This window comes from Poecilia reticulata, chromosome 14, assembly GCF_904066995.2.
Source record: "Poecilia reticulata chromosome 14, P_reticulata-male-v2, whole genome shotgun sequence".
NCBI classification, from domain to species: domain Eukaryota; kingdom Metazoa; phylum Chordata; class Actinopteri; order Cyprinodontiformes; family Poeciliidae; genus Poecilia; species Poecilia reticulata.
In genome coordinates, this window is record NC_088843.1 from 9304177 (window position 1) to 9581142 (window position 276966).

At 39.5% G+C, this 276966-nt stretch overlaps 26 protein-coding genes and 1 long non-coding RNA gene across 42 annotated transcripts in view; 13 read left to right on the forward strand and 14 right to left on the reverse strand.

Moving 5' to 3' along the window:
• The first annotated feature begins 1254 nt into the window (after window positions 1-1254).
• gng8 (guanine nucleotide binding protein (G protein), gamma 8) lies at window positions 1255-3979 on the forward strand. Of its 2 annotated transcripts, none has more exons than XM_008427048.3 (4): window positions 1255-1373; window positions 1707-1969; window positions 2565-2669; window positions 3703-3979. In XM_008427048.3, exons 3-4 carry the CDS (start codon window positions 2586-2588, stop codon window positions 3829-3831), a joined length of 213 nt encoding a protein of 70 aa, XP_008425270.1. In that variant the 5' UTR covers window positions 1255-1373; window positions 1707-1969; window positions 2565-2585; the 3' UTR covers window positions 3832-3979. The 2 variants fall into 2 exon arrangements, with proteins under 2 accessions (XP_008425270.1, XP_008425269.1); XM_008427047.3 differs by having other exon boundaries at window positions 1257-1373; window positions 2557-2669.
• A 166-nt stretch (window positions 3980-4145) lies between these two features.
• tmem45b (transmembrane protein 45B) lies at window positions 4146-9279 on the forward strand. Its single transcript, XM_008427045.3, has 6 exons — window positions 4146-4522; window positions 5237-5434; window positions 6045-6257; window positions 6342-6526; window positions 7278-7420; window positions 9019-9279. Exons 2-6 carry the CDS (start codon window positions 5245-5247, stop codon window positions 9128-9130), a joined length of 843 nt encoding a protein of 280 aa, XP_008425267.1. The 5' UTR covers window positions 4146-4522; window positions 5237-5244; the 3' UTR covers window positions 9131-9279.
• nfrkb (nuclear factor related to kappaB binding protein) lies at window positions 9273-20330 on the reverse strand. The gene is made up of 26 exons (XM_008427046.3): window positions 20200-20330; window positions 19677-19818; window positions 19383-19584; window positions 18991-19118; window positions 18724-18895; window positions 18115-18219; window positions 17951-18024; window positions 17790-17871; window positions 17513-17705; window positions 17259-17370; window positions 17048-17174; window positions 16326-16403; window positions 16162-16238; window positions 16010-16056; window positions 15863-15923; window positions 15604-15778; window positions 15383-15489; window positions 15110-15233; window positions 14825-14904; window positions 14242-14438; window positions 13873-14146; window positions 12839-13018; window positions 11970-12701; window positions 10933-11036; window positions 10678-10813; window positions 9273-9780 (listed from the first exon to the last, which is right to left on the reverse strand). Exons 1-26 carry the CDS (start codon window positions 20202-20204, stop codon window positions 9643-9645), a joined length of 3852 nt encoding a protein of 1283 aa, XP_008425268.1. The 5' UTR covers window positions 20205-20330; the 3' UTR covers window positions 9273-9642.
• Window positions 20331-21392: 1062 nt separating this feature from the next.
• On the forward strand, window positions 21393-75425 carry LOC103475680 (ryanodine receptor 1-like). 6 transcript variants are annotated; one of them, XM_081615348.1, is made up of 111 exons: window positions 21394-21671; window positions 24737-24856; window positions 24946-25044; window positions 25181-25201; window positions 25394-25468; window positions 26303-26381; window positions 26458-26570; window positions 26652-26751; window positions 26828-26924; window positions 27042-27116; window positions 27196-27352; window positions 27452-27616; window positions 28305-28426; window positions 28528-28714; window positions 28831-28966; window positions 29055-29150; window positions 29621-29739; window positions 29825-29958; window positions 30044-30285; window positions 30833-31025; window positions 31134-31350; window positions 31572-31676; window positions 31788-31891; window positions 32168-32251; window positions 32387-32546; window positions 32658-32805; window positions 33002-33207; window positions 33289-33463; window positions 33535-33743; window positions 33834-34192; window positions 34654-34783; window positions 34892-35052; window positions 35129-35291; window positions 35366-35452; window positions 37144-37370; window positions 37466-37904; window positions 37980-38537; window positions 38618-38818; window positions 39253-39364; window positions 39472-39615; window positions 39758-40031; window positions 40122-40236; window positions 40382-40514; window positions 40589-40683; window positions 40758-40893; window positions 41001-41187; window positions 41282-41393; window positions 41477-41597; window positions 42398-42567; window positions 42645-42865; window positions 42961-43051; window positions 43142-43282; window positions 43476-43639; window positions 43733-43811; window positions 43971-44060; window positions 44151-44291; window positions 44369-44446; window positions 44525-44600; window positions 44705-44828; window positions 45660-45775; window positions 45915-45982; window positions 46065-46186; window positions 46318-46367; window positions 46519-46579; window positions 46660-46786; window positions 46876-46987; window positions 47083-47164; window positions 47309-47439; window positions 47518-47838; window positions 47929-48169; window positions 48245-48332; window positions 48430-48522; window positions 49684-49698; window positions 53239-53409; window positions 53494-53553; window positions 53670-53804; window positions 53925-54037; window positions 54116-54212; window positions 54288-54397; window positions 54500-54551; window positions 54649-54741; window positions 58209-58308; window positions 58392-58471; window positions 58554-58630; window positions 58739-58812; window positions 59343-59360; window positions 61983-62063; window positions 62166-62254; window positions 62422-62550; window positions 62631-62735; window positions 63226-63307; window positions 63395-64716; window positions 64796-64878; window positions 65052-65208; window positions 65296-65382; window positions 65529-65801; window positions 66096-66226; window positions 66332-66374; window positions 66449-66582; window positions 66680-66740; window positions 66821-66967; window positions 67054-67188; window positions 67275-67431; window positions 67936-68000; window positions 68089-68189; window positions 68266-68317; window positions 68414-69963; window positions 71429-71687; window positions 73027-73060; window positions 74108-74282; window positions 74374-75425. In XM_081615348.1, exons 1-107 carry the CDS (start codon window positions 21624-21626, stop codon window positions 68507-68509), a joined length of 15252 nt encoding a protein of 5083 aa, XP_081471474.1. In that variant the 5' UTR covers window positions 21394-21623; the 3' UTR covers window positions 68510-69963; window positions 71429-71687; window positions 73027-73060; window positions 74108-74282; window positions 74374-75425. The 6 variants fall into 6 exon arrangements, with proteins under 6 accessions (XP_081471475.1, XP_081471479.1, XP_081471480.1 ...); XM_081615349.1 differs by lacking the exon at window positions 59343-59360 and having other exon boundaries at window positions 21393-21671; XM_081615351.1 differs by lacking the exon at window positions 59343-59360 and having other exon boundaries at window positions 54649-54723.
• A 3335-nt stretch (window positions 75426-78760) lies between these two features.
• sms (spermine synthase) lies at window positions 78761-86997 on the forward strand. The gene is made up of 11 exons (XM_008427042.3): window positions 78761-78928; window positions 80384-80504; window positions 81397-81484; window positions 81634-81698; window positions 81820-81995; window positions 82225-82379; window positions 82481-82570; window positions 82954-83068; window positions 83173-83252; window positions 85361-85476; window positions 85591-86997. Exons 1-11 carry the CDS (start codon window positions 78883-78885, stop codon window positions 85619-85621), a joined length of 1083 nt encoding a protein of 360 aa, XP_008425264.1. The 5' UTR covers window positions 78761-78882; the 3' UTR covers window positions 85622-86997.
• A 666-nt stretch (window positions 86998-87663) lies between these two features.
• LOC103475437 (uncharacterized) lies at window positions 87664-106350 on the reverse strand. Of its 4 annotated transcripts, XM_081615521.1 has the most exons (33): window positions 105962-106350; window positions 103171-103244; window positions 102614-102688; window positions 102265-102336; window positions 101935-102009; window positions 101698-101771; window positions 98479-101596; window positions 98190-98421; window positions 97931-97955; window positions 97811-97848; window positions 97598-97728; window positions 97444-97522; window positions 96793-96851; window positions 96675-96713; window positions 96519-96586; window positions 96398-96441; window positions 96186-96228; window positions 95900-95934; window positions 94138-94262; window positions 93931-94051; window positions 92888-93780; window positions 92232-92433; window positions 91665-91821; window positions 91252-91416; window positions 91009-91131; window positions 90781-90826; window positions 90599-90702; window positions 90368-90492; window positions 89705-90076; window positions 89047-89330; window positions 88855-88956; window positions 88593-88724; window positions 87664-88049 (listed from the first exon to the last, which is right to left on the reverse strand). In XM_081615521.1, exons 1-33 carry the CDS (start codon window positions 106048-106050, stop codon window positions 87943-87945), a joined length of 7428 nt encoding a protein of 2475 aa, XP_081471647.1. In that variant the 5' UTR covers window positions 106051-106350; the 3' UTR covers window positions 87664-87942. The 4 variants fall into 4 exon arrangements, with proteins under 4 accessions (XP_081471647.1, XP_081471645.1, XP_081471646.1 ...); XM_081615519.1 differs by having other exon boundaries at window positions 98190-101596; window positions 102265-102333; XM_081615520.1 differs by having other exon boundaries at window positions 98190-101596; window positions 101698-101768.
• Window positions 106351-108335: 1985 nt separating this feature from the next.
• Window positions 108336-118482, reverse strand: gabrr3a (gamma-aminobutyric acid type A receptor subunit rho3a). 2 transcript variants are annotated; one of them, XM_008427038.2, is made up of 9 exons: window positions 117928-118482; window positions 117337-117449; window positions 113869-113936; window positions 113547-113770; window positions 112764-112846; window positions 111583-111720; window positions 110337-110489; window positions 109482-109675; window positions 108336-109384 (listed from the first exon to the last, which is right to left on the reverse strand). In XM_008427038.2, the coding sequence occupies exons 1-9, from the start codon at window positions 118068-118070 to the stop codon at window positions 109082-109084; spliced, it is 1419 nt and encodes a 472-aa protein (XP_008425260.1). In that variant the 5' UTR covers window positions 118071-118482; the 3' UTR covers window positions 108336-109081. The 2 variants fall into 2 exon arrangements, with proteins under 2 accessions (XP_008425260.1, XP_081471899.1); XM_081615773.1 differs by lacking the exon at window positions 111583-111720 and having other exon boundaries at window positions 117928-118481.
• A 6539-nt stretch (window positions 118483-125021) lies between these two features.
• On the forward strand, window positions 125022-126485 carry LOC103475435 (uncharacterized). The gene is made up of 2 exons (XM_008427036.2): window positions 125022-125520; window positions 125697-126485. The coding sequence occupies exons 1-2, from the start codon at window positions 125103-125105 to the stop codon at window positions 126302-126304; spliced, it is 1026 nt and encodes a 341-aa protein (XP_008425258.1). The 5' UTR covers window positions 125022-125102; the 3' UTR covers window positions 126305-126485.
• Window positions 126486-131712: 5227 nt separating this feature from the next.
• On the forward strand, window positions 131713-150476 carry phldb2a (pleckstrin homology-like domain, family B, member 2a). Of its 2 annotated transcripts, none has more exons than XM_017308443.2 (17): window positions 131713-131901; window positions 135975-136087; window positions 136871-137838; window positions 137921-138244; window positions 140100-140234; window positions 141051-141188; window positions 141853-141999; window positions 143719-143829; window positions 143910-143999; window positions 144084-144221; window positions 144579-144678; window positions 145599-145797; window positions 146438-146528; window positions 146609-146755; window positions 146828-147047; window positions 147130-147215; window positions 147966-150476. In XM_017308443.2, the coding sequence occupies exons 1-17, from the start codon at window positions 131780-131782 to the stop codon at window positions 148104-148106; spliced, it is 3270 nt and encodes a 1089-aa protein (XP_017163932.1). In that variant the 5' UTR covers window positions 131713-131779; the 3' UTR covers window positions 148107-150476. The 2 variants fall into 2 exon arrangements, with proteins under 2 accessions (XP_017163932.1, XP_008425254.1); XM_008427032.3 differs by having other exon boundaries at window positions 131714-131901; window positions 145602-145797.
• A 2713-nt stretch (window positions 150477-153189) lies between these two features.
• LOC103475432 (uncharacterized) lies at window positions 153190-157177 on the reverse strand. The gene has a single exon (XM_008427030.3). It carries the CDS (start codon window positions 156958-156960, stop codon window positions 154054-154056), a length of 2907 nt encoding a protein of 968 aa, XP_008425252.2. The 5' UTR covers window positions 156961-157177; the 3' UTR covers window positions 153190-154053.
• Window positions 157178-158674: 1497 nt separating this feature from the next.
• Window positions 158675-163869, reverse strand: LOC103475431 (organic solute transporter subunit alpha-like). The gene is made up of 8 exons (XM_008427029.3): window positions 163650-163869; window positions 163287-163438; window positions 163065-163138; window positions 161342-161500; window positions 161045-161156; window positions 160797-160943; window positions 159935-160040; window positions 158675-159830 (listed from the first exon to the last, which is right to left on the reverse strand). Exons 1-8 carry the CDS (start codon window positions 163726-163728, stop codon window positions 159670-159672), a joined length of 990 nt encoding a protein of 329 aa, XP_008425251.1. The 5' UTR covers window positions 163729-163869; the 3' UTR covers window positions 158675-159669.
• Window positions 163870-165969: 2100 nt separating this feature from the next.
• Window positions 165970-174018, reverse strand: LOC103475430 (palmitoyltransferase ZDHHC20-A-like). The gene is made up of 13 exons (XM_008427028.3): window positions 173873-174018; window positions 172664-172696; window positions 172435-172529; window positions 171822-171942; window positions 170576-170645; window positions 169846-169878; window positions 169573-169693; window positions 169211-169343; window positions 168951-169077; window positions 168185-168271; window positions 168018-168097; window positions 167189-167235; window positions 165970-167106 (listed from the first exon to the last, which is right to left on the reverse strand). The coding sequence occupies exons 1-12, from the start codon at window positions 173988-173990 to the stop codon at window positions 167192-167194; spliced, it is 1062 nt and encodes a 353-aa protein (XP_008425250.1). The 5' UTR covers window positions 173991-174018; the 3' UTR covers window positions 165970-167106; window positions 167189-167191.
• A 2298-nt stretch (window positions 174019-176316) lies between these two features.
• Window positions 176317-182466, reverse strand: LOC103475428 (choline-phosphate cytidylyltransferase B-like). The gene is made up of 8 exons (XM_008427027.3): window positions 179969-182466; window positions 178804-178903; window positions 178402-178518; window positions 177679-177830; window positions 177474-177552; window positions 177245-177387; window positions 176966-177154; window positions 176317-176648 (listed from the first exon to the last, which is right to left on the reverse strand). The coding sequence occupies exons 1-8, from the start codon at window positions 180068-180070 to the stop codon at window positions 176448-176450; spliced, it is 1083 nt and encodes a 360-aa protein (XP_008425249.2). The 5' UTR covers window positions 180071-182466; the 3' UTR covers window positions 176317-176447.
• A 109-nt stretch (window positions 182467-182575) lies between these two features.
• Window positions 182576-189999, forward strand: lipia (lipase, member Ia). The gene is made up of 11 exons (XM_008427024.2): window positions 182576-182693; window positions 183151-183230; window positions 186306-186685; window positions 186786-186894; window positions 187259-187360; window positions 187469-187558; window positions 187645-187812; window positions 187930-188019; window positions 189261-189369; window positions 189468-189641; window positions 189759-189999. Exons 2-11 carry the CDS (start codon window positions 183173-183175, stop codon window positions 189829-189831), a joined length of 1353 nt encoding a protein of 450 aa, XP_008425246.1. The 5' UTR covers window positions 182576-182693; window positions 183151-183172; the 3' UTR covers window positions 189832-189999.
• LOC103475427 (SH3 domain-containing kinase-binding protein 1) lies at window positions 189995-194707 on the reverse strand. Of its 2 annotated transcripts, XM_081615776.1 has the most exons (7): window positions 193432-194707; window positions 193038-193325; window positions 192847-192942; window positions 191326-191435; window positions 191026-191234; window positions 190755-190818; window positions 189995-190658 (listed from the first exon to the last, which is right to left on the reverse strand). In XM_081615776.1, the coding sequence occupies exons 2-7, from the start codon at window positions 193069-193071 to the stop codon at window positions 190620-190622; spliced, it is 552 nt and encodes a 183-aa protein (XP_081471902.1). In that variant the 5' UTR covers window positions 193072-193325; window positions 193432-194707; the 3' UTR covers window positions 189995-190619. The 2 variants fall into 2 exon arrangements, with proteins under 2 accessions (XP_081471902.1, XP_008425248.1); XM_008427026.3 differs by lacking the exon at window positions 192847-192942 and having other exon boundaries at window positions 191326-191436; window positions 193181-193325.
• A 97-nt stretch (window positions 194708-194804) lies between these two features.
• LOC103475425 (uncharacterized) lies at window positions 194805-204500 on the reverse strand. The gene is made up of 10 exons (XM_008427023.3): window positions 204373-204500; window positions 201990-202058; window positions 201180-201839; window positions 200199-200837; window positions 197521-197633; window positions 197292-197394; window positions 196329-196392; window positions 195734-195805; window positions 195474-195621; window positions 194805-195333 (listed from the first exon to the last, which is right to left on the reverse strand). Exons 2-9 carry the CDS (start codon window positions 202028-202030, stop codon window positions 195484-195486), a joined length of 1830 nt encoding a protein of 609 aa, XP_008425245.1. The 5' UTR covers window positions 202031-202058; window positions 204373-204500; the 3' UTR covers window positions 194805-195333; window positions 195474-195483.
• A 1156-nt stretch (window positions 204501-205656) lies between these two features.
• On the reverse strand, window positions 205657-221681 carry map7d2a (MAP7 domain containing 2a). Of its 3 annotated transcripts, XM_008427016.3 has the most exons (18): window positions 221410-221676; window positions 221279-221331; window positions 219192-219284; window positions 218655-218741; window positions 218500-218577; window positions 217520-217683; window positions 217226-217322; window positions 215185-215274; window positions 212941-213047; window positions 212731-212846; window positions 212324-212652; window positions 212081-212228; window positions 211793-211961; window positions 210943-211047; window positions 210766-210816; window positions 210550-210589; window positions 208052-208718; window positions 205657-207332 (listed from the first exon to the last, which is right to left on the reverse strand). In XM_008427016.3, exons 2-18 carry the CDS (start codon window positions 221313-221315, stop codon window positions 207077-207079), a joined length of 2634 nt encoding a protein of 877 aa, XP_008425238.1. In that variant the 5' UTR covers window positions 221316-221331; window positions 221410-221676; the 3' UTR covers window positions 205657-207076. The 3 variants fall into 3 exon arrangements, with proteins under 3 accessions (XP_008425238.1, XP_008425240.1, XP_008425241.1); XM_008427018.3 differs by having other exon boundaries at window positions 212081-212225; window positions 221279-221681; XM_008427019.3 differs by lacking the exon at window positions 215185-215274 and having other exon boundaries at window positions 221279-221677.
• Window positions 221682-222110: 429 nt separating this feature from the next.
• Window positions 222111-228546, forward strand: pdha1a (pyruvate dehydrogenase E1 subunit alpha 1a). The gene is made up of 11 exons (XM_008427022.3): window positions 222111-222265; window positions 223346-223414; window positions 223578-223751; window positions 223967-224093; window positions 224627-224718; window positions 224838-224930; window positions 225492-225647; window positions 226670-226741; window positions 226828-226895; window positions 227324-227432; window positions 227618-228546. Exons 1-11 carry the CDS (start codon window positions 222218-222220, stop codon window positions 227780-227782), a joined length of 1173 nt encoding a protein of 390 aa, XP_008425244.1. The 5' UTR covers window positions 222111-222217; the 3' UTR covers window positions 227783-228546.
• Window positions 228547-229940: 1394 nt separating this feature from the next.
• prdx4 (peroxiredoxin 4) lies at window positions 229941-233310 on the forward strand. The gene is made up of 7 exons (XM_008427014.3): window positions 229941-230243; window positions 231652-231769; window positions 231859-231975; window positions 232120-232242; window positions 232700-232830; window positions 232959-232993; window positions 233183-233310. The coding sequence occupies exons 1-7, from the start codon at window positions 230033-230035 to the stop codon at window positions 233231-233233; spliced, it is 786 nt and encodes a 261-aa protein (XP_008425236.1). The 5' UTR covers window positions 229941-230032; the 3' UTR covers window positions 233234-233310.
• Window positions 233311-234456: 1146 nt separating this feature from the next.
• On the forward strand, window positions 234457-236380 carry LOC103475420 (diamine acetyltransferase 1-like). The gene is made up of 6 exons (XM_008427013.3): window positions 234457-234811; window positions 234891-234942; window positions 235065-235145; window positions 235228-235329; window positions 235445-235485; window positions 235611-236380. Exons 1-6 carry the CDS (start codon window positions 234746-234748, stop codon window positions 235776-235778), a joined length of 510 nt encoding a protein of 169 aa, XP_008425235.1. The 5' UTR covers window positions 234457-234745; the 3' UTR covers window positions 235779-236380.
• A 2738-nt stretch (window positions 236381-239118) lies between these two features.
• Window positions 239119-247457, forward strand: LOC103475678 (zinc finger Y-chromosomal protein 1). Its single transcript, XM_081615775.1, has 7 exons — window positions 239119-239490; window positions 242632-242728; window positions 242901-243215; window positions 243664-243813; window positions 243913-244041; window positions 244212-244355; window positions 244879-247457. The coding sequence occupies exons 2-7, from the start codon at window positions 242662-242664 to the stop codon at window positions 246177-246179; spliced, it is 2106 nt and encodes a 701-aa protein (XP_081471901.1). The 5' UTR covers window positions 239119-239490; window positions 242632-242661; the 3' UTR covers window positions 246180-247457.
• Window positions 247451-249648, reverse strand: LOC103475417 (lipocalin-like). The gene is made up of 6 exons (XM_008427009.3): window positions 249484-249648; window positions 248259-248398; window positions 248116-248195; window positions 247932-248045; window positions 247752-247853; window positions 247451-247659 (listed from the first exon to the last, which is right to left on the reverse strand). The coding sequence occupies exons 1-6, from the start codon at window positions 249574-249576 to the stop codon at window positions 247640-247642; spliced, it is 549 nt and encodes a 182-aa protein (XP_008425231.2). The 5' UTR covers window positions 249577-249648; the 3' UTR covers window positions 247451-247639.
• An 8464-nt stretch (window positions 249649-258112) lies between these two features.
• LOC145554884 (zinc finger Y-chromosomal protein 1-like) lies at window positions 258113-259956 on the forward strand. Its single transcript, XM_081615748.1, has 4 exons — window positions 258113-258245; window positions 258358-258486; window positions 258640-258783; window positions 259375-259956. Exons 1-4 carry the CDS (start codon window positions 258242-258244, stop codon window positions 259842-259844), a joined length of 747 nt encoding a protein of 248 aa, XP_081471874.1. The 5' UTR covers window positions 258113-258241; the 3' UTR covers window positions 259845-259956.
• Window positions 259957-260046: 90 nt separating this feature from the next.
• Window positions 260047-262278, reverse strand: LOC145554885 (lipocalin-like). The gene is made up of 6 exons (XM_081615749.1): window positions 262112-262278; window positions 260857-260996; window positions 260704-260783; window positions 260520-260633; window positions 260340-260441; window positions 260047-260247 (listed from the first exon to the last, which is right to left on the reverse strand). Exons 1-6 carry the CDS (start codon window positions 262202-262204, stop codon window positions 260228-260230), a joined length of 549 nt encoding a protein of 182 aa, XP_081471875.1. The 5' UTR covers window positions 262205-262278; the 3' UTR covers window positions 260047-260227.
• Window positions 262279-262745: 467 nt separating this feature from the next.
• LOC145554886 (uncharacterized) lies at window positions 262746-265604 on the forward strand. Its single transcript, XR_014090924.1, has 3 exons — window positions 262746-262925; window positions 263568-263647; window positions 265474-265604. It is a non-coding gene; the product is annotated as an uncharacterized LOC145554886 (long non-coding RNA).
• LOC103475418 (palmitoyltransferase ZDHHC23-A-like) lies at window positions 264699-270508 on the reverse strand. Of its 2 annotated transcripts, none has more exons than XM_008427011.3 (5): window positions 268916-270508; window positions 267867-268017; window positions 266441-267055; window positions 265486-265653; window positions 264699-265283 (listed from the first exon to the last, which is right to left on the reverse strand). In XM_008427011.3, the coding sequence occupies exons 2-5, from the start codon at window positions 267983-267985 to the stop codon at window positions 265010-265012; spliced, it is 1176 nt and encodes a 391-aa protein (XP_008425233.1). In that variant the 5' UTR covers window positions 267986-268017; window positions 268916-270508; the 3' UTR covers window positions 264699-265009. The 2 variants fall into 2 exon arrangements, with proteins under 2 accessions (XP_008425233.1, XP_008425232.1); XM_008427010.3 differs by having other exon boundaries at window positions 267867-268020.
• Window positions 270509-272536: 2028 nt separating this feature from the next.
• LOC103475419 (V-type proton ATPase catalytic subunit A-like) overlaps window positions 272537-276966 on the reverse strand; it is a 6171-nt gene continuing 1741 nt past the window's right edge. The window contains exons 5-15 of the mRNA XM_008427012.3: window positions 276877-276966; window positions 276635-276786; window positions 276363-276525; window positions 275840-275948; window positions 275243-275365; window positions 274972-275086; window positions 274699-274762; window positions 274407-274610; window positions 274051-274145; window positions 273295-273466; window positions 272537-273214 (exon numbers count right to left, since the gene is read on the reverse strand). The exon at window positions 276877-276966 is cut by the window's right edge and continues 48 nt beyond it. Of these exons, the coding sequence (XP_008425234.1) occupies window positions 273122-273214; window positions 273295-273466; window positions 274051-274145; window positions 274407-274610; window positions 274699-274762; window positions 274972-275086; window positions 275243-275365; window positions 275840-275948; window positions 276363-276525; window positions 276635-276786; window positions 276877-276966 (1380 nt within the window). The 3' untranslated portion in view covers window positions 272537-273121. The remainder of the gene's footprint in view (window positions 273215-273294; window positions 273467-274050; window positions 274146-274406; window positions 274611-274698; window positions 274763-274971; window positions 275087-275242; window positions 275366-275839; window positions 275949-276362; window positions 276526-276634; window positions 276787-276876) is intronic.

Sequence of the window (276966 nt, forward strand, 5' to 3'; positions counted from 1 at the left end):
TTGTAGTTTAAGTAGAGGAATAACAGCTGACTGTTGAGAGAGGAAAGAAATTAAAGTGCAGATCCGTTAGGCAGAAACAAGCGCAGTGCGCTGGGCAATAAATGCGCTTAAATGCTCCACAGTTACGCTCCAATTAATCACACATGAGATGACAAACGCCAAATATACAATATATAGTTACACTGCTTATGTTAATGGTGTTTTAACAACAAAACCAGTAAAAACTTAACCTAGTTAATATGTCAGATTCCCTCCTCACCTCGTCTTGATGAGAACAGAGAGCAGTTCGCTGGTTTCTGTCCAGAATGTGATCAGCTGACCACTTGGTGCGCAGACAGTTTCAACTTTACGCACAGAGAACATCGTGGAGCTCATTATTAATCAGACTAAGAACAATATCAGTCAGAGAATCACCTCTGATCTGGACGCTTAATCGGACCAGAGGCTCTGGAGCGTCCAGCAGCTGATCCGCTTCTGCTGGTTTTTCTCCCGCTGAGGGATCAGGAAACGATCAGAGTTCTGCCGTCTTCTAATCACATAATTTCGTGAAATGTTACCTGATTTCAAAAACGTTCTAGCAGAGAAATAATAAATGTTTCGTTTGATGACTACAAATTGGAAATAAAATTATTTTTTTCTTTGACGGACAACGAAAAAAAACTGTAGCGCCACCTCTGATCCAAACTACGAACATTGTCGGCCCCTCTTCGTTTTTTTCTCTTTTTTGCGGAGGATCAATAAATAACTTATTGGTGTTTTACAACCGAAGTGCTTTAGCCTTTGAATTGCACCACAGCGCAGCAACTGAAACACCCAGGAGAAGAATATCAGCTTGTTGTTATGAGTATAAAGGAGGCTGGTATCGCGCCTGATAAAAATCTATTTATGTCATCACATGGACTTATATAAAGTTTTATACATTTTCTTTTGATATAAATATTATTGTTTTTCTTCTTTAGATATTAGGTTGACTTAGAATGATTCCAAATAATGTACAGGAATAACCTGGTGCTGTTACATGTCAATCATCTGGGGGGGCCACTAGGGGGGCCAATCAGATGACAGGGGGGGCACTGGCCCCCCCTCTGGCTCCGCCACTGCTTGCTGAGGAGGTTGTTGCTACCACTAGGGAGAGAACTAAAACATGCAGGATGCCGGCCCTCGAGGACCGACTTTGGACACCCCTGCATGGTGCTTCTCAGTTTTAGATGTGCCTCTATTACAAAACAGCTGATTCAAATGATTGCATGACCATCGAGAACTACAGAGGGCTGTTAATCACTCACAGATTCAATCCAGGTGTGTGGCAGAAGGGAAACACCTAAAACATGCAGGGCAAGAGGGTGTGAGGACCGGACATGAGAAACACTGCTGTAAGAGAACAATCTCCTTTTCTGAAAATAAAGGCCATGTCATAAAGATCTACTTTCCCTTATCATTACTCCTGGTGTAAAAGTCTATTGTACAGAAATAATGGAAGGCCTTAATTTTTATTTCCAAATGATTTATAAATACTTCCTTTGGGAATGTAGTTTAACAGGAAAATTAATGTCAAGGAAATAATTCTGAGATTTTCCATCTCCCTCTCTTCTTTTAAACATCAATTTTTGTCAGGCTTTCAGGTGTAATAACGTCATGAGTTAAAAAATATTCCTCAGGTTTTTTTTTTTTACTGTTGCTCTGTCTCTGCTTGGCTGTCATCTCAGGTGAGAGACTAATGGAGACTTAGAAGATGAAGGTCGCACCACAGGTTGCCTTCAGCGGCTGCATGGAGCCAATCCTGGAGGCAGAGCCACTGGTGCTAATTGTTTGAAGGAGGGAACCTACTGAAGCCTTCCTCCTCCTCCTCCTCCTCATCTCTTGCTATTAATCTCACTTCATTGTTACTGTTATTGTGTGTGGTGAACCCTGTGGAAGATAAGAGTGATTTGATTGCAGGAACCCAGCTGCTGCTCAATTTGTCTTGGTGGTAAGTAATTTATTTTTTCTAATAGTGAGGGGAAAAAAAAACATTAATTGAACGATGTAACTATTATTTTTTTCAAAGGACATCAACTTAAAAACAAGTCAATTGATGTTGTTTCTGTAGACTTTCATGCATGCTGACACATTAAATAAATACATAGTTTTCTTATTTGTGGTGAGCAATGTTTAACTTCTTTAATTCTGTTGTTAGATGCACTCTAATATTACATACAGTTCATTCAAAAGGAGCTCCAGCATTGTATTAAAACAAAAGTGGAAGCATTGCACTAAGCTAAATCGGCTCTATATAATATAAATATATATATATATATTTTTAAAGTAACATGGTAATGTAAAATGTATTTACTCCCGGTGACCGGATGACGCCCCCATGAGGGCTCTGCCTCCGCTCCCCTGCCCTCCTCCTTTGAGACCCTCCCTGCACCACTGGCAGCTGAGACCCAGGGAGCAGAATTAACAAGCAAATTGAAACAGACTCTAAGCTGTGCGTTTCACATGAGTTGCTGACTAGATGTGATTCAGAGTTGTCTTCTCTTTTCTGTCCACAATGCACTTTGTAATTTGCTGCAGGGCGGCAGATTTCAGAGGCAAAGCGGAAGATGTCTAACAACATGGCCAAGATTGCAGACGCAAGAAAGACGGTGGAGCAGCTGAAGCTGGAGGTCAACATAGAGAGGATGATGGTGAGTGAGCATCTAACGGGACTACAAACAGAAGTCAATACCTTAATTACGTCAGCATTAGTCATCGTTGAAGTTTACCCTGTGTCTCTATGTATTCAGTGACAGATTTTTGAAATGTCTCACTACCTAAGGTGGTGGCACGAGCAACTGGGAAGCAAAAAATTGAGTTTTAAAGTTTCCTCATTTGGATGGCTGTTCAGTAGATGGGAAAACATGCTCACACACCTTGGCTGACCAATGATGCTGAAGTTGGTACCCATATCACAGCTTCTTATCTGGCACTAAAATGCTGTTGCAGCGTTTTTGAATGAACCCGAACTGCTTTTATTCCTTTGTGGTTAAAATCCTCAATACTTGGATTGACCAGACCTGATATTTCCTGGAGGAATAGGTTAACACTAGTAAAAAATTTTCTTTTTCTTTTTTTTTTTTATATAAAAAAAAAAGCATTTTCATTTTGATAACCTTAAACTTGGTTAAGTGTAAAACTCATAGAATGTAAACGATCAACTTGAAATGAATCATTCCATTTTGTACAAAGTATTTTTCTGACACCCAACTAATACTTTGTAGTTCTTGAATGTTCTGATAAGTTACATAAAGATAAGATGTTTGTCAGGTTAAGTCAGAAAATGCAGTTTTTTTTTTTTTTTTTTTTTTACAAATTAAGGTAGTATTATGCTTTTAAAGTTTAAACATTCTTTTTCTCTAAATCTGCAAATGCAAAGCAATCAATATTGTACACTAAAACAATTTTAAAATTCAATTTTTAGCTCAGTTCAGTTTATTTACAAAGTGCTACTTTATAGTAAATGTCATCAAAAGACACTATAAAAGAAAACTATTCAATTTATATAAGTAATATTTACATCTTTGGAATAATCCTGTGAAAAATACTGACAGATTCAAATTAAGACATGTTTTTAAATGTAATTCTTGTTACACAATGCTTGATGAAATGAGTGTCAAATCAATGCAATCAAATATGTCCAAAAGTGATGTCCTGTCTTTAACGACCTATTTTTTCCCACAGATATCCAAAGCAGCAGCAGAGCTGATGTCCTACTGTGAATCTCACGCTAAAGAAGACCCTCTGGTGACTCCTGTCGCTTCATCGGAGAACCCCTTCAGAGAGAAGAAGCTATTCTGTGTCATACTCTAATTCCTTTGTGAAAAGTCAGCAGAATACTTTTTTTTTTTTTTGCATTACTGTCTTTCTAATTAAATCAATATTAAGTGAGTTTCCAGGTGCGAATGAATGATCGTCATTTCGGCATGATACAGTGGCAATAAAATTTTATTGAAACGGAGTGCAAAGTTCATTTGAACAGTCCAACACTGTTGAGTTGTGCACACGGTTTACACATTAACCAAATCATATATCTGTGTTTTCACTGCATGCATGTCATTTCCTCCAAATCTCTCAAAACTGCCTGGGCTTTTTTAATTCAGTGCCAACAGTTTTTTCAAAAACCAAAAAGGAAATGCAAAGAAGATTTTTTAAATTTTCTTTTTATTTAATTACTAGAATTATCTAAATATATTTTTAAAAAGCTTATTTTTTTGTAACACCCCAAGCCTGAGTGGGTTTTCAGGTGGCACGCGCTGCTTTTGTTGTTAAATGAATGCCTGGGTAAACAGAAGCTTCCTGCCTAGATGTGTCTCAGAGGGATGTGCTTCTGCTCACTGAAGCTGTTGCAAATGAGGGGTGTGGTTATGTGCTGTGGCAGTACAGGTTAGGGGAGAAACGCAACAGGTGTGCACGGTTTACACAGAGCAGGGAGCTCAGTGTGAATCTGACCGGCTGGGGGAACTCAAAGCTTTCTTTGGGATTAAACAGCTGAGAGAAAAAGGTATGTTTAATTTGGTCATTAAATTGTAAAAGATGTTTATCTCAACATTTAGCTTATGTAAAATCAGCTGCTCACCTGATTCTTGGGAACAGGAAATGGAGTTTGCTCTGCTTTGTGCTTGTCATGCTCGGGTTTCTTGATGCTGGCATTAGAGTAGATGTAGGTAACGCAGAAGTCACGCAGTGTCAAACGAGGTGGATCAGGAAAAACTTGTCTACCTGACACACCCATAGTGTATGACCAGTATCAAACATGTGCATATGTATATTTAAAAAGAAAATCTGTGAAGACTTCCTTCTTTCCATCGTTTTATAGAAACTGGAGTATGTTAGTCTGGAATCTTGTTTTAATTATTTTTTTCCAGCTCTGCCTACAAAGCAAAAAAAAAAAAAGTGAGATTTGAATGCCAGTTTTGCAAGACAAATAAGAGACTATCCTGTCTGTAAATAAACTCTTCCTGTTTGGGTCGGATGCAGGATATTCCTGTGTTTGTAAATTACACACCTGTTCTATGACATTAAACATCTGAGGAATGTGGGTTTCCCATTGCCAGATGCTGTTGTTTAAGCAGGTTAGAGAGTTTCATAACTTAACATCTCCAAGCTGAATGGTTTTTATGGCAGAAGAGATAAACTGACCTAAATAATAAAAAAAAACCTGTTGTGTGTTTGCGTGTGACATGACTAAGCAAAACTACATTTCTTTTGTTTTCAGGCCAAACAATGGCCAACTTTGGAGGACACGCTATACCAGGCACTTTTTTCCTGTTGTATGGCTTCTGGCTAACAGTGAAGCATGTCCTGCAACATTACTGGAGGACGAGCCAACCCAGAGGAAGACAGGCCATGCCTCCTTTCTTAAGGAGGATGGAATACGTTGAAGGAGGATTCAAAATCTTTGCATCATTTGTCGGTCAGTTTCCCTTCAAACCCACGCTAATTGCTTACAGTCGTCTTGAATCTTTGCTATGCAAACACGTTTGATGTATTTTATTTGGATTTTATGTGATGGAACAACATGAAGCTGCACGGAGACAAAATCTACAAATCTTGGTATTTGTTTTCAACCAATGTGTGGCAATTACAGCTGCAGTTGTTTTTGAATTGATCTTTTTTGCCCCCTTCATTTTTGCAAAATAGATCAGTGAGATGGGTGGAGAACATTCTAGTACATAAATATGTACATAGTGTTCACTTTTACACTGCCATCAGTCTTGCCACTCTTCCCCAAAGTCCACATTTGTTAAATGCAACTAGAACTGTTACATCAGAACATTATTTGACCTGCAGCTCCTCCTTACTTGGCAAAGGCTCCTTGACTGCTTTTATTTTTTGATTCAAAAGAGGACTAAGTTTACTGTTTGGACAAAGGTTGAAAACCAAGAATCGCTTTCCTTCAGCTGGGATACAATGTTGGTTGGTTTGTAACATCATATCCCACGTGGTGAAGCTTGCGGTTTGCTACATCACAAAATGCTACATCGCCCCTTCATCTGATTTGCATGTTGTTTTGACTGTGACAGGTACGATGGTGGAGCAGTTTGTTGTGGACGGTCCACACGCCCGCCTCTATGATCGGGAGAACTCCTCATGGGTCAAGCTGATGAACTGGCAGCACAGCACCATGTATTTGTTCTTTGGGATCTCAGGAATAGTGCTGATTGCCAGCGTAAGAACCAAACGGGTGCCGGTTGGTGCCGACCGCCTTGCTCTCTCTTTGGCTCTTTTTGTTGAAGGTAAATAACTTTTTAATTTTTTTTATTTTGCTTTTCATTGCTCGTCTCCGATGTGTGTCATACGATTTCATTTGGATCACCCAGGATTTCTCTTCTTGTACCATGTGCACGGCCGGGAGCCCCTGGATGCTCACGTCCACACCCTGCTGCTGTATGCCGTCTTCGCCGGATCGGCCAGCACCATGCTGGAGGTCTTCATAAGAAACAACATTCTTCTGGAGCTTTTCAGGGCAGACATGTTCATCCTGCAGGGCTCTTGGTTCTACCAGGTGATCCGAGAAAGGAGATTTTATCTTTTTCTGACTATTTGTGTTATTTGGCGTCTACCTTATCTTGCTGACTTATGGGGAATTTGAAAAAGTATTCACACCCCTAGAACTTTTCAAACCTTTTTAAAGCATATTTGACTCTGACTTGGCTTTGGTGGTTTTTGCAAAGGCAAATGGGCAAGAATGGCAGTGTGTAAATGTTCAAAGAAGCTGGAGACCAAGACAAAAGATTATTCTGACATACTAACTCACAGGTGCTGAAGACTTTTCACTTTAATTTGTAAAGGGGGGAAAAAAAAGTCCTTTACAAACAAAAGGTTTGTAAAGCTACATATTTTAAAGCTACATACTGTGCATACAAAGCATGTAGCTTCAAAATGACAAACACAAGGAAGTTCAATGGTTACAGACGCGATTGTAAGACACTGTAGATCAGTGATGAGCTATAAAGAGCTACGTGAGGCCTCTCAGTACCAGGATATCACTTTACAGTAGAACTAGAAGGTGTTCATTCAGAAAGTGAAAACAAATGATCTGCTTCAAAATGTTTTTCACCCCAAACAATCAGTTTTTGTGGCGGGTTGGTGCTTAAACTTTTCTCAACGTAGGCTGGACTGAAATGCGAGAAAATCAGTGGAATACAGACAATTTTAATCCATGCATGCTTGTTAAATTCAGATGTAATTTTGCCTCTAACCCAACCAAATATGACTTGTAAATGTTGTCTTATTGGCTCCCTTTGTCGTTCCAGGTTGGAGTTGTTCTTTACCCCTTAAATGGAGACAAGTGGGACCTGAAGCAACATGACAACATGATGTTCGTCACGATGTGCTTCTGCTGGCATTTGGCGTTATCTCTAATTTTGGTCTCTTTCACCGCCTCCATAGTTTGGTTGTAAGTATCTCATCGATCAACCTTTGCAGGATTTAAAATGTTGAATAGTTAAGCAATAGTGGCCGCAGATCAGAACAGAATCAAGTATTTGGAATACACTTAATTTTTTTCGATTATTTCCTCACAAACTGAATCAAGAGATTTTTTTTTTAAACGGATGAATAACATCCAGGTGTCTCTTTTTATCAAAAATATTTGCAGATTTCTGCTTTAAATTCTATATTAGTGGAGTTGCTTGATCATAGGAAGACACTATATCAGCGGTTAAGTGGGGCTCTAAGTTAATATCAAGATTAAACGCTGCTGGAATGCAGCAAGAAAATGACTTCGATTACATCAGCGCAGAAAATACTTGAACAATGGCAGGAATGGGCAGAATGTTTACAAAGTTGTTTGTGGAAACAAGACCAGTGGATCGTTTTTTTTCCCCCACACACACAGTAGTGGTATTCAGTGCTGTGAAATGCTATTTTTCCACTTGCAGATTTCTTCTGTTTTTGCTTTTGCTCACACTCAAAAGCTTCACATTAAACATATTTTATTACGAGACGCATCAAGTGTTTATGACAACAATGTCATTACATCACTGTTGCAGGAAGTTTGGCACATTCTTATTTGCTGTTGTCCTTTTGGTCGTTGAGCTGTAACCCAGATTCACTTGAGCTCAAAGCCTCAAAGTGGCAGCCAAAGATTCTCCCTGAGTGTTTTCAGCTGGAGAGAAGACTCTATAATTAACTCTGTTGATTATAAATCACTTTTCTTATAAAGCCAGGTTGGTTTTGGAAACTTCTATCCTTTTAAATTTACCAAACAAATTCTACTTCACAAAGGCATGTGTCTAATTTTAATTATGAATCATCTTCAGATAGATTTAGATCAAATTAAGTTTCTGTCTGTTGAATGATATTATGGTTTACAGCGGATGAAAACTCCCAACACGTCCATAATATAAAAGACTGCTGACTTGACAGACATCCAGTAGACAGTCACTTTAATTTGAATGAGAAGTTCCACAAAGAGGATAAATAAAAGAGTTATTTGCTAAATAGTAAGGCCTGAATGCTACATTCAAGTGTATTAGTACAAAGTTGAGTGGAAGGACAAAGTTTGGTACAAAAAGGCACATCACTACCTACAGTCAATCTGCACTGACAAAACCCAAGAAATAAAAGCACATGTGTGCACTTTTAGAGTTTCTAAAGTAAAATTAATGCTTGCTATAATTTGGTAATCAGGTCTTGGGAATAAATCTGATTTTGTTTAAATTAATCTCCAGAAAGTGTTAAATGTGTAATTTCCTCTAAGTTTGAGCGACTTATTTAGAATCTTAAAGCCAGTTATTTATAAAATGTGATTTTTTTTTTTTTTAATTAGGGGATTGTGTTTCTTTAACACTAAAAATCAATTTGCTTCGAGCTGCCTTTGATCAATAACTGGTGTATCATTAACTACAGTCACTTCCAACCTGCCACTGCTTCCTCTTGCTTTTACTTTGCCACTGCTATGGCAAAGTAAAATCATGTAAAGCGCTTTGAATTGCCTCGTTGCTGAAAATTTTATGAAAATAAACAGCCTTGCCTTTATCTTTGTTCCAACAGAACCACAACAAGATTCTCAGCAAAAGGACGGGATGTAGAGATCGGAATGCGAAACACTTCCTCTAAAACCAGCTCTCAGAAAGCTTTACTTGAAGAGTCGGATGAAGAGTAAAACGATGGTTACTGCTCTCTCCATTTTCTGTTTTAAATCAAAATTTCATTTCATTATGTGTTAATAATGCTTCATATGTTTAAACAAGCCAGATGTTTGGCCAAATAAACTTTATCTTTTTGAAATAAAAGTAAGACAAATCTAGATAATAGTGTGGTTTATTTGTTCTTTAGGAAAAAAAGATTTCAAAAAAAGAAACGGGGAAACCATGAAACATTATGATCCGTTTTTAAATACACCACCTTGTAAGGGAACACAAATCACAACATTCAAATAAATCCAGCCACATCTGATTTATGACATTTTCAAATGACAAACTCATCCAACAGCAAATGCCTGGAAATCAAAGGGTCTGTCGTTTTAACCACTCTGCTTCCAAATAATTTACACTAACAATGTGGAGATCGTAAAGGAGAAAACATTTCAGAAAATACCTTAAATATGTCGACACTCAAACAGAAAACATGTCAACCTCATCCAAAGCCTCACAGTAACGCATGTCGCTGGTCAGGTCATTGCTGAGGAGCGGGTGGAGGATCCGGTGTACATTTAGGTGACGGTGCTGTCGTGACAACCACTGTTGAAACGGGTTTGGGGGAACCGGCTGCCACGTGCTGGAGCTGCTGAGTCGGAACCGTTTGGATCCGAACCTGAGGAGATTTAACTTGGTGAATGCAAGTGAAATGCATTCAGAATCAAAGCATACGGCATAAATGCGTTTTGCAAGCTTTGGATGTGCGTGTCAACATACGGCTACCTTGACTAGTTGTCATAGCGATTTGATATGTTCAGTTGGCACATAATCAATAAAAAATGTTTTTCTAAAACTTGCATGTTAGTGGGGAACACATCTCTTGTGTTTAGGTGCTACCTGATATAGAAGAGTTCGGCTCTAGTCATTTGTTAGAATTATCCTAGCTGTACATAAATTATAATAAAAAGAGAATCACAGTGGATAGAGCGTCTTTATACTTCAATGTTTCAGATAAACCAACATTTTATGAGCAGTAGCTGTGTGAAGTACTGGAGTATTTCATGCTAGGTGACAATAAGCAGAGGTTTGAACATGATGAGCCACTCAAGACAAAGTCACCAAGTTATTTTTAATGATCCTGAATGCCTCTCTGCTACACTTCCCATAAAATAAAAGCCTAAGGAGAAATTTAAACTAGAAAAGTTACTTGTCTTTTCTCGTCTTTTCCAGTCATTGCACATTAATGACTGTGCATTAAGGTACAAACATTTCTACAACTAAGCATATTATTTTTACTTACTTACTTGCACAATGTTAATGGATAAAATTGAATCCAAGCTAATAAAATAATACTTTTACATTCATAAATGCCAAATTTAGATAACAAAATAACAAGAATTGAAAACCAAAAAAGAAAAATAAGCTCCTTAATGTAATCAATTTTTCAAAAACATCTGTTGATGGATTTATAATGAAAATGTTTTTTAAAATGTATTAGCGATCACAACATTCTCCATAATGTGCAAAACAGTTTTCTGGAACAATGTCAGTGTGTTTCATGGCCCATACTGACCTGTGTTGCCTGGCCTTGCTGCTGAAGCTGCTGGAATTGTTGTGCGGTGACGAAACTGACCGGCTTGTTCCCCGCTATTAGCTTTGTGCCTGCAGGCACCGTGGTCAGAATGATGTTCCTGCCCAGGCTGCTAATACTGCTCAGGAAAAAAACAAAACAAACAATTAAGTTATGTTAAGAATAAAATATAAAGAGACATTTAAAAAAAATTTTTTTAATTTAAACTCAATAAGAATCACCACTAAACAGACTCACTTTGTATTGAGGTTCCCTTTGACTATCGGAGTCGTCACCACACTCTTGCTCTTCAGGGGTTGGTTGAGGACAGAGTGCACAGTGATCCGTGCAGGTAGCTTTCCCTACCGATCGCAATCACAGCAAAGAAAATATTAAACCCCCCCCGGGTCATCTGGGTGGATCATTTAAAATAAGTGCTACTGAAGGAATCAATAACTCCCTGAGCAAGATTAGCATTTGCAGTAAGAGTCCCTCTACATTATAATTAAATGTAATCAGAGATCATCTCCGTTTCTAACAGCTCAGGTTTCAGTGTAAGTAATGTTCAAAACATTGGCGATGAGATTTCTATAGTTGAGTTGAAGCAAAATATCTTAAAAAAAAAAAAAAAAAAAATTGGTACCTCTGTGTGAGAATTACTCCATTTTTCTAGAATGTGATTATACAACTCCTCCTTTTACAGCTGTGGCCAAAGGTTTTTCAATGAAAACCTTTTTAAACTGAAGTTTAACTTGGCTCCCCTCACAAAAAGATGAAGCACCGAATCGGTTAAGTTGGTGGGGAAAAAAAATGCTCAAAACATTTGGCCCTAATTACAAAAGTATTCAAACACTTTTACACATTTCAAAAGACAAATTTAAGTCATTCATTTTTTTTGCTTGATTGAGAAACACAATTTGTGAAGAGGAATGAAAAAGCGATACAAGATTTTAAATTTCTTTGCCAACCAAGAATCTGAAAAGTGCGGTGCTTTGGGTATTGTTTTACAACATGACATTTTATTTTGGGGCATCAAAGTGAAGAAAGCGCAATGGAACGTAACATTTTAATTTGTAAAAAACACAAGCTAACAAAAAAAAACAACTGAAAATTGTGCATCCTTTTGCATTCCTTTCATAATGATGCTGTACTTTTGTTGGCTTTTCACATAAAATTCCTATAAAACACACTGAAGTCTGTGACATGTTTAAGGATTTTGAACACTTTAGAACCTTACACTAACATTCTTTTGGTGAAAGACCTTCGGTTTTACCTTCAGACGGACATTTTCTTACCGTTTGTGTTGTAACAACCGAAGCAGGGACTTGTCTCACAGTCGCCGTAGCCGTTCCCAATGACAACGGTGAACCGGAGGCTGCGGGAGCCACGGTGATGCCTTTGGCTCCGGCTACGACGCTGGCTGCCATGGTCACTATGTTGCCACATGTAGACGCTGCTAGTGGTTTGCTGCCACTGGCGGTCGTCATGGTGATGGTCTGACCCTGCTTCTGGGGAATGACCCCAAGGCCAGGCATTATGCGGATGGTTGCGCTGCCCTTGTCTGGGGACGCCACGGTGGAGAAGGTCCTGGACTTTTGGTCGGCCATGCTGACGGCCAAAGTTGGCATCAGCCTTATGGCTGTGTCTCCTCCAGTCTTCAGCAAGGTGGAGGCGACGGAGCCTGACTTAGCCATCTGCGCTTCTGCGGTGCTGGGTGGGGTAGCGGAGGCAGGCGATGGTGAAGGGTGAGATGGCGCTACGTGCAGCGTGGCCGATATGCTCTTGCTGCCGGCGGCGGCTCCGCCCAGGAAGTCAGAGGTGAGCTTTACAGTCGCGACTGGAGATTTGGCAAGAGTGGCCATCATGTCCGGGGTTATGCGCAGCACCGTTTGGCCTTTGGCGTCGGTGGTGATGGAGGATGGGGGGAGGCGGAGGACGTCTTTACCCTGGATACGCAAGTTTGTTGCAGTTATTGGAATTCCTCCTCCACCTGGAGTCTTCATTCCCAGCTGCCCAGTGATGGAAACCTGAAGCAGCAGCAGATGAAACTTTAACTCAGAAATCACTGACTTTTTTTCTTTTTTTTAAGCATATGGATTTTGGTTTCATAACCAGCATTTTCAATCAAAACGTCAGCCTTGTATGCCAGGATAAAATTCTTCACCTGTTTGATGTTCGGGGATGTGACACCTTGCAGCACAGCCGGAGGAGTGGGGTTGTTAGCGGCGCTACCTGGAGATCCGGCCTGAGGTTTGGTCACACTAAGAGCCGACACAGAGAGGCTGGTTGGAACCTGGACAGGACTGCTACCAGACGGACTTCTTAGAGGCACAGAAACAACAGCCTATTGCACAAAAGAAAAACATATATATATTTGTACTGTTTAAAAGAAAAGTACAGCTTCATGAGTGTTTATATTCCTGGAATGTCACTGTCTTGTGTCACGGTACAGTTAAAAACCTCAATGTGTTTTATTGGTATTGATCAGATGGATGGAAGAGGACATCAACTCATCACTGGTCTTCATGTTCATGTTCTCTAACAAACATCTTCGCAGGTTGCTGGACTGACTGGGATTAACTCTTTTTTTCTAATTCTGTCTCCATTACTTTTGAAATAAACCCAAAGCGATTTCTAATAAAGTCGTACATATATGCCAAGCGAAGAATCACAGCAAACTCAGCAATGCTTTGCTTGTGAAAGTAAATCTGTCGGGCCTCACCTTGGCACAAGGACAACAATTCTGAGTGCCACGCTGCCGGACGGGACACAAAAAAAGCAAAACACACTTGGTGGCAGATGCAGGGAGTTTACTGCTGATGCTAAGAGTTTAGCAATCACAGTTTGTAGTTGCTTGTAATTCAGATCAGATCAGTTCCTAAAATGGCTCAACCCAAGACTGACTGCATTTATAAAGCTTAAATGGCGCTTTATAAATGCATGCAGGTGAAGATCCGCCTGTGTGTACGTATAATTATAGAGCTATAAATAATATTGCCTGTTGAGGAACAGTGTCTGCAGAAATCTGGTGTTCATTTTAACAGAAACTACAGTTCTCTTTCACTCAGATCTGCATGATATATTTTCAAGTAATTCACCCAAATAAATTGCTTATAAAGGGATTTAACCCGTTTTGTTTCCTTTTTAAAACGTAAAAAAAGCAGGAGCCAAACAGTTTTCCCTCTGTGTTTAACGTACCTGTGAAATGCCCTTGGCTGCCACAGACACAGGCATCCGGATCTGGTGCGAAGTCTGATGCACCAGAGTGGCCTGCTGAGCGGCCGCCGATGGACCCAGACCGCCGGGCTGAGTGGAAACGACCCGGACCTGAGGGAGGGAGCCCGCCGCCAGGTGGCTCACTATCCGAGCTGCCTGCTGGGAAGTTACCGGCTGGGAGGCCGGCGGACAAGCCTGACTCGTGGGTAGGATCGTTCCCAGCTGAGGCAGCGACGGAGGAGAGACGAGGAGAACTCTGCCAGAGAGAGAAGAAGAAGAAGAAGATGCACATTCAAACCGGACAGATGAAATCAAAGTACTGAGCAAAAGAAAAGCTTCGGTCCGACTGACCCCGGGCTGGTTTTGAGCGTGTCTGGAACTCCGGTCTTTGTTGGTGTGGTAGCAGAGAGAGGCAGAGGTGATTTGGGGGTTCCGGGAGTGTTTTGGGTGGGAGTCGTTGGGACTGGAGACATGGAATTACAGCCCAGGTCCAGTCCGGCCTCCAGAGATCCGGGTGTTTTGCTGCTTCCGTCTTTACTTCCAGACTTCTACAGTATGAATGCAAATATGACCTCCTTTTGTAACTAAAAGCAAAAACACTAAATCATTTAGTCAAACCAAAGCACCAAGTGATAAAACACCACTCGGACTTTTTCCACATTGCAAACTTCAATTGCTTCAATAGGTTTTATGTGTTAGGCCAACACCAAGCTGCAGAGATCCAAACCTCAGGTGGGAGAATTGTTAGTCATTCACTACACAAATACAGCTTTTCAAATAACATCTCGATAAAACCACTGAAAACCTAGAAATTGCCATCATGAAAAGGTGCTTATTTTCCCAACGGTGGGTCAAGTCAAAAAAGTAGTTACTTAAGAGGGAAAAACCAAATGCAGACCATTTTTACTTAATACATTTTGGACAGTGAACTCACCGGTTTCGATGCTGGTTTGGGTTTTTGCTGCTGAGCTTTTCTTGCTTTTGCAGCTGCAGCTTGAGCCTGATGGATCCTCTCTGAATGAAGCAGAGAACATTACAGCCTCACACTGATTTGAGCTCAGGAAACAGAAAGGACTAAAACTTGTACACCAATCTGGTAAATAGCATTATAAAAAGCAAAATACACATATATACATCTCCAGTAAACAATAACTTTCAATTTTCAAAATTGTACTAGTTTTATGTGTTATGTGTTTTTCTAGAGCAGATTCCTGCTTACCGAACTCTTCCTGACTACGGTGGCGGTGAAGGTAAATCCACAGCTTGCGGCCGATGTCGTATTTCACACAGGGATCCTTCTCATAGTGAAGTCTGTCCAGAGCCCCGCTGACAACTGTGTTCACCTAAAGGGAAGAGAAGCTGTCTATTAACAAACATCTAATGCAAAGTCAGCATCCATTTCTGCAAAGTGAACAAATAAGGTATGTAAACCCGCAAACCCTAACATTACTCAAACAAAAGGCAGGATAATAGAGGAAAACAATCGCAGTACTTGTGCACTTGTGACATCTGGAGCAAGGAACTGCGAATCTTTTAAAAGTTCACAGATTTCCGCCCTTGTTCCCTCTCCATTGGGTAGCCGGGCAGCTGCATCCCGAACTGGGGGAAAAAAAAAAAAAAAAGAAAGATAAATAGACACAGGATTGGTTTTCAATAATGTTCTTTAAAAGAAAACAGCATACTGTTGCTACGTGATAACAAAAGATTTCTAACCCAGAGAGAGGATGGTGACGTATGGTGGTCGGTCAGAGCGAAGCAGTGTGTGTTCTCTGGCTTTATTTAAGGACATTTCCTTATCAAACACGCCTTTAACTGGCCCCACCACGGACTCAAAGCCGTGCATCCTGAAGGTAAAGGCTTTGTGAGGCTGGTTATATCGCTGCTGCTCCTAATGCACGAAACATAAAATTTAGAGAGCTTACGTCGAGATTACGTGTGAAATAGTGTAAATACTGCAGCAGCACGCACAAACCTGAACTTGAAACACTTGTTTCTCGTCTCCAGTGCTCGGCCGCACCACATAATCGGTTGAACTGCAATAGTAAAGGCAATAAACAGTTGTTTTGATGCTGCAAAAAAAAAACCCACACCAAATACGGTAACATGTTTAAAAGCTCACAGTTTGGGAGTGGAGGACGTAAGCTCCAACAGGTCTTCATTTTCTGTCTATATAGAAAAATAACAATAAAAAACTAAAGAAACAGTGTTATACAAAGTGAAAACCTGAAAATCATAACAGTACTTTAAACTAAAACTGAATATTTGTACAACTTTGACAACAAAGTCTTTGGAGTCCAGCCAGAGTTGACAGAGCGCACTGAGGTCCTTTTCTGTGTCCTGAGTGGGACCTGAAAGAAACCATTGGTTTGAATCCAAACATTCTGGACACAGAACACAACCATCAAGAAGATGAGACATTGACCGAGCCGTCTTACCGATCCATCTCCACTGCTGAAATTCATCAACAAACTCCACAAACGGAGAAAAGCCACTCGGGAGCGCCATCATGCCATCTGATCAACAAAAAAGTGAGAAATTTAACTTCTTACATCCCAGCCAGAAGTTTAAATACCGGCACATTAATCAAGGATAAAGTCGTTTTGCAATAGGAGAGTTGTTGGTTCAATTCCAGCAACAAAAAAATTCAACCCTTTGGACATTTATGAATAACGCTATATCTTCAGCTTCTAATGATTAACTTCAACAGTTCTTTTTCCACTTTTGAAGAACAGAGCGACTGTGCAAAATACGTCTTCAATTATTTTTAACGAGAACTGGGTGACAAGTTTTAACTCATTGTGGGTAAAGATTACATAGAAAGGTCTAAATATGTAAACAAACATTCCTGCAGTATTTGTCCGTCTGTTGTCTTGATTGTCCTTTACCAAGTTGCAGAAAAGAAACTTCACCTTTAAAATCAACACGTACTGAAACTCGCAGCGTCCAATAGGGACAAATCAAATGTCTCCTGGAGAAAAGTGTTATTGTCAGATGCTAATTAGACCAGGTTTTAAAAGACCTGTTGATTTAAAGAAAATCCACTAAAAAGCGAAAGTTTTAAACTTTTGTCTTTAAAACCGCTCTTCATGATGGGAGGCTTAAAATACAAATGAGTGCAAAACTTATCATTTCAGCTCCAGTGTTGATTGTAGTTTACCTTTAGTCTCTCCTGCAAGAAACTGCAGAGCTTGAAGAACTAGATCTGACCAGCATGAGGCAGATGAAAACCAGGTGTTGAGCGAACTGGCTGGAGAAGACTGCCAAGTCTGAACCTTTTCCTCCAACTGAGAGATCAAAACATATTAGCAATGCAGTGACACAATTGATTGTATTTCCTGTTAAAGTGGCACTTTAACATGAGGACATACCGTCAAGGTACTGGCAGGACCCTCTGCTCTGAAGATGTTTTCCAAAAGGCTGAAGAAACTGGCCGTTATTTCCTCAACTGCAACAGGGCTGTTTTGAGCTTCCTCCACAATTCTGCAGTAATAATAATAATAATAATAATAATAATAATAATAATAATAATAATAATAATAATAAACAATCCAAGACTCAGATTCAAAGATTCAAAGCAACAGTTAAAAGCTTCAGGATGATGGTCTTGAGGAAGTAGACTCACTCCTCCTTGATGTTGGCGAGAGGTGTGGAAGGCGCCTCTGGCAAAGAGTTGATGATATTCACTGGCGGGGCTGAGCAGGAGTCTGAAGGAGTCAGAATTTCACAAGGATCCTCAGATTCCACTTTTATTGCCTTCAGTCTCTTCTTTCTCTCGTCTCTCATCTTCTTCTTGGGAAGCAACAGATCAAAAAGTGCTGAATGATAAAAAATAAAAATGAGGTCAGGTCTGAGTGAAAATCCTAAATGAAGAGCAGTTTACTTCAAGCAGATTTACTTACGCAAAGCTCCCTTCCGACCAATGTTTGCTCTTGAGAGAACGTCCCCGAGGTGGATATCAGAGGTCATCAAGTCTGGATGATCCTTACGACACCAAAATAGTCACAACATACACAAGGAAAGTTTAAAGCCTGCAAATTTTTCTGCTCAAATCATAACTTACTGGCTGGCGTTTCCTTTTCTCACGATGGTGTTGCAGCATGACCTTTAAATCCATTTCCCCCAATTCTACTTTTTCTGTAAAAAGAAAAACAATATCTTGAACACTGGGCGACGCATTTTCGGCTTAAAGCAATGCCGTCACCTTTAAGGCCAAAATTCACTGACCTGTAATCTTCATGTCTGGTGTAGAGAGGCTAGGAAGAACTCTGAGTGAGACGGTAGGAGTGGGAGAGGAAGGAGACTGAGGGGCTGGATTCCACACTGACATGTCTAATGGTGGTAGAAAACAGAAATGTGATGGTCAACGAAATATTTTATTAATATATACATTTTCTGCTGTTTGGGTGTTTTCAGTTTCATTCAACTTATGAAATAGGAAATCAAAATTCAGTTTAATTGTATTGAGCCCTGAGGTGACAACCTTCCTACAAAGTTTTGAAAATATTTCCAGATTCAAATTTCTGGAGTTGCCTCTTTTTAGCATTTTTTTAAAAGCATAAATCAAAAAGTTCTCAATACATTTATGGCAAAAATTTCTATGGATGGGTGGATACAGACAGACGGACAGACGCGCGGACGGATATACAGATGCGTTAATGAACAGTCGAAGAAATTGATAAAATAAACATTTTTAGAGAGTTGTGTTAGGAAAAAATAAAGAAACAAATTTTTTTCTATGCCGCTTGTGTTCTCTCACTTATTCCTATACAAATTTCAACGTATATATACAGGGAAATACTGTCTGCAGCGATAGATCTCAAACAAAAGACAGACCTTCATCATCAGAGGAAGCATTGCTGTCCTCGCACTCCGCTTTGACCTCCTTCAGGATGCGGCTCAGTCGTCTTCTCACTCTCGACTCGCGTGTTTCAGCCTGAGTCCTGTTTGGCAGCCGTCGTTTGGGTGGAGAGTCCAGACCGTTCTGAACTGCGAAGTCGAGCATCTCCTTTTTCAAAGACAACAAAAAGACTTGTAAGCCAAAGGAATAAGATGTGGGCGAAACGCAAATCAATTGTTACTATGCAAAATAAATATCTGAACCTTTCTGGAAACAAGAATCTGCTTCAAGAGTCTGTGGTAATACTGCTGAAGGGAATGCAGCTGGCGCTTCCTTTGGGATTTGGCACACAACTGTCTGTACTTGACCACCTCTGGATTGAAGTAACCATCTAGATGAAGAAGATCAGAATTGTAATCAGGAAATGCGGTAAAAGTTCATTCAGTTACATTTCAACAGAGATGTGGTAGGTAGATTTCGTTCAGTTTACATTTTTAATTAAGTCATGGTAACCTTTTGTTATATACACTCAAGATTTCCCAAATTAAATGGAAAGCAAAGCATCATTTATAACCAAAAAATATCCCAAATTTGTCTGAAAAATGTGAGTATTTATGACCACAGACAATTATTTGTCTTCAAAATATTAAAGCACCTCTGAACAGTCTCTGTGCAAGATGGAGTGGATTTCCAAAGTTAAAGTTGGTGTTGCTGAACAACTCCCTGATGGTGCGATCCTGCTCCTCTGTGTTGTTGACAGGAAACTGTGGCAGAAACTGTTGAAGATGTTGTCTCTGGGAGTCTGTCAGCACTTCATCCCAGGTGTTTTCACTCAGCACAGAGAAAAAAATGTCAGGCTATGGAAAAAGGAAGCAAAAATCAGCATGCTTGCAAAAGCACAAATATCATCTGCAAATGTTCTCCAGGTTCTAGATATCCAAAATCTTACATCCTCCAGCAGATCCTCTGGGAGGTCCACCTTACAGTTACCAAGCAAACATTCCTCTGTGATTTGTCCTCCGTCTTCCTCTTTAGGCTCCAGAGGGTCTGTCAGCATATGTTCAAGCGGATCCATCCCTCTCTGCACCAAGCTTCAAACAGAAAAATACTGATCTTCCTCCTTCTTTGCCTTCTGTAACTAATCGTTCACTGTTTCTGCCTACGTTCGTTCATGGTTTTACAACGAGGTGGAGAATAATTTATCCATTTAGCCATTCTTCTCCAATGTCAGAGCAGGTTGCGGGAATCATAGCAATACTTTCCGAAATAAAGTTAAGATAAAATCATGTTCTCCAGCTAATCTGACTGATAATAGTGACCTAGCAGCACAGATATAAGCTAACCTTAACTTAAAAAAAACACACAATGCTTACGTTTTAACTTTACCAGTTAGCACAGGCATGATTTCGTTTAGTGTACATTTTTAATTAAGTGCAATAGATAAGCGAAAACAGAAAGTAAATCTGTCTTACCTCATAACGTTTGTTTTTGAAATAATGGGGAACTATTTCCCTGTTGCACTCCTTTTTTTTTGTTCTACTAGAAATGGATGCTGAACGTGCCCGCTGCTGCCCCCAGGAGGAAATTGACTATAAAGACATGCGTTCATTTCCACACGAAATGAAAGATAAAACTGTAGTTTTTCGTTGTAAAATGTTTAGTGGTATGCTAATCGGTTCATTAGGATTTTAATATTGTTCTTATTATTTTCGACCCCGTCAAATATAAACTTTACTAAAACCATTTAACAAAATAATGTTCCTAGATAGCTGGGCAATAAGAAGTATTTGGCATTTCTTTAAATTATTGCACAAGCCTATATGATATTTCACAATTTTACTTTTTGTTCAGCACCCTCTTCAGCACCTCTGCTAGGCTACAGCTCCTGGAATACACAGTCTGGCTCGAAGATGGCGGATAAAGTTTTTTGGTAAGTTGCTTCTTCTCCAGCAACACTCTGCAGCGACAGTGCGAGAGGTGTATTTCTACAGATGGCTACAGGGAAAAGGGAGATGACATTGAGTTTTTCACAGATTAATCTATCTGTCTCATGTTATATCGTCACGACATATTTTATAAAAGTTTCATACTGCAGCTTTAAATCAACTATATCCAGAAAAAAATTGAGTTCTAAAATATTTATAGTACAATGTACTTGTTGAATACAGCACAACGTGGTCACCATAAACTACAACTATTTTTTTAATTACAAAGTAGTGACGTTCTTCAATATCGAATAGCGTACACATACACTGGGGCAGAAATGCTATCTTGGGCTACACGCCATAAATGGAAAAATTATATATTTTTTGTCCTCCAAAGGGAAAGAAGATTGTGGTGCTCTAACACCACCTGTCTATCGGTGCACACCCTTGATTCTGTATTCCTTGTGCCTCATGAAGAAACCCATTATCACAGCATGATGCTGCCATCACCATGTAACAGGATATATTCCACAAAATTTGCTTCTTTGCCATCAGAAATTAGTAAAAGGTCAAAATCATGCAAACAACAATTCAACTTAAAACCAAATTAAAATATTTTTGAAAAAAGAAAATAAATTAGTAATTGCATTGTATGAAATTAAAAAAAATAGTATCACAACAGTTCAAAAATATTGGTATCTGTCATCTTGCGAAGGTAAGCCATGTGAGTTTGTCAGCTTGCTCCACCTCTTCGTGATGCTGTTTCTGAACAGCTGTGAATAATGAACAGTCAATCCCTGAGCCTCATAACTCAGCCTGGGTAAGCCAGTGGCAGCAGGGGGTCACATTTATTTTTTGTCCCTCAGAAACCTGCTCTATGTTTGGAACACAACAGCACTCCGGAGTCACAGGGCCGTGAATGCAGCCGATTCCCGTTTCTCTCAAGGTTTGTCTCCTAACACCTTGGGAGGATGGCAGAAGGCGCTGATGGAGAGGAAGAGATCCAGTTCCTGCGTACAGTAAGTGCTGTTTGCTTCCATTCACAGCATGGAGTACGAGTTTTTCTTTTTAGACATTGCAAAATGAAAAATCTTGGCCGTTTCTGTGACTTGTTCTTTACTTAGATTGAACGGAGACAGACAAAGACAGGTGGCTGCTATTGTTTGCATTGTTCTGTATTTATATCCCAGCATGCTCGTGACACATGAACTACAGACCTCATAAAACAATGGAAGGTGTTAAACAGGAATGTCTGACAGCAGGTTTAACTTCAGGTTGACCTTTTTAATGCAATTTAAAAAGTCAGTCCTGTAAAACAAATAATGTCGATGGCTGTATAGGAGTCCACTTTCATGCTCTGTTAGCAAGAGGAAGATGAATAAAGAAGCTCCATGACATTTTTTTTTAAGTTTTAGGCATATGCAATGTTTGTAAGAATAATATTTGTAATTTTGAACAAACATGGAGCTAAGGATATAAGCAGAAGTTTATACTTATAGATGAATGAACTTGAATAATTTGACTCCGTTGATCTATACTTTATGGTTATATTGCAATGTAGGTTCTTCTTGTGATCTGAATAGTCAGAGTAGTTGAAGTTGTTTGAATAAATTTATGTGATCTGTTTAAAAAAAAAGAAAAATAGAAATGATTGCACTAAAGGTTTTCAGACAATATTTTAGTGATCCTAATTATATTATGCCATGAAATATTTTATTGTTCTTCATTAATACCAGTCTGTTACGGATTCAAAAATGCTTTATATTTTACCAGAGCCTGAAAAAAGAAAACAAAAGTACATTGTTCATCAAATCTCTTCTAAATTACTAAGATTTAGTCATTTTTTTCATCTTACCATTTTTCTCCTGTGTACTTTCAGTGTATTATATCTAAGTGTTAGAGACATTTAGTTTATTTTTGCTGCAGCGTCTGTTGCCGGTGTGTCATATTTCCCTTTTTGATCTCCCTGCCACCGCCTGTTGAAGGACACTGTGGGTTGGCAAGCGGACTGCGGTAATGTTACACTCTTTATTTGGAGGGTCAGTGTTTGTACTCCAACATTGTGTCGCTCACGCTTTTCTTTTTTTTTTCTTTTTTTTTATGACCTGAACCGGACTCTGAATATCTGCTCACTACATTTCAGGGCAAAGTGCTCACATGCTGGTTAAAATGTATCAGGTGTTAAAGAAGTCATTTGCAGAAACAAGTCACGTGTGAATGCAGTGACATGACGGAGATTAGATGTGTCTTCAGACATTGTCCCTCGGTGCGAAACACAGCACTATATGAAATATGTGAGTAATGTGTCATTAAGTTACTGTCACTCCGGCGCTGTTTAGGCTTGAACTCAGCTGGCTTCTATATTTACTGTGTGAGGATTAGCAGGTTCAAAGCTTCACCCAATTCAGCACCTGCTTGCTTCAGTCCATGCGGGGGACAGTGCTGCTTGATTTATTGCTGTTTCTGCTGAGATCGTAGCATCAAACAGCGTAAAAGCAGCAAGGAAAAAGATAGGCTGAGCTCATGTTTTACACCGCATGTTGCCAACGCTAAAGGAAGCGAAGCTGGCACAGAGTCTGTGATTGTTGCCATGGCAAGGAGGCCATTCTTTACAGAAATAATGGGACCTCTACTCCTTTTTTGTTTACAAAAAGATTATATATATAAATTAAGAATTACATAACTTTTCACAGAAAGGTTTTTAACTTCATAATAAGTTTGTTTATATATATATATATATATATATATATATATATATATATATATATATATATATATATATATATATATATATATACACTCCGGTTTCCTCCCACAGTCCAAAAACATGACTGTCAGATTAATTGTATATATATATATATATATATATATATATATATATATATATATATATATATATAGATATATAGATATATAGATATATAGATACATAGATACATAGATAGATAGACAGACAGACAGACAGACAGACAGACAGACAGACAGACAGACAGACAGACAGACAGATAGACAGATAGATAGATAGATAGATAGATAGATAGATAGATAGATAGATAGATAGATAGATAGATAGATAGATAGATAGATAGATATTAGAAGCTGCTCCAGATAAAATCCCATCATTAATTTGAATATGCTGAGTATTTTTTTTTTTTTATTTTTAAACAACAGCTAAAATGCTTAAAAGTCGCTACCAGTTGGCAGTGGTGGATCTCTTCGCTTTGGGCAGCAATGGATCAAGGAGCTGCCCTATTTTTTTTTTTTTTATTTAGATCCTTGCCAGAGCTTTTTAGCAGCATCACAGTGGATAAAAAAGGATTACTTGTTGAATTTTGTTACAGGAAGTTACCAAATACCTGTTCAATGGTCACATTTAAGCATGTCTCTCTGTTCCCGAAAGATCAAGACACATCTGTAATGTTGCTCTAAATAGGAAGAGCAATGAATGGGATATGGGGTGCAAGTAATATCAGAATGCATTTCAGGAATAATGTGCGGGCAAAGAGTGTCGGTCCCTTGAGCGACAATCCTCAACTCAATCTCACCAAGGACAAAATGTTTCTGCACAAGGCCTTAGAATTTCCTGCACCCTTCCAAAACAACACGTTAAAGTGCCTTAAACATGAAAACTATCATTAGAAACCATATCAACACTCTAAATTGCCCCTAGGTGTGAGTGTGTGTGTGCATGGTTGTTTGTCCTGTTTGTCTCTGTGTTGCCCTGCGACAGACTGGCGACCTGTCCAGGGTGACCCCGCCTCTCGCCCGGAACGTTAGCTGGAAATATGGATGGATGGATGGATGGATGGATGGATGGATGGATGGATGGATGGATGGATGGATGGATGGATGGATGGATGGATGGATGGATGGATGGATGGATGGATGGATGGATGGATGGATGGATGGATGGATGGATGGATGGATGGATGGATGGATGGATGGATGGATGGATGGATGGATGGATGGATGGATGGATGGATGGATGGATGGATGGATGGATTTCCAAGAGATGAAGATTCTCTTTGAAATTTTCAGCTCATATGTTTCAAGCAAAACTGCATTTTACTTTTCCTCTTTTTAGGATGATCAAGTGGTGCTGCAGTGCACTGCGTCCATTCTCAAGGAACAGATCAAACTGTGTCTGTCATGTGAAGGGTTTGGGAATCGGCTGTGTTTCCTGGAGACCACATCAAATGCTCAGGTACACAGCAGACACAAGATTCACTGCTTTCTGATTCTCTATTCCCTCTGACCGTCACCGTTCACTGGTTATGTTTTTTTTTTTTTCAGAATGTCCCACCAGACCTTGCAATTTGCTGTTTCATTTTGGAGCAATCTTTGTCCGTGCGAGCATTGCAAGAGATGCTGTCTAACTCCTCTGTGGATGAGGTACTGCACAATCAACCGTAGTTTTAAAATGCAATTCCCTTTAATTGGCGTGCATATGCTTAAACAACCCTTACTCACTTAAGTTAAATGTATCGTTTCTGTTTTACCCATCAAATCCTAAACCTGATGGCTGGAGGCGGTTGATTTGGACAAGTGGGTAAGTGCCGCCCTTAGGGACAGATCTCGTAGCAGTTTCATTGGCATATTTTATTTTGTCACTCTGGAGTTTCATGGATTTACTTTTACACTCAATCACTGCGTGGCAACACAATTATAAAGACGCAGCTGTTTTTATGTCTCTACATAAACGTGCTATGAACTCATCAGCCTTCAACCCCATTTTCTTTAGTCATCACAAGGTGGAGGCAGTCGAACTCTTCTGTATGGACACGCCATTCTCCTGAAACACACTCACTCCAACATGGTGAGCACAGTAATATTCATTCTGCTTGCCTACACTTAACACCAGGTAGGCATCATAATACTATGGCATTTCAGCTTATTGAGTTTGTTTATGTTGTGCCAATTAGCAACACATATCATGTCAAGACAAAGTGTAATTCATATCCAAATGACATCTGATTCGGATGAAATAAGTCAAATTAATTTTAATGCATTACTATCAAAGTCATACTCAAACCGTATTACCTGTGATCCAGTTAAATCAAGACTATAGAACAACAAATTACTTCCATTTTGGAGAGATTTGTGTTTAAATCCAACTGATTGCATTTAATTGTTTGATTTGTAACAGCCTGAACAAGCATGTGGTGAAAGTGGAAAGGAACCACTCCCCTTTAACAGAAAGAAACCTTCATCAGAACCAGGCTCTGTGTGGCCGTCTGCCATGATGAAGTGATTTGGAAGACAGACACATAAAAAAAAACAAAAAACAAAAAAAACAAGAGCACTGGTCCAAGAGTATTTTTTGAAGCAGTGGTCACAGAGTTAATGGTCAGAGAAAGTCAGGAAATCCTCTGACAGCCCAAGCCTACAGCGTATTCAAGTTCTCATTGGATTCTCTCCTCACCATTGATGTTTCCCTGCTCAACACTCCTAATTTGAGATATTTGGTTTGTTAGGGCAAAAACACATCTTTCCTGAGTACCTCTGAATAGCAGCATCGGATAGAGGTAGTTCAGGACGTATTAAATCCCTCTAACTACAGCTTTGGTTGTATTCTTGTATTATTTCATAAAGACTTTGGAGTCCGCGTCATTCCACAATCTTAATTTGTTGTCTCGTATTTACACCATAGTACTTGAGCTGTCTGACTACATCTCGGTCGCTGACTGACAAGCTGGCCTTCGACGTGGGCTTGCAGGAAGACTCCACAGGTGACTTTACTACTAAGCATGAACAACACGCATATGAATTGTAGGAGAAAAGAGATATTAAATGTATGTGTTGTAGGAGAGGCCTGCTGGTGGACCATACATCCAGCCTCCAAGCAAAGATCAGAGGGTGAAAAGGTCAGGGTGGGAGATGACCTCATTCTTGTCAGTGTTTCTTCAGAGAGATACCTGGTAATTATAATTCCATTACTATTAAATAATGCTTTGTTTGATAATGAATGTTATTAATTTTAAAAACCTTGCTATGTCCAGCACCTTTCCTATGCAAGTGGTGACCTAATGGTAGATGCATCCTTCATGCAAACACTCTGGACCATGACTCCTGTGATGTCTGGCTGTGAGCTCGCCGAAGGTCTGCAGTTCCCCCAAAATTGGCTCTGCTGAAGGAGACTGACATTCTGTTATAAAAAGAAACTGTCGTCTTCCAGGTTTTCTGGTCGGAGGATATGTGCTCAGACTCTTTCACGGTCATATGGACGAGTGTCTGGCCATCCCATGTGCAGATCAGGGGGATGACCAACGCAGGTGGATGTTGCCTTGATCTTTTTTTTTTTTCCCTACCTTGTTGGGAATTTAATCAGCTTGTCAGTTCACTATCTGGAAATGTCCAAATTGATCAGAATATTATTCTCCATATCCCAGAGTTGCCCATTATGAAGGTGGTGCCGTTTGCAGTCATGCTCGATCCTTATGGAGACTGGAGCCACTGCGAATCGCGTGGGTGTCTTTCCCGTTCTTTCTTTCTAACATTAATTGGAAAGACTTATTTTGCGGACTTACTTTTGCATTTGTACAGGTGGAGCGGAGGCCACATCAAATGGGGACAGTCTTTCCGGGTACGCCACATAACAACAGGGCGATATTTGTTCCTCGACGAGGAGAAGGGACTTCTGTTGGTAGACCCAGAGAAAGCCAACTCCAAGATGTCTGCTTTCTGCTTCAGAATTTCTAAGGTTTTTGTTCGACCGGCTGTCGGGTTTATTTTAACTTGCCTAGATTAGAATCTAAGATATACACATAAGGAAACAAAACTTTTTTCTTTTCATTTAAAGGAAAAAATTGAAGTAGCGCAGAAGCGGGATGTGGAAGGCATGGGAATACCGGAGATTAAGTACGGCGAGTCTATGTGCTTTGTACAGCACGTTTCGTCTGGCCTTTGGCTCACATATGCTGCTGTCGATGCCAAATCTGCTCGTCTAGGACCTCTGAAAAGAAAGGTAAAACATGTCAAGTTTGGGGCTAAATGTAAGAGTTTCTAAAAGCGGTTTTGAAACAGCGTTCAAGATTTAGATATGTTTGTTATGTTTCTCCATATTAGAGTCAAATGTGACTTCGATATTCTAAATCGTGTTCCCACTGGGACTGACTTTTGCTCACTTTTCCTATGTTTATTAACATTTTAAATATTCCTGAGAACCTTCATACTATTCTATGTTCTTCCACATTTTGTCATGTTTTAACCACAAAATCTGTGTTTGTAGGGATTGTAGGTAAAATACAAAGTAGCAAATAAGGATGAAGTATAAAACAAAATGTTAAAAGATTTCAGCTGAATCAGAAAAGCTTAGTGGAGTTGACGAGAAGATGAATGGAACTAAATGTAGGACAAACCTGGAAGAGACTGGGGAGTGAGTTCACTGTCCAGCAGGACAATGACCCGAAAACCCGAAACATGCAACCAGTCGTAAATCCAATTCAGAATCAGTGGCAAGAATTTAAAATAGATTTTCACAGATGCTCTCCATCCAGTTTGACTGAGCTTGAGCTTCTTTTCCAAACCAGGAATGTCAGTCTTTAGATTTGAAAAGCTTGTAGAAAAATCACCTAAATGACTTAAATGTGATGCGATATGTTTACGTTTTGGGTTTTTGCCTGGTCTTAAGTGTCCGTGACTTTGTCTCTCAGGCCATACTGCATAAAGAAGGTCACATGGACGACGCGCTCACAGTTGCTCGATCTCAGACCGAAGAGTCTCAAGCTGCCAGGATGATTTACAGCACAACAGGCCTCTTCAACCAGTTCATCAAGTAACGTCATTACTTCCCCATCAACCTTTATGAATGTGTTTCTTTTTTATCCGGTGATGAGCATTTTCTTTTTACCCTTTATGTTTGTGTCACTCCTCCAGAGGTTTGGATGCGTTGAGTGGAAAAAACAAATCTGCTAATCCGCCGTCTATGCCGATGGACGCGGTGGTGCTCTCACTGCAGGATCTCATCTTCTACTTCCGACCGCCTGAGGAGGAACTGGAGCACGAGGACAAGCAGTTCAAGCTTCGCTCCCTGAAGAACAGACAGAACCTTTTCCAGGAGGAGGTTGGCCAGCCTAATGAGGATTTAATCAGTGGAAATTAGCTGAAGATAGATTTAATGTCACTTTCATTAAGTCGACTTTTTCAAAAACACCTGTAAAATGTTTTGTCTTATCATAGGGGATGATTACCCTGGTTCTGGACTGCATTGATCGGCTCAATGTGTACAACACTGCAGCCCACTTCTCCGAGTACGCTGGAGAGGAAGCTGCAGAGTCGTGGAAGGAGATCGTGAACTTACTGTATGAGCTTTTAGGTAGGGCCTGCACATTACATTCGATAAACGTATTTTGGGCTGATTTTGTTTCGTTCATTTTATTTCTTTCTTCTCCGCTTTCCTGAAGCTTCTTTGATCAGAGGGAACCGTGCTAACTGTGCTCTTTTCTGTGACAACCTGGACTGGCTGGTCAGTAAGCTGGATCGTTTGGAGGCATCTTCAGGTATCAGCGGCAGAATGGTTTGGTTTGAGCTCATTCTTTAAATAAAACATATAGAGAAATGAAAGCCGATGGTTTTATTTAGAAATTCCATCCATCCATCCATCCATCCATCCATCCATCCATCCATCCATCCATCCATCCATCCATCCATCCATCCATCCATCCATCCATCCATCCATCCATCCATCCATCCATCCATCCATCCATCCATCCATCCATCCATCCATCCATTTTCTTTACACCCTTGTCCCTAATGGGGTCAGGAGGTGCTGGTGCCTATCTCCAGCTAACGTTCCGGGCGAGAGGCGGGGTCACCCTGGACAGGTCGCCAGTCTGTCGCATTATTTAGAAATTGTTAATCTTTTTTTTTATTATTATTTATTTCTTGGATGACTCAGGAACGTCTCTGAATACCTTGAAGTCTTTTCTAAAACCTAAACAACTTCTGTATGCTCTCATTTGCATGGCAGGAATTCTGGAGGTGTTGTACTGTGTTCTGATTGAGAGTCCAGAAGTGTTGAATATTATTCAGGAGAATCACATTAAATCAATTATCTCTCTCCTGGACAAGCATGGGCGCAACCACAAGGTTTGTATATTCAAAATAGTTTGTTTAGACTGTTTCTAAGAGCAGTCCATCTGTTGTCAGACCTCTAACAACCTGTTCCGTCTAGGTTTTGGATGTGCTGTGCTCCCTGTGTGTTTGCAATGGCGTGGCTGTGAGATCTAACCAGAATCTCATCACAGAGAACCTACTTCCAGGTCGTGACCTCCTTCTTCAAACCAACATTATTAACTATGTAACCAGGTGAGTAATTTTATGCGAGCGAATATTCTCACCCCCAGGTCTGCAGAGTTCATCTGAATTGATTTCCCTTTTTCTAATACTTTAGCATGAGACCCAACATTTTCCTTGGAACTTGTGAAGGATCCACTCAGTATAAGAAGTGGTACTTTGAGGTGATGGTGGATCACGTGGAGCCGTTCATTACCCCCCAGGCGTATCACCTGCGAGTGGGTTGGGCTCTGACGGAGGGCTACAGTCCTTACCCCGGTGGAGGGGAAGGATGGGGGGGTAACGGGGTCGGCGATGACCTCTACTCCTACGGCTTTGATGGGCTTCACCTGTGGTCAGGTAAAGCAAACAATCGCTTGACCATAAATAATAAAATTGGGGTTTGTGTTCGTTTTAATGGTAACATCTTGAGTCTAAATTCTGACATTTAAAGCAAAGCTGAAAACGTTATAATCAAGTTTCAAGCAAGGGGAGAGGCAAACTTTGTCAGTTTCCACCAAGACTACAAAAACTGTGTGAGCACAACAGCTGGACTGTGTCACATACAGATTTAACACTCAGCCGGTTTGCCTTCAGCGGAAAAGTCTTGACTTTTTGCATTAATTATCTAAAGCAGCTGTCAGGCGTCATTTTTAGACATCTTACTAATATCTAAGATGGCTAATGTGTCTTCTTCCCTAAGTTACCACTTCAACACTGAAAATTGTTGCTATCTGAGTAACATGTTAGCATTTTGATATGGAACATTCACTGACAGGAAAGAAAATGCTGTAAGTAAATGCTATACGTTTTTAAATAGGCTAATCACCAACTGAGTGGGTTTAGCATAACATCTCAGTTTCCGTGAATTCATTTCTTTTGTTTTACATTGTGCATTTACTTGTAGGGCGCGTACCACGGCATGTTGCTTCTCCTAGCCAACACACTCTGGCAGCAGAGGACGTGGTCAGCTGCTGTTTAGATCTAAGTGTGCCGAGCATCTCCTTCCGTATCAATGGACACCCTGTGCAGGGAATGTTTGAGAACTTCAACCTCGACGGCCTCTTCTTTCCAGTTGTCAGCTTTTCTGCAGGCGTTAAGTACGGCACTTTGAAGCTTTTTTTTACTCTCTGAGTTTCTCTATCTGTCCTGCCCCATGGCTCAGTATGTTAAACAGCTAATGTTTGTTTCTTTGTTCCAAATACAAGGCTACGGTTTCTTCTTGGGGGCCGTCATGGGGATTTCAAGTTTCTTCCCCCTCCAGGCTATGCGCCCTGTTCTGAGGCAGTGCTGCCAAGGGACCGATTGCGGATTGAGCCCATTAAGGAATATAAACATGATTTTAATGATGTTCGCAACCTGCTCGGTCCAACCCAGTCCCTGTCTCACACGGCGTTCACTCCCTGTCCTGTGGACACAATTCAGGTAAATCCTGCAAAGTGTATAGTGTCGAGAACAAATTCTAGTTTTAGTCAAATATCCAGCTCATCTTTAGGAATTTTGGCAAAATTTCTAAAGATTTTTTGGAATCTTTTTGAGCATTTGTTTGCTTAAAAATGCAGTTTTTTAAGCAAAACTGTATTTTGCTTAAAAATCACATTACATTGGTTTTAGTCTCAGTTAATTAACTTATTTTCTTCTTTCAGATTGTGCTTCCTCCTCATTTGGAGCGCATTCGAGAGAAACTCGCAGAAAACAGTCATGAGTTATGGGCCGTTAATCGCATTGAACAAGGGTGGACATTTGGACTGGTGAGTGTTTTCGAGATTTAAAATTTTTTTATTTTAATTTTGTTGAGAAAACATTTCTGGGAACAAAAACTATTTCTACAAGCAAATGTTTGTGCTTTAATTTTTCTAAAGTTTCGTGACGACAACAAGAAGATGCACCCCTGCCTGGTAGATTTCCAGAGTTTACCTGAGCCGGAGAAGAACTACAATTTAGCAATGTCAGGAGAGACACTGAAGTACGTAAAAGTTTAAATCAACAGTCCTTGACACTTTTAAAGATAGCTCCTACTTAGTGTGGAGTAGCATAATCTATGATTTTAACTATACTGAAACATGAACAAGAGTAGAAGAGGAAATAGTTGTGGAAATGTAGCTTTATTACCAGACTTTGAAGTATATTGTTGCCTCTAAAACAGGGGTGCCCAAAGTGCAACCAGGAGTATATTTATGGAAGTTTGACATGAAAACTGTGTAGGACCTGTGTCTAATGTGTATTGTGTTTACTTTAACAGGACTCTGCTAGCTCTGGGCTGTCATGTGGGGATGGGAGATGAGAAAGCAGAGGAAAATCTGAAAAGGACCAAGCTCCCTAAAACGTGAGCTGCAACACGTTATACATATGGCGTTTGAGTGTGCTACCATGTAATATTGTTTCATTTTAATGATAAATTGCACAGTTGTCTGTTTGAAAAATTCACTTACCCTTCACATCACAATGTATTGCTTGTTAGCTACATGCAAAGTAATGGATACAAGCCAGCTCCCTTGGATCTCAATCACGTCAAACTGACTCCAAATCAAAACACTCTAGTGGAGAGACTGGCAGAAAATGGACACAACGTGTGGGCAAGAGACCGGGTTCGACAGGGCTGGACATACAGTATTGTGCAGGTATCAACTTCTTTATGTGCAAAAATGCTGTGACAATGCGTAATAAAAACGTTTCAGTGTTTACTGTTTAATTGAGTTGGTTTTAACTTCAGTTGGACTTTTTTCAAATAGGACATATTGAACAAGCGTAATCCCCGTCTGGTTCCCTACAACCTGCTGGATGAAAAGACAAAAAAGACCAACAGAGACACAGTTTGTGCAGCAGTTCGCACTCTTATCGGCTATGGATACAACATAGAACCACCCGATCAGGAGAGTAGTAAGTTTGCATTGCCGTTTCATCTACATGAATAGAAATCTTTCCATTTTGCCTTGTCTCCATGCTTTCTTATTTACCAGAAATTTGTGTTTTTAACAAACATTCTTTTGGGTACCTCTAAAGGCAGCCTACATCCCACAAGTATTCCTTAGATCCTGGTTGCAGCATGTTCTTTACTGCCACGTTTTTACTCTAGGCGGGCATGGACCGGGCAGCTCCCGTGGCGATAAAATAAGAGTGTTCAGAGCCGAGAAATCTTACGCCGTCACACAGGGGAAGTGGTACTTTGAGTTTGAGGCTGTGACTGTTGGAGAGATGAGAGTGGGCTGGGCCAGGCCTTGTGTTCGTGCGGATACTGAACTCGGTGCTGATGAGTTGGCCTATGTCTTCAATGGCTTCAAGGTGGGATGCAGACTCGCTTTGGTTGTGAAAGTGGGATAGACTCTTTGTGATGCTAAATTCTCTTGGTCGACATTGTTTTAGGCCCAACGTTGGCATATCGGAAACGAGCCATTTGGCCGCCAGTGGCAGTATGGTGATGTGGTGGGCTGTATGATCGACCTCACAGAAATGAACATCATGTTCACGCTCAATGGAGAAATGCTGATCAGTGACTCAGGCTCAGAAATGGCTTTTAAGGACATTGAGATAGGGGAAGGTAAGTACAGATACAAAACGGATCAGAACAAATCGAATAAATGGACACTGATGATCACGGTACATTTATAGGTTTCATACCCGTGTGCAGCCTGGGGCTGTCGCAGGTTGGTAGAATCAACCTGGGTCAGAATGTCAGTAGTCTTCGTTACTTTACCATCTGTGGCCTGCAAGAGGGATTCGAACCATTTGCTATCAACATGAAGCGAGACATTACCATGTGGTTCAGTAAAAGCCTTCCCCAGTTTATCACTGCTCCTACAGATCATCCACATATTGAGGTACAATGCTTTTCTCAAATTATTTCTAAATATCAGTTTTCCACATCAAAATGTAACTTCTTTTCTTCTTCTTCTTCTTCTTTTCTCTAGCTATCACGTGTTGACGGGACGGTTGACACTCCCCCTTGTCTCAAAGTGACTCACAAGACATATGGGTCTCAGAATGCCAACACGGACTTGCTGTTCTTCAGAGTCAGCATACCGATTGAATTTCACGAGACCTTTAAAGTCCCTGCGGGGACAACGCTCCTAACTCGGGCGCTGACCATTCCCGAAGACCAGGTTTTAGAGGTCGACCCAAACTCTGACTTTGAAATACTCAAGAAGTCAGCCACTCGCAAAGAACAGGAAGATGATAAGAAGGAGCCCTCCGTGCCTAAAGAGACTCTGGCCATCAAAAATGGAGAGAACGAGAAAGATGCCTCTACTGAGAAAAGCAAGAAGAAAGGGTATGTGGTTATTTAGTATTCTGAGACAGAGAGGACAATTTGATTGGTATGCAGCTGGGATGTTAATAAAATCATAGCCAAAGGTTTTGAGACAGAGAGAAAGAGAGTGATGGTGCAAGAGCAGAGGAGAAGGAAAAACACAAACTGGGGAACAAGCATAAGATATCTGGCAATAAACAGTAATTAAGAAAAAACTATTCTCACAAGAACAAGAAAGCATAAAAAACAAGAAAGTAAAAAATACAAACACTGGAGAAACTTGAAAATCTAACAACCCTGAATTATCATATGAAATGAATAATTGAATTTCATATGATAATTTTTCATAGCAATCTAGACATAATGTAAAATGCAACATGCTATAAGAACCAAAACAGTTAAAGATTTCTGTCAGTCTCAACATTTGAACCAGCTTGTACTATACACGTAGCAACTGGTTTAACTGGTTTTGTCATTTACAGATTCCTTTTTAAGGCAAAGAAGGCTGCATTAATAACTCCACCCCCTGTCGTTCCCACTCTGCCTCGCTTAGTGGAAGATGTCGTACCAGATGACCGGGATGACATGGACATAATCCTGAACACCACAACTGTATGACTATTACTCAATTTAGACTCTAAAATCTGAAATTGAAGGTTTATTTTGTAACAATCATGAATAATATGCATAAACCAATAAGCTTCTCATGTCCTTTTTCAGTATTATTACTCAGTGCGAATATTCGCAGGACAGGAACCAGGGGGCGTGTGGGTAGGCTGGGTCACACCAGACTATCACCAGTACGATCTTCACTTTGACCTCAGCAAAGTGAGAAACGTAACAGTAACTGTTGGGGACGACAGAGGAAACATTCACGACAGGTGGGTTTGTTTCCCTAAAAATGTAAAAAGCGTGATCCAAAACCCTGAGTCTTCTTGGTTTGTCTGCCTCCTGCAGCATAAAGCGCAGTAATTGTTACATGGTGTGGGGAGGAGAGTTTGGCAACTCCCAGCAAACCCGCGTCAGTCAGGAGGACTTTGTGATTGGCTGCCTCGTTGATTTGGACACAGGACTCATGACTTTCACCGCCAACGGAAAAGAGATAAATACCTTCTACCAGGTTTGTGGGCTTCTGCCTCGGTCGGGTGAAGTTCTTGTGAAGTCCCGGTCAGTTGCAGCATCATCTGCTTTCAGGTGGAGCCGAACACGAAGCTTTTCCCGGCCGTCTTCGTTCAGCCTTCCAACCAGAATGTGATTCAGTTTGAACTCGGCAAGCTCAAGGTAAACGTCCATGACCTCCTCTGTTACTCACCCTTTATCCACACTGCGGCTGCACAGATTAAGAGGTTAACACCAGTCAACGTCTTACCTGAAGAAGAAACCTCTCTTTTCGTCTTCAGTTTGTGTAAATCTATGTTACTATGTGAAACATTTATTAATAAGGTTTAAGAATTACTTAAAGAAGGGGTATTATGTGTTTTCCACACACAGAGTTCCATTTCAGTTCCATGGCCTCCAAATCTGAGGCCATGGTCTTGAGCCGGAAAAGGGTAAAGTGCCTTCTCCGGGTCAGGGGGGGTCGTCCTGCCTCAAGTGGAGGAGTTTAAGTATCTGGGGATCTTGTTCACGAATGAGGGAAGAAGGGAGCGGGAGATCGACAGGCGGATTGGGGCAGCGTCTGCTGTGAAGCGGGCGCTGTACCGGTCCGTCGTGGTGAAGAGAGAGCTCAGCCAAAAAGTGGAGCTCTCGATTTACCAGTCGATCTACGTTCCCACCCTCATCTATGGTCATGAGCTTTGGGTCATGACCGAAAGAACGAGATCACGGATACAAGCGGCCAAAATGGGTTTCCTCTGCAGGGTGGCTGGGCTCTCCCTTAGAGATAGGGTGAGAAGCTCGGTCATCCGGGAGGGACTCAAAGTAGAGCCGCTGCTTCTCCACGTCGAGAGGAGCCAGTTGAGGTGGCTCAGGCATCTGGTAAGGATGCCTCCTGGGCGCCTCCCTGGTGAGGTGTTCCGGGCACGTCCCACCGGGAGGAGGCCTTGGGGAAGACCCAGGACATGCTGGAGGGACTATGTCTCTCGGCTGGCCTGGGAACGCCTTGGGGTTCCCCCGGAGGAGCTGGAAGAAGTGGCTGGGGAGAGGGAAGTCTGGGCCTCCCTTCTGAAGCTGCTGCCCCCGTGACTCGACCCCGGATAAGCGGCAGAAAATGGATGGATGGATGGATGGATGGATGGATGGATGGATGGATGGATGGATGGATGGATGGATGGATGGATGGATGGATGGATGGATGGATGGATGGATGGATGGATGGATGGATGGATGGATGGATGGATGGATGGATGGATGGATGGATGGATGGATGGATGGATGGATGGATGGATGGATGGATGGATGGATGGAGAGTTCCATTTTATAGCACAATACATTTTACCTTCAGTTGTTATGCTGTATATGTCAAACATAACTTGATGAATGAGTCCAAGCAGCCCTCTGGGTACATTTTTGGATGAAGACGTTGTAAGATGATTTAAACTCCCCCCAAAAATTTTATTTTGCATACCCCTGTGCTAAAAAGATAAGGCAGTGTAGTGATCAGTCTAATTGGTGTCTCGCAGTTAGGATTAAAGGCAGCAGTCCCCTCTACAATAGAGCAATTTGGATGAAATAAGGGATAAGTTTATATTATTCACTCGGCAACAAATGGCACTTTGAACTGCCTTGTTACTGAAATGATCCAGCTTTGATTTTTCTCCCTGCAGCAAAGACTTTCACACCTGAGAGAGCTGCAGTTCAGTGCACTCAGGTTTAGCTTATGTTTTGAGGGTTCTTATGTTTAACCTGCATGGCTGGCAAATTTGGATTTCTACTTGATTAAGATGCAAAGAGAATTATCAACCAAAGGTCAGACTTATGTCCAAATAAGTTTTCCTTACCAATGTCGTGATCGATCCTTCTCGTTCTGCTAGAACATCATGCCATTGTCGGCGGCCATGTTTCGGAGTGAACGCAAAAATCCAGTTCCGCAGTGTCCTCCCAGATTAGACGTCCAGATGCTAACCCCAGTGATCTGGAGTCGAATGCCCAACAACTTCCTGGCTCCAGAGACGGGCCGTGTCAGCGAAAGACTCGGCTGGATGGTGGAGTGTATGGAACCGCTCTCTATGATGGCCCTTCACATCCCAGAGGAGAGTCGGTCAGAAATATTTCCCTCTGCATGCCAAAGATAAAAATATATATATATATATTTCAGTTTTTTTCTAGTTAAACCTGACTCTGTGTTTTATTTAGGTGCATAGACATACTGGAACTGTCTGAACGAATGGACTTGCTAAAGTTCCACTACCACACTCTGAAGCTCTACGGCTCTGTGTGCGCGCTGGGTAACAACCGGGTGGCACACGCACTGTGCAGCCACGTGGACGAATCTCAGCTTTTCTACGCCATAGAGAGCACCTACCTGCCGGGACCAATGAGGAGCGGCTTTTACGACCTCCTCATCAGCATGCATCTCGAGTCCGCTAAACGCAATCGCCTCGGAACGAATAAGGAATTCATAGTTCCAATGACGGACCACACGCGCAGCATCACTCTTTACACCGTGAAGTCTCACGCTTTGCCCGGGGTCGGCCTCACCACCTGCCTCCGTCCAAAACTGCATTTCTCATCCGTTGGGTTTGTGGGGACAGATCCAGATATTTACACTCTGAGTCCGACCATCCCCTTACAGGTGAGGTTTACTCGTTTCAGTACCTTATGGAAACTCTCTAGAGAAAGAAATACATTAATTTGCTTGTATTTCCAGGTGTTAAAGACCAAGGCTCTGAACATGCTGATCGAAGCTGTCCAGGATGGAAGTCAAGCCATGAGAGACCCTGTGGGAGGCAGCGTTGAGTTTCACTTTGTTCCAATCCTGAAACTCATCAGCACCCTCCTCATAATGGGTGTGTTTGATGATGAAGACGTCACGCACATCCTGAAAATGATTGAGCCCACAGTCTTTCATACTTCAAAATCAGAGGAGCCTTTGGAGGAGCCGTCAAAGGCGAACAAACAAGAGGAGCCATCAAAAGTCGCAGTGGTCAAAGCGGATGAGCAGGAAGTTGAGGCAGAAGAGGAAGAGGAGTTTGAAGATTATGGTTACGATGATGAGGAAGAAATAGAGGAAGAGGAAGAACTAGAGGAAACAGATTTAAATGTGCCCCAAAGGGAAGCAGGGGAAATAGATTTCATAAATAGTGAGAAAGGAGCTGAGGAAACGGAGAAAGAGACAAAACCAGTGGAAACCTGTGGGGAGTCTAAGGAGGAACACCTCGAACAAGGACTTTTTCAGATGAAACTACCAGAGTCTGTAAAACTGCAGGTACAAATGGGTATTGCTACTTTTTTCACCAGAAATATCTCTAAACAATGTTAGTAACTCATTTTGCTTTTGTTTCCCAGATGTGCACCCTGTTGCAGTACTTCTGTGACTGCGAGCTACGACACAGAGTGGAGGCCATTGCTGCTTTCTCGGACAAGTTCGTCACCCAGATACAGTCCAACCAGAGGAAGCGCTACAATGAGCTCATGATGGCCTTCACCATGTCGGCCGCAGAGACCGCACGAAAGACCCGTGAATTTCGCTCTCCGCCGCAGGAGCAAGTAAGAAAACCGAATACGAACCTACAACTGCAACTTCCATCCCAAACAAATAGAAAATCAAGCAAATATGGATTAGATTTTATTTCATTAAATACCTATTTTAAATCAGATTTTTTTGAAACCAGGTACCTACATACATTGTATAAAATGTTTTCCCACTGTCTGACATCCAATCAGCCTGTTCAATACTTTCACATAGAAAGTAATAGAAAAAACGTCTTGCTATTCTGCCATTAATCTTAAAAAGTAGTATCGGTTTTCCTAACATAAAACAGTGAAAGTCTGGACTCATCTAACGGAAAATGGTTGTCCTATTATATAGATTTTGAAGTAAAAATAGGATTGTGATTAGACGACATTAAATAACTTTTTGTTACATATTTTGCTGATTTCTTTCCAAAGAGTTTCCATTTGCTTGTGCGCTGTTTGTGTAGGTCAACATGCTCATGAACTTTAAAAACTGCCCTGATGACGAAGAGTGTCCAGTTCCCGATGAAGTCCGTGAATCCTTGCTGGTTTTCCATAACGCTCTTCTGACACACTGTGGTCAGTTTTAATCTGCCCCATTCGAGCATGAATCCTTTAAATCTTTCCTCTTCATGTGGCTAACAAATAAAATGTTCAATGCTTAATTTCCAAACTAAAATTTGCAGGTGTTCATATCAATGAGGCAGAACACGAGGAGGAGGTGGACAATTCTCTTCGCGGGCGCCTGCTTCGTTTGCTGGAAAGGGTGAAAAAGTTTCGGCAGAAAAAAGTGGAGGTGGAGCTTGAGCCGCAGGAAGATAAAAAACCAAGTGAGTTGTGTCACTCCGCTCTGCCACACGTGACGTTACAACACGGATATACCTTTTTGTTCTGGCAGCTGTGGCTTGAAGGAGAATCTCACATTTAATCTTGTTGTCCTTGTTGTTTATTCGCCTTTCCCGATTCTACCAGGCACATTGCAGGAGCTCATTTCCCACACCATGATCCACTGGGCGCAAGAGTCATTCATTCAAAACCCGGAGTTAGTGCGCATGATGTTCAGCCTCCTTCACAGGCAGTATGACGGACTCGGTGAACTGATGCGAGCACTTCCCAAAGCTTACACCATCAACGAGGTGTCGATACAGGACACCATGGATCTCCTGGAGTGCTTGGGTCAGATCCGCTCCCTGCTTATCGTGCAGATGGGTCCAGAGGAGGAGAGGCTCATAATTCAAAGCATTGGGTATGTGGATAAAGGTTTTGATTGTGGTTTTTGCCATTGGTTAAAACTGAAGGTGACAAGACATTTGTCCAATCATTTTCTGCTCCTTAGAAACATCATGAGTAACAGAGTTTTCTATCAGCACCCCAACTTGATGCGTGCTCTGGGGATGCATGAGACTGTCATGGAGGTTATGGTTAACGTGCTAGGTGGTGGAGACTCAAAGGTATTCATTTTCATCGTCTTTGTTTGGGTTAAATACCGACGGGACTCGAGGCTAAAAGAGTAAAACATTTTGTGGGATATGTGAAAGTAAAAACTACAACCTTAAATATCCTAAAGCTCAACTGGATCACGCTGTCTTTCAACAGGAAATCCGCTTCCCTCGAGTGGTGACAAACTGTTGCCGTTTCCTCTGCTACTTCTGCCGCATCAGTCGCCAGAATCAGCGTTCCATGTTTGATCATCTCAGCTACCTTCTGCAGAACAGCGGCATTGGCCTTGGTGACTGTTTCGCTGTTCACTTCTACAATTCTTGCTGCTGAAGCCGAGCTGAACATGGTGTGCTATTTGTTCAGGAATGCGCGGCTCTACCCCGTTGGATGTGGCCGCGGCGTCTTGCATCGACAACAACGAGCTGGCACTGGCTCTCCAGGAGCAGGATTTAGAAATGGTAAAATGTTGCTGTGACACCCTAAATGGTAGTAGATTCACTTTGCTTATCTGTCAATGCTAACATTTTTGTAGGTGGTGAAATACTTGGCTGGGTGTGGGCTTCAGAGCTGCCCCATGCTGCTGGCTAAAGGCTACCCCGACATCGGCTGGAATCCCTGCGGTGGAGAGAAATACCTTGACTTTCTTCGTTTTGCTGTTTTTGTCAATGGTAATTTAACAAATATTTGAATTCTGAAATTGAACTTAAAGGCACACTTGCCTTCTCCTTTTGTTGTTTGACGATAACAAGACTTAAGATGACTTTCATTCATCTAGGAGAGAGCGTGGAAGAGAATGCCAACGTTGTTGTGCGTCTTCTCATTCGAAGACCCGAGTGCTTCGGTCCGGCTTTGAGAGGCGAGGGTGGTAACGGTCTGCTGGCTGCTGTGGAGGAAGCCATCAAAATATCAGAGGACCCTGCGAGAGACGGTCCCAGCATTAAAAAAGACAGACGTTTTCCCATGTAAGAGGTCTCAGTGTTGGTTCAGAAAGAACTTTGTCCTTCTCGCTTTGAGTTAAAGAACAAATTACAAAATGAATTCCTTTATTCCTGGAAGGTTTGGAGGAGAAGAGCAGCAGGAGGAGAATCGAGTGCACCTGGGAAATGCCATCATGTCCTTCTATTCTGCTCTCATTGACCTACTGGGACGATGTGCTCCAGAGATGCATGTAAGATGAGCAGAATCACAGCATTCATGCTAGATTTATATAACACATCGGATATAGCAGTAAACAAAATGTGTTCCTCACAGTTGATTCAAGCTGGAAAGGGTGAAGCCCTTCGGATCAGGGCAATTCTGAGGTCCCTGGTTCCTATTGAGGATCTCGTAGGAGTCATCAGTCTTCCTGTTCAGATTCCTGCTTTGGGGAAAGGTAAAATGTTAAAGCACGGCATTAAAAGAAACACGCTGCTAATTCATTTAACAGAGCGATTCTAATACTTTTGCAGTGACTTTTGTCACTTACTATATTTTCTAAAAACATCTAAATATCGTGCATAGTCATACATAACACACCACAAAAGTGCAGTCAGACTTTGGTGTGAACGGTTTCTGACCCCAAAGCGACCTGCATTCTTATTAGAGGAACACAGACGTCAAACAGCAGCGCATTGTTAGAGGAAGTAATCATGGATGGAGCCATTTATGCAGCACTTTTAAAGTTTATTCAGCAAGGGCAGATAACAATATTGTCACACAATCACAGCGAGACAGAGGATGAAAATAAAAAGAAAGCACAAATAATAGCAATGGTCTTTTGTAGAGCACTGACTGGGAAGTCTTTGTGGGTGTGTAGTCAGACCCGGAGTGATGAGATTTTGATGTGGTTCTCTTCAGTGACAGACTTCTTCCATAAGTTCATACTTATAATTTCAGCCATTGTTTACATCCTGATTTACAATGTCTGGCTTTATCTGGTGCAGAATTATGATGCATGAATCAGGTGAATGACATAAAAGTCGGACAATGACCATTCAGACTGAAGGAAAAATAGCAAAAGTCATGAAAACCCATTTACTTCTTTTAATGCCATTAAAAGAAGTAAATGCAGTGATAGTCGTTTTCTATCACTGCTAGATCATTGAGTTGTTTTATTTCACTGTTTTAATAACTTGTTTTTTGTCAGTGCATCATACAGCCCTTCAGCATGTACATGCTTTATGCTTTTCTCAGACAATAGCATTATAGAGCCAAAGATGTCCGCCAGTTTTGTGCCAGACCACAAGGCCCCCATGGTGTTGTTCCTGGACAGAGTTTATGGTATTGACAACCAGGATTTCCTGCTGCATGTGCTGGAGGTGGGCTTCTTACCTGACATGAGGGCTGCCGCCTCTCTGGACACAGTGAGTCAGAAACGTCTTCTGGAATTGATATCCAGTAAGTGTAGATCCAGGTAACAGCTGGGATTTATTTCCAACAGGCCGCTTTCAGCACAACAGAGATGGCTCTCGCTCTGAACCGCTATCTGTGTACTGCTGTGTTGCCTCTCATCACCAAGTGTGCGCCGCTGTTTGCCGGCAGTGACCACCGAGCCATAATGATAGACTCCATGTTGCACACGATCTACAGGCTGTCTCGAGGGCGAGCCTTCACGAAGGCTCAGAGAGACATCATAGAGGAGTGCCTCATGGCTTTGTGCAAGTAAGCGAACACCTCAAACAAATATATCAGTTCTCTCCTTCATCTAATATTGTTAGGTTTGTTCCTGAAGGAGGCTTTGTTTGTGTTGCTTTCAGAAATCTGCGCCCGGCCATGCTTCAGCACCTGCTGAGACGCCTGGTGTTTGATGTGCCCATCCTAAATGAGTATGCCAAACGACCACTGAAGGTGTGAAGACGTTTGATTATTTTCTTGATCAAAAAAAAAATTTAGTTTTAAGTTGTTGTTTTTTTCACTTTTATTGTCTTGAATCTGCAGCTACTGACCAGCCACTATGAGCGCTGTTGGAAATATTACTGCCTCCCAAATGGCTGGGCTAATTTTGGAGTTGCCTCAGAGGAAGAGCTGCATTTGACTCGCAAACTTTTCTGGGGTATTTTTGAATCATTGGCCCACAAGGTGAGTTCCCAGAAACACAATGGAACTGCCAAAATGTGAACTTCTTCATGTTTTCTCATGTTACACAACACAAACTGGGATTAGGGGCTCTGATATGAGAAAACATTTAAAAGTTGTTGATGCACAAATACTCAAATGCATTAGCTGGCAAGTGTCTCTTAATACTGTAACATATTGTCATTAATGATTCCAGAAATTTGATGCTGAAATTTTCAAGATCTCAATGCCCTGCCTCTGTGCCATTGCTGGAGCCATTCCTCCAGATTATGTGGATGCCAGCTACTCCTCCAAAACAGAGAAAAAGGCGTCGGTAGATGCAGAGGGAAACTTTGATCCTAAACCAGTTGAGACCACAAAGTAAATATTTTCTGAATCTGTTTGATGGACACATTTTTCAGTTGTTTTAATATTTTAGCTAAATTTTCTCTGATTTCTTGCCTCCACCAATAGCACGATTATCCCTGAAAGACTGGATCCCTTTATCAACAGATATGCTGAATACACCCATGATAAATGGGCCTTTGAAAAGGCAAGACAAGTTCCTATCAGCTTGCTTACTTTCCATTATATCCATTATACCCATTCAGAACAAACACAATAAATTTCTTTAATTGTATCTGATATGACAACCATAGAAATCAACTCTCCTTCTAGCAATAAATTATGCAGTTTGTGTTCTGTGTTGCAGATTCAAAATAACTGGTCATATGGAGAGGTGTTGGATGAGAATGCAAAGACCCATCCCATGCTCAGACCATACAAAACCTTCTCAGAGAAGGTAAGCTGTCCATTGCAGGTCGTTTCAAATCGCTGATTCTCCTCTTCATGTGAGGCTGATTTTTATTTTTTTTAAATTTTTTTTGCAAAGGACAAAGAAATCTACCGCTGGCCGATCAAAGAGTCGATAAAAGCCATGCTGGCATGGGAATGGAACATAGAAAAAGCTAGAGAGGAAGAGGAGTCGGAGAAGAAAAAGGCAGCTTCTAGAAAAATTTCCCAGACTGCTCAGGTTTGAAGATCTTTTATGTCTCGACGCTTTATGTTGCATTGCTACTTATATGTTATAAGATTATTTTTCTGTTACAGGCAACTTACGACCCGAGCCATGGCTACAGTCCACAGCCTATTGACGTCTCACACATGGCTCTTTCAAGAGATCTGCAGGTATGGCAGTAAAAGTTCAACAACATCTGCCTTCATCTCAATTTATAGTCTATATTAATAGCTTACATTTGAACACAGTCAATGGCAGAGCAACTGGCCGAAAATTATCACAACACCTGGGGACGAAAAAAAAAGTTAGAGCTCCAAGCAAAAGGTAAAAAAATAAAAATAAAAAAAATATCTGCTGTTGTGTTATATTTTAATATTGAATATGGAGCTTTTTCTGATTTCTCTTTGGTTGTGGGATTGTTTGTGTAGGAGGCGGGACACATCCTCTGCTGGTGCCTTATGACACTCTGACAGCGAAGGAAAAGGCCAGAGACCGAGAGAAGGCTTACGAGTTGCTCAAGTTCCTGCAACTTAATGGATATGCTGTCACAAGGTGAAAACATCAGTTTTTGTTTTTATGTTCTATGATTTAATTGTGCAGTCTTAATAGATCTAGTGTTTTCTCCTGGCCATTCCAAAGACCAAAGCTGACTTTTTTTTTTTTTTTATCAAGCTATGTTAATAGGAAATGTAAGCAAATTAAATACTTGTTTAAGTGTACAAATATCAGAAACAACATAAATACTGTTTTACTCTCTTGGTAAAAATAGATGAATGGGTAGAAAGTTTTTTGGTAACACTTTATTTGAAGGGGTGTGCATAAGACTGGCATGACACTGTCATAAACATGACATAACATCTGTCATGAACATAAAGAAGTCTTTATGAATGTTTATGACAGTTGTCATGAAGTGTCATTTGGTAAATAATGACACTTTTAATGCAAAGTTGCTCTAAAAGTTGCATTGAAAGTCCATTAAAAGTGCCAACTTTGCATGATTTTGTAAATTATGGTAATTTCATGCAAAGTTAGCAGTTTTTTTTTCCACAACAGCACAACTCACAAACTTTGTGTAATTTTCCACAAATTGCAGCATACAGAGGAAGATCTTTGAATTTTCCTCTCTTACGCAAATGAAAGGTAGAACAGGTCAAAATGTTTCAGTGTGATATTATCTTCTTTAAGTAAAATCCAATGGGTTGGCTGGGGAAAGTGAAGGAAATAGTAAGGCTGTAGCCAAAACTTCAGAACTTTTATTTTTACCATTAAAGAACTTGTAGATATCATAATCCTTTTATATGATATCTATGCATTGATCTAAGGCAAGAGTGTTCACATAAAACAAAGAAAAAGTGTAAATATGTCGCCTCTTTCTGTGTTCAGGGGCATGAAAGACATGGAGTCGGAGATATCGTCCATTGAAAAGAGATTTGCTTACGGCTTCCTGCAGAAGCTGCTGAAATGGATGGAAATAGCCCAGGAGTTCATTGCTCATCTCGGTACTGTGGGGCAAAAATGCAAATGAAATGTCTTGATGTCACAAATTAAAAATCTGTGAGGCACTAAGAATAAACCAAATCTAGATTTGCTAAGCCAGTGCTAATGTGTTATTGCCATATTTTGGAATATGTTTTGCAGAGGCTGTGGTGAGCAGTGGACGAGTAGAAAAGTCTCCTCATGAGCAAGAAATCAAATTCTTTGCTAAGGTAAAGTCTATGAGAAAATCATTTTAAAGACTAAATCTCTTTGTGGTACTAATCTAAAAAAAAAACACACACACTTTTGTAGATACTGATGCCTTTAATCAACCAGTACTTCAAAAATCACTGCCTCTACTTCTTATCAACGCCTGCAAAAGTCCTGGGCAGTGGCGGCCATTCTTCTAATAAGGAGAAGGAGATGATTGCGAGGTAAGTTCTCCCATTGTTTTAGTGAGCAAATACTTGCTTTGAATTCTCCTTTCTAAACGACTCTCATTTCTTTATGCATGTCCTTTTTCTTGGATTTCTCTCTCCGTTTACTTTTTTTCTGTTTGTCATAGTATCTTCTGTAAAATGGCTGCTTTGGTGAGGCACAGAGTTTCTCTCTTTGGTAAGATTTCTCTTTAGACTATCTCCGAGTCTTTTGGTTCCCTCTGCCTGTGGAGTCCTCCTTTTACTCTAACCTGGATAACTTCAACTAAATGCTTGCACAGTTAGTGTGTATTAAAGCTTTATAACACAACCTCTGTTTGCTTCTGTAGGAACGGATGCTTCTGCGATAGTTAACTGTCTTCACATATTGGCCCGGTCGTTGGATGCAAGGTTGGCTGCTACTTAAAACAACTTTCAAGATGAATGTTGAAATTTCAGTTGTGACATGTTTTTACTGCGTTTTGTTTTAGGACTGTGATGAAATCAGGTCCTGAGATTGTGAAAGCAGGCTTGCGGTCATTCTTCGAGAGTGCGGCTGATGATGTGGAGAAGATGGTGGAGAACCTCAAACTGGGCAAAGTATCGAAAGGCAATCAGGTACATAACGTTTGAAACAGATTGTGCAAAGAAATTAAACACTGGAATTAAATCCAAATTCAAAATGCCATCTGCCTCGTCCATGACAGCAAGTGAAAGGCGTTTCCCAGAATATCAACTACACAACCATCGCCCTGCTGCCTGTGCTTACCTCCCTGTTTGATCACGTCGCTCAGCATCTCTTCGGAGACGATGTCATGCGTGAGTTGCTTCCTCAAATTTCTGTTTATTTTTTTGCCTTTAGTGTATTATTTGACCTGAATCTGCCGTCTCTGTCTCTGGTTACTTGCACACAGTGGATGATCTGCAGATTTCCTGTTATAGAATCATGTGTAGCATCTACTCAGTTGGGACGGTCAAGAACCCACATGTCGAGAGGTAACTCAAACTTTGCTCACGCAGGTGCTGTAGTAATAAGGAATACAGCACTCTTTAGCATTTCCTGCATTGTGAATCGACTAGGAATTATGGAAATTTGAGAGTAGAGATGTGTTGGCAACAAGTTATCTTTTTTGTAAACAGGCAAAGACCAGCTCTTGGGGAATGTCTGGCTCATCTTGCTGCTGCAATGCCAGTGGCCTACTTAGAGCCTCATCTAAATGAATTTAACGCTTTCTCTGTGTACACCACAAAGACACCAAGAGAGAGAGCTAGTGAGTTTAAAACCGTTGTATAATCCTGCTCAGTAAAGCCTTGATCCTGAGTTTTCTTCCATCCCCTCTTGTGCAAAGTCCTGGGTCTTCCCAATGCGGTTCAAGAGTTATGTCCTGACATCCCACCGCTGGACCTTCTGCTAAAGGAGATTGGAGACTTGGCAGAGTCGGGGGCCCGCTACACTGAGATGCCTCACGTCATTGAAATCACTCTGCCCATGCTGTGCAACTACCTGCCACGGTGGTGGGAGAGGGGACTTGAAAACTTTCCTGAGATGGAGGGTCAACTCTGCACCGAGGTCACTTCAGAACATCTGAATCAACTTCTGGGCAGCATCATGAAAATCGTAGTCAACAATCTGGGTATTGATGAAGCCTCCTGGATGAAGAGATTGGCCGGTGAGCAATGGGTAACTTACTGCAGAGCCGTGTATTCCTGAGTTAGTCTTCTTGCTCATATGAAATGGCACAATTTGTTTTCTCTGCTAGTGTTTTCGCAGCCCATTGTGAGCAGGGCAAAGCCAGAAATGCTGAAATCCCACTTCATTCCAACGATGGAAAAGTTGAAGAAGCGCACGTCAAAGGTGGTGGCTGAAGAGGACCATTTGCGGATGGAGGGGAAATCAGAGGGGGATGAGGAAGATGGGACGATACGCGATGAGTTTGCTGTGCTCTGCAGAGACTTGTATGCCCTCTATCCTCTACTTATTCGCTACGTGGACAACAACAGGTAAAAGAAAATCACCGCCATCATTTACAGCCTCTTAACAAGGGTACTTACTTATTCCACCTTGTTTTGCTACAGAGCGAGGTGGCTGACCTGCCCTGATCCAGACGCAGAAGAACTTTTCCGAATGGTTGGAGAAGTCTTTATTTTCTGGTCCAAATCCCATGTGAGTTCATTCAGCTTGCCTTTGAAAACAAATATTGGTTGGAAAGTTAACTTCTTTTATCTGACGTTTCTTGCTCTCTTTGCTTTCTACTTTGTAGAACTTCAAGCGAGAAGAGCAGAACTTTGTTGTGATGAACGAGATCAATAACATGTCATTCCTCACTGCTGACAGCAAAAGCAAAATGAGCAAGGTGAGCGATTGCAGTCTTACTGTACTGCTAAATCTCATTTTAGGCATTTCTGTCACTGTTATTGACGTGGAACGTATACTTTTGTGTTTTTGTGTAGATGTCTTTTGTTCCTTTAGATTTCTTTTGTTATACATCTATAACAATTTTCTGACATTTACTTTTGGTCAAGCTGTAGTAAAAGTATGGATGTTGAATTTTTGTGTGGTTTTCTTGTGATGATGTGAAGATCAGTCTGTTATTAGGAGAAAGTATAACTCATCATATCTTGATCCAAAAACAATGAAGCTGTTTTTTGCCTGATCATGAGACATTTGCTTCATGGAAAATTTTCTGTTTAATTTCATTTAACTAGACATCAGTGATTTTCCACTTCAGCTGTGAACTTGACCACTGGGCTACACATAAAGCAACATATTGTTTTGATCTTGTTATCAATACAAAAAGTAGTTTATGACATTTAGAAACAAGTTTGGATTTGTAGCCTCCTGCACTACCTCCTTCTTCTGCATTTTATAGTTTCTTGATGCTCCTAAACATGCAGTGAAATTTTCTGATAACGAAGAAATTATTTTGTTGTATCCAAATTAAACAGATTTTTTTGCTCTATGGTTTGTAGTTAAATATCTGAATATCCTTTTCTACATGTGGTGCCACTTGAAGCTCCGTAGAAGTGCAAATACTATTTAAATTGTATATTTAATGGCAATACTGATCAACTAAACTAAACGGAAGACAATGACTTTAGATTTATGCACTTAGTCATTTGGTGAGATTAAAAATGAAGAATTTTCCCAAAAGTAAATATTTCTTCATCATGAGTTGATGATTTTCTTATCACAAGAAAACCACATTGAAACCATTCAGAGAGACGGCTGTCCTTGGCGTGTGTAACAGCTTCTTTAAAAAAAAAAAAAAACACACATTTTTATTTGGCACCTACTTAAAAATAAATATAGTGTATATATCTGATCTGGTTTCGCTTCTGGTACATTTTTCATTAATCCTGTCTGCAGGGCTCGGTGGAATGTGATGTAGTTTGCTGTAATTTCTTAAGGCTTGTATTTTAGTTCCCATTTTTCTTAAGAGTAGCAGTTGTGTTAACAATATTCTCTCTCTGGCTGTCCTCTGTGCTCTTCCTTTGGGTTGCGGCTGGGTTTCCAGGGCGGTGACACAGAGGTTAGACTTTTTTTCTGCACGACCGCTGTGCTGACCGCATGGCACCTCACTTTTGGGGAAAATTTTCATCAACCCCTCCAGCACACTGGCACATCTAATCTGCATTCACGTGTAATCCATACACAAATAAATGTGCATACTGGGGATTTTATTTAGACAGAGCTGATCCAAGATTGTGTGGGGCCATAAGCAGAATTTGATTTGGGGGAGGGGGGCAATTTGATTTCAAAGCCCTACATGGCCAGAGATCATAGCAATAAAAGATATTAAAACTAAACAGATACATTTTTTTCAGTTTACTAAATTTTCTACTTTAAGCCATTTGAAGACAAACTATATCCCACTAACCACGGCTGTTATGGTTTAATTAAAAAAATTAAATACTGTTTACCACTAATATGATTTCTTTATAAAAAAGTGTATGGATTGAATGCTTATGCTTTTGTGGTAACGTCTTCAAGCTCCATACGCCATTAAAAAAAAAGAAAAAAAAGAAAGAGATTAAAGTTATTTTGCTAAGTACTAAGTGTTCCCTGTATTGGTTAATTTGTAACTACAATATGTTCATACAATGTGACTTTAGCACAGACACAAGCAACTGGGATTATAAAACTAGCAACAGCAAACTTTTAGAGTTTTTTTTTATATGTTTAAATCAAGAAGAATTTAAAATCTTTGAATTTTATTTTGAAAAGTTAAGTAAAGGGAAATGTAATATTTGAGATCTATTTTCTGGGTTTGAGTTTAAGGGTTTTTTGCCCTGGGGGTTTTACTAAGCAGCTTAGTTCACATATGCCTTGGGCCAGCTCTGCATTGGGTCATACTTACGGAAACACGCATAAACATGTGTATGGTTCATACAAAGAGACATGTCCAACTCTGCTTTAGCTTGTGAACATATTTGCCCATGGAGAGAATTGGTGATAAATGATCACAAGTTAAACATGCTGACATTCTCGGTGGATTCCAGGACAGACGGGCAGGCCTGTGGGCCGCTCCCAGTCCTGCCAGTGTGTGTGGAGGGGAGTCTGGAGGCGCTTGATGAAAGTAAACATCTGTAGAGATGGGCTCATGGCACCGGTCTTTACATGGATCCTGTTGAGGCCGTGAAAGAACAGTGCCATCATCCTCTCACTGAGTTTGCCCTTTTATTTCATCATAGTTGAGTTGGAGACTTCTTGTTTGCCTTTTTTTTGTATTTGTTTATTTTTTTTTATTTTCATTGATGGGTGGTTGAGCTGTATGTTTTTGTAATGTAGCTTTTCGCCTCTAGGGGACGATGTTAGTCTTCTCTGTGCTCTTTCTTTTCTCCTCCCTTAAAATGCCACAGCACATTTTGGCTCAGTTTCCTTTAGACTTATTAGTTTGCAGACTAATACGTGGTTTGATGCTTAATGTCACTGAAGTAGGTTTTTCTCACACTTGTTGGGTTCCCCCTTAAAATTAAAATGGCCATGAACCTAACTAAAATATTAATTCACACTTATTTTATAAATTTAATAAATTGTTTGCACCCTCTAAACCACTCCTATGTAACATAAATATATGTTTTACTTAATAGCATTTGCTATTAGTAGTGGATATTACCTTAGTTAACAGAGACTGATTAATTGTTTTATGTGTCATGGAGCAAAATCTCTAAAGAGTGTGTGTAGTGAAGGAAATTCATTGAAATTTATTTTTGCTTTCGATTTGAGCATTTATGTGAAATTAAGCCTATCATTTGTCTTGTCTTAAGTGAAAAACTTATATATGCACACATTAGCCAGTGTAGCAATTTACTCTCTACGCTGTAACTGCTTTAGATACATTTATTGTCACTCATGGTAAAGATGTGTAAAAAGCATTAAAATTAATCTCTTATTCAGGTAGAATAGTCTTACACTGAAAAACATAATAATTTGAGTACATTTATACCTTGCCCTAATAAAGTATTGTTTTAAATCAACAGTGGTACAATTATTGACATAGACTCATAAATGTAACTAAAGCACTTTTACATTTAACTTGTTTTTTAGGTTAACATATTTTCTGGGAACCTTTAATTAGCGATCCGCAACTTTCTGTTTCTCCTGAAATGTGACTTGTTGCTGGCAAAAAAGGCTCACACAAAACAAAAGTAGCATTGGTGCCAATACTTGTTGCATCTTCAATTTTATTAAAAACCATTTTTTCTTAACATTCTTCACTGGGTAAAAGCTCAGCCATATCTAGCCGGATTGAATTCACATATTGTGTTGTTTTGCAGCCTTCAAATGGGAGCAGTCTCTGCCTTTTGTTGCAGTCGTATTTCTGCTTCGAAGGCAGACAACGTCAGTCTTTTTAAAGAACATGCATATTGAAGGATAAGTGTTCTTACCATGAAGTACTTTCACATGCAACACAGTAAACTCTCGTATCAATTTGTCCACCTTGGAGGAATCCAGAAAGAGCAGCCAACAGAAGAACTGAACTTTCACAGAAACAAAGTCGGGAGTTTGAGGCATGTAAAGTGATAAAAGCCCCAAACAGATGTTTAACTGCATGCAGCAAATAGATTTAACCTTAAAAATTGTTTTATGCTCTTAATGCCATCTGATATTTTAACTCTTAACAAACAAAACAAGTAACAGTGTTCACAGAATGCTTACTGGTTCCTCACCTGAGTGGAATATAATTATTGCATGCAGTAATTGTAATTTCATTTGTTTTAATAAGACCCCTTTTTTTCAGCCTTCCTTATCCCCATGGCAGTGATGTCACATCCTTCCCTTTAATTTTCTCTAGGCCCTCAGTTTATCAGTCTGAGCTAAAAGATTGTAATTTGAAATTCATGCTCAAATGTAATATTTCAGCTAAGCATGATAGTTATATCTTTGCAAGAATCATTTATAATGTTAGCTAGGCATTTCTACTATTAATTGCACAACTTCCATGTTCTGCATTGCCTTGTAAAAGTAATCATTTCAAGTTTTGCTGAAATGATCAAGGGATCGCTACAGACCTAAATGTATTTTATTGAAATGTTTGGTGAAAGAGTAGTATATGAGAATAAAGTTAAAAGGACACAGCTTTGACTTTTTTAGCCATAAAAATGTGAGAACTCTGGTCTGAATTTCTATTCGCTCACATTTGAGTGGTCCTCTGCAAAAGTGCAATGCCTCATCTTCAGAAGTCACCTGCCTGTGTGGAATTTGTTCTTTATATAAATCTGACTCTGCTGCGTAGGCTGCAAGAGAGACCCAGTGATCAAACGCTCCCATTAAAAGATACTGATGGATGTAGATACGATCAAAAGAGTGGACACTTTGTATTATTAACTTAGTTATGCTCAAAAACATGTTTTTCAGTCTCGTGAATGCACTATAAGTCAAAACTTATGCACTCAATTAGATTTTGTAATACACACTAATCTAAATAATCAGTTATTGTTATTTTCTGTATTCTAGAACATTGTACATATTACTAATGACAGGAGAGCGCATATCCCAGGTGTCGCGCCTGTAAGATTTTTGCGGAATATTGTGAATGCTTTTGGTTTGTTGTTGTTCCTGTCCTTAGGGTGGAGGCTCAGACACCGAGCGCACCAAGAAGAAGAAACGTGGAGATCGCTACTCTGTTCAGACGTCACTCATTGTTGCTGCCTTGAAGAAGATGCTGCCCATCGGCCTCAACATGTGCTCCCCTGCCGATCAGGAGCTCATCAACTTGGCCAAAATCCGCTACTCTTTGGTAAGGTTTCTTCATTTGATATAGTAAATATTTGGGTTTGAAGATAATTATTGATTGCTAATGAATGTTTGTTTCACTTACCAGAGAGACACAGATGAAGAAGTCAGAGAGTTCCTGCAGAACAACCTCCATCTTCAGGGCAAGGTGTAATATCTGACCCGTTAACACAGCAGGGTCAAGTTTCACACATGAGTTAAGGTTCTAGGTAATCGGAAAGATCACATCTCAGAAATGTTTGTGGCCCGTTTTTGTGTGAAAAGGTGGACAACCCCTCCATGCGCTGGCAGATGGCCCTTTACAAAGAGATGGCAGGAAAGGCTGAAGATGCTGATGCTCCAGTGAAAGTTGTCAAGAGAGTACAGGAGGTGTCTGCTGTCCTCTACCATCTTGAAGTGGTAAGCACAAGAGAACCGGTTATATGGCAAATGTAAAATATGCACCTCAACCACAGATAAGACGACAAGAAGGAACATTAGTAAGAAAAGTAAACACCAAAATGTTTCTGTCTCTGCAAGACGGAGCATCCTTTTAAATCCAAGAAGATGGTATGGCACAAATTGCTGTCCAAGCAGAGACGCAGGGCTGTGGTGGCCTGCTTCAGAATGACGCCACTTTACAACATTGCAAGGTGAGAAAGCTTCACACACCGTGGATATTTACTGAATGCCAACATTCAGTTATTTATGACTGCTAACATTCTTTCCAGGCACAGAGCTTCAAACATGTTCCTTGAGGGATACAAGCGCAACTGGATTCAGACGGAGGGTTGCTCATTTGAGGACAGGATGATAGACGATTTATCTGTGAGTAACATTTCCTTCATCTGGATCCAGATTTTCTCAGATGTTCTCTCACGTTTGTTTTCCTGTGACGTCTAGAAAGCGATGGAGCAGGAAGAAGCAGAGGAAGAAGAAGAGACGGAAACCAAGCCAGATCCACTTCACCAGCTTATTCTTCACTTCAGTCGAACAGCGCTGACAGAAAAGAGGTCAGGCAGGTCCAACCGGACTCTACGGATACTCGTATGAGAGCATTACACCACAACTGTTGCAAAATGCTCTCATGAGATTGTCGCCTCTTTCAATTTCAGCAAACTCGATACAGATCATCTGTATATGGCATATGCAGACATTATGGCAAAGGTGCGTCACTCACACGAGATCCCAGCTGTGGGATGTGATATTTGGCATCCTGTTTATCGAACGGCTGAAATGACTTTTCACTCCGTCTTTATGTTAGAGTTGCCATATTGGTGAAGAAGAAGAAATGGGAGAGGAAATGATGGAACAATCTGAAGATGAGATGTCCTTTGAGGTGCGACAGTCAGAACTGGTAATGGGCGACCAGGGGCTAGGGACCAGGAACACGGCGGAGCGGTAGCTTTCGATGCATCGAGTGAACTCATCATTGGAGCATTTACGTCACAACCACATCTCCTCCTCTCTGTCCCGTCTTATCTTTACGTGCTTTTTGTCGGCTCTGCTTCATTCATTACTAGTTTCCTAACTCAGCAATCACAAAGCTTCAATCCAGATGTCCTTTTTTTTTTTTTTTTTACCAGAATCTTGGTTTCAAAAATAAAACATTAGATTTGATTTTACTGTAAATCAGCATCTTAGGTAGTTTGATGTGGCGTATACCATTTCAAAGAGTAAAATCTGTTTTTTCATGGCCTAAACCTGGATTGGGTCTTAGAACAGTGTAGAGATAAAGTATTTTCTCCCTTTCAGATTTCTTCTGTTGTAGCTAATGTTCTTTTGAATATTTCAGATCATCAAAAACGGTTTATGTATTTTTATCATCCCTTGAAAAAATGTTGTAGGCCGGCCAATTCTGGAAAGGATCATCATTGTTCCTAGCTTCTTCTGTTTGTGGTCACAGTGGTTTGCTGGAAACGGCTTTGTGACACTTTCAAAATGGACAGACACTAATAACTTTGTTTATGGCTTCTTCGTTTTTTGAGATCCTTTTGCCTCTAGCCTCAATAAAAATAAGGATCCCAGAAAATAAACGTTTAATAACAGTTCTGATTCAGGCTGGAATGAGGACTAAACGCTCAAAGGTGCAGGGTTCAGAAAAACAAGTGTTGCCTAAGCGACAACAGAGATGGCATTCAAAGGAGATGACTGTGAACACAAGAATGAGGAATCAAGTCTGGTGTTTTGAGACTTGGGAAAGAAAAAAAAGGCATGGCTGATACAGCTACATAAAGCTCAGAAAGGTCAACAAATTCTTTCTATAGAACATAAAGACAAGGTTTATTTACATTCCACATATCCATTTTCCCAGGAATGAGTGCAGTTACTGACAGAGAAACATTGTTTACTACTTCATGTTGAAGCAAGAAGAGAGTAATGGAGGAGGGGATTACTTTTCACATGTAAAGTGGATTTGGCTTGAATTTCTTTTATCCCTTAAATGAATGAAATCAATATTTTAGGAGAATTATTACTCAAGTGTTTAATATTTAATTTGTTGATGATCTGAAACATTTAAATGCAACCAAAAAGGCAACAAAAAAAATCTGTAAGGGCATAGATACTTTTTTCAGCACTGCAACTCAAGTTAATATAAATGTTTCCATCACAATGATCTTCTGCATAATTATTGCATGCATTTTTTTTTCTTAAAACTGCAATAAACTTTGCATATAACTAACCTTTATTGTCCTACCTTATTTTAAAGGTAAAATATTAAAACAAAAGTAAGAGTAAAAATGTAATGGTTTGTTTTTTGGTGGAGATAATATGCAGTATTAATGTGCAACTCCAGCCGTTTCTGAGCAGACCATCACTCCTTTCCATCTGACTCTGTGCACTCATTTGTTCACCCTGTGCTGACCTTGCAAGCTCCAATATCAGTCAAGTCAGCTTTCTCGGTTTGCTCTTGTCATTTTTGTGCTTCGTCAAGATGTATCATTTTACACAACTAAAACGTTTATGAATCCAAAAACGGCTTTAAATTGTTTCTAAATGCTTACCGCAAACTGGGGAGTCAGACATGCCTCAAGTCACGGCTTTTTAAGACTGTTTGATCTTTAAAAATATCTCAAGATGCCGTTATTCAAGGTCAAGGACAATGTCATTCCTCCCAGTTTATATCACTGTCTGCTGTCTTTCTCTCTTTCTCTCTTTTCGCTTTGTCCACTGCTCCATGTAATGTCCCTCACCTTTATAACACCCGTCTTACTGACTGGATGCTGCTGACCAATGACCCCTTCCCCCCACTCACATAGCAAACTGACTACAGTGAAAGCCAGGCTAGCATACGCATCACAACTGGCAGTCTGTTCATGCAGTCACGCTTTCAAAAGTTCGCACACAGAACATCCTAGAACAATTCGATGCCACTAGACTGGCGGTGACACGAGCACGAGCGTAACTCTCAGGCCGCACGACACATAGTGGGTAGAGCACAGCTAAATGTATGTGGGTGGGAGGGTGGTGGTGGGAGGTGAGGGAGGTTACGGTCGGGCTACAGGTTTTCTAAAATTATTTGTTAATTGGTTGAGCAGATGAATGTTCTCTAAATTCAGGACTTTCATTTGACAGCCATTGTCTTTTTGCACATGTCATTTTATGTCAAAGTAAAAATAATACTTTTTTATATTGTCATTAATATATTTCTTAATTGAAGCATCACCATGAAATGCCAATAAAGAGGGAAGTCAGTGGGTGGCTGTTAGCCGTTGTCCAAATCATCTTATTTGCAGAGTTCCTGCAACTGAGACACTTTGGAAACGATACCGGGGCGATATGCCAAATCAGTGGGGCCATTTCCTGTAGTCCAACGCTTGCTCAAGCCAGCAAACGTGAAGAATTAGTGTAACAGATCCTTTACTAATGAACTGAGCTATGAGAATGTGTGTAAGAGACAGACACTTTGAAAAAGTAGTGATAATTCCTAATGATGCATGTAAGGAAACATTAGTACTGCAGATGAAAAATAACTAATTATAGCATTGTGGCATTTTGTAGCATTTAAAGGCAGTCAACACAGTTTTTAAATTTTAAGAGTTGTGAAGAAAACTTCATAATCAGTGGAAGTTTAAACCATGGCAGTAGCAGGAAAAATGCAATCTTAACGGTCTTAATCCTTAAACCTAAGCTTACGTGAATGAAACATTATGAGTTTCTAAACTACTCCACTGCTCTGAGTGCTCCATCATACGTTCTGATTCTTTTGAGATCACTCTGGCTGCCATCTGCTGCAGTTAAGAGTTTAGCCCCTTGTGATTAAGGAAGAGAAATAGAAAATAAATATGCAACATTAGTTTTCAATGCGTCTAAAGGGACTTGGTGTAAAACCCCACAGTTTACTGTCCTAGAAACACTACAAAATTGGAGTCTGGCTTCTTTAAAATGGCAAAAACGAACTTTTCTTTTGCCCCTGCTCTAAGTAGGTATAACAACTGTGAGTAAAAATACCAAAACATGTTGATTTACTGAAAAACTAAACTATCTCTTAAGTGCCTTAATTAATATACCTTATTGATTATTATATTATAATAATGTTAGAACATTTTATAAATGTTTTTTTTTTCATGATGCGTCAAATGATGAATAAATTTAGATTAAATGTAGAGAAAAGATCAACTTCATTTTGTGCAGATTAATATACCTTCTTTCTCATAGATTTTAACCAGGAATTATTAAACTGTGTCAGCATAACTGCGGTGATAAGTGGCGCTGTTTAAATGAATACGTTACCAATTGGTAAAGAGCCTCACCTTCCTATTTTAATAATCTGTGTGCAATATATTGCTACCAAAAACTCATCCTGATTTCTGCCTGCCAAAGGAAAAAGAAATGGAGAAGCAAAGGCTTCTTTACCAACAGTCCAGACTTCATAACCGTGGCGCCGCAGAAATGGTCCTGCAGATGATAAGCGCCTGCAAAGGTAATCCTCCTCCATGTTTTTACTCTAAAGCATTTTTTTTCCTTCACCGTCTCCCTGTGCTCGAATCGTCCTTTGTTTTCTAGGTGAAACTGGCCCAATGGTGTCTACCACCCTCAAGCTGGGTATTTCCATCCTTAATGGCGGAAACAGCGAGGTCCAGCGGGTATGTGTTGTTGAAACACACCGTTTATTTGGTGATTTAGTGACGCCGCTTTAAAACTGATTTTCTTCCACTGTGTTGTCAGAAAATGTTGGAGTACCTGAAAGACAAAAAGGATGTGGGCTTCTTTTTGAGTATCCAAGCTCTAATGCAGACTTGCTGGTTGGTTTTCAGTCCTTAAGCTGTTTTCTGTGGAAAATAGTAAAGCAGTTGTTTGTTTCTGACCAGTTAGGACCGCTGAATGAAATCAAAGGTTTATGTTTTGAACAGCGTACTGGATTTAAATGCCTTTGAGAGGCAAAACAAGGCAGAGGGGCTTGGCATGGTTTCAGAGGAAGGAACAAGTAAGTCTCTGATTTCTTCCCTCTACTTTCACACATAAGATGTTTAAGACGCAGACAGCGAAAGTGATGTCACGCAGTTTGATTGATATTTTTTGCTAAGTAATTAAATGTACGTAGTCTTTGCTGCTGGTCCTCAACAAGATATTGGATAAATATAAATCTCAATACTCACGTAAATCCAAAATAAATTATTTACTATTTAATTCATTTTGTTTTATATGCTTACCATCTTCAACATTAAAACACAAATTTGATCTGGTAGAATGACAAGTTTGCTAACATAAGTACTATTAACACAGTGAAAATGTAACAGAATTTAGCCAGAAATCATTTCATTTGTGCGTCTATTAGTGGTCTAATTCTGGAGAATAATTAGAAGTTTCAACCAAAATGATTTTGCCATGGAATGTTGTTAATATCCTCCCCAAACCTCATCTCTTAGTCCTCTGCTGTTGTCAACACACTGTTCCTCTCTCCCTTCCCCATGATCACTGCCTCCCTCCCCATGTCCCTCCTTTCATGGTCCTCAGACTTGAACCTAGATCGGGGTAAATCATCATTCTCTCCATCGGCCTCTCTGCTCTCTCATTCCCCTGTCTCACTTGCTCAATTCTTTGTTTTTTGTTTTTTTAATGATGACTCTGTTGAGAGGGGATTGTCCATTGTTCATGTCCGCACCTCGTGTGCCCTTCCACCGTTATCGAGGGTCAAAAGGAGCACAAGCCAACAACCACGTAGTTTATCTACTAAATATGAATTGAAACCAGACATCTAGCAAAAATGTTTTTCTAAGTTTGACTTCACAATGAAATTTTTCTGTTAGGTTAGTCAGAATGACCAAATAACCTCTCTTCTCTAAATGCCAGTTTAATGAGGAATTTGAAAGTTCACCCTTTTCCCCCCAAAAATTTAATGTTACCCAACTTTTAGTTTCATTTGACCACAAGGCAGTCTGTAAGCAACAAGTTGATTTGTAGTTCTAGTAAGGTTGCCATCCCTGATCTGACTTGCAAACTGTAATCTTGATTTCTATCTTGCTTAGCGCCCATTTGACTTGCAAGGCCTGTGACTTAATTTGTCGTGGTTAAGGACTCTCACCAGATTTATTATCTTCACAAGGTCATTTGCTTTTGTTCTCAGATGTTTTTGTGTGTGAGGTGTGGCCTTAAGTACTTTCCCAAATGTAGTTAAAACATCATCATCTATGTTCTCCCAAATTATTTAAAGGCATTATAATTTTAGTGTAGTTAAACTTCTGAAACTGAGGCTAATAAACAATTCTTAATCAATGCTCCCTTATTATTCTGGTGTTTAGAAAGTAGAAGTGATGTCTTGATGATGTCAGATTCAGCCTAACATTTGATTGGTTGTTAGGCTCTGTTAGCCCTCACTATTAAACTTGCTGAAGGCTAAGCTAACTTCACTTTTCAACAAATATTTTATAATTTAATGCATACTGAAATAAATTTGTGTTCTTATATCATAATTTTGATTACTGTTTAATAGAATTCTTTATATAAACATCAGTATGTATTATGATATGTATTAGTTATGTATACATTCATTTTGTTATTATTTATTTATTTAAAAAACACTTATAATTTTATTCCAATTTTCACATATAAATATTGATTTGATTAGTTATTTTGGTTTTACATTATGGCACTTTTGGCACTCGATACTCCATGTGTTTTCCATTTTTAAAGGCAATGAATGGAATCCAATATTTTATGTTCATTTCCATGTTCCGACCCAAACAACTAATTTTCCATTCAACTCTGATTGCACGCCTTTTGAATATAAACCTAGATGGAAACAGGTAGTTGACTCAAAAGTTATTTTCACATTGGACTTTTTGTTTGGTCCCTTAGAGCCTCAGATGGATCTAATACTGGATTCCCTTCAACATTTCAATGCAATGCACCAATCAGGCCTTCACTGACAAAACTTTGAGGTCTGAATAAAATTTGAGTTTTGCGCGGTAACTCAGTTGGGATAAAGTGGGTCATTTCTGTTTTGATTCATTCGATGCAGATGCAAAACCAACCAATCAATGAGCCAATCAATGTAAATTGGTCTCATTTCTTTGTCTGAATAATTGATTGGTGCATCACTAATGTTGATGGACAATGTCCTCTCTTACATTTAATTGACATGTCCTGAATTGTTCAGTGTTTGTGTGTGTTTACTGCAGGCAGGGGTGCACTGCTTTGGGAAAGGACAGTAGTATAAATCATCATTAAAATAGGGCAGCTGATTAGTCAAGTGCCAATTTGTCAGGCATAAGGTGTTCGATCCAAACGTTTTGTCCTAAGTTTAATGTTTGCAAACACCAACTGAGTTTTAGTTTTCTGTAAAATATATGGATGTTTTGCATCTCTTTTCCCCTAAGCAACTTAGAAATGCGTCCATAAATGTTCCCACGTAACAAAATTATGATGAAACAGAAATGGGTTAAACACAGAAAACTAAAAATGAGATTGTTTCTGCTTTAGTGAGAAATATGAATATTGGTATTATGCAAATGTGTTATATTTGAAGTCCCGTTTTGGAGCAGGGTATATATTGTGAAAATATATACCATGCTTGCTTTGGAGGCGAAGGTTTTCAGATCTAGCACCTCATGCCAAAAGCTTTATTACCTACAGAGGACTTTAGAAAATAGATAATTTATCATTTTTGTGCACTTTACAATTTTTGCATTGTTTATTCTTCTGCAATGAAATAGAAATATATCTAGATAATCAGTTCACCCCTGAACGCCGTAAAATCTTGCCATTAATTCCATCGTTCCATTTGTCAAGCAGTGGATTCTTAGTTCAATTTATACTTGTTGTTAATGTGGCTGTTTTCCACTGCAGCTTGTTTTCACCTGATGTGTTTGTACGTGTTGTTGGCACCTCTTGTATGTTGTTTGACATACAGTATGACTGCATGCCTGTGTCCTCAACATTATCCATGTATTTATAACTCATTGTAAGCGGTGGCAGTTGCAGTATGTGACACTAAAACTCATTTACCTATGATGGTAAGTTGAAAAATGAATTTAATCAATTCTTAAGAGATATGTTTAAGTTGTAATCCTTTTTTTTTTTCTTTTTGTTTAATAATCTAGGTGAGTTCCCGTACTTTGATTCATACATTTATCTGTGTTAATCTTTCCTCTGAAGATGAGAAAGTCATGGCGGATGACGAGTTCACTTGTGACCTGTTCCGTTTCCTGCAGCTCCTCTGTGAAGGACACAATAACGGTGGGTACACGTCATGTTTCAGATTCGAGCTGGACTGAAATCAAATCAACAGTAAATTCCATCAAAACAGGCTTTGCAAGCTGAATAATCCTGTTTCCGCAGATTTTCAAAACTACTTGCGGACACAGACGGGAAGCACAACCAGCATCAACGTCATCATCTGCACTGTGGATTACCTCCTTCGACTCCAGGTACACTTTGACTTTAATCTGCCCTGCACTGCGCATGGTGAAAATTATTAGAGACTTAAAATAAGAAAGTGTGCAGTACATACGAGCAAATCATTCCAGAGTTGATGTTTGTATAAATAATTTTCAAATATGCCAATGCTTTTAACTGTTTTTTCTTTTCATTCAAGGAATCTATCAGTGATTTCTACTGGTATTATTCTGGGAAGGATATCATCGATGATCCAGGCAAAAAGAATTTCTCCAAAGCTATGACAGTGGCAAAACAGATTTTTAACAGTTTAACAGAGTATATTCAGGTACATTTACAACAAATTACCAATTCATGTTGTTTCTTTGTAAGTTAGTTTGTAACAAGCAGCCTTTTTGTTTTCTGCAGGGCCCATGTACAGGCAACCAGCAGTCCTTAGCTCACAGCAGACTGTGGGATGCTATTGTTGGATTCCTTCATGTGTTTGCCCACATGATGATGAAGCTGGCACAGGTGCACAAAGTGATGTAACTCAAATATATAAAACGAAGTTGCATTTATCATAACTTCTCATATAATTTCTCAAATGGGTGTTTGTAAAGCTTTGACTTGCCGGTGCAGATTTCAATGTAAACAACATTAAATGAAAGAGAAGTCAGAATATTGTACAAAAAGCATCATAATAAAGCAGAGTTAAACAAATGTTTTCAAACAAAAATAATCCAAAATAATAGTTCACATTGCTGTTTTATGTTCATTTTCATTACATCGTGTCACCAAGAAGTTTGGATAAGTTCAGTATTCTTAAATTAGGCAGTTGAAATTAAAGCACAGCGAATGTTTTCTATAAAAGTTATCCATTGACGTCTCATAACAAGACATCTGTCTTCCTCGCTAAGTCTTCCTTGTATGTTTGAGTTGTCCATTGAGTACAATGCCTTGTAGTTTATTACCTTCTGCATTCCAGTCATGATATCATCACTGTATTTCTTTATGACCACAGGACTCCAGCCAGATTGCTCTGCTGAAGGAGCTTCTTGACCTCCAAAAAGACATGGTTGTTATGTTGCTCTCACTATTAGAGGGTAAAAAAAAAACTTAAATACTGTCAAATAAATTTGTGGTGCCTTTAAATCACCTGTTTGATTTATTTTTTTTTATTCTTGTTTCAGGGAACATAGTTAATGGTACAATTGCGCGACAAATGGTCGACATGTTGGTGGAGTCCTCCAGCAACGTTGAGATGATTCTCAAGTTCTTTGACATGTTTCTCAAACTGAAAGACATTGTTGCCTCCGATGCTTTCCGTGACTATGTCACTGACCCTCGAGGGCTGATCTCTAAGAAGGACTTCCAGAAGGCCATGGACAGTCAGAAACAGTACTCCCTCTCTGAGATCCAGTTTCTTTTGTCCTGCTCAGAAGCAGATGAGAACGACATGATCAACTACGAGGAGTTTGCCAATCGCTTTCAAGAGCCGGCCAAGGACATAGGGTTCAACATCGCAGTGCTGCTCACCAACCTTTCTGAGCATGTGCCGCACGACTGCCGGCTGCAGAACTTCCTGGAGCAAGCAGAGAGTGTGCTCAACTATTTCCGCCCATTCCTTGGCCGTATTGAGATAATGGGCGCCAGCAGAAAGATTGAGCGCATCTACTTTGAAATCAGCGAAGTCAACCGCAGACAGTGGGAAATGCCACAAGTGCGAGAGTCCAAACGGCAGTTTATATTTGATGTCGTCAACGAGGGCGGTGAATCGGAGAAAATGGAGATGTTCGTCAACTTCTGTGAGGACACCATCTTTGAGATGAATATCGCGTCACAGATTTCAGAGCAGGAAGAAGAGGAGAAGGGAGAAGAAGATGATGAAGGAGATGAAGGAGGGGGAGAGGGGTCAGCAGGCGGGGCGGCGGGTGGAGGTGGGGATGAAGATGGCAACGGCGACGAAGGGCGACCCGAATCAACCTCAGCATTTACAGACTTCCTCCACAGCATGTCGAGCTTCCTCAGCATCTTCACCTTCCGTAACCTCCGCAGGCAGTATCGCAGAATCAGAAAGATGACCTTTAAGGAGATCGTGGTGGCTTTGTCCAAGTTCTTCTGGGCTATCTTGATGAGCATCCTGACCTTCATTTACAATGTGTGCAAAGGCTTCTTCGTGATCATCTGGCAAGCACTGTTTGGAGGTGGATTGGTGGAGGGAGCTAAAAACATAACAGTCACTGAGATTTTAGCAAGTATGCCAGATCCCACGCAAGACGACGTGCACGGAGACGGGCCAGGGGAGCTGGGGACAGGGGAGGAGCAAGAAACTGGGGGGATAACAGACACTGGTGAATCCGGGAGTGGTGAAGAGGAAGAGGAGGACACGCAGGAAAATGAAGGAGGAAGGATTCCGGGTATGGATGCTCCAGGTGGACTTGGAGATATGGGTGTGGAGGAACCAGTTGAGCCTCCGACTCCTGAAGGGTCTCCCATTACGAAGAGAAAAATGGTAAGGGCACCTCCAAAAAAATCAGCAATCTGGAAAAAAAAATCCTTGTATTGTGGATGATCTTTCCGTTTCACTACAGCCAGGAGAAGAACCTGATGCAAGCCAGAAGCCACCTGAGCCTGCTCCTGTGGAAGAAACCCCTCCAGAACCGGAAAAGTCTGAGTAAGTTTACGTTTTCTTTTAAGTACCTAATGTGTGGGAAAGTGACTAAAATCTAAGTATTGAAAGTAACACAGATATCAATCAAAGTGAAGCACATTAAGATGGATCAACAGTGCCAAGTTGATGTTGGGGACTAAAATTATACAATGAAAACTTGTGTGTTTCATTTCCAGTGTTGAAACTGGTGAAAAATCGGAGAAAGAAACCAAGAGCAAAGAAGAAAAGCCACAAGAACCAAGGAAATCTGCAGCCAAGAAAGAGAAGAAGCAGAAGAAGCGAGAGGGTTTTCAAATCTGGACTGAGCTGGAAACTCAGAGAAATAAATTCATGGTGAGGGCATTGTATCTTTTGTGGTAAAAACTAATGCCATTTTAAATTTTTTGTAGAGCACCACAAATTCTTATCTCTCTTTACCAGAACTACCTCTCCAGGAACTTCTACAATCTGCGATTTTTGGCCTTGTTCCTTGCATTTGCCCTGAACTTCATTCTTCTTTTCTACCGGGTAAAGCATTTTGTATTGAAACATTGTTTTCAAATGCTGTACAGATTGTAGCTGAATTAAGTTTTTAGACCTACTAAAGACTCTGGCGTTCTGATCTTTGGCAGCAATAGATTTTATGGCTCGTCTTGGTATTTTGTCTTGTGAAGGTCTCCGATACTCCACCTGAAGGGGACGAGATGGAGGGATCCGGACTGTCAGAGGGAAGCGGGTTGTTTGAGGGTTCTGGCTTGTTTGAGGGCAGTGGGGATGAAGCTGAAGGATCTGGAGCAGATGGAGGAGGAGAAGACGAGGAAGAAGATGTTCTACTTTATTTCTATTTAGAGGAGAGCACTGGATACATGCAGCCCACACTATCATTCCTAGCCATTCTCCATACAGTCATTTCATTTATCTGTATCATCGGGTACAACTGTCTGAAGGTATCACAAAACATGCCTGCACTTAGTTTTTACAGTGTCTTGCAAAAGTACTCATGCCCCTTCGGTATTTCCACATTTTGTCATGTTAAGCCACAACCGTGGGATGCCTGATTCTTCAAGTATAATGCAGCCTAAAGCGTCCAAATTCAGAAAAGATAAATGTACACCTCACATAACCTGACAAGATATGGAAAAAGAGGAATGAATACTTGTGCGTCACTGTTGAAAACAAAATGATTAGTTTGAATTCCTGGCAATGAAACAATTTTTAACTTAAGTTTGGTTTTAATGAAGATCCCGCTGGTGATTTTTAAACGAGAAAAGGAACTTGCAAGAAAGTTGGAGTTTGATGGCCTCTACATCACTGAGCAGCCTGAGGATGACGACATCAAGGGCCAGTGGGACCGTCTAGTCCTGAACACACCGTAGGGAGACCGGAGGAAAACAATGCCTGTTTCATTACAGATGCTGTTAAATAATATCAGGTTTCTGTTAATGCAGTTGATGCTTCATGTTGCTTGTCTTTTCAGCTCTTTCCCAAACAACTACTGGGATAAATTTGTCAAACGAAAAGTGAGTTAGATGCTTGGTTATGGTGCAATAGAGATTTTATGCTCTGTGATACGTAACATACTGTCTGTGTCCAGGTCCTGGATAAGTATGGAGACATTTATGGGAGAGAAAGAATCGCTGAGCTCCTGGGCGTTGACTTAGCCTCCTTGGATGTCAGTCAGCAACATGAGAAGAAACAAGAGGAGCCAGACAACTCTGTGTTTGCATGGTGACGTAGAGTTTTGCCAGAAAAGGACAAGAAAATTGGTTATATATTTACGTTTCGACTGAAAAAAGTAATTATTAAACATTATTTTATCTTTTAGGGTGACTTTCATTGATATCAAGTACCAGATCTGGAAATTTGGAGTTGTGTTCACAGACGGCGTAAGAAAATGAGTAATTGTATATTTCACTCTGAGCTTTATCCATCCCCTTGATACTTTATTTCCCGTATTTTCCCGTAGACCTTCCTTTATCTTTGCTGGTACCTGGTGATGTCCCTGCTTGGTCATTACAACAACTTCTTCTTTGCCTGCCATTTGCTGGACATTGCAATGGGCGTCAAAACTCTACGCACTATCCTGTCCTCGGTTACACACAACGGCAAACAGGCAAGAGCAAAAATAAAAACGTCAGAATGCATCTTTAGCTTTAGCCAGAATGTATTAACTCATTTTTTTTGTGCTGTGTGTTGCAGCTCATGATGACAGTGGGCTTACTGGCTGTGGTGGTGTATCTTTACACTGTGGTGGCTTTCAATTTCTTCCGCAAGTTTTACAACAAGAGCGAGGACGAAGACGAGCCCGACATGAAATGCGATGACATGATGACTGTAAAGCCCTGATTATTGGAAATGACGGCTGTTTTAAATCACATATAACGTCCCAGTTTATGTTTATGAGGTTTTCTCCTGCGCAGTGTTACCTGTTCCACATGTACGTGGGCGTGCGTGCTGGTGGAGGAATTGGAGACGAGATAGAAGATCCCGCAGGAGACGAATACGAGCTTTATCGAGTGGTCTTTGATATAACCTTCTTCTTCTTCGTCATTGTCATTCTGCTGGCCATTATTCAGGGTAAAACACATCCTGGATGATGGTTTTTAAATGAACAGTATGTGAAGATCTTTTGGCATGGAGATGCACTATGAAATTGGCTGGTACTAGAATCAGACAATTTTAGCCAAGCAGGTGTGGCAACACTCTTTGGCATGAGTGTCATTACTGAGGGAAGAAGGTTTAAGTTGGCAATTTACGTAGGTATTTAACAGAAGAAAAAAAAATAAAACAAGACAGGTCCAGGTTCATGCAGGCTTGGAGAACGAGACTTTGAGCAGATCTGTGTAATTTTCAGCTTTCAAATGTGTTTTGCAGCTTTTAGTCACGGCTTCTTGTCTCCTCCGAATGCTTATGAACAGCAGCCTCTCATGACAGGAAGGGTAGAAAAACTCTTGTTAAATCTTATTATATCGTAAGTCTTGAAGAGAAATTCGAAAAATCGGCAAAAATAAAACCTCTGAACGGATGTTTTACATGCAACAGATTTTCAACTACTATCATAATATGTTTAAAACCCTGCAGGTCTGATTATTGATGCCTTTGGAGAACTCCGAGACCAACAGGAGCAGGTCAAGGAGGACATGGAGGTGCAGAATAATATCGTTATTGCTGACCGATACCTTCAAGTACATTTGGGAAGAGTGTTTATATTCTTCATTGCTGATTTTTGTGCAGACAAAATGCTTCATATGTGGCATCGGAAGTGACTACTTTGATACAACCCCACATGGCTTTGAGACCCACACCTTTGACGAACACAACTTGGCCAACTACATGTAAGCGTCTCTTCTGCATTGCAGTGTTTGCACAGGTGTAGATGAGACCAGATCAACATTGGAGTTTTGTTTTCAGGTTCTTCTTGATGTATCTCATTAACAAAGATGACACAGAACACACCGGGCAGGTCGGTCTGAGGTGTTGGTTTTTTTTTTGTTTTGTGTTTGTTTTCTTTTTAAATTTAGAATTTCTGAATTCTTGCTCTTGCATCTTCTGCTTGCAGGAGTCGTACGTGTGGAAGATGTACCAGGAACGATGCTGGGACTTCTTTCCTGCTGGAGACTGTTTCAGAAAGCAATATGAAGATCAGCTTTCCTAACTGACAAATAAACAAAAGAGTGTTTTTGGGAGGAGGGGAAGGTCATGCCTAAATCACTATTCTAATCAACCAGCAGGCCTAGCTGCACGCTCAACTATGCAACACAATTTTTCTAATGTTCTTGACCCAAACTTCCCTCCCTGTCATCTGTTCATCCCTACGTATCATCTCTCCTGACCCATCCTCCTTATTCCTGTTTTAGGACCACTCATGTCCATCCAGTGTGGTTTATTTCTAGAAGGGATTTTAATAGTTGCCAGTATGTAAGATTAAGTAAGCACACAATGCACATGTAATAACGTTAATAACTTTAGACATAGCCATAATTTTTACATTCATTAGCAGTTTTTCCAAGTATCCATTTTTACCGTGTGATTTCTTAATTTATTTATTTCCAGTTTGGTCATTTTGAAATGCTGGAGTTTTATTCTTTATATAACCTTACGTGTGGATTTGTAGATAAATCTGTAAGCTTTCGCGTTGTATTTTGGATTATACTCTGTTACATCATGCCTACCTGCCTGTAAGCCATCGCTAACACTGTGTACATCATGGATCACTAGTGATGTGGCTGCAGCCTCCTTTTTTATTCAGCAAATGATAATGAATGGAAACTAAATGACACTTCATTATTAGGTATTTTTTTAAATGGGAAATTATTTGTACAGTCACCACACACCTATATACAGAAGATTATAAAACAACCAGATTTTCTGATGTGAACACATGTAATCAGAATAAATCTTTTTTTTTAGAAGTGTTCCTACTATTAAAGTGTCAAATGTATTATAAATATGGTGTCAAAATTTGGTCATAATCAGATCCTCAGTGACACGCAATTTCAAGCGGGTGTTTGAAATTGACAAATTTTTTGAGGTTTTCTTCAAAAGCATTTTGAAGAACACTTCAGATAACATTGAATAAGTGTGCGCACCTTAAAACTAATGCTTTAGTGAAGTGGACCCCAGTAGCTGGACTGAATATGGAAATATCTCTGTTTACTGGAATCAAAGTAAGTTGACAACTGCTTTTTTTTGTTTGTTTGTTTTTATTTTGTTTTCATGTTTGCTGTGGAAAAGCAGCAAGGTGACGGAGGTGATTTTCTGTCACAATATTGTCTATTTATATTCAACCCTGATTTTGTGTATGTCAAACTGATCTGATAATAAAGAAAAACATGAGAAAATCTCCCTCTCCACTGACTCTCTGCACACCGTGCAACAGTTTGCGTGCGACAGATCATCACAACCCATTTTTACACCAATCTGCTGAGCTACGGCTCTGCGGCGTCCCAGCTGACCGAGGGGGATTAAGGGTGGGCATTAAAAACTCACATTGAATCTCATGTGCTCCAAACGTCCACAGATATTTGTCTCTGACAGCGCTGGACTGCGCGGCACACTCTGGAATCATGAATGTCTCGGGGATACACCACGGGGTGCTCAGGATGTACGGTGAGTAGAATCGGTGCAGCAAAGATCTCTGTACTTTAGGGGGAAAATACAATCAGAATTCAGCTGTAGGAAAGTTTTGCAATCTTTACCATATTTTGTGTTACTTCACATGTGTGATGTTAAACGTTTATAAATCATTTTGTAAGACATTTTGAATTGTTCAGCATTCGTCCCAGACATGATACATTTTAGTATGTTCCAAAGCCAGCTTCTTACCGAGGGCACTAAAATGTAAAGTTAAGTTGTCTTTTTAACTCTTCATGCAAAGTACAGCAGCTCTGTCTGTCCTTACAATTTACTTACATGTAAATAGAATTTGTGAAATAAGAAAATGCATGTGGGTTGATCGCATTCAGCGTCCACAGCTTCCTGATCCTCTCTCCATCTGACTTTCTCTAATCTAATCTGGTGGGATGATGGAATGACACAGTGTTCGTTCTTTAATCCACATGTACATTGCACACGCTGCCACTGTGATCGCTGAGGCCACACCTAATACTTAAGGTTCACACGCAGCCTGGAAGTGTATGCAGTTTGATTTGTGTTGTCCATACTGGATAAGTGTGACCAGTATGGTCCTGAACCCAGTCTTAGGCACAAGGGGGAGTTAACTCAAATACCCAATTAGAAAATGATTTATACTAATTCACCTCAGTGGTCGACTCAATAAGACAGTTTCCTTTTTGAGATAAAAGAACAGGGTCTTTAAAAGTCAGCAGGTGAGAGGCCACATTTGACTCCGGGAGCCACTGATTGAGCCCCGCTTGTTGTGCTGCTCAATCAGTGGCTTGTTACAATCTGTGTGCAGCAAGCAGATTTCAGTTCAGTGTCTTTGTTATTTCACAACTGTCAACCTTGTTTGTTCACAACCGTCTTGTTTTTTTTTCAATAACTTTCTTCCTTGTTTTTTTCACAACTGCCTATCTTGTTTTTTTTTTCATAACTTGCTCCCTTGTTTTTTTTTTTTCACAGCTGTCATCCTCATTTTTTCACAACTTCATTCGTTCCTTCATTTCTTCATTCTTTCCTCCTGTCTTCTTTTTGTCTTCCTCTCCTGTCCAGACTTCTTACTGGTCCTTTCTCCCTCATGTCCTTTCTTCTGGCTTTTTAAATGAATTTCTTATCATCTTTTCTTCTGTTCATTTATCTTGTCTCTCCTTCAGCCCCTCTTTCTATTCTTCCCTTCTCATTTTTCTGTGTGCTTCGTTCTTTTCTTTCATCTGCAGAGACATTTACATCAGAGGAGATGTCACATCAGTATTCAAATTTATAACATTTGTATCTTAAAATTGGCAAAAAAAATAACAGGATTTGGAGAAAATAACTGAAATTTATGATGTGGAAAAGACAGGAAGTCTTTACCTGAATAACAAGTAGGAACATGGAAAGCTGTTCTTCAGGCATCTTTGTTCCAGCAGTTACTCAAAATGCCCCGTGTATTTTCACCTTTTCTTTTGTCCTGAAGGTGGATTCATTTTCAAACAGTGGAAGAAACGTTTTTTGCGTCTGACTGCTGAAGGCAGTCTCTTCGTATGCCATGATGCTCTATCTCCACCTCACCAGATTGTACTGCTGCAAAGTCACTGTGAGACAATTGTTGAAGGCAAGGAGATCCTGGACCTGCCAAAGTTACCTTCTGGTGCGTCCAGGGACAGCTGCTTCGCTCTGATCCTCACTCAGAATAAGTACCTGCTGCTGCTGACCGACACCCCCACAGACTGCAGGTCAGACGGACCGTGTGAATTTTACATTATCGTATTGGAGTTGACATTATGAAATTATGCTGTTTTTCGTTAGGCAACATTGCTACATTTGATTAAATATCCATATTTTTAATTAATGGCATACAGCACACATATTACTGTATAGACGACTACCTATTGTAGGTAAATATCATATTCTCATATTGGCACCCCTGATAAAGATCTGAAAGCCTTCAAATAATGTAAAATTTCTATTATCACAAATAAAAAAATAAAAAAAAGATTTTCAAGGTTCTGGGTTCGATTCCCGGCCCGGGGTCTTACTGCATGCGTTTGCATGTTCTCCCTGTGCACGTGTGGGTTTTCTCCGGGTACTCCGGCTTCCTCTCACGGTCCAAAAACATGACTGTCAGGTTAATTGGCCTCTCCAAATTCTCCCTAGGTGTGAGTGTGTGTGTGCATGGTTGTGTGTCTCTGTGTTGCTCTGCGACAGACTGGCGACCTGTCCAGGGTGAACCCGCCTCTCGCCCAGAATGTTAGCTGGAGATAGGCACCAGCAACCCTCCCGACCCCACTAAGGGACAAGGGTGTACAGAAAATGGATGGATGGAAGTCCTCAAGCAGATCGCTTTGGCCTCCATATTACCTTTGGATCCCAAAACCAGAGTGCTAATCCCGCATTAGCTGCCTTAGACTCCTTGACTGTTTATAAAATAGCTGCAGAGGGAGAAACGACACACAACATGCTTGAAAGATGCAAGATTTCTCATTTACATACAGTAGTTGCAGCAATAAGAGGCACAAAGTTCCTCCTTCTCCCAAATGGGGGGGTTGGTTTACAACCTATTGTCAAATCACAAGCAGTCGTGTTTCATAAGATCCCACACAGCTTCGCATGGGAGAGTCAATTTCAATGGCAGCGATTGGGAATACCACCTGTGGATTGGGAGACAATGAGTGTCTGCAGCATTATTTTGTATGAAGTCAAAACAACACTAATACAAAGGAGGGAATTTCAATTATCTGCTCTTCAAAAGTGAAACAAGAAAATATGGTGAGAATAAAGCAGGAGCAGCTTTTTTCTATCTATTTTATCTACGTGAAGAAATTGCGACTACAACATAGCCTAAATTTGCCCTTGTTAACAGTCAGAGCAATAGTTAGAATGCTAAAATGACAAAAAATGGTGACAAACACTTGTAGCAAGAAGTCAAATGTATTTATTCAACCTCGTCATTAGCATAGGTTTCCAGTAATTGAAGAGGCATTGCATCTTATTTCAGTGTCTCTAAATGTATGTTTTGATTTTTGTGCTGCTTTTTTTGAAGCTAACAAAACATTTTTTTTTATCACCTTTCAGTCAGTGGCTAAACGTGCTGAAGAAAGTCAAAATGGTGAGTTAATGATTTACAGTTCAGGTACTGGAGCTGTATAGTCATAAAAAAACCTTCCTTTAGATGCTTCCCAGTATTGGCGTGGTTCCATCTTACATTGCCTTTTCTATCAAAATGCAGCCTGCTTACAGAAAGTAACAGCTGTAACTCTTGTGCAAAGGATATAGATGTGTGTACTTATTAAACAGTCATTGCATAAAAATGTGATGACAATTTGCAAGAAAAATATGCAAAAATGAGGAACAAAATACTTCCAAAGCAAAGTCCAGTAATGTTCTGTAACAGGCCTGAGGAGTTGAGTTTTTACTGACTGTTAAAGACTAATTAGGTAATTAGATTTCAAAGAAATGTTATTGGTAGGGATGACAAATTATTGTATTTAGTATCACTTAAAAAACATAATAACTATGACTAATCATTGAGATGACAGACTTTAATGTTGTAATTTGCATATAGAAAATTACTTCAAGGTTGATTTTCTTAGTATTCTTCAACTAACTGGTCCATTTTTTATAAATAGGATTCAATGCAAGGTATATACCATACCATACCATACCATACCATACCAACTTTATTTATAAAGCACTTTAAAAACAACCACAGCTGATACAAAGTGCTGTACATTAAAACACAACATGACAATAATAAAAAAATAAAAACTCTTACAGTTTAAAAACAAAGCATACAATTTAAAACTAGATCCCACTGGTGTTAAAAGTCAAGTAAAATAAATGGGTTTTAAGACGAACTTTAAAAGTGGACAGTGAAGGGGCCTCTCTGACCTGCAAAGGCAAGTCGTTCCATAACTTAGGGCCCATGACAGAGAAAGCCCTGTCCCCTCTGAGCTTCCTCCTGGATCTCGGTACCTCCAGTATTAAATGTAACATTCAGAAGTGGTTAACTTACAGTGTTTGTCGTAAAACTTGGTATCAACTTTAAAATCTCCAATCAGTTTTTCTCGCTGACCAATATTTCTGTAGATTAATGTAAGGAATTTCATTTCTGCTGTCATCTTATTACTGTTCTCTGTTTTACTCTTACGTACAGAGTCTGTCATCAACCCTCAGCCCTTGTAAGCGCCATCAGGTCGTTCCCCCACGCATTACTCTTCAAGACCTGGTCCCCGAGCAAATTCTGGACAAAGATCCACCAACGCCACCTGTAAGTGACACGGAGGCACCCTCCCCAGGACCGACAAGCAACACTTCTCCAAGAGAGAATTGTGAGTTTAGACATTACATCCATGCATTTGTTACAATAAAGATAAGTAAATATATATAAAACGATCTTGAAAAAAACGCTTAATCCAACAGGCAGAAATTTCCCTCAGACAAAGAATTACAGACGGGGTGTGCAGGCGGTGGGATGCCTGCGTCACGGCACTCTCAATAATGCCCAAGCGATGAAGGCTGTTTATATGCTGATGGGAGGGGCTGCTGCCTCCTCTGCCTTGGGTTACCTCGGAGCATGCTCGTCCACTAATCTGGACGTCAAAGCCGACCTGGCTGCCAGCACGGACTTCACCGGCACAGGACCTGTGGGGGCGTACGACCTCAGTGGCTCCTCTCTCAATTCCCCCCATTTCAACAGCTTTGACTTTGAGGTGGGGGACTCTGATTTTGATGCTTTTGATTGTGGTGGGTTTACTTTTTAAGAAGCCAAACCCCTAGATGAAAATATATGGGAATATCACAAAGGATTCCCTTTTTTTTTTTGTTGTTGTTGTTTTTTTTTTTTAAATCAAAGTGAAAAATCCAAATGGAGTCTTAGAGTTCAGCCCAATTTTTACTGAAAGCCGGTTTGGTGTTCTAGTGTTGCACATTTGCCGGGTTTAACAGGCAGAGGAGACAAATGTTACAAAGTGGTGAAAGGATGAACTGATCTGAGTGATTAATCTGAAGTGTATCACAATGAAGAACTCCCTCTCACTGACATGTTGTATTATTCTTTAAAACACAGATACCAGGCCAGAAAGCTATGTCGTTGTGCTTTTTTTTTATGTGTGTGTCTTTGATTTCAGGCTGTTTATGTTGTGAATATTATTATTCTGTTTTGTCTACAACAGTAAAAGTCAGTAATCTGTCTCTGTTACACTGGTGATGCGGTGAATTACATGAAGTTTAAGGAGCGTTATTGTGTAACCCTCACTGGATCAAAATTGGTTTTCAGGAGAGTTTTGATTTAGTGACTTTAGACACCAGAGAAACCACAGAGCTCATTTAAAACCTTTTGTTTCCTCACAGCTTAATTGCTTCACTACACTCAACCACTTGTTGTCATCCTGTGGGTCTATTGTTTGTTCTATGAAAAAAAACTTGATGTGACATAATTTATTTTCAAAGAATAAAGCTGGTTTTGCAACTTTGCTGCACTTGTGTTTTCTCATTCTTTATTTAGCAAATGATTTATGTGCAAAGTCGTAAAACTTCTGCTGCATCATGTGGCACTTCTGCAGAGAGATATTTGAAGCATGCACTGATGATTTAAATTAAGGGACAAAAACAGTGATATGAAATCAAGTTGCCTGAATCTCAGTTGCGTTGTTTGCATGAAGGGAGGGCCGTGCAAGGATTTGGTTTTTTCTGTGTTTTCATTTAAGTTTCTGTGTCTATTGAGTCTCCCTGTTGTCCTGTCTACCCCTTGATAGTTCCCAGCTGTGTCTCGTTTCCCTGACTGTGTATTTAATCCCACCTGTGTTCCTTGGTCCTGGGCTAGTTGTCTTGTCAAGCTGTCTGGTCTTACGTTCTGTTCTGCTCTCAGATGTTTGTTGATGCCAGTATTTGAGCTCTTATCCTTTTTGCTCATTCTGTTCTGCCTGGACTTTGGATTTTTGTATTGTTCACCATTAAATCATCATTCTCACTCAACAACCTGGGTTCATTGCATCTTCCTCACCACCTCATACTGCAAATCATGTCCTCCTGCTGCCCAACGGCAAGTTAAAATGCAGTAACTTCTCTCAGATAACTCAAATTCAAGCAATAATACATAATCCAATGAACACCCAAGATGAAAGTAATGATGGTTAAGTCTGCAGAATGAAATTATTTTTATAGGTATTTGTCCAGAGAGGAGACTTGACGTTAGGAGAAATGTTGGCAGTAAATGACAGCAACACATTCTCCACCCCAAGGATTCACAAAAGCTCTGGGGAAGCCCAATCTGCATGTGGTTTGCTACACTGGTGGTGACAAAAAAAATGCTTGTTTAGATGTGAATGAATTGTTTCCTTCCTTGCTTACTAATGCACATGTGTAGCAATACTCTGTGTTCTCTGGACAAATATGTTTGCAAAATATCAGCAAGTCATGCAGTGGTCATCTAAATCATAGTGGGAATTGAAGGAAGAGTCTCGCTTCTACACACACGAACAGTCTATGTTTTACTATTGAGGTCTTTCACTGAACTATAGCGACGTAAGCTGTCAAAACACCATCTGTCACACCACTCAGACTCTTAACAAGAACGTGCTGTTTGGGCTTATATGAAAGCTAATGCTAACCATGTGGTGGATGGGAGAAGTTAAAATACAAAATTACAATCAGATTGAAGCTGTAGTAAAACACGGTCTTGAGTTGTCTCAGTGGTTCAGCTAATTATTGTAAATGGATCCATGGGGAAAGTCAATTGAAAGTTGATTAGACGTTAATGCTGAAATTTAGCAATCTTACAAATCTCTGGAAGCAGCAGCAGTTTTAAATAATTGCTACATTTTAAACAATAGCAATCTTAAAAAAAAGAAACTGAAAATGTGGCAGAGATCATTGTTGGTCCAAATGATACACCATCATTGTATGTATGGGAGGTCTTTTGTTCAGGCCGAACTCTATAGGCAGAAACATGCATTTAAAATTGTTAAATATATCTCTAAAAATGATGATTCTGGACAATTGCTATAGTTTTCTCAATATGTATAATAATTCTGGTACCAAAGTATGAGAAATTGTTCCCTTACTAGTTAGTTAGTAAATAAGCTCAGGTTTACTCCAGTATCAACGCTGTATTACAGTTTTCATGAAAACTATTACCAGTTAATGTTTAACAACTCCACCAAACTGTGGTAGAGCAATGAAGGAAAAGTACAAATATATAAGCAAAAATAATTCACTCTTATTTACAAAGCAGAGATTTATGATTTCCACTCAACAGCGTTTTCTAGACTTTTGCAAGAATCAGAACAACAAGCAGATATTTGTTACAAGTGCTCTGAGTCTGTTCAGTCTGTTCTAACAAGGCAACAAACGTTACCATCTAATACACCCGGGTTAACACTTGGAGGTGTCACATTTCAGATATTCCCCAGGGATCTGGGAACCGGCATCTCCAGCTCAGACAACCAGCATTGTAACTATTTGATTAGAATGTTGACAAAGACCAAACCTTGAACTCCATCCTTATTTCTATGCGATACCTCTGGCATCTCTGAACCCTTCCTAAATTCCAGCAAGGGTAAGAAATACAATAGGCTCACACACATAAATCTAGCTTGCATGCACTTTTGACCCTTCTTCACAGTCCAGTCTGTAAATTCGCTAAGCTTCAATATGTCTGTGATGACACACTTGTCCACTGGGAACAAATGCACATGTTATTTGTTCATGCCTCCTTCGCAAACTTTGCAGCAAGCTCACCAATAGCTAATCCATACACAAACACGGATTCATACACACAACAAAATCCTCTGTTGGGGCCTTTAAAGGCGACGGATGCCATGTAGTGCTCTTTGAAACGTCAGGTGGCATAAACCTGTCTGTGCTCTACTGCCCACACAGGAGTGTTGGACCTGTCACCTGGAAGATGAATCATCATAACCTACGATTAATAATCTGTGTGGGTGATGACACATCAGTGGCACATCACTTCATATATTTAATAGCCTTCACTTTGAACCAAGATGCCCTATGAGTGTTTACTACAACTCTGCTTCTGATAAAATTTCATTTTCTAACAGGTATAATTACTTGACACATTCTGTAAATTCAAAGTAAACATGGAAATACATTTTTATATGCTCAAGGAATTTTTTTTTTTATTACAATAAAATATTTTCAGAAGGAAGTTGCAATCATATCAGAATTTTTACGTTTCTTGTAAAATGCCTTGAGATGACATGCTCTAATTCAGGGCTGGCCAACTCCAGGCCTCGAGGGCCGGTCTCCTGCAACTTTTAGTTGTGTCTCTACTTCAACACACCTGAGTCCAATAATGAGGTCGTTAGCAGGACTCTGGAGAACTTGACTGCACTTAGGAGGTGATTCAGCTATTGGATTCATCATGCGTGTTGGACCAGGGTGACATCTAAGAGTTGCAGGACACTGGCCCTGGAGGACCAGGATTGCCCACCCCTGCTCTAATTTAACGCACAAAATGTTAAAATGCAAAAAAAAATGTATTTTATAAAACATCTGTTACAAAGTAATTATGCCTTATAGATACCTATTGTCAGGATTAATGTTTGCAATTTCTTCTGACATCTTGTGAATGTTTTCCAACAGGCCAAAAAAAAAAAAAAAAACACATTGCACTTACTATTTTCTAAATGTACTATCTAAAACAAATACCAAAAAGTATTTTTGCAAATATCGACATTACATAGAACGCTTTTTATGCACCAGTTAATGAAAAACGTGTTTATTTTAAGCGCTGTTGATGGTACAAGTCCTAAAAACGTGTATACTCAGTTGCTGGTCTCAGTCTGGCCCCGCCTCTTTGGTTGAGTGTGGTGCGAAGCGGCAGCAGTGGTAGCTGGGCCCTCCCTCTCTCCCTGCAGATAAGTATTCGCAGCCCGCTATCCCAGGCATGGATGTCGGTTGCAGCGAGACATGGCAGTGCGACATTATACTCTCGACATTAATCTCTCTACGCCAGGTAAGATGCTTGGAGAAAGACTCCAGAAATCGCGTGTTTATTCAGTTTACGGCCCCTGTACCCTGGCTTTGTGTTAGCTAGTCGGTTGTACAGCTATTATTGACTCGCTAGTTTGTAATTGCCCTTCAAACCTGCAGGTTGGGAGTGATTTAGACGGAATTTGCCTCAAGCATGTTCGGTAAATTTTGGTTTGCAGGGAGAAGTTATTGGGGATAAATATTTTTTACGTTTATATGCTGCTGCTTGTTGTTCACTTGAATGTTATGTGGGATTTTCTCGCAAATTTCCAAGGCACTAGTCAGCGGCTCGATGCTTGTCTTGCTAACAATGTGAATAAAGCATGTTCAATTCTGTGCTGTCGCAGAGGAAGTGGTCCCTCTTCCGCCATTTTTGTAGTTTTGCTTGTGAAGACTGTACTGACCCCAAAACCTCAGTTTAAAAAAAAAACATTGACGGGTACCAATGTCACAACAATTGACTACATTAAAAAGTAAAAATAATTATTATTGATGGACAATTTTAAATTGAAGATATTAGTAATATATTTTTCCCCAGGTTTTTTAAATTATGTACATTTAGGAGACTGCACAGTGGCGCAGTTGGTAGAGCTGTTGCCTTGCAGCAAGAAGGCTCTGGGTTCCATTCCCAGCCCCGGTCTTTCCGCATGGAGTTTGCATGTTCTCCCTGTGCATGCAAGGGTTTTCTCCGGGTACTCCGGTTTCCTCCCACAGTCTAAAAACATGACCCTAGGTGTGAGTGAGTGTGTGCATGGTTTTTTGTCCTGTGTTGACCTGTCCAGGGTGACCCCGCCTCTCGCCCGGAACATTAGAGATGGGCACCAGCAGCCCTCCTGACCCCACTGAGGAGGGACTAGGGTGTAAAGAAAATGGATGGACATTTAGAAGACCCTTTTACATAATTTTTGATAAATTGATATTTTATAGATGAAATACAAATTATGTACACTTAAAGCAGTACTTCTCAATTCCAATCCTCAGTGCCTCTCTGCTCTGCATATTTTAGATGTGCCTCTATACCAGAACAGCTGATTCAAATAATTGCATGACCATCAAGTACTGCAGAAGCCTGTTAATCACCCCAATATTCAATCCAGGTGTGTAGCAGAAGGGAAACGGCTAAAACGTGCAGGGCAGGGGGGCTGGAATTGAAACACTGACTTAAAGTGACATTAGCCCTACAGCTGGCTTATGCCCAGCAACTGAAAACATGTACCATGAAATAAATTATTTAAGTGAGTTGGTTATAAAAAAGGAAGGCACAAATTTAAAACTGCAAAAAAAAAAGTATTCTCTTCTCTTCGTAACTGTTTACCTGTAATTGAAAAGTCTATGGCAAAAAGGTAATTACCGATTCAGATGTGACTTAATTGTACTAATGTGCCAGACTGCTGTATTTTTTTATTTTTATTTTTTCCATCTTTCTGTTCATCTCCAGTCGACTCGGCCTCTGTAGTGCCTGGTCTGCTGTCCATATTTCATGAGCAGGAGCTGTCGGAGACCATCCATGACACAAATGGGCATGGATATCTAGCTACATTTGTTGGCAAGAATGGGCGGTAAGCAAAGCAACTATATATGATGCTGAAGTATCCAGAGCTTATTGTCATTTCTAATCAGTCAAATTTTAAACCAAGAAGTTGGCAGCAATTTATTTTAACATCTCCTGTCGGAGTTTAATTAGGTCAGTGAGTCTAGTGAAGGTGAATTAAGTTATATTCCTCTTACTTTTCAACATGCTTTTCTTTGGTGCCATCAAGTGGCCAAAAGTAGGAAGCCTAGCTTGAATACACAACTTACTCTGCTGCTTCATTGTGACTGCCTGAGGTATTGAGTCATTGGGTTGCTTTGAATATCAATTTAAGATAAAATAAATGCTATTATCGATGAATGAGCTTTCCATTGATGTGCAGTAATTGGCTGTTTGACAGTCGTTTCTGTCTCAGTTCTAAATCTTGCAATAAAAATAGTTCAACTTAAAGTGGTTCTGACTTGGCTCTCACTGAAAGAATCCGTCTAAACTGATTCTTTCTCAGAACCATCTAGGAACGCCCAGGTTAAATATTCAACTGTTTTAGTTACTGGGTGTTCAACTTTTGAATCAGAATTTAAAAGTACAATTTAAAGTATCCTCTGTGAATGAAATCCTTTACTCTGAACAGGATTTAGTGATGTTTGAGTCCTCTTTCAGAAGGTATGTTCATAAATTGAAAGGTAAACTGAGAGGACTCTTGGTTTTACATTTATTTTAAATATTTTCTTAAACTGATCGCATTAGTGATGAGCAAGGTTGGTCCAGTGTGAATGTTTGAATTTAAACCTTCAGGCTACTGTCCCCTGTCTCTGTTGGAATAGTGATGAGGTTAGACGTTGTAGTTTTATGTTATAAGTGGAGTATCATTTCACCAATTAAAGGTTTTATAACTTTGCATTATTAAATCCTGTTTACAGGCTCGTTGTTCTGCGTGTGCACTCCCACGGGCTGCTCACCATCGATCTGCAGTGTCACGAAGATGATGACATTGCACAGCTAGACAATGTAAGTGATCAAAAGCAAAAACGTGGAGTTTTCAATATTAAATTACTGTATTTCAAGCTTGTCGTGGCACACAGTTTAAAATGCAAGACTTGATGTGAAGAACAGCTGTGCACAGACATTCATTTTTATTTTTTTCATTTCCTCCACAGCTTTTAAATGCACTGGAAAAGAAGTTAAAAGTTCTGTTAAATGGAAATATTACAAGGATTAAAAGGTGAGGGTCCTGGTTCTCATGAGACGTTTCCGTTTGGGATGTTTGAAGACTTTATTTCATCAAGGATCTGTCCTGCAGTAACTTTTTTTTTTTTTTTTTTTTTCCCCCATTTTTCCTCCAGGCTTCCAGCTTTAGTACGAGGAGCAAAAGTTGACCGATACTGGCCCACAGCTGATGGCAGGCTGGTGGAGTACGACGTTGATGAAGTGGTTTACGAAGAAGATTCTGCATACCAAAACATAAAGATATTGCACTCACGGCAGTATGGAAATATCCTAGTCCTTGATGGAGATGTCAGTAAGTATTTGTATAATAAACTAGTACACACAAGAAAAAAATATTAACAGAAGGGGACAAATGGATGCCTTGTGTTATATTTCTGTTCATTAATAAAAATATTTTTTATCGTGGACAAATGTGGCCATTATTGGTAATTTCAGCTTCACTCAAGATAGCTTTACACAAAACTGCATCTTATTTGTTAATTGTACGCAACTGATGTGTAAATGTTACGTTGTCGCTGCAGACCTGGCAGAAAGTGATTTGGCGTACACACAAGCCATCACAGGTAATGGGAGAGAGAATTATGCAGGGAAGGAGGTGCTGATATTAGGAGGAGGAGATGGAGGCATCCTCGCTGAGTTGGTCAAACAAAAGCCAAAGATGGTCACCATGGTGGAGATATCCTTTTGAGATTGTGTTCAGTCCTTTTTCTGACTTAAACACCCAAAATGAAAGTAAGTCGACATCTTAACCTGACTCCTCCTTGACGAGGCATGCACATTGACCAGAAGGTGATCGATGGGTGCAAGATGTACATGAGGAGGACTTGTGGCAATACCCTGGACACCCTGAGGGGCGATTGTTACCAAGTGAGTGCTGAGAAATTAATGATCTATTGGGGAAAATTTATTGCCATATCACAACTGTGATGCAAAATAGTTTGGTCCAAGTAATGCATTTGCTGCTTTAGTTTATTCTTTTTAGTATTGTTTAGTAACTTTGAATAGAATTTTTTTTTAACAATGTATTTATTGCTGTTTGTATAAAACCAGATGTGCATTACCTGGTTTACATATGCTGAAGAGGCTTTCAATGTTTTTTGGGTTTTTTTTGTACATGTTTTTACATTTAAAAACAGGAAATTCTGACTGAAGTACTTTACAATAAAAGTTCTGTAGAGCAAATTGCAAATGTTAGATAGCTAAAAGTAAATGTCAAAGATTTTACTGTCAACATGTGTTGTGAATTGCAGATTCTGATTGAGGACTGTGTCCCCTTACTGAAGAAGTATGTCCAGGAAGGAAGAACATTTGATTATGTAATTAATGACCTCACTGCAATCCCAATATCTACTTCACCAGAAGAAGGTTCCTGCATATCCATTAATCCCTTGCACAAGCTGTGGCTACATATGCATAATATAGAGGAGTCTGTGTTTAGTCTCTTCTCTGAAACTGTGTGCTCTTTGCAGACTCTATGTGGGAATTTCTACGTCTCATCTTGGATCTGTCAGTGCGCGTCCTGCACCCCAAGGGGAAATACTTTACACAGGTCAGTTGGGTTTTTTGCAGTATCTGCAGTTTAGAGCACGTGTCAAACTCGAGGCCCGCGGGCCACATGTGGCCCCCATGACATTTTATGTGGCCCCCCCAGCGTTTTATAGGCCTATAATTTACTTAAAATAGGTTCTGAGCACGAATTGACTACAAACTACATCTCCCATAATGCATTCTGATTGTTACCAACCAACATTGCGGATTCTCGCCACTAGAGAGCAGCAGAGTCACCTCAAGCTGCTTATTGATTTTACCAGCGAATAAAACTGACATCGACAAGCTAACATCAAAATGTCCAAGAAAAGAAACATCGATTTACAAGCAAGACTGAATGAAGATGTGTGTGAGTTGGTGTCAGGGCGGTATTGACATCTGCTATTTAGCCGCATTTTATGCGGTTTCGTTAATATTCACTGTGAATCCAGATCCCATCACAAATTAAGCAGATAAATGCCTCTACATTTTTCTCCGTAATGACAAAAACCACTGACTGTGGCCTCAATAACTTTTAATAAATTAAATTAAGCTACTTCACTTAAATTAGCAGCACTTCACCCGCTGGGGTCAGAACCACTTCCTCCTGGTTCCAATCTGCAGAAGAATCTGCGCTAATTAATCAGTCAGTTGGATCTGTCTGGTCCAAACAGATTAACTGAACTCTGAGTGTTTTACCCTGCGCGCGGTTCGGTGTGCGCTTTTGCCAGGATTTTTTTTTGTTTTGCTTCTCTGAAACGGACAGATGTTACGTCTGCAGCAGCGCTCCTCCAGAACGTCGCTCTCCTGGGTGACATGCACCAAGAAGGCTCCATTTGTTAAATCCGCTGGATGAGTTACTTCCAGCGGTTTTTAATTCTTCGCAGCAGTGGAGCCGCGTCCGCAGTGGTTGAGCTGCGCACTGTGCATGTTACAGTCTAATTAACTTCTGCGTCGTCATTTATTTCCTCAAGATAAACTGCCGACTCCTCAAATGGATTAACACAACGTTGCATTCTCTTTAGTTTTCTCTGGTCTGTAACGGAGACTTGAATTTAACACGCCATTTCAACCAAAGGTTTTGAATGCGCTTCCTAACCAGACGCTCCAAAGCGTTATTTAACAATATGAGGTGTTAAATTTATTTATTTTTAACATTGTATTTTCATACATTTATGCTAGGGCTGCCCAAGTCTAGTTTTCCAGAGCTTCCATCTGCAACTTTAGATGTGTTCCTGCTAATGAGGGAAGTCGGCCTTTTGTGTGGGGCGTGTTTTAGCAGGGATGCATCTAAAAGTTGCAGTCTGTAGGACTGCATCTGGGAACTCCTGATTTGTACAGTCAATGTGGCGCGTTGAGGGTGGCCAATATGCTGAAGTGGCCCTCTGTGAAAATGAGTTTGACACCCCTGGTTTAGAGTGAAGCAGTCAAGCTTATCAGAGTGAAAGCTTTGTCAAAAGCTAATGCACTATCTTAAGAGAAACTGGCAAATTTGCTGCAAATTACAAAATGTATGTCTAAAGACTTTTGTTTGTTACGATTGTAACAATTGATATTATGTTCCATGATGCACAGTAAACGTGTCTAACAAAAACCAACCAGCCAACTTTCAAGCATAATGGTGATGATTCAGGGTTGTTTAAAATCATATTAACACAATGCAATCCAATCAGAGCCTTCAGAATTTAACCCAAAATGATCATTTACTAATTTGTTCCAATCTATGTTGACTTCATGCTGTGTTCTCCCCCCAAGCATAGTCGAGCAATTTTGCAAATGAAGTACAACTTCAAAAAGTAATACTTCAAAGTAAGGATGCATAAAGTTTTACTGATATATTTCACAACCTTTTCAACAGCTTGAAAAAGACCACACAGTTATTCACCACTGTTTCTCCTCTTCAGTTAAACTCCCACAATCCTCCCCTTTATCACTAATACTGTCATATGACATAACCAAACGCCTCCATTCAAATGGCAACAAGATGCAAATATCAGTTGCTAATATTGGCCCAATTTTATTTATCGGATCGATTCCGATAAATTGAAAAATTACTAAATGAAATGCGGTTAACTTTGTTTTTTTTATGCTTTCATAACTTTTTTCCTCTTCCATTTTTTACTTCATCAGGGTAACAGCGTGAATCTGAAAGAGGCGCTGAGTCTATATGAAGAACAGCTGGGAAAGCTCTCATGTCCTGTAGATTTCCAAAAAGAAGTGGTGTGTGTACCCTCCTACCTGGAGCAGTATCCTTTTTAACCCCCAATCATGGGTTTAAATCATGACATGCAGATCAACATGTCATAAAAACACTAGTATCATAAAGACTCTTTGTTTGCAGCCCTTAATAATCCCTTCAGATGGGTTTTCTACACTGCGTGGAAGAAGTGAAGACTTTCGGTTTTCTGAGATTCCGAGCAGCTGGAATGTGAACGTTTGGATTCCCTTCTGCTCTTCACGTAGGCTTGAATGTGTGGTCTGACTGAACATGATATGAACACAGAAGGCTTGGAAAACGATTATTAAATAGTTACTGACTTGTTTGTTACACCAACCATTAATGTAGATCTTAAAGTGTATGTGTTAATAACTGCCAACGTGCCGAGGGACTGCTTCTCGGGTGACACATTGATTAGATCCAACTTTCAGGGTCTTCTTGGATATAAACGGAAGATCCAGTTTACTCTTAATTGATTGAAAACATCATTGCTGTGTGTGTTTATTTTCTTGTTGATACAATGAGTTTCGTCAGAGTCTGAAGGAATTAGGCTGTTTGAGGTCGAGACCTCATCTTGATGCTCTGTTCTTAAGCTTGATCATCCCGGTGAAGTAAAACACGGCGGGAATAGGCAGACCTCAGTGTGTCCATTGCGAATGCAGCAAACGTCTGTTTTGTGATTGTGAAACACTCCACCCTATTTTAAGCCAGTTAATGTGAAAAGGAACATGCAAAGGTTGCTGTAAATTCAGTTTGATCTTATTTGAAGGTGCATATGAATAATATTTTTATCAATGCCATTGAATCCTTCTCCTGCTCCTTAGGTTTTGTTTCATCACTGTTTGCTGCAACTATTTTTGTGTTATTAGATTTAACCTTGACTTGCATGTCTTCTGAAGAAACTTTTACAATTTATAAACACTGATCTGGTACACTGTCAATGTGGTAACTTTGCCCACCATATGCGTGTACTCTTATTTTAAACTTTGAGTTGTGAACCTGATGTAAGTTTTTCTTTTTTCTCTCTCTCCTTTTGTTTCTGCCACTGAAATACGATGCAGCTCTTTCAGTCTGTATCAAGGCAGTGTGGTTCATCCCCAATGAGTGCTAATAGTGTTGTAGTCCAGGTGTGTTTTTAAAAGGGAAATTATTCCTCATTGTTGCCATCTTTGTGCATGTGCTGGTTTTCATGTTCTGTTTTTAGCACCTTTGATTTCTCCTGATTAAGTATATTGGGTGCATGCTGAGGACTGTGAATGTAGCTTACATAGATATACAGTACACAGCACATTAGATGGCCCCTCTGGGACATTTATTTATTCAAACAATCTCACCAAATGCTGTTCTGAAACTGTTTGACCATCTACAATTAGAGTTTTGAGGGAATTTTTTTTTTTTCTCCTAAAGTGTCATATTTATAGCAAATGCCAAATGTTTGGAGCTGTAGAGTAAATGTTTCAGCACACATTGCATTGTAACAACTGGATGCTTCACTGCTTGCACTTATGTAAAGAAATGCTGAAATAAACATAAAACATGGATATAATAAGCCTCTTAAAGCCAAGTCGTGCTTCTGTCTTGGCTGCAGCTCTTTTGCAGACAGGGAATTTCCCAATGTCGTTCTACTTTGCTTAGCTTCAGTTTCTTCTGTTACTTTCAGTGAAATTGTAATTTTAAGATGCACAGAGAAATCGTTTGTGTTTGCAGCGGCTGTTAGGGTTAGCCTGAGGATGGCACCACGCTCCAGATGGTTCCGTCACACAAAAGGTCAGAAGCATAATGTGGTTTCTCAGCAGACAGACTTAAGTTGGATCAAACAAAACTTTAAACAGAAAGCTTGTCTGAAACTAAACTTTATAGACTGTTCTGACATTTACTATGTTTTCCTATTTGATTAACAAGAGGTTAAAGGGAGATTTGAGTGATTTTTGTGTTGGTGATTTCACCAGCAGCAGAATAAAAAGCTTGTGAAGTCAGTTGACCAACATGACTCGGATTGACCTTTTTTGGGGGGCAAATATTTAACTTTTGGCATTCACATTTCAACTGTTTATTAATATGAGAACTTTTTGGACATGTGTGGGATTTTAAAATTTGCCGTTATTGGATTATCTAAACTAAAGGAATATCTCAACCCACTCTGTGTCGGTTCTTAGATTTGAAAAGGGAAATCCATAAATCACAAACTTCAATGATATAAAAGAAATGTAGTCCATTTACTGCTATATGAACTTTAATTTGCTTTTTGAAAGCAACAGCTGTAAGATCATTAAATCTAAGATGCACATTAAAATATCAAAGTAAATAAATATGTTAAATAGATTATGTAAAAATAAGCACAAATAGCTTTAGTGTTTTAAAAAAATATTCAACTTTAGACTTGGAATTTCTTAGAAATCAGTCAACTAATACATGTGACGGAGATTAGCGATACATAAATATTTCCTGGTAAATTACATTTTATACAGGCAGTTAAAAGGCTGCTCTTTGTAGGTCAGGACCCCCGTCGACTCCGGAGCTGTTGTCTGTTGATCTCGTTGAGAACCACATCTGTCCTCGGTTCTTCGTCAGCTGTAATTATTCTGTCTACAAGTGGATTTCCTGCAATGTACATGTTGGTAAATAATTGTCTATTAAACCTATCCACAATTATTAGCAGCTACGGAAAAGATAGAAGCCAATACTTCATATCTTATCCAGCAGTTTATTTTTTCAAATTTGAAGTACAAGCAGAATCCTATTCATGCATATTCAACACATAATCATGTTGAACTGCCACCTGAATCTTGGAGCTATGCTTAAATTGAGCCTTATTTTTGCTAGTAGCTACACCATACTGGACCTACTGGTCATGTCTGGTACCTTTCTCCAGCGGTCATTAGATGAAATCAAGACATGCGCAGTGACTATATAGCACAATGATTCAAAACGATAACGAAATTATTGCCAATAGCATTAGTAAACATGATTTCACGTACAACTGTTTTCCAGACAGAATGGCCTCAGATTAATAACTATTTAATTCTGCGTGCGATTATTCAGTAATATTTATTTCCAGGTATTTTACATGCATGTGGCGTGTTGGGTCAGTCAAAACGTATTGCAGAAGGCATAACGTTGTTAAAAGTATTAATTCTTGCTTACCAATGCCGCTCATCTGCCCTGATGGCGTACTGGGCAGAAAAGTGGATCTGGACGGCCGACTGCTTTGTGAGGACGTAAAGGAGGTCAGAGGAGACTTCTTTGCGGTTTTCTGTGTTGCAGTGCGACTCCATTCTAAAAGAATGAGGAAATAAAAGAAAATGCCATATATAAGAAAATAAAAAAAGGTTTTTTTTATCTTAAATGCATTGAAAACTATCTTGCGAGTCTTAAGCTACAGGTGCACATTTTCATCCAGACTCACCTAAGTTTTCTGGGAGTCTCATACGGCCGCAGCACAGGTAGATCCTCCACTGCCTTCTGACGGTTTCTTTCGCCGCACAGTGGAACACAAATATGAAGAATCCTACAAAGCGCAAGAAAAATCTTAGTGGATCAGCAACGTTTTTAACTTACTCTTTTGGATACAGGACAGGTGTAGGGTTCAACAACTCACCTTGCAGGGAATTAAAGATGGCGAAGAGGTACATAAATGCCAGATTAACAGGACCCCAGGCAAAAAAGGCGAATCCCCACGTGAGACCCAGGAGGAGGGTGATCCCGATCACGCTGCGTGCGTCCTGCGCCGTGCTGCGGTGCTTGTTGTTATGAGGATTCTGTTTTTTTATCCGGTGCAACTGGACTAAGACCACACCAAACATGACGATGTTGAAGATGAAAATCACACCGAAGTAGGCCACAACTGCCACGTAGAAAGCGATGTCGTTTCTTATCCAGCAGCTGCAAGACAACAAGGAGGAAGAGTGAATAAGCTACTCATTAGTAGTGATTTCATATGGAAGTTTAATTAGGGTTATAAAGGGTCTAAATCTTAATAAATTGGAGAAGTATTGCAAAGAGGAGAGGACATAATTCTTCCTTAATCATGTAGCTTTGGGCCTTATTTGTGTATCATGAACTGAGATTTAAAATCCAATGATGATAATGTAATTTTTTGACTCCTGATATCAAATTTGACTCATTTTAAAACTTGTCAAAGACCAGATAATTTTTATTCATTATGGCCTGACACATAAAAGCTGCACTTGAAAGCGGCATGCTTTATTGTCCAGTGATTGTAGCTGTGAGTAAAACCCACTTTCAGCTGAACTTACAAGTCGTCACTCGTGCCATCTGAAAACTTTCCATAGGACATGAGGCCGTAGTTGTTTTTGTCGATCGCGATCACAATGATGACCACTAGCATTGGGAGTCCCCAGCCCACCAGCGAGAACTTCAGCATGTAGTGGGATATGTTGTCGTTGAAGACTTTCACGAGCGCGTAGTACATGTGGACGCCCTCGAGCCCCATCCAGGTGAAGGAAACCAGTAGGAAGTAGTGAAGGAACCAGGCCGTGGAAATGCAGAGGCCCACGGCTTTGGGATAAAGAGCCAGCCAGGCGTCCACCAGGAAGACCAGGTTGAGCAGCAGAAGTGCCAGGCAAAGCTGGATCAGAATTTTGGATGGGATGTCTTTACGCAGCTTTCTGTTGGGGTGAAAGGATTTAGACGCCAATCGCTGATACATCAGTTGTTAAAAGTTGCTTTACATGCTAAAATTCTTTTACCTTTCCACATTTTCTTCAAATCAAACCGCTATCATCAGTGTCATTTACTGAGATTTGACGTAAGACTAATTAATACTAATGGATTTGCTCTCCCAAATAAAAATCTGAAAACTTACGCGTCGGCATTTAGCATCTTTCAACCCTAAACTAAAAACCTTGTAACATACATTTACAAGGCCTTGCCCTGGGTTAAACAATGTATCAACTCACCCAAATGCCAAGTAAGTGAGGAGAGTTACGAACAGGAAGATGGCAGAAAGTCCACAACCTATATATGTGATGAAGGTGAGGATGGTGGCCTGAGTACGACTGGTAACGGTCTCTCTGGAGATGTCCTTAAAGTGAAATAAATCAAATAGAAGACATCAGAATGACATTCATGTCTGCTATTGTTATTAGACACACAGAGGTGTGAAATCTGCAACAGGTAATTGTGCTTACCAGTAAAATAGCAAAGCTGGTTAAATGGTTGCAGCCACAAACTGTCTCATTGTCGTTGGTTTCTTTGACAAAGCAGCCGTCTGAGTTCCAGCCACCTGCACCTTCTGCAGGAACGGCAACAGTTTCAAAAATGCAGCCTAATCTCAGTCTTTAAGCATGTGTGTTTGTATTTTTTAACTTACTGTTATATGTAAAGTCCCAGAAAACACACACTGCCACAAAATTAGCCTGTAGTTTGGGAAAAGAAGCAAGGTTTCAGTTTCCAAATAAGTATTGTTTAGCTTAAGTCTGGAAAAAAAAAAAAGTATTCAGCAGCTTTTCATTCAAATATCCACCTGATCTCCTCTCAAAGTTTGTTGCTAATGAGCCTGTGAAAAATATCGAGCATTTCCTGTTAGAACTGGACTTACTGGAACAGGTTCCGTGTTTCTCAGGCGAATTACAACACTTTCCTCTAATCCTTTGATTGACAGATTGGCCACGCTTGCTCCCAAGATCCCACTGTTAAGTTTGCGTTGTCCTAATGAGTCATCCTGTGTTTTCATGCAGAGACGCATCAAATCGTTAGTTTGTGGGAAAAAAATCTACTGCACATATTTGCTATTTATTTTGTATTTTATTTGACATCAATGACACTGGTTGACTGTATAGACCTTAAAAAGTGAGCTCTTCTGGTAGAAATTGAACTGGAGCCTGGAGACCAGCTTTTGTTCCTCAGCGGTTAGATTTTGAGTGAGTGAAGGAGGAAGAGTAATGGAGCCCTGAGGGATGGAGGAGTCCTTTAATGCGCTCCTTTTCAACCTTGGATTCCCCCGAACCTGCAGCACATAGGGGAACATACGGGGTGGAGAATAGATCTTTCTCAAGAATATATTTTTCACAATACAACAGAGCTATAATTTCACCAACAGAACCTAAAACGTGTAAATGTATGAAAAGTCTCACAGAAGAGAATATAATTCAGTGCTTGGCAAAAGTGTGCTAAAACTGAGTTATTATCTATGTTTTTTTTCTCCTCAAGCTTTTAAGGAAAAATATGCCTTTACTTGAGGGGCCACAGTCTCACCTGTACGTTAGTTGGATCGAGGATGGAAAAAATTGTCTCCTGAAAGTTGGCGCCATCTGCTGGTTTCACAGAGACAGCCAAAGAAGGGTACAGCAGATTCTCAGCGGTGTTTCCAATCACCAACTTTAACCCCACTGTGTCAACAATCCCAATAATCCTGATGGAACAAAGGAACTGGTTAGTGCCATGCAGAATGATTGATCTATTTAACTATTAACAACATTTTACAAATAAAAAAGGTATGATCATATGTTAAGCATACAATTAAAACTAGTTATTTATGTGCACTACCAGTAAATCAACCTAAATATTCCTGTCTTAGGTCAGCAAAGATTATTATCTTGTGTGTGGTGAATATCCACTTCTGACTTTGAAGAAATTAATAAAAAAATATTTATTGTATATTATTATGACATTTAGCAAATAATATAGCAAAACAAAGTGGAGTTCATTTGCATGTGAACCTTTTGTGTGTCCTTGTTTTTCCTCAATATGGTCAAAACTTAGAGTTAGAGATTTTTTTCTAATTGTCAAAGTGTTGGGAAAAGTTGAATAAGTGAGAGTAACCTGTCAGAGGAGCTCGACAGCTTGTCAGGTGAAGCGTCCAACAGATTGCTGACGATGTTGACGGAGAGACCTCCCAGCTCCTTGCTGACAGTCGGGCCTGACAGAAGCTTCTCCAGCTGTGACACCAGCTGATCTATCTGCGCTGCGGTCAGTTTTGACACGTCTTGAGCCAGTGCAAGAAGGTCCTTGGCTTGGCTTTCGGCTGCAGTGAACAAAATAGAAGAGAGGTTACGTTCTGAAAAATGATCACTGTTATCTTCCCAGAAACCAAAGGAGCAAACACAGAAAGAACATAGCTCTGTTGAAGTGCACAGTAGAGCTATGTTAATTAGTTAATAGCTGAAAGACTATTTTTGTCTGAGCAATCTAGATGTTGCAAAAACCAAATAATTCTAATCATTATATACATTACACCGTCACCTATAGTGCAACGCGGTGGTGGCACTCTTATGTAGTGGGATTTAAAAAAAATTATTATTAGCAAGGTCTTTTGACATTTATCAGAAATTGAAAAGGACCAAAAGCACAAAACAATGACAACTCTGAAGATGTTAAGGTTTACATATTTAAACTGGTTGAGTCAAAGCCCAAATGCAAGTTAAAATAAAAGTTAATGCTACAACATGAGCTGGAAAAAAAATTATGTGGCAACAAACCTGTTCCATTTCCTGTTGAACTCACTGAGGTGGTCACAGAAACAAATCCACTTGTTGTGCTTCTAGTTATGTTTGATGACGGCTTCCCTCCAGCAGCAGTTGTGGGCACTGATGGGGCCCGTGTTGTGTTCTGTTGTGTTTTTGGGGTTGTTGTTGGAGTCAATGTGTTGTTGTTTGGTTGTATTGTTGGTTTCACTGTTGTCACATTCGTAATGACTGTCACATTTGGACCAATTGTAGAGTTTATAGGATTAGTTGCATTTTGGCTTAGTGTCACGTTTGGGCTAGCTGTTGTATTTAGGCTAGTAACATTTGGGCTAGCTGTTGTATTTAGGCTAGTAACATTTGGGCTAGCTGTTGTATTTAAGCTAGTAACATTTGGGCTAGCTATTGTATTTAAGCTAGTAACATTTGGGCTAGCTGTTGTATTTAGGCTAGTAACATTTGGGCTAGCTGTTGTATTTAGGCTAGTAACATTTAGGCTAGCTGTTGTATTTAAGCTAGTAACATTTGGGCTAGCTGTTGTATTTAGGCTAGTAACATTTGGGCTAGCTGTTGTATTTAGGCTAGTAACATTTGGGCTAGCTGTTGTATTTAGGCTAGTAACATTTGGGCTAGCTGTTGTATTTAAGCTAGTAATGTTTGGGCTAGCTGTTGTATTTAGGCTAGTAACATTTGGGCTAGCTGTTGTATTTAAGCTAGTAACGTTTGGGCTAGCTGTTGTATTTAAGCTAGTAACATTTGGGCTAGCTGTTGTATTTAAGCTAGTAACATTTGGGCTAGCTGTTGTATTTAGGCTAGTCACGTTGGGACTAATTGTCACATTTGGGCTTGTTGTGGGAGATACAACACATTGGTCTTTCAAATGTACAACAACATTTTCTCCAGTTTGGCTGCAATGAAAAAGAAGTAAATCACTGTATTATTTGAAAGCATAGTTTCCATGGGATATGTTTCAGAAACAACCATGCAAAGATAACAGTAATACTGAGTTGGTAATTTTGTAAAACTTTACTTGTAGCCTAAAGTGAGATCATACGAACCATGTGAGGAGGTTAGATCCCTCTATTTTGACACAAAAGTCATCTGGGCTTATCTCACTATCAGTATAATTGAACTGGAAGTCTAGTGAGTTGGCATTAATTTCTGCGCTTCCACAAATTGCTGCAACACAAAACAACAGCTACATTAAATACACACGTTATTTTTTAACCTGAATCAAATTGTAGTGAATAGATTGAGATACTTACCTCCTCGTCTCACTTGCCCATCATACTGGATCTTTTCTTCAAGTACAAACACATTTAAAACAGCTTCTGCCACTGAACAAATGGATACTTCCTGTGCAAAACCTAATATCACTCTGCAACTCAACCTTCAATCAAAAGAAAAGAATAAAATTGTTTTTAAAAGGTTTCCAACATATGAGCATACGGGTGACTCTAAGAAAATTTGTATATCACTGAAAAGCTAAGTTACTTCAGTAATTCAATTCATTTGTACAAATGTTGACTTTCTGTTAAACATTTCCCAATTCTTTGCTGGAACCTTCTTTTACACATATTACTGCAATAAATTAGAATATGTGTTCAGATGAGGCTCATTTGTGAGATAAGTGTCAGCCGGAAAAACAAAACAAACTTTAGGCAGGTATTAAACATAACTTATATGATACCCACACTGTTTTTATTGGTCTGATGTAATATTCTAATCCTAAATATCATCTTTTTCTAAAAAAAATAAATAAATAAAGGCTTGAAAACATCAGTAATTAATCTATAAAATCTGTTTTATCTCAACTGTTTTGCTGAATGACCTAAATTTAGAGTTTAAGTTAGGTGATTTTCAGGTCTATCAACACATTTATACAAGTGTCATCAAATAATAATAATAATAATAATACATTTTATTTCAAAGGCGCCTTTCTGGCACTCAAGGACACCGTACAATAGTAAAAAACTGTGACAGAAACAATTAAAATGTAACAAGTAAAAGTAGATAAAAATAAATAAAACAAAACAATGTATCTATATAAAAACTATGTAAAATCAGGCAAACCAATTGTGTCATGTGGAAAAGGCAGATCTAAAAAGGTGTGTTTTGAGTTCGGTTTTAAAATTTGATAATGACTTTATGTTTCTAAGGTATGGTGGTAATGAGTTCCAGAGTTGGGGAGCAGAGCGACTGAAAGCTCTGCTCCCCATGGTGGTGAGACGGGCAGAGGGGACAGTGAAATGGATTGAGGAGGATGATCTGAGGGAGCGAGAGGGAATGGCAATATGAATAAGATTTGAAAGATATGGTGGGGAGAGATTGTAAAGGGCCTTGAAAGTGTACAGAAGAATTTTGTAATCTATGCGGAACTTGGTGGGCAGCCAGTGGAGTCTTTGCAGGACAGGAGTGATGTGGTGCATGGATGGGGTTTTGGTAATGATACGGGCAGCTGAATTCTGGACCAGTTGGAGCTTATGAAGAGATTTCTGGGTGAGACCAAACAGAAGGGAGTTGCAATAGTCCAGGCGTGATGTCACAAGACAGTGAACAAGGATGGCAGTGGAATGGGGAGTAAGGGAGGGGCGGAGGCGGTTGATGTTGCGTAGGTGAAAATAAGCCGAGCGGGTAATGTTATTAATATGAGACTGGAAAGACAGAGTGCTGTCAAGGATGACACCCAGACTCTTTACCTGAGGGGAGGGAGAAACGGGACAGTTATCAATTACAAGACTGAAGCTTTTGATTTTGGCCAGAGTAGATTTGGTACCAATGAGAAGAACCTCTGTTTTATCACTGTTAAGCTGAAGCAGATTTGAGGAGAACCAGGATTTTATTTCAGTCAAGCAGTCAGTAAGCGAAGACGGTGGGAGGTTGGAGGCGGGCTTACTGGAAACATAGAGCTGGGTGTCATCCGCATAACAGTGGAAATCAATGCCATACAAATGAACTACTTTGCAGTGTGGGCAGGTGACTAGTCCTGCTATAAAATGAAGGTACGTCAATAAAGCCTGGACTTACTTTGTTCCACTCATTTCACAGTCCACACTGGCATTCTGAAATTGTACAACGGCGATATTGATAAACATGCACAAAAATGTAAATTACACATGTGATCTATTCATTTTGCATTGTTGGATATTATTCTGTGTTACTTGTTTATTGTTATATTTTCGTTTCTTAAAATTATACCTGATAAATTTAGCACAACCTACCACTTTAATGATGCTTATAAAATTGTTTAGTCAGGAGAAATTCAGAACTTGACTTTTTTTGGTAGTATTATTGAGCTTTGGCTTCTACTTACCCTGTATTCAGATGCAATGGTGGCCAATGATTGACATGTAACACTGCAACAAAACATTAAAAACAAAACTTCAAGTGTCAGTTAGCGTGACTATGTTTTTCTGTTTTTGATTTTTTATTGTTCTAAATAAGTAAATAGATCATTTTGTCTTTGCGAACTGAAAACAACATTTACAGAAAAAGTATTGTTACAAATCAAGGAGCAAAACATACTTTGTACTGATGGAGCAGTTTGGTCGTTGTGCCAGAGCTGAAATCTGCAAATGTAAGTAAATATTATCGTCTGATACATGAAGAGCATGTAGCAAGAGTGATTAATAAACAGGGAGGTTACCAGAGATGAAAGAGATGAAGAGTTTATTGTTGGATCTTGTAGTGAAATGGAAAAAGTGTAGTACGCGTCTGAAAACAAAAACACGAATTACAACGTAAATTTTGTATTGATTTTGATAACGATGAGAGGCATTAATTTGACCGATGAAATACTAACCAGATCTGTTGCAGTAGGAAGAGCAGCTACAACTGTTCCCTAAAAAAGAAAGAAGAAAAAATACATAAAAATCTAAATACTATGTGCATTTTAAATATATTTTAAATAAATACCTCACCTGTCGCACAGTCTGTTAAGTTTATTGGTGGAATGACATACTCAGGCCCAGACTCCACACTGATAAATGACAAACATCACATTTTGTTAAATTTGTTCATTTAACTTTATATGCTTATACCAGCTCTTTGCATATTTTAAAAGTAAAAATATTCTGCCACTGCATGACACAGAAAGAACATGTTGGCTTATTAATGAAATTTCTTTATGTCTTTTATCCAATGAGTCAAAGATTTGCACATTGAAAATAATTATTTTAGATTGAGGACATCTGTAAAGATGATTCATTTGTTCATCTCAAATGCAGGAAAACATCAGGAGGTTAATTTAGATTCAACACTAAAATCTGTGAAGGAGTCAGAGGACCTGAGGGTCTTTCTCTCCGCATCAGTATAGGAAAGTATGAGCCTGTTACTGGTATCAATATCAAGCACATACATTTATGCTTGACATTCCAGAAAAATCTAAATGTTCTTTTGTTAAAGACATTTTCTGAATGATCAAACCCAGTGAAGTCTTTGAAGTATATGTGTCCCTTTTGATGAATTTCCACTTAATTGTGCATGATTGTCGTGATCAGTCGAATTGTTCTACATCAGGACTGCAACACATTGCTGTCGTAAACATGCTGAGCAGATACCAAACCCCTTACCATGACGGGTCCAGCGGACCAGAATAGATGCAGCTGTTTGGCTCCCCTAAGTTACTGTTGCACTGGTTTTGAAGCCGATCTGTTCAGAAAGATCAAGACTTTGTTACAAATGAGAAGCTTCTGAGGTTGGTAAAAAGTCCAAGGTATTACTCACTCTGTTCATCTATCCTGTTTCCCACCACATGGATGTCAGAGGAACGTTTGCTGGCTGCACAGAGCGTTTGGAGGATACAGCATGATGGTATTTTGTGACTCAGCCCAAGCATGATGGTGCACTTGGTATGACTGAAACATATCCACAGTTTTATCGAAAACAAGAATGGAGATATGCATGTGTCAAATATGAGAGCTATGTTATTTCACTTACTTTATTGCAGTTTTTATAGAGCAGGACACTTCCATTCCCTGTTAAAACACAAACCGGACTATGTTATTCAGTACTTCTCCTCACCATAAGACCTATTGCTGCATGTGATTATTAACTTACTTGAAAAACCAAAGCCGTGTCATTGCTAAAAAAGAAAAAAATTATAATAATATCAACATTGTCACAAAAGAGATGTAAGAAGAAAAAGTCCTGTAAAGGTGCTGCCTAATTCAGCTGACATTATTTTGGATAACCTGTCATGTTGAATTATAGCCATTTATTTTTTTGCAATTCAGTACAAATCAAACATATACTGTTATATGGATGCTAGAATATTAATAGATTATTTTACCCACTCACTTAAGGTCATTTTTCATACCTGCTTTGCGTCAAACTGTTGCTGTTCTGGAGGACGGCACGCTTCCTCCTTGACAGTCCTGAAGGCGAGGCTTGAGGATTCAGTCCTAGATTAGTTGATTGCGTTAACGCTGGCAATAAAGTTGACAGGCTGGTGATCAAATGTGACAAGATGGGATTGGGTGTAGTTGTGGCTGGACTGTTGCTTTGTGACGCTGTAGTTGTCACTGTAGTTGGACCGTTGCTTCTTAGAGCTGTAGTTGTTGGAGTTGTTGGAGTTGTCAGAGTTGTCGGACCGTTCCTTCTTAGACCTGTAGTTGTTGGAGTTGTCGGACCGTTGCTTCTTAGCGCTGTAGTTGTCGGACCGTTGCTTCTTAGCGCTGTAGTTGTCGGACCGTTGCTTCTTAGCGCTGTAGTTGTCGGACCGTTGCTTCTTAGGGCTGTAGTTATTGGAGTTGTCGGACCGTTGCTTCTTAGCGCTGTAGTTGTTGGAGTTGTCGGACCGTTGCTTCTTACCTCTGTAGTTGTTGGAGTTGTCAGATTTGTCGGACCGTTGCTTCTTAGAGCTGTAGTTGTTGGAGTTGTCGGACCGTTGCTTCTTACCTCTGTAGTTGTTGGAGTTGTCAGATTTGTCGGACCGTTGCTTCTTAGAGTTGTAGTTGTTGGAGTTGTCGGACCGTTGCTTCTTAGCGCTGTAGTTGTTGGAGTTGTCAGATTTGTCGGACCGTTGCTTCTAAGCGCTGTAGTTGTTGGAGTTGTCAGATTTGTCGGACCGTTGCTTCTAAGCGCTGTAGTTGTCGGAGTTGTCAGATTTGTCGGACCGTTGCTTCTAAGCGCTGTAGTTGTTGGAGTTGTCAGATTTGTCGGACCGTTGCTTCTTAGAGCTGTAGTTGTTGGAGTTGTCGGACCGTTGCTTCTTACCTCTGTAGTTGTTGGAGTTGTCAGATTTGTCGGACCGTTGCTTCTTAGAGCTGTAGTTGTTGGAGTTGTCGGACCGTTGCTTCTTACCTCTGTAGTTGTTGGAGTTGTCAGATTTGTCGGACCGTTGCTTCTTAGCGCTGTAGTTGTTGGAGTTGTCAGATTTGTCGGACCGTTGCTTCTAAGCGCTGTAGTTGTTGGAGTTGTCAGATTTGTCGGACCGTTGCTTCTAAGCGCTGTAGTTGTCGGAGTTGTCAGATTTGTCGGACCGTTGCTTCTAAGCGCTGTAGTTGTTGGAGTTGTCAGATTTGTCGGACCGTTGCTTCTAAGCGCTGTAGTTGTTGGACTTGTCGGATTTGTCGGACCGTTGCTTCTTAGCGCTGTAGTTGTCGGGGTTGTCGGACCGTTGCTTCTTAGAGCTGTAGTTGTTGGAGATGTCAGATTTGTCGGACCGTTGCTTCTTAGAGCTGTAGTTGTCGGGGTTGTCGGACCGTTGCTTCTTAGTGCTATAGTTGTTGCAGTAGCAGCTGCAGTGCTGCTTTGTGTTGCAGTAGTTTCTACAGCAGTAGTTGTCATGTTGCTATTTGTTGCAGTAGTTCCTGCCGCAGTAGTTGTCATGTTGCTATTTGTTGCAGTAGTTCCTCCCGCTGTAATTGTCATGTTGCTATTTGTTGCAGTAGTTCTTGCAGCAGTAGTTGTCATGTTGCTATTTGTTGCAGTAGTTCCTGCAGCAGTAGTTGTCATGTTGCTATTTGTTGCAGTAGTTCCTGACGCTGTAGTTGTCATGTTGCTATTTGTTGCAGTAGTTCCTGACGCTGTAGTTGTCATGTTGCTATTTGTTGCAGTAGTTCTTGCAGCAGTAGTTGTCATGTTGCTATTTGTTGCAGCAGTTCCTGCAGCTGTAGTTGTCATGTTGCTATTTGTTGCAGTAGTTCCTGCCACAGTAGTTGTCATGTTGCTGTTTGTTGCAGTAGTTCCTGCCGCGGTAGTTGTCATGTTGCTATTTGTTGCAGTAGTTCCTGCCGCGGTAGTTGTCATGTTGCTATTTGTTGCAGTAGTTCCTGCAGCAGTAGTTGTCATGTTGCTATTTGTTGCAGTAGTTCCTGCCGCGGTAGTTGTCATGTTGCTATTTGTTGCAGTAGTTCCTGCCGCGGTAGTTGTCATGTTGCTATTTGTTGCAGTAGTTCCTGCCGCGGTAGTTGTCATGTTGCTATTTGTTGCAGTAGTTCCTGCAGCAGTAGTTGTCATGTTGCTATTTGTTGCAGTAGTTCCTGCCGCTGTAATTGTCATGTTGCTATTTGTTGCAGTAGTTCCTGCAGCTGTAGTTGTCATGTTGCTATTTGTTGCAGCAGTTCCTGCAGCTGTAGTTGTCATGTTGCTATTTGTTGCAGTAGTTCCTGCAGCAGTAGTTGTCATGTTGCTATTTGTTGCAGTAGTTCCTGCAGCTGTAGTTGTCATGTTGCTATTTGTTGCAGTAGTTCCTGCCGCAGTAGTTGTCATGTTGCTATTTGTTGCAGTAGTTCCTGCCGCAGTAGTTGTCATGTTGCTATTTGTTGCAGTAGTTCCTGCCGCAGTAGTTGTCATGTTGCTATTTGTTGCAGTAGTTCCTGCCGCAGTAGTTGTCATGTTGCTATTTGTTGCAGTAGTTCCTGCCGCAGTAGTTGTCATGTTGCTATTTGTTGCAGTAGTTCCTGCCGCAGTAGTTGTCATGTTGCTATTTGTTGCAGTAGTTCCTGCCGCAGTAGTTGTCATGTTGCTATTTGTTGCAGTAGTTCCTGCCGCAGTAGTTGTCATGTTGCTATTTGTTGCAGTAGTTCCTGCAGCTGTAGTTGTCATGTTGCTATTTGTTGCAGTAGTTCCTGCCGCAGTAGTTGTCATGTTGCTATTTGTTGCAGTAGTTCCTGCCGCAGTAGTTGTCATGTTGCTATTTGTTGCAGTAGTTCCTGCCGCAGTAGTTGTCATGTTGCTATTTGTTGCAGCAGTTCCTGCAGCTGTAGTTGTCATGTTGCTATTTGTTGCAGTAGTTGATGCAGCTGTTGATGTTATGTTGCCATCAAAGGCTGTGCTTCCTTCTGCTGTAACTGTTTTGTTGCTGATTGATGCCTTTGATGTTGTCGCTGTTGTTTTGTTGTCATTCAATGTCGTCGTTGCTGCAACTGTGGTTGTTGTGTTGTCGTGTAACTCAGTTGTCGAAGCTGGTGTTGTGACGTTTTCAGTTACTGGTGTTGCTGTTGCAGCTGCAGTTGTGATATTACTATTTATCATTGCTTCTATTGTTGTTGTGTCGTTGCCATTTATCGTTGTTGCATCCGTAGTTGTTGTGTTGAACTGTAACACTGTTGCACTATAGTTTTGCGGTAAAGTGTAAAATGCTGTTGTGGATTTATAAGTCTGTGTCGTTGCCACTTGTTCTGTCACATTTGCAGTTTGCTGGTATGTGGATGCAGTCGTTGTTGCTCCTTCGTATGGAAACAAGCAGTGCCCCAGCTCTTTTCGGAAAACCTGGTCAAGCTGAAAGAAAATAACCATGATCACATTTACTTACAGGATTCAGATGTCAAAATTCTGGTAATATAATCGGATGTTGGCCTCCAGCTATTTTCCTTACGTACCCAGGCAATGATGTCGGATTCATTCTTACTCGGTCCAGTGACATCCACGTTGACATCAAGGAAATAAAACACTACTATAAAAAAAGTCAAACAACATTTAGAAGAATAATGTCAAAGTCCATTTCGTAATGGCTGATTAGTACATTCCAAAAGAGATGTTCCTTCACAAAGCCCTTTTTGGGTAAAATAGTTTTCTACGTTTGTACTGTTGGTGAGACATATCTGTCGTTTGTTTACCTGGGGTCTGTGCGGTGGTTGCAGAAGTAGGAGTGATGGATGAAGCAGCAGAAGATTGACTACGAGAAACTTCAACTGATTGGAAAAAATGGAAAATCTGTTAAAATGCATATTCAAATACAAGACGATGACCTCAAACATTATTGCTGTTGCAAAGATCAGCTGCTGAGTTATCGTTTAAGTAATCTGAGGAATTTGATTCACAAAATTATTCACTGTGTTTGTATTACAATGACATAATTTGACCACTTGCCCACCTTTGGGTTTGTTTCTCTGTTATACAGCTACATGTATTACAGCTGCGTCATATTTTCGCTGAGTTTGATTTACCTGCTGTAGTTGTAGGAGTGTGAAAAGTAGAGGAAGCAGCTTGGGAGCTTGGAACAACAGATGTTTCACCTGCTGAAGAATAAAAAACTTTTAATTTCATTTTTCTTTTCAGTTTGTGATCTTTGTCTTAATATGACAGTTAAATTTGTTGTTTAATATGCTACATCTTTATTTTCTCCATCATTCTGTCTGTAGCTATGAATCAATAGAGGTATAAAGAAATATTGTGGGAATTTAAAGTTTGCATTGTAAAAGTGACCAATTATCCTTGTTTTGTCTTCAGCACTGTTGTTTTCAGGTCTGCCTTATTTCTGATTTTAGGCTGCACAAGCCGTAGCATATTATTTACCTGAGGTTTGTGCAGCTGTTGTTGATGTGGCGATGCTGGAGGGAGCAGTGGAGGTCAGTTGACCAAAAGCTTGACCTGATTAGAGAAATAAAACAGTAAGGAGTTGTATCTTTTGATTTAGTCTGGCTGGGTTTTTCAATGACACATTCAGGCACCAGTCATTCACACCCTGTCTGTTTGCCCTAAAAGGAGCCGTGTTAAAGAGTTACATCACACCAATCACTAAGAAATATCACAGAATGGCCTCAGTCTTAGTCACAGTCACAGGAAGAAGCTTTCTGATCAAGAAAAGTTGCGCAACGACTGCTTCAAAAATTGCAAGGTAACAAGCTGCAGTCCAGAGGTGCTGAGATATTCTTTGAGTCAGCCTGGAATCAATGTTGATAAACAGGTTACAGTATGAAAGGAAAGGAATTTAACATGCTGGTATGATGAACTACGAGGAATGCAGACGTGGTCGATTAATAGTGGAGGTGGATTCAATGCTCCGCCACTTTTGTTTGCCAATAGTCTTTGTTCAAGTCTTTAGTCATACTGCGGGTGATGTCAGAGCTCACCTGATAGGAGGACAATAAGTAGATGTATCTTCAGCCACATTGCATATGTAACACAAGAACCAGGTTTCTTCAGTCTGTGAAATAATTAACAGTTAGTACGTACGTAGTGGAAAGTTTTGATCAAAGCTAGACATCTCTTTGTGACAAGAAACACCAAACAACTTGGATAAAATCCCTGACAAGCTTATCTTTAAATTTCATCAGTCTGTCTGATCTTTGTCACAGAAGCAATGAGACACAAACTCAAAAGCCTTATGTAACAGAACAAACACTGTTATTCAACCAAATCAGTCAGAAGTGGAAACATAAATATTGGTATCAAAAGATTGATATCACTACATTCACCTCTTGGTACTTGTTTGATGTTTGCTGCATGTTGCACTGAGATTTTTTCTGAGTTTTTTTGTTGTGAAGAAACACTTCCTGTTTCTGTTTGCAGGGCCTGCAAGTTTGTGTTATGATCAAATTAAAGTCAGACGTTCGTATATTTGTCCCTTTGCAGAACAATTTTAATGTCACCCTTAAAGGGACATGCAAATGAGTTTATTGATCAACCACACCTGAATTTGTCCACACAGTCTGCGTTTTGTTTCTCAACTTTTACAACGATATTCACAGTACAGGGAAGAAACTATTAGTAACTAATCTGGCTCTCTGCATGGGGTGATTAAGAGTTTGGAAACGTTTATGCCTGAGCTTTAATTTCCTTATAAATGTCTTTAGATGTCGCCTTAATGTTTCCACATCATTTTCTTTCTTCATGATGGTATTAATTTTGTCCATGTTGATCTAGGACTCGTTTTACTAACACTCAATTATTAGCTTAGGCCAACATCTAACACTTTTATCTGTGGGACAAAGAAGTCGTACCCTTCCACAACTGTATGAAAGTTAGAAATCTCAATGGTGTTTATATCTGAGGGATCAGGTTAATGTGGCACCTTTGGGAATCTGGAAATTGTACTCAAGGATAAATCAGATTTGTGGAGGTCCTAAAGTTCTCTTCCTCAAATGTTGCCAGATTTATTTTATTATGCCATACAAGGAATCTGTATTTTAGAGGTGTCGCTCTAAAATACATCCGCAGAGTGATTCTGTTTGAATAACATCTTGTGATGTTGTAAACCCGTTAAATTCATAAAGCCATTACACTGTCACCTGGGCTTTCCTATATACGTCTAAATTAAAGCAAGTGAATTTGAAATTCTATCAAAGAGACATTTATTTAGTTATTTTGTTATTGTGAAATAGAAATTCTTCTTACTAACCTAAAACAGGAATGGTTTAGTCTCATTTAGTATCAGATAGTGTGGGGGAAATGGTTTCCAATGTTTGAACCAAAAATCTACTAATTTGCTAAAAGCTTTTATAGTCCAAGAAAAAATGTCTCTGTGTTTAAAGTGATGACAATAACAGAACGAGTGGAACAGCATAATTAATCTATGATGTTTATCTTGAAAGAGGACTCAATGACTTTGTTGTTCAATTCTTGAATATTTCCTTATACTGTTTCTAGCAGTAGCAGTGGGTCACTGCAGAAAAACTGCAGTTTCTACGGTTACTAACTTTGCCTTTTAAATTAAATCATATTAGAAGTAAGTTAAAATGAATAATTTGTATTTTATCAAATGAAAAGATTAGTACAGTATTTAAAGATCATTTGCTAAATGTTTCATGGTGGCATCTTAAAAAAATGCAGAAACTACAACTTTGTTAAAAATACATTTGGTTTTGGAACAAAACTTTTTACATTTTAATATGAACTAAGAAGCATAAACCAATTAAGAATTTTTACGTTTAAATTACTCTTAATTTTCCTGATTTTGAAACACATCATATCTTTTTAAAAATCTTTTAATGCTGGTTTGATTAAAACCATTTTATACATACGATTTTAAAAAATGTTACTGATAAAACTTCCTTTAAGATGTTAGCTTTTGAGTGTCGGCCGATGTCGTGGATTAGCATCGGGGACAAAAATAAAAAAATTGAAAACACCCTGACACTGACATCAGTAATGGAAAGCAAACAGAGTTTGTTGTATTATATTGTGCAGAAGTTTCCATTAATATGGTGCTCGGTTGCTCAGATTAGACTCCATCACAGAAGGCTATGAGGCTGTATTGTTACTCTTCAGTGAACCAAGTAAAGATTACTTGAAATCTGATGCCTCATTTGCTGTGTAAGTTTTATTGCAAGCAATTCGATCTGGCTGAGAACTGGAAGGAGAAATCATTTGTGAAGCTTTGTGAACGAAACTAATAAATGGAGCATGAAGGCATTATATTTTAGTTAAAATTCTAATTATTGCTTTTCAGAATATACAATTATCTTAGCTATGTTAAACCCAGTAAAGTCATCTGTTGACATTTGTCTCAGATAGGAGAACTTTGATTAGCTCAGAGCCGAGTTTGAATCCTCAAAGAGCGTTGGCTTTTTGCCTGGATAACGAACATTATTCAATATTCGAGATAAAATATTAATGTCTAGACTTTGAACAAATGTTCCAGTCTTTTGTGGATTGCTTAGATAATCAGAATGACAGCTGAGATTTTATGAAGATCTTTAAACATGGTACCAGGTCTAGTTTTTGGTTTGGGTTCAGCACAGTTGGCTAGTAACCTCATTTGAAAGATATTTTAACGTACTTGTTTTGAATGACATGTATCAGTACATAAAACACAAAAAGATGTATTTAAAAACTACTTATATGTTTTTAAGTGCATGATTTAGACTTAAGATGAGCTGGTTCTAATCAAAAAGCGCACAACACCACCACCAGAACTTTTACCTGACAGAAGAGCCCAATGTGTGCTGGCAAAACAATCTGCCCAAATGAACTGATGGAGCTCCCATAATGTCTTCATTTCCATGGAGCATAACTTCCCACAGCAGAATCCAAGGAAAGCTAAACCACAAAGCTAACCACGAACATTTTCCTGGCTGAAACAGACCCGACTCCAGCTGCTGGCGGCGTGTTTCTCTACTGTGATTTTCTCATGCAGAGTCCAGGCACTCCTTCCAAACGTCAGTCCCAGCAAGTGGACGTCAGCTGTATTCGCTTTAGCTCAAGCGTGTGTCACTCAACAATGAAGAAAGTATTAAAAGGAACTTCTTGTTTGTGCACCAGATCTTAGATCTCTCTAAACCAGAAATATGTATTGTACACCAACAGGTTTCCTGAAGGGTTTCTGGAAGGCAAGAGACCTGCGTTTCTATTTTTGTTTGGCATTTAAGGTGTGCCTCAGGGTGTGTCCTCACCTTCTCAGTGTTCTCTTTGATAGACGTAAAACAAAAGGCGTCTCCAAGGCAACCCTGCGGACCTCAAAGTGCCCTGGCTTTGAAACATTTAGTGCTGGATGAAAATGTCAGGCACCGCTGTGTCTGTCATGGTATGAATGAGGTGATCGTCACTGTAGCAGAATTATCACTTACGGTACATTGATTCATATTTGTGGCTTGTAGAGCTGCATTTAAACCAACACATCCTTGAGCAAAGCAGCACACTGAAGCGTAGGCGGTTGGTGTGAGGTGTGTCACAGAAGTAGCTGGACTTGGACATTTCCAACTGGTTCCAAAGTTAACTATAAAAGGATCATATCGAGCTAGGCGGTTTTATTGTGGTCAAATATCACATATTCACTGTTTTACAGAAACAATGCTTTTTCTTCTTTGACAAATACAATAAATCAAAGATCATGGAAATTGTAGTACAGGGCGTCCTTCCCAGCGCAGCAGGGAGTTTGTGTTTGTGTGTGTTTAACAGACATGTTCGGTAAAAAGAAAACATGAATAGGTATTTTATTGTAATGTAAGCTATACATGCTGAGTTGAACAAATATATATTTTTTTAGAATATTACTATTGTCCAGGTCAGGTCCAGGTTTTTAAATTTACATTCAGCTTGAGCTGCTACTGGCTAACCTTGACCTGTGGCATAGAGATGTGAATCATGACTGGAAAAATTAATTCCTGATGCAAACGGCTGAAGTAATGCTCCCCTCAGAGACCAGCTGCAGAGGTCTGTAAAATGAGGGGAGCTCAGAGGAGAGTCCCAGTTTACCAGATCTTCTACTCCCAGTACCTGATGTCTGATAAACTACAGAGTATGGATGGATAAATGATTTGTGGAAATAGTTCTGGAGTTTTGTTGGGGGTTTTTTTCCCACCATTTTGCTTTGAATACAACAAAAACCTCTTATTTATCTATTTCATTAGCTACTTAACATGCTATCTTTGTGGCTTAACTGGTTAGTAACCCAAAGCACAATTCACTTCCTCAAGATAGCTCTAAAGATTTCCATGTTTTTGTGATATATTGCGAAATGTCAGATAAGCCTTGCTCTTGCAGTGCAGCAGAGCCGTCTTGTTTTCCCTGCATCACCGCTTCCGTCCACCAGAGGTCCCAAAGGAGCTCACCTGCTCATGCTCTCATTCACCTGTTTTTGGGATTCAGCCTTCGCCAGATTGTGTTTTGGCATTCAACCAAGTGTTGCAGACTGGTTTTGTAATGCCTGTTTCTCAGGACTCTGGTTTTATTTTCCATTTAATCCATGCTTTTATTTGCAGGACAACCTGTCAACATGCAGTAATACCTTTAAGCTCCGGTTTTGAATCCATCTGAAAAGCCCCATCTGTCTGTCTGTTATTGTGAGTGTTTTGGATCTTTTCACAGTTTTTTGCACAACCCACCTTTATGGGTATAACTGCGACTAAAATCCATAAAAATGTGCTTTGGATAAATACGTTTATTGGTCAGGTAATACTGGTGGAGGTGTAGATATGCCTTTCTTTACTTGCTGCCTGTAGCAAAAAGGTTTTTGTCTTTTAGACAGCAGGTTCTTTCGGGTACTCCAGCGTCCTCCCACATTTCAAAAACATGAATGTTAGGTTATTTGGTTGCTCTAAAACTGTCCTTAGGCATGAATGTGTGGTTGTACGAGTCTGTTCTGACCTGTGATGGACATGGAGTACAATGAGGTTGAGAAAAAATTCACCAGAAGTGTTTCCAGGAAAGCCATCGACAAAGATGACATTGCGCTTAGCACACAGCTGAGTTCCAAGTAATGTTGAAACACTGCTGTTGTCTTTTTGGGCATAACTATTTTATAAAAAGAAGAGTAAACTGATATAATGACCGGCCAGAAAGTAGCCTGACACATACAGTATTTAAAACTGTAGATTTATTTGTAAAGATGAAGATAAATTGCTTAGTACAGGTTCCCATTTTACTGAAGTGGCTTGTCTAATTTGAAATGTCGTCTTGGTTTAATGAAGTCAATCAAATATTTACGGTACTATGATGAGATATCCTTTTTGTAGAGCAAAACTGTCCCGCCTTGGCACACGCAGGCAACCATCTTCTTTATACAAGACAAGTCAGAACACATGGAAATAGAAAAGAAAATTGCCTCATGCCAAATTATTCTCGGAAATAAAACATAACAACAACAACAAAAAAGAAAGAACTAGAAATGGTTGAGACTTTTTCCAAATCACGCTTTTTGAAGACACATCTGAACATTCGGAAAATTGTGGCTACAGATGCAGACAAATTCCCTGGCACCCTAGGTAAGGATTTGAAAGGAATCTTAAAATAGCGCAGCGGATTCCTCCACTGAACAATCGATTAATTTTCAATTGAATTTAAAGCTACATTTTTTTCAAAGTGTCAGTCTGACTTATTTTCTGCAATAAAAGATTTACTTTATGGTTTTTTACACACCTTTGTGAAGGATACCAATATACAAGGTCGGCACTGAATTTGCTGCAACAGCTGATCTCGGCTTTTTGAATTTGAGACGTCGTAAAAGATATAAATGCTCAGCGTCAAACATTGTGCAAACAAAAAGTCATCATGGCAGGATAGACCAGCATTTATGGTACTTGATAAGCCTTTTTAACAAACGTCCTAAGCATACAAACTCCAGTAAATGATGTTGAAGAGCAGATAAGCCATGGGGAAGATGACTCTAGAGTACGAGTCGATCATGTAGCTGTTGCTCCTGATGAAGCTCAGGTTGTATTTCAGTGTGTTCCTGCGACGGAGCCTGGTTCCCTCTGTGGGTGCAGAAACGGTGGAGTTTCGAGACTGGGTGTTTCTGTCTGTGTTTGGGGTGATGGAGACCTCTGGGAAAGAAACCAGGTCAATGTCGTTGTCGTGGAAACACCCATCAAAGGCCATGGCTTGGGTGGTATCGAAGTTACTGGGGATCTGCAGTGAAAGGAAACCAGAGCGAACGACACGAGGATCAAGATAATTACTTAAGTTTTGAGAAGACGCGATGGGAGAACTGAAAATTGAATGGGACCTTAGCATTCTTCAGCTTCTTCATCTCCTCCACTGTGGTGAAATAGTTGACAGCGGCGTACTCGATGACGGACAAAAAGACGAACAGGAAGCTTGCCCACAAGTAGATGTCTACGGCTTTGACGTAAGACACTTGTGGCATAGAGGCAGAGACACCAGTGATGATGGTGGACATGGTCAAAACAGTGGTGATGCCTGCACACACACACACACACGTGCACGTGCAGACAGAAATAACATGAGTGTACAAAAAAGAAAATATGTATGGATTATGTACAATTTCATATGTGCATGTGCAACTGAATCCCAATAGGTTGCATTATGAAGCTATCGATGCTTTTAAGTAAAAATTGTAATTAATACTGAATCATTTCTTAGGTAATTTCAGCCATATTAGTACAGCTCTGTGGATATTTTGCTATTTTGGAAACTCAATAAATTGTGGTGCATTAAAATCTAAGTAAACCGACAGTTTCTGGCACCAACAAGGATGTTAAAGTTACTTAAATCTCCTTCCAGAACCCTTCTCATTCCCAGTTTGAATTTCATCAAGTTGTCTTTTTAACATCTTCAACATCTAAATTGCCAAATGCATTGAGTTGCTGCCCTGTGATTGTCTGTTTGTCCTAACGACCAATCTGATCGGAGTGGTTAACAATAAAGCAGAGATAAAATATGCAAGAAAACACTAAAACCCATCAGATGGGGCTAGTTAATATACAAATCATCATTCTGTTTCCCTCCTCTTTTTTACATTAAATCACAAGAAAAGTGGTTTTCCTTGTGAATAGTTACTTCAACTGATCTTTGCAAAAGGTATTTTTCCATAGATTGTGGTTCTACGTTTTCTCATTACCCAATGAGACACGAGCAGGTACGGCTCTCCTATCTATCCAGAAAGACACCCACGACAGCATCACCATCAGCATGGTCGGAAAGTATGTCTGAAGCATGAAGAAGAAAATGTGCCTCCTTAGGATGAAGTTTATGTAGAGTCGATTGTACCAACCTAAAACAGTGCAAAAATGCAGAGCAAAGCAACCATCAGGGGAAAAAATGAAAAAATGTGCCACAATTCTGAAAAACCAAAATACATGTTGAATCTTTAAGCAACATTTTAAATGTCTGTGAGTTAAACACCCTTAGTTGGAGTGTTATCCATCTGCAGTTATGCTGCTGGAGGTCGTACTGACCACTTTGCTACATTCTCCCCCTACTCCAATTATGCACAATCTGCAGTTGGTGTTGCCACTAACTTCTCTACATAGATGCTACAACAGATCCAATGTTTTTGTATTTGGCTGTGACACCTTGCTTGGGATGTGGTGCATCAGCAGTTCCTGAACATTTTTTTTAATAATTGCTCTCTACGGATGACAGATCTATGGATCTTTCTGTGTGTAAGGACTGCTGCAAAGTCAACGACTCAGCTGGATATATAGTCTGCTTTTGCTACATGCTAATTCAGGAGAAAGGATTACTGCAAAAGAAATTGACACAATCAGCTGGGCTTCCTTAGAAAACTCCACAAAACAGAACCTGAATTCAGGAATTCGGTACTTTGAGATGAGATTCCATATGACTCACCTGAACTGATGAAAATCAACATTGTTTAGATATTTACATTAATAATTTTCAACAAAGATCCATTAAATAAGTCTTTTATGATCTCAAAATTACAACAACTCAGTACCTATTAGCATAGAACAATATTGATTGAAAAATAATCATTGGAGTGCTGTTTAGTATCAGTTTTCCCACTGAGAGCTATGGAAATCAATATTTTTTCTTTTACCCGAGGGCTACGATGAGGCTTGCTGTATCCATTCATTATTCTACTTCAGCTGTACAGTTTTAACTCAATGTAATATTTGTTTTTGTGGATCTTCCAAGAAGGTTGAAACCCAAACATGTCCTTAAAGGAATCGCTACTGAGAGCTTGAAACAAAACGCCCCATTGGAAGTTGATTTTATGAAGAAAAAAAAAAGAAAAAAGATGCTTTTTTATACACACATATAAAGATAAATAAATAAAACCATTACAGGAGCTCTCTGATTGTCTCTAAAGTGGACACAGCTCAGAGAGCCCCAGCCTCACATACCAGTGCTGCTGTAGAAGGCAAGCCCAAAGGAAGGCTGGAAGTCTTCAATAAAAAACTGAGAGAGCACTATCTCATCAGTCCTTAATGAATCGTTCCCGTTCTTCCAGTAGAGCATTAGGTCGTTCTCATTGTAAGCATCTTAAAGAGAGGAGAGAAGGAAGAGTGGGAGGAGAGCTTCACGTTTGGCCTCTCTTAGAAACAAACATGGGTGTTTTTCTCAGAGGAAAAGAGAGATTGTTTTAAGCTGCATGTCTGCCTTTCCTCTGAGATCAAGCTCCATGATGTGAATGCATGGCAATAACACAGAGAGAATGCACTGGAAACACAGAAAACCCACAGAACATTTGAATAGGACTGTCAAAAAAATGTCTAAAAGACAATCATCTACAGTGTTTTTCAAAAGCATTCATTCCCCTCCAAGTTGTTCACATTTCATCAAGTTACACCCACAATCTCAATGGGAATTTGAAGTAATACTGAGTGCATCTTAGTGAAGTAGAAGGAAAATGAAACACTGCAGCTTATCCAGATGAACAGACATATTTTAGCAGGTTTCACACTTGTGTCATACGGCTTCCATTTTCAGAGAAAGGACTAAAGAGCTAATCAAAGTTTTGAAGATTGCTATATGACCTAGTCTATCTTTTAACTTCTCAGTGGTCTTCTATGGTCTTCATGGGTTTTTTTTTGTTCACTAATATTTACTAATAGTCCTCAGATTTCTTCAGAGAACAACTGATTTGAGAGGTGACAGCGTAAAGGAAGCAGATGCACTTTACACTGACGTTTAATGCCATGTGCTTTTTCTTCCTCTTCTCAATTATGCGTTGCTTTTTGTTGGTCCATCAAATAACGTCAGTGAACTACAGTGAAGGTTGTGGTTGTAATGCGACGAAATGCGATAAGTGTGCGAGTGCAAGTCACAGCAGCACAGAAGTAACAAAACAAACCAACATAGTCTTATTTACGGCAAAAGTTAGAGTTTACTTTCAGATTCCGTTCCACTGTTAAAGGCGGCACATTCTCCGGTCCACATCTTTCAATGCAAAACTACGTAAATGCTTTAGTAAAGGCTGTCAAATATTTTGATCACTAAAATAACTAATAACAGTGGAATCATGTTTGACTGTGAACGGCATCAGATGTCCAAGACGTTCCCTCGACTTCTGGTTGATACTCACAGCTCTCCAGCTCCAGAGAGCAGTTCTGTGTGTCCAGAGGAAAACTACTGAAGTCCATCGAGCACAGAGCGGTCACAGTGATCCTAAAACACAACTTAAAGTTACATAAACATCATTCAAATCACTGATCAACTTTGTTCACCCAAAAGCAAAAAAGAAAACATTGCATGTGGTTTTATCTGAAGCAACTTTCAATGCCATATTTCTGACGTCTGCAGATGAAACTGATATTATCAATTCTGTGAGAGCTAATTTTCTACCTTCTCATGTTGCTCTTACTTTCGGCGCACTGCTTCCAGCTTGTCTTTTATTTTGTCTCCAAAAAATTTTTTATAAAATTTGTCTCAAAATATTGGACAACCAGCCAAAGGCAATCAATTGACCCCCAAGTCCTTGGGGGAAATATTAAGTAGATTGGTGAGAAGAGAAGACCATGAGTAAAATAAATTGTATTATAAGTAAAGAATAATAACAAAGGCAACTTGTGTAACTGGGTAGTTTTTAATGAGAGTAAATAGTGAATGCTTTGGTCTTTTTGGATCAATCAGGTGCCACAGTCTGGCACTAAGAGTCAAATAGCCCATCTGTGAATCAGAATCTTTATCTATGCCAGTATGTATGCAAAAAGGGGGATCTGTTACTGCATATGTTGCAGTTTGTTGCCCAGTCAGGGTGAATATGCAGCAAGAAGCAACAGCAGGATGAATATATAATTTATGATATAAAGTTTCCATCTAAATAGTGAGAAAAGAGTTGCTATCCAACGACTACAAGCCTTTTTACCTCACACTGTAGAGAATATTTCCATCCGGAAAAACCCTCAGCATGATGTTCTCCATAGTTGTATCATGGATAAACGAACGTTTTGAGTGGACAAAGAACACGTCCGGAACCCAAATTTTCTTGACGAGACGTGCGTCGAAGGTTCGACTTTTGTTGCTGCTGGAGGGGAAAGCCAGCCGATCGTCCTGCCAGTAGTGCCTCAAGTAGAGGGTCATGGTGAAGTCCTGAAGAAGAGCGAAGAATAGTGAATGAGAAATAAATAAATAAACAGGAGTCGGGCTGAACAGTTTGTGTAAACTAGAGGAATGTCAGAGGTGCGTACCATGTTTACTTCAGATATGCTGTCGATGCTCTCCACCTGGACGTCTATTCCAACTGGAAGAGCAGAACCTGAAAAAATAAGAAAAAGATTTAAGACAAAATATTCTCCAAATTATCTGCCTTTTCATCCCACAAAGTTATGCATGTCAATGATATACATAAATATTTTATATCAGATTCAGTGACTCAAGTTTCTATTTGGGTAATTTGACTAAAATGAAACCCTAAACCAAAAATATAAGAGCGATCCTCATAAATACTAAAACTGCATATGTGTAATTTGAGAGGTTATTTTACCTTCTGTGGTAACATTACCTCAACAAGTAAAGTTTATTTGTATTGCACACATTAGCAGTGAGGCAGTACAAAGTGTTTTATAAAATGAATCCTCAACACAATAAACAATAATGACAACATAAAACAACAAAAAAGTAACAAATTTTTGTCATCACGTACAGGAATGAAGACTAGTATTAACCAACATACCAGTCATTATTAACCAAAAGTAACTCTGATTTTTAGGTTTGATTTTAAAAAATTCAGTGTTTCAGCATTTTTGCAATTTTCTGGAGGTTTTTTTCCCAGATTAGGAGAGGCTAAGAACTGAATGCTGTTTTTAATTTGGCTCTGATTCGGGGGATTCAGAGTACATTTGAACAAGAAGCCCTGGATGGTCTCCAGGGTTGATGAAACAACAGGTATTTCATGTATTTTGTTGCTAAGGCATTCGGTGATTTATAAACTTACAGAAGTATTCAAGGACTTCAGAGTTAGGGTGATTGGGATGAAAACAAAACTTTTAAATGGTTGTGTTTTGTCAGATTTGTCTCAATATTATTCATAAATAGGATCGCCTGCATTCATCAACCAACAGATTTGTCATCAACATGTTTTAGCTGCTGTAAAGGCCCAGAATCTGAAGGATGATGCATGAGTGTAGAATGTGTGACCTATTTTCCAGTACAAAATTTGTTTCCTGAAACTTGCTTAATCTGAGGAATGCACTACAAGATCCTCTCAAAAAATATTTGAAGAGTTATAGAGTTAACAACTTGCATGGATTAAAATTGTTTTTCCTTTTGTTTAGTTTATGTTCTATTTCAGTTGGAGTTCTCCCATAATCCTGCATGCACCAAGAAAAAATAATAATAATCAGTGCTTATAACAATCCCATCAGTAAGACTTTCACTTCACATGACCTGAGTAAACCCTGGACAATAGCAGGAGCAAATGCTAAAAGTACAAAGAGGCAGTAAAACAAACAGGGCTGGATGAGCTACAGCTGGTTTACCTCCATATGTCAGAAATACAACAGAGGGATGGAAAAACTGCATAAAAGACATAAAATACTGCAAAAAAACCCCTTTGCATTAGAGCTGTAGTTTCTTATTATGATGCTTGTTAAGTTATCATCCAGCAGCAGAACATGTGCAACATACTGTATGATGTGCAATTTGCACATGCACCTCTAAAAGTGCCATTACTTAATGAGGGTAAATACTCAGAGTACAACTGCAATCTAATAGTGGAATGGATTATATTTAGACAGAGGGGGGTCCACACACTAAGGTATTTTTTTATCAGCTTCAGCGACCTACGGCTGAAAAAATAAAGTACAAACTAAATAGAAATATAAAAGTATTATGAGAGAAATTTGACAAAGTGTTACATGGGAGACTATCAACGTGATAGTCTGGTCCCTATTGTGTTTCTGCTGTCTCAAATGCTTGATGGACTGTTACAGGTCTTTGATATTGTTCCTTTAGTTTGTGCATAAAATCCTGAAGGTGCAAATACTCAAGAGTAACAATAATTAAAAAAAAACAACTTTTTGATAAAAATGATTCAAAATCATTTTCAAAATAAACAAAAGGGGTTTCACACGTTTGTTTTATTTTTTTAAAAGACATGCAATGTTGCTGTTTTCCATTTCGTTGGTCTATTTTCATCAGTAAGATTGAAATATGATTATCCCTTGTTTATCATCTTGTCAAGTTTAGTGAGCTCATCCAGATCTGCTTTAGAGTAAAAGTTGCTCCATGTTTGTGGTCCTAACTTCTACACAAGCATAAAAAATAAAATAAAATAAAAAATCTTTGCTGATAAAATACAAAAACTTTGAGTTGCACCCTACCTTTATTGTTTAAAGAAGCTTTTTTTTTTTTATCACAAAAAGTGACTATCTGGATCAATCGCATATCAGAGGCCACACAAAATCATTCCAAGGGCAGAAAATGCCCCCCATGTTTACACTTCAGGCAAAATGAATCTACGTAGCAATAATAATATTACTCAAGTTAAATAAAATGGTACAATGCAGTACTACTACTCTTATAAGTACCTTTAAAAAAAAAAAAGTTACTCAAGTGAATGTAACAAGTGGCTCAACAGCTGTATAGCTAGTCATCTTTTAGCTAACATTAGCTGCATCCAACAGCATTACTGAACTCAGTCGGTTAGTTTAGGGGGAGAAACTTTGCAAAGTTCTTTGCGTTTTGCTGGTTTGCTGCCATGATTCTAACACACCTGAGCACATCTGCACAGCAGCAGCAGGTCTCCTTCACTGCCGCACAGGTGAAAACCCAGCTAGCGTCTTATCGCTCATGTTGCGTTTAAAGGCGGCTCGGAGGACTCTTGTTATTTTAGGAGGATTCATTGATAAAATTTAGAATGACATCACACTTACTGGAAATGTTTAGTTTTGTTCAAGTAACTTACTGGCTTTTAAAGTGGGAATCTAGAAAACACGTCATTATGTCTTTTTTTTCATTTTTGTGTAAATTGATTTAAAAAGCTGAATAAAATGTACGGTAATCACATTTGAAACACATAATGTTTTTAATCCTGGAGGCTATGCTGCAATTGTTACATTGAGTAAATCAGAGCATTTTAATGTAATAGTAAAATACAGTAAATAAAATGCAGTGTTATAGTCCATATAGAAATTGTCCATTTAAACTTGGAGTAGGCTAATCCACACAATGAGGGAATAGTATTATCACAGAAATTTATATTTACCTTGTTTACAACATGGACACATTCATTGCTATATTACAGTATTTTTACTGTGCCAAAATATATTGTGAATGAAAAAAGTGAACTACTGTATCCTTAAAAGTGTAGAAAGGCGCAGAATTAGGAACACAGTTCAGATTATTTTCTCTGCACCGCTGTAGTCTGGTGCCTGGGACCAGACAATCCCAGGCACCAGACAATCTAGGTCAACAAGGTTTTCTGTGTTAGTCGCTGCTTGTTATGGTAGACAAGCACAATAACCCACATAGTCGACGACATTATCTGGAAAACAAATATTTATTAAAACAGAACAAGAACAATGCATTTAAATGTTGAGTGAACCAGTTAAAATGTGTAGCTCAAAAGCAGCTTTTTGTTTGCTTTTAACAGTGGAACTACTTAAGAGTAATATATAAATAAAGAGAACTATATTAATTAAGCCAAGCTTTCTTACCTCCAAAGCCTGGACGCATGGCAAAATCATGATCTTCAATCCTTAGTAGCTGCTCAGATTTAATTAGCAGGGACTTTGTGCTGTCCAGCTTTTTCATCTTAAGATCCACCCGTCTAGAAAAAAAAAAAGATCAAATGACAGATCAGTCAGTCAATCTCTAACAAAAACACACTCTAAGCAGAAGCAACATCTGGCTGGGAGAGCGAGTGGCGGCTAATTGCTCTTTAGCCCTGATTAAAACCGAGAGCCTTGGCCCAAATAAAATCAGTTACATTCAGGGTACTGGCACTTGTAATTGGGTCAAACATAATGTGGGAACGCTCTTTTATCTGCCTCCTGAGGTGATTAGTGTCTTCCTAGAAACAATCCAAAGCTGGCTTTGATAACATGCACAACAATGTCTTTGTGCAGAAATACATTTTAAAATACCTCCAGAGTCACATATTTCACTGCCAGTTCTGACCTCGATTAAACCTGCATGTTACTGATGGTGTCACTGGGATCCATTATGCAAGCAAGATCTGAGATAACTACCATTCGGAAGAGACTGGATAATTTAAGTTGTACCTGGAAAAATAAGAAGAATCTTACCCTCCATGCTTTGCTTTAGTGTTCTCCCCAACATAGACCTCTTTGTGCCGTTTCTTGTTTGCAAAAGTGCTGCTGTTGAGCTGAGTGACGGGCCACAGCCAGGCCAAAACCATCAGTCTCAAGGCCAGGAGGGCCAGTCTCATGATTGAGCAGGGGCTTCAGATGCGAGAGGAACCCAAACGTCCCTCCCAGTATTTCAGTGTCTCAACCAGACACGGCCGTCCTTGTCTCCTAGTGACACGTCCATGTCCCGGGTGCACTCATTCTGTCCTGCCGGGCAAACACCAGGTCATATCTACCTTATCTTTTACTCTCATGTCCCATAACATGGTGAACATCGGTGGAGATATCCAGCAGCTCAGCGCCAGTGCACGAGCATCCTCCTGGCTGAGTTTGCCTGTCACAGTGCCATCCCTCTGCTTATGTGTCCTGACGCAACACGTTGCTCCGACTCCCCCCGCTGCCCACACCCACCCCTCTGATTTAAAACCAAATATCAATTTGTTCCTATAATGACAAAGGAATACCATTAATTCCTCCCTAATCTTCTTTTCTGTGGGTGGTGAAATCTTTCAGTAACCTACAAACTGGAGGCAGTGCAGGGCGGGGGAAGCGCATAACACAAACACCAGTTTCATCATCGTCCAGGCCAGATGAAAATAAAAACCCTGTAGCCTAGTTTTTTAACGTTGCAGGATTTTCCGACACTAAGTTGCGCTTGGCTGCGGTGAGAGGACGCAAATGATCCCATCAAGAGGAGTCAGATGTGAGCATATGTCTGCAGTGGCTTCAGTAAACACTGAACTTATGGCCTCTGGTTGTTTAGCATGTAAGCCTGATCATATGATCCCACAACTGTTCTTGATTCATCTCGGATCAGAGAATTGAAGGATGTACAACTGGAGACCTCTTTTAATATAGCTTTGTTACTTTTTGAGTTTGGAGGGACAAAGATTAGAAATCAAGATTCAGCAAAATGGAAGCAAACACACACAAAAAAACATCAGCTTCATTTCTGCTGACAGACACACGATGAGAAAGATAAAACCACAGAGCATTTGGATTAATGTAAATTAAAAATCTGCTGTCCGATTTGCCCCACTTACAATTCCCGACCACAGTTGGAGATTTTTGTTTAGCTTGTGCAGCACTCATTGAAAACAGCAGCAATGCACACAGAGAATTAGCAGGTCTACCTGCTGGTTGATGTTGTGCTTTAAAATTTCAGTTCATTTTACAAAAGTTTACATTCTGAGGTGCTTTTTCTTGAATAAACACATAAAGAAAAATGTGATTAAACAACACAAATCCCAAAAAATCAACAAGGTTCACCACATATTTGAGACATTTGCACAAGCGAAACATTACGCATGTGGTGGCAGCAAGTTTGTGGTTGTGTAAATGCATGAAAAGATGAATATGACAGTGAGACAATTTGCAATCCATGAGAGTAAAAGCTTCATGATAAAGATTTAATGTGGAAAAATTGCAAGAAAATATATGTGAAATAAATTTTGAAAAAGCGAATGAAACAGAGCTGCCGTTGCACGGACATAACTCAGCATTGTTGGCGTGGCACTAGTAGCATGCTCCCTTTAATCTGGGATTAAAGTTGAATGAGGGCAGAGATGAGCAACGCCATCTTCAAGAACCAAGCACGTGGATCTTGGTACACTCAAACATGTGATCCTGCAGCTGCAGGACAGCTATTCACATTTGACCTGACATCTCATGTCTGTCCCCAAGAGGACGTCAAAAGAGTATTAAAAAGGGGACCACCAGATCTAATATTTTACAAATATGTTTTTGTTTCTTTTTATCTATCCATCCATCATCTAGTTGTGCTCCCATTTAGGGTCGGGAATATCTGGAGGCCATCTCAACTGTCACATGACACGAAACAGATGTGCAGGGCAAATGATTGGTGCAGCATTTTTTTTAAAGGATGTAATTGATTAAACTAGATTTAAAAAATTCATGGAAAGTATTAGGACACAATGCGGGCAGTGTCAAATTAGTATATTTTTCAAAAAAGGATTATCATGTTTTCCTTTTTCGCTTTGGTTACCAAAAAATCACAATTTTCTAATTTTATTCACACCAAAACTGATGTCTTCTAGTTTGTTCCTTACTCACTAATTATACACTGTATTTGCTTTAGCTTAGCTGCTATGGTGTGAACTCATTTTGAGGACACAAAAGAAAGAAGGTGTTTTTAGCAGACTACTTCAGAAGAGGTGTGAAGTGTTGTGCCCTGCACCAAGAACCTGGTTAAACTTTTACCTGCTGGGTTAATTAGTCCATGTTTCATTAGTGTTAGGAAGGATGTAAAGTGGAATCACACAGAAACGGCTCACTGCACACCGGCGTGTTTTCACACACACGGCTGTGAAAGACTGTTGCAGGTTTAACACCACCGTGGAAAGTCACTGACATGGCAGAAACGCAAGGACTTATCCGTATGCTGCTACTTTTCTCAGGGAAGTTTTTGTTGACAAATTCAAAAGGTATGTATTTTTTATGACATCCTTTAATTATGAACAAAGCTACGTAAGCAGTGTTTTAAAACTGGTTAAATAAATCAAATAAACCACCAGGCTAAAAAAAAAAGAAAAGATGCACACAATTACATTCGTGTTTTCCAGTTATTGCATTATTGCTATAATTTTCAAAACAAAAATAAAACACAGAAATACTATTTTGTTCTTAGTGAAAAATCAAATTCCTCCATTGTTCAAACTTATAAAATATTGAGTAAAACAGCAAAAAACAAACCCATGTCTTTAAAAACTTGTGATTGAAATTCTAATCAAAGGAACTTGTAGTACCCATTTTTTTGCATTGTTGTGTCATAAATACAGGACGAATGCTCAGCTTTAGCTATCAAAATTATACACTTTCTAGTTTAGTTTTATTCAGCAAATTGTGTACACATTGAATCTTACTTTAATCTCTTTAATAACTGTATGTTTTCAGTCTTGTTACCAGACTTGAATGTCACTTGCACCGTCCACGACGACTGCGTCCTGCCATGCAGCTTCAGACCCACAGGCACAGTGGTGATCCACTGGTACAAGCAGCAAATCCCTGTTCACAGCTACTACTACCACAAAGATCAGTTTGGACTCCAAAACAAGCACTTTAGCGGCAGAACATCGCTCTTCAACTTCCACATCCCTCAAGGCAATGCCTCGCTGCTTCTAAGAAGGGTTAAAGTTCAGGACAAGGGCAGGTACAAGTGCTACACGAGCACACGCAAAGGCAACCAGGAGATGTTTGTCAACTTGGAGCTAAAAGGTTTGTACGGCTTGTCGTGAAATTATTTTTGTCTGTTCCAGTGTCTTTTTCTGTTGTAAATAGTTTAAAGTTGATATGATAAACTTTATAAAGGGTCACAATGATTAATTACCTCAAGGCAACTGTGCAGAATATTTTGCACTTTTTTCCCACAATTATTTCAGCAGTTTTGTTGTGTTAGAGAGTTTGTCAATAACTATCCAAGCTCTGGATTACCAAAAGAAAGGCATTATATGTAATTAAAGTTCTATATAAAATATGTGCTAAAACACTGGAGAGCTGATTTTCACTTCAAATTGATGTGGAGGGAAGGTTTAGTGGAAAGCCAATAGTGTGTGTAAAGTTCATGTTGGTTGTCTGCCCCATTAGCCCACTGCAAAAGTAGAGAACAAGGGCATTGAACTACAGCAGAAAAGCACCATTAAGAGGCGATTAGACTAAAAACAGTTGTTCTGTTGAAAGCCAGCGCTGCTGCCATGAAACATATCACTAAGCTCTAAGAATAGATTAAATCTTTGTCCGCCCTTCTCTGTCTTTCTGCTCGCATTAAAACAGCATCCTGGTTATTTCTGGCTGCCCCTTCCACAAACTGCACCATACAACCTGAAAGCTTAGACTGTTTTCTTCTACTTCTCACCTAGCTCCCATCCAGTCGGTAACCATGGAGATGAGCGGTGAGACGGTCGCTTGCACCTCTCACAACATTTACCCCATGCCGCAGGTAATGTGGGCCACAGAGCCCCCCTCAGCTCAGGAGGCTCTGGAAAATTCCACCATCAGGACGACAGATCACAAGGGCCTGTTCACTGTGGAGAGCACGCTGAGAATTGTGGGTAACCTATCCGACCGCACGTATTTTTGCTCTTTCATGTCAGCCGACAGAAACCAGGTGTGGACAGCTTCTCGCAAGAACCAAGGTGCATCCTGTAAACTTTACCACAGATTAGTCATAAAGAAACATTTTTATATAAATAACAGGCCAATAACACCACGTTTCCTTTTGAATTCAGAAAATATAACTCATGAAGAGGGACAGCCCCTGTCCATCTCATGCATGGCTCCACACAGTCTTGAGAATTTCTCCATTGCGTGGACCATCTCCTCTCTTGCGGAGCAGACTCTGATCTTAAAATACGACAACAGAACAGGACACATGGTCAACTTGTGGGAGGGTCAAGCTGTCCTTGACCAGGACCAGCTTCTGCAAGGAGATGGGTCACTCCTGCTCAGCAGGCCAGACAGTATGGAACACTCTGGAACGTACACCTGCACCTTCTCGGGTTTGCAGAGCAGGCACGTCGTGCAGACCAAGGTCAACATCACTGTTGCATTAATCAGTGAGTTTGAGATTTTTCTTTTTTCTCTGCGTTCAGATTGTTAATATCATTCATGTACCACAGTCAATAAGCAGAGGCATCTGAGTAAAAGAAGCTTGTATTTCAGGTGTGGACAAAAAGAGCCAGCAGAGGTCGTGGTGGAGCACTGCAGCATCCGCAGCTTTCGTCTTGTTCACAGTTATTGTAGCTCTACCTCGGTGTGCTAGACAAAGAGGTACGTAAGCTCACAATTAATAACACCTCAGTGGATTCAACTCTAAAGTGTCTCCCAAACCTGAGACTGATATCATTAGTACCAATACCTGAGCTTTATATCATGCTATAATGTCATTCTCCCATCAAAGATATACCTGGAGTGTTGCTTTAATTCCTTCATGCATGTTTGAGTTTTCCTTGAATCTCCCATGACAACCATTTGGGGCTGTCTTAAATATTTGCTCATACAACGTGCCTTCTGTTTACACAAAGCTCCTTCTTGAAGCTTCAGTCTAATAGAACACCCCTATCCCATGTCTCCCCAACACAGCTGCTCCCCTAGACTAGTGGCAGCAGCAATTAGCAAACACCTAGTGGAACGGCATGTCTGCTGAGCTCATCATAGGTACTGTGATGCTCCTATGGTTGTAAACAACAAAATGTAGGAGCATTGGAGTGCAGAAGGGGGAGTGTAGAAAAGAGCAAGAGCTTCTTAAAGACACAGAGGTCAATTTCAAAGCATTAAATTGTGTTTTGTTTGATATGTAACATTTTTTATAACAATGAAGGTAGCGTGTACTTGATTGTACTATAAGATGGCACTTTGTGCCTGCAAAAATACATAATACCACCCCTTTAATAAATTTGGCGCTGATTCAAAAGTTGGATCTGGATCATTAGAAAATACATAGTACTGACTACTGTGTTTGGAGAAGAAATAAGTAATTGTGAAATTGTCACATTGTTGGAAACACAGTGGAACTGTGAGGTTAGTGTTTGTGTCAAATAATATGTTTAATGAATGTAATTTGCAAGATGAATGAAGTATTATTGGATGTCTGCTCTTGACCCTAGTATTTAATTATCTGTTAATTAATTGTATGAATTGGACTGAGTGACTATGTTTGTTTAAAATAGACTAATCTGTCAGGTCAGTCTTGAAAAGAGACCTTGTGTCTCTGTGAGATTTTACTGCATAGATAAAAGTGAAATTTAAAAAACAAATGGCTGTATGGATAAACTGCACTGAAAAGGTACAATAAGCCTGTCTTCAAATGTTGCTTTAGGAGTGAAGCCAAGTGTGTCTGTTGAGTCAATCAACTTGGAAAATAGCATATATTTGACCACAAGGTGTCACTGTCTGTATCAAAATCTGTCAAAAAACAGATGTTTTACTTTGAGGGGAAAAACTGCAAAGTAACTTTTTGGGGTTTATTACAATAATGTGCGCTTCCTGATCGGAGCAAGTCCAAGTTCAAACTTGAATATTATATTAAATATTAAATGGTAAAAACAAGACCTCATGTACTTTTTTATTTTTATCTTTTTGTTTTTTTTTAATACAGCACTGGAGGCCAGAAAAGTCTCGCACATGTTAAATGGAGCTGGGCTTGTTGAAGATGGACTTCGGCTTTGCAAAGATCTAAACTCCTCAACTTCATGCAAGGTAGAACAACCTGTTGCTGGAGGCAATAGGCAGGCGGCACATTTTGAAGCACATGAGGAACAACTAAGTGATGTCCACAGAGCAGAGAGCTGCGACGGGACTTCAGGGACAGATTCTGACCATGAAAAAGAGGAAAACCCACAAGAATCCCCTGATGAAGAACACGAGGTCCCACAGTCTGAATGCTTTGAAATGAATGGTATAAAAAAGCTTTATTTGACAGAAACAAGACCCACACTTCAGATTTGAAGCATACTAGCATCTGGTTGTAAAGAAACAAGAAGGCTTATTTCAAAGAAATTCCTCCAGTTGAGACAGATGGGACTATTTATTGTTGTACCTTTCAGTTTATAGTAAATGTCTGACAGTGTGACATTATGTGATTAAAATTTGTACTCTTTCCTGTACTCTATAAAATAAAGATAACCATCTGTTGCTTTTTGAGTATGGTGCTATAAGTATTGTTAAAAAACGTTTTCTTGTGATAGAGTTTTTTTTTTTAATAAACTCTGAAAAATGTGGCATGCTTTTGAATTTTAACCTCTTTACTGTTGATACTATAAAATTCAATCCGATACAAGAGGTCACCTAATTAGAGTCTTTGGTGCATCGTGCCTGTTTGATCCTCTTTAATCAAACCTTGAATCGTTTGCCTAGAAAGTCCAATTTCGTTGGTGCAGGTATGAATGCGTAATTGAACTCTAATGCAAACTAAAAAAGCAAACCATGGTCTGCTTAAAAACCTCTCGGTTCAATTGAAGTGAAATCTAGCTAGCACCGTTGAAATACATTGGTGAATGCCAAGCGGACCGGAAATTGCTCCAAAACCAGGAAGCACGGCACAGGGCATTCTGGGTAAATACATCCAAAACAATAGCTTTCCACCATTACCGGGAAAAATGGCTCGTGGTCAGACATGGAATGAAGAGGAGGTGAAAGCCCTCCTAAAAATATGGGCAGACGAAAATGTATTGAAGTTACTGCTGACCACTCACAAAAACAAACAGGTTTTTAAGCTAATTAGTGGGGACATGGAGGCTTTGGGATTCCCCCGCACAGCTTCACAGTGCCGCACCAAGGTAAAGAAACTTCGCCAACAATACGTGAAAATACGCAACATGCTTAGGAACAATGGCAGTACTGGCGACGCGAAGGAGCAGTTTCCTTGGTATGATGAACTAGATGCCATGCTTGGCAATCTGCCGACAAGCAGCCAATATGTTTTGGAGTCCTGCAAGGAAGAGCCTCTGTCGCCATCCAGCCTGGAGCTGAGCGACTCCGAATCCACAGAGCAGGATCAAGACTCAGACAAAAGGGGTAAGTGTGTAACTAAACTAAGTGATACTCTTTGAAAAAAAACGACTATACTAACTTTAAAACTCTATTAGAAACGAGCAGTTGCATATTGCCAGTTTTTCGGTTGTTTGTCCTATGAACACAGAATCACGAATAAATATAACTCTGGTGATTTGTTTGTAACATTTTTAATCAAGCAGATAAAAGAGCCGCCGACATTAAAGCTGAAGAGACGCCCATCACAATCTCCCTGCTGGATGAAGAGAGGAGCCGACCAAAAGTGACTGTACCCGGGGCTCAGAAAAGAAAGAAAAATACAAAGGCTGATAAGTTTGAGAAGATGTTTGAGAGCTACCTGGATGAGAAGAGAAAAATGGATGAGGCTGAAAGCGAAAGAATGAAGCGGGAACAAGCCTCTTTTGAAGAGTTCTTAAAAATGCAGCAGCAAGCTGAAGAAAGACGTTTCCAGTTAATGCAAGAGCAGCAGAAGGCCAGCAGCAAGATGTTCTTTCAGATGATGACTAGTTTCCTTCATGCTGCAACGCCCCAATCCATGACACCATCTACCCTGCAGCAGTCAATGGCCCCTCCTCCAGTCACACCTCCTTTGTGGCCCTCTGCACATACCCTCACTGACGACTCACCTTTGTGCAATGGCCACCAGCAAGACACAGCAGGTAATCCCCACACTGTACTTGCACCAGCCCAAACCTCACAGGAGCCAAACATGGCAACCACATCTCAGCATTCAGCATCTTCTGATTGTGGTGATGCCAACAGAGATGTTTTGGAGTTTAGTTCATAATATTGAAAAAGGGCCAAATTACTCCTTTGTGATGGTATCTGTTAACTGTTTTATTATGTCAAAATGACTTGTGTAAAAGTTATTCAAAGATACATATTTTGTTGTTTAGAAGAATGTAAACAAAAAGGTTGAACATTCAAAGTTGGACTATTGTGTTCCAATAAATACAAAGGATGAACAAGTTGTCTTTATTTTCTTACAGAACTGCAACATGTAAGCACCTGTCTGATACAAAGTTACCAAACTATGTTTTGAAATCTAAAATAGTACAAAATTGTGTTAAAACAAGAGCAAATAACACTCATTTACAAAACCATTACTGTGCCAGGTATGCACACAGAGCATCTCTAATTTGCTCCACATTGTTAGCTGGAGGGCCAATCTCTGAATTCACAAAGTCATCCACATCATCTGCAGGTTCTTCATCTACCCACTCCTCGTTGGCAGTTTCACAATAATTATGTAGAACGCAACAGGCTGATATTATGTGGCTAACAAAGGAAATATGGGCATCACACCTCTTGAGAAGGCACCTCCAGCGGCCCCTCAGTCGTCCAAACGCCCTTTCAACAGTCATTCTAGCCTGACTGAGGGTATAGTTGAAGTTTACCTGTGGTTGTGTTAAACCGTTCCCCTCTGGAAATGGTTTCACCAGCCAAGGCAGTAGTGGGTATGCAGCATCTCCGAGAATGTGTAGGGGTACGTCCACATTGTTCAGTCTTTCTGTCCAACCCGGGAACAGTGTCCCATTTTCACCTCTACTATACAAGGAAGAGTTGATTAAAACCTTTGCATAACTAACTTTTCCTGGACAGCCCACATTAATATCCCAGAATTTCATTGTGTTGTCTACCACACCTTGCAGAATAACAGAGTAGACGTTTTTCCTGTTGTAATAGTCAACAGAATTCTCATCTGGTGCCATAATGCCTATATGAGTCCCATCAATTGCACCCGCAACCTGGGGTAACGCCCATCGATCCCTGAAGCCCTGGACAATTACCATAAGCTCTGCCTCAGAAGGGGTTTTTATATACAGAGGCTTCATTACCACGTTAATAGCAGTAACAACCTGTTGTGTGACACTACAGGCTGTCGAAATGCCAATGCCAAACAGATGGGAGATGGCGCGATACTCCAGATTCGTTGCAAGCCTCCACAGACATATTGCAACCCGCATCTCAACAGGAAGTGGACTACGAAAGTTTGTGTGCTGTCGGGTCAAACGTGGTCGGAGGATGTCACAAAGATGCAGAAAGGAGGTTTTTGTCATCCTGAAGTTCGTTTGCCAATCCACTTCATCCCAGGACCTGCTAACGTCTTCCCACCAAGTTGATGGACGCGGTTGAACCCATATGGCCCTACAGGGACGAAAATACAAAAGAAATAGGTAGTAAATCCATGTAGTATTAATATAACAAAAGAAAATCATTTCACATTAGTTTGAAGATTTTACTTGGCAAATAACTGAATATTGGATTATTCTAACAATACAACATGTTAATAATAATAATAGTTACACATTCAATTCATTCATCCATTATTTGAACACATTTATCCTTGCAGGATTGCCAAGGGATCTGGTAACCATCTTCAGTGGTCAGTAAGCGAGCAGGGTACAAATTAAGTCAATAAATTCAATTCAGTTACAACAAATTACATCTGGAGGGACTTCACAAAAAAGCATTTTTCAATTCAATCACTATACATTCCAATTAATCCTACTTAACAGAAAATTAAGCTCAGTTAATTGCTAAAATTAGTTTCCAAAGTTTCCACGGAAACCTCAAGTAGACGTGATAACACAACATTCAAATTTGCTGTTGAATGTTTTGTGTATTGTTTCCACATGACGTCACCCCTCCTCCATCAAGATGGTCTGTCGCCATCTTGATAGTACGGAAGCATTTTTCTACTTCATTGATTGCAGGGAGGAGAACCGCAATGCTTGGATATTTTTGGATTCAAGGATGTAAAAACAAAGACGATAAGAGAGTAAAGAGAAGTTTTGATTACGTCCTGTGAAAGTGAGAAAACTTTGCTACTAAGCATTGACAATGTGGTTGGCTACTGTGCAGAAGAAATACATACCTGAGGCCATCTAATAGCCTACAGCACGTATTTGCTCTGATCACGCTATAAGGGAAAAGGATATTTTCAAATGTTTTTAAAAATAACCAAAACTAGGGGTGCACCGATTTCGCCAGGCAATTTATCGGCACCAATTTTCTTAATTTTGGGAAATCAGCCGATCTTATCCAACAATCTTATCTCACTAAAAAACTAAAATCAACCTCTGTCCTCTTCTGCTCTTCTGTGAAGGAGGTTTTACTAATATACCTTCTGCACGTTTACAGTTAACAATTATCACCTCACTTTTAACAACTTGCTTGCTTTATTTAGTGATATTTCAGACAAAAAGAAAGTGGATATCGGCCAGGATCGGAATGGGCCTTTTAAAAATCGGCGAACAGCCAGTAAACTGCAATCGGTGCATTCCTAACCAAAACTAACTCTGTTTGTCAAAAGTATATTGAACCATCTTTGTTTAACATAGAGGATAATATCAATGCAACCACACGTATCAATTCTCATCACAGTCGATCATATCATTCTCCTCTTCATTGTGTGGTTGTCGGCAAACAAAAATGACTGACTAGTTTATAAGATGTATTATTGCTAGACACTGATCTGGTTCTCCCTAACAACAACAACAACAAAAAAAAAGCCTTAAAAACAAAGTTACGCCTTGGTAATGCTCCTCCTTTGTAACGTTATTTACATGTTGCAAACCAAAATGGGCCGTTTCCGGGGTTGCGTACTTCCGGCCCGGTGTTGCGGAAACTATCTTTTATTTGATGTTGGATAACAGATTCAACAAGTTATTTTAAATATGTGCAACGTTATTGAGCAACAATTTTAATAAAATTACTCATATCCCGTACCTTTGTTGACGTCTGTATAAGGTGGACATGATCATCACTACCATGAGGTTGGATGCACGTCGCCTCTTGCGGAGCCGTTTCATCCGCCTTACGTGAAAAGCAACCTTCTGCATGGTCTTCTGCCTCATCTTCCCTTCATTCTGAGCCCATTGTAGAAAAATGTTTGTTTGGCACATTTGCCAACGGCTATACAGAAATCCTAAAACCGCTAGAACCTGATGCCACTCCATTTTTGATTACAAAGAAAGTTACGCGCAGCGTCTTCTTCGGGGGTTTTCGTGTGGTTTCCTTCAGTAGTTCTTGATGCAGCGCCTCCAGAGGCGAAGGGGTAAAGAGGTTGACACAGTGCTGTGTGAATGTGAACCGCACCAGCTGAAAATGTGACAGATATTGCAATTTTAGGGTGTATTTACATTCCCCAGTAGAACCGTCTATATACTGGAAGAGGCTGCATTGAACAGGACATGAACCTTAACATCTATCTAAACCAATAGAGTGATTAAGATCAGAGAATAATATGTTAGAATGATCCATTTGGACTTAAACTAATTGAAAATCTAGGTCAAGATTAAAAATTTAGGTTTGCAGAAGCACTCCATCCAATTGAAATACCAAGTTAAAGTGACAAACTGAAAAGATTTAAAGTAAGTGAATATTGCTGCAAAGCAGTGATTACACATGTCAGGGTTATAGTTTGCGTCGATGGTGTCTGCTACAATGTGTCTGCTCTGTATTTTATTTGCAGCAGTTATACAACAGTAATTACTCATTTAAAAATTGGGCACAGATCGTCACAATAAACAGAACTAATTAAATGGTCTTCACAAGCAAACGATGGCAGCCCTGTAATTACAATGTCTTTGGTTTATCAAAGACTCAAACAGCTTGTTTTGCGGTTCCAAGCGGACCTTAGCCAATTTCCTTCTTAAACTGAGATTGGCCATCTAAATTTAATCTGTAAGCATCTCTGACACGGGTCACGTTATGCTAATTAAGCCGTGAGCAAATGTAAGAACTGCTTTGTGAAAGCATGCATCCTTCAGCGGCAGTTTTCCAACTGCATGAGGATGGAAAAGAGAGCTGTAGTTGAAAGAAATAGTAAAAAAGAAATCACTAAGACTTAAGTACATTTTAAAGAAGACTAACAAAACTTTCCCATAAGTTCTATTGTTCTTTTGTGTGTGTATGCACGCGTGTGTGTGTGTGGATGAGTGGCACACATTAAACTTGTTGCGCTATGACTCAGATTTCCCTACTATTACGAGGGGCGATCATACAACCCTGTCTGCAATCTAACACAAATCTCCCCACACACTCCTCTCTTCTCTTCCTTACTTCCCCCCTTCTGCTCTGAGTTCTTTTACATATGGTTTTAGTCTGCATATTAAAAAAGCACATGAAACAGTCTGATCAACATCTGTCTGGCAACTTTCAAATCATGGCATTTTTCAATGTTTTTGGACAGGAAGTTGTGTAACAGTCCAACGCTATGTGACAATTAAACCTTTGTTTTAGCAATAAATTTAGTGTCCCGGTACATTTTTTGCTCTCGTGAAGCTGTAAAGACAGCACGGCTGGTCAGGGTTGAGAGTGTGTGTGTTTTAACGACAAAGACCCCGGCTCTGTATCTGGAAGTAATCATCTCATCAAGGCTGCGCTCCACAACCCCCTCCCTATGATGTAATTGGAGGTTGTTGTTTTTTTTTTTTTTTGCATGATGGTTCAGGGAGGTTTTAGGGGATTTTTCTAAAAGTTACTTTTCATTCATTCTGCTTGCTTGTTGTTACCAAAAGAAGATAAGAGGAGGTTAAATGAGCAGGTTTGCTTTATGTTGTATATTCCTCTGGTGTTTTTTGGGTGTTTATACCCTCCGTCTGTAGTCTGGGGGAGCGAGGTTGGCCCTGATTCAAACACAGCAACGGGGGCCTCTACCCGCCTCCACATATACTGCTGAAACAACAGTCTAACATCAAGTATTGCAGACACCTTTTCCTCCTTTAAACACAATGTGGGAGGGCTCCACTGTGTGGTGAAGGTCTGGCAAAGTCTAACTTGTCTGCGGACTAAAAACGCTCAGAAACTGTTGACAGGAGATTTGGTTTAGATAGGGAAATTTGAAAACGACGGATGGACTCTGTCACAAGACGTGTGCACATTTGCAGTAATTCACTCAGCGTCTCTGTGCTGGAATATGATCTAACAGTCACATGATATTGATCAGTGCGAGGTCAGAGGTCAGAGCTGGATGTTTAGAGGAACAACATCTCTTGGTAGGAGAGATTAAACGTTGGTACCTCCTAAAAGTCTCTACATATTTTGATAGTGCTACTTCTTAGTCCGTTTCTTCCTGCTTATTTTTGTTGTGGTTTGTGAGTGATTCCCTGCACAACCAGAGAGGGGCAGCAGCTGTGCCTCCTCCAGGAAAGTAAACACACCCGCTGTCCCCCTTCTCGCTCCTCTCTTGGAGAGGAAAATCTCAGCAGAGAGTTGAAGGTGGGAGGGGAAAGGGTCTCCTGTCTGATCCTTTGTCATGGGAAGACTTTCCTCTGCTGCTTTGGAGCAGAGAGGCAGGCAGAAGGAGGACCTGAGCGTCAAAACTTATAAGCGGCCAGCAGAGGATTTTAAACTATGTAACCTGGGCAGAAAACAGAGGTCAGTGATTTATTTTTTATTTTTTTACCCTTTTCATTATATATGAATTCATTATTTTCTGATAAATCTTTTTGATTGGGACAGTGATGCTCCTGGAAAGTGACGGAGTTGTATCAGATTTCATGTCAGGCTCCTCTGCTCTGCACTGTTTATATTAGTGTGAGGTTCACAGCTGCCACCAAATGTGTTTGGAATGTAAAACACTGCAGAAAAAATGAGCTGAATTTGATTATGGCATAAATTAGCCGCAGGGTTAGGTTTCAGACATTTTTGCAAGAAATGTGCAAAAGGTCACAAAAAACGAATTTTGCTCCAATTTGATGATTAAAAAACCTTTACTCCTTCATGACCACTGGACTTTACACAAGAAGAAGATAACTATATAAAAACATGCGACTAAGCAGTGTTGTGGAGATTTTTGAGATTATAATGCATCCAGTTAAATTATAAACATTTCACAAATGAATATTTATATGTTTATTTAATTGCAAATGAATTTGAAACATCAAATAAAAAACTATATTGCATTTTCTACATACTTATTTGGTCAAATGCTTAAATATGACAATGACACAAATCTGTCTGTCCACTCAACTCTTCTGTGCCAATAGTACTAAATGCATTCGTTTTTATGTATCAGGTATTTGTTTTGAAAGTTTTAGTTTCACCAACACAACTATTTGCTACTTTGTGTCATTTTTATGTCTGGAAACTGTATATTAAATGTGTACATATCAGAATTTTGTGGATAGTTTCAGATTTTTATTTTTTATTTTTCGCAAAGCATTGACTTGGTATTACTGATTGTTGGCATTTCTGTTTGAGAAACATCACGCAGGTAACAGGAAGAACAGCATGTATAAAATGTTTTCTGTCCTTCCTGTGTTAAGCTGTTATTAATTATCTATGTAAGGAACGGAGACAACATCACGCCATGTGTGCAAGAAAGCAGTCACAGGATCTTACTATTATTTTAAAGACAAAAATTTATTGTCCTTAGGTGAGAAATTAGTGTTGTTAGCACGCCTTGCATCACAAATACAACAGTGTCCATGTAGACTGTCAAACCTTATTTTAACTCTGAGATTTACAAAAGTTTGCCACATTTCTAAATTCAGCATGCTCCACAACGTTGTTGTAATAGGTCAAAGCTTCCTGTAGTTTGGTAAAAGTCTCACTGTCTCTTACTTTTTAGTAGCCAGAGTGAGCTAAGGACAAAACTGAGAAGGACATAAAGAACACAATTTAATTTTGAATATCTTCATAATTTTTTTTACCTCCTCTAACTTTGGTTCTCTGATATTGAAAATGGCTAACTTTGAGTCTTCGTTCTTTAATAAGAACGTCCACAAAAGAGTGTTTGTTTAAAGTTGTGTCATTCACAATTGACCAGTTCTTTATTTTAAATTATAGAAACTAAGTTGCAGTTGCGTATTTATTTGCTGTGTGTCTTAGAGATGCACACAAGTTCCTGTTTTGGTACTCAGAGTGAGGTGGAGAACAGGCACAAAGGGATGAGGACAGTGTGTGTTTATTTGATATATGAACATGCTTCATTACAAGAAAGTGACAAGGGACTCAGATAAAATGACGAGTCTGAACCAAAGAAAACACATCTGCATCTGCATGACAAAGTAAAAGTGATATCTGCTCGAAAAATATCACATTCAAGTGATACCAGTTTTCTTTAACTTTTTAAAAGAAACAGATTCACAAGATCCGACTCTCTGCAGAGTGCCTTAAACCCAACACTTTGCAGTTTCTGCAATCTGGTAGTGACTCTGTACGGCCTGTTCACTAACTGGAAAAAGTGCTTATGCATTTTCAACTTCCAATGTTTTTCCATCTGTTTTTCTTTTCTTAGCATGGGAATGTAATTGTAAAACAATTATTGAGAAATGCAAATCGACTGCGGTTTGGGCTTTGCTCAATGTAAAAATACTTTTCTTCCCACACATTAGATGAAAGCTCTCTTATCAAAGGGGCATTTCTCAAACTCTGTACATGTGCACCACCCTACTGACCTGAAATGTGAGTGACGGACCAAACACCCTCTGCCTGTGATTTGAAGTGGGTGGATGGGGGGAGTTCACCCCCTCTCTCTTTTTCTTGGAGGTCTGGAGAATGAACTCATGCTGACTGGATGCTTGACGGTGTAAGAGGATACCCTGTTTCCTGTTGGCGCTCTCTCCAGACAGCAAGAAACTCCTCTCTGCTCAGATCAGCCATCTCTGTCTCTCTCTGTGCGCTGTGTGTGAGTGAATGCTGTCTGTGGATTCAGGAGCAAGTCATGTCTGACTTATTCAAAATAATGGTCTTGGGTCTCTGGAACTAATTACATTGTCGTTTACTAAAAAACTCAAAGCTGAAATGATGTGGTGATGGATTTCTCACTCATATATGACCAAAAGTTGTCGTTTGTATTTTTTTAAGGATACCTGAAATAACATTTTCTGCCAGTTTTACTGCAAAAACCATAATGTTACTAGTGTCACAAATTAAAATCTAGGAGTGAAGTAAAACAACCAAGAGGACAATAAATTGCGTAATTGTCAGCAGACCAGTTAAAACGGCTTTTTAAGATTTTATTGGGAAAACAGGCTAGACCAAAAAATAAACCCTGTTTTAATACTCAGGCCTTTGGAAAGTTTTTTTCTCCCCTTTTTCCTCTAAAATATGCACATCTGGAATATCAGATGGACTTCAGGCACTGCTTTTCTAGTGTTTTCAAAAGCAAATCGATGGGGGGTGGGGGTTGTTTCGTATATTCCCTCCATTGATAAAACAAAGTTGTTGATCAGTATTGCAGAAATAGTGCTGAAACAAGTCAATAAGTAATTAGAAAATGATTAATCTCAATTTTTGAGTGGGTTAAGGTATTTTATAGCAATCTAAGGTTTTTAAGAACTTCATAAGGTTTTTCACTTCACCAACATAATGGTAAAGTGGTGTTTAGTAAATACCTCTCCTGTGGACTGAAATATATGTATAAGTTGATGCAACATCAGCATGCATGTAGCATCATTAGCGACAGACGTGCATGTCAAGAGTGCAGATTAGTGTTGGTATGCCTCGACTGCCAGCAAGCATTTGCGGTAAATAATAATGAGTATTTTTCACCGCGATGGAATTTCACACCACTTTTCTTTATAAAATGGAGGGCTTTTGAGCATGAATGCCCTGTTTACTCTTAGATATTGACTCGGCCGATCCAAAATCTTTGACTGATGTCCAGACATTCTCCTTCGGGATTTTCAGAAAGCAAAATTCTTGGGTTCAGGTCATCAGGTCATGTCTACCTGTCCGTATGACATTCATTTTCTGAAATGCCGCCTTAACTTCCAAAACCATTAACATTTGTCTCACCAATCTATATATTTCTTTCCCCAACTGTGTTGGAGGTCATCAAGAGATGAGCTTTTGTGTTCTTTTTGGTAAACAGGTACTTTTGTCTTGGCTGCAATTTCTGCCCAACTATATCTGATACTGAAACTGTTCAATCATCTGAGACATACATAACAACCAAAATTAAAGAAATCTGTAAAGGTAGATGGCTTTTACAGCACTATAGATGTATATATGTACACGCTCACAAATATTTTTAAGTTATAGAGAAACAAACTACGTTTAATGACCATCACCAATCGTCTGCCATAATCCTGGCTGAGTATTTGGCTTTACTCTGTGTCAGAATTGGTAGAGCTCCTTTCAAATGTTTGGTTTTTATGTTTTCACGAGCCATAAAATGCCTATTAGGTTGAGTTCAGATCTCTTTCCACAAACATTAACATCTTTTAGCCATTCCATCCAGTGTTTCTGTTGAGTGTATATTTATTCCACTCTGGAAAAAGAAGAAATGCATAATTAAAATGACCAAATTGCTGTGATTTTTAAGGTGACGATGAGTGCATGTAAACGTCTGAAACAAAGGTGTCAAACTGATTAACACTTTGCCAACAAAATCTTGTTTTATATCCTTACCTAACAGCTTTGACCCAGTGGGACAATAATATCCATTCCTCTCTGTTGTTCTTCCATCCTGTATTTAGACTTTTCTGTCTTTTCATTCACAGGTCTCATCTGAATCCTCCATACTTCGATCTGATTCATCCGAAGGGGCAGGTCATTGTGATGAACAGTATGCTTCCTCAAAGGAGCGCCGTCGCCACATTGGGCTACGCTTCTGGTAAGACAAATGAAAGAAATGTTATTTGTAATCAGTCATTTGATACAGTGAATCTCTATTTGAAAATAAAATTTAATAGTTAACATCCAGCAAGGTGACACCAATTACAAAGATATGGCTTGTAAGTTGGAATTTCTTAACAGGTTGTTAGTACTGTCTCAAAAAAAGTTCAATTGTTACTCAGGAATGAGACCTTTAGATGAGTTTAAGCTGTTGTCATGCTCTATATATTTGATAGATATAATACACAGTTTGTTTTTTAAGAGCTCACTGCATTATATGAGGCAGCAGATCTCTTCTGTCATTAGCAATAAAACCTAAAACTAATTTCTGAAACCCATGTTTGAGGAGAGGCTAAGAATTTCAGTAAGATCAAATGAACTAGGAATAACTTATAATGTATGTTCAGCCATGCTGACTCAGACACTATCATCACTTTGCTTGGCTTGGTATTTGACTCTCCTCTGGATATTATTTGCAGTCGAGACTATGATGTATTCTGCCCTGTCTTGGTTCACGAGCATTCTTCCATTTTTAGAAGAGACCAGACCAATGACTGAGCCAGTGTTTGTATTGGCCTCAGAACTGCAGCGTACATTCTTCCGTGGTTTCCCCCTCTTCTTACCAAGCACACAAGATAGCAGATCATGTAGCTCAGCTTCTGCTTTGTAGGTTAAAGACATTTAGTCTAATATGGCTGATTATATAAAGTAGAGAGACTGTTTATGTTGAGTCCAAAAAGGGGCAGGATTTCATGCTTTGTCGAACCTCTGTTTTCTTCAGACTGTTTGAAGATTGAGCACAGCGGTGGCAGCTCTGTAGGGGGGACATTGCTGAGGGGCTCTCGATCTAAAGCTGAGCTTCAGGAACTGATGGAGACTCTGCAGCGTAGAAAGAGTGCTCTGGAGGCCAGCTTGAGGGCAGCTGAATGCAGTCGCAAGTACCTTAGCGTACCTTCATCTGTTGCTGGCCAGCCCAGCAGGCCACTGTCCATCCTCAGCAACACAGAACGACCTCCATCCGCCTCCAGGAACTTTTCCTACATCAACAGCAACAGCGTGCCTCCATCGCCACGACAGGGTGAGCGCCAGATTAGCACCAATGGTTTGTTTCGTCATTCCTACTCTCGCCACCAGTCACAAGACAGTCTACTGCTTTCTAATGCATCTGACGGAAATTCTCTGCTGTCCTCGTATGGGGAGCCAGTGCCTCGTTCTCCCAGGGTCAAGAGCGGGGCGGCCAGTATGCCATCCAGTCCTCGGATGAGCCGTAGACTCAGCTCTCAAAGCAAAGCCGTCGGAGAGTCAAGGCAGAGGAAATACTCCACTGGTTCCCTCAACAACCTGGGGATGCATAGCCGTTCTTTGCCACGACTTCACAACGCGGCAGACCCCCCCGTTTTGTCATTGCCCTCTCGTCACTCAGTGGGTTCCCACAGGGTGGTGGTCTCAGCGGGACAGCGGCGCAGTCTTTCCTCCCTTGAGCAGCCGCCAGATGTGACAGTGCCTGCAAGCATGCCCAGCACATCCAGGAGGTCCAGCCTTGCTTCACTGAGCTCCCTAGGTATAGAGATTGACGGAACGGGATTGGACCTAGGCTTAGGAGAAAGGAGGTTGTCATTTGGGAAAAGCGGGCTAAGTCCAGGACAGAGGGTGGGCAGCATCAGTTCTCTGAATGGCAAAGAAGAGCTGAGAGACTATCACCAGCATCAGAGAGATGAGCGACTCAGGGAGCAGAAAGTGCAGAAATTGGTGAGTTGTTCTTTTCTTACTTTTTCTTTGATTGACTGTAACGATCGATTGACTACAAATACACCAAATCTCCTGTGTGCAGGAATGCCAGCGTCTAGAAACCATCTTAAGCCTGTGCACTGAATTGGGACAGGTGGTGAGAGAGCCGACGGGCTCAGCTGTTTCTGATCTGCAAAAGATCAATAAGGAGCTGGAGAAGCTGCAGGTGTCGGACGATGAGTCTGTGTTTTCTGACTCCCCTAGCAGCACTGCTCCAGACACCTGTTTTGGGGCCAAAGCCAGAGATCTTCAGCTTCCCGAGGAGCAGCAGGCCATCCAGCGTCAGCAGGGAAACTACAGGTCTCACTCACCTGCTATAAGTCTGAACAGCAGCGCTCCTTCTCCTTCTACGCACCACAGAGCCAAAGTAAGCAGCATCACAGAATAAAAATGGAGTGTGTGGAAACAGTCAACAGTTTGTGGCATTAAATAAACCCCCATTTATGTATGTAGATTCAGCCTTTCTACAGCATAATTAAAAAAGCACATTGATGACACAGTCAAAATGTTGTCATTTGTTCTGAAGTCACTTCACTGGTACTCAGAGGAAGATCTGTTACTGTAACCTGCTATTTCCTGTTCCAGAATGAATAGAGAAACCGTCACTACAGCAAAAACCCTGTTGTAAAAAAAAAAAAAAGTAATGAGGTTCTCCCTCTTCTGTGGAATGTGGATAATCTGAGTGCTGACATTCTGTTTATCTGCGTCTGTCTACCTTTTTTGCCATATCTCAGTTTTTCTCAGTACCAAAGGTGCCAAGCAAGGTTTCCAAGAAACTATGAACTATGAGAAAAAAGCGCACTGTTATGACATTATTTTAAATACACACACATTTTGTTGATCGAAACTGGAAAGCTGGAAATGTGTGTAGCCCTCAGAGCTCTGCTTTGTGGTATTTTCCGCATAATTTCTATGCATAATTTCATTCACTAAAGTCTTTTTAAGTACTCTAAGACTGTGCACTTAGCAATTTGCACAGTTCCTGTTTATGTAAGTTGGACAGACGTATAAACATGGAAATCAGAATTGCCCAAGACTCCTCAGGCCTTGAAGTGACTACAATCTGACCTCATTTTTATTCCACCACCTTTTTTGGAGACGTTAAACTGGAAAGCCTCACCGCTCTTTATCAAAAATAAATAAACGTGTTTAAACCACAAATAAAAATAAGCTACCCATATACCAAATTATGAGAGGGATTTTTTTTTTGCTACCATAGAGGCCACCTTTTTCCATTCTACATTTTTTCTTTCAGTTTTTCCACTCTGGAGCCGTAACCTAGCAGTGTCTGGTTTTAATGAAGAAGTTCAAGTTTTGTTTCAGCGGTGAACCATTCAAACTCCTGAAGGAGTGCGGGTGGGGGGGGGTACAGGAAATGACTTGATCCCGCAGTGAATTATAGTGTGCATGTGTTTGTGTGTATGTTCAGCTGTGCACGGATGTGCACGAGGAGAATGCAAGACTGCATGCACAGCAAAGACATGCACTTTTCCAGATGTTTATAACATCACAGTGATAGAGACGAGAAATTGAAATGTACATAACGCAGGTAATCCTTTTTCATCTTAAAGGTGCATAGTTTTGTTTAGATATGGCTCTCGTAAAATTCTGAATCTGAGTTCAGTCTAGATTTTTATGTTTTGTTTGAGTTGTGACAGTGTTTTATAGTCTCCAAATAACCAATCTCCATTGCTAGCATTCCTCAGAGTAGTGTGTGCCGGACAAAATGCTGCTTACAGCACATCTGACGAAACTATGAATCAGGAAGACTTGCTAAACATACAAGTGTCCAACGAGAAAATAACCCACCTGGCTCCTATAAACAAGAACAATTAAATTCTGAGACAGCTTGCTTAAATTCAAATGAGTGTGACTGAATATTTAAGAGATGTTGCTTGATGGTGCAAGATGTGGGAGTGCCTTGGCATGCCTTGCATTGCCCGGCTCCAATAGCGATTTCCATTGCACAAAGTGGAAAAGAATCCTGCCCTTGTTGCCAGTGATCCATTTTTGGATGAGTTAGACAGCAGCTGCTGTTGTGTAACTGAATAAAACCCAAAGCCAACCTCTGACAAATGGTTGCAAAAGCATAAACACAGAAAACTCTCTTTTATCTTGTTTAAAACTTTTTTTATTGTGATGGTGATGACATTTTGAACAGCTTCAGTTGTGTGTTTACATTTGAAGCCGGTGATTTATTTCCATTCTCGGTGTCGTTACAGGCCTTGGAGAGCATGCAGCTGAAACAGGAAGTATCTCATTTAGAGGAAGAGAGAATCCAGGTTCTGAACAACATCGAAGAGCTGGAGCAGAAGATCAAAGACCTGGACAACCAGATGGAGGAGTCTTTGCGTGAGGTACAGCCCAGCACAGAGAGCACAGACGCAGAACTGACATCTCCATGACTCTTTTTTTAACATTTCAAAGAAAGATTGGCGATAAAGACGAGCTGATTTCTTTGGCTTTTCCTATTTTACCCTACATCTACCTACTCGGACTCAAACTGAACTAGATGTGTTTAGCCTTAAGAATCAGTTGCAATTACAAAGCATTAAGAGCTTTTTATCAATTTTCCTTTTTTTAGCTTTTTTTTTTAATTTAGGGAATGTAACTCTTCTGACAACTTACATGTTTTGAAGAACAGAGGGTTATGTACAATGCAAGAAATCGCCAGGTGTTGTCGTCCATCTGGTTTAATGTTTGCCGTTTTGTGCATTCAGAGAAGATATTCTGCATAACTGGTTCTGATGATGAGTTATTTGAGCTACTGTTGCCTTTCCATCGTTTCAGTCCATTCACCTGTGGTCTTTGACATCAACAAGGCATTTTCATCCAAAATGAAGAAATGGTTGTGGGAGGAAATCCCAGCCGATAAGCAGTGTCTGAAATCCTCAGACCAGCCAATCTGACACCAACTATGAGTCTGGGGATCATATTTTCCTATGCATATGCTTCATTTGGTAAACATTTATAGCAATGCTATATAAATCTATATTACAAAAAATGTACAAGTAATCAAAAATACCTACTCAAAACTGAGTATCGGAAAGCATATTTTCCAAAATGCTGTTAGCTTGTTTTTTTTACTAACAACCCATATGATTAACAACCGAAGGTGACTAAAAAATAAATTCATATCCAGGATTCCTACCTCTGTCTGACTCTTCCTGCAGATGGAGGTGGAGTGCGCCCTGCTGGACGGCGAACAGGAGTCTGAGATGACCCAGCTGCAGAGGGAAAAGGAGCTGTTGGACGAACTCAAAGAAAAAATGCAAAGTATCGAGAGGACAAGCAAGCCTGCAAAATCTCAGGTGCAGATGCACAAAAAGTGTTTTAAATAAATTAACCATTGTACATTTTTTGGTGGACAGATAAGTATATTTATGGTTGTTTTCTTATAAATTCATTGCACAGTAGTAATAGTTTAGAAATAGAAAGCAAGCATGAGCACATTTTGTTGTGAACACAAAGCCACTGCAACAGACCATCGGGAATCGATCCAGTTGATCTACAGCATCCTGTTACATTTCCTTTGAAACTAAACTAACTGAGCTTTCCAAAGTAAATGATGAAAGCCCTAAACCAAAGGAGGGATTAGCACAATTATCACAGCAGCTGAGAAACCTTCTACGAGCTCTCACCAACTGTCCAAATAAGGACGTATAAGCTTTTCCAATTGAGGCCATAAAAAATAGTTCAGTTTATACAACCCAAGAGACAATGGTTGGCTGAAATGCCTCTTACGCACCTGAACTAACACAAAACCCAAACACTACAGTTCTCATTTTTCACATTGGTCTCCTGCCCTTCCATTCCTTTCCCAATGCGTCTGTTTTAGAGTTATCACTCTCCTTCCTGACCCTGTTCTGACTAATCCCGGATCATGTTGTTTCTAATCATTTCATTCTCATCAATTTAGTATGACTGAACTGTGCGATATATTCCACATCTGCATACCTCTCTGATGTCGCCCAGGAAAGCGAGGAGCAGACAAAAACCTCAGAGGATTCGGAATTTCAAAAGCTGGAGAGAGAAATCAAGCAGGAAGAGGAAAACGAGAGTCAAAGCCAAGAGCTGCTGCGGGACATCGCCGAGTATCAGCGTCTTAGCATCACGCGCAAGGTAGAAGTAAACTTGTTGAGTTTTTCACGTAGTACAGGACAGGGGTCTCAAACTCAATTTACCCAGAGGGGGGCCTCTGGAGGCAGAGTCTGGGTGAGGCTGGGCCGCATAAAGGATTCCAATAAAAACATCTTAAAAATATCCTCAAATGTCATCAACATTTAATTATTTCTCCAATACATGAACTGCAGGCTTTGGCTTTGACAAAGACATGATGAGGGTGTGAAAAAATGTAGTTTATTCAACTTGGAGTCGCTCTTGTTCTACGTTTTATAGAAGCCTTTAGCCAGCTAGCAACGTATGGAGAACGTCCCGACGCGTGACGTCGTCTACTTGTCACAACAGCGCGGCGGATGAGGAGCAGCCCGGTAGGGGTCGCCTTTCTCTGCTTTTGATCGGGGCATTTGTCAATGGTAGAAAGTACCGGAATGGCGACTGAAAAAAAAACGCAACTGGTACCGGACTGTTCCATCATCCGCCACACTGTTGTTACAAGCGTAGTGAGCATGAAGTAAGTGTAGCTTAGTCTAGCACCGAATGTCAGCCATGACGAGGAACAGCGGGCGGGACTTTCTCCAGAGGCCCGCTCACCCAGTGGGCCGCACTAATATTATACTTTCATATTACGGCGGGGGCCACGAGACATCGTCCTGCTAGCCGACCTCTGACGTAGCGTGTTGACGTAGCATGTTGATGACACTGTTGCGGGTTTCGCTTCTCTACAGGTTCTTGAGCTGTTGATGTGAAGTCAAGAATGAAAGCTAGCTTTTGTTCAAAATGTCTAACGTCAAAGTCACAAGCAATGAAAACAGCACAATGCAAATATTGTTTTTTTAGCTTATAATTGCCTTTCTATGTTTGTTATTAATCGTTCTGCAAGTTTTGCATAAAAGCTGCAAAGTTGTGAGCTCAGTTGCTGTACAATGTTTGGCATAGTGTAGTTACAACAAGCCTGCAAAACCAGGGACATAAGAAATTAGCTAAGTATTACTAAGTTAAATGTGAAAGAGTGACAGCAACAGGATGTTTGATTAGAATTTTAAGTGAAGTGATTTGTAAAAGTTATGTCCTGGCTTGAACCTTTTTGCATTTTGTGTGACCAAACTAAACATTTTGTACATGCGTAAGTATATTTTATTGGAGTTGAAATAGGTAAACGGCTCAGGATCAGGTTTATTCAAGTCCCAAAGGCCAAATAATATTACAGCAAATGCATATAAAAAATATATTTTAAAAAAATCAAAGTTAAGGTTCGAAATAAAAATTAGAAAAGTGTGGTAGTAATTTGTATTGAGCCCTCCTGAGTCAGTACTTTGTAGAACAACATGTGGTGAAATGGATGTTGGCTCATGCCTCTCCCACCTTTGCACATCTAGAAATTTTTTTGTCCATTATTCTTTGCAGAATAACAATCAAACTGGATGGACTGGACTTTTCACTTCACAATTATGCAGTCGTTTGTAGTGGTCTGTTACATAAAATCCTGATAAATTATTGAGGTTTGTGTTCATAATGTGCTAAAGTGCAGTAAAGGTAAGAGGGTGTAAATATTTTTGTAAGACTATGCATTTACAAGGCACCATCTGCTCTGACTCTGCTGCTAATTCTTCAACTATATCTCTCAGCCCCACCGCTAATATTTTTATTTTTCTTCCTGCACTTTGATAAAGTCAGCAGCTATTTTATACTGATGCCTCCCTGTTGATTTTCCCCCCACAGGAAAGAATCATGACTCTGAAGAAACAGTCCTCTCAGATCACTTTACAGGCTCAGCAAGAGAAAGAAAACTTCCAGAGAGAGAAAAACAACTTGCTTGTCATGCTTCAAAAGGTAAAGAAAAAAACAATCTCTGCATGCGGACAACATAAATGTTTCATTTTAATGAAATAAAGACTATGTGACATCTGCAGGAGAGAGACAAGCTGCTGTCTTTGGAAGGAAAGTACGTGGAGTTGTCTGAGGGCCAAACTTTGACCAACAACCCTGTTGCCATCAAAGAGGTAGGAGCCGGTTACAGTAACGCTGCAGCACTTTCAGAATAATTTCCTGTTTTGCGATTGCTCTGATTTGTGTGATCGCTGCAGCACTTGAACTCCCTGAAGGAGAGGAGAAGAAGTAGCAAAGAAAGCTCTTCCCATCCTATCGAAAGCATTCCTCATAAGAGAGGCCAGCAGCTCCTCGGATCCTACGGCAGATCTCTGGGACGCACGCTTCCTCCCAAGGTCTGATTTGCTATCTAAACTAATCCAAAAAAAATCCATAAAGGCGTAAAAAGTTAAATAGATTGGGTAGTGATGTTAAAAGGTGATATTCCTTAAAGTTAAAGTTGACTGCAGTATACTTGAGCGAAGAGTAAAATGCAAAATGACATTGATAATTCAGATTCCAGGCTTTAGAGGAGGGGGTTTTATAGCCTTATCGTATTTATCCAGACAACTCCCTTGAGACGGATCCACCCAAAGCAGGAATTCTCACTTTCACTGTTGCTTGCGACATCCATTGAGATCAGGAGAACTTCCAGGAGTTGGGCTCCAATGTGTGGACCTAAACGTGTTGTGTGCTTTCGTATTGTTCCTCAGGCACATCTGCCTTTATCCCAAAGCTCCAGCTGTGGGAGTGTCATTCCACAAGGCTTCATCTTCTCCCCCCGGGAAGTGAACGCCCGTCGGCTGCCCAAGGGTGAGTCAGAGTGACACAAATTCATCTTGTTCCAAATAAATCCTAGCAATAGTTGTAGTCGGTTATATTGCCCCAAACGTATACGTGTGACTGGATTCATAGTTTTGGGATCACAGAATGCTTATTCCCCTTCAAATAGTCTGCATTTTAGTATGTTACAACTACAAATCTTGCAGTTTTTTTATTTGACTTTTTTTACACAATGAAATGTTGTGCATCATTTTTGTGTGAATAGAAAATGATGAAGGAATTACAAAGGATCCTGATTAGGTCAGCAACATCTCGAGCTTTGATTATTGAGCACTGTTCAAATTATAATTCAAAAATAGAAAAGAAAGTGTGGCACACATGCCTACCCACCAAGACAAGGATGACGTACATGGCACCCTGCCAGCATGCCCGGGTGGGCCCCATATGGGGGAAAGGAGGGCAGACATATGGGTCCCATATGGGTTTGTCTGCGGGCTCCACGGTGGCCCCGCGTGGGTTTGCCCATGTAGGGCCACAGCCTACGTGGGCCCTGCATGGACCCTACATGGGCAAACCCATGTGGGGCCACCGTGGAACCCGCGGACAAACCCATATGGGACCCATCTGGTCTGCCCTCCTTTTCCCCTTATGGGGCCCACCCGGGCATGCTGGCAGGGGCAGTGGCAGCGTCATGCTCTGGGACTGCTGTTTTTCCACTGGAATAAGCAGGTACATCAGAATTGATGGGAAGGTGGCTGGAGCAAAATGCAGGCTAGTCCTGGATGAAACGTTGTCAGTGACTGCAGATGCACAGGTTTTCAGATTTGTAAAAAAAATGTATAAATAAATAACTGACAACATAAAAACAGGCATAGATATTTTTTGAAGTTCTTGTTTTAGCTGTAGTTACCATCTGCTGCCAGGGCTTCATCGCCATGTTGTTGTTTCAGCAGGAAACAGCCATGCTCACATGAACGACGACAGACAGAGGCAGAGTGACTTTTGCAGCAGGATGGTCTCTGAGCCCAACGTGTTCCTGGACTCCTTCTCGTACCCGGATAACAGCCAGGCATCGGACACCGTCAGTGTGGACAGTTCGGACAGCCTGGAGACCAGCTTCTCTGCGTGTTCACCGGACAACATCTCCAGGTTAGAGCGGAGCCGCTGCGATGGAAGATGGGAGCTCTTTTTACGTCAATTTTAACTAAAGAACCAATAGGAGAGTCATTGTAATTGATCAAAAAGATGTTTTTGAAGAGAGTGAGAAGTTCTCCAAGTGAGGCTTTGCGACGATTTTATTGCAGTGTTTGAAAGAAGAAGGAGAAATTATCTTGCTGGATGAAAGCTAAAGGCTAATTAGAGAGGATTTGAGCTTTATGAAGGAGCATAAAAGAAATAATAAAGCAGAGAGAGAATAAGAAACTCGAGAAAGATGGCTCTGAAATTCAGTAGCTTTGTTTTCTGAATCGCCCATTGTGCAAAATCCTGTGTTCCTGAATTCAGTCGCTTTAGTGATAAGGTGATATGGTGAAATTATTCATTTCGATTGGATATGAGAGAGGTGTCTCTCAATGGATAATAAGACAACATAAAAGGAATGTTAGGGAAACATTGTTTTATTTAGATTTACAAGAAGATAAAACTAATAAATTGAGTAGGCAATAATGAAATAAACATTTATGGTAGCCAATACCCAGTGATCAGTGGAAATCAATGGAAAAATATTTTTTTTTTTTTATTTGGATAAATTCTTTTTCTCTTGTGTTGAACTGCACCCTTCTTCTCCTAGTGCCAGCACTTCCAACATGGCAAAGATTGAGGAAATGGAGCGTTTACTCCGAGAGGCCCAGGCTGAGAAGCTGAGACTCCTTGAGCACAGGGTAAACGGCCCGACCCGAATTGAAACGCGGTGTCCGCGTTCGAAAAAGCGTGCGATTTATTTTCCAGCCGGGTTGTGCAGGAGCGGGAGATGGAGATGCGTAGGCAGGCTCTGGAGGAGGAGCGGAGGAGGAGAGAGGAGCTGGAGAAACGTCTGCAGGAGGAAACGAGCAGGAGACAGAAACTTGTGGAAAGAGAAGTGAAGCTCAGGGAAAAACAGAGATCGCAGGTGATTCACATTCTCGAAGTTGATACGTCGCAAAAGGGGTCCAATTCATATTTTAAGAAACTTTCTCTGTAGTCTCGGCTGCTGACTCGCTACCTCCCCGTGAGAAAAGACGACTTTGACCTTCATGGCCACATCGAAGCAGCCGGACACAACCCAGACGCCTGCTTCCACCTGGCCATCACCGACAAAACCTGCCGAGGATTCCTGGTCAAAATGGGCGGGAAGATCAAGACGTGGAAGAAACGCTGGTTTGTCTTCGACCAGAATCGGAGGACGCTCACATATTACGCAGGTAGGGACCCTCTGTGTCTATAAGGTGAAACTCTGAAAACCCAAAGCTTTCATCATGCATCTGTTCATGTGCTCTGCTGCAGACAAACATGAGAACAAGATGAAGGGAGTCATTTACTTCCAGGCCATTGAGGAGGTGTACTACGATCACTTAAAGAATGCACACAAGGTATGTGAGCAAATGTGCATGAGGGCCAAAATCCAGCAGATAAATAAATCTGTTAAAGAACATTTTTTACATGTGTAAAATATTAAACTAATTAAAAAAAATAGATAAAACTGGATCTATATCAATTTAAATGTGTCAAAAGTTGATGAAGTGCATATTTAAAATTTGAATTGAACACATGTAATGATCATAATTATTATTTTTATTGCTTTGTGCCACAGTTGCTCATGAAATTATTTAAATCGTCATTGTGGCTCAATAAGGAGAACTTTGCATCTGATTGGTCAAACTCAGACCAATCACCTTGACTGTTACTGTCAAGGTAGCAGTGGTTTTGCTTCTGACCCACCATATTTAGGTCAAATTTTTATAATTCTCTTTTAAAAAGTGTTTAAATTATTAAAATTGAAAATAAAACCATCATGTTGAAAAACTATTGGGTCTCCCTCATACAACTTTGTCTCAGTGTTTTAATTAATGATTTATATATGAAGGTATTTGACTAACTAATTAATTAATTGACCATGGATGAGAAATATATGTATTTAATGTTTTTATTTTCTCTTTATTTAAATGACCAGTAACTGATTTATTTGTTGGAAAGCGAAGCTTTTGGCCCTCGGTACTTCCCGTCAGATCCCATTTCCTTGAACTGTCTCACATCTGTTTGTCCTCTTCTTTTCTCACTCCTATCCCTCTCTCCTCCTCCCTCCACATATTCCCAAAACCCCACCCACCATCGCCCACCAGAGCCCCAATCCTTCTCTGACTTTCAGTGTGAAGACCCACGATCGCGTCTACTACATGGTGGCTCCGTCTCCTGAGGCCATGCGTATCTGGATGGACGTTATCGTGACGGGCGCTGAGGGACACATGCACTTCATGGTGTAGCTCACCCGCTTTCACTTTTATTTTCTTTACCGTTGAGTTTAGCAAGTTTCAGTCCTCTGCACATGTCAGAATAATGGCAAACACGTGTGGATCAAAGAGGGATTTTACCTAAACAGTTTCTGTGTCAATGATCACAGAAATTTACAAATGAGCAGAAAGGAAATCTGCTCGCATGTGCAGGCTTTATTATGCAGCTGTGTATAGAAGACAGAAAGTGTTTGGTCTCAGAAGTAAGCCATGTGGGCTGTTTTAATCCAGTTGTTTATGTTTTGTGAGAAGCTGAAGTATCTCTTAATCTCACAGCAGGTAATTTTCTTTTTTTTCTCTCTCAATCAGGGAAGCTTCTAAATGACGGAACCTAACATATGCTCTGATGGGTTGGTCCCACAAATTAGTTTCCTATTAAAAACGGTCTTTTATCAACATTGGATGATTTTAATAAATACAGGTTTTTGCATTCAATGTTTTTGTGTAAAAGTTGTAAACCGTCCCTATTTTCACATCACTTTCAAAGATAATCCTCAACATATTTTAGTTTTCCACCCTTTCTGAAAATTCCTTTAAAGCTTTACTTTGTACATTATGTAGAAAATACATTTCCAGCAAATAAATAGTGTCCAAAAGTCATGTTTTCAACAAACGGTAAACGTGCAACAACACAGTACGTCACCTGTTGTATGAAAAGGTTTCAGCTGGTAGCTTGTTAAAGTAGAATACTTTCCATTTATTTTTTGTTAAAGTGTTTTGGCTTTCTTATCTTTTAGAGATTCAGGTAAAAGTAAAATAATAAAAAAAGAGTTGAACAGGGCTGCTAAATATCTGATTTAAATTAAAGCCGTTTTTTTCTGAGAAGTTTTCTGCCTTAAACACAAGGCACCTAAAATAAATTCACCCAATTTTATTTAGGTGAAAAGAATTTAGGATTTTTCACCTAAATTTTACGGCTTTGAAAGTCTTTCTTTTTGTGGTTTAGTAAGGGAACAAACTAAAAACTATTTTGAAAATCTTGGGTAGAAAATAAACAGGCAAGAAAATAATCCTCCATGCCAGTTTTGAATGTTACACAAAAGGCTTCTATTGAATACTCACAGGAGGGTGAACATAAATACACACCACACTTTTCAGATTGTTTCTCATGAGACAACTTAAAAAGCATGTGGCATTTTTCTTCCACTGCACAGTTGGAAGAAATTATCTTTGTGTTTGTGAATTCTGACAAAATGACTAGAAATTTGTGTTTGTAATGTGACGAAATATGAAAAAGTCCAAGGTATGAATCCTTTTTAAAGGTATTGTATATAAAGAAAGGAGGAATCACCAAAGATCTTTGCACAACACAGCACTTTTCTACTTCTGATGGTACTTTTCAGTATTTCTACATCACAGCCAGACTTATCCTGGGCATCTTATCTGCCCATCCACTCTCTCTGAGAGGTCACATACCGCACCTTCTGTTCAGCTCGAGATTATGAATCAGAGTTTTTTTTTACTTATTTCAACCGCTGCTTTCAGACGACCAACATAAGCTGACCTTGTCTGCTTACCTTATGACAGGATTGAATGTCCACTGTTGTTTTTTATTCTTTTGCACCTCTGTCATTACCAAAGAAGCCTTTTTTTTATTCGCAGAAATTGTAATAATAATAAAAAAGAGATAATAAGGAATTATTTACAAATGCTGACTAGACATGAAGCCATGAAGCGGCCACAGTCACAGTAGCGCTTTGTTTTATGCTGTTCAGCTAGCTCCCTCTGTCTGCAGCGGAGGCTCACATGACGAGGCCATGTTGTGCAGCAGTGATGCTGGATGTTCCTGCGTCACCCATGTGTTATTAACACTAATGCATTTCACTGCGTCTCACCAGCAGAGGTCCTCAGCGCAGAGTGATTGCAGAGAATGACGTAATGCTCTGCCTTGAAAGCCCAGAGTCATTTATATTAAAGAACATATGCTTTATCATCAGTATTTCTTTATGCTATATAAGCAGTTATGATCACATGTACACCGTGTTTAAGAATAGCTTTTGTGTAGTTTTTTTTTTTTTTTTGCCATTTTTGTGTATTCATAAACGGATTGCCATAGTGAGAAATGCTTGACCAGCTGATGGTTAACAGACTGCAGGGTTCGCTGTTTATCCTGTGCTGATTAATTGTTAATTAATTCCTGCAGAGGGCAGATCCCTTCATTATCTGTCACTTTAACATCTCATTCTTATCCAAGCCTTGAAACACAACAAACTATAGCATTCATATATTTTTTTTTTTTTTTTTTTTGTATTGTGTATATAAACACATTGCAATTGTAGCTAATGCAATAATTCAGGTTTTTATACTCAACTTGTGTCACGAATAAATACTTCTGACCACAAAGATTCAATGTCTTTATTACGCTTTTGGCTATAGCACATTTTAGCAAATAGCCAGAGTATTCTTTTTTATTATTTTTGACTAAACTGAGTTTAGTGACCTATTTTTGTAAATATTTATATGTGAAAAACGGCAATCAATAGTTCTGTTGTGCACTGTTAAATGTATCAAGTTCTTTAGAGACTTTATCTCACCATCATTGACTCATTTTACTATAATACGCAGCTAAAACTATCTTTAAAATAAATTCAAATGAAATATAACATTTACAAAAAATACAAAATAAATTACTTAAGAAATTACCTAAGCAATATACATTACTATTTGCATAGTAACAATAATATATTATCAATAAAATAAAAACAAATTGAGATATTATGTTTGTTCTGCAGCAATAAACCAATATCTTTTAAATTAATGTATTCTGTAAAATACTAAAAAAAAAAAAAGTTAAATGACATTTAAAAAGTTAATCAGTATAACTTTTCTTTTCATCCCATCACTGTAAGTAAACAATGTGCATGTGCTCATTAGGGTACTCATGTTTTGAACTCCTCCCTCCATAATTTGCGGCCTTTCAATTGGTTGACCTAGTGGGGTTGGCATGGAAACACAGTCTGAAGTATGCTAAATTAAGTCCTAAAGAAGCACGTAGACCCTCCAGAGGCAGAAACAGACACAAACACATCCAGACCATAAAAAACCTGTGTGCCCCCAGAGCATTTTTCAGTGCTTTAATTTGTGTAACATATTTAGGGCAAAGGGGTTGGCCTTTAAAGATAGCACGAATGTGGTTAGGCAAACTCACTCCTGAAAATACAGTGAGTGAAGCATAACAGTTTTCAGGATCTGTGGTTATGCTGCATGGAAGGATGTCACATTATAACTTACAGGCATGAAGGCCACATTACGGCAAAATCATGTGAACGAATCCTGACAAAAGGCAGCATTCACTGAATGTCTGTTTTCCTGCAGGAGTCACACCAACAGTCATTTTAGATAAAACAAAGTCATTATATAATTCGTCACAATGTTCCATACAGTAAGTCCTTATTACCAGTCCGAATTCCTGTGCAAAACACATGAATCATCGCACATCTGCAATCGGTTTGTTTTTAAAAACCCTGTAATCCTGAAACACAGGTGTTAGCTAGAAGCTGCAGAGCGTGTTGCGGCAGAGCCTGCAGGTAGAGCCATTCTTTGTCTCGGGGAGATGCAGGCTGTACCGGCGCCTGATGTGGAGAACTCCTTGTGTTCTTCTCAGACCGATGGCTGGCCTTCTATTCTCAGCTCGCAGCCTTTGGCTTTATGAAGCAAACAGAGGTCTTCTTTTAAATGTAGGAAACATTTAACCTTCGTTTTTTTTTTTTTGCTTTTTATTTTTTTAACATCAAAAGTTTTCAAATATCGCCCCATGACTAGATTCAGGTCCGGCATTTAAAAGGATGGTTCAGGGGATAAGATTATGTCAAAAGGTTCATATTTTACCTGAAAGAGATAACTAGTTTCATTTTGTGCAAATCCAGATTAATTGGGTTGACAGTGGAAATAGGAGGAAACAAGACCAAAGCACATTTCTATGGTGTAAATCCAACTCTGATCTCTTAGAGTTCAGTGGTTTCTGCTGACATAATTTTATTATCATTTAAGCTTAATTTTTCAAGTAGATAGTCATTTATAAGGAAGTCAGTGAATAGTTTCACAGGAAATGATGGAAGGAGACGTTGCGCCACCTATGATTTTCCTCTGTGAATCATGTAGAGAGAATGAAAGAGCTAAAGGATTTACAAGAAGCTGTTTACAAATAAATAAAAAATATCCAGTTAAACTTTTACAATGTTTCAATATTCTTATACTAGTTAGTTTTGTTAGACAGTTACCTCAACCATAATGATAATAATAAAAAAATAAAAAAAACATGTTGGAAGCTTACTTCCCACCACTCTCCTCTCCAGCACTATCTACCTTGTAAATAACCATCAGCTTTTATGTAAACTATCTCACGCAAGCACAAGGACGGTTTAGAAATGTACAAAGTAGAATTTGCATGAGCTGTCATATCTTTTTAGAGATCACTGCTTACTGCCTGTGTATGAAATGTAGTACATCTATCTCTACTTCTGACAGTCCGTATTACATTAAACGCACTGTATTTGTGAACATGCAGTCCCTCTTGTTTTGTGTTTTGCTACAATAGCGTGTTCTTTCTGAGTTTGGCTTCACTCCCAGATCAGGCCCTAGTGACAAACTAAATGCACCATCATACAAAATGACACTAAGAGAGTTATCTACAGAACCTCCTTTATAAATCCTGATCTTTTCCTTTAGTGGGGGCAGCTTTGGGGACGGTCAGATCACTTACTCTTGCCTTTTTGGAAATTTCTGAATAATTACACGCTCCTTCCTAGCTGTAATGAAATTAAAATCTTATCTAAGGCAGAAGAGTTATTCAGCAAATCCATTTTCTTCCAAGAATAGCATTGACACACATTCCCAAGCCCTTTTTGCTGATAATAAGGTATGCATGTTAAGTGCTTTTCCCTTGCAGCTGATTGGCTGATCCAAGCTGACATTCACAGGCTCGCTATTCAGGTCAGTGAGCTTGGAGTTGGCGCGATGCTCCTGAGGGGGTAATCCGGGTGAGTAACACAGAGGCAGGAAAATGGGCTAATTCCTGTTCCGCTCTAAGGCTGCGCAAAGGACAGGATACAACAGATCACTGATATTGTTTTATTGATTAAATAAGAAACAGAACAACACAGACGCTTCTCTACACAGAGATATTGTTCTCATCTGAGAATAACTGAGTTTAAAGTAGACATGTGCCCGTGTTATGAGCTGGAGATCTCATCTCACCACTCCCTCTGTCTCAAACGTCCACGTTGCCATTTAAAATGGCCTCATAATGTCCGTTTCTCTGGAAAGAGCGATTTCCGCTCATGGCCACAACAGCAGTTCACAGTAAGACCTTATAATGTTACATATGAGCAGGCAGGCTGTACAGTCCAATGTCTTGTGCAAAAATAATGGCACATTTTTTTTGCTACATCAATCTGTAAAGAGATGTGGAATGTGAGTTTCGTTGTTGCAATCATTTTATACTGATCTGACATAAAGTAAAAAAAAAAAAAAAAAAAAAGTAAAAGGGGCTTGTAGCTGGAAGGAGAGTCAAAAAGAATAAAAAGCACAGAAGGTTCCTACAAAAAGTGGGAGTAACAAAAGTTAAAAGCAGTGTAGAAAAGACTGAAGAAAATCTGAGTCTGTAGGAAAAGCACCCTTGAGAAAGGCACTCGCCCTGTTTGTGTGTCTGTGACCCCCACATGTCCTTTCCTCTAGCTGTTCCTCAGCCTGGTGTTCAGGTGTGACCATTGAGCGCGTGTCCGACCAGCTCAGCACCAAAGATCCAGATTGTTGCTCCAGCTCCCCGCAGAGATGTTCACTTGTGCTTGAATGCTGTCTGACCCATTTCTTTGATAGTTCTTGGTGTGTTAAAGTAAAGAAAGAGTTACAGTATTGAAAGGTGGATTAAAAATGATGATTTACATTATTAATCGTTTCCGTCCAGTGTGTGTTTTTATTTTTACTTTCTTATCTGCGTGCTGCCTCCGGTAGTGGCAGGTTTATTACCAGCCCTGCGGACGGGCACCTTGGACACAGGGATCTTTGTACGAGGGGGCTCTTTCGTCTGAGAGACCTGTGATGCAGTGTGAGACCCGCTGCCGTGCTTCAGAGGGATTTTTGAGTCACGCGCTGAACTTGTAGGAACTTTTGCTTGCTGAGGCTGCTGATGCTCCTCCTGGAGCTGTTTTGAGATTAGCCCATCTGCCTCCGGTGAGCTGATTTTATCTTTTCCCCCTGCATTATGTGAGTTGAAATAGTGTTTCTCTTCTAGCACAGGTGAAGTGAGGTCCTTGCTTGGTTCGTCATGCTGGTTTTCCCGAACAGGCTGCCTGCTGACTTTTCCTCCACCAACCACAGGTATTTTACTTAAGCCCATTGCTTTTGACTGTGGCGTCTTCTTCTCTTTGGGGGGAAGCTCGTGGTGATGTTCTTTTGTTTTTGACGGCACACCTTGGTTCCTCTGTCCCCCTGCTCCGTCCAGACTATCAGTCGATGCCTGCACAGAACCCCTAACCTTAGCAGAGGCCGGTGTATCTATCTGGCACGACACAGGGGAAGGAGGACAAGAAGCAAGTTTGAGCTCAAGAGTTTTAGTCTGGGAAACAGGGGCGGGTGTGGCTTTCGGTGGAGAAACAGGGAAAGATTGAGGGTGAGGGGCGTCTACAGATGATGCCACAGGGGATTGAGATCCAGAAAATTTGGACGTGGCAGGTGCAGGAGGAGTTTTAGATACAAAAACTGGGATTTCATCAGAGGAAGCAGCAACTTTAGAGAAAGACTCCTGCATGTTCACATGAGCAGACAGACCTTTAGGTACAGAAACTGGGATGTCAGCAGGAACTTTAACTAAAGAGTCCTGCGGTTTAGCTAGACCAGATGGATCCTTAGATACAGAAACTGGGACTTTAGGAGGGGCAGAGCAAACTTTGGGCTGAGAAGTTTCTACGTGAGTTGGAGCAGAAAGTTCTTTTGACCCATGAATTGATGTAACAGCAGGAGAAACTTTCATCTGATCCACGGCAGATGGAGTCAGTGATGATAATGAAGCAACATGAGTGGGGGCAGCTGCTGGTGCAGGCTGAGCTGGGAGCATCTTATCTAAAGAAACTGATATTATGGAGGCTTTGGTCGTGGGAGGAATTTTGCCTAATGAAGCTGAAGACGGAGCTGGGACAGACGCAGAGCAGGGCTGGGTTTTGATTGTAGCAGTGAAGGTTGAATAAGGGCCAGGATCAGAAACAGTTTTATTAAGGTCCAGATGGTTAGGGGTCAGGGTGGACTTGGATGTCGAGCCAGAAGTTGTGGTTAATGTAGAGGCGGATGTGATCTGTGAGGAAAGGATCGGCGCAGAGGTTGAGGATGTAGTTGCAATCGTACAGGTTGCCGATGATGTGAGGGGGTCGATGGATGTTCCCACAGCTGAACTTTGAGAGGGTTTGAAAAAAGTGGACTTGTCCTCGTTAAAACTACTACTGGAGGGAGGTTGGGTGACGGAGACGGGAGGACTGTGAGGTACTGGGACAGGTTTAGGTGATACAGACACACGATCAGGTTTACTTACAGATGCAGAATTCTGAGGAGCCCACACAATCTCTGGAGCCAGTTTGTCAGCTGTACTGGTCAAACTTGGACTGAATGAAGGAGCTTTGCCTACAGGGGCTGATGCATATGGAGGGGGTGCGGTTGTGGTAGAGATGGAGCTCATTGTGGACTGAATCGTCTTGGAAGTGGAAGATGTCACGGAGGTTGAGGGAACAGTTGAGGACTTTGCTGAAGTGGGAGCAGGGGATTGTTTACCTTGCGTGCTGGCAGGAGCACAGTCAGAACTCAATTCGACCGAGTGAGAACTCAAAGATGAAGACGAGACGGCTACGGACGAGGCTTTTACAGTAGCCGCACTGCTGACTGTTGAGGAGGTTGTAGGAGAGGAGGAGAGGGTAGATTTGAAGAAAGGAGATGTAGACGATGGAGGGATGTCAGCACTGATGGCACTGCTAACTTTACCCCACTCTGCTTCCACATCAGCCATGATGTCTCCACCCCCTGAGATTGAGTCAAAGGTCAGGAGAGAGGAGATATCTGCCAGCAGTGAGCTCAGGCTGTTATCACCTGGTACCAGTGGGGGCTCAGGGGTAAGCAACGGGGACACGGGCTCGTATGTCGTACTCACGTTCTTGGCAGATGTCACCTGGATAGCTGAGGTCTTTGTCGGGGTCGTGGCTGAGCTCTGGACAGGTCCTGTGCTCTCGGTTTCAGGGCTGTCCAGAGCACGAGGCTGGCATTTGGGTGTGAGTGTCATGTCCTCTTTTATGATTTCCACGCTGTTAGTGCGAGAAGACTGGAGAAGTGGGCTCGGAGGGGCTTCCTCTTTGTCCTCCTTATCCTTCGATCGGAGCTTGACATTGCTGAAGAGGCCCTTCAGACCACGACGTTGCCGAGCCACAGGCTGCGACACTGTGTGCACTCTTCGGTCCCCCACTCCCCTTCTCGCACCCCTCAGCAGTGAGAGGAAACCAAGAGACTTGGCCGAGCTGGCTGAAGAGATGGAGGTGCGAGCAGGAGCAGTAGCCAGAACGCCATCTTCACCGAGGGCTTCCTCCTCTGGCTGCTCCCCATCTTCTTGTTTCACATCTTTTCCATTTTCCTTATCTTGCTCCTGCTCTGAATCTTGAGCGGGAGCCTCGTATAATCCCTCTGAGGTTTCACTCCTGATAACAGGTGACTTGTTGTTTCCGTCTCCTTTGTTTCTGATGGAAAAAATGCTACCTGGTTTACGTTTTCCAAACAGTTTGAATCCTTTTCTGATTTTTCCAGATGGCTGCGATTCATTAGGCGGGGGGTCCGTGTTTTCTGTCTGTACATCCATCTTCTCTTTAAATCTCCCCCCACCTAATTCTGTATCCTCTTGTCGCTCGGTGCAGTTGTTATTCCAGAGCTTGTAGACGGAGCATTTATATCCAGCGCTTTATCTCCGTTTGTAGTCGTGCACTATCTGCTGCTCTCACTGCGTTTCTTTATCAGCCTCCTGTATCCCTCCCTCCCTCTGTGGTTCCCATCCAACCCTTTCTCCTCTACTTCTCCCTCCAAAGCACCTCCCCTTTGCTTTGCTCTTTTTTTTTTTTTGTCTGGCTGCTCTCCCTGGCTGCCATGGCAACTGAGGAGCTCAGCAGCTTTCGTCACCAATGCGGAGCCAGGGGCTGTCATCAGCTCGGTCTGAACACAGCCTTCTCTTTTTCTCTGTCTGATGACTGTGTTTACATAAACAGCAAAGACAAATGCTCCATTAATAGATTCAGAATCGGACTTCCGAACAACCTGGCTATATTAAAAAAAAAAAAAAAAACTCTCAGGCAAATTATTGCAAATTACCTAAGTGTCAATGAAAAAAAACTGTAAATAGTCTAAGTCTTACACATATTCGCTTTTTTCACCTGCATCATATATAATCATACTCTGAAAAAAAGAAAAATTAAATCAAATGTACATTTGTTAAATGCAAAAATATTTAATCTACAGAAAAGCTGTGTTTACAATTATTTAAAATGGGGACATAGTTTGCATTTAACCTACTGTAAGTTTCTTGTAAGTCCATTGACTTGCCTACATAAAGGCATAACTCTGAACTAAACCCAGATTTATATATTAAAACAAAGGGGCAAACAGAATAAAATTTTTAAAAAAAGATTTTGATTTTAAAATGGATATTTACTGGAGGAAAAGAAATAAACTAAATTTTAACACAAGGTTTTGAGGTCATACTCATGCGACCTCTGGTGGTTGTATTGGGAACATCATGTGGCACAGATTTGCAAGTAAAGGGTCCCAAAATAAAGCTGCTGTCTCATCCACATGTTCTGCCTTTATGAGCCTGTGTAAGTGGGTCAGCTGTCCCTGAACAAATCTGTCTGCCGTTTCTTTGCATGATACTGTATATGCTTGAGAACAGAAAGTACGTATGTATATTGAACTCAAATGTTAAATTCAAAAAGTGAAACTCGAATTTCATACAATCATCACAGTGATATGTTTCTAGCATTTGTCCTCAGATGTTTATGACTTGCTGAAAATAAAACCAATAAAAAATAGTCTTGTTATAATACTCAAAAGTCATGGCCTTCAATAGGGAAGATAATTGAATTTATACTTGTCCAGTAAACAGTCCCTGACTCTGTGTTTATGGAACGAAAGCCACAAAAGGTCAATGATAAAGAAGCTGGCAGGTTTCAGAGTACATCAAAGTTAAGTTAGGAGAAAGGAAAAAGCACGACAGAAATAGTTGTAGAAGCAATAATGATTATTGTAGCCTTGAGAGGAGGCCGTGCAAGAATGTGTCCACACAGTCATAAGCTGTGGATTGTGTTAAAACTTGAAGAGACACCACCTAAGATGTATCCAAGAAATGGCCTAAAACTGTTGCCTTAAAACCAGAGGCAAAATAAGGAAAAATGTTGAAATATATCACTCTGATTTGATTCTATAAGAGTTTCACATTTAACTAAATCAGCCTTTTGATGCACCTGCAAATTGGGAGATGTGGTGCGCCGCCTTCAAATGATGCAATGCAGCGAGGGAAGCAGATGTGAGAAACTTTAAACTTTAATGAACAAATAAAATAAAAAAAACAAAAGTTTTTTAGTACATTTTCCACTTTGATACAAAATTAGTCGCCATTTTAGATCGCACCTCATAGTCACATTTTCTTACTGACGCAGACACTCAGGCACATAACTAAATATAAATACATTTTAGATAAGTCATCTTTATTCAAATGTAAACCCAAATGTTGTCCGTTTATGAACTTCAAAAAAAGACGTCAATATCGCTTAATATTTGAGAGAAATTTACATAAGAAGGAAAAAGGCAAAAGAATCCAGTAGATCAATATTTTGATTGGCCAAAAATACTGTTCCCCTGAACCTTAATGGGTGTTTTTGACATGAGTGAGATGGCTTTTTGCCCTGGGCAGCATGTCCTGGGGGAGGCAACATTCACCATGAAGTCATAAAGTGAGCTGCCCACGAAACAAGTTATCTTTTGAGTACGAACTTTGCGAAGATATAAGGCTGAGGTTGGTCAGTAACTAAATGCCACAGTGTGTTTTTTCAATAATATGACCCAAAGGTAATCATGTCTAGCTGAAAATCTGAAAAATACTCAAATCCAACTGAGGCGTCTAAAAAATTATATTCGTAAAGTTCAAAACTAAATACACAAACAACATTTTTAGTTGGTCTGATAAATTAGTGACTGAAAAGTTACAGTTTTTTTTCTCATAGTAGTGGTATTGGGGTAGTGGGTTTGTGTTTGGTTGTAGGGGGGACTCAAATATACTCAGAAGTAATTCCCCATTATAATTATGAAGAAAGAAAATTCCATCACCTAAATACAAAGATAACAAACTACAAACAATTCACTTTGAAAAGTGCCCTGTAAGTTGTTTTTAAAATTACTCGATAAATAATAAGCACCCTTTCCTTAAACATGTTCAGGTAAAACATGAAAATATCAAATTTTCTAACTTATACGCCTCCTATATTCATGTCAGACACGGGTGCTGACATTCCGTCTTCCTCTTTCAAACGTCGTGCTCCTCCAGAGCAGCCTTCAGGGCCGCCTTGTCGTTCTGCTCATTGTCGTGCTCCTCAGGGGGAAGTGGGTCATACATTCTGCGGTACAAAGACCGGGTGAAGAGGCTGATGATGAACATCTCCATAATCAATATCTGCTGACTCAACACTGCAGGGACCACACAGAAAAGTCACACAAAGAGAAAAAGACGTGACACAAGTTGCAATGTTTCAGCTGAAGTCGCTGAAAAACATTTAGATTTTGTCTCTTACTGGCTCCGCGAGCGTAAGAGGAGAGGGGAGGGGCGCAGGCGATGCGTCCATTCAGGGCCAGGATGTTGATGATGGATGTCTGGAGCTGACTCAGGATAAGTGTGAGCTGAAAGGAGCATAAATAATTCACCTGATGTCCATGCCCGTGGAGTCACAACGTTTATAGTGTTGTAGCTCTTGAAATTTATACGGTGTCAGACAAAACTATTTGTACCCCTGTCTTCCACTTGTGGCCAAATTACAATGTAGTAATCGATGAGGAAGAATGCCAGAAATTGATATTATGGTCTACATATGCTACTAACATTGCATCCCCAAGATGTAACATGAAGGTGGCAGCATAATGCTGTGGAGATGGTTTCCTTACAGCTAGTCTGAGTTGGTTGGAAGACGGGTGGAGCTAAAGTCAAAGTAATCCTGTGAGAAACGTTATGGATTAGAAAAGGGTTGGGCGTGGGGTGCAGGGTCACCTCCCAGCATGAGGGTGACCCTTCAATAGACTTGGAGCTCCAATGGAATGGTTTAGATCAATATATGTATTAGAATAATCAAGTCAAACCCAGAAATGTTCCAGTGAAGAATCTGGGGATAGCCTTAAAATTGTGTGCTGTCAGACATTCTCCATCAAATCCAATGAGTTTGAGCTTTACAATGAAAGTTAGCACCTGAAGTGCTTTAAGCACTATATATTTTTGCAAATCCCAAAAAGGTCGTTGTTTATAGAACATACACTCAATATTAACGTAACTTTTTTTGGATTATCTTACAGAAACATGTCGGCATTGGAAACACATTTCATTCTCTACCATAAACAACATAACTAAACGTCTTAAAAGCATAAAGCACACAAGAAGTGACTCACTTGGTACAGAGCATACTTGGGAATAATTTTCAGACTGCGCATTAGGATTTTGGTGTTCATGAAGACGATACCAATAGGCCAAATGGAGATGACGAGGAGAACACCAACGAATGGGTTGATCCAAATCATTGCTGAATTGATTTTTAGCTATAAAAAAAAAACAAAAATGAAAGAACATCCTTCAGTATTCACTTGCTTCTTTTCTCTTTCTTTTTTTGTGTGTGAAGAGAATCAATTCAAACTCTTACATTAGTTACGTGAAAGGTGCCATTCATCCAGAGAATGACAGAAAGGACAGAGAAAACGGTTTTTAGGATTGCATACTGCATAGATCCCAGCTTCATCAGGAATAACATCCCCCTAAACAAATGCAATGCAAAGAAAAACCAAGATTATTGTTTACAGTAAACACATATTGCCCAATACAGAAAGAACAGTTTCTCTGAAAGAAACAAATAACTAGAAAAAATACTTAAATTAACAAAGGCTGGACATAAAGTAAGCAACAACAAGAAGGAGTAAAGGGGGGAAAAAAGTACGAGTACCGTGACACTGATACTCGAGGTAAGCAGGCGCAGCAGCAACAGCAGGGTCCTGTGTTGATCCTGAAGGTTTTCCCAGAAAATCGTTGTAGAAAATCTCTCATGCCTCCAAGCTCCTCAATCAGCAGAACCAGAACCTTGTACACCACAACTGCAAAATAGCTACACAAAGAGTCCATTTAGCAACTAATACATAACTAAAGTCAGAATTGACTTGCTGTCTGCATCCAAGCAGCACACGAGGTCAAAGTGAAAACAGGTATGAATGAAACCTCCCTCATATTAAGCTTTTTCAAAGAAAATAAACATTCAACTAACTAATTCATCAAATACGTCTTTTTCTGAACAGAGGCAAAAGGTACAAAAATGATGACTATTTTTGCCTGTTTTAGTGCATGTTAATTCGCCTGCACCTTCTGAGACGTACTTCATCTTTGTTGTTACATATATTTTTTAGTGTTTAATGCAAGCAAATCAAGGATGGAAATACAGCCGTATGGTTACAGCCAAAGTTAAACGTTGCATTTAGAAAAATGATTGCATCTCTTCTGGTCATGCAAAAATTAACATACTCATAAACCATCAAACCACAATAAATCTCTTGAAAAATAATCGTCATCAACAACATAGCAGTTTCTGTCAACAAATCCTCTGCCATGTTTAAATTTAAAGACTTGTGCAAGAAAAAGTGGTTGAAGTCTCGAGAGACAAAATCTGCTAAACACAAATATTGTTCAGTTTATGAAAAAAAAACATTATTTTGCTTTGTTAATTATACCCAATGGCTTTGATTCAAACTGAATCATCTGTTTTTTTTATAGAAGAGGCAAGAGAAACTTTCTGTTCTCCATGCAGGTTGAGCTTTGACCTTTGAGTGTAAAGCAGTTAAAATTACACTCTGAACTCCAGGTGAGGTTTTGTGACTTTTATATTTATTGCTCTGTGGCCATTCACCCCAGACAGTCTTCTGGCAACAATTGTATATGTTGCTGAAACTGCTCTCCTTCAACTGTTGTGTAAATGGTAAATGGACTGAACTTATATAGCACTTTTCCAGTCATTTTTGACTCAAAGTGCTTTACACTAGAGTCACATTCACCCATTCACATACACAGATTTGAAGGCAATTTGGGGTTAAGTGCCTTGCCCAAGGGCACATTGACATGAGGCAGGAGGAAGCTGGAATCGAACCTACAAGATCGCAAGACGACTACTCTACAGTCGCTTGTAGTAAAACTTAGGTAGAAGGGATAGTGACAAATCTAGATCTTAAATCCTTTCTAAATTATGGATAGGGTTAGTCAGAGTCATGTCGTAAAAATTTAATAAAAATAAGGAGAGTTGCGCTCTAACTTCTATCCAGTGGATCTGGGATCCATGTGGGAATGCAACAGAGTGAAAAGAGAGCTCCAAACTGGCTTGTCCACAAGCTACGGATTGGCTGATTTTGAAATCTTTGTGCTAATTTGGTGATTATGACTCTGGCTAAAAAGTGAGATTCTTATGAGTCATCTGTGTTGAGAAATGTAAACATTAAGGTTTTTTTTTAAACCTATTTGAGGCCCATCTGAGACTACCTGCCTTTCTTGATATGAGTTGTATTTAACCGACCCAAGTGGGCCCCATTACAAGAGTCCAATTTTGAACAAAGGCCCACTTGGCCTGAACGGTCTCATATGGGGCCTTTGTGACCATGCTGGGTCGAAGGAATGGAAAGAAAACACACCAGTTTGATGTCATGTCTGTGATCATAACGGCTCGGGGAACCCACATCCCATAGCAGGCCATGGTGGCGATGACCTGAGACAAAAAAAATATAGAAACACACACAGATATGTCACACACGATCCGCATTACTTTAACGTGTTGTTTTTGTGTTCTGTTTTTCATGCTTCAGGTCAAAAAGTATCCGGTATTCAGTTATTGTATGTGTGTCCTTAATGCTTACTGGTGAAGCACCACTTATCCAGATAATGATTGTCTTCTTGGGATAAGGCACCTTTTTGTAAATGTACACACACTGCTCCAGGTACAGCAGCAGCGTAAGTAAGGACATGAAGGAGAGCATGGAATAGAGGGAAAGCCCAAACGTGTCTAGCTCTGGTGTGGAAAAACAGAGAAACAAGAGAAGCAGAAGGAGATTGGATTATTTATCAGTAGACAGTACTGTAAATGGGTAAGATAAGTCGGTACTTTCAGAGTCAGAGACTAATAAAGGCCAACGTTCAGTGAAGAGTTCATACCATTAGCTCAAACTGATTGATAAGAAAACATAATCAGCAAGCAGGATGTTGTCATGTGGATCACTTACGCATTATCATGTCCAGAGCCAGAGGAGCCTCCAACTGTAGACACGCCGGATCAACAGTGACGTTCAAGTCTTCGTCCATGGTGGCCAGATGCTCTTCCTTAAAAACGTCTGTTAAATGACTGCAGCTTGGAATAGAACCAGTGGTAAAAAAACAAAAACAAACAACAACAAAAAAAACCGTAAGAGGCGATCCACTGTTCCTTTCACATTGCAAGTTTCAGAAACAACCTTGCCTTTTACACGTCTGGCATGTGCGATGAAATGAAGGAGGACGACCAACAGCTCACAGGTTAGCGTAAAAACACCAGTTACCGTTGCCTGTTCATTCCCAGTCTTGAGTCATAGTAATTAGGGAAACATCAAGGACAGGGGTTTAGTGAATAGGGAGAGACGGAGCATTAAGAAGGAGGACTGGACTTTGAGTGGGTGTGTTAATTCCTCAGCTGAAAACATAAAAGGAGTATAAAGACATAAAAGCACTTTTCTCCAGCATTTTACAACTCACGTTTATTACACCACAATAATTTGGAGTCACATTTTGTCCACAGTTTTCAATACAGATTAAGTTTAAATTAAGCAGCATTCTTAAGTGTTCCAGTAAATATGAGCGACGGGATTGCAAAAGTGTTTAGAGAAACAAACAAACAATAAAAATAACATTTTACACTTTTCCCATTACACTTGTAAGCACAGCAATAATGGTACCTGATTATTGTAAAATCTTGGATAATGTGTAAACTGTTACTCTACTTCCTATTTGCAGCTGTTGTATAAAGAACAGTATTGAGTGACACTGGGGTCATTCACCTGATCTGGTTGTTAAGTTTGTCCTGTTAATAACCTTTTTTCTGGAGAAAAGGTCAGTTTAACACACCTTGCCTGTGAGAATTGTGAATGCTTATATGTTTTAAATAAGTTATTAAACTTTTACTTAAAGCTAAGGTCCAGATTAAAGAGCAATCATGTTTTGCGTGAACCTGTGAGAAATTGCAACGCACCACTTTGGACAAATCACAATCAAGGGAAAACCTGCTGATGCCAAAACTATTACAATAGTCCAATGGTGATGTGACAAAGGCATAAATAATTATCTCAAAGTCCTGGAAAAAGACACAAGGAGCTGACATTAAACCTTAGACTCTTGTTTTAATGGTGTGACTAAGATAGTTTCAACATATCTACAAAACCATTAGCAGCCTGGTTTAGCTGGTGTTTAAATTAAAGTTTGTGTGTTAAGAGTAGGGCAGTGATCCTGCAACAATATTTACCAAAGGCAGCTTCTAATGGCAATGACATCCAAGGAAGTTGGGTAGTTGTGTGATGGGTTTCAGAAAACAAAGATGCAAAATTGTGTAAAAAGTGTACTTTACTATAGTTTTAGGTACTAGATATACCCAACACAGGCTTAGTCCTTCATACAAATTGTATGTTAATTGTAAGTAAATGTTAAAACAACTTTGAGACCAGTGAACATCAACTAAAGTAGATCCAATTTAGTATATTTAAAAACAAATCTTGTCATAAATTGCAGATAATTCACCTTTTGTCTCACTAGTACAATTTATAGACTGTTGCTTAAAAATGTTTGTCCAGTCAGCCATTATAGCACTTTTCAACCTCAACACAAAGCAATAAGAAAAAAACATAGTTTGTAATACAACAAAATATGTATATAGAATAATAAAATACCTGAAAAAAATGTCAACCCCCAAAAAATTTAGCACAAGAAAAATACCAGTAAAAATTAAATGGGTATATACAAGTCCATAAATAAATTGGCATGATGATAAAAATATATTAGTTTTGATGAAAGCTAAATCCTGACACTGTTATCTTCAAATCTCCACATAATCAAACATCCCATAATTGAACATCAACCATCAGATGAAGTGAGTTCAGTTGCAAGTTTGAGGAAGTAAACTTTCTAAAAAGATTTAAAAAATAGATTTGAGTCTCAAATCACTCAAAAATCAATACCATAACTGAAAAACAAAATTAAGTAAAATGTTACCTAGGTTGCCAGGTTGGTGAATTTCAATATGGATAAAAAAAAAATCATCTGTCGCCATAGTTCTCGTGCAAAGTCATAATGAAAAACAATTGAATACACCAGTTAAAAAAAGAAATATAGTTTATCCGTTAGGCAATTCTTGTTCATCTTGGATCACAGAGGTCATGAAACGCACACAAAAAAAACCTACTCAGTCACCTGAGGAAGGGCAGTCACTTCGTCTGACTGGGATGTCAATAACCTCAGCTGCGTCGCTGTGATAAAGATCTGAAGACGTCAGACTCTCACTATGAAGAACGACACCTTAAATGTGCTTTAATAAGATTTATTGTTACAAGTCCAAATATTGTCGCATCAACAGTTTGTGCAATAAAAAAAGCAGTTATTTACAAATTTAAATACATTAGCAGCTGAAGCAAACAAATTGTGCTTTAAATATTCAGTCAGTGAAGTTAGACATAAACATCAGACGGCAATCTACAAATCAATTATTCAAAGTCCATACGGAGCTGTGCATCATTACCACCAACAGGAATGTACTCATGAAAAAAAGGACCGGCAGGACAGAGTGGAATATAATTGTTTACACGCTCGAGGTATAAAAATCTTTCCTCATCTGCCCATACTGGTTTTGATTCAAGGACACCTTGAACCAAACGCTCCTAACCTTTCACCAAATTTAACTGTGCCTTAGTATTTCCCCTTGCTTTTTGCTTTCAAGTAAATAAACGTTGCATTATAAAAACATGAAGACAAACAGTGGAATGAGAAATTGTAATCACATCAGTCACTTTGCAGCACGACGAGGTCATGCTGCTGAAGTCATTCAAATGTTCCCGGTTTTGGCTTTTGCATTTTCAACCAACATCATGAGTGCTTCTTCACCATTTAGAAAGAAGAAAACGTATGAAATGTGTAAACAAGACAGGGTTTTAAACATTCCCAAACATATTGTAAACTAAAGTTTGAGACAATCCGACAGTTTACTACAGACCCTGATAATCGAACCGTGTTTGGAGTGAAACATTTATGACGCGTGACAGACACAGATGACGTTAAGAGTCTCTTGTCATTCAAAACTTGTAAATAAAATCATACTTTAGTGGCTCTACAAAAAGATCCTGATTGAAGCCTTAGCGTTGAAACGTTTAGTTAATACTGAGAGAAGATGAATCTCTTGATGAAATGTGTGCTGGTTACCATGTGAAAACGTACACTAGCTCTCAGAGATTTGTTTTAGATGAAACCATTAATAAAAAATAAAGTCTTTTAGCAGATACAAAGACATCTCTGACAAGCTTCAGACTGTTGCAGTCTACAAAGTTGCTGTAGAGAGTTCGTTGTCATGACAACAGTATTGTTTTTGGTGCCACGGATGGTCCTGGAGGTATTGATGATCCTCGTTTAAGGCAATGTCCCTGATATAATTACAGGGGAGTGTGTGACCTGCAGGGGCGTGTGGCAGAATATAGGTTAACAAAGCAGGAGAACAAAACACCTTGAAATGCTAAAAAGCATCAACCTGTACCTATTAAGGCTCACTGTCCATTGTCACGGCAACCATCTGACCTCCATCTGAAACAAAAGTGTTAAAAAGCAGATATGTTCAGCTTTTTCGACCCATTTTTGTTCTGCCCGTGGACTCGTTGTTTTTACAATTATAAATTCTCTCATGATGATTAATCATTTCACCATTAAAAATTTACATTTAGCATTTAATCTAAATTACAAAACAAAAACAGTGGCTTTATTTAATGGCTTTTAATTGTCCAAAAACTAAATGGATGTTGGTTACAAACTCCAAAAAAAGTAATAATAGCAGTCCATTAATAATGTTTGTAGTCACCATAGCTGCTCAGGTTATTTAATTTATTTAAATTGAGTTGTGTGGTCGTTCTACAATAATGTGAACAGCTAAGTTGATCAAAACAAACTAGAAAAACCTGAAACTAAAGTAAAAATAGGAAGATAGAAAAGTATGAAGCGTCACTTTTTACTCATCAGACAAAAATGACATCGAAACAGCAGTTTTCCTCCCTGTTCTCAGATGTGGCCATTCGTAAATCAGACATGGTTTGTCCAGCAGGGATGCAGAAAAACTAGGCCTTACATTTGTTACTTTAAAACTAGAGTCCTGTTAAAACCACATTAAAATTCAAACTTCTCCTCATGTATAAACATCAAGCTCCATCCTACATCAGAGATCCGATTGTTCAACATGCAACAGAATTACAAATTATTTGTTTTGCAAATATGAAAGCAGGTGCAAAAAAAGTGGCAAAGTGGAAGATAAACCTGTAGTTGAATAAAAAACAAAAAAACAAATGTAACCAAAAAACCAAAAAAGAGACACATACCAGTTTCCTCTTTGCTTTTGCCCTCTGTGTGAGGCTCATCATCAGCAACCACAGAAAGGTTGGTCTCTCCAGAAACAGGACTATGATTAAATTCACAGCAGAGATTAGAACAATTGTCAAAAGGAAAAAGATCAAAATCTGAATATCTGGGAAAAAAAAGTACAAACATTTTTCCGTTCTGTTGGAGGACACCGTTCGCTTGTTCAGGACCTATGTGCACCAGTCTGGTGACAAAGGAATGGCCGTCTCCCTGACTGAGGAACATAAAAAAATAGAAAACGTATTTTCAGTCAGGCAGAAAGTTTATTTCTGATCAGAAATAAGAAAGGTACCTCTAAGAAAACATTAAAACAATGTAAACGAAGCAGACATTCTGAAAAAAATGGTTTAAATCAAGAAAAGCTTCATGTTGGCTGTTGCCAACAAATGTAGACCTACAACTGAATTTTCTACTTTTAATACCAAACTGTGACACATGTGCTTATAGTGGACAGGAAATAAGATTACCCTTATTTTAATTCTCCAAGAAAACAACAATGAACCAAATGTATTTTTTTTTTTTTTACTTTTGTGACTGTAAGACTCTGGAAGTCATGCTAAAAGTTAAACAGTTTAATTAAAGGCAACATTTTTTTTTTTTTCTGGCAGATTTTGATTGAAAGTCATTTTTATTTAACAATAACTTTGTTACCAACACAGACATCTCCCAAGTTTCCACTGATATTTTTGATCACGCGTATCATCTTCATTTGCCTCCACAAATTGTCTGAGCGACTCGAAAACATTACTTTTACTTGCAATAAGAAGAAACATGTTGCTCAATTTAAAATGTTACTGTAAACCTTAAGCAGCCGTGGAAGAACTTAATTTAAGCCCAAATGTGATAGCACCAATCATTTTTTCCCTCATTGTGCAACACTGTAATAGACTGACCTGGAGAAAACTGGAAAAATCCAGTACTTTGCCTCTTCTCCAAACACGTCAGCCATATTTCTTTTAATGCCAAGGGAGAAGCCATTTTTGTCTGGACCATTTGCAAAAACAGGAGCTCTGAAAGCCTCTGGGAAAAAAACAACAACATATATATATATATATATATATATATATATATTTTTTTTTTAATTCAGTCAGCGATGAATATTTAAGGAAGGATCAAGAAGATGAATGAAAGCAAAGCACTGGTTTATATTTACCTACAGTGGTTCTGTTCTTCCCTACAAGCCACATGTGATAGCTATAAAGTGACACTATGCTAATGAAGAAGAGGGCCGCCACAAAAAACAGGAACAAGATGTGGAACTTGGCGTGTGTGTCGGGGAGCTGTTTCTGAAACAGGCGAGGACAAACAGAAAACGGTGAGAGAAACTTCACCTGTGCAACTTTTGAATGTTTCAAATTTTTCTAGTAATGTTTTTGAATTCCTAATATTATATCTTTAATAGGAACATTACCACACGATCCATCCGCAAAAGAACAGCCCATCAGTTTGATAAACAACTTGTTGAGCAGAAGTGAATTGCTAAACGGGTATTTTAGAGGAAGCTTCTCCACTCACCGTCCAGAATTTGATGAAATACTGCAGAACGGTTGCACAAATAACAGCGCAGTAGAGCGTTGCATAGGCCAAGAACAGAATGAAGAACTTGTAATTTGAGAACCCAACACAGTTATTCACCCTGAAAAAAACAAAATCAGCGACAAGTTGGAGAAAACCAGCAGCTTAGAATGGATTTTTTATATATATATGTTTATTTTTCCACATTTAATAACATGTTTGAAAATTAAAATGTTAAAAAAATTGTATGCATCTGTTGAATCAAAGCCTCACCAGGGGCAGTGATGGTCCATTTTCAGCACACACCTTGAGAAATGGAAATATAGAAAAACAGAACAATGAGCATTGAAAAACAAACAAATAAAAAAAAACAATCCAACTTAAATATTTCTTCTACTCATTAATTACAATAAGGATATATAAAAAAAAATAATAAAAGAGGAGCAAAATAAAATATCACAGAAGGTTTCAAGTACACAATCAGCTGTTAAAACATATTTATCGTCTCAACCTAACAAAATAAAAAACTTTTTCCAACAGGTCCATTTACATCAGTGTTTGCCGTGAGAATGACAATATTTTGTTGTTTACAGATACAAAAAAGAAACAACAAACAATCAATTAGCAACGTGTGTCGATTCACAAATTTGAATTTGTAAATTGATTTCTTTTTAAAATTTGAGTTTCTTCCAGATGAGTTCATTACAATTAAGTTCAAAGAGTCATTTTCCTAATTATGTTGGAGAATCTCAACTCCAACATAAATATTGATACACAGTGCTGTTAAAGGTGATTAGAAATAACCTGGGCTCCTACACGGACTTGTCAGGTCTGGAAAGATGTTGAGTTTTGAAATGTAAAAATCGGTAGGAGCCCTGAATGACAACATATTCACATCTGTTCTTCTCAAAATTAAAAAGAAAACATTCAAAATGAGCTGTCTTGAAACACTCTTCTTCGGATGAATTACAAACAAACCTGTACATTTAAAGGAAGGACTCACTTTTCACACGATGAGCAGTGGTGGCAGCGATCGGGTTTGATAACTTGACAGAAGTTACAGTACCTGATGGCTATTTGGAGACAAACACAAGCAGGATAATATCGGCATGATTAAATAGTGGATGTTACTAAAGCTGATATTATGTAATTGACATTATTGTATCATTTAAGTCTAACAATTGCTAAGCGCTTTTTTCCTTAAGTTTCTTTTCTTTTTCAGTGCTGTAAAACTCAGCAGGAGGAATGACATGTGACTAAACTACTCAGGCGCAAGTCCACAGAGAAAACAAGGTGCACTGGAGTCCAATTAACCCTCCGACGTTTCCGTAAACAAAGGAAAGTCGTGCGATATTCATAAAAAGAGGAACATCTTACAGTCTGCATGAGCTGCACTCGTACCCTGAACAGGAAGACAAAATGTGGCAATGGGTGCTTGCCATTTCATCTGTTTTATTATGTATTGTGTGCACAATTCTTAGGCAAGTGATTATTTTGACCATCATTATTTGACTCCAGGCTGGATAAACTTGACGACTTAAGGGATTTAAGCATAGCGGCTGATGTGTATCTGTGTAATAAGAGAGGATGGCCTAAAGAGGTCTATACCGTACAAATACTTGTGGATAGTTACTAGGCAGCTGTTTTCCCCCCTTTAGAGAGAAAAAAAAGAGATTTAACTGACTAAAAAAAAAATACATAAAAAATAACCAAAAGTCTCTCAGAGGGATGCAGCATTCTTCAGATTGTTCTCAGGTCATGTCTCAATATCCTCGCAATCAAACGTTTCTATACAGATCGAGAAGCTGCCTGACTCCATGAATGGAAGGGGGGCTGTATCAGTGACTGAATTTATTTTACTTCAAGGGTCAGAAATATTTATTGGAAAGTTTTGAGTTATTTACAATCACTCAACCAGGTGAAAAAATAAATTAAGATAGGAAAATGTGTGTCTTTCACTTAGTTGCATAGTAATTTTGCAAAGATAATGGTAGCCCAGTAATATTGCATATTCTCTTCTAAAGAACGCCAAAACCCCACTTTTACTTTCTGAAACATTCATGTTTGTGGTTTGTTGAGATTTTGAATTCGTCGAAATATTCAAAAAATAATCCGAAAAAATAAGTCTGACCTAACAATTATGCGCATAGTTTATGTCGGGGGAACTGCCTTCTTCCTCTATTAACAGCACTGATAGTCAGTAAACACCGAAACACAATCAATCAGCTGTGAAGAAAGGAGAGCCTCACCTCCCCCAGCTGTGCATGTGTACACGGGTAAATTCCTGGCCACTTTCTTCAGGATCTCTTGCTGCACTTCGTCTCGCTGCTCCATCTCGTACAGTTCCTTCTCCGCTCGGGGCAGCGCAAACTAACATCCAAACGAAGCAGGAGTCGGAGAGTGAGCGACACGATGCGATTTGCAAAATTATTAAAACCATGTGAACCTTTTCAAATCTAGTTATATAGGAATCTCAAAAGTGAGATGTGTGTTTGTATTCAGAAACTCCGGGTCAATATTGTTTAGATAACCTTTTTTTTTTTTTATGCAATTGAGCTTCAAGTGTGCATAGAGTGCATGAAGAGTTTATTTCTGTATTTTCCATAAACTCTGACCAGTTTCCCCGTCCCTTTCCAAACATCTCCGCTGGTTTTATACCGACACTAGATCACACGCAGATCTAGTGTCAGCAGATCTGCGTGTGATCTGGTGGACTGTCGTTTGTTGTTTTGGTGACTTCTGAAGGCAATTGGCCTCAAAGTAGTTTATTTAGATGTACCAGAGTGAAGCTGCCGATTACAAAAACACACCACACTTTCAGGTTTTCATTTGCAAATATATAGAGAATGAACGTTTGCTTACTGCTGTTGAAGGGCTGGCTGGTTTGGACCAGATCGTTTTCCAGTAGGACCATATGAACATGGCAAGGAAAACATGAAAGATGACCAAACAGCTGACTGTTGAGGGAAATAAAATGATTTATTCTTGGTTATCTTTGACATAATGCCACCAATAAAACATGTGGCATTAATAAACAAATAAACTGACTGAACATGTCTGTGTGTGTGTGTGTGTGTGTGGGTGCACTTACTTCGTTCCGCATTATTTGCTTTGGGGATTGTATCTATACAAGACAGGACAAAATATAATGTCAGAGAGTGTGAATGGATGCTATTGGAAATGCATGAATTCATCTCGCACACAGACACAGCCTCCTCTCTCGCGCCATGCGGCTGCAGCCTGGCACGGGCAGCAGTGGCCCACCCATCACAGGCCGCTTTGTCTAAAGACCACGGATGCCCCGATCTGACCACAGCTGGTAGATCTATGCTGATAAATGCATAACTTATAGATTGTTTCTTTTTTTTTTTTCTTTTTGTACGGTATAGGAGTTCCTAAAAAAAATAAACAAATAAAAATGTGCTGAAATAAGGCTGGGGAAATTAATAACAGGAAATAGAAAAGCAAATTTCAGTATTAGGCCCAATGCAAAACTTGTTTTATTTATGGGATAGAAGATAATTTTCTCAATTTTAGAAGGGACATTGAAATGATTTTAACAGCAACAAATAATAAAAAAATATATATCATATGGGGAAAACATTATGAATTGCATATTAAAATCACTTAAAGAATCACTTTTAAAAAAAAAATCTCTAAATGTTAAAAAGCACAAAAGCAAATAACATGTAATTTTTATTATCTGCCATGGTGTAAATATTGCCTGGTTTTGTGTTTTAGAATTTTAGTCAGGGGAAAAAAAGCTATAAAACACAAAAACAATCAAATAAAATATAAAATCTTTAAAATGTTTAACTGAACTAATATCTATCCAACTACATTATAGACTTAATGAAAATAAACTTAATGAAATGAGACAAAAAAAATCTTATATATAAAAGTTAGTCCTTTTTAAAATGTTTTAAAGTGAAAAAAGGACCAATGACTAAAAGTGATCGACTTAATATGTAATGTTGCACGGTAATTTGAAACTATTTTTGAAGTTCCTCATCAATAAGTCAAAATGTCCCCATTATACCGAAGTTAGTTACATTTCCGCTAGAGTTACACGCATATTTTCGAGCTGATCATTAGTTTCACCGAGTAAAACCGGCGTTTAATTATCTCGCTGACCTTTTATTGCTGTTCCTTCTAACCCTGTCTGACAGACGTATACGCAGTCTGATTGTAAATCTCAATTCAACCCGTTCATCAAAGTTGAAAACCCTGAAACAGTCAAACATTCGCACATATCCGACCCAAAGGCGGCTAAACACTCAACAACATGTAGCTTACTTACACACACAGAGTTCCACGACATAGGCATAATAGGACCAGGCGACAACCAGGTTAATAAACAGAACAGGTACCCAATTTAGAGCCCGTTTACAGCACCTCAGCGCATGAGAAGGGGCCATCTTTAATCCGTGTACCTGACGGTGACGTCATAGTTGAGCTTTTATATGCTCTGGTCAGAGATGCAACAAGAGCAAGATGACTCACTTCGGAACAAATCGATGGTTTACTCAAAGAGAGTATAAGCTCAAGATGGTTCACTCCTTCACAGATTCCGCGATATGACAGCTGGAAAACATTTTTTTTTCCTTATGCTTTTAAATCTCAAAATCAGTGAAGGAACGATGCAAGAAATCATATTACGAGGATTTTCTGTATTCTTTGTGTTTTTTGTAAGCATCTTAGAGTATTACTACTCCCCCCCCCCCCCCCCCCCAAAAAAAAAACAGTAAATGTTGAACCATTAAAGTGAAATAATTTAATTACTAAAAGGTTCTGTATATTGTTTTTTAAATTAAATATCACTTGTTCCTATTTAATATCAAGCAACCAAAGACGTTCAGTATCGAAGCTTCATGTGTATTGGGACTAAGGACCGTAATGCAGTCCTGAGTTCAACTCCCAGCCTGGGTACCTTTGCTGCATGTTTTCTCTGCCTATTTACTTGCATATAAAGACTAATAGACCCGGGAAAACAACATATGTTTAGTATTTTCCATAGCACACACACATTCAACTGTATTTTTATTTCTACAAATGCTTTACAAGACTTGGTGCTCAACCAGCTAGTTTTAGATGTCTCCCCACTCCAACACAACTGATTCAGAATATTGCATTGCCTGTTATAGTTTGCCATTGCTCAAGGAGCTTGTTAATAACTCATTCATTTATGTCACATGTGCAGCTTCAAGAAAATACCTAAGAAAAATAATAGTGGGCCTTCAGGACTTCTGATAAACATTATCTTTTAATGCTGATTTCATTTCGTAATCTGAGAAGTTTTTATATCAGTTAATATTCGCATCTGTTGGTAATACAGCCTTTAAAATATGTACTTTCTTTGGAACGTAATGCCAGGTTTAATATTTAACCACACCTAAACACCTAAAACTTAGTCATTGCTGTAGTATCTGGGACTTCCAAAGGAGGTTTATTCCAATTTTAACCTATTTTTTGTTATGTGAGACAAAAAATGTGGCTAATGTAAAAAGGTAAAAGCTGCATTCTATCTTATGGCCAGCAGGTGGTTGCAGTAAACGTTCAAAGGAGCAGTTTCATGTCTTTTCCAGGCACATAGTGCCAGCTTATAGCACAATCAAGTAACTATGTCAACTTCAGTTGTTAAAGAATTTTATATATATCAAATGTGACGCCTTGAATTTGGGTCTTTGTCACTTTAAAAACTTCTGCTCCTTCTGAAATTTCTAGTTCAGAAAGTCATCACAACAGCGCCCTCTATTAACCCTTTAGCAACGTTTTTGCCAGCTTTTCACAAAAAAGTAGCTGCTTTAATGAGTTCAGAAGGTTCTATCAGGTGTTTCCTAATTGCTGCTGGCAAGTCTGAAGGAGCAGGATGGAGGAGTTTTGGGAGGGGTGCTCTGCGAGGCGGACGATTGGACGCATGCATGAAAGAATCAAGGCAGCACTCCAGGTATGATTGTAATGAGGGAATAACAACATGATGTAAGGCTAAAAAAAGTTGATTTACATAATACTGCCACTTTGAACTGAACCCATTGAGTTGCAAGCAAACAATTTAATAATAATAATGAAAAGAAGATGAAGAATACATGTATTTTTAACACTGCAAATTGTCAAAATGTCAATTCTATTTAAAAAACTTGCAAGAGCTTTCCAAGGAAGAGGATATCATATATTTTCCAGACACATGGTGCCATTTTAAAGCATCATCAAGTAACTGTTGCCATAAATTGTTATGAAAATATATCAATATAGTAAACACAAATTTGACTTGCTGCATTGAAATTGGCCTATCTGTTTAAGAAGCTCACTCTTTCTGATGCTCTGCCTTCAGCACGGCATCACAACAATGTTCCTTTAAGCTATTTTCAACAGTTCTTAGAAGCCTTGGACTGAGAAATAGCTCATATGATAAGGCCAGCAGCTAGAGGCCTGGTGGAGCTGTGTGGGGAAGGCATGAAGGAGGGGGGTGCTCTTGTGAGTCGAAGCTCAGTTCCAAGGAAGAGTTTTGTGGAAATGGCTTTGTATGAGCAAGCGTTTAAGCACCCCCGAATGGCTGCCACAGTAGAGATTTCTCAAATATGCATGGAAGAATTAAATTCAGGTATGTTTATGATGACGGAGTAACATTATAACATGATATAAAACTCAAAAAAGTAAATTTTACATAATATCCCTCCTTTAAGTCACTAGTAAACATCAAAGATTAATGACATAAGGCAAATAAATCCAGGTAGGCAAAAAATGGCCTTTTGGTTTGGTTTTTTTATTATGTACAATATGATATCTCACTTGCAATTTAGCACACTTATAATAAATTAAGGGACTCGATCTGTACACATTCCACATTTGAGACACAGTGTGTCCCAGAATAATAACTAATATCCAGAGGCCGCTTTGATAGAAGAGCGGTTCCTCTTTTTGGGGGAAGATGGAGAGGAAGGAGGTGAGGCAGAGGACGGGAGTGAGTCAGGTGAAACTGAACGTCTTCTGGTCGGACTGCTGCTGGGCGACCCGCGGGGCGAGGAGTAGGGTGACAGGGCCTGGAGCATGCGGCCGCTGCGCTCCTGGATGGCATGCTAAAAGAGGAAAAAACAGAATTCATTTTTTCCTCTTTAAGATGTTAATCTGCATTTCAGAGGACATTAGTGTTTATCTTTAGACCCCAGCGGAACTTGATTGTGTTGAGCTATTATCTCTTGTAATTAATTTTTTTTTTTTATCAACCTAACACGGCTGCTTGATTTTGAGAGCCCGTACTTTTCTTAGAGTCTGAATTTCAAATGAAACCAAGTTTACCTCAGAAGTCAGGAATGTGCCTAAATCTTTTGCAACACCAGATATTTTCTCCCCAGACATTTTGTGTGACTTTTGATCTAAAACACAGAAAACGTACCCATGTACTATCAGGTCCAAAAAGCTCCAGGAAGTTGCCAATGAATTCCCGTGACTTCTCCTCCCATTTGTGGATCAGGTCCTGGCTCTTCTCCTCCACCCTGTTCACAAAGTGCTTTGACTTTTCCTCCACCGTTCGCACAGTCTCTTTCATCTTATCCACCTGATTCTGAAGACGATACTTATTCTCCTGCCAAGAAAGAAAAACTTGTGTTCATTTTTTTTTTATGGTATTGCCATAAAATCTAATGTGAAAGATTTTTATTTTTATGTTTTTTACCTTAATAAACCCCACGTTGAGTTCACGGGCTGTGTATCCTCTCTGCAGGTTGCGGCGGACGTAGATGTCATAGTCCCGGACAATTCGGGTGATCACATCAGAGGTGGAGATACCGTCTGTCCTCTGAGTGGCCACAAACATTCCTGATATGAAAAAGTAAATTCTGTATTTCAGTTCAGTGACAAAAGTAACTGCACAACTTGCAACGATTGCATTGATTTCTTTCTACCTGCTTCCTTGATGTCCTTGTAAACGTCCTCTGACCCAGCAGATGTGTAAGGAATGTCATCATGGGCCACAAAGTCAATCTATCAGTGGAAGAAGGGAGTGTTTGGACTATTTAAGCACATATATCTTTATGATATGACTTGGTGTATTTCTGTGCGACTGTCTGATACTATAATAGCATTCCCTGCCACAGCACAAACTTTGACCTTGTGTTTCTTGAGGAACTCTGGGGTAAGTGTCCAAGGAGCATCTCGCACCACCTCGTCAACGTAACGACAGTGCCTGAGTGCTTCGTAGCGCTCGTCCTCTGTCATTACAGTGTAGCCTTTCAGCTTGTGGGTGAGTTCGTCACTGCACACTAGTCACAAAAAGAAATACATTTAGTGCCTTACATTAAAACTGCAAAGATATAAACTGGTGTTAAAATAAATTAATAATTGGAAATTTAACTAAGCTTCATTTCTTTAGATTGGGATTTATGTTGAAAACAAATAACATAAAATACTTTGATGTATTTTCCTGGGATTTTGAAGTGAAAGGTCAACATAAGAAGGAGCCTAATTATGAAATAGACATGTTTCATGTTTAAAAAACTCCATGAAGTGTTTAACAATATCCAAATTTCTGAACATATCATGGAAAACTGCTGTTCAGAATAGTTTCCATCCAAACAAACAAAAAGTTAATGTTGCAAGAATCACTGAGTGACAATTTTATATGTGCAAATCTGGTAGAGTGTTAATTGAGTGGATGAAACCTACAATTAGGTGTCCAATATTTCTTCCATTTCACAATTATGCACTCCTTCGTGTAAGTCTATCACATAAAATCCCAATAAAATACCCTAATGTCTTAGATTGTAAATGTGCGAATATAAAAACCTTTAAGAGGTACATTTTATATCCTCCAAATAAAATCCTAGTCTTCACCTCCAACTATCAGGTAAGTGTTTGGGAAAACATTTTTGGCTTGCATCAGGGCCCGAGCGTGTCCCGAATGGAAGAGATCAAAGATGCCATCAGCATACACTCTCACCGGCCGTTGAGCTGCAAAAAAGCAACATGGAGACATGAACCTTCACATTGTGAGCAGAAACTGAGATCAAACTTTCAGACTTTCTCTTTTTTTTTCTGTTACACTCATATATCATGATAAATTGTTGCAGCACAGTTAGATGATACTGATACTGACATCCATATCTAGATTTGTAAATCAATAAAATTACGGCATTAAATAGTTTGTTGCTTTCCCTTACGTCTTGTTTCCACTATCAAGTGCCGCTTGAATTTTGGTTTGAAGACATCAGTTTTCAACAAACATACAAATCTAACCTGGGGTTCCTCTCCGTGCTTGAGCAATAGTCAGCTTTTCATGTGGGATCTCTGTCTCATAACCAGTTTGTCTTGCAAACGGTGCTGGTTCCCGCAGAGCCTGAGGACACAGAGATGATATGAAATATGATATAAATGCTCATTGCTTTAGATAGTAGTTGCTCTATATCTTGCTGCTCGTCATACCAAACATGCATTTTCTAAGTCTCAAGCATGCCCATCTGGAATAGGAAGGAGGAGTAAAAGGAGCAGTTATTATGAAAAAGACAGAGTTAAGGGGCAAAAAAGGGACAGAAAATGTTCTGCAAACTGGCAGGTTAGGACTTGCCTCTACAGCTGACGTAAAAAAACCGAAAATTTAAATCCAGATAAACTTTTATAGTATCTCCAAGACAGTCCTCAATCTCTCTCCCGAAGCAACAAATTTCTACTCCCTGTTTCTGTCCGGCCTGAACTTTGTGTTGTGAGCAGGTACACACATACACACCTTTATCAGCTGTGATGTAAGACACACTTTGAACCTCTGCTCTGGTTCAAATGTACTGGGTGTAGAGTCAGTATACCCATGTTTCCACACGTGCTAGATAAATCCTCAAATTTTATATTATAGAACACAAAAATACATGCATGCAAGGACTTTTCTGACAACAATAAAACGTGACAAATTAAAATGGTAACTTCACCAGTTTATTTCAATTATTTGTTTCACATTCCTTTAAAGTTATTGTGGCTACGGTATTTTATTCAAAGTAAAATTTCAAGTCAAATAGCAACACATATGTCTGCATGCATATATATATATATATATATATATATATATATATATATATATATATATATATATATATACATACATATATATATATGTCCATCCATTTTCTTTACACCCTTGTCCCTTATTGGGGTCGGGAGGTGCTGGTGCCTATCTCCAGCTAACGTTCCGGGCGAGAGGCGGGGTCACCCTGGACTGGCCGCCAGTCTGGCATATATATATATATATATATATATATATATATATATATATATATATATATATATATATATATATATATATATATATTTTTTTTTTTTTTTTTTATTATTATTATTATTATTTTTCCACATGAACATTGGTCATTTTTAGTTGTCAGGCATAAAAAAAGTTTGATTTCATGACTAAATCTACCTTGCGTGGGCCTCCTCCTCCTCCTCCTCCTCCTCTGCGGTTCTGTGGAGTCTCCCTGTGCTGGTTGTTGTTGCTGCTTCGGCCTCGTCTCCTTCTAGCCATTGCTGATCTTCTGCTGTGAATTCACCTGCTGCTCCTCTCTGCCGGTCTGACTAGTCAACATGGGAGATTTCTGAGCCTGTGTGTCTTTTTAAGTTTACATCCCATCTGTCTGCCTGACCCCGATGACGAGAGAACCGAGTGAGCAAAGTTCATGCCACTCTGCTGAAGGTGTTCGGAAATGTAGAGTGCGCTTGCGATCAATACAGACACGTCTTCCTCTGACAGAAAGTTTTTTCTTTCCCTGTTAGTGTCACTTTGTACTAGCTGTTTAAGACATTTTAGTATCTGGGTAATGCATTCCTTGCAAAAGTTAAAGTCTTAGAATCTTTTCCACATTTGAGGGCCAGCAAAAAAATGCATAAGTGTGCAGTAGAATTAATATTTTAATCAATAGTAGCATGTTTTACTTAGTGAATTGAGTTACTGTTGTAAATGAACCTTTGTAATTTATTGAATATGACAGTATTTGCCTTCCAAAGTCCCCTTTTTATTTTAGTCTCAGTTTAAAGCAAATGTTCTTCATAAGGGACACACCAGAAAGGTTGGAAATTAAGGTGCAGAGAAGTTTAAAGTAATAAAACAATGTTCAGTCTCACCAACCAGTACCAATAATTCATGCATAATATGATGAGATGCTCTGGTCAGATAAGGCTGAAACTGAACTTTTTGTCCACATGCAAAGTACTATGTGTGATGGTAGGTTAACCTTTCAAATGATGTTGAATACATATTCTAGCTGGTCAGAGCACAGATGGGTGAAATTAAATACAAGAGCAATTATTCAACAAACCTGTCAGGCGTTTTTAGATTTTTTTTTCTCTCTATTCGCCTTGTCCAGGTTGGTTTAGTTACAAGGTTGGGTCCTCTACAGACCTGGAGCTTGAGGATGTTGCAGAGTCTATGAGCCTCCGGTTTCTTATGAAGCTACTTTCCCTTTTCAGGGATCAAAGTTCTGAGTCCTTCAATAAACACTGTTTACACTGTTGCTTTTCTATAACCTCATTCATGTTCTCTTTCAGCTCTTGGAATTTCTCAAGCTTTTAATGTTCCTTGAGAATACTTCCTGCCCTTTTTCCTACTTTGTTTACAAATGCAAGATCCAGTTTGCAGACTTCTGGTTCTGGAAGTCCCAACAGGTTTTATCTCTGTCATTCGCCACCAATTATGGCAACATCTTACACTTTGAGTGGAAGACCTCCAGCCTATACTCAACATAGATATTCCTGTGCTTAGTAATCGCTTTGCCTACCTGCCAGGTTCTTACACTCAGCATTTATCCCCAGGACTCTTACAACCACTGGTAGCACTACTCAACACTTTGTCAATCTTTCAGTGTTGCACACAACATAGAGCCACATGCTAAAGTCCCTCCTACTTATTTTTCTTGCACTCTGAATTTCTCCTTCCTAAGACATTCATGCAGCAGTTCATCAACCTGATGCACTCACTCGTTTTTGGACTTCCTCCTTCTGCAGGTTTATGATTCTGGAATTTGGGTGAAACCTTTTGTCCGTATCGTAGAACTTTCTAGTCTTGATATTAGTGGGTTCTATCTTTTCTTTTGAACAGCTGGTTGTGTCAGTAGTAGGGGTGCTCTGCGAAATCGGCCCCAGTTTCATTGAACATCTGCATTTATCCATGGTCTCCATGAATGCTCTCAGTGTATTGTTGATATAATAAAGTCCCAAGCATCCATGTTTGGTGTAGAGTCATATCAATTCAGCTGGGGCACGTCTTTATTTGTATAGTCTTGTGATCTATAGTGACAAGTCATTCAACTGGTAGCTGGTGTTTGGCATGTCTGGTGTTGCTACCACTTCCCTACTGGGACCTGCTCATAAATCCGTCTTGTAACTCATCCATTTCAAAGAAATGAGTGGGATGTGTGCTTAGAAACAACCATAGGCTAGGGGATTTCCAAAGGGAGATTTTCAAGAAAAACAGGAATCCTTAAAGAATTTGTAAAGCAGGGAAACTACAAATACTAACACCACAACACATGTTGGAAATAATGTACGTGTTAGGTTTTGAACGTGGGTGGGTAAAGAAGTGGTACATTACCAAGTGTGCCATTCATAAGTGAATCATTTTTGCTGTCTCACATTAAATCATTGCTTCTGAAGGACAAGGAAAGGATTGGCACACCTTAAACGCGTCATTCAGTTTTTCAAGCAAGTAATTGCCTGTGCTGTAGCAAATTGTGAGACAATTCTTACATTAATTAAATACAGTATAATATTGGTATAGTGAAGTTCTGCCTTTTGGAAAGCCCCTATAATTTTCAGTTTCATTTTTGGCTTTGTATAAAATGTGTTTTTTAAATGCATTTTATGCTGTTTACCGTTTTTTTTCTTTGAGCGGCTTCATATCATTTTAGATAAAAATCCTACAAAACTACTCACAGAACCAGTTTAAACCAAGATTGACTTCATAGGTATTTTTTTCACCTTTAAGCATAATAGCCCTCAGAAAGGGGTGTGGTTATCTCACAAAGACAAGTTGCCAGGCGGGAATATTGCTCTACTGTTCCACCTCTCACTTCCTGGAGTAAATATATGGAGATCAAAACAGAGCAGCGCTCTGAACCTTTGACACAGCTCTCCAGAGAACACCACAGCTGAAGGTAAGGCTTAAGAACAACACTTCCCATCAGGACTGAATCTAGTGAGAGCAGGGAATAGTCACTAAATATGTGGTGTCAGTTGTTGGTGAGAAAACCAGAGCTTTAAAAGCCAGGCAAATCAGGCAGGAGAAACTGAAGCTGTCAGTTTCAGCTGTCATTGGCTGTGATGATCACTGTGGGTGGAGACCGTTAATTAAACTGATTTCTTTATCCTTAGGTTGCCTAAGCTGCACTCCCACTGTAAATAAGTAATAGATTTTATGTTCCTGTCCTTGCTTTAGTTACATGAAGGAGTAGTTAGATAAGAGAGGCAGCTCTTGCCTTCCCTCTGTATCTGTCTGAGAGGATAAAACAATCACTTAAACAACAGCTGTGGTTTTATGATACATTAAATACCCGGTTATGCTGAAATAGTTTATATCAGATTATCTTAATATCAATGTCTCTATCTTTCTAGATTTCACCTGCTGCAGCTCAACATGTTTCTGTGGTCTTGTCTGACACCTTTCCTGCTGATAACAGTTCACCTATGCAAAGGTAGTATGCAACATGACACAAAAATGATTATCATAGGACTGTGGATGATATTTAAACACAAAACCACACACATGCTGATTTTTGACCTTAAGTGTATCACAAGTTACTACAGACCAGCCACAGTTGTGGCACTGAGATTTCTTGAGAAAAACGTGCCTTCTTATTGCAATGGCCTTGATTTGTGGTTATACAGCTCTCTTTCCGGGGAATTGCATAAAAAAAGAGTCGTACTACTGTTGCGCAAGATAGCTGACGATGTGACTAAAAGTTCCCAACTGTTCTGTCTCAGCAAATAAAAAGAGGCAAGTTCATTTGCAAAGGCCAACTAGAAAACCACAAACATCAACATTTTAATCACTTCTAGTGGAATCTGTAAGATCTCTCCCACGGCTTTACTTTTATGCACTTTGCTCTGTCAGTGTGTTGAGTCTGATGCTGTCATTGTGTTGCAGTCCAGGGCTATTTGTCCTGAGGCAGAAGTATTTATGCCTGCAGCAAAATTTAAAATTAATATATTCACACTTCTTGGGTTGTTGTCACCTGTTCACATTGCAACTACACATGTTTGTGTATTCTATTGTGACGTTGCTTGATAACCAAATACAGAGTAGTAAATACATGTGAAAAAGAAGCAGAGATGTATGACAGAATTTTTACTATAAAAAATCAGAAAATTGTGACATGCATTTGTATCCTTCATTATATGATTGTCTTGTTCTGCTGCTGAAAGAAGTACCTCTAGTCCAGTCGCAAATCTGTAGCATCCAACATTTCTAACCAGCTTCCTGGACTCTGCTAAAAATAAATCTTTGACCCTGCCACCACAATGTGGAGCATCATACATCAGCTACAAAGTAGCTAAATTCTAAGCGTCACCAGCTAGTGGGTGATTCTCCTAATTCGGTGCCTTTTGTGTCCCACAGGTTTATCTCAAAGATTTTCATATAATGCAAACTAATTTATTTTGAGAAAATCAAGAAATGTAAATATCGATGTGTCTTGGTAATATAACATGCAAATATATTTTAAAAATCATGTTTTTAAAAATTGTATGGGTTGTTGAAGTGTAAAGGTCAGCCAAATGAGCATGTCCCTACTGGCCAATGTTCATTTTTCAATGAATATAAAACAAATAAAAATAGCCAGTAACTGCAAGTTTTTGGACCATTATGAACATTTTTAGGTATATTTTAACCTAAATAAAAGAAACATGAGAAAAACTACATGAATTATATATAAAATAGCACTTTTTAATCCTGTCCCTCAAGTTTTATTCAACCCCGTAACAGCATACTAATTCCTCCTTTTTATAAAAAATGGTTCAGTCCAGTTTCCTCAGCACCCTGGAAGTGACATCACTAAAGTTTCTTCCTGCTCATACTGTAAAGAGATTTAAGTGTTAGGAAAGTTTCTGACCTATATTTGGTTATTTTTTTTACCCAAATATCACCATCATCAAGCTCAACCTTTCATCCCTGTTACGCACGTAAATGATATTTATTGTTGTTTGGGAAAAAGTAAAGAATGGTCTTTGAAACACATTATTTATTTGTTTTCATTATATCATATGTTGCTCCATACACTAGCTGATGGCAACTTTTAGTGAAAATCTTCAACCCCGTAACATTACATAAACAGCAGTTTTATTGCGGGAAGCGCTTTTACATCAAGTTGCCATACTCTACTTATCAGTCTAATTATTATGATTCAGAAACAAATAAAATATACTTACAAATAGATATTTTAATCAAGGGACAGGTGATCTCAAAGGAACTGGAAAAATTAATTTAATTTTGTTACGCAGTTATACTGATAGAGGAATGAAAATGTCCCGTTACGGGGTTGAATTTAAAGCAACCTGAGCAGCAAAGAAATTCGTATTAATATTTGGGATTTCATGCATAAGGTGGGGAGACATATTTTCTTGGAGGTTCAAAGAGTCCTTCAATAGATGCAGTGTTCAAAAACACAATTTTTTGTGGTATATTTTTAAGTAACCATAGACCCCAAAAGGCACCGAATTCGGAGAATCACCCTACTAAGTAGCTAAATACCAAGCGTCATACATCAGCTACAAAGTAGCTAAATATCAAGCGTCATGCATCAGCTACAAAGTAGCTAAATACCAAGCGTCATGCATCAGCTACAAAGTAGCTAAATACCAAGCGTCATGCATCAGCTACAAAGTAGCTAAATACCAAGCGTCATGCATCAGCTACAAAGTAGCTAAATACCAAGCGTCATGCATCAGCTACAAAGTAGCTAAATACCAAGCGTCATGCATCAGCTACAAAGTAGCTAAATACCAAGCGTCATGCATCAGCTACAAAGTAGCTAAATACCAAGCGTCATGCATCAGCTACAAAGTAGCTAAATACCAAGCGTCATGCATCAGCTACAAAGTAGCTAAATACCAAGCGTCATGCATCAGCTACAAAGTAGCTAAATACCAAGCGTCATGCATCAGCTACAAAGTAGCTAAATACCAAGCGTCATGCATCAGCTACAAAGTAGCTAAATACCAAGCGTCATACATCAGCTACAAAGTAGCTAAATACCAAGCGTCATGCATCAGCTACAAAGTAGCTAAATACCAAGCGTCATGCATCAGCTACAAAGTAGCTAAATACCAAGCGTCATGCATCAGCTACAAAGTAGCTAAATACCAAGCGTCATGCATCAGCTACAAAGTAGCTAAATACCAAGCGTCATGCATCAGCTACAAAGTAGCTAAATACCAAGCGTCATGCATCAGCTACAAAGTAGCTAAATACCAAGCGTCATGCATCAGCTACAAAGTAGCTAAATACCAAGCGTCATGCATCAGCTACAAAGTAGCTAAATACCAAGCGTCATACATCAGCTACAAAGTAGCTAAATACCAAGCGTCATGCATCAGCTACAAAGTAGCTAAATACCAAGCGTCATGCATCAGCTACAAAGTAGCTAAATACCAAGCGTCATGCATCAGCTACAAAGTAGCTAAATACTAAGCGTCATACAATCAAACATATCACAATGTCCTGAAATAAAATCTTATCTTCTTTCATTTTTTTCTTTGCTTGTTTTTACTAGGATCCCCAGACCAAAGATGTGGGAAATTCACAGATCTAGACATTACTCATGCCATCATTGGCACAAGTCTCAAAATCAAGCTGCTGCTTTACACCAGGCACGATGTCAACTGTGGTGTCGTCCTGTCCCACACCAAGCTGGAAGAGCATCCCGAGTTTAACATGTCCAACCCCACCACCTTCATCATCCACGGCTATCGGCCCTCGGGATCTCCCCCAGTGTGGTTGAGCAACTTCACAAAGTGGCTGTTGGACAGGCAAGACATGAATGTTGTGGTAGTGGACTGGAACCGTGGAGCTACTAATGTTAATTATTTTAAGGTGGTTGAGAAAACATACAAAGTGGCAGACAACCTCACAGCTTTCATTAAAATAATGCAGGTACAAAGTGTCTCTGATCCTCTATAACCAAATCTGCTGTGCCTGGAGAGATCAACATCCTTGACAGCTTTGTTGAACTTTTTAAAAAACTCTGTTTCAGGACCACGGTGCTTCTCTAAGTTCAATTCACTTGATTGGAGTCAGTCTTGGAGCCCACATTTCCGGTTTTGTGGGAGCAAAACTGAACAGTGCAATCGGAAGAATAACAGGCAAGTTTTACATGTCAGGACATGATTTTATGTCAGTTTGATTGAGGGTGAGATAAACACGAACCAAGATGAAGTGGAAACAAAACCTGCAAACAATCTGAAATGTTGCACCAACTGAGATTTAACAACTAAATGAATGAGATAGGTAAATTCCCTTCTGTAGGTAATCTTTAATGCATGTTTTTCAGAATCTCAAGCCTTTAGACTGAAGTACGGATAGATAGATTCATAGTATGCATGTGTTTCTGAAGAAGAACCTGTACGACAATGGTACAGCCTGTTTTGGTGCAATATGCTGTACATATTCTGTACATATACCTCTAAACTATTTTCTGTCTGGTTTGTACTGATGTGACCTTTGCAGCTCTTGATCCTGCCGGACCTTCGTTCACTGACAAACCTCCAGAACATCGACTGGACCCGACAGACGCTCAGTTTGTCGACGCGCTGCACACAGACATCGACTGTCAGCCGGTTTAATTGTTGCTTTAAAATCTTAAGTGATGTTTTTTTTTTCTTCAAATGTATCTTTATAGAGATGTTTATGTGTGTTATATGTCCTACTGGTTTTCAGTTCTGGGCTACAGGGCACCATTGGGCCACATTGATTTCTATCCTAACGGAGGAACAGACCAGCCTGGCTGTCCGAAGACTTTGCTATCACGTAAGGTTTGAGGGACTGGCCAACATGTGCTGCTGTACAGTGACCTGTGATTATGACAATATTTCCCTTCATTAACCCTTAAACAGCCGGTGGCTACTTCAAATGTGACCACCAGAGGGCTGTGTTCCTTTTCATGGACACTATAAATGATTCATGCCCCAGTCAAGCATTCCCCTGTTCCTCCTATGAAGATTTCCTGGATGGAAAATGCACGAGCTGTGAGCGCTTTGGTGAAGCTGGTTGTCCTATCTTTGGTGGGTGGTTTTATTGATGAACTTACTACCTATGTTCTACTGCTGTACTGGTACACAAAAGTGTGTGTACATCGTGCTTAACATTTGGACTGATGCATATGTTTGTACTCAAATCAGGCTACGATGTTACACAGTGGAAGGACGTCCTCAATCAACCGAACCAAACAAAGTTCTACTTCAAGACAAACTCACGCTCTCCATATTGCTGTAAGTAATTTTAGTATTTAGCAGAATAACTAGTGATGGAAAACGATGCTTTATCTTATATATATGTGAAAAGGGTGCATCTAAGTACATTAGAATGTCACAGAAAAATGCTTTTTAGCAAAAATGGATAATAGAGTGAGGTATATTTGTTATGTTTATTTGAGTTTGTTTTTATAACCAGGTTACAGTTAATCAAAAAATTATTTTCTCAAATCAGCATCTCGGTAGACGGAAGTGTGACATGCTCTAAAGTAACTTGGTAAATGGCTGAGCTGGATTCACTGATTAATCAATACCAGGAGATTATGGCTCCCCAAATTCTCGCAGACTGTGGGAACCTCACAAAGGACCTGAACTAACTTGGATATTGTGCTTCTCCGCTTCACTCCCAGACTCTGGAATAGTTTTACAAATGAAATGCAAAATTTGCTTTCAACTAAAACAGTGACTGGGTCACTAAGAGTCCAGTCATTTTTTCCCTTAGCCCACTCCTCCAACAAGTAATTGTTTCTTAATATTTGAGGGTGAAGACACTCTGACAAACCAAATGTCTGATTTTTTCCAAACTACATTGTCAAGCCTGCATGTGTACTTAATTCTGTAAGCAATTTCTTTAGCAATGACCCTTGGTGACCTACCTTTTGCTGGGCAACCCTCAATCCAGCAGTGTTTCATATGATTACAAAGACCATGCTATACCACTTTTGTACTCAAATTCTTGTGAAACTAAATTTTGATTTTCTTTAAGCCACAACCATCAAACTGGGAATAAATAAGCATTTTAAATACATCCCTCTGTAAGGAATGAATAAACATTTGATTTTTCAAATGCATTCTAATTTACTGAGATGCACCCTCTTATAAAAATCTGATTTGAATAGGCATGATTTTGTTTGCGACCCCACCTAGTGGTAGCACAAAGACTTTCGTCAACAGCAGAAACACATTTTAATGCTCCTGCACATTGCTGAAAGCAGCAAAACAACAGTCACAAAAGGATGTGTGAATTTTCTGCAATAAATGTAGTTTTTTGCATTTTCCACAACACAGAACAGAAACAAATTAAACAAAATTTTCTAGATTACTGCTTTTCTGACAGCAACATTGTATGTTTCCACTCTCCACAGATGTTGTCCACAATAAATAAACCATAATATGAGTACTATAGCAAAATGACAACAATAAAAAAAAGCAGTTTAGTATTTGAAATAATTTTGCATAAATACATTCTGCTCTTTCAGTGACAAACTACAAAGTGGATGTGACGATTTGGAATCAGAAGAAACAGAAGGGATACATGGATATTAAAATCAGTGACGGTACTAAGGAATCAGTGGCAGTCATTGAACAGTAAGGCCTCTTTTTTTCATACTCCCTGTGCTGCCAAAAGTCAAGTATTCCTTCACAACTTCATATATATGTGTGTTTCTTTCTCTCTTTTTAACCAGTAAAGCAATCCAGTTCACGAAGGACAAAGAGAACGCAATACTTGCTATGTTTGCTAGAAACATTCACCCAGTGAAAACAGTCTCTGTCAAATACTACGGCGGAGTGGGGTGTAATTCCAATTGCAAGCTTCGGATCCTGGGAATCCGTTTCACACCCCTGAATCGCAAAAAGAAGTGCGCAACATTTACAGATTTTAGACCGTTTTAACTGTGTCCGTTCAAAATAAATTATGTTTTACTTTTGTCTCCAAATTCACAGCAGCTTCTTTTTCTTTTCTTTTTATCTTGCAGGCCTCTTTGTCGCTACGACATTCTTCTTGAAAATAAGAAAGAGTTCACATTCAGGCCGATTCCATGTGAATAAAAGCCGTCCTGAAATCGAGCTGAAACCTGAATCAAGAACTTTCATGAGGAAGAGTCCTCTGGTTCCTCAGGTTCTTTAGGACTGGTTGGAAAACTAACAAGGATCCCAAATGAAAAGGCACCAGTTGGTCACTCAAAATTTCTAAAAATAAAAAATAAATAAATGTGACACATTCTGAGAACTGTATTTGTTTCAAAGGAAAAAATGGTACATAGTTGTATAGGGTGTGTATAAATATTTTATATAAAGAAAACCTGGAGTACATTCATGTTTCACTTTTAAAAAAAACTAAATACATTTTTATTTTCTCACTAAAAATATCTGGCCTCTGAGCTTAATTTATATATTTTTTTAATTATATTTTATATTAAGAAAATGTTTCTTCATTTCCTTTGATAGCTTCACCAGGATTATAACTTCGTATTAAGATGCCACTGACTGACATTGGCTGACAGATAAGCTGCTGGTAGCGCATCAGAAAGACTATTTCAGTCCTGCTTTTTTTCCATCTATTCTGGTTTAACTACTTTCTCCGTTTCAGCTAATGATGGCAAAAATATTTTTCTGTGTTTGAATGAATGCATTTATTTGTTCTTGATACAAACAAAAATATAAGAAGCACCTTCCTCACATCACAACATTGCCTACATTAGCAAAGAAATAATAAACTGTCCATTTTCCTTTTAAAAAAGCACGAAAAAGATTATTTTCATGGCCAGTTTCTTTAAAAAGATACATAAAGCCTAAGTAACAACAGAAACCCTTGCCCTTGATCCAGTCCTTCTTGTTCATTTTGACATGTGTTTCTTCATCCACTGGATTTCCATCTTAATCAAAGAAAGACACAGCAACAGATATTAGATATTACTTCAAACCTAATTTCAGTTTCATTAAAGAAACTACAGACTAAGATGTACTTCTACCTGTAAAGTTAAGCGAATCCTCTTCTCCTCATCAAGCTCATTCATCAGCAGCTTAATTTCTTCGCTGAAACAAAAGATTTGTTTCACATAAAAAGTTCACAAACAGTTAAAATGTATGTTGTTCTGAGCACTTGACAATAAAGATATCTAACTATTTAAGAAATACAATGAAGTACTTAAGCCTACTGCTAACTGCTAAGGTAACATTTGAATTAAAGTAAATTGAAGAGGCTGAATTGCCAAAATGCCTGTAAAAATTGTTTAGTCCTACTTGTGTCGACTCTTCATCTGTTCAAACTGGTCCCTGAGGTCTTTTAACTCGGCCTGCAGCTGTTCCACATTTGGCTTGATATTTTTCTCTGGGCTCCTTGGTCGGGGATCTGAGTTGAGGGTTGGGGGCACTGCTGGATTTAGCACAGCAGAGAGAGCCTTCGGCAGCAGCGAGGAGAAAGACTCCTTTGACATATTTTTATCTGCAGCCTGCGGGACAGAAAACGCCAAATCAAAATTACACTTAATTTTCCGGTCTGTGCCACCAGTAATTAATAATCAGCTTCCCATTAAGACTCACTTGAAAGGGGGAACAATTCTGATTTGTTTCCTGAGTGCTCTCTTCATTTGCTGAAGAATTCATTGTTTCACTTTGGTTTTCTCTTCTTTCCTTCTCAATCATAAATGTTACCTGTAAATAAAGTCTAGTTTGAGTTTCTGCTACAAACTACAGCTTCCATGATTATTTGCCCATCTGACTGTGTAAAATGCTTTAAAATAAATGTGACATTTGATACCACAGGAAGTCTGAACATGAAAAAATCCAACCTGTACTGTGAATACTTGCTTTCAGCTGGAATCATACACTATGAAAGCAATGTTTTTAACTAAATCACAATTGTTGGCACCGCTAGCAATTCCCGTAGCATAGATGTGATGGAAACATATATGTATCCAATGGAGAATCACTTTTTCTCAGCCACTCTTCAAAATGTGAAAGATAAAAAAAAGAATGTCGCAGCAGGATCCACCTAGCTGCGACTGAACTACACAAAAACACATCTGACTCTACGCAGGCTGTTCACTCACTTCACCATGCAGGAGGATGCTTAAGCTTATTCAATAATAATTACCACTTTCATTAGCCATGTTTTCTTGCTTTCATTTAATGTCATAACAAGCTGGCCCACAAACATCCAATAACATTTTTATTAATCGATTTATGACAGAGCAGCAAAAAGGGAAAGAATTCAAAATGAATTAATTTGTGTTTTTAATTGTGAAAAAAAAAATATATGGATGCTGATGACTTTCAACTTAGAAATGATGGACTTGCAGTGCAAAAAGTTTGGACACAATCAATTTAGATCCTCATATCATGCATTTTTCAGCACACTGACACACAGGAAGATGAGAAACAGTATGACAGCATTTTTAAAGAAAAAAAAATCTCACCATAATAGAGCAGAAGCAAAGAAAAAGGTAATAAAACCAGTAAATGCCACCTTATTTTAGGAGGTGTAACAGGAAAAAGCTTCTCCTGTCCTACCATCACAAACATAACCATGTGAAATGTGCTTAAAACATTAGATACCAGTATTACCAGCAGGGGTGTGAATAAGTGTAGTAAACTTGTTTCAAACACTCCTTATGAGATTATTCCCTTACCTAATAATTGTACTCAAAGTAAAGGTTGGATTTCATGTCTAACATTGTGCTCAGATTGATTTATTTTAAAGCCTTTCGCACCACTTTAAGACAACTAATATTTACTTAATCCAAACTGAAGAGACATTGGCCCAGTTTGTCTTCAATAAAGTCACCGAAGAGGATTTCGATTCTGGTCAAGTTATTAATCTCTGTGACCGAACTCATCTGTTACTGGGGGGACAGTAAGTGCCTTTGTCACAAGTAAGGAGCCAAAGCAGATATCTTCAGCTGCAATGCCTGTCTGTGTGTGAATGAGGCGGCTCAGGAAAGTTAAATTTATCCCAAGGACAGTGGGAACACAAACACACCACACACACTTTTCAAACAGGGCTCCAAGTTTTGAGAGCGGCGTTGCAGCACAACGCAAACACTTGTCTTAATTTTATACTTCCCAGAGAACGGAGCTCTGACTGTAGCGTCTCATCTGCAGCAGGAGCTCTCTGCTCGTTCAGACTCGACCGTACAATGGAATCAAACTCTTCTGCGTCTTTGAGAGAAACAAGAGGACAAATAACAAAATCCTACTTGAAGAGAAAGAGAGAAAGTACTTCAAGTTTCACAGTCCATAGTTGCATGGCTTACCAGGAATGAGCGCCGAGTTATAGCTGCCCATCATATCACAGTTGAGCACAAGCAGAAAAAAAGCATGGCTGGACTACATCTCCAAATGACAGGCGAGAGCGAGTGAGCAGAGAAGAAACATGCAAAAATCAGTGAAGCCTCACGTCAAGTTTGATGTTTCTTGGATGTAGAAATTCTTCCCAGTCCACTAAAGTGCCAACAACTCCATTTGGGACCATTAGTTCATCAGAGTAGTAGAATCTAAATGCCGGTGTGACTGTAGAAGCAGCTGTTCCTCATACCACAAGGCTGAACAGATGAGTAACAAACGTTGGCTTTAATGCAGAAACGAATTTCAAACTAATTGAGCTAAACAGTCAGCGAGAGCAACGAAGAACCCCGAGCACACACTCACCTTATTTTTACTGCGTCACGACTGATATGCAGCAGCATCTGAGGAAACTTGATCCCATCTTTTGTACTCCCAATGCATGTTGTGATGAGGAGTGGTTCTGTCACAGCTAAGTTTAGAGCAGGGCAACAAATATCATGGGATGGGGAGGGAAAAGGGGTGGGCGGCGCGGGGGGCAATGGCTCCCAGACTGAGAGACTTATCCAGAGAGTATCAACAGTGATGATTAGATTTTAGTCTAGAGATCCTGACGCTAATTTTTTCCCCTAAAAATTTTAAGAGGCTATTTTGTTATGTGGTTTAATATGAACTGAAACTGAAGTTCTATTTTTCGGGGAAATGCAAAAAGCGTATTCAAAAGAATTAACAAGAACGGTTGGATATACAGCTCTGGAAAAAATTAAGAGACCACCTAAAATGATCAGTTTCTCCGATTTTACTTTTTATAGGTATGTGTTTGAGTAAAATGAAAATTGTTCTTTTATTTTATGAACTAACATGCCTCCGAAATCCCAAGCAAAAATGTTGCATTTATCTGCAGAAAATGAGAAATGGTCAAAATAACAAAAAAGACGCGGTGCTTTCAGACCTCAAATAATGCAAAGAAAACATTCATATTCATTTAGAAACAACAATATTAGTGTTTTAACTCAGGAAAAGTTCAGAAATCAATGTTTGGTGGAATAACCAGGTTTTCAATAAGGTTCAGTGCAGCGGACTCCTAATTGTTTCCACAGCTGTATTAGCATCTCGCATTGATGATGTTGATAATGTTTGGAAGCAGGCTGCACTTCACTGTCTCAAAAAAGTTAGGTCAATTGCATCACCCAATGTGAGCAACCTTAAATGATAGCGTCTTGTGAAGCTATGAATTCATGTAACTTTTTAATCGTCATCACAAAGATTTTGATTTTTTGGGTTTGTATGCAATGGATTAACAAACATTGGCACATTATGAGGTAAAATGCCTTATAACCGAATTGTTTTGAAATTTCTTCACTTTGTCTTATTCTGCTGTGTTCCTTGATATGTATGATGACATCTGTTTACTAATGTTCTCTCAAAATCCTCACACAACACCCGGATACATGCCGAGATCTTCCTTCAGTTAGAGATGTTGAGATCAGGACGAGGCGCAGTTAGATTCCTGCCACAGATATGACTTTACATCAGTATGTACTTATTGGCCAGTGCCAATAAGTCCAATATTAGTCTGGAAAAATACTGTACAGAAATGGGATCTGTTTATGAAGCTGTCCTGAACAATATTTGATGTGAATGGAAACTTTATAAGTAAATTGAATTGAATGGTTAATATAGAAATCACAAATTTCACTTTTTTTAAAAAAAACTTGAGACATGCTATTCAGACAGGAAAGGGTGAATAATGCCCACTTTGAGCTTTATTTTATTTTGTAAACAAAGTAATACTGATCTATCAAGTCCATATCGAACAGATTTGTGAAAAAAAACTGTTACATTTCTAGTTTTATTTAGTGAATCTGACATGATCAGTACAAGTTTATAAAGTCACATATCAAAGTAAATGTTTGATTGCTGCTTGTAAGCAAAAAAAAAAAAACTAGCACATTTGAAGTAAAACCAGGACTTACAAGGACTTTTAAAGCAAACGTTCCCAAACCATAATATATATATGTATATATATATATTTTATTTTTTTTTTTTTTAAAAAGGTAACAGAAACATTCTAAAACTGAGTACAGCAGTAGTTAAATGAAGCGAATGAAACACCAGGGACAACATCTTAGAAGGAACAATTTCACAACATACAAGCTGATCAGGTGTGAGGTGAAGCTGGACAGGTTTGTGCAGTCCACCTTGACAGAGCAGTTCTGTGCTGGAGGTTTCAGTGTTACTCTAAGCTCCACAATCACCATTTGGTGCCTATATATATATTTTAAAAAAAAGCAGAATACAGTTCAACTGAATACAATTATTAGGAATTTACTTGCTAGGTATTTCTTATCTAAACAAAATATAAAAACATTTTGATACCAAAGTGTATTGAAATTTGCATAACTCACCAGTTTGCCTCTAGCGCTGCTGGTTGGGTCCTCTACCGTAAGGCGCACGCTGACGCATCACCCTCATGTTGCGGTATTTAGACACGATGCTGTAGCTTTTTCTGAACACTGGCCTCTGATTCGGAAAAGGACGCGGCACTAAAGTCTCCTTTTAAAGAAATAAAGAAATCCAATTATTAGTTGAGGAGATTCATGGCCTTTCTAGATATTTAAACAGGAAGTCAATAAACAGTCTGCAAACAGTCAAGAGTTCCACATACCATCAGAGGTCTTCTGATATTTTCCGACATGTCTGGGCCCGTATTCCTTGAACCCCCAGGGATCCTCGGCCGCTGTAATAGCAGAAGGTAAGCATATACATTTACACAATTCCTTACATGGCTAAATTCAACACTTACTATTGTGAGGCATTCACCACCTCACCAACAGTTGATGTATTTCTTGTGCTTTATATGAACAAAATAACATTTATAAATGTATTTCTTTTCATTTGTGTTGAGGAAATGTTTAAACCTTGATGATTAGTTTATTAAATTAACTTTAAGATGTTTTGCTCATCATCTCTTTCAGGTCACCTGACCATATGTTGCCATGGAAGCACACCCTTAACACTCTGTTGGTTGAGGAGGGGGAATCCTTTGGCTTTCACAATGTAAGAAAAATCATGTTTTAAAATTAATAATAAATTCAAAAATGATGTGCTCTGCAACTTTGGATCCCGTCTGATTTTTTTTTTTTGGTGTTTGTTTGCTACCCTTGCCATTTTTAACCCCAAAGGACTTAAAAAAAAAAAAAACCTTACCCAGTCAAGCTAAAATATATAAAAATTGTCAGTTTCAGCCATTATTTGCTTACTTGTATTGGTCCTGGTCTCCTGAAAGACAGTCTTTCAGGTCTGTCATGCATCACATTATCGGGTCTGGAAAAATAAATAATGATCAGATGTTGAAATGCATCATTTCTAGCTAGAATGACATAAAAATAATTACGGTTGCATTATTTGTAAGCATATCAACACAAAGTGGAGCACATTAGAGAAGGGGAAAAAAATACATGGCTTCATATTAACAAATGGACCTGAGATGTATGTGGTGAAGATGTATTTAGAGCTCCACTTAGTGCAATTACTGCTGCAAGTTCTTCAGATCTGCCTTTACCAGCTTTCTACATCTAGACTGAACTTTCTGTCCACGCTTCTTAGTAAAATAGCTGAAGTTCGGACAGACAAAGTTTGTTTTCAAGCACAAGGCAGTTTTCCACATAGGTTAAAGAGTTTGACCTTGACCAGAATACCTTCTTCCATGTTCGTCTCGTCTCCAATACGGTCACAGCAAACAAAAAGTGTTAGTTTTCTTAGGGTGATGGTATTCTTGTTGTGCTTCTTTCGTAAAGGTCAAAATAACAAAACAATTCATGTGGGTGAGTCGACAAATTTTTCCCATCTAAACTCTGGATCTCTGTAGAGTTTTAGCTGCTTCTTTGACAAAAGTTTACATTTTCCAGACGATAAGAGTAGGTGAAAAGTCCAGTTTGCTGCTGGGCCACTTTCTGCCCAGCACTTTCTAACCTGCTGTGTTCCTTGGACTTCATAATACTCATTGTTCTCTCATTTTCTTTAACAAATAGCTGGATTTATACTGGGATGAAATTACAAACAGGTAGATGATTTATTAATTAGACGATTAGTGAACTTTTGATAAACTTGTTACACGCTGTTGAGATTTTAATTCACAAAAAAGGCAAAGTATTTGTGCTACTGTCACTTCAAATCCGAATTTCAGACAATTAAGTTTGTGTGTACTGTGATATTTATGGTACCTAAACACTCTTTTATCCACATATCCATGTTTTCTGTCTTCAGGAGATCTGGAATCGGCTGAGAGGCGCCTATGCGATGTGCTTTCCCCATCTGAACTGCGGTCTAGAGTTTAAAGAAAAAGTGTTAATACCTCAAAATTTCAAGTGTAAAAATCAAAGTTGAGTAAATCATGTTAACCCTGAAATTTGGTTTTTATAATACTCAGGACCACAGATGGAAACCACATACCTGTTCTCGACTTTGGGCTCTGACCTTTTGGAGGCGAGCCGTCTTTGGACGAGCTTGGTCCCGGAGGCCAGTGGGACAAAACAACAAGATCACGTTTCTCTATTGGAGAAGATCTGGGGAGGGACCAACAGTCGACTTTTAGCTTTGCCGATTGATACAAGCAACAACATTATTGGCCTTTAAAAAAATCAAGTGGAAAAAAAATATATACTACCCTGACCGGATTTTAGAGGTAATGCACAATTAATTAGAAAAGCATAGAACTGTTTTGAAGGCAGATATTATTATAGAGCAGGGGTATTCAACCCGAGTCCTTGAGGTCCGGTGTCTAGCAACTTTTAGATGTGTCTTTGCTTTAACACACCAGATTCCAATAATCGGGTAATCAGCAGGACTCTGGAGAACTTGACTGCACTGAGGAGGTATTTCAGCCATTTGATTCAAGTCTGTTGGGCAAGGGACATGTCTAAAAGCTGCAGGACCCCAGCTCCAGACCAGAATTGAATACCCCCGTCATAAAGCCACACATTACTTAGGTACTTACAAAAACCCAGGAATGTCCATGCTTCTTTACTCCTATTTTTGTAACCTGAACCAATCTGAGTTGTCTCCATTTATTCATCATTTGTTAGAGCGGTCAAATCCAGGCGGGATGTTAAGGTACTGGACTGCATCATATCAAGTCTTCTATCTTCCTTTTTACAATCACAGCATGGGTGTTTGGACACTGAACTTCAGATGAATTTATCAGCCAATCCTTGACGTTTCTTTGTTTTCTCCAGTAATGATTATCATTCCAGGGGCTCTTAAAAGATGTTTCTTGTCTAAATTAATTTGTCTTGAAGACTTCTGCAATCTGAGGGAGATGGGAAAGCTTGATTACTTCTTCTTCCGAGTCAGAATGTCAAGACAGTTCACTGAGGACTTTGCAAGACACAAAAATGAGCCACTCGTTAAATGTATTCCTCTTCGGAATAAGCCATTTGTTCATACTCTCGTTAGAGTTCTTCGTCCTCTTCTTCTGGAAAGCTCATTTATGTTGAATAGTCATGTACGGTATATGAGTAACTTGGGCTTTAGTGCTGCAGGCTGGTATAGGGAGAGATGGTTATATCTTGGTTGGATTAGACGGCATGTAAATGGATTGATTTCCATATGGCTTGAAGATACATTCTGTTTGAACAGATCTAGATCACATAAGATGTGGAGTACAGAATAATGGAAAAAGACGACCAATACGAAATCTCTGTAAAAAAAAACAAAAAACAATACAACATGGTGGTACGCTTAAGTGGTCCCCATGTATGTATCTCCATGTCTTAAATTAAAATACATCAGACTTGCAAGTTTTCTTTTGGGTTTTCTCATACTTGTCCAGTCTATTATCCACAGTCCATTTGCCACGCAAGTTCTCCTTTGAGTATTTTTTGTGGTCATCTCTGGGTAGTTGAAATAATGCATCTCGAAACATCTGAGTTGAGCAGAAAAATCCAGCTCCAAAGTGGTTAATATTTGGAGAACATCTGAAAATATGGAGCAAGAGAAAATCCTGGTGAAATTCTTGTAACTCAGAAGAAGCAGAGCCCTCCATCTTAAACATCTGAAGTCCAAATGGTAGGTTTTGTGATTCCTCTTCAATGTATGAATTCTGAATGGTACTGATGGTTAAACATCAAGCTTTCACACATCAGCTGATGTAAAGCTTTATAAACAGGGGGCTGGGTTACTGATCCTTCTTGGGTGATTCTTCCCTTTACTCGTTTTTCCACTTCTTTAAATAGACATTTTGTTTCTTCAAGAGGACAATACATGAAGTCAACAATTTTTTTAAGAAGTTTTGCTTTGCCATGGTAATTATTTTACACTTAAACATTTGTTGCATGTTCCATGCACAATTGGTTCATGATTAAGAATGCATTTTTTTCTTGCTGAGAATCTCTTATACTGGCATGCATATTATGGGATTTTTCCAAACATTTTTTTGTAATCTTTTAAAATGGCTTGTTGTCTCTTGGCAATGGGCACATTTCAACTTATGGTATTAATTGCAGATTGATCCTCACTCTTGGGAATTTGTTTTTCCAGCATGCCAGTTTCTTGCAAGATTAGTGTCTAGAAGCCATGAATATTTGCTGGCGGAGTACAGCAAGCAATGTTGATGCATCTCTTATTCAAACCTTCATTTTTGGCTGATTGACTTCCAGTAATTTAAAAGCTGTAGAAGATAGTTTGGGTCGTGGTTACATCATCCCGAGTCCTCTCCTTGCGAAGCACAAATGGAGTTATGCAAGTTTGGGCCCTTTAGTGAGACAGAAGAATTTTCCACAGCATGCAGAGAGGCTTTTTCAGGCTTTAGGCTCAGAGAGGATTCCCAATTTCTCCTCTTCATAGGGTTACTTTACATTTGTTAGGACTGACAAGCCAGCTTTAACAATGTGGTTTGTATTTGGAGAATAAACCTTCTCTTCATCCAACTTCAGAGGTAGGTATTTTGAGACGTATGTAGCACGCAGTTTAGGGTGTCATTTCAGAATAATGGTGGCTTTGGCTGTTGCAAATTTAGCTCATGACATCTCCACTTTCCACTGCTGGCACCCTTTTCACACATTCTTTCTTGACCTCTTAATCATCATCATCATCAAGCCCCTGCGAACAGTGCTACAAGGAGAATACCATACCTGTGTTTGCTCAACGACCGGCGTGATTCCACCTGTTCTTTTCCTGTGTCAGAGTCTCCTGAAGATTTGCTGGCTTTGTCATCCTCTTCTTGTGGAGACTGTTGTGGTTTCAGCCTTCTCGGTTCCTCGTTTTTTAAGGGATCAGGCTTCATCTGGAAACGTCTCTTCCTGATGGCAAGAACAGAGCTGACATGGCCCCGTGCAGCAATATCGCCCAACCGTGGCCTTGGTCTTATAGTTGGAGGAATTCTCAGCCTCATGAGAGATGCTGCTCGGAACCCCCATCCCCTGGTTAGGTAACTTCTACCCCTAAAGGAGAACGGTGGGCCACCAAATGGCCTGGGAATACTCATCAGCTGGGGTCTCTCTCTCCTAGGGTACTTCGGGTTGCCATAATACGGTTCAGGGCCTGAAGAGGGCATGCTGATGTTTGATATTCTCCTCTTGCGGGGTCCTGAAACATTCCTCTCAGGAAGGTTCCTGTAGTGTGATGATGGTGGTGGAGGGCCGCTTTTCCATGGGGGGGCTCTGTAGGCGGGCGGGTGAGGGGCATCTTGTGCCCTCTCTCGACTGTGGGATCTGCTGCCTTGCCTCTCCACGGGACCGCGTTGCCTCCTGGAATCTTGTTGAGTTGACCACCTGCACATCCATCAAACAATAGAAAAATCATTATAATGACAGATCCATTGCCATTTTAAGTGGGACGCGGAAGGTTTAACTTTTATCTTTAAAGGTAGGCCTCTCTGAAGCCATGACAGAATGAAACAGGTAGAGGGGAGGTACACTTTCAGAGACCAATTACAGAAGCAATGCTCCTCTTAATCCCATTTACATCAGACCCAATTTAATCCCATGTAATTAATATAATCGGGAGCAGGGCAGAGCTCATCATTACAACTTCTGTGACTTGGAGAAGTGGCCAACCTCAAGCCTCCTCCTGACATAATTTACCCAGCTTGGGGTAGTGCTTCGTGCTTGTACCTCTCTGTACATGAGCCTCTCCCTGGCACCTCTCTGGGGCTCCTCTGTGGCCCAGAGGGCCGATGCTCTCCATTGTGCAGATGAGAGAACGATCCAGGTTCATTCCAGCGCTTCATGCCATGACCTGACTGTTCATAGGCTCTTTCTCTTGGATGAGGATCTCGAGGAGAAAAAACTGACTGTCTTCTGGATCCCCTGAAAGATCCTCGGTAGGGAGGCGCAGATCCTGGTCTCCTGTCAGCTGGGTGGCTACGAAAATGTCTTGGGGAAGGTGACCTGTGACCTGAAGGGTGGCCGTGAAAAGGTGGACCCCTTTGACTCTGGTGTATGTGTCCAGGGCTGTGAGGGGATGAGCGATGCTGAGGGGTACGGTTCAGCCGCAATGGAGACTGCCTGCGATGGCTATGATGTTGGTCCATTTTATGAGGGTGGGATTGGAAGGAATCCTGACTGTGAGACCTCCAGTGACTAAATCGTGGCTCCCGTTGAGGTCCCATTTCAGGAACCCTTCTGCCCACTGGTGCTGGTCTGCCTCGTCCTCTGCCCCTGGATTCTCGCCAGCTAGGAGGGGACTTGTTAGGATATCCCTGGTCGTCTCGTCGACTCTTGGAGTTTGGGTTGTAGCTTCCTTCATTGTGTCGATGAGAATCTTCATAGGGTCTGATAGTGAACAAGAAATAAAAAGGTGGTTTGCAACAAATACTTCAAATCCTTTTGATTTAAGAATATTAATCAGTTAATCAGTAACGAATATATAACAAAATACCCAAAAGGAAAACAAACAAAACAACATCATTTCAAAGAGGTTACCTGGGCTTCAAGCGTGGTGGTCCATAATGTGTTCGCACCATCTTTGGAAGAGAGCGTATAACCTATGGACTGATGGTGAATAAAAAAATTATGAAATTATACTACTAGACTATTGCAGACCTTTACTGAATGAGGCTCTTCTATCACAAAGAAAGTCTTAGATTTTAGTTTGAATGATCAATCAATGACAGTAGTTGTAACATTTCCTTTAAAAAAAAAAAGTACCAGTCAATTCGTTTTTTTTTTATTATTGTCAGTGTTTTTGAAATGAGTAGTCTGCCAAAGGTTAAATATTCAGAAAAAATTAATCAAGAGTACAAACTGAATACCATTACTGCTGGGTATCTGCAACTTCCAGTGAATTTAATTTAACACTTTTGACATTAATTAATATCTTTATATTAATTGGTATATAAAGACATTTATTCTATTTTTTTATGTTAATGTTTGTATTAACATTTAAAAATGAACCAAAAAAAATAACCCGAGTCAATTAACGTAATAATTTACTTAACTGATGGAGAATGGATAATGTTAGCTAACGTAACAATAATGTTCATTGAAAATTTGGATAATTTAATTCATGGTTTCTTCTGCTGGTAATCAGATGGGTTGTGTCTTTCATTACAGGAAAAGTCAAGTCCTAAAAAGAATATTCAGACAATTTTAACTCAGCTGCCAGACTCCCAATAAACTGAAGCTGAACAATGGTTCTCATTGCCTTGGCAGCAAGCAGATCAGAATATTCACCCTAAATCTTAGATAAACAATGAGATAAGTTTTATGGCTAAACATTGTTAAAGACAACCACTAAAAAAATGTAAGACCATAAACAGGGAACTAATACTAGCTAGGCAAATCATTCATTTTCAAACCTATTGTAACAACCTTTGTTCAAAGTTCTTGTCTCATCTCTCATCAGTTGTACTACTACAACACCCAGTCTGATTTGTCTCAATGACTAGACTGGGGATTATGCTACTGAGTGCATCTTCCCCTCAAAAACATTGAATCTGCTTTAAAAAGTGGCAAGTTATAGAATCCTTTTTGATAGCATAAACATACCAGAGACATAATTTGTTTATTTTTTTAAATACTCGTCAGCAACATAACTGGGGCTTGTCTGTAAAATTTTTAGACAAAAACATGTTTGATTTCTAAAAATCATTTCACAAGTAAATAAACTGACATTTAACAACTGAAAATGCAAATTATAAAACTGACCATTTTTTCCAATTGATTATTTCTTTAGAAAGAAAAAAAGATATTTTGAACATTATAGTTTCAATTTAAAACCAGGACTTATAAAATATCCCATACTTTTCAACTTGAAAACAAACTTTTTAAATGTTTTTTTATCTGCATAATTTAATTTTGTATCATTTAAAAGAAAATAATTCTTTCTAGATGCAATATTTTAAGTAAATTGTTTACATTTAAATACCAAATAAAATTTAAAAGTAAATTTTTACCATGCCTTAATTTAGCAGAAACAATAGATTTTATTGCAGACTCAAAGTTCAAATCACAAAAAAGAATAATAAAAATAACAAATAAAAAAAAGAATAAGAGTACTTACAAAAAGCATAAAAAGACGCCTAACCATTCAGGATGCAGTCATACCCATGTTTTCAAAATACAGACGTGTACTTTACTGGACTACTTTTAACGTTAGTCAACAACATGTTAGTCAAAAACATGTTGCAAAATGCGGACTAAAGCATTTTAGGAAACATTTCAACTCCCAGTTATTTCACATGTCCAACGCAAGGAACTGCATACTCGGTCAGCTGTACTTTCACTCAAATCTGTACTGGAACGTCCTATATATTAGTCACATCCGCCATCATAAGTAGCGATGAGTCCTCGTTTTATGTGCATTTAAAATGTCACTGGCTGTAATTAATTTAAGCTAAATTTATCATCACCAAGGTAAAATACTACGAAGGAACCAATGTGCTCAATATGGTGGCGGCTTATTATGTTTCGGCTCTCATGGTGACGGGGGTAGGGCAGTCTTCGTTTCCATTTTTAGCTTTCGACTCTGGACAGCTGTTAAAATATATCCCATGACTCGGTGACGGAATTTACGCTGGTAAAGATGAAAATCAAACCCAGCTTGCGTGCGGCTAGTATAAAGCTGAAATGTTACGTTATCCTCAACAATAACTGTTTACACATCGAGCTAATAGAAAGCTAACAACGACTAGCCGTTAATTTAGCTAATGGAAGCTAGCTATCATAACCCTCGACGAAACGGTATTCACAACTTTCATGTGTGTTATTTAAATATTTTCACACAATGTTAGACCTAAAACAGAAACGTCCTTTTGTTTCTCTGACAATAAATGAATTTATTGCGAGTATAAGGTGTGCAACTTACCAACTGCCAACCGATATCTAAGATGAAAAGCTACGTGCGACACTGATAGGCTTTAGCTCGCCTCATTCCAACGTATTGCGACACACATAGACAGCGCCCCCTGAAGTCTGGGAGGAAAAACTGCGTGTTAATGCCACTGCAGCAAAATCGATTAAAATACTTTTCTTTTGTATTATTCTCTCTAAAAGACAAACACCAAAATGTCAATAAGAAACTCATTAGGTTTTAGTAAAAATAGAAGATAGACTATTCATATGTATATTACAGCAACACATTTTTATAAATTTTATTGGGATTCCAAATAATTAACTAACAATGCAATGCACTTTTGTGGAGTAGAATGGAAATGACAAATAATAGAAGACCAACAAAGTCATGAAAGGCAAGAAGGCAAGGGTAAAATTATGGTGAAGAGGGGTTTGGCTTTAAAACAACATCCTAATCTTTAACTCAAAAAGCACTGCTTTATTTGTAATTAACTTTAAAATAATCCTTTTTTTCTGTCTCCCACTTGACTATGCAATACTTTCTAACAAATCACTTACTCCCCAATAAAATACACTGAGGCTTGTGTCTGTAACATTAAAAAAGGCAAGTTCAAGGGTTACTTCAAAAATGCAACAAATCTTAACATCCATAGACCAAAAGTTTTGTTTATTTTCTTTACTTACGTAATTTTGCATTTTTGCAGTGATTTTTGTGGAATTATTCTGCTACCCTTGTGTATTTCAAAAACAGAGACACTCTTAGACATGCTGTCTAAGAGTGTCTCTGTTTTGTCTCTGCAATTTCCACATCATTCTTCAGTCATAACCAACAAATTCTTCATACAGGAAGTAAATTGTTATCAGCAAATAACCACTCTAACATCCAAAATAGTTCATAGTTAAGGGTTGACAACAGAAACTAACAGTTTTACTGAACTAAGGTAAGAGGGTTTTTTCATTGTATTTTGCCCTTTTATTTAAATAACTTAGTATTTGCTATATAGTCCAATATGATTAAATGATTGAATTTGTGTAACATAATCAGAAAGATGAGTGAGTTATATTTGCACTATGAAATTTATCAGAGCTTATGGAGAGCCATTTCAGCTCTCCATAAGCTTACAGATCTTGCTGGATGCAATCAGTTTCACTGGTCAATAATTTTGTTCTTTGAGCGTTTTTCTAAAGATGGACTTAGATGATCATTACAATGTGATTGCATTTTGAATTCGATTACATTTTCTTTAAACTGCCAGCTTGATGAAAAACTCACATTAACACACACAGAAACTCAAAATTCCTGTTGTTACTCTTTATTTGTTTTTATTTATATTCCTATTGGATTACATACTGATGACCATGCTAACCATGCACAAACAATGTCTACAGTGTTTGCATAATGTAGGCTGACCATGATACAATTGAGTTATGGTATATGAGCAGACCTGAAAATAGTATTTTTCTACATCCATGTTTTAGTTAGTAGTCAGAATCCACATGTTTATAAGAAGATGATTTAATGTGCAAAACAGTGCAAATGCAATGGTTATGCTATATATGTTTTCACCTGGGTGATATCACCTTATAACCTTTGTGTTCAAGAAATTTAAATAGCTCAAGAGCCTAAAGTCTATTTCCAAGAATGCAGCACCCACTTGCTAAAAAAAAAGAATAATAGCATGAATAACATGAACCAGTCATTTCTTGTTAAGGCATGTTTTTCTAAAACTTCAATTCCTAACATGGAATATAACACCTGCTATGGTTTATTATTTCACAACTTGCTCAAACAGGTTTTTGCTGAAGCAGGATCTTTATTGTTCTTGCACTGGACAGTGTCAGTCCAAAGCCAGTATTTTGATTCTGCATGGTAGATTTACCAAAACTGTGTCTGACAAAGCAGGTTGCTGCTACACATTGCTTTTAAAGTAACAGGAAGTTTTCTCAGCTGTCAGAATTTTTCTCTGCTTTTTTAAAAATTCATAAATAAAGGGTGCCTGGCTTGATTATTGTACCATCATAAATTCACCCCTTTCACCTAGAAAAAAAATATATTTTAATGTGCCATTGTTTGAAAAGTGGTGCAACCTCTTTTTTTGACAGCCATAATTTTTGCTCTGTGACATGCGCTTAGGGGAATTATTTCAATAAGTGAACAGTCCCATGATAAGGTTTTATAGGGTGGAGAAGAGAATGGTTCGACCAGTTTGGGTGGAGTCTTACTTTCATACTTTCATTCATTAATACATGCATGGATAACACAACTTGACACAGCACATTTCTCCACCAAGTCAGTAAATATAATCTAAACATTCAGGAAGATGGTAGAGATTGAAATGCAACAAGAATAGTAATTCTTAATAATTCAATATTGTATCAGGTCTATGAGAAATATGTGCAATTTGTAACAAGCTAATGCAAGAAAGGAAACCTGTGTTTTCTAGTTTCTATTCTATCTAGAACCCTGATATTTAATTTTTTTGTTGTTGTTTTCTACTTCGTCATATATACAAGCACTTTTGAGTCAGCCTACATATTTTTGTCTTTTAAATCAAAAAGAAATCATTCACAGATAAATTCACAAGCTCCATCATTAGCTTACAGTGTGTATTTTTCAGTCAGTCTCTATGGCTCGATTCCTGTAGCTACAATCACACAGGTTGTAAAGTCATAGAAGAAAGTGGGTACAAGCAGAAGAGAAAGAGCTAAACAGACAACTAGACGCTTAGCTTGTTTGAGGATGGGGGTGCGACCCCTAGGAGCTTTGAATCTGTCATTGGACTAACAACCCCGCGTATCAGGTTCTTGTTGCAGTCGCCTATAGTGCTCTCAGGAGGGAGCTTTGTGTGGGTGACACTCCCTGTCAGGTCCATCAAGTCCTTAAGAGCCTGGTTGTGGCTCATGAAACCCTGTTCGATTTCATTATCTGGCGAATACTCAGGGATGGATATTAGTTCCTCCTTCGAAGCTGGGCTGAAACACATTGTGAGAAAGAAATAGAATTTAAATGCACTTTAGCTGCTTAATTATCCTGAGGCAGCCTACATGTTGTGTCATGTCTCAATGGCACACCCTAATGATACCGGAAATACAATCAAGAACATACTAAATAATAGGGATGCACCGATTCAGTTTTCTGGCCGATTACCGATCTTTTAAGAAGCTTGAACCGCTGACTCCAAATTTGACCAATACCCAATGTACAGACATCACCTGATGGGTGGGTCTATCAGTCAAACCTCTATCACAGCAGAGCAAAAGAGGACAGTGGTTGTTTTTTAGATATTTGCCAAGGTAGATAAGATTGGTGAAAAATCGGCTTCACATGTAAGTATTGGCTGATCACCCATCTCCCAAAATTAACAAAATTGGGGCCGCTTTATTGGTGCACCCCTACTACAAATTTGACCTTAGCTTAAAAACAGATTTTCTGTGACAGCCTCAGAGGTTTGTTATAAAACATTAGTGATTAAACAACATCAAAGACATCACAAAACCACAATGTTCTTGAGCCATTTTGCCAAGAAGATTGGGCAACAATTTCAATCGTTAGATGTGCAAAGCTTGTTTGAGTTCGTCCATAGTATAAAATCAAAGCAAATGCATTAAAGTTTTTGGTTCTAACACAAAGAATGAGGGGAAAGTTTATAGATTACTAATACTTCTGCGAGGCACCATAAGTAAGGACTCACCTAACATCCATGGATTGCACATCATCACAGGATTCAGTTCTTTTCACATCTAACGGCTCCAGCTTGATGACTGGTGGTGATAAATGGACCAACGGTACCATCGTCAAAGAGGATCTACCAAGTCCATCGTCAGGCCCCTTTTTAGCCTTTTCCTCAGCTGAGATTGATACGTTACTTTGCTGTTTGCTTCCTTCAGAGGTCGGATGGCTGCATTTTAAGGCACTTCCTTCACCCTTCACCGCTCCATTCATCACACTCCCCTGTCTTTGCATTGCTTTAGTGTCTCCTGTCAGTTCAGTCGACTCTGTGTGAACTTGTGTGGTGATTTTGACAATGGATCTGTGGTGCATGTTCAGATTCAACTCCATCTCTCTGCCCTGCTGCTTGAATGTGCTGGCGCTGGCCTCTTTGCTGATTTGGCTGCCACAATTCTCTTTACTGGTCTGTTTTTTCTCAGGTCTCTTTTCAGGAACACTGAGTGCCTGTGTGACTGGGTGAGTGTTATTTTGAACTTGTTTACTCTTGTCACTGTCCATCTGTGCTGCTGCCTCTTTCTTGAGGGTAACACATCCCTTTGTTTCAACCTGCACCATTATCTCCTCTTTTACCTGAAACTCAACCTTTTTGCTTGCCTGCTTGATGACATGAGCTTTGGTAATTACATCCCCTGTGAAAAATACAAAAACATTACAGTGGACTTGAAATGTTTTCCCAATATCTCTGGGTATTTCTTTGATCTTAGTTAAAAATGCAGAGCTTATAAAGGTGACCAAAGTCATGGAGAGAGAGCAGGGATCGAAAATAGCCTTTCTTCAAGATAAAACTCAACAATAAAATTGTGTTAAGTTGCACATTGCAGGTCAGTTCCCTCCACCATGCTGCCAAAATATTTCAAGGGCATTTAGAAGAGAGCCCTGGCTTTACAGTCAGCTCCCATGATACAGCTACGCAGTGAGGGATGTCCAATCAGCATCAAGAGGGAAAAAAATCCTTCACTGTTGCTTCTTCACCTCCACAGGGAGCCACATTTAGCATGCACAGTTATTAGGTAAGTAGCTTTTCTGACATGAGTAGCAGGTAAGAAAACCGTCTATTAAAATTACTAAACTCAAAGGCATGCAGTTTTGATTTTTGTTATTCGATTAATTGACCTGTAGTGGATCTCAAAAGTTTTCTCACCCCATTTAAAATGTCGCTTTTTTCACCTTGTAATAACATATGTCATTATCTGAGAGATTTGGAGAACCTTCAAAAGGCAGAATGAATAAATGTTGCTTAGACAAGAGGTGGAACTCTGACTGACTTCTACCAAATAACTCTGCACACTTTTACTTTTTTTTTTATAAAACCTTTTTTTTTTGCTATGTATTTGCTTATTAAAAAAAAGTAAAAGTGTGCAGAGTTATTTGGTAGAAGTCATTCAGCGTTCCACCTCTTGTCTAAGTAATATTTATTCATTCTGTCTTTTGAAGTTTCTCCAAATCTCTCAGGTAGTGAGGGCACATCTTGTCCAGAGTATTCTTCAAAACACACAATATATTTTCTCTCTCAGATTTAGTTCTGAATTCTGGCAATTTTATTCTAATTGCATTACTTGCCTAATTAATACAACAAAAAAATAAATAAAATAAAAAATAAAAATGTTGGCATTCAATATTTGCAAAATAAAAACTAAATAAAGCAACTTTGGGGTAGTTTATGACAGTGAACCAGAAACCAGTGCTGGTAGCTACTTATGTTCTGTTCTGTTTATCCCTGAAGCTGAAACTTGGACCTGGGAATGACATCAAGCCCAGCTAAACTGTGTTGCTAACTCATAGGTTTGAGGCCAAATTAACTACAGCTAGCTGTACAAGCTATTAATAAATCTGTATTTTTCTGGATTCATGTGTCAAGTGTTTGAATGTACAGTTTTGAACACAGCTGTTTTTGAGGCGTTGGCTGCTTTTGGATGTAAAACCGATTACAAAGAGATCAAGAAAGAGACACTGAAAAATTATTAACTAAATTTATCATAGTTTTGTGACAACTATTTCATATTATCTAAAAAAAATAAATGGGGTAGTGAACAATATTTTGCAATGTTGCGCATTAATTATGTAACTTATTTTGCCTAATAACTGTGCATAATCAGTCATTCTTGCTGAATGCAGTTTGCAGTCCCCATGCAAAGTCTGATCTCCATCATGAGACTAAAATGCACGACCAGGAGCACCAATATAGTTTGTTTTTGTTTTTTTTGATTGTTGGATTCTTTTCTTGCACATTCTGAAGAACCAAAGCTAAAGCATCAGAAGTCGCTGCAGACAATCCAACTCAGAAAAATTAAGATTGCTGTTGCACATGCTTAAGATTTGCTGATAGGAAAAATGAAATCAGAAACCACACATGCCCTGTTTGCATTTTTACAGCAGCAAGGCATACAGCCAAGGGGCGAAATAAGCATGGACAGCAAGCAAACTTAAACGCGTCTTCAGGCTGACCGGACGTATACTAACCTGGAGGTGAGACCGGCAACGTCTGCACCTGCTCCTCTTTCTGATTCAGTGCACAACAGAGGCAATGAGGACACAAAACCAAAGAGTCATTAATAATAAAATTTAATAATAATAGCAAAAACAGAAAGTCAAGCAGTCGATAAAAGGAAGTTAAGAGGGGGGACAAATAAAAGCGTGGCTGCGCAATCTGCAGGCGATAAAGGCCTCTCACAGTACCTTCATGTCAGCTTCACTCTTCCTGGTTCTCTTCATAATCTCCTCAATTCTCTGCAAAACATTTTAAATGGAGATTTACTTCCCAACTATTGAATTAGAATATTTACATTGGAAACTGTAACCATGAACCTCGGATTGCTTTTGCTAATTTCTGAAGATAATTCTGTTAAACTAAACCTTTTTCCTGAGTTGCCGCTCTTCCTCTTCCTGTTGTGTCTGCTGTTCTCTGCCTTGCCGCTGACGCTCTGCATCTTCTTTAGCCTGGACCTTTGCTTTTTCTTTCTATTTGTCGTAGAAAACAAGTGGAGTTGTTGTAAAAAAAAAAAAAAAAAAAAAGTGAAACGTCTACAAAAAGAAATATCTATAAAAAGTGAAGATAGTGTTTTCCAAAACTATTCATACCCTGGACACCTTGTGACATTTTGCCTGCACTCTACAAAGCTGGCAAGAAGACAACCTTTGCTGAAAGAAACTCATAAACCCTCTGGTCAGATGACACCAAAATAGAAATGTCTTTAGGGAACTCAACCTTATTCTATTTACACAATTCTCATGAGGAAACATGGTGGTGGCAGCATAAAGCTTTGGGGATGTTCTTTTCCTACCAGACACAGGGATGCTGGTCAAGATTAACAAAAAAAAAATGGATTTGGCTAAAAACGGGAACAATGACCTGAGACATACAACCATAGCAACAATTCAATGGTTTTAAATCAAAGCACATCAATGTATTAGAATGACCCAGTCAAAGTCCAAACCTAAATCTACTTGAAGACTGAGTTTGACATTTATTTTCACTCCAGTTACAGCAAGAGTTACGGCTTTAACTCAGTTAAACAAAATAAACTGAGTTATTTTGTTAAAACTCAAAACAAGTGAGTGGAAAACTCCAATGCCACTCAGAGTGGCATTGGAGTTGTTGTAGCATCACAAAATATAAAATGTATTCAATGAGTAGGACTATCTTTCCAAGGCACTGTACAACCATCAAGTAAAGCTCTTTATCTGCCTCGTTGTTGTGACTGACCTCTGCCTCACTCTGGACCTCCTGTTGCTCTTCCTTTCTTTTGTCTTCTTCCAGCTTGAGCCTGTGGTGGTCCATCACATTGTTCCGTCTCACCTCCTCTTGTTGTGCCTTCGCTTGTTGCCCCTGTTGCTGCTGGGCAAGCTGCTTCTTCTGCTCCTCTTCCCTCAATCTGATCGAAATTGTCAATATCATTAGCAAGGATCAAAACTCTAGTTTTACAAGTTTAGTCTACAAAGCCTCGCTGTCCGAATCAGTTGTCAGAACTCCAGATTTTTACGAGGGACTCACCTTTCCTCTTGCTCTTTTCCCTGTTTCTTCTCCTCCAGCTCTTTCTGAGCTCGAGCCTGGCGCCTGCGCTCTGCCAGCAGCCTTGTAGCCTCCTCTGCATTCGTCGTGCCAGCTCCCACTTTTCCTGTGGATGTGTTTGCGACAGCTTCTGAAAAAACATGGAGGAAAGATGTCGTTAAAATCCTTACATGAAACGTGTGTTGAGATCAATTATAATGCAACTGTGGGTAAATCTAGCTTTACCTTTGTCTCCATTCTGTCCGTTGACATGCAATCTTCTCTCTGAAGGATCTGCTCTTGGTGACATTTGGTTCCTTCTGTCAGGTGAATGATTCTTCTCATGCGTATCTCTGTTCAAATTCCTAACAAATTGGCCTTGTGAAGATGAGTTTAGGTTTTTGGTTTCTGCATTGGTTCTTGCTGCTGACTCAGCTTTGGGTTGTTCCCCCCTTTTTTCCAGCTTCTTATCTTCTCCTTTCCTGTCATCATTCTGGTTTGGGTGACATCTGGTTGGAGAACGGTGATACTGAGGAGAACTGCTGGGAGACTGGGTATGGGTCTTAGACGCTAATCTGCAAGAAGAGAGACTGACGATAGGGAACTGCATATTTGACCATGTGACCTTTCATTTCTGCAACAAATAATCTTACCTGGAGGCAGAGGGGGAAGTCAGCTGCCTAGTGACACTTGCTGGGGATTCAGATCTTCGCACAGGGGATCCACAAACTGGGGAAGCAGTTCTTCTGTCTCGGCGCAGACGCTCTTTCTGAAAACAGAGTTTCAATAAAGCATAAAGCCAACGTTTATCCAACTGCTGCTCATTTTGTGTAAGTACGCTTAACATGACATAAAGATGTGACCTTGGGGGTACTGGGAGTGGACTGGGAGCCTCCCTGAAGTCCAGCTCTGTTGGGAGATGCAGCATTGAGTGCGTTGCAGAAAGGTGACCTGTGAGGGCTGCAGGGTGCTGCACAACAGCACACACATTTGAGTCAGTTTCTACAACTGAATATTATTCAGACAGAAAAGATTTGCCCGGACAGTCTAAAGTGAACTAAACTACAGAATATATAACTCGTATGAACTCATATTTAGAGTCTAATTTGTTGGCGACAAAATGGTGTTATAAAACCAAGGGAAACCAGATGTTTACATACAATGTATAAAAAGACACATAGGCTTTAATTTCTCATTTTCTGTGCCACTATCCACAGGTGTTTGTGTGTTTTTTGTTGTTTTTTTTTAACTAAACTCTTATACTAGTCTGACCCAGGATTTATACTTGAAATAAAATATCCTCCATCACATTTCACTGTGTCTGTTTATGCATTCAGTCCCCTGGAAGGCGCCATGATGTACAAGAATCAGGAGGGGAAAATGAGATTTAATTTCTGTGAATCAATTATTGCATCATAGAAAGGAAAATAATGTTTTACCTTGTCAGTGTTTTGTCAAGGTTAGGTTTTGTGTAAGGGTTTAACATGAATACTTGCAGTTAGTAAATTAACCTTCCTTTTCCTTAATAAATGTAATCATGTAAAAACAGAAATCCAGAAACATTGTTTCTGAACCGCCACACTGTAAACTGTGTCAGAAGATTTTTTTAAAAAAGGCAAAAACTTGCTGTAAAAAGCACAATCACACAAAAAAACAAGCCCGAAATATAGGCTTCATTGAAAGACACCAGAAATAGTCTTTGTAACTCCCCGACATAAGAGCAATCTCTGAGGAGTGCAGAAGTCATCTCATTGGGCTAACAATATCTGTGTCTATTTTTATTCTAGGTCATCTGTGATTTATCTCTGCATCCGTCTGCTGTGAAAAGCCAAAGTCAGCACCACATGGCTGCTGTCATTTTATAATCCCAATCCCAGGTTAAAAATGTAAAAAAGTAAAAATTAAAACTAAACAATCTCTTCAACAAACTCTTCAGACCACTGATATCCAAGACATCCTGATCCAATTCTCTCTAGCATGTTCCTAGTTACTAAGGGGATCACTAAGCTGGGAATATTAATCCAGACGCTGGCTTTTAAGCAGCCTGGGCAGAGTTTTAGTCACTGAAAGCATATGTTTACTAGAGCAAATAATCTGGCCATGGGAGATGGAATAATGGAGGACAGCATGTTCCCATCAACAATTATAAAGTCACTGATGCTGGTCCATTTTCCAATTGTTATTATTCCTACATTGTGGTGCTGTTGCACCAATACAAATCTAAACAAAAATGAGCTCATCACCAATTGATCAATAGGATTGCATTTGCATAAATTCAGATCACATCAAGGCCAGAAAATCTGAGTGAATGTTAATCAGTGAAGGATTCTGGTACAACATCTGTCCCTATTTGAATCATGGAGACGTGTGTCCAGGTTTTGCGGCTCCTCATTTCCTCTAACTCAGTGATGGAGGCATCCGCTAAGGAGACCAAGCAGAGAATAATGAAAGCAGGCTGAGCATACAGATTATCACACATGTACAGTGTCTCGCAAAAATGTTTGTACCCTTTGAGGCTTTCCAAATTTTGTCACGTATCAAGCAACATTTGGATTTCATTTATGCAAAGTAGAGCAACATAGCATCTCTTTGTATTTCTGTTCAGATCTTGGTGTGGACTTTGACTGAGCAATTTGATGCATAAATATAAATATTAGGTGACTAATAGGTATCCTGTCAACAGATTCTGCTACTTGTGGATGTTTCACTGATGTCCACTAACAAACAGTTTACTGAGGCCTTCACAGAGCTGCACTGATAGTGAGATTTAAACAATATATTTTATTTTAGCAGTGTCTCAGAAAAGGGGACTTTTAAAAAGGCATAGCTTTGCAACAATTTTGACAGAAAATTTTGAAACATATTTGCAGAAACTAAGATGTGATACAAGTTCACAGGGTATAAAAACTTTTGCAAAGCACTGCATCATATTATATCACAGACCGACACCAAAAAAGAAGCCAAATCCTCCTGCAACACAGAAAGAGTTCGCATCTTTGAACTCCTGTTTCAATCTAGAAACAAACATGGTCACACAGACACTGTAACTGTTGGATGAACATGGGGGAGACGCATTTGGGAGGTTATGGGTGGGGGCTTAAATTTACCAGATCCGCTGACAGCAGGATGGGGGGAGGCAATGCCATGGGAAAAGGCGGAGGCAGCAGAGAAAGGGAGTGGGACATTCTCACAGTCACCTATAGGCAGCGGGCGGAGCAGAGCAGAGCAAACAGAGCATTATGAACAGTTTCTTTGATAACCTTCTCATCCAGCTGTGAAGAATGAGTGAGAATTAACATACCAGCAGGGATGTGACGATGCAGAGCGAACTGGAATATTGTGTGAGTTTGAAAATGTTTTGAAGTGATGAATTCAGTGACAGCAGAAATGTGAGTGATTATAAAAAATAAGAAAATATTGCTGGTTTTTGTTAGCATTTACCAGCACTGGATTTATTCACAGAGGTTCAGAAGGTGATTTCTACAGATGGAGAAGAGACACCCATGCCGACATGTAATTCTATAATGCCTCTCTGGGAAAAGAGATACAGCGGGTAAAATAAATATTGAAACCATCAACGTTTTTCTCAATTTGGAAAAATGTTTCATGGGGTTTTTGACATCTGGTAAAACTCAAGCAGATCATGCAGGTAATAGCAGTCAGAGCAAATTAGTCCCCAAACAAACATACTGATAACTTAGAATGCATGTTGAACATGATAAGCAAAAAGGGATAGAATAGATATAAAATTTAAAATGCAGAAAAGTATACTAACAGCAATGCTACAGGTGTATTTCTAAGCTTCTAAATTCTCCAGTGAGTGCCATTCGAGTGACAATCTGAAAAGAAGATTATTTGTCCATAAATAAGCCACCGCCAGGTACCTCTTTAAGATTTCTCATCTGATGAGAATTTAATCTCATCAGATGAGACCAAAGGTAAATCCTTTGGATGTAAAGCCAAAATTTTGCCTAGGAAATTCTTTGTGGATTAATTTGCTCTGATTTCATTGTATGCGTGGATCACTTGAGTCGTTATCGACATGTGGTAAATTCCCTGTTGATGCCCCCATCAGAAATATCTAAACTGAAAAAGAAAACATTGACATGTTCCACACTTATTTTGTCTGGTGTATACATTCATGCAAACTTCAATAAGCAGGCCACAAGCAATGGTCAAAGCTCTCATGAAAACATGCACAGTGTTGCGTGTGTATGCTAAAAAGGCTCGGGCTACTTTATTTCTTTTTGTTGTTGTTGCAAAATCTTACAGTGAAAACTTTAGAAAAATCCAACCTTTACTTTTTTATATTGAGAGGGGAAGAGCAGGAACCCTTGATGCCGTTAGTGCTTTGTAAAAAAGAAACCCTTTTGTTAATAAACCAGCACTCAGTCTTGTCCTAAAACATTTCACAAGGTTAGAGCATGTAGACAGTGAGATACCTTTGCCTATTCTCTTATTATAATCTTCCCCAAAAAATCTGGAGTCCTGGGCCTTTTCTTTGGTCTCATCTCTTCTTCTGGGAGATTTTAGATTTTGTGTTGTGAATATTTCTCCTGCTGACATTATAACCATTTTAAATCAAATGGAACATATATGTCCAGAGAATATGCTAAAAATTTCTTTACAAAATACTGGTTGCAATATCCTGTAGCCTTCTCCTGACTTATCAAGATTTAGATATTTCCCGTCTTATTTTAATCACATATGCTATTGGCTTTCCTATTTTAATTAGAGGCCTTTTGTAGACGACAGATACCCAGACCCTAATCAATTTTAAAATATATTTTAGTTGTAATCAGTTTAAATATATTTAGTTGAACTAATATGTGGGGAAGCTGGAGATAGGCACCAGCACCCCTCCCAACCTCACTGAGGTACAAGGGTGTAAAAAAATGGATGGATGGATAATAAGTGGGGAATGAATTGTTTTGCAAAAAACAAACTGTTCTTAACATGAGATGTTTTATTTCTGGATAAATGTAAGCAAAGGTTGAATTTTTTTCCGATTAGTCACAGTGAGATTTTGCTTCTCTATTAGGCTTTAAAGCTTTGCACACATGTTTAGTAGGAGTCAGTAAGTGTGCAGGGCAACAAAGATCCTTGAGTCTTACAGAACAGGCGACATTTATATCTGAACCTCCGTACCTGCTCCAGGAGGATAACCCCTTCCCCAGCGCTTTGTTCTCTGCTCCAGCTGAAGGCTTCTCTCCAGAGAGCGCTTCATGAGGGCCTCAAGCCGCTCCTGCATGCAACACGGATAAACTTACTTTGTTTTCAATTCCCTGACCTCGTCTTGGATTTTGGCGTTCCAAATAAATATCAGTAGCTACATTCCAAATACTAGGCATGAAGTCAAAACAGATCAAACTCAACATGCTTTTTAAGTCTGGTACTACACACTGTCAAGGTCTGAACACAAAACTTTTAAACTCATCTGACCCTCTCCTCCTCGAGCTGCTGCCTCCTCTTCTCCTCCACTGCAGCTCTCCGGAGCTCCTCTTTCTGCCTCTGCTCCTCCAGCCGTCTCCAGCGCTCCTCCACGGTGCGCTCATATTGCAGTCGAGCCCTGCGCTCCTTCTCCCTGATCAGCTGCTCCCTGGCCGCTGCGAGAGACACGGATTTAAAACCATAATTTATGGTTTTAAATGTAGTTAAACATTAACATCAGTCATACTGTGGAAAACTGTACACATTCTTGTTAAAATGCCAAGATTTTTTTTGTACTGTATAGACATGAGACCCGACGATAAATCAGTGATAAGCATTTTACATCTGACTGTGATGTAAATCTCGTAAAAACATAAAACAAATCTGACAGAGCAGATGTATGTCAAAAGCAGAAATAGTGCAAGTATTAGTCTAAATGTTTCTTCACACATTTAAACTAATAAGTAAAGTAACGTTTGATTCATTTTCAGCTCTTTAGTTCACACCTTCTGTTAGCATTGTAAAGGAGATGTTCTCATAATCTGGGACATTTGGCAAACTTTTGGACAAACGAGTGAAGATGTGGCATGATGACTAAGATCACAAAAACCTTGTTTTTATGTTGGAATACTCATTTCTTTTAAGTTTATTGTCGCTTGCACCTATGAGCTAGACCGAGTTTGATTTCGCCTGTCTCTCTATGCTCAAGATTAACTCGCTGAGATAAAAATCCTTGTCACCATGGGGCAACCACTGGAGAAGCAGGATTATCTCCTAGTCGAAGACCTACTTTTGTGGACCGTTCAGTGTCGCTCTCAGACTTTCCATGATGACACAGCTCATCATATCAGAAACCCAGTGAACTCTAAATGAATCTTCTCCAGACAAGGAGAGCCCTCATACAACCCATTAAGGTCCACAGATATTATATCACAAGCAAACTTTGCAAAGAAAGCTTTGAGCAAAAAAATAAAAACAAGACGTCAGCCTACCCAGACTCCTCTCCCTCTCCTCTCGTCTCTCCTTGGCTAAACGCATCCTGTCATCAGTCTTCATGTAGCCCTCCTGACCTAAAAGATTAGCAGTGATGTCAGGAAAAGTCGGCAAGACTGCAGTAGGGACGGCATCGTCGGGGAGGAACACTCACTTTGCTTCCCTCCATGATTGTTACTCGTTAGATGTGAGGGGGATGCATGTCCGTTCATGTGTGGCCTCTTCTCTGCGTTAGATGGAGCTGGAATCAAAACAATCACCTGGGGGTTAAAACGTATTCTCGGATTGTCCTGAGAAGGATTTCAGCACTAAGCTGCAGCACTGCTTTTCTGCCAGCAGGGGGACATATGCATTCAATTGAATGAAGCTAATGTGTGTTAAATGCATTGTGTTGCAAAACGCCTTATGTCAAGGACAAACCGCGACACCAAAGATGTGCTCATCACTTTACATATGCTGACTGTCCTTTCTTGTTAGCGTTGCTGAGTTGTAACCAGCTCCTGACAACAATGAAACCCGACATCAGGACATCCAAATAAAGCCTCCAGTTAAAGTTAGTGGGAACCTCCTAGAAATTGGATAGGAGTCTAAATCTTTTTACTTTAAGGGACTTTTATCCAGATGACATGACGTGGAAATAAAGTGGGATTTATGTGACTGAAGCACGAGAGACGGAGAGAGGATTACTCACTTGTTTTTCCCGTCCGACCAGGAGAGCTGTGACCGTTTGTCGGCGATTTCTTGTCAGGAAGGAGAGTAATGGATGGTGGTGCCATCTTTTCACCTAATGCACAATGTAATGACAGTTCACAGGGGTGATTTTCTTGCATTAACAACGAAATGCATGGAGAAAATGCTCTGGAGCTGTAATGGCAAGCCTCTTGTGGACAATGAGTGTGAGCCAGCAGTCAGGGCTGACAGATTAAGGAAATGCTCCCTTTCAACTTATAACATGTCCTATAACTTGACCTGGATCAGTGTTAAAACTTAAGATTTTAAAAACATTTTAAAAAAGTCAATTATATCATTGGGATGATTTTAAGTCCCTTTGATGATTTAAAGACCTTTTGATTTTGCAAAAGTCAAAAGGTCTTTTGTAAAGTCCTTTTGTAAAGGACTTTACAAAAGGACTGCCCCTCCTTAAGGTAAGAGGGGCAGTGTTTACAGAACACTGCCCCTCCCCTACCTAGTGCTGTGCATTGCTAGACTGTTTATTAAAATCTATATAGAAACAACTGCAGAAGCAATTAAATGTTTTTATATTTTACAGTTTTTGTAAATACTGTGAAACTGTTTTGCTTAATTTGCATTATCATATTGTAAAAAATCTCACATCAATCAATTAGACACAAAGAATTCTTTTATAGCCAAAGATTTCTCAATAAAGCTAATAAACATGTAATAAATGTTAATATGGCAGGCTGAATCGGGTTAGAGAGTTCCTGACAAAAGCGGTGTAAACTGCCATATAAAACATTTAATCCCACAAATTCACTGAATCAATATGTGCGTCGCAAGCTAACCTGTCAACAAACAGTCACTTCACTCCATCAAGTGAATTACTTGGTTTACGTCAGAGGTCAAACCTGGCATGTAACACTGATGAGGTCCGAACTTAAATGTGCTTTACCCAGTGCTACTCAGGTCTAATTTAAAGCTCTCGACTGGCTGGATTAAACACACTGATTACAACATTTGTATAAAAACACCTTTTATTGATGCTTCTGAGGGCATGATGGGACCCATTAGGTAATGAATCAGGTGGTTTTAGAGAAGCCTTTACGTTTTTTGAAGCACTGGCGCCCCCAAGAGGGGGAGCAGGGGGGCAATGGCCAAACCCTGCTCTGTAAATAAATGGAAACATCTTTATTTGTTTAAACACATAAATATCTACATTTTTAGTCTTTAGAGCATGTGACCTTTTAATGACAAAATATTAAGCTTCCAAAGTATACTACTTGACACCCAGTTAATAATATATGATAAAGAAAGAAAGAAAGAGAGAAAGAAAGAATAAAGCTTCCACTAATGCCAAGCTCTATTTTCTATAAAATGTATTGATAATACTGTAGTTCAATTTAAACTGGACTGTTGTAAGTACCAGTTACAATTTTTTTTTGTCACTCAAACCACATTAGAATTAAAGTTAAAACAAAAGGTTTTTATTTTTTTATTGTTTTTGCGCTAGAGCCTTAACTGCAGCTGTAAACCGTAGTCCTTGGTTTTCAGTTGACTTTTTTCTGCTAGAAGCAGTGAGCACTGAAAAGGGCCAATCTGCTCTCATTATATCTAATTTGATCTGGCCTGCAGGGAAATGTCCCCTTTTACAGGGTGGGGAGGGCGGAAACTCACTTAAAGTAAAAGATTCATCTTAATCGAGTTTAATGTTGTCTCATGCTTCAGTCATCGCAGATTTGATGACGAGAATATAATCCATGAGCATGCCAGGTTTATAGGAAGTTGTCTTTTCTTCTTCTTTTGTATTTCAACGCTTTCATTGATGTGTATCGCATTGTCTAAAATGACCAGCTGAATTCACGTATCAAGCGGGAAAACAAAGAAACACACATTTGACACGTTTCTTCTGCGTCTTATTAATTAATTTTAGGAAGCTTTATTATAGAAAAAACACCTAGATCTGCACAACAAAACGGGTAAGTGCAGACATCACATAAAGCGGTGATCAGTTGCGTCATCCATGAGTCTGCTTTTAATCCGGGCGTCAATACAACAGCGCCGTTTCAAACCTGTCCAAAACAAACCCTGCATGAAGCTTACCTGTCACTGCAATGGATGACGCGTTCGTTTTCGCCATGGATTTCAGCCGCGATCTGAGCCAGAAAACAAAGAAATGAACGAATTAGCTGTTGTCCCACCAAATCACTCCGCAGTGATGCCGATGCAGGTACCCGTTTTCCTCCAAAACAACAGTAGCGGCAGGAGCAGCTCCAAAAAAAAAAAAACAAAAAAAAAAAAGCAGGAGCAGCCACGGCGGATAAAGACAACCGAGACGTGCAGCTCTAGAGGCTGAAGGTCGTTAGAAAAGGCTGAGAGGATGTGGATGAGGAGATCGATGCTGCTGGATGATGGAGCGCATGCGATCGGGTTTTGGAGCAGCCAACCGTGCGTCACAGCGTGAGCGCGCACTGTTACCACGTTGCACGCAGCTTAGGTCCAACTCTAAACATAACAGAATGCGCATACTGGCCAATAACTCGCTGTCATATCCACATCATTGAACTATCATTGTTCATAATATTTTACAGTTCTAGTAAAAGTCCATTCAGTAATTAATTTCACTAATTAAATTATAGACCTCCACTCAAGCCAATGTTTTTAAGCCTTCTATTAATTATTTTGTGTAGTTTTTCCGCTTACTGCTAAAACATTTAATTGTTACATCTGATTAATAAACATTTTGAATATAGAAACGTGGGCTCAACATGAAGTATGTTTTATACCTCCTTAAGGTTTTAAAAGGTAGATTTTAGTCGGACAAACAAGCCTTATAAAAACACGTTTTAAGTTATTTAGTGTCACTGTAATACTGACATCTGAGTGTAGTGGCGGTAGCGATTAGTTCTCGGTATTGAGGTATAAAGAAAAGTAGAAGAAGAAGAGTGGGCGGAGCAAGCGGCCCCGGAAGGACAGGGCCTGAGTTGGGTAGAAGGACGGGTACGGGTTGAACCGAGCTGTGTAGTCTCTGTGGAGGGAAAGATGCTGACCAATATCTCCAATGTACTGAGGACCTGCGCTCAGAGAAATGTAAGCTAAACTATTTTTTAAACCCATGTTGTGCCCCAGTTAGACTCTGGCTAATATGCCTTGCCTTTGAAATCGCGCGTTGTTTATCCTAAATAATCTGTCAGCTGTTTTCTGACCTTGTGAGGCCGGTGCTGGTAGCAGGTCTGGCTAACGAAGCTAACTCCTGCAAACATATCCACAATCATTTTATTTCTCAGCGCTTTGGCCAACAGTGACTCAATTATCTAGCTTTTCGTGCCTTGACTTTGTGTTTCCTGAATACTCGAGCACAACCGTCACCGTTTCTGTTGCTGTCTGTTGTAAAAGCGAAAAAAACAACAACTTCACAGTTAGCTAGCTCTTTTACTAATCAAGACGTTATGCTTCGGTATGCACTATATGAACTGTCAGACTTGTAAAATGTGGGTTTATTTACACAACACAAATATACGTATTTTGCATTTTAGTAGATTCAAATAAAATTTGTTCGTTTATAGATTGACGTTCATCTAAAATAGTGACATTATTAGAAATGTTGGGGAAAAATCTGAACTGAAAGAAGTGTTAAATGAGAATAGGATTATCTGTAGCGTTTTGTAAATATACATTATTGTTTTTCATCTTTACGTAACTTTAGATCAGCTTGAAACCTGCTGAAAGTTATGATCCACAATTACAAAAACTTTTGATCTAGAAAAAAGGAATAAATTAGACATCACTCTGGAACATCCAACAAGCAGTATTTCTGTCTCTTATTAGTGAGTAGAAATTAATGCAACCAATTTACTTGTAGCCATTGTTATTCATCCAAAAAGGCCACACCCATTATTGAGATGCAGTGTTTAAATGGCTAGAAACAGACTATTCTTACTAAACAAATACATTGATTGAACAAACATTATTCGTTTTAAAGAAAGGAAGCATTTAAAATTAAACATAAATGTATCTAATTTTTGATGAGGTACAATTTCAGGGGGAGGATGTTGGAAATCGTAATTTTTAAGAATATCTGGTAACACCGACAGTTATCGATGTGAGAAAGTTACGAAACATGTGCTGATTTTTTTAAACCTGTTATGTCCTCTTCTTGCCCTACGATAGGGAGCTGCAGCTGTCGTGTCGGCACGGACCTATTCTGACTTCACAACCCAGGCAACGTTTGAAATAAAGGTATGTTTCAGAAACTAACCCCTGGTTCCCAAAGTTTCGGTCATTGAGATTAGGCTGTAGAGATCCTCTCCAACAGTAAAATAATATTTATATTATGTTGTACACTCTATCAAATTGTCCAATGCATGTTTAGGTTTCTCACGTATTTTCTTTTTCTTTCAAGAAATGTGACGTCTTCAAGCTGGACGAGGCCCCTGCAACTCAGGTGGTTATGACGCGGGACGAGGGTCTGCAGTACTACCGCACCATGCAGACTATGAGGCGGATGGAGCTGAAGGCCGACCAGCTGTACAAGCAGAAGATCATCAGAGGGTTCTGTCATTTATATGACGGCCAGGTGAATATAACGCTTCATAGCTTGTTCGCACCAGTCCACACAGTGCAAATACACAGATTCACTGCACTATTCAGGAATAATTTATGCTTATCACTAGAAACTGTAAGAATTTGTTAGGGTAAGGGATTCTTTGAGAAGAATAACTGATAAAAAATTAAGATTGTGTTTCAGAATATGTGTCTATTTATGTGAATTTGTCTGCTTTCCATGTGCAGGAAGCTTGTGCTGTTGGTATCGAGGCATCGATTAATCTAAAAGATCACCTGATCACAGCGTACCGCGCACACGGCTACACTTTAACAAGGGGAGGAACCGTCAAGGAGATCATGGCTGAACTCACTGGTGAGTCTGCAGTGCCAGCTAATTCATCTCAAGATGGATTACGTTTCTGCATGGATTCAGCACTCAACCCTAGATTATAGTGTAAAAGTAGTTGTTTATTTCAGCATCTGTTGGAAATGTTCACTAAGACAATTTAAATTGTTTTTGTGTGAAAAACACACAGGACAGATCTATCCGTTGATACTGACAAGAACATAAATCCCACAACTATGGTGAATGCAGAAGCTGCAACAAGATAGAAATCTAACTTTCTGTAAAGCAGACCGGATAAATGTATCAAACTAGTGACAGTCTAAAATCTAGGTTGTATAAGTGATGAGCTTCTGTGGTCTGCTGAGCTGAGAAGTGGGGTGATAATGGTGGAATCATCTGCAGATTTGATGTCTGCACTGTAAATACATGTTGTCATACTGCGGCGCTAGCAGGTCAGCCCAGGGTCACCTGTGTTTGTCCATGTTTAATTGTGAAATGCTTGAACTGTAGATAACATCTCCCTGCCTTGTTCTTGATGTCTGTTTATTTTTTATATGCAGGCAGAAGAGGCGGCATTGCAAAGGGCAAGGGAGGCTCTATGCATATGTATTGTAAAAATTTCTATGGAGGAAATGGAATTGTCGGTGCCCAGGTAAGTTCCTGAACTCTCAGACAAAGTGTGTGGGTAACCTTTTATTTTCTAAGTAATTTGTTACTGTTTTTGGGAGAGAACTAATGATAACTTTAACTTAGGTGTATCTGTTTCTTCAGGTTCCTCTGGGTGCAGGTGTGGCGCTCGCCTGCAAATATAAGGGCACAGATGAGCTTTGTGTCTGTTTGTATGGTGATGGTGCTGCCAACCAGGTATGAGTCACAAATCCCTGGTATTTTACATCTGAATTGCATCTCAAAAGCTCTTTTTTTTCACTGTAGCATTTATCACCTTCTTTACAGGATGAAAAAAATGTGTGACAAATAGTATATATATTTTCCATCAAAGTTTGCATATGTTCATAAATACAGGTGTGTTTAATTTTGGGCTGTTTCTTCTCTTGAGAGGAACAAACGCTTAAAATATGAAAACTGATTGATGGCTGCAAAAATAGTTTTAAGGTACAATTTTAGAAGGTACTTTTAAACAAATATCATTGTCTTTTATGCATATTTTTGAACGTGTATAAATAATTTTGTCCTTTAATAATTTTCAGAACACGGGAAATTCAAATTTATTCAGCAAATGCCTGTTTTACAATGTATTAAGTGGATTTAAATATCTGACTCCAGCCTCATGTTATTTTTCTGAATGTTTTCTGAGAAACGTTTAATTTGAAAATTAGTCATGTAAAATCAATCAGACTATATTTTGCTGGATTTCTTCAGAGAGCAAAACAAAATTAAAAAAATGTTTTCTTGCGTGTGTTTCAGGGTCAAATCTTTGAAACCTACAACATGGCAGCTCTTTGGAAATTGCCTCTTATCTTCATCTGTGAGAACAACAGGTACGGCATGGGGACGTCAGTAGAGCGAGCCGCAGCCAGCACCGACTACTTCAAGAGGGGAGAGTTTATTCCTGGTCTCAGGGTACAGATTTTCACTTACCTACGTAAATCTTTTTTTTGCCAGCATAATTCAACACAGCGTGGATCACTATATTATTATTTTTGGGGAAGTTTAAAAGGCAAGGCCGGCGTATTTCCTACATACAGAGTATTTTAAAGAGTATTACAGGAAAACACCATAAATAAGATCCAGTAAAGACACATACATTAACTGAACAATAGTACAAAATGTAAGTATCACATAAAGTTAAAATCCAATTGTAAATTAGAAAACTTGAACATGAACTGATAAAATAAGTAACTCTTATGGAAAAACTTGTTGAAAGAGTAATGGTTTTATTTCTGACATAAATCTGATCTGAGGAGTTTGATACCTGACCAACAAGATTGTTCAGTGTCCCATACACCATCAATAAGAATTCGAATTATATTCTTTTACAAACAGGAAGTAAGTGCAGTAATGCCATGCAAGTCAGGATTTCTGATGGGATTCTGCTGACTTACTGATATTTTTATCATTTTCTTTTGCAAAATTCAGTAAATGTTCTGATAATGATGCCTAAAGCTGCAGATCAGTTGTACAAGGAAAAGGAACAGCTGATAATATTTTACTTAGAATAAAAGCATATAGTTGATATGACACTTTTTAAAAATATTTATATTTGGGTTAATACTGATATATGAATGTTAAAATAATGTTGTAGATAGCAACCAGGAATATTTTTTTAATAAAAAATAGATTTGAGTTGCTCAATTATTGTAAAAACTGAAATTATTATTTAATGTCAACTTGGTAAGTTTAATTGTCAGCATTGCTAAGATAGCAATACAAATAATTCATTCATTATTGGGATTTTTTACTCAGGTTGTCTGGAATAACCTACATTAAAAGTAAATAATGTGAGTCATGTGGTTAAAAACTGGTCTTCAAGTTGGGATTTTATGCCTAATTTTATCCAAGCTGTAATAACTATTTGTTTCAAGCATAGATTCTTTCAGAAGAGCTTATAATGATTCATTAAAATGACCATTTTTGCCTCCAAGGTTGACGGTATGGATATTCTGTGTGTTCGGGAAGCAACTAGATTTGCAGCTGATCACTGCCGGTCTGGGAAGGTTAGTCTTAATAAAATGCTTTAAAAGTTATTACTGCTGCTGTTTTTTGCTTTTTCTTCTGCTAAACGTTTGCTTCTGTTCATCAGGGTCCAATACTCATGGAGCTACAGACATACCGTTACCATGGACACAGTATGAGCGACCCCGGTGTCAGGTACTTGATCACAGCACCTCAACTGTTTTGCTTTTCTTGTTACTAATATGAAAATGTTAAATGTCATGTTCTCTGTGCTGCTGCCCTTCTTGCTTCTGGCTTGTTTGCAGTAGTCTTCATATACTTTCCTTCCCTCCGTAGTGTCCTTTCAGTAACAAAGCCCGGGGAAAAACTGAGCTAATCCTGCTATTGGCTGTTGCTAATTAACCTCTGTAGAATAATAGAAAATCAGAGATAAAACCTTCCTAATTCTAATTTGGATCCTGCAACATTGGTACAACAGATCCAAATATGACTCATTAGCTGCTATATGTTGCAGGAAATCATGTTCTTTTTTTTTTTTCAAATCCTTATATTTGGATAGAGTGTACAAATGTGATTATTGTAGTCAATCCCTGCAACGTCCCTGCACCAATCTGCCCTTCTAGCTACCGCACACGTGAAGAGATCCAGGAGGTCCGCAGTAAGAGTGACCCCATCTCCCTGCTGAAGGACCGCCTTCTCAGCAACAACATGGCCAGCGTGGAGGAGCTTAAGGTAGCAAATACTTTGAAGTTGAACAAGTTTGTAGCAGATTTTTTTCTTCAAAAAATTTGCAGAAATAGTTTATTTTCACGTAGCTGCATAATCAATTGTCATTGCTTGAGTAGCTGCTCTGTGCGTGTTGGTTGCCACTAAGGTTTTTTTTTTGTTTGTTTTTTTTGTCTGTGTTGCATCTGTAGGAGATCGATGTGGAAGTGAGGAAGGAAATCGAAGATGCAGCTCAGTTTGCCACCACGGATCCCGAACCCCCCCTGGATGAGCTGTGCAACCACATCTTCTCTAACAGTCCACCAGTGGAGGTGCGCGGCACCAACCCGTGGACCAAACTGAAGTCTCTCAGCTAAAGTCTGAGTTGCTTCGTCAGTTCAACTGTAACTCAAGCCCCCATACTGTTATCTGAACACACTTCACATGATGCACCTTGTTTGAGTGCATTATATGTGAACTCGCATAATGCATTGTATCCAGAGCTTTAACCGTTTTTTTATTGCCACTTTTTAACGATGAGGGCCATAATTTACAAACATGTTCTCAGAGTTAAACTGACATTAATTGGTTCAACTTTCAAGTTTCTTCTTGTATAACCACTCTAGTCTGTATGGGGTCTGCATTCAAACACAGCTAAAACATCTGGACTTATTTATCACTCTTATTTACTAATGGTGAGTGGGTTTTTTTTTTTTTTACCCTTTTCAAATCAACTTTTTCATTCATGATACTTGGATTACACCATTTCTGACATTAAGATTAAAATGAATATAGTGAAACACAAAACAGTTGGGAGATGGGTAATCTGAAGAACATCGTTGCCACATTCTCATTGAAACACGTATTTATATTTTTAAGATATTTTGACTGTGAGCCATATGAGCAAGATCCGGTTTAAATTGCCAGTCCCGATGAATTATCTGAAGTTCCCATCTATGAATTTAAAACTTCAAACAAGTACCTATGATGCTTTTCTTAAGCTTCTGTATTTAAAAGTGTTTTTCTTAAGCGTTAAGTTCTTAAACTTCTGTATGGATAGTGTACTCCATATTGACCTTTTTGTTGTTACGCTCTGGACATTGTTGAGGTGCAATAAATCTCACTCTTCATGTCAAACCCACCTGCATGTCTTTGAACTCTTTTCTCCTTAAGTGTAAATGATGATAATAGATCCTCAGGCAGTTATTACCCAGACATTTTTGACCTTTCATGACAGAAATACCTCAAAAGGTTTGATTCAACCAGTATGTTTCCATTAAAAATGCCACATTAAAGAAGAAGTGCAGAGGTTTCTTGTATCTGTATGTACCTGACCCAGCTAAACATGCGCAGCTAAATATGCTGAAAGTAGCTTCTCATCTTTGATTTACTCCATAACCAGAGATATGAATTTACATTTGTTGTAGCTTTTCAGCGATTTTAGAGAGAAATTGATTGTGGATGTAAAGTTTGTCGTACATATCCTAAATTCTGGGAGTCAGGATTCCACTGAATGTGTATTTATAGAAGTAATAAATCTTACGGCCTCGATATAAACTCATCTTTCCAAATTGAAGACTTGTTTGATTAAGTATTTCTGACCTTGCAGCTTTTTATGACATTACTTTATTCACGAAAGATGGTTATTTTACCAGATGCAGCAAATGTAATTATTAGAAGGTGGTGCATCAGAATTTCCATTTGGTTTCAATACATAGTACAAACATATTTGATAACATACATTGTTGTGAACATGCTGCATGTCTACACAAGCTGTTGGCAGCAAATACAACTTTTAACTTTCAGCTGTTTTTAAACACTGGCAGCCTTTTTATAAGATCAAAATGTCTTGTATGGATGTATTATAACTGGAATAAAAATGGCTGCTGTTCAGTTACTTATGGAAAGCTTACATTTGGAGTAGCAAGTAATTCAAGAAGAGTGTATGAACAGTCTGGATCTGAGTGAACCCTGGTAATAAAAAAAATATTAAGCTCTTTTGTTTGTGTGCAATTTGTATTAAAAATTACCTTTAATCTCATTTGCTACATGGTTTATATGAAGTGCAATCAGACGTTTTCTGGCCTGTCTTTCAGTAAAGGTCTTAGATTTGTGAAGTGCATGACTAACATCTTGTTAACAGAATAATCCACATGAGCTGTATATCTGTGTAGCTCCTCCAGAGTTAAAATGAGCACTTTTCATGAAGGGGTTCAATTCCAAACATTAGTGATGTTTATAGCCAAAGATGACATTTGCAGCTTCAGTTTGTGCTTCATTGGTTTGAAACATTTTAAAGCATTTCATTGGTTGAATTAAGAATGTTTTTCTGATGAAAGTTTTATTTAGGGGTATAAATGTAATGAGGTTGCAAAAATCTTGAAAATTATGCTTCTTTCAGTACACACAGAATAAATTATTTTACAAGGATATGCATCTGGTGGCTTTATATATTTTCACTAACAATTAATCTGAAATTTTAATTACCTCCAGAAGATGGCGGTAATGCGGCAATGAGGACGCCAGCTGCAGGAAATCTCCAAATGACGAAGAAGAAGAAGATAAGGAAGAAGGCTTCATTCCTGCTGAAAGTCTGAAACTCTACGTGCACACGGGGAGACCACACAATGGAGTCTGGTTTCAGCACTGGTGCAAAAAAGGAGCTGCTGTGCGCCTTTTGCGCTGCCTTGCTCCTTGTCAGCGCAATCGCCTCTGCAGAGGAAGGCGCTCACCTGAAGAACTCCCAGTGTCACAACTACGCTGGAGGACACGTATATCCTGGAGAAGCTTTCCGTGTGCCCGTGTCCGACCATTCCCTGCATCTCAGCAAAGCCAAGAGTGAGTTCCTTCCTCCCCTCACTGCTTTTAACCCCACCGGTTATTGAACCGATGTTTTGCACGCTGAAAGTTCCCGTTTTTAGATGCGTTTCTTGTTGGGAAGCCACTGCTGTGCCTGTGGGAAGATGACAGATGCGCACTGACTCAGCCTGCGGATGAGCGTTTAATTGTGTTACCTTGTGTCCCTTTGTTTCCTCATAGGTTTTAAACTCCTATTTAGATTTCACGCCAGAAACGTGATTTTATTTCCAATGCTTTTGATTCAATTTTGTAGGACACGTCAGTGTGTGACATTGATTGGGTAGTTTGTCTCTCTCCGCCCCTGACACATGACCCAGAATAGCGGCACACCAACACGCTTACCCATAAAATCTTAACAACACGCAGCTAGTGCGTATGTTCTAGTTGTTTCTGCTTTGCTTCTCTGCCATATGGTCCATGGCTTACCTTAATGCAAGCCGTGTCCTCTATTCTTGCTTTAGCAATTACTTATGGCTTGCTGCTCACTTTGAATGCGAGTAATTTGAGACCGATGTCAAACATGGGAAACCTGTTCCTGGCAGTCTGATTGGTAAACACAGAGTATGTCCACCAAAACTGAGGACAACAGAAAAGCATAAAGGAAAGAACTTGCAAAGATGACTTGGATGGAGAGTATGTAACATAAAATAAGACAAACTACTGTGCCACAACCATATCAGATGAATGTTCAACATTTCTATCTATGTGAAGAAAATATGTTATTAAAACCGTGGCTCAAATTATGTTTACATGTCATGTAACACATAAAGCCTGTTGTTGTGGTTTTTTTTTGTTTGTTTTTTTAGATAAGTACTCAATTTGGCAGTTTTTGGTTCTTAGAGTCAGTCCATAATTTTTAATCCCACTACTGTGGAAATGATCGTGTATGGAACTTGAAGTACTTTCGAGGTCAGAGTAAGCATGGAAAAAGTAAATTGGTTATGGTTAATTATTCTCTATTCCCTCTCTCACTTTGAAAAATAATAAGTTATATCCTCCCAAACACATCTGTTGATCTGTTTTTTCCAACCATCTGTTTGCCATCAACTGTCAATCTATAATGGTCGAGACTGGGAAAATTTGAGGAACTGAGTCTCTAAGTATGGAAACTGAAATGATTAAAATAAATGTGGAAGACATCTGAAATCTGATGTCTCTGTAAGTAAAGACAGCTAATTCTTAAGAAGAATACGTAATTTCTTCAAGCCCAGTAAAATAAACTGATTGCTCAAATCAGTAGTGGTTTAGTGTCAAAAATTGTATCCACTTGGCACGACTAGTAAAGTGAAATTACTAGTCTCCTACAGGACAGGAATATGAAAGTAAAAAACATTTCAAAGAAAATAATTTTTGTGTGCATTTTTTTTTTTTTTTTTTTCCATTTCAGTTTCGAAGCCTGCCCCCAACTGGGAAGGAACTGCTGTCATTGATGGGGAATTCAAGGAGCTCAAGCTGTCCGACTACAAGGGGAAATATCTTGTTTTCTTTTTTTATCCTTTGGACTTGTACGTATGTCTTGAATATATTATTGTAAAATCACATTGTCTTTAATCACATATGTAAAATATGTCATCATGGGTTTTTCCTCCTGCAGCACATTCGTCTGCCCCACTGAGATCATTGCTTTCAGCGATCGCGTGCATGAATTTCAGGCCATCAACACTGAGGTGGTCGCCTGCTCGGTGGATTCCCAGTTCACCCATTTAGCTTGGTATGGAAACCACTTCCAGTAGACTTATAAAGTGCAAACCACATTCAGTAAATGGCATGATTACATATTGATCTCCCTAGCTCTTCCGTAACTTTAGTGATAATTTGTCTAAAGTGTTTTGCTCACTTTTTCTGTTCTGAACAGGATCAACACCCCCAGGAAGCAGGGTGGACTCGGACCAATGAAAATCCCTCTGCTGTCTGACCTCACACACCAGATTTCAAAAGATTATGGAGTCTACTTGGAGGACCAGGGTCACACGCTGAGGTGCAATTCAAATTTAAAATCACCATCCTGGTTCAAATAATGCTATTCTGTAATGCTGGAGAAGTGAAACGGACCAATCGAAAGAAAAAATTGGAACGAAATTGATGTTTTGTGGGGGTTTTTTATTATTATTTATTTGTTCTGGAAAACTTCTCCAAATTAGACCTCTATTAGGCTATCTATAACATTATTTGACTTTTAAACACTTTTTTTTATCATTTGTCATAATTATTGCAATAATTACCATAACATATGATACAAGGAATATTTTTTTCTTATGCTGCAGAACCTTTTTTAAGTTTTTTTTTTTTTTTTTAATCTAAATTTTTTTGATATAGGGACTACGTTTTGAGACTCGAGTCAAATCCTACTTCATAGAGGGGGGCGGGAAAGGACTAAAGTGGGTATTTGACATGGTGAGCCCTACCCTCATCTAACATGTCCATGTCTTTGTCAGAGGTCTTTTTATCATCGACGGCAAAGGCGTCCTAAGGCAGATCACCATGAATGATCTTCCCGTGGGAAGATCAGTGGATGAGACTCTGCGGCTGGTCCAGGCCTTCCAGTACACAGACAAACATGGAGAAGGTACTGGAAGTGCTTTTCATTCACCTTTGGAAAGATTATTTATCTATTGGCTATAATGAGATCTGTTTTTTTGAATAGACACCTGGTTTTGTTTAGTATTTTATTATTTTTTTTTTTTTTCCCTACAGTGTGTCCAGCAGGATGGAAGCCAGGCAGCGACACTGTAAGTATGACTGGGAATTGGACTGAATCGTTGTCTTGCTAAACAAAATGCAACATGGAAAACCTGATTTGGATGAGTTTAATAGAACGTTTCTGAAGTTCTGGCTTTTTTTTTCTTGGCATAAACTGATCGGAGATGCTCGGTGTATTTGAAAGAAAATCACTAATTAAATCTTATCTTCCTCCACAGATCATTCCTGACCCCTCAGGCAAGCTGAAATATTTTGACAAACTGAACTGAACAACATTTCTGCTTTCCCTCCCAAACTTTTTAATTTCAACCAAGTTCAAATAAAATCTTTTATTTTTTTTTCCTAATTTTTGGTGTCTTGTGTCATTTTTTGATTTCATGTTGCATTTGTGTTTTCCCCTAAACTGGGGTACTTATTGCTGACTGGATGATCCCCATAAGTCACTAGTGAAGGAATTAGTATGCTATGCTGCCTTATGATTAATATGAACACTGCTTGTTTAGTACTAAAATAAAAAATTCTAAACATAGAATTATGTTGGGGCACATACAAATTATGATGAATTTCAGGCTGTGTATTTATTATCCAACAGGTGATAACTGGTAGTTAATATTTCGTCATCGCTCCTTTGTTTTCAGCAGCTAATCAAGTATTAAAATGAGGCTGATCAGACAAGTTTTCTGGGATGGGAGATAATTTTTTCCCCTCCTTCTTAAGAGGAAAACTCACTCCACTTTATTGCCACTAACCATTAAACAATTCATCCCGGTTGCCTGTTTAACAGTTGCCTAGGTAACCGTTAAACAATTCTTCCTGGACAATAAATCTGGTCAAAGTGAAATTTCCCAGCAACAGCCACGGTGCTTACTATCACTAAGTAGCATTTTATGATCAGAATATTTATTATACATATATATAGTTTTGAGATTTTAAATGTTTTTACGTATTCTTATGGCTTACTATGTGGCTTTAGACTTCAGCACATTTTGAAGGCCGCCTTCATAATTTGAAGACATGTGAAGAAGACCTTTACCCAAACTATGACATTTTGCACTAGAAATGGTAAGTTAGACAATGCCATAAAACAAAATTGCAATAAATAAAGCATTTTCAGTATCAGTATGTGGGAGCATTCCCTCAGTCAGGTGGAGAATACCTAAAGTCGGCTCGGACCCAAACAACTCTTTACAATGTAGAATAGATTATGGACAAAACAATGTTGTTGGCATCTGAATCAAATCTTGTAATGCAAGTGCACCTTGGACTGTCTGCAAGCAATAAAAGAGACTTGTGCTACTGGGCAACTTTCCTAAGAGGAATTTTTTTATATTCCAATTACAACTTGCAGAAAAGCCTCCCATTGAGTTTTGTAAGAGACAAATATTTGCAAAAATCTTCATTCTGATTTGTGGTTTGTCTGGTGGGCTGTCTATGCTCACTATAGCACTTATGTGTTGTTAGGGCTGGTTAATATTTCTCTTTTGATCAGGTCTCAAGTGAAAAACGGTGATGTACAGAGATAAGCGACTCGTACCAGAAAGAAACAGGACGTGCGTCAATATGTGGATTTACAATCAGGCGTGTCTTTTTGGAGGATGCATAAAGGGAAGGCTTCTGCCGCCACTGTACAACTCTGAGCGGCTGATGCAAAACTGTATGCGCTAGATTTTCTAATTCTTTGCCGGGGGGGAAACTCCTGAGGAGCGAATGAAGAAACAAATTTTGCTCTTGTTCACATTTCGAGGACTGGTAAGCAAAGGGAAAAAAGGAAAAAAGAGAAAATGGCCAATTTTGTTTTACGGTCAGCTGAACCAAAGGATGTATCTGATATCTTGCGACTCATAAAGGTAAGGCACTTTGTCCGCTTTCTCAACAAGTTCTTTCTGCTTCAAATTTAAATTCCGCTCATATCTTTATGCATTGTAGGAACTTGCTAAATTTGAAGAGATGGAGGAGAAGGTGATGCTCACTGAGAAAGGTGCTTTGCATTAACTTATTTATGCCAAAGTTTACCTATCCAAACAAGCAGTAACCTCTATTTGTAAATAAAACAATTTTTGCTATGGAGTCCTTGAACATTAGTATCATACTTTAATTTAGATCTGCTTGAGGATGGCTTTGGGGATCATCCATTCTACCATTGCTTGGTTGCAGAAGTCCCAAAAGATCAGACTACAGAAGGTAAAAAATAAAATAAAATCTTGCCTCATATTTTAAGATACTTTATAAATAAAGCCTTTAACTTCTAGTGTCTTTTATCAAGGATTTTCTGTGATTGGCTTTGCAATGTACTACTTCACATACGACCCGTGGATTGGAAAGCTTCTCTATTTGGAAGATTTCTATGTAATGCAGGAGTTTCGAGGTAAGATTGCTGAATAGTTCAGCTGTGGTCCAAAATGTAATAATTTACAGCAGTGTTGCAACATTGGCAAAAAAAAAACTGTTGTAATTGCTCTGCCTGTTTAATGTTTCACCAGGCTTTGGCATTGGTTCACAAATCCTGAAGGTGCTGAGTAAGGTACAGACACTTTATGTGTAATTGCAACTTATCTGGTCACACATTCACGTTGATTTCAGGTGTAGTAGGTGCTGCTCGTCTGCTTGTTTTTTAACGTCCATTTTTCTGAAATATCTTTCCTTCAGATTGCTGTAAAGACCCGCTGTAGCAGTATGCATTTCATTGTAGCAGAAAACAACAAGCAGTCTATCGAGTACTACAAGAGAAGGGGCGCCGCTGACCTGTCCTTGGAGGAGGGCTGGCGACTCTTTGAGATCCAAAAGAAGGACCTGGTGAAGATGACTGCAAAATAAAACATACTGATCACTTATAAAGAATTTGGGGGGTGGAGGATGTTTTTGGGCCAATTTTAATATTTCTGTGTCTTTGATTTTTACCTGATTTTGCAACATTTACCTCATTCATATTGTAAATTAAGCAGATTAACGCTTATTGACAAACTGCTTACTAGTAAAAAAAAAACATTTTACGACTTTATGAAGACAAATTACTCAGTCTTTGAAGTTATATTCTTACGATTTATGAACACAATAAGTCCATAGAAAGTAACCTATGCATTAAAATTTGCAATATCGGTAAGCAGTAATGAACATCTTTGTTATTTTAATATGCAATGTTAACAGTTATCTTGTAAATGAAATCTGGAATGGAGGTTTTTGGTTTCATTAATAAGAAATGAGTGATATTGTAAAATGTAACAGTAAATGTGATGTTTTGAAAATGGTAATGAATAAAATATGAAAATCTAAGTGCATAATTTACTATTGTCAGAAATAAGTGTAAATTAAATATACTTTAGGAGAGAAACAACCACCACCACACCAGCAAACTTTGTCAGTTTAAACTTTGTTCATAACAGATTTTAAATAATAAAAATGTTACATTCTCAAACATATGAAGCGCCATATTTTTTTTTAAACCAGATAGTGTATTTACTTGGCTGATGACTTCTGCTTTATTTTAATTTATCTTTGCCATTAATCTTCAGAAATCTTGAATCAAATAAACATTTAACAAAGCAAAGTGTATGTTTGTAAATCAGGTGCTATAGTGACTTTGTCCCTTCATTGTATTATACTTTTGCAGCTTTGTCCATTTCATAAAAAAACTCTTTCAGGAAAGAAAAAGAGCAATACACAACATGACATTTTGTACTGAACACGTGTCAATTTCTACTCACCAGGGAGACATTTTGAACCTACTTTGACAACTAGTAACTAATGAGTAGTTACACAGGACAGCACATAGCAGAACATTTAAAAAATAAACTTATCGGTTAGATGATCAAGTTTTCTATTGCTTTAATTTATTTGCAATCAATGGAAAGTTGGTGCCCCCTGCTTGCTGGTTAGAAATATTTTATAATTTTTGCTTTCAGAGATGCGCTTCATTTTATTCCATCCTATAATTTTTTTCTGAGTCGTTCAGTTTGATGGGTTGGTGGATGGCAAAAGTAGGAGATTGTTCAGGTGCCCCTGGTTTGATCATAGGTTCAAAATCTGTCATAAGAGTCTACTGGTCTGTCATGTGATACTAATCCATGGAAAGGATGTAACAGAGCAGTGGTGGGAAGTAACGAAGTACAAGTACTTCGTTACTGTACTTAAGTACAATTTTCTTGTATCTGTACTTTACTTAAGTAGATTTAATAATGAATACTTTCTACTTTTACTCCACTACATTTTACAGTAAGTATCTGTACTTTCTACTTCACTACATTTCTACAAAAGTGTCGCGTTACTCGTTACATCCAAGTCGCATTGTGCTTTTCTCCGTTAAAATGTGAAGTTCAGGGACTTAAGATGGCGCCGTAAAATCCGAGCAATAACGTGACTTAGTGTCTGTTGTCACCCATCGCCTCCCCCTTTACTCGCACGCGGAGCTCCAGACATGCGCAGTGGTTTCCTCTGAGCGGGAGAAGATGTCTGTCTAATCGTCAGTAATATAATAGCGCTGCATAAATTGATATGGCGACATGTAAAATCAGCAGCGCTTTGCTTTCACAGACGGTGGGGACTTCGTCCAACTTTTAGCGTCACTTGGAAGGAAAGCTTAAAGAAAGGTAAGCTCCGTGTTAGCTAGCTGTACTGAGACACATGTTGCATCTGCGATGAAAAAAGTTGTCACTCATGCGCTGAATTATTGTGTGGAGGTGTTGTCTGAGGTGTCGCAAATATGGGACAACGCTGTGACCAAAGTCTGCATTGACATTCAGAAACGATCCGATTCTTCTGGACGGATCTTTACTGATTAAATTCATTTCAGCTCTAAGTATTTAATATCTAGTTTTTTTTATGAGAATGTGGATCTTTCAGATCAATTTGAGAAGCAATTTTGATAGGTAAAAGTACTTTATTTGTGTCACGTAGCGGTGCTGGTCTTGACTTGGTCTTGGGTAGGTGGTCTTAACTACAACTCTGCTACTTGCTCCTTGGTTGCCTGTCCTCTCCCACCCACCTTCTTTCCATCCCCTTTCTTTTGTATTTTTTTTTTAAATAAATGCCACTAGTGGCAAAAAAAAAGTGAAGTTCATGTTATGTTTGGACAGGAGACAAGATGTTTCCATCCCTGAAATTATGATGCATAGAATCACATATCTAAGTCTAAACTATGTTGCAGAGTAAACACAATGAAAACATGCTTTATCTGTGGCATTGTTCATTAAAATGGCACATTTCTAATGTATTAAAATTAAATACAATCGGTACACTTAATGATATTAGCGATTAGGTAATCCATTCAGCAAGTACTTCTACTTTTAATGCTTAAGTATTTTTAAAAGCCAGTACTTTTTTTTTACTTAAGTACAAATGTTAATGTGGTAGTTTTACTTTTAGTTGAGTACATTTTTTGTCTGTGTATTTGTACTTTTACTTAAGTAATTTTTTTTGAGTACTTTCTCCGCCACTGTAACAGAGACAGATGGAGCTTAAATCAACTGAGGCAAATGAAAAAGAGCACATACCTATATAGATTGACTCGGCCAAAGGGATGCATGTCAAAACTATAAAATGTTGCAATACTGTTTCAAAATGTTTCTCATTATTGTAGATCAAAGAAAGCTTGGTATTTACTGAATTGGTACTTTTTAAAATAAGTTTTAAGAACAACCATCTCAAAGCATATGTCTATATTACAATGGCCCAGTCAAAGTCTAGACCTAGATCCAAATGAAAATTTGTGACCAGACTTGAAAAGGAACAATAAGCAGGCCTTTTTGCCTCTGGACATACAAAGCTTGTAGGGACATACCCCAAAATGTTTGCAGCAACGACAGTTGGTTCTGAACAACATTCAGGGGATTGTATACAGATATACGCTATACTTTCACTTTTTGAGGAGAAAAATAAAACCACTTGCCTTCACCTTTCTATGCTCTTTGGTTTCGTTCTGTTACTTCCCATAAAACATGTTTTTGAAAAAGTTCAAGGTGTGTGAGTACCCCAAGAAGATATTGTGAGAGATAGGTGCTTCTATTTAAAAGCTGTCAGTTGTAGTTTAAAAGTATATTTTTGTCTTAAAAAAAATGAAAACTAAAATGTAAATTAGGTGCCTTGTTTGCCCCACTGATGTTTGGTGAAAGTAGAATGGTTCTAGTCAAGTTACAGTCACTTTTGGTTTTATACTAAAGAAACACCACGCAAAGCTTTGTCACAATCCAGCAGACAGGTCTTCACATCATGGCCTTTTTGGTAGCTTTCGGGTGATTTCCACCTCAACTCTTCCGCATTTTCCTGCCGCTCTCGGGCTGTGACGTGTCGTGCTGACGGCGGCCTCGGAGCTGGAGAAGCGGGGGGCTGTAGCAGGACACTGTCTGGCTTCAGACGTCCTGCTTCGTTTTTCAGCGGTGTTCCAGAAACTACCCCCTCACCCCTCCTTCTCTGCTCGTTCGCGGCCCGCCCAAATCACACAAAATTCCCGACTGAATCCTGCCCGAGTCTGGGGGAACCAGGCGGCCTGGGAAGCCGTGGAGCGGACAGAGGCCATCCCTGCAGCATAAATCTGGTATGCGGCTTTCTTTTGCTCCCGGATCGCCTCTTACCTGAGCGATGTCTTCGTCTTTGTGCGTTTGTGGTTGTTTGAGTTTGTTTGCATTTTATATTTTAATTAAATTATTTAATGTAAACGCGAGGCCGCTCAGGGCTGGGCCTCTTCTTCCCGGGGCCCGGGCCTAATTGAGGCCGTGATCGGTAAAGCAGGCCTATGTTGTTAGCCAGCTAGCTAGTTAGCCATCCAGCTCACCGAAAGTTCAGTATCTGCACTCGCCATTTTTCGTTTTTGTCTTTGATAGATGAAGAGTTCTACAACTGTGGAGTAAAATTTACTTAAATTTAAGTATATTTAACACAACCTTTTCGTTAGTAAGTAATTTTATTCACGTTCAAGTTAGCATTCCTCAGACACAAGGCTAACAAAAATGGCGGACGCTTGTGTGTTGAACAGTGGTTGTAGAAAAGGTGTGTTTAGCACCTCACTTGCTAGCTGCAAACCTCTGCAGATATATATACCCGTGAACAATGAGCTCAACCCGATTTTCTTCAGGGTTTTTTGTTCTGCCATTGCACATGTATGTTGACGCTGTCAGCTATTTCTAAATCAGTTTTCTCTGTGGCAGTCGGACTTTGCATTTAAAATCAGTGTTAATGTTGTTCCATTGGTCAGTTGGGCACGGTGCATTTATTTATCTCAAAGGGCTACTAAGTGTTTGGTTTAGACTCGTGCACGAAACTAACAAAGTTAATCCAACCACTCGTGTGAGTTTAAATGCATAGTGTTGACATCTTTTAAAGCGGAGTGATGCCCTGTTGTGTTGCTCTCCACGCATCGTTGTCACCTTTTTTGCCCACCTAGAGGTGGGGGATGGTACATTCAGTAAAAATTGGCACCTCAATTACACCGTTTTTTGTTTTTTGTTTACATCTCTGCGTCTTCCTTCTTTGAGCAGATTTCTATCCCATGTGATCTCACCTTCTTCCCAGTGTTAAACATTACACTTCAGGCTTTGAGTGTCATCTTGGTGAAATTTACTTTGGGAAATAGAGTGAAGATTATTGTTTCATTTACTAGCTTACCTTTGCAACTGAAACGTGGTGTCTGTCTTATTAAACCCACTCTTCTAATTGTGTTATATGTTCAAAAACTGATTTGTAAGGAAATTTCACACATTGTTTCAATTTACTAATCTATATGGAAACCTTTATAATATATATTTTAATGTCAAAATATTTTTGACAAGTCTTAATTACTTATGCATTGATGTTGTTTTATTCGACATTGCCCTATTGCATGCCAACAATGCCAAAGTCTTAGTTACTCTTTTTTTATAAAAAAAAAAAAAAAAAAAAAAAAAAAAAAATCAACTCAGGAAAGCAGTGGAATATTATTTTTTGTTTCTTTTTACATTGTAAACACATAGGTGACAGATGAATGGTAAATGCTTGACATATTAAAATCACAAAGGACTTATCAGGTGCAAGATTTGATTGGCTTATTATATTGAATGCTCAGCATTTGTAGGCTGCAATCCAATAATTTAGTTTTAGGTCTAGGTGGCGTCTCTGTCTTTGATGCCTAATTTTGCTATAGTTGTCCAGACCAAAATCATGCAGACACAGGTTGCCCTGCTACCATTCATCTATAGTGATTTTTCTCAGATGCTCCTGAACCAATGTGGTTTTTAATCATGCTAAGCATTTAATCTGTTGAGAATGTTTAAAATGTCAGTGTTTTAATTTGCCCATGGTTTTAGTTTTTGCAGCATTTCATAGGTTAGATACAAATATAAACATGTACCAGTATTTTTATGTGAACACCCTGTTGATTTAAAATGGCAATAAAAGCTTATTATATAAACTGATAATAACTGATAAAAAATGAATGATCTTTTGTTTCTAATACCCTATTAACAGGACGGCTAATTGAACAGTTTGTGTTGTAAACTGGATTGTATTAAGTTCTCAAACATGTTTCAGCTAAAATAAAAAAGAACATGTCTTCGTCCCACTGGGTTTTGATATTTTATTTTCATGATGGCCAGTTGGTTGTATTGTGGTATTTTTACATTAGGGTCTTGTGTTAAAACATAACTTGTGTAGTAAATGAATAATCTCCTAGTATCTGGTAGAGTAAGTTAGGTTTCCATTTACATTTGCTGAAATAAATATTTTGGAGTGAAACAGCATTCGAATGCTGACCGTCACTGAACCTCAGGGAGCTTTAGTGAGATACTAATCTTGCTTCATCATATGAGCTCCAGGGGGTTTGTGTGAAAAGAGCTCTGGCCAAACCCCCAACAGTGGTAAACAATGATCTGATTATTTCTGTAAATTGAATTAATAAATCTCTCTTAAAACATGTCCTGTCCTGCAGTGGAGCATTACAGCTTAGAGAAAAAAGGGAAGCGAGCCGGGGTAAAAAGTTAAAAACGATGGAGAGATTAGCACAGAATAGAGGAAGGAAGGAGGATAGATGGTAAACATGAGGAATCTGTTTCCACGTCTGTGGGAAGAAGAAAAAAAAAAACACCTAGGCTGAATCTACTGCAGGAATTGCACAAAAAGTCATAATGTCTCATAAAATATTAGATTGCCAATATGTTATAGTTATCAGTATCTTAATCGACAACAAACCTGATTATATTTATTGTTTGCAAAATAAATCAAACCAATTATTGATGGTTATGCAGATGTAGGATGAGGATTCTGCTTTACATTTTACCTCGTCAAGTATGTAAAGTTTTCCTTTCCTGTTGTGCATGGAGAAAAAAATACTTGATACAGAAGTTCACACACACTAGTCACATTAAAATCTGTCAAATGGGTTCAGTTGACCTTGGATGCATGCACAAAGTTTTTTTCCTGTTCAATTTCTTTACTTTTTAACTGTAACACATCATTCTAAACTTAATATAATGAAAACTTTTGGTTTTACGATGGGTTTTACTCGTATATTTTGATCATTTGGGTGACTCATTTACAATGCCACTGAGATGCAAAAAGACTTTAGGGCATATAGATTTTCTTAAGGCACTCCTAATACAGTGTGATAATTATTTGTTGACTTTTTGTTGGGGTTTTTTGCACATGAATTGCTCTTCTGCACATATTTTTCGAGCTGCATTTTAACTACTGCATGTTCTGCTTTCAGCTCCTCAGTAACAAATGCAGGACGAGGACAATGGATGAGGATGTCACAAGGCTTGCAATACATGCTGAAGAGCCTAAAATAATAATACACGGATCGGGTAATTAGACATGTTTATTTGTTTTTTTATATATATATATCTGACTAAAAGTACTTTAGGAATGTTGTTTCTATTTGGAGGATGTACATATCCATTTTGACTTGTAGCCTCAAACTTGTATAAGAAGGTGGAGTCTTTGGTGTTATCCTGTTAAATGATTATCTTCTTGCAGATGACGGTGGTGCCGGTGGGCAGGAGTTTGTTGTGGAGCTTCAAGAGACTGTCTTGGTATCAGAAGGTGAGGGTGAAGATATGGCAGTTCACAGATTTGCCCCAGAAGAGCTTGTCATCCAGGATGCAGTCGAAGACGTAGTTTCTGAGTATGTGCATGGAGATGAAGATGAAGATGTTGCTGTAGAAACCTGTGTGATGGCTCTAGAGGGCGAAGAGGAAGGCGTTGCCATGGGAGACATCCCGGAAGATGGGCTGGACCCAGAGCAGCAGGATGACGACCAAGATGGCTGTGGAGATTATCTGATGATATCCTGTAAGTTTGCTGCTCTGCTTTGCCTTTATTAGAGATTCTGATTTTTGTTTTGAGATTTGATCAATCCCCACTTAAGTTATTTATTTATTCATTGATTCATAAATTAAACTTTAATAATGACCATAAAAATCAGTTCAAGGTTCCTTGAACTGTTTTAATTTACAAGATATCAAGAAATTACAAACTTAATCCCATTTACACATTAAAGCATGTTTTCCCAACCTTTATCTGTTTTTTTTTTTTAAACTCGAAACAAGAGCTTGGTGTTTTGTTGAAGGCTGAAAAACATTTTCATTTCTGAAACACAAAGAAAATACCTGTTTCAGTATTTGACCCTCTTCTTGCATATTGTCAGTGGAAAGTTGTCTGATTCTAATCGCTGGTGGGTTTTTTGGTGTAACATGTAATATCTATACTACATTAATGTTTTATGTATCTATGTACCTAGTGGACGAAGCTGGAAAAATGGTCTCTGAGGATGGAACTGAGGTAACTGTGGAAGGGGCCGTGGAGGACCAAGAAGTGGAGAAGGACGAAGATGGACAAGAGGTGATAAAAGTGTACATCTTCAAGGCGGATTCAGGAGAGGACGACATGGGTAGGAACTTGTTTTTTTTCTGTCTGAGCAATATTTGGAACAAAAAAAACAGTTATTTCCATCATACAAAACTAGCAAATGCAATATACCTTTCTGCAGGAGAATCTGTTGACATCAGTGATGGAGATGCAGAGAGTGTCGCACTAACAGAGTCTACAGGCCAAACACTCAGAGAGAAGATGGTTTACATGTCTGTCGGGGATTCTCATCACAATCAAGGAAATCATGGTGAGCCTTATGCATCCACTGACCTTGAACCATGGAAGTAAAATATTAGCAGGTTTTTGTGGACAATACTCTTATCTTTTGTTTGGCAAAAAAACAAAAACTGGATATTGTACGTTATCCATGTCTCACAATATTGACTTTGTGTAAATGAGGTTTTGTTGATCCTTCAGGTGTAGAGGACAGCGAGGGCTGTGAAAACCGAAACGGCGCTGCCAGTGCACTGCTGCACATCGATGAATCAGACGGTGTCGATGAAATCAATAGACAACGCAACAAGAATAAGAGACGATCAGAACATCGGCAGGTCCAGACAGGTACGGAGGAAAAAACCGAATGTTAATTTTCATTAACATTGAAAATTAACATTAACTGGGATAGCCAGTTTTTTCACTCATGGAAAAGATGAAACTGGCTACATTTTAAAGAAAGATTTTTTTATTTTAATCATTCAGGTCTTGAACTTATTTTGCTATTTTATAGTTCTATTTTAATTTTTAGGGATATGATTTTATTAATCTACAATTGACTTTTAACATTGATGGAGCGTCTTAGTTAAATGCATTTTTTTTTTTTAGTCGCTTATCAGACTTTGAAAATAAACTGTTTATTCAAATATGTGTATTTGATAGGTTTGACCAGATAGGTTTGATTGTAAATTTATGTTTTGGTTTGTCACGAAACTCTAAATATATTAAAGAATATGGTTGTAATATGGAAAATGTGAAAGGAGTATGAATATTTTTATAAAAACACCATTTTATGAAAATGAAATAAAAAAGTGACTGTTCTCAAACAAGTATTTGACCATGTTGTCATTTGTCTGTTTTTTTTCCCCAGCCATCATCATTGGTCCATACGGCCAGCCGCTGACAGTTTATCCTTGCATGCTCTGTGGTAAAAAGTTCAAGTCGAGAGGTTTCCTAAAGCGACACACTAAGAATCACCACCAGGATGTTCTGACCCGCAAAAAGTACCAATGTACAGACTGTGACTTCACCACCAACAAGAAAGCCAGCCTCCACAATCACATGGAGGTGCACGCACTGAGCAGCAAAGCCCCTTTCGAGTGCGAGATGTGCGGTAAAGAGTTCCACCAGCAGGGGGCGCTGTTCTCCCACAGGCTGCAGCACCACCACCGGGAGCCCAAAGCCCAGCCACCTCCTCCACCCACTAAGATGCACAAGTGCAAGTTTTGTGACTATGAAACCGCTGAGCAGGGACTGCTCAATCGACACTTGTTGGCCGTCCACAGCAAAAGCTTCCCTCACATCTGTGTGGAATGTGGGAAAGGCTTTCGGCACCCGTCGGAGTTGAAGAAACACATGCGCACGCACACCGGCGAGAAGCCTTATTCCTGTATGTACTGCGACTACAAGTCAGCCGATTCCTCCAATCTCAAAACGCACATCAAGACTAAGCATAGCAAAGAGATGCCGTACAAGTGCGAACGCTGTTTCCAGACCTTCGCAGAGGAGGAGGAGCTGATGCAACACGGACTGACTCACGAGGAGAATAAGACCCACCATTGTGCCCACTGTGATCACAAAAGCTCAAACTCCAGTGACCTGAAACGCCATATCATATCTGTTCACACCAAGGACTATCCACACAAATGTGCGGTGTGCGGAAAGGGCTTCCACCGGCCATCTGAGCTCAAGAAGCACTCTGTGTCTCACCGCACTAAGAAACTCCACCAGTGCCGGCACTGCAACTTCAAAATTGCCGACCCCTTCATCCTCAGCCGCCACATTTTGTCTGTCCACACAAAAGAGCAGCAGGCCTCACCTGAAAAAAGTGAGGCGAAAAGGACAGAGACGCACACTCCCGTTGCGGCGCCTAAAAAGTCTGCACCGAGTGGCTCGGGTGGGTCCGGCCCACCAGCCAGGGTCAGTGCGGCCAGCTTAGCCAGCAGTGTGACTGTTGTTATCGGCAAAGGACAGAAAGAGAAAAGAATTTACCAGTGCCAGTACTGCGACTACAGCACCGGGGACGCTTCGGGGTTTAAGCGGCACGTGATCTCCATTCACACAAAGGACTACCCGCACCGCTGCGAGATCTGTTCCAAAGGGTTCCGACGGCCCTCGGAGAAGAACCAGCATATCATGCGTCACCACAAGGACGTAGTGAAAGCAGAGTGACTCTGACTGAGCCAAATACTGTGCCAGAACAAAGACCAACATCAGAAACGCCCATCACACACCTGAGTCCTTGCACACTCACAGAAACTGTGTGGTGTGTTCGCTCTACTTTTGTCCAATCTGTTGTTTTTGCTCTTTCTAATCCTCAGCCTTATGTTTCTTCGCAGACGTATACTCATGTACATACCATTAAGTCTCTTACAAAGTTAGCACCCTCCTCTTCCCCTTCTTCATAGACTTGCACTTTTTAACTGCATGTCCCCTGCTGGTGACTGTGTGCATGGCAGTTTGTCTTTTTGTAGATACACGTTTTTGGATTTGGCAGGTAGCAATCAGTTCTCGGTCAAAATCGGTCCTAATTATTTGTCTTAATCAAAGTGTAATTTTCAAAAATGTTTGCATCATTCTTTTAAAATATACTTTTAACCCAACAGAGGTATGGATTAGCCACATGTTCTAAGTAGCACTTGTGAAATTCAGTTCGTTTGTGTGCGTGTGAATGAAAGGGAGAAAGAAGGCCATAAAAAGTCCCCCTATGTTGTGCTTCCTGGTGCTTTGATCCCACCAATATGTAACATAATGGTTTTGTTGTGGTAACGAAAACGGAACGGTATCAAAAATCATTCTGTGTCCACCACAATCATTCAATTTACCTGTAAAAGAAGTGGACGCGCTATGGTTGTGATTTAACGTCGACACATGCACATGAATCGCTGTGCAATCAATGCTTTACTTTATGTCCAATATTTCTGTTTCTTGTCTGTAAATGTGCTCAGTTGCCCGGATCAAGCGGAGACTAAGCCCAAAATTTCAGTGTTTCAATCTTTTAATTCAAAGAAGGGAGAGAAACCCAATGAATTTCAAAGTTGATTTGAGTGAAATGTATGTTGGGAATCATACAGTATATGTGGTGCTGCAAATCTGGATCTATGGACTGAATTGTGTTTTCACAGATGTACTTTTGCCAGTAGAAAAGGGAAAATGTATATCTTTCTAGATGCAACATTCAGATGCCAGGTGCTGGTGGTGTATGCGTATTATGGCTTTTTACATCCTTTAACACCTGTGATCATTTCTGTTTTTATATTTATTTCACTTACAACTTGTTGTATAGTTAAGTGTAACTAGACTTCTATGGGACGTAAATTATTGTTTTGTATACAGATCTGTACAAAGCGTGTAGATGTAAACACTTGATAAAAAGGAAATCCGAATTGTGTTGTTATGGATGTACGTCTGCGTATTTGTTAAAAAAAGATAATAAAGCAAAGTATTTTAGCCGTTTCTTTTATTTTGCCAGTAGAACTCAATTATGGTGCCAAGGAAAATGGAACAGTAGAGTCGTTGCAAAGTGAAGTAACTGAAGATGACGTTTTAGCCAGTAGCTTTGATAGGTGGATATTTCCACAGCAAAGGTAACGATCCGCCACTTCAGTCACCGACAAGACGACTGGGGGAGATTAGGCAGGTGGGCACGGAGCTGAGGAAAGCAAAAGAGATTAAATTGATTAGTGTTTGCATCACTTTAATGCAGATGGATACAAAAACAGGATCCAGTGATTTAAAAAGTACCACTTTTAGGAAGGAAAAAGATGTTTTCAGTCTGAGTGCCAATGTCATGGGCGAGCCGACTGAATTTCTCCTTCACTTCGGCAATGACTTCATCTGCACGGCCTGGAAAGGTCACAAAAGATTAATTTGCTACTAAAGATACGGCAACACAAAATGTAGCACTGCTAGTGAGAACTTCACCATAAAGTCTGACGAATTTGACGTCCCCCTTACTCTTCTTCTTGATGTTGTAAACCAGTGCAAAGTTATCATACTTGATCTCCACCATAATTGTGTAGTTCTCAATGCCCCCATCTGACAAAAGCAATAAAATGTCAGTGTGTCTGTTAGAACCGTGTTACTTTGGTGTGTGCATTGTACTTACGTTTACCGATGGATAGAAACTTCCCAGGCACGTCGGTCTTGTTGGCCTGGTATCTCTTTCTCAAGCAAGTACCGTCTTCACTGCAAGAAGATACAACTTGTTAGTGATTCATTTTCAATGTGCCTTTCTCTCTCTCCTCTTACTTAAGACTGGCGTACGACAGACGCATGTGTCCCTCCGCAGTTGATGTTATCGTGGCAATGCCCATTTTCATTGTATCTCTTTTGTTGATGTATGCCCTGCTGTTGGTAGCGATTCCGATCAAGTACCACTTCCCTTCTGCCTGTTGAAGCAAACAGAACATTAAAAACCGTTAGTTCAGCATAACCTTGAAATGTTATTTTTGCTTTTAAAGGGGAGGTGTTATACATTTCCAAGGGATAGTGCCATTTTATAGCACAATCAAGTTACTATGATACCTTCTGGTCTAAAATGCTGTCTGTATCAAGTATCTCTTGAAAGAACTTTGACACCTTGAAATTGGGTCCCTGTCTCTTTAAGAAACTCCTGTTTCTGACATTCCGCCTTCAGCATGTCCTCACAACAATGCTTCTTTATTATGTCATTTACTACAGTTCTTAAAACAAGCAGTTGGTATGATGAGCTCAGTAGATGCAGTTTCAACAGGTTTTTGCTAATTGCTGCTGCCAGTCTGAAGGAGCTAAATGGGGAAGGTGTGGATACAAAACCAGGATTCAGCGATTTACATGTAAGAGCTATGTAAGAGCAAGTGTTTAGGCTCCTAAAATATTTGTAAGGATTTATCAAACATACATGAAAGAATCAAAGCAACAAAATGCATGATTTTGGTGAGGGAATAGCAACATGACATAAAACTCGGAAAAGACTATTTTACATAATACTCCCCTTTAAAAGTATTAATATTACCTATAAAGCATTTAAGTACATTTGTCAAACATTCATAATTATTTTGTGCCAATAATAAAATGCATGTAACTAAATAACTATGCTGTATTTAAAGTTGTTTGGCTTTAAAATATAAATTTAGTGGTTGTCCATTGCTGCACAAAAATATAATTAATTTACGAATCTAATCGGAAAGTGTTCCGAATGATGTAAATTTACAGATTTTTTTCAATTGAAATTGAATTTTATATCGTACATAAGAAGTTTTTATGATATTAATGTGATGATAAATAGCAGTCTGTTGATGACTGATAACTGCATCAATCGCTGATAATGTGCCTGTTTTATTTTTTACACTTGTGTTTGAATACCAGTTCTGAATTTCCTTTATTGTCTGAAGTAAAACTTAATATACAAAAGCATATTCAAAATTTAAAAAGTTAAATATGCCCAGTATTTAATTTCCTCAAAATTCCAGAAGGTCACTGCAACGTCTCTTACCAACTTTAAGTCAAATCCTGGCTGAGGGACGATTTCCGTGGACATCGTCAGGGAGCAGAGCGCGGCCCCCAGCAGGACCAACAGTGGAGTCATGGCTACTGAAGATAAGGTATGCCGCCCGGAGCCTGTATGAAGTTCTGCAGGGGTGTCGAAAAGTCGGTCCGGTGATTATTTATATAGCAGAGAGAAGAGGTGATGTAGAAGACGGGGGAGGGGAGGCGGGGATGTATCTTTTCCCTTCCACTTGCCACACACGCCAACCCAAAGTTGACCAGGTGTTATGCCGAGAAACGCATACCTACAGAGAATTCCATGCCCTGTCGCGGGGACGCGCATCGCTCTAAACTCTCACAGATTGATGAGAAAATGGACTGAAATATGACCGAAGGGGCAGCTTTTGAAGATATTCGTAACATTATCGTGTTTCTTATGCATTTTCCGGCAACGCAAATTATTAGCCTGCCAATATCTGCATGGGCTATCTCCAAAATAGCAATTGCTATGAAGCTCATACCAGCAGCTCATAGAACAAGTGTGATTGTGTAGAAAACGTTATTTAATTTTAGCTTTTTATTTATTCAAGTTTGGATGGGGTTAAATTTTTTTGGCAAAGCAAATTATTAATTTGCCGATATTTGCATATCTATTTACCCCAAATATTATCCTGTTATTCTGAAACATTTTAATGTTACGAATATCTTTAAAAGTTGGCTATTTGGTCATATTTCAGTCCGTTTTCTCATCAATCTGCGAGTTTAGAGCGATGCGCGTTCCCGCGACAGGACATTCGTTTTTCCGATACAACAGCTGTAACAAACATGTGAGGCTTCAGGCGAACGCAGGTACAGATTGACAACCACAAGGGTTGAGCCTACCAGGACTCAATCCCGTCAGCTCTGTGTGAGAGAGGGAGGTAAGGAACAAGTTCAATTCTCCTTACGTTCAGTTAGAACTTAAATGTTTTTGTTTCTTTAAGTTGATTTACTGAGCTGACAGGACAAAAACAGGACCGTTTTTGGTAAACAAGGCTGCAGCTGCCCTCCATTGCTTTCTGCAGCCATAGAATCAAACCAATGTGTCTGTCAGCAGTTGTGAAACACAGACAAACACACCTGCAGACTGAATTCCTAATGATCCTCCAACATGTGCTGAGCTCAGGTGGATAGATGGGGAACTACAATGTTTATTTTCCCTGTCAAAGTTCTAGTCCACTACTTTATTGCTGTCAAGTTTGTAGAACTGCGTCCTGGTGTTGAAAAATGAATAGAAAGAAAGATCTTGCTAAAGAATATTTTACCATAAAGGGGGACTTAATTTAGTTTTGCAATAAAAGAACAACTTGTTCATACCGTGTTCTTGTTGTAGCAAACAATAGTTCAACATTTATTGTAGCAAACAATAGTTCAACATTTATTGTAGCAAATAATAGTTCAACATTTATTGTAGCAAATAATAGTTCAACATTTATTGTAACAAATGGAGTCTTGACAAAAGTTCAGTCTGGAAGACTCTAGCCGCACCTGCCTCATCAATCAGCGCCTCCCTCTCTGCAACCTGGACCTATCAGCGCCGGTCCAAGCCTCGCTCCAGCCAATCATCGTTTGGGCTCCAGTTCCAAAGGACCTTCACCCTGCTTCCATATTCGTTAACTTCGCTACCAATCGACGCTAGCGAATGAGATGCGCCTTAATGACCCATTTGAATTAAACGCAGGCCAACGAAGGAAAAAAGCCTGCGCGGGCTATCCGCAGAGTCTGCGAGTCATAAATTATATTAGCCTATAAATTGTGACTCTCGCCTTGTTGCAAGGCGACATGCGCAGTAAACTGGCTGCCGACGGATCGTGTAGCTGGTCATATTGCCTCCATGGCACATCTCGGTAGGGTCAGTCCAAGTGCTTTCTCTACTCGTTGAACAAGCCAAATTCTTGCTTGTTAGGGCCATTACCCAATTATCGCTTCACATCAAATTTTGTTCCGTGTCCTATTCACTACTTACCAAAAGCAATCTTAAATAGTAGGTGGTTCAGCCTCAATATAAGTTCTGGCTTCGACTTAGGAATTTTCCCCCGATACACAACGCATCGGGCGGATCGCTGTTTCATGTCGCTTCCCCACTTCCCATATCGTGTCCTCAGTCAGTTTTCACGGTTAAACTGTCTTATTAGTTGTCTTCCAAGCTGCCTACAATTGCCTCGAACCCTGAGTCGCTAGCCCTGGGCTTTCCCTGTGCAGGGCTTTCCCTGTGCAGCAGCAGCAGGAGCTCGCAGGAGCTGCATGAATCACGGCAGCAAATCCCAAAGAACTTTGCACAGTTTTCCCCAAACTAACCGTCTGAGTGGAGTAATGTTGTTGGAAGCGGGCACGACTAGCAAAGATCAATTCAGGACCTAAGCTCGTTAACAAGTAGCCTGCCTCAATATGTATGTTTATGTTCAGCTTCATAGATTAATTTTGCCCCCCAGTATAAGTCGATGCCCCCCCCACCCCCCTCCCTCCACACCTCCCGCATTAAACTCGTATGTAGCTGGGGTTGTCTAAGTCACATCTCTCTCCGAAATCTGCATGCTATTATTTCCCAAGCCATCCTGTCACTTCCAGGTCGATGCAGCCTACTTTCTAGCTCATCCAGGTTCCACGCTTGAATGCGTTCGTTCCAGTCTCACCTCAGGGACGATTTCCATTAGCAGTCATTCTCGTGGGCCCATCAGCAACAGTCAATCAGCATTTGCAGCCCTCTGAAGCACGGCCCATCCGGAGGAACAGGACCTCCAATTTCATTGCCAGGTCCAATGAAGTTCATTTGCATGGCTCTTTTCAACAAGTTCAAGTCTTTAAAAAAATAATAATAATCTCTTCGTATCTGCTCCAGCTTCAACCTTCTTTTCAGCACAACCTTCTTTTCAGCAGCTCAAGTTCCTAGTGTTTTACTAATCCGTTCCATTGCCATAACCTGTTCCCTGAAGGGAAATTTCTGCAAGCGATCCCATGTCGTTGCTTTCCTCCATAAGCAGTCATGACATCAACCGGCACCAATCATGTTGGCATCTCTGCTCGTTTTCAGCCCTGGTCATTCTAACATCCTTGCTGATAAGCCGTCCCTCTCAGCCTCCATCCAGTCCAGTCCCGCTATTGGACAAAGTCACCCACTTCAAATCTCAATCTCATGTCTCGCAATGAAATTTATTCCCTATATTTTTTTAGTCTTTCATTCTCATTCGAGTTCAAACTTTTATTCTTTATGCCTGTCTATCATTTCAAGCCCCCACATCCTTGCAACCTTGAAGCTAGAATCTATATACATCATCATTCAGCCTTTAGATTTCAGTCTTCAGGATATCCCTTTAGCATCACGCCAATAACTTCGTCATTTCGTCCTCAGAATCCTCTCCACATAATTACTCATAACTCCTCTCCGTGCTCGCAGCTTCCTTCAGTGTCAGTAGCACTGCGCAATTACAGGTGGTGGTTGGTCAACTCATCCAAAACCCACGCTCTTTTCCAGAAATGTTATACGAACCATCCCCTTTTTGTCCTTCACCCCTTATAAATTCTTGTCCTGACATACAGAGCATTACATGGTCAGGCTCCTGCTTATCTTTGTCAGCTTTGAACTAAATGTTCTGCTGCCCGTGGTCTCCGCTCCCCAAGTCAGAATCTTTTGGTCGTTCCACGAACATGGTTAAAACTAAAGGGGACCCCGCCTTTCAGTTGGTGGCCTTCAGGCTGTGGATCAGTTTGCCTTTACAGCTCCGTTTTGCTGACTGTGGAGGCTTTTAAAAGCAACTACAAACGTTTTTATTTTCCCAGGGTTTTATCTTTCAATTTTGTTTTCTTCTGTTGGTTTTGTGTAATTCCTTTGTATAGCGCTGTGATTATGTCTGGGAAAAGCGCTTTATAAATAAACTTTACTTATTTTCAGGTTTCATCCAGATTGACCTCATCTCGCCCACATTCTCTGTCACCCCGTGAGGCTAACCTTAACTCTAGAATCTTGTCTCCAGTAGCAAGAAGTCATCTCCTTTCTTTCTAACCCATTCCCTCTTTTCTCTTCATTTTCTCATAATCCTAGTAATGCACAGCTGGCCCTTTCCACCTGCTAAATATTATTTGGCCTTCATCTACCAGCTCCTCACCTTTATTGCCCCAGTCATCAGCAGCTGGCCTACATCTACCAGCCTCTCACCATCATACGCTTCGGCGTCCCCAGCTGGCCTTCATCTACCAGCATCCTGCCATTTGACACCCACGTCCCCCGCTGGCCTTCATCTACCAGCATCCCACCATTTTCCGCCTCACAGAGGCCCCTCCTGGCTTTCATCCACCAGCTACCTCTCATTCAACGCTTTGCGGCATCCCTTTTTGGCCCCTATCTATCCCACTGATCGTTCCTAGGTAACCTCTTCTTCACATCTCCTGTCACCTTCTCTGTTTTGTCACCACCTCTATTAAAAAATAAATAAAATCAATTCTTCCTGCATTCTCCGTATATGTTTCTACTATCCTTCTCCTCTAGCCCATCACTTCTCTCCCTTCTGCTCCAGCGCAGCTCAGTTCAGGCGAATTTTCACCATGGTAAAACGACACACATCGTGTCACAAGTCTCACCCTTCAATATCCTAAGCACTCATGCCCCCTGCCAGAACTTTGTCTACCTTCACCCCTTTCTGTAACTGACCTCACGCCCCCTGCTGGCTTCCTCTACTAGCACCTCACCTTTTACCGCCCCAGTCACCAGAAGCTGGCCTTCATTTACCAGCCTCTCACTATAATACGCTTTGGCATCCCCCACTGGCCTTCATCTACCAGCACCTCACCTTTAACGCCCCACTGCTCCTCAGCTGGCCTTCATCTACCAGCATCCCCTCTGGTAGATGAAGCCGATCTATGTTTTCGCATCCACCTGAATAATGTGTAGTTGCGCCACTGCCTGGACCTATCTGCGTCGGTTCAAGCCTCGCTCCAGCCAATCATCGTTTGGGCTCCAGTTCAAAAGGACCTTCACCCATGGCCTCCTCTGCTCACCAGCTGCGATCAACCCACCTCCGCCCCATCTACACCTTCTGCTCCCGGCTCTCAGGCCTCATCCTCCTCTGACCGTCGCCACCAGTACAGGCCCCGGGGGGTCTACATTCCTATGCTGCATCAGGAATGTTCATCGAGCTTATCAAAGTCCAGCTCGACGTCCAAGGCCGGGGCCTGAACGCCAAAGGACTTTGTCTATTTTTATGTTCATTTTGTCATTAAACTCTTAATCGCTTTCTTTCTCCATCTGAGTCTCTCCAGATTAAAATATTAGTTTGTTTATTGTAACAAATGAAACGGAACATCGGCAGTTTTGTACATGTTGCTCTCAACTTTTTAACAAATGTATACTTTTGACCAACTTTTATGAATTCACACTGCTTTCATACTTAATAAAAGAAAAATGTTTCAAAATAGTTCACTCTTATCTTTTCTCTACAAATCAAAGATGACATCGCTGAGAACAGAAGACGTTGAATGCTGAGAGGAAGCTGACATGTTTGGCTCCTGGGTCTTGGGCTGCTAAAGGTACTTTAACCCAGAAAAGGATTTAGAACAAACGTAGAATTGTGGAGTACTCACTTTAACCCAGAAAAGGAATTGGATCAGTCACTCTTAAGCTTATTTTATCAGAAATAAGCTTAAGAGCTTATTTCTGATAAATAAGCTCTTTAGTGTCCAAAAAAGTTGGGACACTAAACAAATTGTGAATAAAAACTGAATGCAATGATGTGGAGATGGCAAATGTCAATATTTTATTCGTAATAGAACATAGATGGCAGATCAAAAGTTTAATCTGAGTAAATGTAACATTTGAAAGGAAAAATGTTGATTCAAAATTTCCGTGTCTACAAATCCCAAAAAAGTTGGGACAAGTAGCAATAAGTGGCTGGAAAAAGGAAATTGAACATATAGCAAACATCTGGAAGACCACTAATTGGGTCAATTGACAACATGATTGGGGCTGCACAGTGGCGCAGTTGGTAGAGTTGTTGCCTTGCAGCAAGAAGGTTCTGGGTTCGATTCCTGGCCCCGGTCTTTCTGCATGAAGATTGCATGTTCTCCCTGTGCATGTGTGGATTTTCTCCAGGTACTCCGGTTTCCTCCCACAGTCCAATAACATCATTGTCAGGTTAATTGACCTCTCCAAATTGCCCCTTGGTGTGAGTGTGTGTGCATGGTTGTTTGTCCTGTGTGTCTCTGTGTTGCCCTGCGACAGACTGGCGACCTGTCCAGGGTGACCCGGCCTCTCGCCCGGAACGTTAGCTAGAGATAGGCACCCGCAACCCTCCCGACCCCACTAGGGACAAGGGTGTAAAGAAAATGGATGGATGAACAACATGATTGGGTATAAAAAGAGCTTCTTAGAGTGTCGGTGTCTCTCTGAAGCCAAGATGGTAAGAGGATCAGCAATTCCACCATTGTTGCACAGAAAGATAGTGCAGCAATACCAGAATGGTGTTACCCAGCATAAAATAGCAAAGACTTTTAAGTTATCATCATCAACTGTGCATAACATCAAAAGATTCAGAGGATCTGGAACAATCGCTGTGCGTAAAGGTCAAGGCCGTAAAACTCTACTGGATGCTCGTGATCTCCGGGCCCTTAAACGTCACTGCACCTCAAACAGGAATGCCACTGTCAAGGAAATAACAGCATGGGCTCAGGAATACTTAAAGCATTGTCAGTGAACACAATCTACTGTGCCATCCGCCGCTGTCAGCTGAAACTCCATAGTGCAAAGAGGAAGCTATTTCTAAGCAAGCTCCACAAGCTCAGCCGTTTGCACTGGGCAAGGAGTCATTTAAAATGGAGTGAAGCAAAATGGATGACTGTTCTGTGGTCAGATGAGTCACGATTTGAAGTTCTTTATGAGACACTGGGACGCCATGTCATCCGGACCAGAGAGGACAAGGATAACCCAAGTTATCAACGCTCCGTTCAGAAGCCTGCATCATTGATGTATGGGGTTGCATGAGTGCTTGTGGCCTGGGCAGCTTGCATGTCTGGAAAGGACCATTAATGCAGAGAACTATGTTCAGGTTCTAGAACAACATATGCTCCATTCTAGACGTAATTTCTTTCAGGGAAGACCCTGCATTTTTCAACAAGATAATGCCAGACCACATTCTGCAGCAATCACAACATCATGGCTACATAGAAGAAGGATCCGGGTACTGAAATGGCCAGCCTGCAGTCCAGATCTTTCACCCATAGAGAACATTTGGCGCATCATAAAGAGGAAGGTCCGACAAAAAGAGGCCCAAGACGATTGAACAGTTAGAGGCCTGTATTAGACATAAAAAGCATTCCTATTTCTAAACTTGAGAAACTGGTCTCATCTGTCCCCAGACATCTGTTGAGTGTTGTAAGAAGAAGGGGAGATGCCACGCAGTTGTAAAAATGGCCTTGTCCAAACTTTTTTGGGATTTGTTGACATCATGAAATTTTGAAACGACATATTTTTCCCTTAAAATGATACATTTTCTCAGTTTAAACTTTTGATCTGTGATTTGTGTTCTATTGTGAATAAAATATTAGATGTTGGCACCTCCACAGCATTGCATTCAGTTTTTACTCACAATTTGTTTAGTGTCCCAACTTTTTTGGAATCCGGTTTGTACATACTTTAGAACATTAGATTAGTTTTCTTTCCTCTTTTTTTCTTCTTTTGGTTTTTTATTTTGTTTGCATTAACTTTTAACTCATATAAAGCACTTTGAATTGCCTTGTTGCTGAAAATGTACTATATAAATAAAATTACCTTACCTTACTTTAAATGAGAGAAGTTTTACAGGTATTTTGTAGAGGAAAAGAGTGACCTGATGGGGGCAGCAGAGGGCAAACTATTCTGGTGTACAGCTGCTGGAGTTGAAGGAACAAGAAGGTCTGAACTGAGTTCAAATCTATTTATTTTAAGATTTATTTAAAAAAAAAACTGTTCTGTCAAGAAATAACAAGAGAAGCGGATGTTGAATGTTGCATTGAAATACTCCCGAGTCATTTTTCATTTATTATGTTAAGAGTTTACAAGTCGGATGCTGCACATTTTGTAACATCTAAAATGTTACAAAATGTTAACACCAGCAGCTGGTTGAATCATCACTTCCTTTGGATCGTAGAGCTACAGCGTTCTCCAAAGTCTTGCATCTTTGAAGATGTATCATGAAACACACATTTGTGAGTTTCAGAAACTACGTCTAGCAGTTTTTGACAGTTTCCCTTCTGAATCTGTGGGGGAATGAAGATTAAAAGGTAATATAAAATTGAATTTCATTAAAAACATGACAGAACTTTACAGAATGCTACATAAATAAAAGAAAATATTAATCGATTCTATGTTTACTCTCCAGTTTTGAGAACAGCTAACGCTAATATGCACTGTGTATCAGAACTGCGTTGTGTTAAATGCTAAATACTCGAACACAATGTGAAACTAAAATGTATTTAACCATCCTAAAGGTAAATGCTACACAGCTATTATCAAATAAACAGTCAATAAACTTTTATTGAATTTACATATCTTTGCTTCTGAAACATGCGTTTATTTAGTTTTAATGCAGAGGTACATAATAAATCATTTCCCTTTTCCAAGCCTTAGCAGAACAATTGTTCAGCAAATTTAAATTCCAAAACATGCACTTGGTTCTCCACTTCTTGGAGGACCAAGAAGTGGAGAAGGACGAGAGGTGATAAAAGTGTACATCTTCAAGGCGGATTCAGGAGAGGACGACATGGGTGGGAACTTTTTTTTTTGTTTGCTTTTTGTTTGAGCAATATTTAGAACAAAAAACATGAAGAAATTATTTCCATCATACAAAACTAGCAAATGCAATATACCTTTCTACAGGAGAATCTGTTGACATCAGTGATGGAGATGCAGAGAGTGTCGCACTAACAGAGTCTACAGGCCAAACACTCAGAGAGAAGATGGTTTACATGTCTGTCGGGGATTCTCATCACAATCAAGGAAATCATGGTGAGCCTTATGCATCCACTGACCTTGAACCATGGAAGTAAAATATTAGCAGGTTTTTGTGGACAATACTCTTATCTTTTGTTTGGCAAAAAAGCAAAAACTGGATATTGTACGTTATCCATGTCTGTAAATGAGGTTTTGTTGATGCTTCAGGTGTAGAGGACAGCGAGGGCTGTGAAAACCGAAACGGCGCTGCCAGTGCACTGCTGCACATCGATGAATCAGACGGTGTCGATGAAATCAATAGACAACGCAACAAGAATAAGAGACGATCAGAACATCGGCAGGTCCAGACAGGTACGGAGGAAAACATTAACATTGATGGAGCGTCTTAGTTAAATGCAATACTTTTTTTTTTTCGCGTATCACTATTTGCGTATTCAAATATGTATATAGAAAATGTATGCATTGCCCTGCAAAAGTATTCATCTCCCTTGAACTTTTCACATTCAACGACAATATAAATACAAACCTCAGAGTATTTTATTTGGTGTTGTATCATAGACCAACACAAATTAGTGCATTACTCTGGAGTGTAGGAAAAAAGGTACAACTGCCTTTTAAAAGTCACTTAATTAGTGAATCGTTCAGTTGAACTTCAGTATAAATGGAGATGTTCTGCAAAAACCCCAAAGGTTTGTTAGAGAATATTAATGAGCAAACAGCTTCATGAGGAGCATGGAGCCCACCAGATTTGATTGTAAATTTATGTTTTGGTTTGTCACGAAACTCAAAATATATTAAAGAATAGGGTTGTAGTAATATGGAAAATGTGAAAGAAGTATCAATATTTTTATAAAAACACCATTTTATGAAAATGAAATAAAAAAGTGACTGTTCTCAAACAAGTATTTGACCATGTTGTCATTTGTCTGTTTTTTTCCCCAGCCATCATCATTGGTCCATATGGCCAGCCGCTGACAGTTTATCCTTGCATGCTCTGTGGTAAAAAGTTCAAGTCGAGAGGTTTCCTAAAGCGACACACTAAGAATCACCACCAGGATGTTCTGACCCGCAAAAAGTACCAATGTACAGACTGTGACTTCACCACCAACAAGAAAGCCAGCCTCCACAATCACATGGAGGTGCACGCACTGAGCAGCAAAGCCCCTTTCGAGTGCGAGATGTGCGGTAAAGAGTTCCACCAGCAGGGGGCGCTGTTCTCCCACAGGCTGCAGCACCACCACCGGGAGCCCAAAGCCCAGCCACCTCCTCCACCCACTAAGATGCACAAGTGCAAGTTTTGTGACTATGAAACCGCTGAGCAGGGACTGCTCAATCGACACTTGTTGGCCGTCCACAGCAAAAGCTTCCCTCACATCTGTGTGGAATGTGGGAAAGGCTTTCAACACCTGTGATCATTTCTGTTTTTATATTTATTTCACTTACAACTTGTTGTATAGTTAAGTGTAACTAGACTTCTATGGGACGTAAATTATTGTTTTGTATACAGATCTGTACAAAGTGTGTAAATGTAAACACTTGATAAAAAGGAAATCTGAATTGTGTTGTTATGGATGTACGTCTGCGTATTTGTTAAAAATAGATAATAAAGCAAAGTATTTTAGCCGTTTCTTTTATTTTGCCAGTAGAACTCAATTATGGTGCCAAGGAAAATGGAACAGTAGAGTCGTTGCAAAGCGAAGTAACTGAAGATGACGTTTTAGCCAGTAGATTTGATAGGTGGATAGCAAAGGTAACGATCCGCCACTTCAGTCACCGACAAGACGACTGGGGGAGATTAGTTAGGTGGGCACGGAGCTGAGGAAAGCAAAAGAGATTAAATTGATTAGTGTTTGAATCACTTTAATGCAGATGGATACAAAAACAGGATCCAGTGATTTAAAAAGTACCACTTTTAGGAAGGAAAAAGATGTTTTCAGTCTGAGTGCCAATGTCATGGGCGAGCCGTCTGAATTTCTCCTTCACTTCGGCAATGACTTCATCTGCACGGCCTGGAAAGGTCACAAAAGATTAATTTGCTACTAAAGATACGGCAACACAAAATGTAGCACTGCTAGTGAGAACTTCACCATAAAGTCTGACGAATTTGACGTCCCCCTTATTCTTCTTATTGATGTTGTAAACCAGTGCAAAGTTATCATACTTGATCTCCACCACAATTGTGTAGTTCTCAATGCCCCCATCTGACAAAAGCAATAAAATGTCAGTGTGTCTGTTAGAACCGTGTTACTTTGGTGTGTGCATTGTACTTACGTTTACTGATGGATAGAAACTTCCCAGGCACGTCGGTCTTGTTGGCCTCGTAGCTCCTTCTGTAGCAAGAACCGTCTTTGCTGCAAGAAGATACAACTTGTTTGTGATTCATTATCAATGTTCCTCTCCCTCTGTCTCTCTCTGCCCTCTTACTTAAGACCTGCGTATGACACACGCATGTGTCCCTCCGCAGTTGATGTTAGCGTGGCAATGCCCATTTTCATTGTAACTATTTTGTTGATGTATGCCCTGCTGTTGGTAGCGATTCCGATCAAGTACCACTTCCCTTCTGCCTGTTGAAGCAAACAGAATATTAAAAACCGTTAGTTCAGCATAACCTTGAAATGTTATTTTTGCTTTTAAAGGGGAGGTGTTATACATTTCCAAGGGATAGTGCCATTTTATAGCACAATCAAGTTACTATGATACTTTCTGGTCTAAAATTCAAGTATCTCTTGAAAGAACTTTGACACCTTGAAATTGGGTCCCTGTCTCTTTAAAAAACTCCTGTTTCTGACATTCCGCCTTCAGCATGTCCTCACAACAATGCTTCTTTATTATGTCATTTACTACAGTTCTTAAAACAAGCAGTTGGTATGATGAGCTCAGTAGATGCAGTTTCAACAGGTTTTTGCTAATTGCTGCTGCTAGTCTGAAGGAGCTAAATGGGGAAGGTGTGGATACAAAACCAGGATTCAGCGATTTACATGTAAGAGCTATGTAAGAGCAAGTGTTTAGGCTCCTAAAATATTTGCAAGGATTTATCAAACATACATGAAAGAATCAAAGCAACAAAATGCATGATTTTGGTGAGGGAATAGCAACATGACATAAAACTCGGAAAAGACTTAATATTACCTATAAAGCATTTAAGTACATTTGTCAAACATTCATAATTATTTTGTGCCAATAATAAAATGCATGTAACTAAATAACTATACTATATTTAAAGTTGTTTGGCTTTAAAATATAAATTTAGTGGTTGTCCATTGCTGCACAAAAATATAATTAATTTACGAATCTAATCGGAAAGTGTTCCGAATGATGTAAATTTACAGATTTTTTTCAATTGAAATTGAATTTTATATCGTACATAAGAAGTTTTTATGATATTAATGTGATGATAAATAGCAGTCTGTTGATGACTGATAACTGCATCAATCGCTGATAATGTGCCTGTTTTATTTTTTACACTTGTGTTTGAATACCAGTTCCGAATTTCCTTTATTGTCTGAAGTAAAACTTAAAAAAGCATACATTTTAAATTTAAAAAGTTAAATATGCCCAGTATTTAATTTCCTCAAAATTCCAGAAGGTCACTGCAGAAAAAACATTTACAGATTTTCTATATAGAGAGTATAAATCCGCGTGCAATAACACGCATCGTTAATTCTGCAACGTCTCTTACCAACTTTAAGTCAAATCCTGGCTGAGGGACGATTTCCGTGGACATCGTCAGGGAGCAGAGCGCGGCCCCCAGCAGGACCAACAGTGGAGTCATGGCTACTGAAGATAAGGTATGCTGCCCGGAGCCTGTATGAAGTTCTGCAGGGGTGTCGAAAAGTCGGTCCGGTGATTATTTATATAGCAGAGAGAAGAGGTGATGTAGAAGACGGGGGAGGGGAGGCGGGGATGTATCTTTTCCCTTCCACTTGCCACACACGCCAACCCAAAGTTGACCAGGTGTTATGCCGAGAAACGCATACCTAAAGAGAATTCCATGCCCTGTCGCGGGGACGCGCATAGCTCTAAACTCTCACAGATTGGTGAGAAAATGGACTGAAATATGACCGAAGGGGCAGCTTTTGAAGATATTCGTAACATTATCGTGTTTCTTATGCATTTTCCGGCAAAGCAAATTATTAGCCTGCCAATATCTGCATGGGCTATCTCCAAAGGTTATCCTATTGGCAAAGCAAATTATTAATTTGCCGATATTTGCATACCTATTTCCCCCAAATATTATCCTGTTATTCTGAAAAAATTTTATGTTACAAATATCTTTAAAAGTTGGCTATTTGGTCATATTTCAGTCCGTTTCCTCATTAATCTGCGAGAGTTTAGAGCGATGCGCGTTTCCGCGACAGGACATTCGTTTTTCCGATACAACAGCTGTAACAAACATGTGAGGCTTCAGGCGAACGCAGGTACAGATTGACAACCACAAGGGTTGAGCCTACCAGGACTCAATCCCGTCAGCTCTGTGTGAGAGAGGGAGGGAGGTAAGGAACAAGTTCATTTCTCCTTACGTTCAGTTAGAACTTAAATGTTTTTGTTTCTTTAAGTTGATTTGTTGAGCTGAAAGGACAAAAACAGCACCGTTTTTGGTAAACAAGGCTGCAGCTGCCCTCCATTGCTTTCTGCAGCCATAGAATCAAACCAATGTGTCTGTCAGCAGTTGTGAAACACAGACAAACACACCTGCAGACTGAATTCCTAATGATCCTCCAACATGTGCTGAGCTCAGGTGGATAGATGGGGAACTACAATGTTTATTTTCCCTGTCAAAGTTCTAGTCCACTACTTTATTGCTGTCAAGTTTGTAGAACTGCGTCCTGGTGTTGAAAAATGAATAGAAAGAAAGATCTTGCTAAAGAATATTTTACCATAAAGGGGGACTTAATTTAGTTTTGCAATAAAAGAACAACTTGTTCATACCGCGTTCCTGTTGTAACAAATAACATTTGTCAACATTTATTGTAACAAATGAAACGGAACATTCAGCAGTTTTGAACATGTTGCTCTCAACTTTTTAACAAATGTATACTTTTGACCAACTTTTATGAATTCACACTGCTTTCATACTTAATAAAAGAAAAATGTTTCAAAATAGTTCACTCTTATCTTTTCTCTACAAATCAAAGATGACATCGCTGAGAACAGAAGACGTTGAATGCTGAGAGGAAGCTGACATGTTTGGCTCCTGGGTCTTGGGCTGCTAAAGGTACTTTAACCCAGAAAAGGATTTAGAACAAACTTAGAATTGTGGAGTACTCACTTTAACCCAGAAAAGGAATTGGATCAGTCACTCTTTAGCTTATTTTATCAGAAATTGTAGAAATGCTATTAGATACTTAGCAACCTTGAACAGGAGGACTTGGTTTAAATACTTTAGAACATTAGGTTAATTTTTTTCCCTCTATTTTTCTTTCCTTTGGTTTGTTATTTTGTTTGCATTAACTTTTAACTCATGTAAAGCACTTTGAATTGCCTTGTTGCTGAAAATGTGCTATATAAATAAAATTACCTTACCTTACTTTAAATGTGAGAAGTTTTACAGGTATTTTGTAGAGGAAAAGAGTGACCTGATGGGGGCAGCAGAGGGCAAACTATTCTGGTGTACAGCTGCTGGAGTTGAAGGAACAAGAAGGTCTGAACTGAGTTCAAATCTATTTATTTTAAGATTTATAAAAAAAAAAAAAACTGTTCTGTCAAGAAATAACAAGAGAAGCGGATGTTGAATGTTGCATTGAAATACTCCCGAGTCATTTTTCATTTATTATGTTAAGAGTTTACAAGTCGGATGCTGCACATTTTGTAACATCTAAAATGTTACAAAATGTTAACACCAGCAGCTGGTTGAATCATCACTTCCTTTGGATCGTAGAGCTACAGCGTTCTCCAAAGTCTTGCATCTTTGAAGATGTATCATGAAACACACATTTGTGAGTTTCAGAAACCACGTCTAGCAATTTTTGACAGTTTCCCTTCTGAATCTGTGGGGGAATGAAGATTAAAAGGTAATATAAAATTGAATTTCATTAAAAACATGACAGAACTTTACAGAATGCTATATAAATAAAAGAAAATATTAATCGATACTGCGTTTACTCTCCAGCTTTGAGAACAGCTAACGCTAATATGCACTGTGTATCAGAACTGATACAGTGCATATTTAGCAATGCTAAATACTCGAACACAATGTGAAACTAAAATGTATTTAACCATCCTAAAGGTAAATGCTACACAGCTATTATCAAATAAACAGTCTTCAATCTTTTCAAAAACTTTTATTGAATTAATCTTCATATCTTTGCTTCTGAAACATGCGTTTATTTAGTTTTAATGCAGAGGTACATAATAAATCCTTTCCCTTTTACAAGCCATGAGCAGAACAATTGTTCAGCAAATTTAAACTCCAAAACATGCACGTGTGTGTGCGCTCTATTTTATAAACACAAGAATGTTTATATTCTCCTGTAGTCCTGTGTAAATTAAAACTACTGTCAGAATCATATGCTGAATCATAAGCTCTTTACTGAGAGTCTGAAGCGGTGATCAAGTTTTAATAAGATTGTAGAAGAAACTAGACCAAGTCGGTGGGGCTGGAGGGAAGAGTCACAGAGGAGTCTGCCATTGTGAGAAACTCAGCCCAGTTCTGATAGAAGCCACGTGAATACTCTCCGGTGTCGATGACAAGTCCCCACAGGCGGCTCTGGCCCTTCTTGTTCCTCAGAGCCAGCTGAGCCTCACGCCCCGTCACGTTGAAGCTGATGTTCAGAACCTGTGCCACCAGTAGGTAGAGCAGTCCGACTGTGATTATGCTGCTGTACCAGCAGCAGGTGAAGCAAAGGGCTGTGCTGTAAACACACACAGAACAAACATATCAATACAACATATTATATTATAACATGTAATGCCTATGAACAATGATTAAAAAAAATTTAAAAAATAAAGTAGATTTCTGCCTCTGCTGTGTCATATTGCAGCTTTTTCCTTATCATACAGCAATCTGTTGAGTTTGTCATTTTTTTCCCCCTGTTTTTGAAGAGTCTGCAGCACCTTGGCTGGCTGTAGACGCCGGGGCAGTAGAAAAGGGCCGTCATCAGATACTGACGAGGACAGAGGCTGCGGAGCACCAAACCGATCCCGTAGACGGAGGTCAGAACAAACACACAGAGGGTCTGCAGGAAGCTGCGGTGGTTTGCTTGTCCCACGCAGCTGTTTATCCTGCAGCATCTCAACATGCAACGCAGACAGACAGGTCAGAGGATGGAGACAAGATGCTATTCCACATTTTGTCATGTAACAAACAGATACCTCAATGTGATTTACTGAATCAAATTCGTGCACAATTGCAAAGACGAGGGTAATTTTCCCATGGTTTAAAAAAAACAATGTTTATGAAGAAAAAAGTGTTACCCTCCCCTGATATTCCAACATCAATAATTGCCTTTGCTAGTAACCTAATTAGTAAACAGAGTCCTGCTGTGTGTAATTTATTCTCAGTATAAATAGAGCTTTTCTGTGATGATGTCAGAGCTTTGGCAAAAGTAACTAAGCAATAAGTTTGCATTCATAGAGATCTCATATATACATGCTACACTTTCTGATATCTTCCTTATTTTAGATAAAATAAAATAAAACCATTTTTTCCACTTCTTGAATCATTTTCTCAATGGGACTGCAAGATTACTGCTAGATGTCATGCTTTATAAAACACCTAATTGAAAACAAAAGTGTATTTTTCCAGTTTTAAGCAATTTTTAAAGACATGATGCAGTTCCAGATTTTGCATCATGACCATAAACTGCAAATGTTTTGATAATCTTTGATACATCAAAACGTGACCAACAAAGTTGACTTTCTACGAATGTGTTAGAATGACTGGTCTGCAGCTTGTTTGTTGCACAGATACTAACAGAAGTTATTGCAGTTAAAAGATTTCCAATCTTGGTTGGAAAAATCTGAAAAAAAAAAGAAAAGCGACAGATAAACTACTTTAAAGGAGACTCACCAGATGCAGTGATGGTCCAGACGCTGAACACATGATCCACATGTTCTGCAGTGTCCGGCACGCGGGGGCCGCATTATTTTGCACACAGGACACAGGCTCCATTTTGTTGTTGGGGGATGTTTTCCTGTCTGTTCTGCGGCTGTTGCCTGGATAAATCCATCAGAATGAGTAGAGTCATCTTCTGCGTCCATCCTCTGACGGTTTGCTTCATGGCAAGAGGCAGGGACAAATCCTGGACCTCTCTTGGTGTAAATGAGTGAAACTATAGTGAGAATCATCCCAGTGGTCACAGCACACGTCTGCAGTGGGCTGACGTCCCCGCGGGGTAAAATCTCCACAATGAAGAGATAATACATGTAGGCCAGGGAGTAGAGGGCAAGGGTGAGGAAGAAGAGGGTGCGCCTCTTCCTTCGATGGGTGGCGTAGTAGTAAGACAGCACCAGGCCTGGCAGAGCAGTGAGGATGGTGATGCCGAGCAGGTAGTGCAGCGCTGCAGCTTTCAGCAGGAGAGGCAGCAGCAGCAGAGCCGGGATCATGGAGATCTCCAGGTGGTTGATCATGGTCCTAAGCACAGGAGACTGGAGCCCACATGAGGGTGGTTTCTCCTTCAGCCACCTAAGAAAAGCACAAGAAATCAGACTTGGGCGACATACATTTTACTGTACTTTGATATGCTGCACGTTTTCAGGCTAAAATCAAGGTATTTGTTTCCCCATCCACTTTGTTCTCAAATGAAAATGTTCCATCTGTTGAAAGCTACAGCAAAAATGCCATTTTTCTATAGTTTTGATAATATAATTAGCATAATCGACATATTGTAAAGCTATCAGATAAAATTCAAAAACAAACACGGCTCAAAATTGATTTAAAATCAAAGAACAAAGGAACTGTTCAATATTTGTAAGCTGTTTTTTTTAAACAGTAACTATTTCTCAAATACAGATTTTACGCAGGGCATAAATGTGCTGGGAGCTTTTACAGTTGCGAAGTTATGCTACTGCATAAAGAAATGTACGCATTATTTTACTTTTTTTTTTTTTAATAATTTGAATAATAAATGCCAAAGGAAATTGTGAGGGATGGTATATCTGTTTCCTGTTCTTCTTATATGTGTCTGCATAACTGGCAACCAGCCCAGGGTGTACCCCAAAAAGGAACCAGTGTCTCTACAACCTTGAACAGGATTAAGAAGGTATAAAAAACCCAATGGAGTGTTATTTGTCAGGGTTGGATGACAAATAACAGTCTGTAAATGAATGTACGGGAAGGAGTAGATAATAGATAGATAGATAATAGGAGTAGATAATTCCAGTAGGAATGGAAGGACCACTTCTAATAATCAAAGTATTTCAAAGACTTTCTTGGCTTGCTGGTTCGTCCTCACAATTTTTCGGCACCGTAAAAGCAGTTTCATCCCATGCCGTACCTATTGAACGCTTCGTCCAGATCTTCACAGTCACAGCAACACCTGTACTGGTAGATGTCACATTCACAGCAACACATGGGATCATCCGGCTCTGGAGGCTTCAGCTTCTCCCATTTCATAGTGAGCCGCTAAAGATCCCACCGATGTTTAGCTACTTTAAAAGAAAATGCGATCATGAAAGCAGAGGCAAAAGCATATAGATAAAAATGTGTCATCTAAATGGCTTAAAAAAAAATCAGGAAGCAACTTTTCTAGCAAATAAAAATCTAAAAAAAGTGTCACAATTCCAATTATTACTATTACAAAAGACTGACTTCAGAAACCACCTACTTCGAAAACATTAACCACCTAAATAGATAGACACACATCTAACTTGACTCTGTTGGATAGCAAACTCTGTGCTTGTTATGTTCATTTGAGAAAGATGACTAATGTTAAAAAATAACGCTGAAAACGAAAGCTGTGAATTTCATTTTGGGTGTTGTCATGTCAAGGAGGAAAAACAAGAAGTGATCTTGTTTACGCTACATTACTTTATGCGATACATTAGATAAAAATATATGTAATGTATAGCTGTAGATCTATAAACCAGATGCGCAGGTGACAGAAAAAAAAATTGTTACAGTGAGTGAATGGATTAAATGCATTCCAAGCTACTATCAGAAGATTAACTAGGTTTTGTTTAAAAACTAAAATAAAGCATAAACTTCAATTACTTCTGATTGCTTTCACATCCTGGGAGATTCAAATATAATTTGTTAAAACAAGGCCACTGTGTCTGCAGAGACTAGCTATCTGGGCCAGCAAACCTGAGACCCCAACACTCCGAGATGTCCTGGAGTTATTGTAGGTGCAATGTATTTTTAAAAAAATGATTCAGTGAAGAATGCACCGACAACAAAAGGATAAATAATAAATACAGACCAGTTTTGAACAATTTCAAATCTGACTGCATCTAATGAAGATCAGTGCAAGTCGATTATATTTTAACGGCGTTGAAATGCCGAGGAAGACATTCACAAGCAAATCAACAGTTTCTGTTTACTTACCTTTTGTTTCTGAGCAAAATGTGAAGCTCGACAGAGTTGGATTCACTTATTCCGAGTGTAAACGATGAGTGACGATGAGGAAACAAAAATGAGAAATTACCTCTTGTCACCAAGCTCCTTCTGTGAGTGATTGAAAGGAAAGATGAACAGAGCAGCCTAGTTTCTCATCAGTCATTTGTGTTGGAGGGAAAAAAAAGAAACTGGCATGTTTCAGCCCTGCCTGGTGGAGCAGCAGCAGCAGCAGCAGCGTGTCAGTGCAGGGAGATGGTTTCCATTGCTCGGATTCCCATGGAGGAAGCGTCCCAACAGAAGGCAGCTTTAATTCCTCTTGACAAGTGGTTTTAATATCATGTTGCATCTACCGGCTCACGTAACTTTGAATAGTTTACAAGTCGTCCTCTGGCATACGCGGTCCCCTGTCAGTTGTCGTTTCAGATTTTAATACTGGCATGCTTGGCAAATATGGAAGCCCCCTGTACGGGTTTGGGCCGACCAGAGAGCCGGCGGAGCCTCAGCAGAGCAGGGGGCCAGGGGGGCGGTCTCTGCTGAGGTGTTCGAAAGCTGCAACGGCAGCCCTGATGATCCACACTCGGCTGGATGAGGTGAGCATGAGAAACATGACAGGCACTCATACGATGAGAGAGTGATCGTTGATCCACGAGCAGCCCCACCCTCACGGATCACATTTCCTCCCACAAGATGTTTGACCTTGCAGCTCCCACACAGGAAACTATGTTGAAAGTGTTGGTGTGTGATCTGTGCTCTGGTGTGTGTGCATTCCTAAACATTTTTGTGTGTGAATGTTTCACTCGTCGCACCTCTTTTCACTTAAAGTGACAATGTGGTAAGTGACCCCTGCAGCGAAGTCGCCCTCTGATCCCCCCTCACCCACCCTGCTCTGTGGTGTTTACAAGATGGCTCGGCTTCACGCTCGTAAACACCTCAGCGGTGAGCTTTCAAAACTATTCATACCCCATTGAAATTTTTGACATTTCATCACAATACAGCCACAAACTTTTATGGCTTAATTGGTTTTTCCATGTAGAAGTTACAGGGGACAATCCAACAAAAGTACTGCATCAATTTAAATGAAAGTGAAATGCTGCATGTTCTCAAATCTTAAACAGTTGAAGACCAAAAACTCCTATGCATTTTTATACTATCCCCCCCTCACTGGATAATTTGTTGAATCGCCTTTTCCGACAGCTGTTGTTTTGGGGGTGGGGGGCGGGAGGTATGATTATTGCATCTAAAAACGTATGTCTTTGTCAATTTTTATTTGGAAATCAGTTGCAGCTCAGTCAGATTGCATGGGAAGCATCTGTAATTTGTAAACATACATGTTTAACCTTTATCAGATGTTTTTAGATCTGGACTCTGCCTTTCTAATAGCTGCTCTTTGGCCTCGGACAACCATTTGTAGCTCTGGGTTTATGCTACGGTGGAAGGTGAAATTCTGTCCCTGTTGCTTCCAACAAGTTGTCTTGTCCAGTATTTGCCTCAATCCATCTTCTAATCAAGTTTGACAAGTTTACATAACCCTCATAAAAAAAAACCATCCTCACAGCATGTAGAAAACCAAAGGAACTGCAAAGACATTGTCAAGTAAACAAGCAGATAACTGCAATTACCAAAACGTCAGTTGTCAAAAACAAGATGGCCGACTGTCCATTAAAAAAGAAATTGTAATAAAGTTTTAAAATCCTGCACACTATTTCATGCTTTTGTTCGTTTAACAGATGAATTTCTCTAAAGAATCTCTCAGGCCTTCACCAGGCTGCTGGATTTATACTGAGGTCATTTGAGATAGACTCTTTTTTTAAGCACCATGTCAGTGGATTTTATTTTTGCAATACCATAGTGAATGGAGTTTAATTTTAGATTTTATTGTTCATAAAAAAAAAAACGTGTAGTTTTCTTCCACTTCACAGCTATGTTCTACTTTATGTTGTTCTATCGCATAAAATACACTGAAGAGGGGTTGTAACCTAGACTCTAAATAAAGTCAAGTGGTAAAAAAAAATGCTTCGGCAAAACGCTGCAAACGTCTAGCTTTACATCACTACTAAACAGGGCAAAAGAGGAAGTATGGATCATAAGTGTTTAATGCAGGCCTCACTGTGTTAACAGGCAGCTTCATCAGAAAAGAGAAAGCACTTTGGCGCCTGGAGGATTGAGCTTCCTGGAAGCTACTAGAACAAATCAAAGTTATTAACTGGTCTCTATAAGACATTTTTCCATAATGTTTTCTAATTACTTCAATTTAGCAGCAGAACTACATGGTACATGGTTTTCACAGCAACAAAAAGAATTTTTTTTCAAATTTTCCCTCCATAGCTTCCCCACACAATCATTACAACCAAAGAATCGGAGGTGGAGATGCAGGTGCATTACGACCTGCAGGCTGGTGTATTCTGAGCCCTTAATGTCTATATAAATGTGCGTCTAGACAAACTGAATCAATGCAGGCGAAAAGATGCTGCTCTTGGCTTTACGGGTTGTGCTTCCATTAGTCTTAATGGAGGCCGGAACCTGAGATAACAGCTCTAAACCAATTTGGAAGATGCTATGCTGTGGCTCTGAAGCAGCAGAATGTGCTCAAGTCCAACGCTGAGATAAAATGTTCACTACTGTACAGTATAGTGCAAAGGTCTAGATGCATGTTTCTTCTGTATTATAGGTTCTTATGATTGTTCACAAAGCTCTTGCAGTTTTTTTTCTTTTTAATTGAACACACAAGCCTTTTTGAAGATTTTTCTCCTGATCTCCTAGGATTTTTTCCCAAGGTTAGACCACGACGAGAGAGGGATCTTTGACCATTCCTTTTTGCACAATCTCTCTGGATCATAGAGTCCTGATTCCTCTCTCATGCCCTCTTCTCCTAATTTCACCCCACAGTTTTCTAATGGATTTTAGATCTGAGAAGAGCTTAAGATCTTTATTTCTGCTGATATTTCTGAGATTTTACCATTTCATTCACTCTAACAAGGTTTCTAGGTTCTTATGAGGAGAAGGACCTTGGTTTCTCGAAATGAGTTTCCACTTTGATGTTAATGTTTTGATGACGGATTCAAAAAAGCAAAAGAAAAAGCTAAAACATCCAAGGTGGTGAGAATTTTTTTTAGGGAATGCAGACATTCTCATTTAGTTTACTGATAAAGCTAGACAGCCACTGGCAATTAAATCTCATCAAACAGTGGCCTATTTTAAACAAATGCATGTGAAAAGCGAGTTCTTAATATGTTAAGCTACCGTGGAGGATTTTTCAAGTCACCAAGATATAAAAACTGTGTGTACGCCACCTAGTGGGAGGATCTGCAATATGTACTTGATCCCAAAAACTACAAAATGGGAAGTTTGAACTTGTCTGAAACAACAAGGTGGTAATATTAATTACAACCTCCTACTTCTTAAAACCAGTTAATATTGATATTAACTGGAATGTGACAAAACGTCACGTGAGACAGAGAGTGACCCCCGACTCAAAGGAATCTGTCGCAGCCGTTTGTTTGTGAACTACGACCGCAGATTTAAAGAAACTGAAAATGCAAAACATCCACAACCTGATCCCATTTCTCAAAAACTCTAGAGCGTGATAAAAATCTCACTTCAAAGACAAACTTTGAGGTACTTTTTTTGTATTTATTTTAAAGTACCACCAATATAACAGACATTTGTTTAAACACAAACTAAAAGATTATTTCATTATACATTTTTACACATTGTATCAAGTGTAGAGTCCACACCGCAATCACTCTCAAGAGGTAGGAGGCAAAAAGATTAAACCCCACTGACTGCACCCTGAATACTGTCCCTTTATTCATCTGCATGGTTTAAGTTGAGTTTTTAAAAGATCTGCGCTTTGCATCATTTCAAGAAAAAAAAGAGACATCTTCATTTTCACTCTGATAAGAGTTTGATGCAAGTGCGACCCCTGATCAAAGCCCACAGGTTTTAACCTTTGGCCAGAAGCAGGCGAGAAAGTCTCTACAGAACACAGCAAATGTTCCAGCAGCAGGTTTTAAATCAAATAAAATCCAAAAGACCAAAATGAGATCAAAAACGTATGATAGTCCTGGAATGTTTGAGGTGATGTAAACACAGAGAGAATGTTCACACAGATGAGGAGGACAAACACAATGTGAGCCAACGATTCTGGACTGTAAGCTTCGGCTACTTTGGTGTAGAGACAAAGAAACTGGAGGCTCATTCCTCGAGGGCCCGGAAGGCATTCTGCATGTCCTCCAGCAGCTGGGCATACTCTGCCTTGATCTTAGCTTCTCCATCTTTAACAGGGTCCTGAGGAAGACACACAACAACTTCATGTTTCCCAATGTAGCTCCTCAAATACGTAACAAGTCAAACAGAACTGAACGGACCTTGAACTTCATGGAGCTGACCCTGTACAGGATCTCTCCCATGTGCTCCTTGATCATGGCCCAGGTGATCTTGTTGTCGCTTTGAGCCGTGGTCTCCACTGCGTGTCGGGCCATGTCGTAGAACGCAATCATGTTTGAGAGGACGCCCACGGTTTTGTAAAAGGGGCAGAACCTGCGTGTGGAGGCCAGAGGAATGTGTGAACCTTATCAGTTATGCAAGAATCGCATGAAGGAAACATTCAGACTTGTTCCCGCCGTTTCCAAGAAGATCAATTTGTCAGTTTATTTGAAAAGGTCAAATCAGCAACAAGGCAGTTCAAAGTGCTTTATATAATAAAAACATTATACGGTCATCAAATATGAAACATCACCAAAATCATCATCAAATTTATTGGTCAGTGTTCTTTTTCTTATTAATCCAAAGAGGGTTTTTAGCTTTGATTTGATCAGCATCTGTGCATCATTAGAAGCTGATAAACCATATAATATGTAATATGTTTAAAAATAAAAAGTAACCAACTTTAATCATGTTTAGAAGCACAGAAAAAGTATGGCACTCATTGGAAAAAAGGAAAAAACGTGAAATAACTTACTGAGATTAAAGCGTAACAATGATTTACATCATGCAAGTTATTCAGAAAAGTCTTCAACTTGGAAAAAAAGACAACGGTGTGCCAACCCACGTATGTGCGTGGCAAAATAAGTACCCATAGTTGAGGTAAGATTTTAAAGATAAATGAAAATAGGCGCCCTCACCTGTCGTATGGGGTGTAGCCATTCTGCTGCAGGAAGTCATCCTTTATGAGCTTAGCTACTTCCAGAGTGATTTTATCAGACTCGGCGAGAGAAGCCTGCAAACAAAACAAGATCTCGTTACGTTCACACTGTCAGCAGCCGTCAGCTGAACCAACGTTGGTCAGAATAAAAAACACACAGGATCAGATCACGCTCAATGTTTCGTCACTGTGCACTAACCCATCAGTAACCATGTAATAATTGCACTAAAGGGATTATGTATTGCTTCCCTTGCCACACAAGTTGTAATTCATAAATGATCAACAGTTTTTAATCTGAGATTTGGTCACATGTTCTTCCCTCTTGGTCCTCCTTACCTTGCCTACAAGCTGCACAATTTCAGCCAAGTCCTCCTCCTCCTGCAGAATCTCCTTCGCTTTTGTGCGAAGCGGGACAAACTCTGGAAAGTGTTTGTCGTAATATTCATCCAGGGCTCGCGTGTACTTGCTGTAGCTGATTAGCCAGTTTACTGAAGGGAAGTGCTTTCTCTGAGCCAGCTTCTTGTCCAAGCCCCAGAAGACCTGGGAAGAACAAGCAACGTCTCACACACACGTTGAATCAGAAAGAGGAGGAGGATCCACGACTGAGGCTCCGTAACCGGCAGCGTACCTGAACTATTCCCAACGTGGCTGAAGTGACTGGATCTGAGAAGTCTCCACCAGGGGGCGACACACTAACAGGAATCACCAAATTAAAACGAGTCAGTCTGATGACTGATTCAATGCAGATCAGGACTTTATATCAACTCAATGAAAAACTAGAGGTAAAGATGATCATTATAAACATGATGTTAAACGCTCTTTTTAACAACATTTCTGATAAAAAAAAAAATTGGTTTCTAGCAATCTAACATGAAGCAGAACAACAGAAATATGGACTGACGCTCCAACGATGCTGACGCTGCCTTCTCTCTCTGGATTTCCCAGGCACTTCACACGTCCGGCGCGCTCGTAGAAGGAAGCCAGCCTGGCGCCCAGATAGGCAGGATAGCCGCTGTCTGCAAGCAGGAGCGTTCACATCGTCAGCGTTTTTAACAGCTCGAAAAAAGATGGAGGCAATGCTAGATTTTTCCTGGTCTCGGTTATCTATGTCGGACAGACAGTCTCTGCACATGCAAATAAATAAATAAATACCATATGACCCGTGAACTCACCTGCAGGCATTTCAGCCAGTCTCCCAGAAATTTCTCTCAGCGCCTCGGCCCATCGGGACGTTGAGTCGGCCATCATGCTCACATTGTAGCCCATATCTCTGAAGTACTCAGACAGCGTGATCCCTGCAGAGACATGAACAATATTATTAAATCTAATGGGTGTTTGGTCTGCTAACCGTGAGCCACAAAACACTTTAGACAATATCTGTATATTTAAATTATAAAAAAAGAAACACACTTACAAGATATCACTATCTGACTTCAAATATTACATTATCCAAAACTGTGCAACTTGGGTCAAGGGTTTTACGCAAAGCAAAACTTTCTCCTACTGTTCTCCAGACGTAACAATGATCAGAATGGTCAAACTCTTCAGTTTATGTTTTATAAGAAAACAAGATATGTGTCCAAAATGTAAGGTCCTTGTCTGTGAGCGCATTTGCAAACTGTGATCTTGCTTTTGAAGTGATGGCCTCTTCCTTCCTGCATGGCCTTTGAGCTCAAGTCGTTAAAGACTTATTTTATTAATGATGAAACTCTCTTACCAAACAAACACTACCTGCACAGGGACTTGTTTTGGAGGCGACATGCACACACCTGTATAGATGGAAGCCTCTCGAGCGGCCACAGGCATGTTGGATGTGTTTGCAACCAGCGCTGTTCTCTTCATGATGCTCTCAACTTTGCCATCAACTTCCATTGTAAGCTGTTGAGCAAAGGAAACAGTAACATTACGTCAGTTTATGTGGTTTTAACATGACTTAAGTGAGGACATTTCTGATCCACAGCCATCTATAGGAAACCCAACACGTGTTCTATCATATTTAGTTCCCATTTTCTTTTGGTGATGTAGAGTGTTACTTCATATATCTTGTGGTATTGTGGCCACACAAAAAACAAAAAAAAAAAAACAGTAAAAAATGTAGTTTGCTTTTTATTCTTTGTCTGTAGAATCTCAAATTTAAGGCTACAAAGATAAAAACTATGAGACAAACAAAAGAAATGCCATAACTGTAGCTACTGAAAACTGAAAGTGGCACATTTTTCTGAGTTTGAGAAGTATAAAAAGTGTTCCAGTCCCAGAAATGACACATTAAAACGTAAAAATTGCTCCACCAACCTCTGGGAAATCCCGCAGCACTTCAGACATTTCATTGCCACGTTCCCCGCAGCCCACATAGATGATGACGTCACTGTTGGAGTACTTTGACAGCGACTGCGAGATCACGGTCTTCCCGCACCCGAAGGCTCCAGGGATAGCAGTGGTGCCACCTTGTACACATCTATGAAAAGTAAGAATCATGCAGGTGTAAACAGTTGACAAATAAATACTTATGTAACTAATTAATGTGTTAAATTGTGACATAAATCAATATCCAAAGAGGCACTCACGGGAAAAGTGCATCAAGAACTCTCTGGCCAGTCAGCAGTGGATGATTGGCAGGTAGTTTCTCTGTTACCGGCCGAATTTGTCGTACTGGCCACACCTGGACCATGGTAAACTTCTCCTTTACTCCTTCGAATTCAAGCTCCAAAACAACATCCTACACGGAAAAAAAAAGATCAAATTGAAACAAATACATCATTTATTTCAAAAACTCTGAAGCGCTTTCAGCTTTATGAGCAGCACTCACAGAAAGGTCGTAGTTCCCAGGCGGAGCCAGGTAGGTGACAGTGCCTCTGTTTCGAGGTGGAAGCAGGAGTTTGTGCTTAATTAAGGAGTT

Bases quoted from the DNA above. Each gene is read 5' to 3' on its own strand.
- gng8 (XM_008427048.3), top strand. From the start codon at position 2,586: ATGTCTAACAACATGGCCAAGATTGCAGACGCAAGAAAGACGGTGGAG. The intron at 2,670-3,702 runs GTGAGTGAGCAT...TTTTTCCCACAG, and splicing joins TCAACATAGAGAGGATGATG to ATATCCAAAGCAGCAGCAGA.
- tmem45b (XM_008427045.3), top strand. From the start codon at position 5,245: ATGGCCAACTTTGGAGGACACGCTATACCAGGCACTTTTTTCCTGTTG. The intron at 6,527-7,277 runs GTGATCCGAGAA...TTGTCGTTCCAG, and splicing joins AGGGCTCTTGGTTCTACCAG to GTTGGAGTTGTTCTTTACCC. The intron at 7,421-9,018 runs GTAAGTATCTCA...TTGTTCCAACAG, and splicing joins ACCGCCTCCATAGTTTGGTT to AACCACAACAAGATTCTCAG.
- nfrkb (XM_008427046.3), bottom strand. The intron at 16,239-16,325 runs GTAAGACGGCTC...GGTTTCTTTCAG, and splicing joins TCAGCAGTGGAGATGGATCG to GTCCCACTCAGGACACAGAA. The intron at 12,702-12,838 runs GTGAAGAATTTT...CTGCTGCTTCAG, and splicing joins CATCCCCGAACATCAAACAG to GTTTCCATCACTGGGCAGCT.
- LOC103475680 (XM_081615348.1), top strand. From the start codon at position 21,624: ATGGCAGAAGGCGCTGATGGAGAGGAAGAGATCCAGTTCCTGCGTACA. The intron at 53,410-53,493 runs GTAAGGTTTCTT...TTCACTTACCAG, and splicing joins CCAAAATCCGCTACTCTTTG to AGAGACACAGATGAAGAAGT. The intron at 53,554-53,669 runs GTGTAATATCTG...TTGTGTGAAAAG, and splicing joins ACCTCCATCTTCAGGGCAAG to GTGGACAACCCCTCCATGCG.
- sms (XM_008427042.3), top strand. From the start codon at position 78,883: ATGGCAGTGCGACATTATACTCTCGACATTAATCTCTCTACGCCAG. The intron at 82,571-82,953 runs GTGAGTGCTGAG...TGTGAATTGCAG, and splicing joins TGAGGGGCGATTGTTACCAA to ATTCTGATTGAGGACTGTGT. The intron at 83,253-85,360 runs GTCAGTTGGGTT...TTACTTCATCAG, and splicing joins AGGGGAAATACTTTACACAG to GGTAACAGCGTGAATCTGAA.
- LOC103475437 (XM_081615518.1), bottom strand. From the start codon at position 106,050: ATGCTCCATGGAAATGAAGACATTATGGGAGCTCCATCAGTTCATTTG. The intron at 96,442-96,518 runs GTAACCTCCCTG...TTACATTTGCAG, and splicing joins CTTCATCTCTTTCATCTCTG to ATTTCAGCTCTGGCACAACG. The intron at 96,229-96,397 runs GTATGTTTTGCT...GTTTTGTTGCAG, and splicing joins AACTGCTCCATCAGTACAAA to TGTTACATGTCAATCATTGG.
- gabrr3a (XM_008427038.2), bottom strand. From the start codon at position 118,070: ATGAGACTGGCCCTCCTGGCCTTGAGACTGATGGTTTTGGCCTGGCTG. The intron at 112,847-113,546 runs GTAAAAAGGCTT...GTTGTGTTTTAG, and splicing joins AATATTCTCTACAGTGTGAG to GATCACTGTGACCGCTCTGT. The intron at 110,490-111,582 runs GTATGTGAGGCT...GCACTGTTTTAG, and splicing joins TGCCTTCTACAGCAGCACTG to GTTGGTACAATCGACTCTAC.
- LOC103475435 (XM_008427036.2), top strand. From the start codon at position 125,103: ATGGCTCGTGGTCAGACATGGAATGAAGAGGAGGTGAAAGCCCTCCTA. The intron at 125,521-125,696 runs GTAAGTGTGTAA...TTTTTAATCAAG, and splicing joins TCAAGACTCAGACAAAAGGG to CAGATAAAAGAGCCGCCGAC.
- phldb2a (XM_017308443.2), top strand. From the start codon at position 131,780: ATGGGAAGACTTTCCTCTGCTGCTTTGGAGCAGAGAGGCAGGCAGAAG. The intron at 138,245-140,099 runs GTAAGCAGCATC...GTGTCGTTACAG, and splicing joins CTACGCACCACAGAGCCAAA to GCCTTGGAGAGCATGCAGCT. The intron at 146,756-146,827 runs GTGATTCACATT...CTTTCTCTGTAG, and splicing joins GGGAAAAACAGAGATCGCAG to TCTCGGCTGCTGACTCGCTA.
- LOC103475432 (XM_008427030.3), bottom strand. From the start codon at position 156,960: ATGGATGTACAGACAGAAAACACGGACCCCCCGCCTAATGAATCGCAG.
- LOC103475431 (XM_008427029.3), bottom strand. From the start codon at position 163,728: ATGGACGAAGACTTGAACGTCACTGTTGATCCGGCGTGTCTACAGTTG. The intron at 163,439-163,649 runs GTAAGTGATCCA...TTTCCACACCAG, and splicing joins GGCTCTGGACATGATAATGC to AGCTAGACACGTTTGGGCTT. The intron at 161,501-163,064 runs GTGTGTTTTCTT...CTCTTTGTGTAG, and splicing joins ACAGACATGACATCAAACTG to CTATTTTGCAGTTGTGGTGT.
- LOC103475430 (XM_008427028.3), bottom strand. From the start codon at position 173,990: ATGGCCCCTTCTCATGCGCTGAGGTGCTGTAAACGGGCTCTAAATTGG. The intron at 168,272-168,950 runs GTCAGTCTATTA...TATGTTCCTCAG, and splicing joins ATTTTTCCAGTTTTCTCCAG to TCAGGGAGACGGCCATTCCT. The intron at 167,236-168,017 runs GTATGTGTCTCT...CTTTTGTTTCAG, and splicing joins CAAAAGCAAAGAGGAAACTG to ATGGAGGTCAGATGGTTGCC.
- LOC103475428 (XM_008427027.3), bottom strand. From the start codon at position 180,070: ATGGCTAGAAGGAGACGAGGCCGAAGCAGCAACAACAACCAGCACAGG. The intron at 178,519-178,803 runs GTTAGATTTGTA...GCTTTTTTGCAG, and splicing joins AGCACGGAGAGGAACCCCAG to CTCAACGGCCGGTGAGAGTG. The intron at 177,553-177,678 runs GTCAAAGTTTGT...TTCCACTGATAG, and splicing joins AGTTCCTCAAGAAACACAAG to ATTGACTTTGTGGCCCATGA.
- lipia (XM_008427024.2), top strand. From the start codon at position 183,173: ATGTTTCTGTGGTCTTGTCTGACACCTTTCCTGCTGATAACAGTTCAC. The intron at 187,361-187,468 runs GTCAGCCGGTTT...ACTGGTTTTCAG, and splicing joins GCTGCACACAGACATCGACT to TTCTGGGCTACAGGGCACCA. The intron at 189,642-189,758 runs GTGCGCAACATT...TTTATCTTGCAG, and splicing joins CCCCTGAATCGCAAAAAGAA to GCCTCTTTGTCGCTACGACA.
- LOC103475427 (XM_081615776.1), bottom strand. From the start codon at position 193,071: ATGATGGGCAGCTATAACTCGGCGCTCATTCCTG. The intron at 192,943-193,037 runs GTAAGCCATGCA...TTTCTCTCAAAG, and splicing joins TAACTCGGCGCTCATTCCTG to ACGCAGAAGAGTTTGATTCC. The intron at 191,436-192,846 runs GAAGTATAAAAT...TTTATTTACAGG, and splicing joins GTCAGAGCTCCGTTCTCTGG to TAACATTTATGATTGAGAAG.
- LOC103475425 (XM_008427023.3), bottom strand. From the start codon at position 202,030: ATGGTGCGAACACATTATGGACCACCACGCTTGAAGCCCAG. The intron at 196,393-197,291 runs GTACCATAAATA...TTATTTTTCCAG, and splicing joins GTGGATAAAAGAGTGTTTAG to ACCCGATAATGTGATGCATG. The intron at 195,806-196,328 runs GTAAGCAAATAA...CTGCTATTACAG, and splicing joins GGAGACCAGGACCAATACAA to CGGCCGAGGATCCCTGGGGG.
- map7d2a (XM_008427016.3), bottom strand. From the start codon at position 221,315: ATGGCGAAAACGAACGCGTCATCCATTGCAGTGACAG. The intron at 219,285-221,278 runs GTAAGCTTCATG...ATTGTGCATTAG, and splicing joins GTCATCCATTGCAGTGACAG to GTGAAAAGATGGCACCACCA. The intron at 217,323-217,519 runs GTCAGATGAGTT...TGTTGCATGCAG, and splicing joins AGCAGCTCGAGGAGGAGAGG to GAGCGGCTTGAGGCCCTCAT.
- pdha1a (XM_008427022.3), top strand. From the start codon at position 222,218: ATGCTGACCAATATCTCCAATGTACTGAGGACCTGCGCTCAGAGAAAT. The intron at 222,266-223,345 runs GTAAGCTAAACT...GCCCTACGATAG, and splicing joins GGACCTGCGCTCAGAGAAAT to GGAGCTGCAGCTGTCGTGTC. The intron at 226,742-226,827 runs GTTAGTCTTAAT...TCTGTTCATCAG, and splicing joins ATCACTGCCGGTCTGGGAAG to GGTCCAATACTCATGGAGCT.
- prdx4 (XM_008427014.3), top strand. From the start codon at position 230,033: ATGGAGTCTGGTTTCAGCACTGGTGCAAAAAAGGAGCTGCTGTGCGCC. The intron at 230,244-231,651 runs GTGAGTTCCTTC...TTTCCATTTCAG, and splicing joins GCATCTCAGCAAAGCCAAGA to TTTCGAAGCCTGCCCCCAAC. The intron at 231,770-231,858 runs GTACGTATGTCT...TTCCTCCTGCAG, and splicing joins TTTTTTTATCCTTTGGACTT to CACATTCGTCTGCCCCACTG.
- LOC103475420 (XM_008427013.3), top strand. From the start codon at position 234,746: ATGGCCAATTTTGTTTTACGGTCAGCTGAACCAAAGGATGTATCTGAT. The intron at 234,812-234,890 runs GTAAGGCACTTT...TATGCATTGTAG, and splicing joins ATATCTTGCGACTCATAAAG to GAACTTGCTAAATTTGAAGA. The intron at 235,146-235,227 runs GTAAAAAATAAA...TCTTTTATCAAG, and splicing joins AAAAGATCAGACTACAGAAG to GATTTTCTGTGATTGGCTTT.
- LOC103475678 (XM_081615775.1), top strand. From the start codon at position 242,662: ATGGATGAGGATGTCACAAGGCTTGCAATACATGCTGAAGAGCCTAAA. The intron at 243,216-243,663 runs GTAAGTTTGCTG...CTATGTACCTAG, and splicing joins AGATTATCTGATGATATCCT to TGGACGAAGCTGGAAAAATG. The intron at 243,814-243,912 runs GTAGGAACTTGT...ACCTTTCTGCAG, and splicing joins TTCAGGAGAGGACGACATGG to GAGAATCTGTTGACATCAGT.
- LOC103475417 (XM_008427009.3), bottom strand. From the start codon at position 249,576: ATGACTCCACTGTTGGTCCTGCTGGGGGCCGCGCTCTGCTCCCTGACG. The intron at 248,196-248,258 runs GTAAGAGGAGAG...ATCTTCTTGCAG, and splicing joins CTGTCGTACGCCAGTCTTAA to TGAAGACGGTACTTGCTTGA. The intron at 248,046-248,115 runs GTAAGTACAATG...TGCTTTTGTCAG, and splicing joins GTTTCTATCCATCGGTAAAC to ATGGGGGCATTGAGAACTAC.
- LOC145554884 (XM_081615748.1), top strand. The intron at 258,487-258,639 runs GTGAGCCTTATG...TTGATGCTTCAG, and splicing joins TCACAATCAAGGAAATCATG to GTGTAGAGGACAGCGAGGGC. The intron at 258,784-259,374 runs GTACGGAGGAAA...TTTTTTCCCCAG, and splicing joins ACATCGGCAGGTCCAGACAG to CCATCATCATTGGTCCATAT.
- LOC145554885 (XM_081615749.1), bottom strand. From the start codon at position 262,204: ATGACTCCACTGTTGGTCCTGCTGGGGGCCGCGCTCTGCTCCCTGACG. The intron at 260,997-262,111 runs GTAAGAGACGTT...TTGCTTCAACAG, and splicing joins CAGGATTTGACTTAAAGTTG to GCAGAAGGGAAGTGGTACTT. The intron at 260,784-260,856 runs GTAAGAGGGCAG...ATCTTCTTGCAG, and splicing joins GTGTCATACGCAGGTCTTAA to CAAAGACGGTTCTTGCTACA.
- LOC103475418 (XM_008427011.3), bottom strand. From the start codon at position 267,985: ATGAAATGGGAGAAGCTGAAGCCTCCAGAGCCGGATGATCCCATGTGT. The intron at 265,654-266,440 runs GTGAGTCTCCTT...GAGATGCTGCAG, and splicing joins CTGGACCATCACTGCATCTG to GATAAACAGCTGCGTGGGAC. The intron at 265,284-265,485 runs GTGCTGCAGACT...GTGTGTTTACAG, and splicing joins GGCGTCTACAGCCAGCCAAG to CACAGCCCTTTGCTTCACCT.